The sequence below is a fragment of the Bombyx mandarina genome, chromosome 22, assembly GCF_030267445.1.
Source record: "Bombyx mandarina strain Sakado chromosome 22, ASM3026744v2".
In the NCBI taxonomy this organism is placed as follows: Eukaryota; Metazoa; Arthropoda; class Insecta; order Lepidoptera; family Bombycidae; genus Bombyx; species Bombyx mandarina.
Genome location: NC_143228.1, coordinates 15,766,736 through 16,021,246, shown reverse-complemented (window position 1 = coordinate 16,021,246; position 254,511 = coordinate 15,766,736). Strand labels below are relative to the sequence as shown.

At 37.7% G+C, this 254,511-nt stretch overlaps 10 protein-coding genes, 3 long non-coding RNA genes and 1 pseudogene across 17 annotated transcripts; 9 read left to right on the top strand and 5 right to left on the bottom strand.

Annotated features, from left to right (window-relative positions):
• The first annotated feature begins 106,012 nt into the window (after positions 1-106,012).
• Positions 106,013-115,473, top strand: Hakai (E3 ubiquitin-protein ligase Hakai). 2 transcript variants are annotated; one of them, XM_028170612.2, is made up of 8 exons: positions 106,013-106,774; positions 107,596-107,783; positions 108,081-108,155; positions 108,949-109,050; positions 109,459-109,569; positions 110,466-110,579; positions 112,516-112,669; positions 113,244-115,473. In XM_028170612.2, exons 1-8 carry the CDS (start codon positions 106,564-106,566, stop codon positions 113,372-113,374), a joined length of 1,086 nt encoding a protein of 361 aa, XP_028026413.2. In that variant the 5' UTR covers positions 106,013-106,563; the 3' UTR covers positions 113,375-115,473. The 2 variants fall into 2 exon arrangements, with proteins under 2 accessions (XP_028026413.2, XP_089593105.1); XM_089736979.1 differs by lacking the exon at positions 106,013-106,774 and adding an exon at positions 107,151-107,248.
• A 357-nt stretch (positions 115,474-115,830) lies between these two features.
• LOC114240130 (transmembrane protein 115) lies at positions 115,831-120,093 on the bottom strand. Its single transcript, XM_028170572.2, has 4 exons — positions 119,360-120,093; positions 118,500-118,695; positions 117,733-117,909; positions 115,831-117,546 (listed from the first exon to the last, which is right to left on the bottom strand). Exons 1-4 carry the CDS (start codon positions 119,868-119,870, stop codon positions 117,312-117,314), a joined length of 1,119 nt encoding a protein of 372 aa, XP_028026373.2. The 5' UTR covers positions 119,871-120,093; the 3' UTR covers positions 115,831-117,311.
• Positions 120,094-121,923: 1,830 nt separating this feature from the next.
• Positions 121,924-124,453, top strand: LOC149500397 (uncharacterized). The gene is made up of 4 exons (XR_016324967.1): positions 121,924-122,030; positions 122,207-122,278; positions 122,735-122,855; positions 122,947-124,453. It is a non-coding gene; the product is annotated as an uncharacterized LOC149500397 (long non-coding RNA).
• A 4,808-nt stretch (positions 124,454-129,261) lies between these two features.
• Positions 129,262-131,734, top strand: LOC149500396 (uncharacterized). The gene is made up of 3 exons (XR_016324966.1): positions 129,262-129,394; positions 129,851-129,971; positions 130,063-131,734. It is a non-coding gene; the product is annotated as an uncharacterized LOC149500396 (long non-coding RNA).
• Positions 131,735-132,050: 316 nt separating this feature from the next.
• LOC149500395 (uncharacterized) lies at positions 132,051-133,777 on the top strand (annotated as a pseudogene).
• Positions 133,778-134,782: 1,005 nt separating this feature from the next.
• Positions 134,783-136,323, top strand: Naxe (NAD(P)HX epimerase). Its single transcript, XM_028170578.2, has 4 exons — positions 134,783-135,141; positions 135,290-135,495; positions 135,600-135,923; positions 136,023-136,323. Exons 1-4 carry the CDS (start codon positions 135,106-135,108, stop codon positions 136,255-136,257), a joined length of 801 nt encoding a protein of 266 aa, XP_028026379.1. The 5' UTR covers positions 134,783-135,105; the 3' UTR covers positions 136,258-136,323.
• Positions 136,324-136,485: 162 nt separating this feature from the next.
• Positions 136,486-140,832, bottom strand: LOC149500394 (uncharacterized). Its single transcript, XR_016325092.1, has 2 exons — positions 140,702-140,832; positions 136,486-139,816 (listed from the first exon to the last, which is right to left on the bottom strand). It is a non-coding gene; the product is annotated as an uncharacterized LOC149500394 (long non-coding RNA).
• A 130-nt stretch (positions 140,833-140,962) lies between these two features.
• Positions 140,963-146,672, top strand: Pcna (proliferating cell nuclear antigen). The gene is made up of 6 exons (XM_028170580.2): positions 140,963-141,811; positions 141,997-142,116; positions 143,131-143,395; positions 143,615-143,731; positions 145,714-145,889; positions 146,378-146,672. Exons 2-6 carry the CDS (start codon positions 142,003-142,005, stop codon positions 146,486-146,488), a joined length of 783 nt encoding a protein of 260 aa, XP_028026381.1. The 5' UTR covers positions 140,963-141,811; positions 141,997-142,002; the 3' UTR covers positions 146,489-146,672.
• Positions 146,673-154,909: 8,237 nt separating this feature from the next.
• Positions 154,910-166,853, bottom strand: LOC114240175 (uncharacterized). Of its 2 annotated transcripts, none has more exons than XM_089737181.1 (9): positions 166,675-166,853; positions 165,952-166,266; positions 164,063-164,339; positions 163,173-163,513; positions 162,403-162,581; positions 159,237-159,350; positions 158,340-158,451; positions 156,496-156,636; positions 154,910-155,636 (listed from the first exon to the last, which is right to left on the bottom strand). In XM_089737181.1, exons 2-9 carry the CDS (start codon positions 166,241-166,243, stop codon positions 155,005-155,007), a joined length of 2,088 nt encoding a protein of 695 aa, XP_089593307.1. In that variant the 5' UTR covers positions 166,244-166,266; positions 166,675-166,853; the 3' UTR covers positions 154,910-155,004. The 2 variants fall into 2 exon arrangements, with proteins under 2 accessions (XP_089593307.1, XP_089593308.1); XM_089737182.1 differs by having other exon boundaries at positions 154,912-155,636; positions 156,496-156,582; positions 166,675-166,852.
• Positions 166,854-179,821: 12,968 nt separating this feature from the next.
• Positions 179,822-195,744, top strand: omd (integrator complex subunit 5 omd). The gene is made up of 17 exons (XM_028170643.2): positions 179,822-180,172; positions 181,049-181,196; positions 181,373-181,483; positions 182,268-182,449; positions 183,655-183,775; positions 184,467-184,634; positions 185,048-185,206; positions 186,373-186,685; positions 187,134-187,317; positions 188,689-188,803; positions 190,289-190,491; positions 190,664-190,822; positions 192,781-192,897; positions 193,371-193,539; positions 194,316-194,455; positions 195,231-195,315; positions 195,482-195,744. Exons 1-17 carry the CDS (start codon positions 179,957-179,959, stop codon positions 195,625-195,627), a joined length of 2,736 nt encoding a protein of 911 aa, XP_028026444.2. The 5' UTR covers positions 179,822-179,956; the 3' UTR covers positions 195,628-195,744.
• A 1,818-nt stretch (positions 195,745-197,562) lies between these two features.
• Positions 197,563-204,899, top strand: LOC114240193 (GPN-loop GTPase 1). The gene is made up of 9 exons (XM_028170666.2): positions 197,563-197,784; positions 197,916-198,041; positions 199,739-199,906; positions 200,367-200,563; positions 201,714-201,914; positions 202,704-202,756; positions 202,859-202,950; positions 203,482-203,616; positions 204,747-204,899. Exons 1-9 carry the CDS (start codon positions 197,712-197,714, stop codon positions 204,821-204,823), a joined length of 1,122 nt encoding a protein of 373 aa, XP_028026467.2. The 5' UTR covers positions 197,563-197,711; the 3' UTR covers positions 204,824-204,899.
• A 6-nt stretch (positions 204,900-204,905) lies between these two features.
• On the bottom strand, positions 204,906-225,224 carry LOC114240134 (bifunctional FAD diphosphatase/FAD synthase). Of its 3 annotated transcripts, none has more exons than XM_028170577.2 (5): positions 225,033-225,224; positions 211,364-211,445; positions 209,288-209,644; positions 208,349-208,470; positions 204,906-207,470 (listed from the first exon to the last, which is right to left on the bottom strand). In XM_028170577.2, the coding sequence occupies exons 2-5, from the start codon at positions 211,430-211,432 to the stop codon at positions 207,239-207,241; spliced, it is 780 nt and encodes a 259-aa protein (XP_028026378.2). In that variant the 5' UTR covers positions 211,433-211,445; positions 225,033-225,224; the 3' UTR covers positions 204,906-207,238. The 3 variants fall into 3 exon arrangements, with proteins under 3 accessions (XP_028026378.2, XP_089592788.1, XP_028026377.2); XM_089736662.1 differs by lacking the exon at positions 225,033-225,224 and adding an exon at positions 219,942-220,068; XM_028170576.2 differs by lacking the exon at positions 225,033-225,224 and adding an exon at positions 218,157-218,227.
• On the bottom strand, positions 223,621-225,036 carry LOC114240132 (tRNA (guanine(37)-N(1))-methyltransferase). Its single transcript, XM_028170575.2, has one exon. The coding sequence runs from the start codon at positions 224,993-224,995 to the stop codon at positions 223,670-223,672; it is 1,326 nt and encodes a 441-aa protein (XP_028026376.2). The 5' UTR covers positions 224,996-225,036; the 3' UTR covers positions 223,621-223,669.
• Positions 225,225-234,840: 9,616 nt separating the features above from the next.
• LOC114240204 (uncharacterized) lies at positions 234,841-244,992 on the top strand. Its single transcript, XM_028170675.2, has 10 exons — positions 234,841-235,135; positions 236,056-236,177; positions 237,246-237,421; positions 237,843-237,986; positions 238,771-238,886; positions 240,455-240,599; positions 242,012-242,204; positions 242,940-243,106; positions 244,019-244,194; positions 244,758-244,992. Exons 1-10 carry the CDS (start codon positions 234,841-234,843, stop codon positions 244,880-244,882), a joined length of 1,659 nt encoding a protein of 552 aa, XP_028026476.2. The 3' UTR covers positions 244,883-244,992.
• Positions 244,993-254,511: the final 9,519 nt, after the last annotated feature.

The following is a 254,511-nucleotide window of genomic DNA, read 5'->3' as shown; positions in this document are numbered from 1 at the left end:
ATTTTTCGTTTGCTCGCGATACAGGGATGTCTTATTGTTTAGGGGTGATGCAATATTTGTCAATGATTACAACATTTGCATGGATGCATCGCGCTATGCACGTAGCACACGATAATATCTTTTAATATATTTTTTTTATTGCCGTATAGGCAGACGAGCATACGGTCCACCTGATGATGAGTGGTTACCGTCGCTCATGGACGTCAGCAATGCCAGGGGCAGAGCCAAGCCGCTGCCTACCGTTTATAACTGTTAGTCCAACTGTTAGTTTGTAAGAAGAATTAGTTAAATAAATAATGATATTCTTATTGTACTCACTTAAATTTAAAGTCTATATTCTTTTAATTTTCTATTATTCCTGTGTAATATTAATTTGCTCAATGATTTAATTAAACAAAGTGTGAAAAAAAACATTTAGGTACTGCACACCCTCTCAGAGCTGTTAACTTATTGTCAAACAAATAATTTCCGCTCGGTAAGTAAAATCTCTTATATAAACCTAAGTAGAATCATTACTTTAAATTCTAAGCTAGTCTATTCCTATATATTATGTAAAACGTTATTTGTATTCCTACCTATTTACTCTTGCACCTTGTGTGACTTATGTTAAACCACAGGACAAAAACCTCCATCTTTGCAGAGGTTTTAAAGTTATGTAAAGTGTGTTCGAGGGATTGTCAACATTATTTTTGCTTGTAAACCTTAACTTCCTACAAAGTCTTTTTTTTTTTTCCTACCTAAGCTGAGAGCCTTGAGAGGCTATGTCAGCGTAACCCTAACTTTAGTAGGTGAGCTCACGGGGCTCAAACCTGACGATGTTGCTAACACGAACATCGTCAGGTTTGAGCCCCGTGAGCTCACCTACTAAAGTTAGGGTTACGCTGTAGTAGGTGAGCTCACGGGGCTCAAACCTGACGATGTTGCTAACACGAACATCGTCAGGTTTGAGCCCCGTGAGCTCACCTACTAAAGTTAGGGTTACGCTGACATAGCCTCTCAAGGCTCTCAGCTTAGGTAGGAAAAAAAAAAAAAAAAAAAAGACTTTGTAGGAAGTTAAGGTTTACAAGCAAAAATAATGTTGACAATCCCTCGAACACGTCTTAGTAGGTAAAATAAGGTAGGTTAATTAAAAAAAAAAAAAACTAAACTTCATTAATTTAGAATATACATTATAATGTATGATTAAAATGTATGTATTACATGTCTAATATACATTACACATTAATGTCTGATGTATATTAGACAAGGTGCATGCGTCCTGCCTATTTTTGCCGCTATCGTTCATGCGTTCCAATTTGAAAGGTATATAAGGCGTCTCTTATACAGAACAATTGAGGCATGGCTTTATGACTCACTGGATCGCGATGTCTAGTGCATAAGTTCCGCTAAACACAATCAGGCGGGCCTTGACTCGTCAGCTCATCTCTAGCCATCAAGGAGTCTGCTCACAAAAGATCCCACGGACTACTACGTGAGCGGTGGCTGATCCATTGAAGCCCCGATTATAATACTCTTTAAACTTGAAATACATAGATATTAGAAAGTCGAATCGTTGAAAATTCAATAAGAAACACATAATTTCGGATCCTCCCGATCCACTAACGGTGCTTTTAGGTACCTCAAGCACCGGTCATCGTTCTCATCGAACCCGTCGCTTGCGACGAAGGGCTCGACGAGTAAGTTAACCCTCAGACACAGCCCACTGAGTTTCTCGCCGGATCTTCTTAGTTGGTCGCGTTTCCGAACCGGTGGTAGATTCTGCGAAGCACGGCGCTTGCTAGGGTTCGTGTTAGCAACGTCGTCAGGTTTGAGCCCCATGAGGTCACCTACTACTTAAGGTTACGCTGAAATAGCCTCCCAAGGCTCTCAGCTTAGGTAGGAAAAAAAAACAATAAGGTAAAAATCCTTTTGTTCTTTATTCTTACGTATTAACGATTAGTCAGAAAGAAAGTCTGAAACAAGAACAAGAATAATTAACTTCACAAAAGCTCCTTATTATCAAAAAAGCAGGACTATATAAAATATTATTCTAAATACATATGTTACATATTTTTTTATGTAATCAAATCACATTTCGATACTTATCTGTTCAATGATTATTATTCGGACGTGTTTTTTTGTATAAGTTTTTAAATTCACTAAACTAGTTTCGATCTAAGACCGAAACTCAATCAAAAATAAGCCATCAAACACCTACATAATAAACGAACTATTATGATTTTATCACTGAAATTAAATTCCAATGAATAATATAACCTCAAAATAGATATCGATATATCATCGTATGCTATCAGCATACGTTTGATAATACTGTTCATATTATTTAAAATGTTATTGTCGTCCGTATAAATATGGATAACAACAAAGTGCCTTCTAAGAATCGTTCGTGATTTTCTTCGAACACCGACAGATCAGACTTTTAGTATTACGTAAGCATAACCATCGACCATTGAAATATTCAAATATAAACACCGTTCAGTTGATTAGTTGACGGCTGAGAACAAACTAAACGAGTGAGCGTTAAACAAAAAAAGTATTTCAAAAATATTTTCGACCTGCATGAACGGTGAGACCGTGCCAGTTGCCAAGGCCATGTCGATTAATACTTCAATGCAGTTCGAAAATTTTTCATGAAAAATATCGCCATTTTTTTACCGCGCAAAAGACTGTTATGTCCGTTTTAAGTCACCATTATTGTCAACTTTATGGTTTTATTAACTTTGTCATATTAATAAAAACACTTTTATGGTTAAGTTTCGAGTTTATTATTTTCATTTTATCATTTTCATCAAGTAGTCTAGCTTGTTCAGTGATATATTGCACCTCTTTTCAGTTTTCATGGTCACCAACTTTTACATTGCCTATGAATTTTTTTTGGGTGGTAAAGTTCTAGATGCGGTAGGTAGTTTTCTTATTGCAGTTGTAGCTTTGGCTCAGATGATCATTTACAAAAATAAAAACGAACTGAGTAGTAAGTTTGCGCAAAAAACATATTTTTGCACGTCTTCATTCGTGTTTCTGCTCACGTGAAAGTATACTTATTTAATTAACACTTATTGAAGTCTATGCAAATAAACGAACACGTGTACCTGGCCGAATTGACCCTTACATTATTAACACAGATGCACCTAGCCTGAGATAGAAACAATCTTTTGATACGTTGCTATTTACGCAGCTCAAAGCTATGATATGCATTTTGGTAGTGTATCATAAAGGTATACGGCGGCACGTCAATAATAAAAATAATTTATATTGGTGCAGCAATGGTCGTCCATATACATAACTGATTAACGTTCATTCTACAAGTTTTATCGTAAAATTTTCATCCCTATAACATTTATTAATTTCAAGTTTAACTCTGGCTTGCATTAAATTAGCCATATAAAAAAAAACCGCTGAATAGATCCTTCTTTTTCGAAGTAAACTCATGGTTATGATAAACGATAAATAGTGTCTTATGTGAAGGGTTATTTTGTAAGATAAATTATCATACGGTCACCGCGTTCAAGGTTATGGAGCTAGTACATTAGCAAGTCGAAATCTTTTCGCGTTGTTATTCGTAGTCGATGTTTATTGCATGCGGGGGCTCCCAACGGTGAGACAGTGTCGATCACCTTATTGGCTTTTCAGCACATTTCAGTGTGTAGTCATACTATAAAAACCACTTATTCCTGAACTATGAAACTTTACATGAAAAATTTTTTTGCTGATCGTAATAGGCATAATAATTGTAGTATTTCATTATCTTATCAATTTATCGGGTGTTTATAAGATTGTTAAAATATTATTCGTGATCGTTCTTTTTTTTATTGCTTAGATGGATGGACGAGCTCACAGCCCACCTGATGTTAAGTGACCACCCACCTTGAGATATAAGTTCTAAGATCTCAGTATAGTTACAACGGCTGCCCTACCCTTCAAACCGAAACGCATTACTGCTTCACGGCTGAAATAGGCAGGGAGGTGGTACCTACCCGCGCGGACTCACAACAGGTCCTACCACCAGTAATTACGCAACTTATAATTTTGCGGGTTTCACTTTTATTACACGATGTTATTCCTTCACCGTGGAAGTCAATCGTGAACATTTGTTGAGTACGTATTTCATTAGAAAAATTGGTACCCGCCTGCGGGATTCGAACACCGGTGCATCGCTTCATTACGAATGCACCGGATGTCTTATCTTTTAGGCCACGACGACTTGTATTACTTGGATATTCACTTATAAGATTTTGAGTTATTTAACCCAGGATAGTATATGAACTGTTTATTTGTAAACAAACATTGTAGGTGTTTCTACTATATTTGTGTATATTAGTTCATATTATTTATTAATTTACATTACACACCTACTCACTATTTAATATCATATTTATTTACGTATTCTATAAAACACTCTCATACAGTACACAAATACGCCAAACAACCATACATTCACAAGACTACTCAAAATTATATTATTTACACAAACATATTGTAAATTAATAAATATGTGGTCATAAGCGACAGAAAAAGAAAAACTAATTGCAATTTTGATATCAAATTGAGCTTTTAACAAATTGTTTTGTTGACCTCAAGAAAAGCTTGTTGATAGCAGTCAGATATCTACATCTGCATTGACGTCAAACCTTTTAATGTTTTAATGAATTCGAATAATTTATGCTAACTTGACATTTATTTGTCAGATTTAAAAAAAATTAAAAAGTTTATTCAAATTAGTCATCGTTTTTTAAAAGCCAAATGTTCATCTGCTTAACATATTTGAAATCGTTCCCTAAATGTGTGCTCGCGTCGAACGATGAGATTGTGTCGGTATTCGAATCCCGCAGGCAGTTACTCATTTTTCTAATGAAATACGTATTTAACACACTTTCGCGAATGACTTCCACGACTAAGGAATAATATCGTGTAATTTTTTTTTTTTTTTATTGCTTAGATGAGTGGACGAGCTCACAGCCCACCTGGTGTTAAGTGGTTACTGGAGCCCATAGACATCTACAACGTAAATGCGCCACCCACCTTGAGATATAAGTTCTAAGGTCTCAATTATAGTTACAACGGCTGCCCCACCCTTCAAACCGAAACGCATTACTGCTTCACGGCAGAAATAGGCAGGGTGGTGGTACATACCCGTGCGGACTCACAAGAGGTCCTATCACCAGTAAATTTTAGTAATTTCGTAATTACTGTTGATAAGGGATATTGTCACCCGCTGAGTTTCTCGCCGGTTCTTCTCAGCGGGTCGCGATTCCGATCCGGTTGTAAATTCATTCGCAAAGCAGTCACTAACCCCTTAACACTAGGTGGGCTGTGAACTCGTCCAACCATCTAAGCAATAAAAAAAAGAACGATTACGAATAATATTTTAATAATCTTAACATCCGATAAGTTGATAAGATAATTAAATACTACAATTATTATGCCTATTACGATCAGCAAAAAAATTTTTCATGTAAAGTTTCATAGTTCAGGAATAAGTGGTTTTTGTGGTATGACTAGTCTTATACCACGATCCTCAGTGCAGACAGTGTGGCGACGTCATCTTTGTGGTCAGACATGAAGCAGTGTAGTAACAAAGTAAAGGTGATGTTTAAACCGCAAACAATTGCAGTCAGGTTTGCCTGACCTAATTCGCAAACCTGATTCTTGTATTGTTCCAAGCTGTCTGTGTCCATACGTTAAAATCCGACATTCTTGTATCGAAGATACTATTATATTAAAATTTACAGACAAGCTCTCGACTCATATTTTAGGTTAGCAGAATCTTATATCTTTAAACGAGCAATTCTTGTATCACTACATACATAGTATAAAACAAAGTCGCTTTCTCTGTCCCTATATCTGTCTGTCCCTATAACTAGTCAGGTCATAAGTATTGTCACACAGTAAAAACTTTTCTTTTAGAATGCTGGCCACAAAAAAGTTTATTGAATTCGAATTTCGAATTGTTCATGAAAATAAAAATGTATACTTTTAGAATTTTACTCATTTTTAAATATGGAGTGGACGCTTAAAGAAGACCGTGTTGCAGTTATTGCGTTGCATCGTTGCGGTTACGCGCCAATTCAAATTTTTCAGTATGTGAAAAATTTGAATATAACCAAAAGATTCGTTTATCGTACCATCAAACGATACAATGAAGACTCTAGTGTAGATGACAGGTCAAGAAGTGGTCGCCCTCGGTCTGTTAGGACTCCAGCAGTGATAAAAGCTGTGAAGGCGCGAATTCAAAGAAATCCCAAATGTAAGTAGAAACTGTTGGCCCTTCAGATGGGGTTAAGCAGAACCACGGTGAAAGGGGTGTTAAATGAAGACTTAGGGCTTCGGGCATATCGAAGAAAAACAGGACGTCGTTTGAATGCTCGTCTAATGGACCTGAGACTGAAGAGATGCCGCGCTTTGTTGAAGCGGTACGCGGGAAAAAAATATCGGAAAATTCTTTTTTCGGATGAAAAATTTTTTACCGTAGAAGAGAGCTACAACAAACAAAATGATAAGGTGTACGCACACAGTAGTGAAGAAGCGAGCAACCGTATTCCGCGTGTCCAACGAGGTCATTTTCCATCCTCGCTCATGGTATGGTTGGGAGTTTCTTATTGGGGCTTAACAGAGGTACATTTTTGTGAGAAAGGTGTAAAAACGAATGCAGCTGTATATCAAAATACAGTCCTGACGAACCTTGTGGAACCTGTTTCTCATACCACGTTCAATAACAGGCACTGGGTATTCCAACAAGATTCGGCGCCAGCTCATAGAGCGAAGAGCACACAAGACTGGCTGGCGGCGCGTGAAATCGACTTCATCCGGCACGAAGACTGGCCCTCCTCCAGTCCAGATTTGAATCCGTTAGATTACAAGATTTGGCAACACTTGGAGGAAAAGGCGTGCTCAAAGCCTCATCCTAATTTGGAGTCACTCAAGACATCCTTGATTAAGGCAGCCGCCGATATTGACATGGACCTCGTTCGTGCTGCGATAGACGACTTGCCGCGCAGATTGAAGGCCTGTATTCAAAATCACGGAGGTCATTTTGAATAAACTTTAGTGTCATAAGAATCTATGTTTTGTTAAGTTCATTTTGGTATATGAATGGTTACATAATGAATAAACTTGTTTCAATTATTTTACATTAAACGTGACAGAATTTATGACCTGACTAGGTATATGCTTAAATCTTTAAAACTACGCAACGGATTTTGATGTAGTTTTTTTTAATAGATAGAGTGACTGAAGAGGAAGGTTTATATATATAATGACATCCATTAAGTAGTGGAGAAGTCAAAAATAAATTACAGTTTCCGAAGCGAAGGGGATTTCGGGGGCGACAAATCCATCTAGCTACGATTTATTTTCAGAAAATGTTGTTTTATTGGTGTTTTCAATGATCAACTTTATCGATAATCAACTTAAACATAAACAATATTTTTTTTATTGAAGGAAAATAACAAATAATATTATACCAATATTATTATGTATTTCGTATTTCAATATAATTTCAAAAAAACACAATTTATCAAACAAAAAAAACCGAGCAACCGATATAATAAAGCAAAAATGCCTCTATCCACCTTAAGACATGGGACTATAGGGACATTTCCATTGAAATATGTGCTTAAAAATGTTCACAAACAGCTTTCAAGGTCCCGCAAAAATTAAAAACTGTATAATTACTGGTAGGGCGTATTGTGAGCTCGCTCGGGTATCAGCTCCCTGTCCATTGTTGCCATGAAGGGTGGCGCAGCCGATGTAATGTAAAAAATTAAGACTTACAACTCACGTCTAAAAATGGGTAGCAGCACTTACATTCTTGATGTCTATGGGCTTCTGTAATTACTTAACACTAGTGCGCTTAGTGCGAGTTTTTTACGTTCTCGATAACGTAAAAGTTAACTCAAATTTGAATGGAGTTGGAACGTTTGCCGCTAGGAGCGCAGATGGTTTGTACACTCATTTAAGTAATATAAAAAAATTAATTGCTCATAGTCTCATATGCATTTTATGAGGGCTGTATACCCACCCTTTGAATCGGAATGATGCTTCGCCGCAGAAATAGCCAGAATGATGGTACCTCATGAGATGGTTCAACCTATCAGCACAAATAAACAGTCAATGATCGCGTTATGCTTGAATAATACTCAGAAAAAAGCACTACCCATTCTCTTGCCTTGCCTTAGTCACTTAACCAGCCACGGAATAGTCAAGGTAATTGATTGATTGATTACACGGCAATTGATTCTATATTATTTTATAGAGAAAAACCAAACCCTTCATTTGATCTAATTGTAATTAATCTTCGAAAAACGAAGTTCGGGCCTAAAATCAGTTTACGTGATAAAGTATTTAGTTATTTCAATTTTATATGCATATTTACAATAAGTATATCACAGGCAGAAGAGAGATTATGCTCATACCTATAAGGTAAATAAATAATTTAGTTATTCATTTATGTAAAGCTTTTTTGAATGCGCAATTCAATATACGCAAAATTCAATATACGTGCAGTATGCAAAAATTATCCATAAATCATTTCTTGCAGCATTTCCTGTTTAACCATAGCGTCGCCCTCGTGCCTAATACAATGTCACGCTGTTCACGATATTAGTTAACTGTAACAAAGTTCCTGAAATTCTTAAGTTCGAGATTTAGGCGTCAATGCAAAATAATTCCTTTTGATAGAACGCTCCCAAATAACAAATTCATACATACTTACGAACGTAATCACACAAAAACGCCTGAACGGGTTAGGCCGATTTTACTCACAAAGATACCTTATAACCTATATTATATATACTTACCGCGGGACCAGTTAACGTGGCGTGATTGTTAGTAAATATTTATTTATTATTATTATTATTATATTAACACATAAAATACTTTTTTCTAAAGGCAAATGACATGGCCAGAGCAACGCCGCATGCATCACTAAAGTAAATACGACAATGACTACGTTGCTTACGGGCTATGGTAACAAGCTACTCTTTGTCCCACGCCCCTTTTATTATTTTTTTCAAATCATAGATTCTTCGAAACTACAACGCCTTCCCACTGGAATTATAATTAATTAATAAAATATATGTATTATCATTACAGTTAAGAGTATGATCCCCATCTCTTAAGGTACGCCGTTAGTCCACTGAGTTTCTCGCCGGATCTTCTAAGTGGGTCACGTTTCCCGTTCCGTGGTAGATTTTGCGAAGCACTGCTCTTGCTACGGCTAGTGTTAGCTTCCTCCCAGATTAGTGCCCCCAGAGCTCGCCTACTCGTAAGGTCACGCTGACATAGCATCTTAATATTACAAGCTTAGGTAGGAAAAAAAGGTACGCTGCTGCATAGTTATATAAAATATATGGATATAAAATCAAAAATATCGCTTTAGGTTTTTTTTTTTTTTGTAAAAACTTTCAACTTTTTTTTATTGCTTAGACGGGTGGAGGGCTCATAGCCCACCTGGTGTTAAGTGGTTACTGGAGTCCATAGCCATCTACGACGTATTTACGCCACCCACCCTGAGATATAAGTTCTAAGGTCTCAAATATAGTTACAACGGCTGCCCTACCCTTCAAACCGAAACGCATTACTGCTTCACGGCAGAAATAGGCAGGATGATGGTACCTACCCGCACGGACTCGCAAGAGGTCCTACCACCAGTAACCCACCAACTATGTCACATTATCTGAAAAACTCAGAGAGCTAAGTTGCATATCGAAGTCTTCGTCGCATTCAATCAGAACGGTTCTTGGACTACCTAAATCACTAAGAACCGGAATGGATTGGGAGGAACTCAAGTATATGCGCTATAACTAGTATACCGATGTGAGGGTTAAAGTTTTACTGTAATAAAAAGGGCATTTGTTTATACTAATTAGTATTCACGTAAATATTCAGGATTATCGAATTGCGAACTATTGTCCTGCGAACTGTACTTAATCGAATTTAATAATGTATTAAGGTCATACTCGATGCGGTTAACCACCGATTATAACATTAATTAAACTCGCCATCCACATAATAATATCGTTTTAAGCTATTAAATGAAGACTGGAGAAATAGTAAAATAAATGCGTTTATTTAAAAACCATTGAGGGATCACAGAGCTTGCGCGAGATTATTTTGAAAAGCATAAAGGCACGTATTTTTAATATCAACGTAAGAAATGTAAATCTAATAAGAAAGCTACATAATATATTTGTGTAATCAAAATATTTTAACTACATTTAGTACCAAAGTGATCTCATAAAAAATATATTTTCAACTATTCGTAATAGAAATATCAACTATAAATCTTATGTACTTATTAATCTTCCAATATAATATATTCCTTAATATATTGTTTTGTGTTAGTATAACTATTTCAATAAATAAACGGAAAAATTAAAAATACATTTCATAAATCAATCTACAACATAGTATGCGTATTTGCATATTGTTAGAATACTGTTAAAAAAAAAACAATTTAGTTAGTCTATTCGTTCGAGCATAGCTCTAAAATTGTTTAATCGATTTTGATGAAACCTTTTTTCGATGAGGACCGCGTAATAAAGTTTAAACAGACAACCTGGCAACCTGTTTTACAACCAAGCGCAAGCGACATACGGTGAGGAGGTGAGCTGTCGTTTCAAGGATATTCATACTAGTTATCTCTATTTTTTTTTATTGCCCTTGTAGGGAGACGAGCATACGGGATAATACCTGATGGTGAGTGGTTACCGTCGCCCATGGACTTCAGCAATGCCAGGGGAAGTGCCAAGCCGCTGCCTACCGCTAAAAACAAATAGTAACGCGGGCGACTCTTTGGTTACATTAAATTAGAATGTACTCTTAAGCTAAGCCTACGTTTAGTGTACGCAATCTTAATTCATAGTATATAAACAAAGTGAACATTATCGAAACGCAGCGAACGAGTTTATCATATTTATTAATATACAAGCTTCATTAAAAGGCCTGTTAGAAAACGAAAACTATAAATTATTCGTAATAATATATTCTGTTGGTATTGTTCGCGTAATTAGATATCGAATTGATTTCTAATAGAAGTTATTTTAGATCGTGAGGCAGTTTTCAAGATTTGTAGTTTGACCTGTATGTACAATATACCGAACTAAATCCTTCATAATAGTAATGAAAAATTTGAAGACTGAACTCTTTAAGTTGAACTTTAAGTGTCAATGTCAATACAATATTTTCATTACTATGGTCCAATGTCATGTTAAGGATGAACAGGATAAAATATGATTACTACAATTTTTACTGCGGCTATCAATTGAAGCATGTTGTTTTGTTTTTTTAGCTTCATCTATTAGACAAGACATATTTGTATGAGGTATGCTAATTGCCAAACTCCTAAAAACTACTTGCGAAAAGTAACTAAAACTACTTGCTCAGATAATTGTGATATACCTTTTATACAATATAACAAAAAATGAACAAGCTATTCTTTGTAACCCAGTAACAAAAGTATTGAGTGGGTCACTGGAGCCTATGGACATCACGACGTGAATACTGCAACTCGTGAGGTCGTAATCCAGATTTTGAAAGTGTGATGACTCTCTCACAACAGTAGAAATAAAGAAGACAGTCATACCCATCATGGCGGCCCGTGACACGTCAACAACTAGGTAGGTACTGAATTTTATAAACTAGTGGTCCCGCAGTAGTCGAAATTCGACTATAATTAATTGGAATTGTAAGTTTGTACACTACTATGATTGTGTTTTATACTTCTATAATCACAAATTTCGCTAAGGCTACACTATAAAAAAATATTAATAAAGACAAACAATATTTAATTTATTCTCAATTTGACCACAGACGCCAAGAACAAAAGTTTGACAATAAATAGTACCTATGCATGCGTGTGTGCGTCAAATACATAGTATGTAGTGTGTATAATGTTTTCTTTATTGATTTAATGTATCTTTTATGCATTATTTTTAAAAAATATTAGCATTGTGCACTTCTTCTCTATATTCTCTATAAGTGTGGAAAATTTCATACTCCTCCGTCCGTGCAATTTTCGTAAAAAGGGATACAAAGTTTTTGCTTCACGTATTAATATATAGATTATAAATGAGCTATCTTTTTTGTTTCATTTCAATGACTTACTCTGACAGATGAAAAAAATTTGATCGATTGGCAAAGGCATTAAGAATGTTTAACAAATTCATATTAGCAGGATGTTAATCGTAAACTTTATACTACACATGCAATTCTCAAAATATTTCCCTCAAATTCACATCGCGATATATTCTAGCTTAAGATCAGGTGGTGAGTTCTGAAACATAATAGTAATGATTCCAATTATAAACACACACCTATTTATTGTTCTATTGTATGTTATGTATGTCAAAACATCTCAAAGTCCATGGTGATGATAAATCAGAAACATCGAGGCCAAAGTCCACTCAAGGTCAAGATCCGAAGACATACGAGAACTTTCAGCATTCTAATTTGACGCATCAATACACCTGTCAATTTGACACGAGGCGCTGAGTTCAAGGGCACATGTAACGAAAACTTCAGATTCCCAAACTCACACGAATGCATACAAGAGTTCGTTGGCCCCGATAACAAATGACCATCAGCTGCCATGAAGACTGACATCGGCAATCGGTGTCCACATACACTAGAAAAACTGAAATATTACCAAGTCAATGCGTTACTGAAAAATGAGGTGTATATCAATCGGGAATTTTTGGGGTTCCGTTTGCTTGAACTAATTTTGCTTATATTTTGGGTAAACCTTTGTAAATCGCTATTTCGACGACGAATTCAGAACGTTTCAGAGCTAATTCTAATATATCTGACGTACTTTATATTTTAACAATGTTAAAAGTAGTTAGATTCGATGTTATTGAATAACAAATATCCCGTCTAGAAATTGGCCGGATTGTAAAACATTACGGGCTTATTACAGATAGACAGTCCATTGCTCTTAATTTAAACAATTGATTTGTTAAGATTTATTTTATCGTAATTTTTATTTAAAATAAACATATGAGATGCTTTATCAGATATAAATTAAAAATAGTAGCTCCTATTTCTTAAATTTATCTTAAAAAAATATTTCTTTATTTATTTGTGATATATTAATTTTAGAGTTAACTATCCCAATATTATTGCTGAAAGAGAGGACCACGCCAAGCATTTTCAGACTTATGTTAAGTCTAAATAAATCAATCATTACACGAGATATACTTTGGAAGAACAAAAACCTCCTCGAGCTTGTCAGAGTTTTATCTAATTCTTTATCCATGTACAATAATTCGTACAATTATAATTAATACAATGATCACTCCAACCATATCACCATAAAACCTATGTAATAAAACGCTAAATTCAAAGTTAATGTTTGGCACAAAAATACTGCGCATATGTAGGACTAGTTACGTTCATTAATATTCTTGTTTAATAGTCTCAAAATACGCTAAAACTTTTATAGTAAACTTTTAAAATTCTTCCATTGATAATAATGCTTGTAAATCCAACGACAAAAATACCAAGAGGTTTAAGAAACAAAATGAAAAAAACCGCCATATTTAGTGGATTGTTACCAAACAAGCTTCACAACAAGTTTGGTTAGATTATACTGATACAAGCCTCGGGTGATGTCATCGAGTACACTCAAGTATAGCTTGAATGTGTGAGTTTATACACACCTAAAGACACACGAAATAGTGTTGTAGCGTTGTGAACTAACAAAACGAAGCCGCTTTTGTATACTTAGTCAACAGTAAAATTTAAATTTAGGTTATTCGACGAATTTACTGGCTAAATTATAACAGCATTGTTATCTGAAAATCTCTGATTTCTGAACAGTCGAAAACACAAAACGATTCCTCCAATGAACACTACTCTAACTCAAAATTTTGAAATTTGTCGTTTTTCACGCAAATCGCTTCACTATTTTAAAAGTATTACAAATCATTATTGATGGGGCTCGAAGAAAGAGTAAATCAGCTAGTTACACAAAAAAAAACCATAAATATATCTGCAATAATAAAGATTTTATCAACTTTTTTCGTTTAAACGCTCCTCCTGTAAACCTACGAATTTGGAGTTAGCGTAGTGTTCATTGGACGCATCGAAAACATATTTGAAAACGGTTTAATAAATACACATAAAAAATACATTTCTGACGAACATGTACACTGACATTCAAAAACTAAAACTTATCCACTATCCAAACTTAGTCATTGAAATGTTAACGTAGGTAGCTGTCTTCCTATTCAGGACACATTTTCTGGTTCGACACGCTACCGGCACCTTAGACTTTTGTTTGTACGTACACAGAGCCACAGCGGAATGGAAAGTTCCATGGTTCGATGTATAATGTTTATTTTAAATTTCAAATCCTAGTCATTACGAGAACGTCTACTGAATAGGAAAAATGTGAATTATAAATGGAATTGAGAAAAGTTAGGAGTCCAGTTATATGTTTAGTTGGAACATACAAAACAACTGAACGAAATAAATTATTACGTTCTCAGCAAATAACATTAAAAAATCATGTTTATACTGTTGATAGCGGGAAGATGTCGACCCATACGATGTTCAGTGTTGACTATGGCCTGTTAACAACGCGATAACCACCGGCCACTTTGAGGTATGAGGTCGAATACTCAATCGTAATATTTCACGGCTGTATTCCATTAATAAAACCACACATTGACTCCACAATACATTCCTGACAAACGTAAACAAGTTTTTTTTTTTTGCTGTTGTTATAATACCTATCGTTTCTTCTGTCGATCACGTTTTTAATTTCGGTCAAGGATAATCGGTTGGCGCGTAAATAAATATTGTGCGAGTGAATTAAAACTTCAGTCTTGAAGTGCTCTTTTTGAAAGCTTGGGCAATTGTAACGTAGGTATATACCTTTATTTAAATCGTACGAAGCTCGTGTGCAATAACACGAAAGTATTACAACATTTCAAAACAAGACCTTCGTCCGCGAATTTCTTTAATCTCTCAAAGGAACAGACTAAATAAATAATAAATAAATATTTATTAACAATCACGCCACGTTAACTGGTCCCGTGATAAGTTCGTAAAGAACTTGTGTTACAGGTACCAGATAACGGATATAAATGTAAGATTTTTATTATACACATACATATATTTAATATATGTACATCCATAACCCTGGAAAAGACATTTATATTTATCATACAAATATCTTTCCTTGGCGGGATTCGAACCCGCGACCCCCTTGTGTAGTGACCATGTCACTTACCACTACACCAGACGGCCGTTAGCGGACGGCAGACTAGCACATAGTATATATAGGTAATACACCTCACAGGCTACGTTGTGTTACTGGAGACATTGAAATACTAGTGGCGCAGTTGCCTTTTTTTATTGCTTAGATGTGTGGACATGCTCACAGCCCACCTAGTGTTAAGTAGTTACTGAAGCCCACTGACATGTACAACGTAAATGCGCCACTTTTAGATATAAGTTCTAAGGTCTCAAATATAGTTACAACGGCTACCCCTCTCTTCAAACGGAAACGCACTACTTCTTCACGGCAGAAATAGGCAGGATGGTGGTACCTACCCGCGCGGACTCACAAGAGGTCCTACCACCAGTAATTACGCAAATTATAATTCTGCAGGTTTGATTTTATTGCACTCACATTTTTTTTCTTTCTCGTATCACTCTTGTCAGAGCGGTTGTGGTCGTCAGTCAGTATCATTGCTGTGGGCAGGTGTTATGCGCCTCACAAGCAATCGCCACTACTCCCGGTTCGTGGTGAGCCTGATATGCTCATGTAAATAACGTAATTCCCTCACATATTTAGTTGTAAATTCAACAAAGAGCACGAGTAACTGTTCATTTATGTATGAAGATACAGGCTCAAAGGAGAACGAAACGAAAATGAAAAAAAAACCAATAACTTCATTGAAGATAAGCGGCGTGGCAGTCTTTTTAGTGTTTGATCCAGTCTATTGGACACGTTTCTTATCCGACCGTGACGGGGCAACGCAAAACCGCCATCGCCCAAAACACGTCTTTTCGCATCCCCCGGATTCACTCTCGATGCTTTTAGGTCCCTCAAGCACCGGTCTCCATCCTCGTCGAACTCGTCAATTGCGACGAAGAGTTCGACGAGCGAACTAACCCATAGACGCAGCCCACTGAGTTTCTCGCCGGATCTTCTCAGTGGGTCGCGATTCCGATACAGCGGTAGATTCTGCGAAGCACTGCTCTTGCTAGGGCTAGTGTAAGCAAATTATCTTAGGTTGAGATAATTTGAAAACTGTACACGGCATTTACCAGGACCTATTATATGTTCATATGGGTATGCACCACCAGCAAACTGATTTCTGCCGCGAAGCAACCATTCCTTTCGATTTGAACCGTGGGAGAGCCGCTATACTATTGAGACTTAGTGCTTATAACTCAAAGTGGGTGACAGCACTCACGCTGTGAGTGACTATGAACACCTGATGCCCACTTAAAGCTCCTTCACTCATATACGGAATACGCAATAAAAAAACATTTAGAACGCAATCAAAGGCACTTTTTTTAAGCAATGTCACATTTATTACTGTGTGTGTAAATTATGTATAAGTGTACAACAAAGTATAACAATAAATATAAACGCGCATTATATTATTATTAGGTCTGCGATAAATCGAGCGAAACAGAAAACACATAAATGATAACCTGAAAGCGCTTGATAACAGTATCTAATTTATATGAAAACATGTATTACATAATGTTTGACGAAAATATGTTTAGTTCGTGTTATTTTTTTTGCTCCCATAAATGTGCAATAACCGGTCTGTGTTGTTAAGGAATTGTCTATTAACAAGCAATATGCCATATTAGGATTAGAGAGTCTTGATTGCGTTAGCATTCTTCTTCTTCTGAGTCGGCATCTTCATTTCTGACGGCTGTGTCTAGCTGGATGACTGTTCTCTTACTACCCGTTCCACAAGTCCTTTCCACGTTTCCCTGGCAGTCCTTACTGCTGCAGGTAATTATTTATTATACACTAGCTGACCCGGCAGACTTCGTAGTGCCTCAATCGATAAATAAAAGACCTAAGCTTTTGTATAAAATAAACTTAAAACAAACAAAAGCAATCCGTCCGACGGGGGACACATCAAATGGAAAATCAAAATTGCTATTATATTTTTATTTAATTCCGATAATTTTCATATTTATCTACCTTTTAAACCTTCTATAAACTTCCACAAATAATTCAAGACCAAAATTAGCCAAATCGGTCCAGCCGTTCTCAAGTTTTAGCGAGACTAACGAACAGCAATGCATTTATATATATATATAAGTATAGATACATATATTAGTATAACAGCGTTCGTTTTTATTTTCTTCAATGGTCGATGAACGCATCGGTCTTATACCGGTGAATGGTACCGAAATGATGCTAATAAAATGCTATACCTCCATAAACGAAACAGAATATTCAAATTGAAAAACATAATTAATTTGCGTATTGTTTTTCGGTATTCGCGATTCGACAACACATTTAAACTTTATTATACTTTTACGATTTTATTTCGCGTTTTTTATCGTCATAATATTATATACGACGTAATTCGAATACATTACGGTTTTCGTGGTCACGGACGACAGAGGTGTGCCTTTGCACCTTTACGATAAAAATGACAATGCCAAACCCGACATTAAACCGTAAAACCGTACTTTTGAACTGTAAAACCGTTATTTTAATTTTAATATTATAAAAGCATGCTCATTGAACTTCAAACAATGTTATTTCTACCACCGACTCTAAAACAAGCCACAGAACCGAGAATAGCCAGCGAAACAAACTCAACGGGATGGTCTTTTTCATGTCTTTTTAGTTAAAGCGGTATACACACGGTCACATCTCGTAAATTTACAACATAATTGCCGACACACGAGTCTGCTGTGTGCTTAGTGCGAGTTTTTTAACGTTCTCGATAGCGTAAAAGTTAGCTCATTTGTATGGAATGGGCTCGTTTGCCTACGTTTGCCGCTAGGGGCGCAGTTCCAACTGCATACTAAATTGGGTTAACTTTTACGCTTTTTATTTATTTATTTTTTATAGCTTAGATGGGTGGACGAGCTCAGAGCCCACCTGGTGTTAAGTGGTTACTGGAGCCCATAGACATCCACAACGCAAATGCGCCACCCACCTTGAGATATAAGTTCTAAAGTCTCAAGTATAGTTACGCTATCGTGAACGTTAAAACACTCGCACTAAGCACTCTTATGGCGCGCTCACTTTCTGTTATTTTTTTCCCTACCTATTCGCTGGTAGCCTAAGGCTATTTCAGCTACGCCCGGACGGGTAGGTGAGCTCACGGGCTCAACCTGAGAGAATTCGCCAACACTAGCCCTAGCAAGAGCAGTGCTTCGCAGAATCTACCACTGGAACGGAATAGCGACCCACTGAAAAGATCTGGCGAGAAACTCAGTGGGCTGTGTTTATGGGCTAGTTCCCTCGTCGAACTCTTTGTCGTAATTGACGGGTTCGATGAGGATGGCAACCGGCGCTTGAGGGCCCTTAAAGCACCGAGAGTGAAACCTGGGGATATGTGTTACATTGCGTGCTAAAAACTACTGAAGCTGAAGCTGTTAGATCAGTATGGCTCAAATATTTTATGCCCAAGATCTTCATTTAGTGTATGACCATGAATGCATTTCAATAATATTCGGTATGTTGTTTTTTAGGTCAAATCGAGCTCCCATAGCAAATAAATTCAATATTTCGAATATTAAGCCATGTTATTATGACTTAACATGGAAACCAGTCTTCCTTTGTACCAACTGCGCACTCAATAACACCCACGTCTCAAAACAGAACATACATGCTAAATTACTTTGAAATTAATAAATTGTGTAATGTACACGAACTTACAAACCATCTGAGACTATAAATAGGAGGCAAAGGGTGGGAAAATCATGACCTCAACATGTCGGGTTGTGTATTAGCAATTAAATTAGTTTTTAATTCTATTCCTCTTCTACAAATAGTTCACAGTGAGTGAATAGAGTTTTTAATTAGTATTTCTTTCGATCGTATGTCTTGCAACTAATGTTAGTAACAAAATGTAACAATATTATCATCTGCGATATTATTGAACAAACCGGAGCTAAACTTCTAAGGAATAATTTATTTGTAATCACCTAATGTCTAAGGAAGTATTATTTCCCGGCAAAAGTGTGCGATAACAGCGATAAATTCAAGTTGTGTGCAAACCATTATCATATTTTGCTACTGTGCGACATGAATACGCAACAGCTCGGTGTTGCTATGTATTGTGGCTTAGAACAGAATATTCTTTATTTTACATAAAAAATCGTTTAGTGCATTAAATTTTTAGAGGCTTTTAAAAATTCGAAGCAATGTAATTGAAATTTTGGAATGTACTCTTCACTAGAGAGGATTTTCTGTTTACTAATTACTGATTTATTACACTAGTGTTGTTCCCTAACCCTGGAAATCAATCGTTAGCAAGTGTTGCGTACGCATTTGCTTAGGAAAAAGGTCAGCTGCCCTGGGATTTGTACCACGGAATAGTTGCTTATCTCGACATGAGTAGGCGTTATCTCTTATCTATTACATCTATTCTTTTATCTCAGTGGACATAACGGATTAACTTTACTACATTAATAAAATATAATGAACATATAACAACAGATGTGAATCACGTAAAGATTATAATTACCCTTTACTGTATAATGACACGTTCTGTTTATTCACTTCCGAAATTTTAACGCGATTTCGTGCTTGAGAATAGTTAAGTCGTCCAGCTCGAAGCTTACAGAGTAAAACCAGTCTCGAAAACACAATAATAATAATATAATACAAAAACAATTTAATTACTCTGCTGGTTCTCTATTAGGTAAGTTAAGTGTGTTTGAGTTTTAAAAACAAACATATCACAACTTAAGCCACACATCATTATTCGCAGTCAACAGCGAGAATTTTAATGAGTCATTGTTGACTGCCTCAAATCGTTGTTTTTCTTAGTCTAATGGTTGAATTGAATGGCCTGCGGGAGTCAAGGTGAACAGTGCAATAAAACGTTACTAATTATGTAACACATTTTTTGTCTCTTTTGTTTTAGCGATAAAACACACGTATGATATATGAAGTAAATATTTTCATCAGTAGCGAGTAACTAAGTGTGTTGTGGTTTTGGCCACTGAGTTTCTCGCCGGATCTTCTCAGTGGGTCGCGTTTCCGATCTGGTGGTACATTCTGCGAAGCACTGCTCTTGCTAGGGCCAGTGTTAGCAACACTCCGGTTTGAGCCCCGTGAGCTCACCTACATGTTAGGGCGAAGCTGAAATAGCCTCTCAAGGCTATCAGCATAGGTAGGAAAAAAAAGTGTTGTTGCTTAGAGTTGCATCACCTCGTCTCATCCTGTGGGCGTCGAAAAAGATGATTAGGATCTCTTCGGAGCAATTGACAGCAACGTTCTGTGATGTAACTGAATCACTAGTAATTTACTGATCCAGCGATTTTTGAGCCTGTATAATGCCGGCCACTCACATGCGCGCGAACATTTGTAGGTACATTGTACGAATGGTTGCGCGCATGTGAAGGGCTGTCAGACATTCATTCGCAAACTTAGCGGCTGTGCAAATGGTTTCGGTATTCAATTTGCGAACCCGTTTGCGCTTCCTCCTACACTTGTTTACGAATGTCTCACGAATTTCTCTTTTTTTAATTCGTCAATAGAACATTGAAGAGAAAAAGAGTTTTTAATTCTTTCCTAGGTGTCATTAATGGCCATTCTGTTGTTATAGGATTTCTTTTGAGGGTCCCATATGGTCGATTCATTTTGCAGGAGTTCAATGAACTCCATCACCTTGGTGTTGTTCCAATCCATGATGAAGGTACGCTATACAGTAGACGTCACGGACTATGAAAATGGCGAAACGTCCGTTGCTTTCGCAATCGTGGGCGCAACTGGTATCACGAATGTGTGGGAGACTACGCGAAGGGTCGGGGTTCGGGCGCTTTGATGTTTGTTAAAAACCGACACAGCTTGGAAAACCACGAATGCAGCGAAAACTTTGCATAATCATTTGCAAATGACGTCCTACACTTGTGGGTTTGCGTATTCGTGCGAATGTGAGTGACCGGTATAAGTATCGAAGGAGTCATGCGTTTCAGTTTGAAGGGTGGGGTAGCCGTAATACTAACGCCGACTTTGAGACGTAGGTTTCAATTCAATATTCATCAATTTACATCAAATGCATCCAACTCTATCTATTCCAATTCTCTGTCAACGTCTCCTACCGTGTTATCGGGAGAAACCAAATTACTGATGATAAAAAATACATATTATTATATTATGTTTAATAAATTCCTAACTTGTTAATACGTTTATGATAATAAGTTGTAAGTGTCAATTGTGTTAACTTAATTCGCAAGCAACTCAGGACTTGCATCATTCACAGGACACGTCATAGCCGCGTGATGAGCTAGACTCGAAACTTGGAACAGGTATCAACGGTACAGTATACAATTTATCATACTACATAACATTTAATTAGTGTGAGTAATCTATCATAGAGATTAAGATTCGCATCAAAATCGACTATCGACAATGAAATTTTGCAAATGGCTTTTTAAATAGACTTTAAGTGGTCGTGGCCTAAAGGATAAGACGTCCGGTGCGTTCGTATCTAGCGATGCTCCGGTGTTCGAATCCCGCAGGCGGGTACCAATTTTTCTAATGAAATACGTACTTAGCAGATGTTCACGATTGACTTCCACGGTGAAGGAATAATATCGTGTAATAAAAATTAAGCCCGCAAAATTATAATTTGCGTAATTACTGGTGGTAGAACCTCTTGTTAGTCCGCACGGGTAGGTACCACCACCCTGTTTATTTCTGCCGTGAAGCAGTAATGCGTTTCAGTTTGAGGGGGGGGGGGGCAGCCGTTGTAACTCCGTTGAGACCTTAGAACTTATATCTCAAGTTGGGTGGCGCATTTACGTTGTAGATGTCTATGGGCTTCAGTAACCACTTAACACCAGGTGGGCTGTGAGCTCGCCCACCCATCTAAGCAATAAATAAATTTTAATTAGATACTCTCTAAACGAACGAAATGGAAGCTGATGGTACAAAGAGTCACGAAGGTCTTTCAGGGACACAACCTTCAGCAATGAAGTATGCTACTGAGAAGAAGAGATACTCTCTAATTTACGTTAAGGCTCGTGGTTGCGTTTTAAATTTTAAATAAATTAAGTAGTGGTTTTTATCTATACAGACGCAGTCTAGAGATGAAATGGACCGGTTTTTAAGTTTAATGAATTATGTGTCTCTTACATAGCGTGATTGAATTTAAAATTGTGAAATCATTACAAAGATCCAATAGTTCTTGTATTGTTATTGTAAATGGAATTATAGGAATATTTAAACATGACAGTTAGACAGCAGTTTGACAATGACTACTTGGCATCAGGTAACCCGTTTGCTTGTCTGCCTGCTTTTTTACTCTCAGACACAGCCCACTGAGTTTCTCACCGGATCTTCTCAGTGGGTCGCGTTTCCGATCCGGCGGTAGATTCTGCGAAGCACGGCTCTTGCTAGGGTTCGTGTTAGCATCGTCGTCAGGTTTGAGCCCCGTGAGCTCACCTACTAGTTACTATTCCGCTGGAATAGCCTCTCTAGGCTACCAGCTTAGGTAGGGAAAAAAAAAGAAAAAAAATATGTCTGCCTATAATAGCAACAAAAAATCTTGTGAAATGTGTGTCTATAATATAATAACTTCAATGGAGTCGCATTTGTGTATCAGTGGTTAATGAATAAATTGAATTGACATTAAGAATGGATCCTTCTCGTTAAAAGGTTCAGTATAACACCTTGTACACTCTGGAAGCTTCCTTTCCTTGATGTTGCAAGAGCTCTTTCGGAGCTTGAACCGAACCTTATCCGCCATTGCCATTAATGTACCTTAATTTGGACTGCTCCAGGTGAACTGTTTAATTTTCGATATTTAATATTGGACCATCATTGTTCAGCATAAGTGTTTCTAAGTAACATTAGTGTTCCACCATTGGAATGCGGTATTGAATTTACCTATGTTTCGCTCAAGAGAACTAACGGTACTGGAACGGAAGATTCTCTACGGAACAACGTAACCACGTAAGCCAACCGTAAATTTCACGTGAACATTAAATAAATTTGTACACAACGAGCTCGTGTGACTGTAAATATACTATTTGTTTATTACAATTTTTTATATCTCGCGTCCGATAAGATACGGGGTACGAAAAAAAAAAAAAGATAAAATCTACTCCGCCGTAACTTTGTCGCGGTTTTAAGGCTTGTAAACAAACAGTTTTGTTGAACAACGTTTTTGTGATCGGCGGCTTCGCGCACATGTCGGCGTTTACGTTCCCGACAGATGTTTCTATAAACAGAAATCGGTCAATATTAATGTCTAAAATATTCAGTCATTCAAATTAATGCGGACAAAAAGGAATCGATACGTAGCTATATTATAAGTCAGCCAAACAGTATTATATTAAATAAACCAGCGACCCGCCCTCGCTTCGCTTCGAAAACTGTAATTTATTATTGATTTCTCCACTATTTAATGGATGTTATTATATATATAAAACTTCCTCTTCAATCACTATATCTATTAAAAAAAAACCGCATCAAAATCCGTTGCGTAGTTTTAAAGATTTAAGCATACATATGGAGGGATATAGGGACAGAGAAAGCGACTTTGTTTTATACTATGTAGGTAGTGATGCGAAGACCAAACAGTTCAGTGTGTAAGTATAATCTGTCAGACAAACAATGAAAAAACAATAGATATTTTTCGCGGTTTTACATGAAAAATGTTAAAAAAAAAAAAAAAAAAATCTAGAAAGGACAATGCCCAAAAGTGGGCCAACTTCATGACAAAACTATTTGTACTTGAAAAACTATGCCTTATTTTTTCATGTTGTTTAGTTTATGTATCAACATTTCTTTCACCCTGGCATTGTTTTACAAAAAAATAAATTACTTATTTGATAACATCCCAAAACTGAGTGCCATAGTTTTTAAATTCGCCAATAGACAAAGGGAAAATTAGCCCATACAACCTTATAGTAAACTTATATGCTGACAAACGAAAGAGTTGTCTGTGACTTGAACAACAAATTAAAAAAATTGCTAATGGTTATAATTCACAGACTTTTTAGTTTATTTTTGTTCAATTCAATATTTATGTATTGTAATAATAATTATTACTTAAAACCATGAATTATTTAATATTTTTAGATATTAATGATTCCATTAGTAAAAATCTCAATGGCCTACCATTACTCTATTCTTATTATATATGATCAGAGAGTTTTGGCAGCAACCCGAGTGAAGCGTCACTTGAAGTTTTATTTTATGTTTTTTTAATAGCTTATAGTGATGTATAATATACAAATTGGGTGTTGTTTTGTGTATTAAATGTCAATAATCGTTGTTCACGATTATTGAGGCATTGGAATAAAATTGTGGCTAACATAGCAGTGACTGTTTTTTTTTTTCAAGATAAAAGGTCTGCGGAAATTCACGCTCACTCAATGTGCTAATCATCAAGTTGACGTCAAAACTCCCAAAAAGCAATAAAAAGAAATACACCGGATTTTTATTAACATAAAAAATATAACTATGACAGACTAGGCTGTATAGGCTACGCTCTTTGCCTGCTTGTTGGCGAATTTAAAAACAACAACAACAATATCGTTGCCGGCTTCCGGATTTCATTTCATTTTATTATTATGAGGATATAATAATAATAAAATGTACGTAAGGGCTTATTTCTAGCAACATTAATCACAATTAACTTATTTAATACTGTAAATAATGATGAGAGCGATTATTGATTTCGAAGAAAACAATTAAACACTTAATTTTAGTTGCAGAAAAAAACAGATTTCTCTTAAACCTGGGTGAGAATATAAAAATCGTTTTCTGAATATGAAACGATATTTCTTTGTCTATCAAATTAAGTTAAAATCATCATCACCCGACAACTTTTTTTAGGGGCCCAAACGCCCATAGATAATGGGCATTGTCCTTTAATCGAAATTATGAAGTCATTTCAAATTCAAAATATTCCAAAAACTGGGTGAACACTAGTTGTATGAAATTAATAAACAGCTTTATCTATCCCAAGTGAGAAATGAACGTTGCTAAAATAAAGAGAAAGTGGTAATTCTGTACCCGAGAACTAAATCAGAAAGTTATATTACATTACTATTCATTATATTACATAACACGCAATGTAATCATCCGACGGTTCAATAAACCCGTGCGACATGGGACAACAAGTTTGTTATCGATTGCAGGTTGAATAATATTGCTCGGTAGGCAGCGGCTTGGCTCTGCCCCTGGCATTGCTGAAGTCCATGGGCGACGGTAACCACTCACCATCAGGTGGGCCGTATGCTCGTCTGCCTACAAGGGCAATACAAAAAAATATTCCTAAAACGATAAACAATTCTTTATGCACTATGCTTTCAGTATGAGTTAAGCTTGTTTGTTGACCAAATGAATTGTCTGTAGAGACAATAGAACTATTGACAAAGGCTTTAAAGCATTCGGAACCAAATTCTTGTTGAAGGACTATTTGAAAATTCCGCGCCCCCAAATAACGGAAACGTGCGAGGAATTGAGATTTCTGCTCTTTATTCAACAGGGATAAAAAATCCGACACGAGCTTAAATAAAAAAGGCTTTGTGCTTGTAACATCGCAAATTTCTCACGATAAATATTTTGCAGAAAAAAAGTAAGATCCTATGCGTATATTATAGTTGCTCGGTGTTGAACTATGGCTAGGTCATAAGACCAACATCACACAGCGTTATTATACTAAATTACATAGAGGAGTAAAAAATGTTCAATAAGCTCGAAGATTGTGACTCGTGATAGTGTCAGCTCAAAAGAAATAATGAACCAAAATACAGCCAGTTCAAAGTGAGCTTCTTACTTTGACTTCTCAGATAGGCAGAACTTGAAACTGTCCGATAAATTCCTGTTCACATACTCCGTGTGTTGTATTACGGTTGTATTCAAAAAGATTAAAGAGACTCTTATTATTGTTTGGTTCTCATAGAATACTAACTCGAGTAAAAAGCAATAAAAATAACACAAAACACAGACCAAACTTAAAACCGAAGTAACACTTACGAAAATAGTACAGCAAATTATGATTACTCTCTCTAATAGGTCAACTCAAAATCGGTTAAATAGAAAATCTGTCTGTTAGTACATAGGCTTTTAATGGGAAGATTATAAACATAACGTACCAAAATAATACACATAGTTTGTACAATGAACCATGACACCAAGTCAGGGGCCAGAGACCAGAGCGTCTGCGCATTAAATAAAATCCACTGAACCATAAATACGTACCTACTAAATACCGCGAAAACAAGTTATTGTTACTAAAATAAATGCCTTTTCTACGTTATTAAATTTACACAGACCAATACAACAGAGTGGCGAATATTGAAGGTCATAAGGTATTAGATAATTAATTTAATGTATTGGATACAAATAAATTAGATTTTCGATTGCCTATTATGTAATGCAAAGCTACTGCTGATCGACATATTTCGTGAAGAAAATCGTGAGAGGTACATACTATATATTATTTATTAATATGTTACTACTAAATTAAAAGACAACATGGATCACTCTGCAGTAAATCAAGACTGGAGCAGAATGGTTCAACTAGATGTAACCCCATATTCTATTCGCGGCAAAGTTAAAAATAACGTCACGTACATCTAAATACCACATTCTATTACTAATTAAAGTACTCTTTATTACTATATTTCTATTAGGTAGCCTAGATTCTATAGAAAAAAGATTATAATTTTAGAAGGGTATATTTTGTATCCTTCAAGTTCAAGTAACACTTATTTTTTACGGCCTTATTCAATTTCATGAAATCAGTTCGTAATAGTTTCACAACCAGTCGCTTTTTTATTTATTGCTTAGATGGGTGGACGGGCTCACAGCCCACCTGGTGTTAAGTGGTTGGTTACTGGAGCCCATAGACATCTACAACGTAAATGCCGCTACTCACCTTGAGATATGAGTTCTAAGGTCTCAGTATAGTTACAACGGCTGCCCCACCCTTCAAACCGAAACGCTTTACTGCTTCACGGCAGAAATAGGCAGGGTGGTGGTACCCACCCGCGCGGACTCAGAAGAGGTCCTACCACCAGTAATTACGCAAATTATAATTTTGTGGGTTTCATTTTTATTACACGATGTTATTCCTTCACCGTGGAAATCAATCGTGAACATTTGTTGAGTACGTATTTCATTAGCAAAAATTGGTACCCGCCTGAGATTCGAACACCGGTGCATAGCTCAACACGAAGGCACCGGACGTCTTATCCGTTAGGCCACGACGACTTCAAAGTATTTGACAATAGAATCTTAATAGTGTACAAGCTTATAATTTAATTAATTATAGTTGAATTTCGACTACCAGGGGACCGCTAGTCTAATTTAAAAGCAAAACGTTAAATAGAGTTAACAAAACATTGAAATTGCGACCGATGTAGCCGCGTACTCACTCGTACATTCGACCGCTGAACTTTCCACGAAATTCGTTCTGGACTTTACGTGTTCACATCGCATTGAACAGTGGCGCATCAATTACCGGCATCATTCATTCCGATGTTTTAACGCTAAACGTACGTATGTACGTACCCAAGACTTTTAATCGGAAAAGCTTTTACGGCGCCATTTATTTTGTTGAATGGGGCTCTAAAGAGTGATGCCAGGGGTAAAAGTTTTCGGGAAATCGTGAATTACTGAAAACGAAAATATGCAATAGAAACAATAATTATGAATGTTTAAATTCTTATTCGTGTTTACTTCGATAAATTTATACCGGCTATAGGATTCGAGCTCCAGCATAGTTGACTTGACGTATTGCACATTGAGCCACTAACGCTTGAATAATTCAATCCAACTCTAGTGATAGGATTTAGGATATCATCGCCGCCACGACTATTTCAAAGTAGTACTTGATAATAGTAATTTTGAAAATTTTAATTAAAATATTACATTAATTCAACATGGCATCTTTGGTATGACAGTAGTTATCATACAACATAACATACGACATTTTCAAGATAAGCATACATACATAATATATACAAGTTCCGAACAACAACATTCAGACCGTCAGCATAACGAGCAATTTCACCTCCCAAAACGGCACACCTAGATTTTTAAACGTAGATGTATTTATGATAATTTAATATTTTACTTAAGTATAAGACTACAAATTGCGCAATGAAAGTGATAAAGAATCGCGGCTAGTGGAGATACTAGCATTAATAGCCTTGCCTTCTATATAGTATGTATGTGGTTCTGGTTTTTTACTTCAAGCGCTCCGGGCACTCAATTCTAGTATTATTATTACCTTTTATTCTTATTTTAAGTTCATGCATATTTATGCGCTCGGTACTAGCTTCACGGTTCATTTCGATTTGGCAACTAAGCGTAACTTCAATGCGTAAGCTCAGGTTATAGTTAATCCGTGTATCAGCTTGCTGAGTTTCTCGCCGGACCTTCTCAACGGATCGCGATTCCGATCCGATAGTAGAATCATTCACGAAGCAGCTGCTCTTGAGTTGTTAAGTCTCCTTCGGAGGCGCTCGGGCAGCTGTTAGCAAATCCCATCCCTCCTGGCTGAGCCTTTACTCGCCCACCTGTCCTGGTGAAACTGGAAAGGCTTCTGGGCCATCAAGCAATCACTCATTCGTTAAAAAAATAAAAAAGATGATAGCATTATCTCTCGACTACAATGTCTCTAAAAAGTGTAACGAATATTATGGATTGACAGCATCTTAGGTATTTGGTTCTATGTAAGTATATATAAGTTTACTACACATGTTAATAAAAATTCAAAGCTGGTATCCCAGTTGTACTACACAATACTATTTTCAGTTCTCCTCATTATTATTACAACCTTGATCGTTCGGAATTCAAAACAACAAATAGGTACACCGAAGACGCGAGAATGCTGTAGGTAAATTGGAATTATTTTTAGAATCGATATTTTAAAGGTAATCGACTTATGAACTTATACATCTACCTTCTGTCTTTAAATACTCTAGCGATATAGTATAAATTTAAACTAACTACACCCCTATTAATAAGATTTTAAGTTAGGTTTCGGATATAACATTAATCACTACATTCGGTGGAATTAATAAACAGTGATGTTGCCACAGCATTTGGTTATCAAAGAATTGAAAATTCAATTTCATTATGATTAAAAGTTGCATTAAAACATCGAATTAGATTTTAAAAACGATTATCTAAAACGAGATTATTAAATTCGTATATAGATTAAAAACATCCGATGTAAAAAATATGTAAATTAAATTTAATTATCAGTGATAAATTGAATAAAATCGACTTTCTGTTTCGATGTTTATCAGTTTATAAGTAGGCCACTGAAAAATTAAGTCGAGTTTATCGATTTTTTTTTAATTTATAAGCCTTATGTTCTTATCTACTGTTGTTCAGGGAATTGTTTCGAAAACGATCTTACGGTTCTAAAAGTGAATAGGTATCTCTAAAAGGGGAATTCCTTCTCTTTCTTTATATATCTAAATATTTTTTCCTTGATTAAGTGGATTGTGGCGGTAGCTATCATAGGACACAAAAAACTTGATAGATGCTTGAATTGCGCTAAAGGCATTTTCTAGATATACCTGCATTAATTTAAGTCTATACCAAGTCTACCAAGCACTTTCACTCGCTTATATGGGAGTAGCCAACAATGCGAAAGAATCGTGATCTTCCTCAATCTCCCTCCTGTTCTCTCTCTCTCTCGATTTCGGGTAATAGCTCTGTAATTCTAATATAAATAAAAATATCCATTTATTAAAACATTGAAGTCATTATCAATAAACTTTTAATGCAATCTCACCCTTTTTACCAATAATATCATTATCAAGATTGTTTTCTATTTTTAATCAATAAAATTTAGGAAGAGAACAACAATTAGTTATTAATATACACTTTTAGTATTTCGTATCAAAGACAATTACGTTTATCTCTATTATCATTGAACGCTTTGAGTATAAAATCCTTAGTCTATTTTTGATTCGATGTCACTAATATATTTCGTTCACTGAAGTATGAAATCTATGATTTCGTCTTTTGATATCTTAATATTGAAGCGCGCTCTTGATCAAATGTTAAAATATATCAATTTAAATTTTACAATGCGTCAGTTAGAACACATCAGTATTATTTCATATCAAAGTAGTATTTGCTGAAAATAAGTCTCACAGCAGTATAGATGGTGCTTCATAATGCCATCGTCTTTGACATTGTCCATGTTCATATTTTCATAAAAATAATTTGCCGATTATTGATGTGAAACATCTATGGCCTCACGTAAAACTGATTTCTATATGATGGTATATATATGCAGTAGTGTGTACGGTGTGGCGACGCGTCGCCATGCGCAATCGACTGTGCGATTCTCTCCCACTCGATCCGACGTTAAGCCATCTCTCTCGCTACACTGAGCTCGGATACCTATAGTGTATACTCCGTAATGTATACAGTATTGTTTACTACAGTACACATAACCTGTGTTTTACTTGAAAACAAATTATTTTTTCGTAATATTTTATTTTATCATTATGACATATTTAGTTCCTATCACAATCTGTTCTTTTCTGCATATTACTTTTACAAAATAATGTCGATGTTTCACATCTGCCAGGCGTCCCGTGATGATTCACATTTTTTATTTTCTTAAGTTCAGCTAATCAAAAAAATTGAAATACATACTTTAGTTTGAAAAATATTAAGTTGCCCAAAACTCGATAGAATTTAAATGAATTACTGTTTTGCTGGGTTTTTTTAGAGACCAAACAGCTTTTGCGACCTTTGTTAATATGGTTAATCCGGTGTATCAACACAAACGTGGGATTTAAGTTAGGGTTTTAAAATATTGTTGTATAATGTTACCGATATGCGAATACTACAAATAAAAAACACAAAAACATTTTCTTTGCAATTGAATATGCAATTTCGAAAAGGGCACATGTCGCATATTTTGTCAAATACGTTTTTTCATATACATGTAGTTTTGAGGCTTACCTACACCCATTTTATAATAATTCCATTAATTTTCAATTGCTAATTAACACTAAAATATATCTCAAAAGTGAATATTTTAAATTTTACACTGCTTTAGAAAATAATCAGTTTTTTTCATTTCCTAAACATTTTACATTTTCAGAGATGTAACCTTTTCGAAATTGCATATTCAATTAATTTAAGACAAAAACAATTATTCTCCTAAAACTCAATAACAATTCATTACGATAAATATTCAACTCATGTCAAATACGTGTGTCAATGATTAAAGGAATGGAAAAATTTATGTAATATCTCGTTGGTGTGTTACAAACGAGTTGCTTATAGACGTGTCCGTGTGTGATAAGTGGGTCAAACGCGCGATACCAACCTAATGTGAACGTATGCAACAGCTGACAACCGAGGTCGACGACCTTAGCTGTGTGCGGGGCAACGACCTCACTTCCACCCAATCCACCCTTCAACACGCAGATGAGTGAATTCGGGGCACCTTTTAAATTTAGCCAAGCCTTTTGTTATGCGAGTTACGTTTTGTGCTCGTAATTCGATGTCATTTTGATTATGACATACGTAAGTATATGAGGGAATGTGAACGAACTCAATATTTTGAGATTGATTTAACGGTACAGTAAAAGTTTATCTAAACAGTTAAATAGCAAACGTATGGTATTCAAAATCGCCTTCGGTAAATTAACACCTTACGCCCTATATTAGAATCACGCAACTTTGAAGTACATTGCGCATTTTCTATTACATCTTGAAATAGCATTCCCTTTCGAGAAAATTTTTTCGGTCGTTCTTCGGAACAAACTTCGTTGAGTCGCGTCAATTCCCCGTAACAACTTAATGCCGAGAAAACCGTGGTGTCATCATCGATTCGCCAATAAAAACGAAATCCGACCACATAATCGATAAGTTCAATTAGAATTTAATAATAATACATTAAACTATCAATGATAACTAATACAGTAGGGTTTTATGGCACTAGATGGGATAACGTGCTCAGGGCCCGCCTGTTGTTAAGTGATTACCGAATCTCACCGCCAGCCTTTCTGACGCGATGCTGTAACGCATTTCAGTTCCAAGGGTGGGACAGCCGTCGTACTGTAAAATGGAGACTTGGAATTCATATCTCAAAGCGGGTGCTGGCATTTACGTTTTTTATGTCTCCGGTAGCCACTTAACGACCATGACAAATCGTCCCCAAATTTAATCAACAAATAAAAATCTCGTGACGTAAAATCGCAGTTTATTGTTTCACGGCTGTCTCTTTATTCGAGAAGAAACGCATTATTGTTTCGTGGTAGAAAATAGACAGAATCGTGACTCCTATCCATGTGTGCTCGATACGTCCCTACCACCAGGAATTACAAAAAAATATTGAATTTCACGGATTTCACGCGGCAATGTCGAGATATGTTGATGGCGATTCATATTTCGTTGTGAGGGAGTTCAGGGCCCGTGTCGTGTCAAATCAGCTTCAAAGAATATAGAAGAAGAAATGGTGCACGCTTGCACGATCTTCTTCTCAGTCGGACACTCTTGCCAGAGTGGTCGTGGTTGCGCTGACGTTGTATGTGCAGAAGAACCCGTTAGGTCGCCCATGCTCCCTACGATCGCCCTCGCGCCCTCCAGGCAATGCGCTTCCAGGTCTGGCGGCTCGAAATGTTTCGAGAACATTCGACCATAGTGGCCTCAGTTGCCTTCTTTATTAGGCCAGTCCAGCGGGTCGGTGAACAGCCGCGTGATCTCCTGCCTTCCACCCGGCCTTGGACTACCAGTCAGTGCTCTGAGTAATTGTTCGAGATGATACCGTCATCTCGTTTTTACCATCGCACCGCCCGCCACCGGAGTAGAGTTCATCCATACTACCTGGAGCCATTGCGGTTATCCACAGTGCGTTTCCAGAGGTCTATTTTGCCACGTACCATCTTGCTTTGGAATGAGCTCCCCTCTACGGTGTTTCCCGAGCGCTATGACATGTTCTTCATCAAACGAGGCTTATGGAGAGTATTAAGCGGTAGGCAGCGGCTTGACTCTGCCCCTGGCGTTGCTGAAGTCCATGGGCGACGGTGACCATTCACCATCGTGTGGGCCGTGTGCTCGTCTACCTACAAGGGCAATAATAAATAAAAAAAGCCTCTCCATCGAGTGCATGCACGACTCGACCTTGAAAAAAAGTGATTTAGAAAATTCTATAATTTTAAAACATATTCTTCGACTATAAATTAATGAGTCATGGGTGCTATATTTTCTTTTAATATAGCATGTGTTAGTCATAAAATGAATATGGAGATATATAGATAACAGCTTAGTGTCAGTACAACAAATGCATCAAGTGTGGTCACATGGCTTAGCGGTATGCACACTTCTCGAATGCGAGGTCTCATGTTTGAATACGTTTACAGTTCCTCTGAATAAAAAAAACGGATATACCTTGGAATGGATTTAGGAGATGTTACAGTTCGTAATCTGCTTCCAATCAATATTTGGCGAAGCGGCTGTGATTCAATTTGTCCAATTTTGTCCCAAACGAAAACTGTAAAATGACCAGAATACAACTTCGAAGAGGATTATAATTTTGTAATTACCATTATTCGATAGCTCTAAAAGTTTCGGAAAAACAAGACATTTATTTTCTTCCCGAATTATAACTATTATATTTATTGATAAGTAATTTTTGAAATTTCATTGTAGATAATATAGTCGGTTAAGCAGACAAGTTATTCTACTTTCTACGTCGTGTCAGATGATAATGTAGAGTGACTTGTTCGTCGAGTCTCGGTCTGAGGGTTTAGAACTTAAGCTAATAAATAAACAAAACTGTATATTATTAATAGCGATGCACCGGTGTTCGAATCCCGCAGGCGGGTACCAATTTTTCTAATGAAATACGTACTTAACAATTGTTCACGATTGACTTCCACGGTGAAGGAATAACATCGTGTAATAAAAATCAAACCCGCAAAATTGTAATTCGCGTAATTACTGGTGGTAGGACCTCTTGTGAGTCCGCACGGGCAGGTACCACCGCCCCGCCTATTTCTGCCGTGAAGCAGTAATGCGTTTCGATTAGAAGGGTGGGGCAGCCGTTGTAACTATACTGAGACCTTAAAACTTATATCTCAAGGTGTGTGGCACATTTACGTTGTAGATGTCTATGGGTTCCAATAACCACTTAACACCAGTTGGCCTGTGACCACACATCTAGGCAATAAATAAAAAATACATTCACACTGTCTCAACATCCACAATCAATTAAACAACAAAACCGTTTTAAACCAAACGCATACAGACACGGTATGCGCAACGCAAAACTATCACAATTCTAATGATAACTTATCGTGATTGAAAACTTTCGAAGCAACTTGTTCGTTTTATTCACTAAATCAACGAATAACAAAAAAAAAACGATTAAATTCCTTTTGTATAGAATTTATCAAGGCGAATTAATTCGGTCACGTACCACTGCTCAACCAGAAACAGACCCTGCGCCCTTATTCTGGATAACGATTATTGGATTAATAATCGAATCAGACATCAAAGTGAGATTAAGATCGAAAGTGAGAGCGAAAGACATTTCAATATCACAATTAAAACAATACGACTTAGCAAAACTGTACCGATGTTATAGAATTAATAAAAAAAAAAATATGAGCAAAACCCTCGGACAGAGGCTAGTGAAGGCAAAAACGGGAATTGTTATCGAATCCGAATAAATAGATCAGTGTTGTATCGGATTTCATGAATCGTAAACATTATATGAGTCGACTATTATCAAAGCCGGCAATGTGACTTCTGGACAATTATTGGTAAATCAGAAAAACGAATTATTGATTTTGTATTCCATTGGCAGTCACAAAACTCTTCTGAACGACATCTTAGATTAATAACAGGTTAAGTATTAACCTTTATTTAATGCAGGTTTTGAACTGTATTCTTTGAAGGAGACGATTATATTCAAATCAATCTGTATCGACATATCAATAACATTTTTTTGTCCAAATGCACAGATTGCCGCCTTTGATAATAGACGACTCATATATAACTACTTTTACAGTTTAGTCTCGCGTTTTTTATTGTCATTAGACCAGTTAACGCAATATTGTCAACGAATAACGCCACAGTCATCCGTGACCACGAAGACTTAAGTATTCAAAACGTCCAAAATCATCATCATCATCATCATCATCATAATCATCAGCATCATCATCATCAGCCTTTATCTGCCCACCGCTGGAATAGGCCTTCCCCAATTCCTTCCACATAATGCGATTCTCCGCCTTCCGCATCCAACGACTTCCCGCCGTGCGCACTAAGTCGTCAGTTCACCTGGTTGGAGGATGCCCCACGCTCCTGGTACCCATCCGTGGCCTCCATTCGAGGACTTTCCTCCCCCACCTGGCGTCGCTGGCTCGACAGATGTGACCGGCCCATTGCCACTTCAGCCTGCTAACTTTGAGAGCTATGTCGTCGACACGAACGTCCGAAATAGCATTTAAAAAAAAAACATGCCAGATCAAATCGTCTAAATACTTTTAATTAAAACAACATTATGCGTATTACGAGTATTTACGAGCTCCTTCAAGTAGGTATTACTGATATGCCCACTTCTACCGTGAAGCAGCCATTAGTTCAGGTGTTAGGGTTGGGTTTTACTTCATATAAATGAGTCTGGCTAGGCGTGTGACTGTAGTCACGCCACCCAGCCCCGGGTGATATGTGAACTCGCCCGCTAATCTAAGCGGCAGGGAACTAAAAAAAACTCATCGCTCAATCACACCGTCACCAGGCCTCGAACTGGAAATGTTCTTATTCTAGAACGTCTAAAACGACGCGACGGAATAAGGCCGACTAGTGAAGTGCGTTGCCCGCCGCACGTACGCACCGCACCGACCTTGCTTGTGTTTTGTTTCTCAACAATAAACAACCATAATGAGAGATACCATAAGAGCTATAGGTGTTTTGTACTTAAGTACCGCACAGGGAAATAACACCGCGGTCTCATCAGTTCAAACGTAAACAAATTAAACTTTAATTTTTTTTTAATAACGTCGTCGTGATTTGGAAAACTTCCGTATTATGAAAAAATGAAAGAAAATTCACGTTATTAAATTATTTTCAAATGGGCTATTTGAGTAGGTTAAATATTGTTGGATCCCGCGGTGAACTTCGTATAAATGACTAATAAGCTTATAGTGTCTAAATCTAATAAATTACCGCAACCCAGTTTTTTTGTTAAAACACGACAGAGGTCACTTGCTGGTTTTCGATCCTCTTTCAGGATTGGAAACTTCCTATAATTATTTTTTAATAAAGCTCTTGTTAACTGTTTTCAATTTTCGCGGTCATCTACGTCACAAATTCAACGGGTTCTTTAGCTTTAGCTTTAGCTTTAAGGAGATCCCGAAATTCGTTATAACGAGTACCCTGATCACTAAAACCTTACCATGCATCACTTGCAATAGTGCCGTATAGTATGAATCCGTTAAATAATAATAATAATAACCTTTTACACAAAGTCGGCTATTGCGCAGAATCCGACAGTATCGAATATAATTCAGTTTCAATAGGTGGTGGTGGTGGTCACTCTTTACTGGTGGTAGGATATCTTGTGAGTCCGCACGGGTAGGTACCACCACCCTGCCTATTTCTGCCGTGAAGCAGTAATGCGTTTCGGTTTGAAGGGTGGGGCAGCCGTTGTAACTATACTGAGACCTTAGAACTCATATCTCTATTAGCATTGGATGGCGGCATTTACGTTGTGGATGTCTATGGGCTCCAGTAACAACTTAACACCAGGTGGGCTGTGAGCTCGTCCACACATCTAAGAAACAAAAAAATTAAAAAAAAATGTTTCGAACAGGGAAAATCATAATTCAATGTACAATATAGGACAACAAGAAACTATTTATCTTCTCTTTTTTTGCCTACCTATCTACCAGTAGTTATTCGAATAGCTATTCCGGCCTCAGCCCGAGAGACTTGGCCAAGATTTTCCCCAGCAAGAGCAATGCTTCGTTGAATCTACCACTGACAAAATCTGGCGGGGACCTCAGTGGGTTTGTCGTATCGGTAAGTTAGTTACTCTGCGAATCGCCACTCTTGCTAGGGCTAGTGTTAGCAAATACTCTCAGGTTGAGCCCGTGAGCTCACCTACCCGTCCGGGATCAAAGTTTTGTAACTCATTAAATATATTAAAAAGTTAATTACCTAAACTTAGGTACCTACCTAACAACTAAATAGTGCCAGCCCTATCGAAAAACTCTATTGTCCCCATACGTAACCTGATTCACCCCAAAGCCAAGGTGAATCGGATCAAGCTAGTTTTTTCAGTTTTTGTGTATATTTTGTCACGAACTATGTATAATAACGCATCATCGCCAGCCTCCGGAATCATTTTAATCTCAATTTTATTGGTATTAATTACCCTAAGAAAAACCATTGAAAATTTATGTTGGATTTGGACAAGGTCCCGATTTCCCCCAATCTACGTAAAGAGGAGAAAGTTATTAAAACATAGCTATCACATTCAACAAATTACATTTTCAACAATTCTGCAGTGTATAAAGACACAGAACGCATCCGACCCCATTAGATATAAGTGGTCAGTCGCGTCACACACGTAGGCGGGATGGACATATATTCGTCCGCACCTCGATACTTGTGTAACAGACAAGGAAATCTAACTAAATAGATCGTGTTTTCATCATTTCGCAACAGATTTCCGTCCCGAAAGCGATCACCTCTTTCGAACGTTCTTGTCAGTCTGAATTACCGCTTCATAACTATCCTTCTTACTCGTAATCATAACTTTACAATATTTTATTTCATTCCACTCTATAGTCGGTATTTCGGGACTGCGCTGAGGTCAAATCATCTAGTTGCAGCCCGAGGTGACGTGTCTTCAGCTTTGCCAACTAAACGCTTCAATAAATGACATCCAGTTTCTAAGTACTATCGGATTGTAACAGCTCATATGAAAACCAGTCCAGGACTATAGCAGAAAGATTTTCAAATCTTCGCTTAATGTTCTTTCTTAAGTCAACAAAAACACCAGATATAAATGGCCCATGGTAGCAGAAACCTGAGGGAATCTCGGGAGCTCCGTTCAATGGTGTTTTGAATGCGTGAAATCCTTAAAGCTATCTTCAGTATCTGCAGCGAACAACCTGTAACATTAACTAAGACTTTGCGAACACAATCCAAATAATATGATGTTCATTTTATTGATATTGGTTTCAGTGAGTCGAGTTTTTTTTAATTGCTTTTGTGGCAGACGAGCATACGGCCCACCTGATGGTAAGTGGTTACCGTAGCTCAAGGAAGTCAGCAATACCAGGGGCAGAGCCAAACTGCGGCCTACCATAACGTACTCTCCACAAGCCTCGTTCGAAGAAGGACATGTCATAACGCTCGGGAAACACCGATTTGATGGTAGATTAAGCGAATCACCACTCTTGCTGGAGCTGCTGTTAGAAAATTCTTTCAGGCTGAGTCCTGTGAGCTCGCCCACCAATCAAGATCAAACCAGAATAGACTCTCGAAAAGATATTCCCATCCGGCAAACAAAAATGGCAAAGCTTGACGAAAATTACCAGCAAAGTCCTAGCTGGATCATATTATAGACTGTATTATATCTTTTTTCTATTGAATAAAGTAGTTCGTTTTTTTTATTTTATTGCTTAGATGGGTGGACGAGCTCACAGCCCACCTGGTGTTAAGTGGTTACTGGAGCCCATAGACATCTACAACGTAAATGCGCCACCCACCTTGAGATATAAGTTCTAAGGTCTCAGTATAGTTACAACGGCTACCCCACCCTTCAAACCGAAACGCATTACTGCTTCACGGCAGAAATAGGCAGGGCGGTGGTACCTACCCGTGCGGACTCACAATAGGTCCTACCACCAGTGATTACGCAAATTATAATTTTGCGGGTTTGATTTTTATTACACGATGTTATTCCTTCACCGTGGAAGTCAATCGTGAACATTTGTTAAGTACGTATTTCATTCGAAAAATTGGTACCCGCCTGCGAGATTCGAACACCGGTGCATCGCAACAACGAATGCACCGAACGTCTTATCCTTTAGGCCACGACGACTTCGAAATCTATATCTATATCTATACTAATATTATAAAGAGGAAAGATTTGTTTGTTTGTTTGTTTCGAATAGGCTCCGAAACTAATGGACCGATTTGAAAAATTCTTTTTCCATTAGAAGCCGACATTGTCCCTGATGAACATAGGCTACTTTTTTTTAATTTTTTTTTTTTTTTTTGTTTGTTTCAAGTGTGTTTTAATATTTCCGAAGCGAATCGAGGGCGGGTCGCTAGTATTTATATAAAATGAACTTAAAACAAACAAAACGAATCCGTCCGACGGGGGACACATCAAAGGGAAAACAAAATTGTTATTTTTATTTAATTCCGAGCATTTTCATGTTTATCTACCTTTTAAACCTTCTCTGGATTTCCACAAATAATTCAAGACCAAAATTAGCCAAATCGGTCCAGCCGTTCTCAAGTTTTAGCGAGACTAACGAACAGCAATTCATTTTTATATATATAGATAAGTAGATTGCTATGAAAATACGGGCCCCCTAATATCCTATAAATAATCAAAATAAAAAAGTTTTTAATCGCGTAAGCCTTTACAAGTACTTCTTGTCGTCATGATTTTACCGCAGATACGAAATTCATACTACTGAAAAGAATTGGCAAGATATACAGGGCGTGCTCTTTTCCAATTACAAACATCACACAAAATTTACAAAATATTTTTAGATCAGTTCATACAATGAAAATGAGTTGACCTAATTCGGTATTGACACAGTCGCTAAATATATAAATTTTCACCATTTTAAAGTAGTTTTCATTAACCTTTGAAATTGGGATTTTGAAATTGGCATAGCTTTGGGTTCATTTTCAAACAGAATCTATAAAGACAAAACACAGTTTGGGAAGATATAAGGAGATACGACAAAGGGAAGATCTTCCACCGAGCGGATGATATTGCTCGGTAGACCGACGGTCCGAATGTTGTTGTTCGGAACTTGTATATATGCGCTTTATCTTGAAAATGTCGTAAGCGAGATTCAGGCATCTGTCAATTATCTTGCGTTGTATGATGGCTACCCGCCACACACAGCAAGACTATAGATATAGTGAGAAAAGATTTTCCTTCGTAATTTTTCGGAAAGGCTCGTATTTATCGTGCTCTCTCAAATAGATTCAGTACCCATCTTAGAGCCGTAGGGGTAAGTCTCCACGACTACCAAAATCCAGTTCAAGGAATTATATTTAATATTCACCCGGACTTCATATCGGAAAATAGCAAACTCAAAAATAGCAACAACTCAAGAGTATAAAACCGGTGATTATGACGATGCCATGAATAATGTTAATTATGAAAAATAGTTATGGAATAAACTTATTCACAAATTGTCTCCAAATTCTGTATTAGTAGTAGATAATGCTGCTTATCACATTAAATATCGTCTCTTCGTGTTAAAAGTGTACAATTTCCAAAAATATTCGAAATTCATAAATACTGTCAAAAGAGCGTAGTTTAGTTTTTTTTTTTTTTCGTTTTCCTATATTTTGACTACTATTAACAAAATGAATACGTAATTTTATCTTACTAAAGACAGATAATGCACCTGGTAAAAAATTAAAATTAAATTTTGCAAAGATGAATAATATTAAAAATACCTAATGGTAAACCTTGGAAACACTCTCCTGTAAAATTAGTGTTTTGAGATTATACAGTTTTAATGCAAGAAGACGATATGTGGAAATATATGAAATAATTACACAGCGTTCATTATTAAACACAATAAATACAGTTAGACATTATTAAACTGCATAGTTATTGAAAGACATTTATGTATATATGTTAAAAAATGTACGACAATGAGGAATTTTTATTGTGTTTTAATTACGGTATCCTACTTTGTTATAAGTAGGATGCACCTGTTATCATTGTGCCAGATTTTGAACAAAAGATTTAGTCTTTCAATAAACGAACGATTACAAATAATAGTACAAGAAATGTTTTGTTGTAATTTACGAATATAATGAGGAAATATTGAAAAAAATTCAAAGCACGTGTGCAGTGAACGAGGTACGATATGGTTTCAATTTATTTCAGACCTTGTTTCCGTGACACAATATTTAGTCAATAGTGACATGTTGTTTGAAATAAATAATATATATAAGATTATCTATTATATTTCTTCTTAAAACAAAACACTGTGTGATTCATCTAAAACAGAGTTTTATTTATTTAAATACAGTTAAACTTTTACTTAACAAATATCAACTAATGAAATAACTACTAACCTAAAACAGAGAATCGATAATTAAATGTTCATGCTTTAATATTTTGTATTCAAATTTGAATCGTCCTTTTTACTTTTATGATTAAGCTAAATCACAAAGAGTTTTAATGAATTTTAATTATATATTTTTATTGCGATCGAGAAAAAACACGTTTCTTTCTTTGTCCCAATTGTGGCTTCCTCTTATGGTTGAATGCTTATCTGATACCTACCTACATACCCAAATATTAATGGTTCTGTCAACCTCAACGTCAACACAAAGCTTACATATTTAATTATATAACATTTTGTTCGTTGCTGGGCTTTAACGTTTTAATGGAAATCATAGTTACTTTTCCAGTGGTCGTCAACCAAAAGATCCAAATATAGAAAACATATAATTGAAATTTATTCAAAACTACTTTTTTTTTTTTTATATTTTTGTAGCCATGGTTTCAAAAATATTTACTGGTCAAGGCAAGATAATAAGTTTCAGAGCAGGCTTAGGAAGCCCGGTAACCGGACTCGTCGAACTCGACAAAGAGTTCGTGCAACCTAACCCATGCATCATGGAGGCGCTCGGGCAGCTGTTAGCAAATCCGACCCCTCCTGGCTGAGCCTTTGCTCGCCCACCTGTCCTGGTGAAACTCGAAAAGCCTCTGGGCCACCAGTACTTATTCAGTCATAAAAAAAAGATAATAAGTAATATTCCGGTGCTTGAACAAAGCATTTCGCGGAAGAGCCGTAGCTGAGGAGTCAAAGAGCCGCATGTGAGAGAGAAAAGGGCAAAGAGAATCCTAATTTGGAGCCGAAGAATGACCGTGCGTGATTTGTTCCCAGTTATTTAATTTGTTTATATATATATTATCAGACTATTTTTAAAGTTTCGAGTACCTAAGTAACTATCACGGACGACTAAGGTGTTATTCTTCGACATTTGAATTTTTATGACAACTACCGTCTATTTTTCTATAAAACAAATTTCTAGATTGTTACTTTTTGTTTTGTTTTTGTTACTTTCTTGTTTTATTCCGAGATTGTAGTTATTGCTTTTATTTAATTCTCGCATACTATATGAAATGTTAATGAATGTAATATGGATGCAAAATCTGAAGTAAAGGAAATAATAATAATTTACGTTTTAATTCTCACGGAACGTTTCAAATTTTAACGTTAACAGTTTGAATTATGTTCTCCGACCCGTGAAAATCAAAGAAAATACCATAATAATATGTTGTAAGTCAGACGAAAAGCTGAGAACGATTATAATGCACAATCATGTTTCCATTTCGGATTACATAAATACGTCCCACGATTTATTACATTGACTTTATGTGGCCAAAACATCTTCTTAGCGACTATATTTAGTCTTTAATACTTTCTTTAGGACTTGGCAATGAAACTCGAAAACAACATACGAAAGTAATCTTAGATTCTGTCCGAGAAATATAATTTTACTAATTTTATTAGGTACATTTTTGACGAGTGCATTTTTAAAGATCGTTTTTGTTACGGGATATTTATTCGTCTACTTTTTCGGTTAGCGGATATTGATGGAGGTGAAAAGAACTCGCGGAAAATCACTTGTACAGTTGATCATCATCATTATCATCATCAGCCTTTATCTGCCCACTGCTGGACATAGGCCTTCCCCAATGCCTTCCACATAATGCGGTCCTCCGCCTTCCGCATCCAACGACTTCCCGCCGTGCGCACTAAGTCGTCAGTCCACCTGGTTGGAGGACGCCCCACGCTCCTGGTACCCATCCGTGGCCTCCATTCGAGGACTTTCCTCCCCCACCTGGCGTTGCTGGCTCGACCGTTGATCGGCAATGGGTAATCCACTGCACCAATATACCAGAATTACTAAATCATAAACCAAAAAGTTATAAGACGTGTTCTATATAGCAAAACACTACCTCATTATGATGGTTATGACCAGAATAACTCTGCCAAAAGTCCAATGATGGAGAAAAAGATTTGCAGAAGAAGTCCGAAGGCATCGTATTTATCTTTTTTGAAATTTAGATAATTTATTTTCATCATACTAAATGTAACCAAAACCCTATCGCGCAAGACAGAAGTTAACGCAACATGGTTTTTTCCTTAAAATAATTTTTGTTTTAAAATATTAATTTCCACGTCGTTCTGAAACTAATTACGAATTTGATTTCATACAAATGTCCCTGTTAGGATATTTAGAGTAAAATAGTGTACAATCTGAAGTAGGAAATTATTGATATCATTATTATAAAGTAATAGTTACTATTAAGATAAATGTTTATTTTTCAACAATAATATAAGAAAATTCAAATTCTATTCTTCCTAAAAAACAATGTAATTAAATTACAAAAAATATATATAACAGATATTATTAAAAAAACTGGTTACGATTTACATTAATACCGACATATCAAACACGCAAATCTGTTGTGACTTCCGCTTACTTCCGAAGGATATTAAGTCCATTTACATGGTCCTGGTAAGTATGTAGCTCAATACAGTTCACAACAGCACAGTTTTATTACTGGTGGTAGGACCTCTTGTGAGTGCGCGCGGGTAGGTACCACCACTTGCCTATTTCTGCCGTGAAGCAGTAATGCGTTTCGGTTTGAAGGGTGGGGCACCCGTTGTAACTATACTTCAGACCTTAGAACTTATATCTCAAGGCGGGTGGCGCATTTGCGTTGTGGATGTCTATGGGCTCCAGTAACCACACTAAAAAAAACTCAACACTCAACACTCCAGCCTGCTTATTTATACCTAAATATCATAATACTGATTTAAAGAATACGACAAACGTCATTGTACCAGACTTTGGTTTCGTGTTCAAGGTCATGGCATCAGCACAACTGCTTGTCTCCACGTGAACCGCCAGCTATTTCTGCACAGTACGTCAAAAACGAAACCAAACTGGAACAAGGATACCCAAATACGCCCAATTTGCAACTCGAAAACAATGCGACACTTGTTTTGATTCCTTTGACACGTGGCGAAATTAAAAATGTTTTTTTTTTTTTTTTTTATTGCTTAGATGGGTGGACGAGCTCACAGCCCACCTGGTGTTAAGTGGTTACTGGAGTCCATAGTTATAACTAAATATTCTTTACCGCCCCTTTTCGGCTTCCACGGATTTGTATTTCAAACTAGAATAGACTTGTAAAGCTTTAGTTAATGTGCAAGGTTTGTGGGCAAGGTTTACGCATTTGGAAAATAAATGAATAAATAATCAAGAATGTAAATTAAAAGTTCGTTTGTCGTTCACCGTAAGTCCGGTCCCGACTCGGCATGATGCTGGCTGGCACCTAAACAACCAGCTCTTTGTATTTAATGACACATTATACGACAAGTGAAGCTTCTGGCGAATCGAAAGGAATTCCAACTATTCCTCTTTAGCACGTCTCTAGAGAACTTAAGTAATATGCTCCATTCATATTCCAACAATTGAAGTCCTTTACTAGTACTCTAGATCGGCCATTTTTGATTTAAAAGACGAAAATTTTACGTCCCATTTTTGTTTTATTTAGACTGGTAAAATAGCTTTTTAGCCATATGGAATTAAAAAGTTATCAGAGTCCGTAGACATCAATAATGTAAATGCTGCCGATCATCTGGGGGTATTAGTTCTAAATCTCCGTGCTATAATAGTATTATATTAGTTCTATCTATAGTCATAGTTCTATAATAGAATGCTTAGGACTTCCAAATTCCTGGACAGAGTGGACACTCGTCACCACCGCAACCGTCATTCTCATTAGTTCATTAGTCTGGTTCCCGGTAGCGACCACGTTGGCGGACTAGACGTTGCGTCAGCCTAAGAGAATGACCCGGCTGAAGACCTGGCGTCACGCCAATATACAATTCTTTGGGAGCGTGCATTTGTTCTATATCGCGAACTTTTCAATTTGATGCTACTTGCTACTTTGCAACTTTGCGACTACTTGTGCTACTTTGAGAATTACAGTGCCTTCTCTCTGTTTTTATCTCCAATTGCACCAGGTTACTGTACGCTTGTGACTCACACGCTTAACGCTAAGAGAATATGATCGTTATTTCACATGACTATTTCATGACACATTCAAACGATGTATCGACTGTGAGAGTATAGTTTTTTTGAAACATGACTAAAAAGTCGCCTACGTGATTTCGTTTGGTTATTTTTTTGTTGTTAAAATACACCGTCACCTCTTATCAGGTGACTAAGTCAGGCCATAGATACCGAGGCGATGGTAGGCTCAAACGGAGGGCATGATTACTTTGCGGCAGATTTAGATCGGATAGTGTAGCCACTCACGCCGCATACCCTACTACTCAGGGTATTGTGGCGATAGTTAACATATAACACGGGATGACAGATGCTTGTTACAAGTTCCGAACAACAACATTCGGACCGTTGGTCTGTCGAGCAATATCGTCCGCGGAAATTTGAATTAAAGAGCCATGTACGAACATAGGTGAGGAGGATACTTCGAGCACAGAAGGAAAGTGGGGGGGAATTCTGCCGCGAAGCAGTAATGCGTTCCGGTTTAAAGGGATGGGCAGCGGTTATCCTATAGAACTGAGGCATAAAGCTCATGTCTCAAGGTGGGTGGCAGCATTTACGTTGTTGATGTCTATGAGCCGATAATCACTTATCACCAAGTCGGCGTAATCTGGCACGTCCGTCTAAGCATAATTACGTATAATAACTCGAGTTAACTAAGATCACAATACCATAGTAAGTGATAGTGCTGCCATGTTTTTTTTTTGTTTTTTTATTGCTTGTATGAGTGGACGAGCTCACGGCCCACCTGGTGTAAAGTGGTTACCGGAGCCCATTGATATCTACAACGTAAATGCCGCCACCCACTTGAGATAAAAATTCTAAGGTCTCAGTATAGTTACAACAGCTGCCCCACCCTTCAAACCGAAACGCATTACTGCTTCACGGCAGAATTAGGCAGGGTAGTTCAAAAGAGTTCCTACCACCAGTAAATTTAAAATTGAAGCCTTTATTTAGAGTACTTTTAGGGTTTATTTTCTCGTTGTTTCTCGTCGCCGATATATTATTACCGACGTTTCAGATACTTTACGATTTTCATGGTCACTGCCGACTAAAGTATTTATCTTCTTAATTACGAATATTGTGCCACATCAGTTACCATGACAGTTACTGACTAACTAGGTGGTGCGGTAGCCAGCGCTTCTGACAGCCGAGGGTAATGATGTGAATTCGTGTGATGAACAGCTTTGTTTGTTCTTTGTTTGAGTGTTTATTATATATAGTAAAATAATGTTAGATATTCTATTTTTTATTATTATTATAATAATAAATAATAAACTAATAACTGGGAACAAATCACGCACCATACGCATATGGGTACTAGAAACTGACATACATTTACATATATATCACAGAGAATCCTAATTTGAGGCTGGATGACCGTACGTGATTTCTTCCCAGTTAATTAATTTATTATTATAATTAAAAATATAAATAGAATTTCTAACATTCTTTTACTTTCAATTTATTTTTATAATCAATTTATAAATAACCCGTCTATATGTCTATATATACTAATTACAGTTATAAAAAGCTTATAAATAAGTTGCGTTAATCAATTACCAGGTTTTATGTCCAACAACGAACAACGTTCGGCAACAGATTGTATAACTAACATAATATCTGTTTTCTGTTTTGTTTCTGGTAAGTAACACAACGAGTTACTATTTTGTTCTTGGAACTCTTCATTATGATATCGCCCGCAGAGGAGAAAACTTAAACAATATATATATATATATATGAGAATTCCATTGCTGTTGGTACCTGGAGAGACAAGAGACATGGAGATGGCATTGACGTTCAGATGTCTATGAACTCCAGCGATCATTTAACGCCAAGCATTCAATTAAGTGTCTTCGCAGATTCCTTGCCTACTTCGGTCACATTACACGGAAGGACGGTAGCAATCTCGAGAGGTTCATCGTAACCGGTAAGGTAGGCGGAAAAAGACCTCGGGGGCGCAGTCCAATACGTCGGTCCGACCAGATCTGCACCGCTCTTGATTCCACATTTCACAACGCCCACCACACCGCCAGAGACCAGAATAGACGGAGAAAGATCGTGCGTGCGAAGGTGATACAAAGGGGTGGTCACGACCCTCAGCAATGAGGAATACGACGCAAGGAGGACTCAATTAAGACGTTAGTCAGACCAGGTGGCCGCAGAACTCAAGCTCTCCATTAGGCCCAAGATCGTGCCATATAGAAGAGTTTGATGCAGCGTTTCCGTCGAAGCCACGAACCTCATTACTGAGGAAATGACTTGAAAACTTTACATTTCTTTTATTTTTATTTTATACATTACTTTACATACATACAAATTATTCACATTTATTCGCCGGTGACTTGAACCGACGTGTAGCATTGAGACCGGCATCGTATGATACGACGTCACTGCCACACGCCTGCACATTGAAAATGATAATCATGAGCTTTACCCGCCCACATGAGCGAATTCTTTAATGGGCAACGAATTGTATTTATGTTAAAATACACAACATTTTCGTGCGTTTAAATAACCTATTAAAATCTTTTTTCTTGGGGCGGAGATTGTGGAATTTTTTTTCGCACCTGGGTCCGAGCCTTCTACGAGGTCCCCCGCGCCTACGGGGTGCGCGGGGTATGTGGGACTTGACGATCTGCAAGGTGTTGGGAGCAGACCGCGGGCCCAAGGAATTTTAGGGCCCTACCGCACTAAACGACTCCCCTGCACTCTTACACCCGACGTCCGATCTCCGTCCGGGGTCAGAACCCGGTCAGAGTAGGGGGGTTCCCGCGGTCAACACTACAACCAGACACGCGGCGCCACCCTGAGGACGCCCGGCCGACGGGTCGTCGAGGCGATAGTCGAAGACCAACGCCGCCGTACCGCGGAGACCTAGAATTTAGACATTACGAATTACATTCAAAGGATTAAGTTATCCGGGTGCTTTGATGTGTTTGATAATGATCGTATTTCCTATTCCAAAATCCCTCACGTGAGGTTTTGCCCACGATTGTTATTATATCAGAAAAATAATCATAGATACTTAATGCGTCACAGTTCTAAATAATAAAATATTTTAATGAGAAAATAATCTTATTGTTTAGACCAAAATCTATGTATATTTATATCAAAATCCAGTCAGATTATAGAATGGATGTTATTAAAATCCCGTTTGAACTACGTATTATTGTTCTCACGCGAGCCCGCGCTGTAATAGCTACGTGGTTACTAAGCATTTCGTTTCTAAAATAAATACCAACAGCCATAACAGATATCTAACATGACTGCACTCCCAACCTTCAAACCGGGAAGCATCTCGATTATTCCTATCCAAGGTGTTGCCGTATGTAGTAATGACAAGTAAGTACCTACATACCACCAAAACAAACTTTATTACTACTTTCGTAAAATCTACATTTTGCTTTCGTAGACTAGACTTTACATAGCGTGAACGGAGACACGTGCTTTGCGGTGAGCTATGCGAATTAACCCATAGACACAGCCCACTGAGTTTTTCGCCGGATCTTCTCAGTGGGTCGCGTTTCCGATTCGGTGGTAGATTCTGCGAAGCACTACTCCTGCTAGGGTCAGTGTTAGCAACTCCGGTTTGAGCCCCGTGAGCTCACCTACACACGTTAGGGTGAAGCTGAAATAGCCTCTCAAGGCTATCAGCATAGGTAGGGTAAAAAAAAAATGCGTAGAGCTAAAAGGAAGCCTAAATTCTTTCCCAATTTTTAAAATTATTACTATACCAAATTTGTCCAAATCGGTTTAGTGTTATTGTTATGTTATTATTATTATTATATTATTATGTTATTATTTGCAATTTTAACTTATAGCAGTATAAAAGTAAATTCCGAAAAATTAGGAATTTTCATAATTTTCTTTGCCACATCAAATTTTAGTGAAACGAAGACTTGTATTCCGCTTCAAGTTCATCTCTGTCTACCCGTGAAAACTAGATGACGATCCGATCAGTGATTTCGGAGATGTGCCCAAACAAGCAAGCAGACAGACCTACAAGATATAGTTTTAAAAATCACGGGTTTATGTTTTATTACTCTCCTTTTCTTAACCCCTTTCTATTCGTATTTCACGGAGCTTTTCAAGAGGTCATTTTTGTCACGTACTACCCGGACTATGGAAACACCTCAGCAGTATTCACACAGTGCTACTATTCGGAGATTCCTTGTCGAAAGGTTTGGCATTGGCATGTCCATTATCTCAAGGTCAAGTGGTCAACAGATGGTCTACAAGCTTGTCTGCCGTCAAGTTCTAATCATATAGTAATGGTTATTATCGTCATAATATGAAAAGTATGCAAGTCGTAACGCATAATCATGAATATTGAGATGGTTATATGAGCTTTAGTAACCAAATAGCACCAGATGGGTTGTTAGCTCATCTAAACATCAAGTGCAATAACAACTGTGACTATCACAACAGTCTAGGACGTTCGGTGTTTAAATTTTACTATATTCACTATTTTAATCAAAACGGGCTGAGAGGCTCAGTAATTTTTTCTCCTCTATAGTCAAATACTTATGAACTTTATATCAGTTTAGTATCTTTCATCAAGTTTGTTATCAGCGCAAATATTGAAAACAGTTTTCACCATCAAGAAAAATTTTAAAAACAAAAGAGAAAATACATAATAGCTAAAATGAATCTATGTATATTTTGAAGTGTCAAATATGGCGGTCGAATTTCGACCAATGAACGACGAAGACTCTAAATTAAAGCGTAAACTCTTTTTAATTATCTGTGCACTCGACGCTAATTAATTATTCTGTTGTTATTCTAGGCTGACCGTACTGCGCAGTAGCGGTCGTCGATTAAGTGTATTTACAATAATAATATAATAATTAAAACAGCGATAATCAGACCGGCTAGACGTTTTGGTTTTATCGAAATGCTATAGGTATTAATTATGATTGATAATTTATTGACTTGGCAACTTTACAAACAGGTTTTTTTTTGTTTACGTTTCACGGCGCTGGATTATATTATTAGGAATATTGATTAGATTATTATTAGATGTTTTTAAATGTTGTATTGTCGATTATTTTTTACCGATCGTCGTGGCTTTAATGAGAACACGACTATTATAGTTTACTCATATCGAGGAATAGGACTATTGCGGTGTTCAGATATTAAAGGCAGAAGATACCAATAAATTACTTCCACAACGAAGGAATAACATCGGTCAATAAATATAAAATCCGCAAAAATTTTACTATACGTAATAATTGAGACATATACCTGAAGTCTCAAGGAGGGTGGTGGGGTTTACGCGGTGATGTCCGTGAGCTCCTTTAGCTACTATACGTGTTAGTTAGACTTCTTCACCCGCATAAGCAAAAAAAACTTCTAGAACGAATGATTCGCAAGGCGTGTTTAATTTAGATAAAATTTTCCGAATACAGGTGCGTCAGTTTTATTATATTCACGAGCCGAGAAAAGCTGTGCAAAGTTGATCGCCTTTTTGCTATTTTTAACGAAATTCGTAAAACCAAATTTCGTTTTTAATTTATTTCAAACTGCTGTTACTAACATCATTTAGTGTTGAATATGTCAAAAGTAAAAAAATCGGGGAATTTATTTTCTTCTTTCAGGATCGCCGGCTTCAAAATGCAATTCACTAAGTGAAAAATGTATTTTTCGACTGCTTCTTTTTTTAAGTATGGCAATCAGTTTCTTGTGACGCCATTGTTGCCAGTGCCGAGTTCTTAAAAATCTTCAATTAATAAATACATTTCAATATTCTGTCACATGAAGCGAAATGAAATAAAGTTGATTAATTTGGGACTTCAATCAATCGGGATGAAATTAATTAAATAAAACGAGTTGATGATGAAATAATAGCTTGGGATGAAATAAAATCTCAGTAAAATGGTGGTTATTTACTATGACTGGTGCAGTGAAGACTTTGTCTCTTTTCGACTTATTAACTTAACTGCCGTTATTACATGTTTAAGCCTAGAGAAACAAATTAACAAAATAAAAGAATTCACAGAACTCCGTTCCGCACATTCCCGCCAAAAAATCCACGTGTATTGCTACATCATACGGTACAATCATACAATGGCGTTAGTTAGTATTGATAGATATTTAAGCATGAGAAGATCTGCAAAACTTGACTTTAGGAACTAGATCATGGAAAACGTGAAACAACTGCACTCTGCTTCAATCCCTACTGTTTTTATTGAAGTGAAATTAGTCTTTTGATTTTGTAGTAAATACACTTCGAATACTCGGCGTATTTTTCGGCGCTGATTGACGAATAAAAGTTTACTCAAATGAATCTCGACAAGTTCCAGGCGACGTCATAGGAACAGTCAAACGCGGTAGTGCGTCAATCCGGTGCTAACACCTAGCAAACAGCGGAACTTATATATAGAAACGATCACGTCCTGCGCAGTTTGTTATTTTGGCTATGAATTCGCCAGCACATGGCAACAGAATTGGTTATACGCCACATGGCCGGATTAATGTCTCGTTGCAAATATCTCGCTGTTCTAGAATCAATTTGAATCAAATTTAATATAGAATTAAGATTGGAGTGATTTATGTTAAATCTTAAGAGTTCTGGGCATATATTACCTTAGAGGGGTCCAAACAGGGATTTTCGGTTTTATGTTCTTTTTTACAGCCATTTTAGATGAGGATATGGCCCGTTTGATATTGAGTGGTCACCGTTTTTTATGGAGGCCATCACTGCCAGCGACACAGTCAAGAATATTGTCTCCATCACGCTGAGAGCTCTTTGCTTCACGGCTGAAATAGGCAGTGTGGTGGTACCTACCCGTGCGGACTCACAAGAGGTCCTACCACCAGTAAGTATTAGTGGATCATTTAATTTTTTGTTATATTTGTTAAAACAACTCGATGACTTTAGCTCAGTGCGGCGCGACGGATGATTGTAGCTAAAATTATCATATTAAATTCAAATCTGTCGATTCCGGATGGCGCGCGAGAGGCCGGGCGCAATTGCGAACGAATTTATTTGTTCGTTGTTCATTTTGATACAGGTGTGTTTTTGTTTAAATATGTTATTTTACAAGTCGCTGGTCTTCAACGCGCAATCCGCTGATTGCACCAGAATCAGATAAGCTTTATTATCAATACTACAGTCCACAATGCGATCCGTGGAGCTGGAGATAGCCAGGATTGGCGCGGGGTAATCCGAGAGAAATTTATTATGAAGGCCACGACTCTCAGCATTGAGGATTACTAACGCAATGAGTAGGATGGAGGATTTTATAAGTAGTTTGGTAAATATCAATAGACAAAGATTTCAGACTTTGACATAATGGTATCAGTGGTTATAAATATTTTATGAACAGATATAAGTAGAAGGGTTATTTTGATAATATCCTGAAAAGCAACCCACGCTTTTTTACAATAAAATCATTTTTTCTTACACTATTTTTAAAAGTGTTTTTAAGAATAGTTCACCAGGTTGGTTAACGAGGCCAGTAGACGCATTGGAGTCTCTATTATACCCTATACAATAATTGGGTCACCCTTGAAGCGCGTGTGTGTATTGCGGTAGAATAAATCAGGTTGGTTACACCTGCCTGTGCGGGCTTATGAAAAATGACAACAGTATAAAGAACTTTCAGACACACACACACAATTAGTATGACTACTTTTATGGTTTAATATCACGTTTGTTTCGCTCAATTTTCAATATTTCGAATGCTTCATAGCAAGTGGAAAGGGTATGATGTTGTTAGTAAAATTTTATACTTTTTACCTATGAAATAAACCGCTTCATGTACTTTTTCTTTCGCTAATTTCATGACATTTTCGAGATGAATCATAATTATAATCAAATAGGTGTTAATTAATAAATAGGTAAAAATGTAAACAAGTGCACGTGTCCTACACGATCTTAAATGGTATCGATGCCTATAGACACTACAACGTTAACTTCGAGAAGTGAAATTAAATTGGATTTTGTTATTAAAACGGATCGATGACTAGGTAAGAGTATTACATAGAATCATTACGAATTGTTATAAAATTTCACGGCTATCATTATAAACCTTAAAAAACTTTTCATTAGTTTGAGGTCGCGCAGGTTGCATACCTATACCAACTGCGTTTACTGGTAGAAAATTACCATTAAAATCGTCAGAACTTACAAATATCATTTTATTTTACCAGTGAACCGTAGGGGTGCCTAACTGATATTTTCTCTACTTATACCTCGATATAGTCATGCGTTCCGGGTAGGTTGTGTAAGACGACACCCAATACAGTTGAGACTTAAACCTAAAGAGTCGATAACAGCATTCACAATAACTCCAATAACCATTTGTTACCTGGGCCGTATGCTTGTGTGTCAAAAAAAAACACAAAAAATTCTTAGCACTTCACTAGCTTCGGAGAAAACGGCAAGTAATCACCGGAAAAGAAAGGTATTTTTCCAATCCATGTCTCAAGGAACCACTAAAGAATTATCCAAACAATACTCTCATCGATATTCCTTTGAAAACACCACAAAAGTGGAGAGCGTGACAACGAAAGAAAATTCTTCATCGAAAAATTACTTAAAGGCTTTGCAAACTTGAATCACACGATGAATAACTTTTGTTTCTATTTGTACAGTTGGCAAAGGAACGCAGCTGCACCTCGTGTCGTTTTCCCCCCGGTGTCGGTGTGACTCACGACAACTCAGGGCACATCGAATAGGCCCCCTCGTTTTAAAATAAAACCATTAAAAGTCCTCAATCATCCGTGACAAACGACGTTTCAATAACCGTCGCGATAATAATGAACTCAGTTGTTAAAACAACAATTAATTTTTATTCAGTCACATTGTGATGCTACCGTTTATAATGCAAGAAGTTTTTATCAAGATAATTTTCGTACCACCACATGCTTTTGTTTGTAACGTTATATTTAGCTAAGTTAGTAATTGTTGTGGTAATTTTGAGGCTCATGTGCTGGCTGGCGGTAGGCCGAAATATAGCCGGCTCTGATGAATTATTCGATTATGGCAGAAGTACTGTATTACAATGCTACAAAAGCAAACATATTCTTGTCTGTGACTGCCGCGATCACGTTACAAAACGTCTATGAATCTAGGAAGGAGTTTATTATTGCATAGATGGGTAGACGACCTCACAGCCCACCTGGTGTTAAGTGGTTACTGGAGCTCATAGAAATCTACAACGTAGATGACGTTACCCACCTTAAGATATGAGTTCTAAGGTATAGTTACAACGGCTGCTCCACCTTTCAAACCGAAACGAATTACGGCTTCAAAGCGGAAATAGGCGGGATGGTCGTACCTACCCGTGCGGACTCACAAGAGGTCCTACCACCAGTGATTACGCAAATTATAATTTTGCGGGTTTGATTTTTATTACACGATGTTATTCCTTCACCGTGGAAGTCAATCGTGAACATTTGTTAAGTACGTTTTTTATTAGAAAAATTGGTTCCCGCCTGCGGGATTCGAACACCGGTGCATCGCTAGGTACGAGTGCACCGGACGTCTTATCCTTCAGGCCACGACGATTTTCTTTGCTTATTGCCTAAATATTACACTGAAAAATATGGCTTGTGCATAGTCCTTGTGATGTTGGTTAAACCCTAACTTGAACGTCCGATCTGACCGCCGCTGCGAAGCGAATTCATAAAGAAGTAGTTATCAAATTATAATACCTCATAACGAAGCTTGCATGAGTTAACCGTGTGTGCGTACACGGAAACCGTCTCAAATGTGATTTTCCGCTTCTTCAGTACTGTACAGTTACTACACGTATTGATTATGTGTAATGTGGAATTTAATCGATATGTGTCAAGGACGATTTCTGTCATTTTCTTTCTACTAGAAATTTCCATTAGATTATTTCTAGCTTATGTTTGTTTTTAATGCAATTCTATTCAGTTAACGTTTTATGTATCGATTAAGAAATGTTTCAATGTATTTTTTTTTGATAAAACGTTATGTATGAATTATGAGGCTAAATACTTTTTTTTTTATTGCTGAGATGGGTGGACGAGCTCACAGCCCACCTGATGTTAAGTGGTTACTGGAGCCCATAGACATCTACAACGTAAATTCGGCACTCACCTTGGGATATAAATTCTAAGGTCTCAAGAATAGTTACAACGGATACCCCACCCTTCAAACCGAAACGCATTACTGCTTCACGGCAGAAATAGGCGGGTTGGTGGTACCTACCCGTGCGGACTCACAAGAGCTCCTACCACCAGTAAGTATTACTACTTGAGTAGGTCTATTGCCGATTGTTATATAGGTACATTAAATTCAAGCCAACCTAAATTATACCACCGCATTTATAATATCCTCGTAGTGGTCGTGTTGGACACGTCATCGTGAAAGCTGACAAAAGCAAACGGATTACACAGAAATCTCATTATCTTTGTTACATGTATACTCACACACGCCATTTAGGTAACTGACCGGCGGAATCGAAGTCGAAGAGTACTAGAATATTCTGGATTTAGATAAAAAAAGAATATATGTAATTCGAATATCAAAAAATAACAATACATTTAATTTGCTTCTTGTAACTGTCGGTACACTGATGAGCCGCGTAACGCAATGCACATTTAACGGTAGGCAGCGGCTTGGCTCTGCCCCTGGCATTGCTGAAGTCCATGGGCGACGTTGGCCTCTCACCATCAGGTGGGCTGTGTACTCGTCTGCCTACAAAGGCAATATTAAAAAATATATTAGAATAATCATGTGCCCTTTTTTTAAGGTTAAGTCTCTAACTAATTATCACGAAAAATAACTATTTTTATAACCCTATTTACAGCTTGTAAATTTCTAAAAACTATGTATTATGCAATTTTTTTGACTTCTTACCAGCTCCTTACTGGTAAACTGAAACCTTTATATTCGCCCAGCAGTATTACATATTACTAATCCTTGTAGTTCTGTTGATAATTGAGAATTATTCTTTGTGTCAGTCGTTTGCACTCTTGGCAGAGTGGTCATGGTCATCAGTTCGAATTATAGCAGAATTTTTTAGAAAGATTTTTTTCCCGAGTGAAATATATGCACGTCGTCTTGACGCATTCTTTAGTGTTAATTACAACCGAAGCTATTATTTTCCGTCATTTAACACTTACAGTTCGGTAAATAAAATATCTAACACACAATCGTATTAAAATTGATGTTTTCGATATTTCGAACGACATTCGCAAAACACTTACCACTCCACGCGTTTAGTCTCCACTTTACTATTAGCGAAATTGGAGAATTGCCAATTCGAGTTCATCTGTTCGTTTCTGATCGCGCCTCCGAGCAATTATCAGTGACGGAAAAAATAGACTTCTACAGTTTTTAACTCGTATTTATTCCATTCATTCAATTAATCTGAAAGTTTCCAATAATTACGTCCCATTTCGTGGCTATAAATCAAGTGATGCACATAACTTGGTACACTATAATCTATAGTGTTATGTATAGTTTTTGCTAAAACATCACATAAATAAATAAATAAAAAAAGATGTGTGGTGTCGTGGGACACCGGATAGGAACGAAGTTCAATATAAAAAATAAAAAAAATAATAAAAAAATCGCGCGGTGAAATATCGCTGTGCGGAAAACAAGGCCTTATATCCACGGACTTTTTCTTACGGTTTTTACTATCACATTTTTTTCAGTTCGGTCGCACAGCAAAATCCCTATCTCCTCCAAGCCAAGTAAGGAACTTCGTTTCAATAAAAAACACTGTTACAATTACGAGGCCAAAAAATAAAGTTTAATACGTTCGTGAAAGATTCACATCGTGTGACTTAATTGAACCAATTGTGGCAATTTACAGCAGATATTAGTCTTACACGAGAAATTAGTGTACACGTTTTGAACAACCAAAAGATAGGCCACGACCTTTTTATTGACAAGAAAATATGTAACACACTGGACACAGTGACACTGTCATCCGCCGTCTAAAAAGAGATAAAAATACATTTATTAAATAGATATTACTTTAGCATCAAATCGAAATACGAATTGAGAAGAGTTCGCAAGAAACTCACGACTTTTTTTAATATATGTAAATCATGTAAATGCGTTTCGGTTTGAAGGATGGGGTAGCCGTTGTAACTATACTGAGATCTTAGAACTTATATCTCAAGGTGGGTGGCGTATTTACGTTGTAGATGTCTATGGGCTCCAGTAACCACTTACCACCAGGTGGGCTACGAGCTCGTCCACCCATCTAAGCAATAAAAAAAAACACAAAAAAATTACCAACCATTTTCATATGAACAGATATAATAAGGTAACTTGGACTACAAGAGGCAAGTCTGTATTATCGGATACTGACTATCATACACTTTTTAATGAAAATGATCATTGGTAGTCATGTTATTTGTTGTTCTACAAATTTGTTTGTTGTTTTTATCTATTTGAGTTGCGCCTTTAACAGCTATTGACAGTTCAGGGAATGTTTTTAATTAACAATTAACATTCATGATATGAGTGGATCCAACTAATTTCATTTCATTAACTTTAGCATTGGCCGCAAAAAAATCTTATATTTCGTGTAGAGTTTCTTTAATGAAATAATTAGGTCAATACAAAAAAAGAATTCGTTGATATGGAAACTTTGCTGTGAAATTCATTTACTTTGTGTTTTTAAAATGACCTAATCCAGTTTTCATACCAACATAAACATTCAACAAACCATTAGCAAAAAAATTATTTCAAAAATTATTTTAAACTATCATTTAGGTCAGCAATTTCCAACCTACTGGGGTTAGGTTAAAATTACATTAGTAACTAGCGATCTGCCCTCGCTTCACTTCGGGAACATTTAATTTTATTATTGATAGCTGAGTCCCGTGATGTTACCCGCGGTTATTGTCGTACCGCGGGTGAATCCGCGAGACGAAGCTAGTCTAAAAAAAAGTAGCCTTAGTTACTTCTTATATCATCAGCTACCTATCAGTGAAAGTCTCGTCAAAATCGGTCCAGCCGTTCCAGAGATTAGCCGGAACAAACAGACAGACAAACAGACAGACAAAAATTGTAAAAAATGTTATTTTGGTGCATGTACCGTATATATATTCATATGCATGTAGTAAAAAGCGGTTATTTCAATATTACAAACATACACTCCAATTTTATTTATATGTATGTATAGATGAAGGAAATACTAAAAAGTCAAAAAAGTTAATTATTATAAACTTTTATAAAGTATTAGATCTACAATAATTACTTTAAAATGAACCTTACAATTATTATTAATAACTTACTGCGATGCTAGACGATGAGCGTCGGATTGATTTAAGAGTAATTAAAAATGAACCTAGTTAGCCAGATGAAAACATTCAAAATTTGTAAATTTGTTTAGGTTATACTCTATTCCAATTACGAAGTCCCTTCTGACACTTCTTAGAACTTAGAACGTAACTCTTCACGTTTCGCATAATTTGAAATAACAATCATTTTTTGTTCATGGTCGTAAATCACCATTTAAAAATACACAATCAATCTAAATCATTATACAATTCATTCACACGCACAATAACATCCATCAAATGGGACTTCGTAATTGGAATAGAGTATAGGTTAGGTAAAACTATTTTGAGAGATGTTTGTTTAAAAATTATATATTGTCTTCCAGCAATCGTAAAAGCATATTTCAGTAGGTATATCACATAGATAAAGATAGCGTCCTACCGGTTATGACTTACGGAGCCGGGACACTCATAGTGCTGGTTCGTCAGTTCAAGGTCGCTCAAAGAGTCATCGTCGAGTCTTCTCAGAAAGATAAAATCAGGATTGAGACTATTCGACAGTGAACTAAAGTCATCGACAAAGCTCAGAGAGTCGGTAAGCTGAAGTAGTAGCGGACTGGACATACACACATACATACATTTTGAAGTCGTCGTGGCCTAAAGGATAAAACGTCCCGTGCATTCGTATCTAGCGATGCAACGGTGTTCGAATCCCGCAGGCGGGTACCAATAGTCTTTGACAATAGACTCATAATGTAAAAACTTATAATTTTAATTAATTATAGTCGAATTTCGACTACTGCGGGAACACTAGTTATGATTTAATATACTATACTATTATATTATATAGTTACATCCCATGTCATAACAATCAACAGCTTGGCAATCGTTAATACCCGTTATGACAAGATCATCAGATCTGTTCAGCGCTGCAGTTTCCAAAGTGTGATAGCCCTAATGGTTGACAACCAACAAGATATAATATTAGATTAAGATAAGAATAATTGAATATCGAACATCGAACGGTCGGATGTCGGCTAGATATCTATGTAACGTCTCTGGACTTACTAGTAACGGGTTTTACTGTACTACGGGCTTCGGATAGACACAGGGGTCTTAGCAACGAATGAATTTTGTGTATTTTTGTTTTACATTTTTAAAATAAATGACAAAATGATGCATGTGTACCGACCATAACTATAGAGACGTTAATGAACTTTGACAATTCACGGAATGTGTCATATGTGTTACAAATATATCGTTGCATATGCTTAAATGCATAACATTTAATGGTGTTTTTACTTTATGGCAGTTTAATATTAACTATACCTGACTATAACTATGACTATACAGTGTAACTATACCTGAGACCTTAGAACTTATGTCTCAAGGTGGGTGGCGCATTTACGTTGTAGATATCTATGGGCTCCAGTAACCACTTAACTCCAGGTGGGCTGTGAGCTCGTCCACCCAAATAAGCAATAAAAAAAAACTCAATTCTTAAGGCTTATCTGAAGAATTCGTCGAAAATTTCATTGAAATCGCTCCAGCCATTCCGGACTCCATAGTGAAGATCCACCCATCTAAGCAATAAAAAATAAATAAAAAATAATACCTAACTAAAATCGAACATAAAACTCAGTTTCTGATAAGTAAATGTTATTCTCGTGACAATTCAAGTCCGCTTCGTTATAATGCAATTGGTTGCATTAAGTTACAGTTATAATAAAGTATCGATTCTGAGTCATTACGCAGAATTTACATAGCCAGTTCAAGTCCAACTCGTCTATTATTATGGATATCATACATTGTTTTACAGTGATATGCAGTATCAATATTTATTTGTCTATTAAATAATCAAATACAATTTTGAAATTCCTAAATTGTATTGTGTATTTTGGAGTGATAAAGATGAAATGAATAAAAAACAAATTAGGTATATGTACGTAAGTATTATTTTAATAAATTTAAATTGATTTAATGGTTTTTTAATGTAGCTTTTATGAACCCGTTATCCCTGCTTGATTTACTCAAAATAATATTTGTTTAAACTTGAAATTTATAGTTCACCGCTTTAGGTATATTATACAGAGGTTTCACTGATTATAAGCGTAACTATATGTCGTGGGTAACGACTTAAGTAATATTAAGACATTGTTTTGATTATTATTTTAAATGATAAAATGTTGTTTTGATAAATATCACAAAAATGTAGGGTTGACGCCGTATAAGAAAGGTGACGCAATCAATCGAATCCTAAAAATTGCACAACCTAAATATGAACATATGTTACAGCCTATGTTAAAAAAAATATGATTTACATAGCGATAATTTTAACTTGGATTTTATACAAATTTTATCTGAGATAATTTTGACGTTTACAAATTTTCCTTCAATTATCATCAAAGTCAATCATCATCTTCAAATATGAATATTTTTGACTTTACCAAATAAAAAATGGTCAATAACTAAACAGACAATGTACCTATTACATGTAATCAAAATCTGAAAGCGTTCATGGACTCATGGAGCCCCGTGGAGCACAATGTTAATCCTGCAACGCACCGTGAGATATTATGATGTCGAGGTTTGGATTTAGTTGTGCGATGAACACGGAACATGTATTTTAATGTCCTTGTTAAGAAACAAATGGGATATTTATGACTCCTAGACGTTATACGTTGGAAAAATAGAAACGAATTTATTTAAATACTTGATGTATGTATATAGTACGTGTATTATGTATTTTTATTTATTTATTACTTAGAAGGGTGGACGAGCTCACAGCCCACTTGGTATTAAGTGGTTACTGGAGCCCATAGACATCCACAACGTAAATGCGCCACACACCTTGAGATATAAGTTCTAAGATAGTATAATTAAAATGGCTGCCGCACCCTTCAAACCGAAACGCATTACTGTTTCACGGCAGAAATAGGCGGGGCGGTGGTACCTACCCGTGCGAACTCACAAGAGGTCCTACCACCAGTAAATTGCTGTACACCATAAAATTAAATATTTAATGAATACTACTTTCCCTAACGTTTATTAATCACGCACACACGCACACGCGCGCGCACGTACACGCACACGCTAACGAAGACGCACACGCACACGACACGCACACGCACACGTAAATCGCATATACTACTAAATTAATTTAAAAAATAACACAATCTTACCCGGCCTAGACATTTCGATAATAAACTGCATAAATATTACTTCCTGTGACACGTCGAACAAAAAAAAAGATATTTAAATTCAATCGAACTTCCGTTCGTTCAATGGCCACGTAATACAGGTTTTTGAATATTAAACAGTCTGATTATTTCGTAATTAACAGCAAAAACTAGTGTGGAGGATTCCTTCCTTTCACTGGCGCTTGGTGTTTCGTAACCGCTTGGCTTCTAACTACCTAGGGCTTCCCTCATAATACATACGAAATATAAAATGTATTCAACATTTGGGCAGGCAGCGGCTTTTCTTTTCTCCTGGCATTGCTGACGTCGCGACGGTAACCTCTCACCATTGATGGTGGTGCTGATTATCATCATTATCATCATCATCAGCCTTTATCTGCCCACTGCTGGACATAGGCCTTGATGCTGATCACCTGAGTGAAATAAAAAAAAACATAAAAAGATTTAATGTGTTAGTCAAAAATACTTTTAAACGCTTCACTCTCCTCCCCTTGCCTTTTCATGAGTTCTGTCTCATACGAGGGTTGGACGTTGATTGTTGAGCGACAGGAGGTTTTAGTCGGTTCGACTCCGACATGCCCCACCCTCCATCCCCAGTGGAGGGTGGGAGTCCGGCGATTTCCTCCTGACAAAAAAAAAAAAAAAAACGGTTTTAATCTCGCGTATTTCAACTCTGGTCACATTAAGACCGACATTTCGAATACTTTACAGGTTTTGTGGTCACGGATGACAAAGGTGGTGTTTGTTATTCGTGGCTATTTAAACATAAGCTATTACATATAACTACCGCGAAATAAGTGTCCTGAAGTTTGCCAGTTTGATTGAATTTAAAGCAATGTTAAGCGCCAAGAACAAAACGACGTAAAATGGACTTTATTGATAAATACACATAAATCACATTTATTTGAGAGTCACACTTTTTTTTTAATTAGACCTGAATCTACTTCGTTCCTGTCACCAGAAAAATCATCTGATTGTACAGCGTTGAAACAATTGAAGTAACGTTTTGTACAAATCTTTGTTACTGGTGGTAGGACGGCTTGTGAGTCCACACCGTTAGGTACCACCGCCCTGGATAATTCTGCCGTGAAGCAGTAATGCGTTTCGGTTTGAAGGGCGGGGAAGCCGTTGTACTGTTAAAAGTGAGACCTTACAACTCATGTCTTAAGATGGGTGGCGGCGTTTACGTGGTAGATGTCTATGGGCTCCGGTAACCATTTAACAGCAGGTGGGCCGTGAGGTTGTCCATCCATCTAAGCTATCTATCTAATGGAAGAAACGAATAAAAAACGAACTAGACCAATGAATCTAATTACTGGTTGTAGGACCTCTTGGGAGTCCGCACGGGTAGGTACCACCACCCCGCCTATTTCTGCCGTGAAGCAGTAATGCGTTTCGGTTTGAAATGTGGGGCAGCCGTTGTGACTATACTGAGACCTTAGAACTATATCTCAAGGTGTGTGGCGCATTTACGTTGTAGATGTCTATGGGCTCCAGTAACCACTTAACATCAGGTGGGCTGTGAGCTCGTCCACTCACCTAAGCAATAAAAAATAAAAATAAATCCAGATATTAATTCGAATTAAAACTACCTATCGATCTGTCTGTCGATATCTTTCTGATAAACATTAAGCCCTAAATACATAGTAATAAGCGTGTAATTCTATTTAAGTTATTTACCGGTGTGCACCGGTACCGCCCGCGGGTATTAGAAAGGGCTCCGTGTACTCGTTACCGAAGAGAATAACTGTTCGATAACTTTAAACTAATTTTTCAAGGCGGATTCGCTCGCCAATAAATAAAAAAGGCACAAAAAAATGTAACCTAACCAATGTAGTGATTTTTTTTTAAAGGGATTTTGTGACCTGGTAACTAAGACCTTAAAGTCATGTCTTATTTTAAATTTATATTCTTATTTTTATGAAAAATGATAATATGGAGAGAAATGAAATGAAATGAAGATGATTAATTTGAGACATTAATCAACTGGGATGAAATTAAACGCAATGAGATGAGATGATATGGGATGCCATATAATCACAGTGAAATGGTGGTCATTTACTTAGACTTAAATGTAGTTGAATACATTTGCTTCAATGTTGCCAGGATAGTCGAAACCAAATGTCCAAGGGAAATTAATAAGTAGAATAAAAAATTTAATTAAAAATAACACCGTTTTTTAAATTAATATATCATTAATGCAGCCAGTAATTTAGTAGAAGTCAATCATGTATGCATTATTGAGGAGAACTCAAAAACTGCTACTCAGATCTTTATAAAATTTCAATGAGACCACATAAGGAGCACCTTCTTTCAAATAAAATAATCATCGAAATCGTTTAGAAAAAAGTTTAATTAAAAAAAAAACACGTAACAAAATAGAATCGAATTTGAAACAACGTGAAAACAAGACCTTCTTTTTTTGAAGTCGTTAAAAAAAATTAGACAAATCCGGGGTGAGTAATTGAACCATCCTCCTTCTACTCGTAATCGAGGCGGGTGCTCCTCAAAACAATTCCATTCCCATTCGTACCGTGAAGCACAGGTGTACGTGCTCATCTGAACGAAAATTGCTACATTGCTGTTGGAGATTGGCGATATAATGAGAGCAGCCAAATAGCCAACAACCTTTTTTTTCCTACCTATGCTGATAATCTTAAGAGGCTATATCAGCTTCGCCCCAACGTGTAGCTGAGCTCACGGGGCTCAAACCGGAGTGATGCTAACACTGGCCCTAGCAAAGGCAGTGCTTCGCAGAATCTACCACCGGATCGGAAACGCGACCCACTGAGAAGATCCGGCGAGAAACTCAGGGGGCCGTGTCTGTGGGTTATAGCCAACTACCGAAAACCCTTAGCCAAGTTTATATCACGAAAATAATTCATCGCGTTTGAAATAAAAAACCACAAATGGGAGACCATATTATTTTGGAGGGATTTCGAACTGAAAAAAGTTTAAACTAACTTCATTTAAACTAAGCGAAGCATAATCAAATAAAACAAACATGAACATTGGCAATGTCTGATTAAAATATAACAATTTAATTAAAAATACACCATCAATGAATTAATCACTTAAAAGCGGTGGATCTATCATCTACTACATATTTTAGATAGGTTGAAGCATCATAACTACTATAGCTGAGGAGCCACAAGGAAAGCATACATACATGATACATAAGTAAATAAAAACCGTTTTAATCTCCAAGAATTTTGTACTATTTTTTTCATTCAAATGAATAACTATAATTAAAAACATAAGTGTTTCTTCAACGAAACACTTACTTATGCCAACGACCATTATGCCCTTTTCATTATGCACCCTGTTCGTTGCCACTAGATAATTGACCTTGCAGTTTTTGTTGCAAGCCGTTTAATGCATACGAAAAAAAATAATCTGTTATTTCTTATACTTTCTCTCTTCTTATAGTACCAACACAACGTGCATCGGCTATTCAATTTATCATAATAAAATTTTAATATAAGTGATTTTTAAAACAATTTTCAGTTTTGTTTCATTAATTTATTTTATTTATTTAGGAAACTAACAGTAAAATACGTCGACATAGTATTTTAGAGAAAAGAAAACAAAAAGCAGACATGTTTCTACCGTTAAAACATAATTAGTAAATTAGTAATTAGTGATCAGAAACAACTGAAGTTATGTTGAGTTAATTTATGTTTTATTATTTATTTATTAATGTATATGATAGTTATTTTTTCTGACTGGAATTTGAAATAGTTAAATAAAAACTGGCGTAAAGTCATCACAGAACCAACCATCTTGAGACATGCGGTCTAAATTTCAATTGCATACATTATAACGGAAGCATCAGAACGCTATTTTGAAAAAGCGTTGCAGCACGATAACTCGCCTATTATGGCGGCAGCTAATTAATATCCGACTCAGGCGACGAGACGACGTAAGCCGACGTGACGACGCCCAAAACCTGTCTTATCGGAATCTCCACATCCGCTCTCGGCGCTTTTAGTCTCTTCAAGCACCGGTCATCGCAGAATTCTACGAGCGAACTAACCCATAGACAAAACCTGCGATTCTGCTAGTGCCAGTGTTAGCAAGGTTTCTCAGATTAAGCCCCGTGAGCTGTCCTACTAGAAATAGCGCAGCTGAAATAGCCCCTTAGGTTGCCGACGAACAGACAGTGAAAATAACATTACTGACATTTCAATCTTGAAACCGGAATGCATTTTTTACTGGCAATTTTTTACTGGTGGTAGGACTTCTTGAGAGTCCGCGCGGGTAGGTACCACCACCCTGCTTATTTCTACCGTTAAGCAGTAATGCGTTTCGGTTTGAAGGGTGAGGCAGGCGTTGTAACTATACCTGAGACCTTAGAACTTACGTCTCAAGGTGGGTGGCGCATTTACGTTGTAGATGTCTATGGGCTCCAGTGACCACTTAACACCAGGTGGGCTGTGAGCTCGTCCACCCATCTAAGCAATAAAAATAAAAAAAAGTTATTCGCTTGAAATCCTACAAGGATCCCGCAAGACCACCTTAATCAGTAAAATATGTTCCAGCTCTAATTTAGGTTGTTTTAAAATTGTAAAATTTATATATCTTTCAGTACAGTAACAAGAATGAAGATGAAAGAGTTATTTTGTGTTTGTTTAGTGCGGCTAACGGGCGTAGCGTGCATTAGGACAATTACATTCTAATAATAGAACAAAGTCCTGCAGTTGCGACGACCGACTTTATTAATTAATACAAGCCAACGACTTTAATTGAAGATCAGTTGTGGTGTGTTTTATCTTAATTAGTGTTCTGGAAACGAATGGCTTAGTATTGTGATTTAAATTATCTCGGTAAATGCGAAACTTGACGGTTTGGACCAAAAAGTCTTTTGTGCCTAACCTACCTAAGTGCTAAGACCAGTGTAGCCCAACCATAAGGCTTCTTAATATTTTGCAATGTGCTTAGTGCGAGTTTTTTAACACTAAACATACGAGGGCGGCACTGAAAATTTCGGGAATTAACAAAGTGACACAACATTACTATTTAAAAATGTATTTATTGCTTTTCGAAGTATTCTCCGCGAAATTTGACACATTTTTCCACACGATGGAACCAATCATTGAAGTTACCATTCCATTCGGAAGTTGGGGTCTCCAAAATGGCCGTTTTGTAGGCGTCCACAGCTTCTTCAGGTGATGAAAATCTCTGTCCACGCAATTTATTCTTTATTTTAGGGAAAGTATAGAAATCATTAGGGCTTAGGTCGGGGCTGCACGGCGGATGGTCTAATAATTCTATGTTTTCTTGCTCTAAAAACTCTTTTGTTCTGTGCGCGGTGTGAGAACTCGCATTGTCGTGATGGAGGATGATGCGGCGGTTGCAGTTCTCTTTACGGAGTTTAGAAACGACCTGTGGCAAACAAATGCTAGCATACCATTCTGCATTAACCGTTCTTTGTCCCTCAAGAGGAATAGTCGTAACATGGCCGGTTTTGGAGACAAACGTGGCCACCATTTTTTTTGCAACACTCCATGAACGAACAGTTTTTGTTGGCTTTAACTCATTTTCGAACACCCAAACTCGTGACTGGTTTTTTGTTTCGGGTTCGTACGCGTATATCCAGGATTCGTCACCTGATACAATGTTGTATACAGCATTTGAGGATCCTGCGTGGAATCTTTCGAGAGTTCTGACGCACCAAGTAACGCGAGCCGCTTTTTGCTCTTCACAGAGCGAATGCGGTATCCATCGGGAAAACAACTTTTTTACACCTAATTGTTCATGCAAGATTATTTGTATTTGACTCATGCCAATGTCTAAAGTTGCCTGAATTTCGCGGTATGTCACATGTCGATCTTCCTCAATCAGCTTACGCACAGCATCAACGTTTTCTTGGGTGACTGCAGTTTTTGGACGACCTTGACGGGGATCATCACTGAGTTTGACACGTCCACGTTGAAACTCAGCAAACCAGCGATAAATTGTGGTTTTGGATGGGGCTTCATCACCAAATGCAGAAATCATCCGGTCAACACACTGTTTTTGTGTTAAACCACTTCGAAAGTCATAATAAATCATCGCTCTTGAATTTTCTCGAGTCAATTCCATTTTCTCAACGACTAAACAAGTTTGACAAAACCTCGTGACAAGACCGAGAATCTTTTTTTAAATAAATAAATGGTATTCGATTTTTAAAACCAAGGAGTTTTCAATTAAAAAGATTTTAATATGACAGGAACAGTGGAAATATTCCATTCCCGATACTTTTAGTGCAGCCTAGTACCATAACGGGTCAAATGACCCATTTAGAACTTTTTCATTGAAAATGCGCGAATAATCTTCTTGCTTTTGCACATTTGACTCCATGACTTTTTCTTATCAATTAATGTACAGTTATTATACTTTTTTTTTGTATTATTTATTTTAAGTAATACGTCTTGTCGTGTACCGTTATCTACCCGCTATGGAAGAAATAGGTACCAGTAAGAGTTGGTATGATTAGTGTTAAAGTTCTCGATAGCGTAAACGGTAACCCAAAGTATGGAGTTGGAACGTTTGCCGACGTTTGCCGCTAAGGGCGCGGTTCCAACTCCATACAAATTTGAGTTAACTTTTACGCTATCGAGAACGTTAAAAAACTCGCACTAAGCACACAGATACGATATTGATCAATCAAGAATGTAGTGAAAGTTGTACGACTTTGCAACGGGTAGCTATTCTATACACAAGATTTTTGTTTGATACCTGAATTTTGCTAACGACATATTCAAGATAAGCTTGCATATAAAAGCTCCATATATTCAGACCTACTGCCACCGAGCAATTTCCTCCACTCGGTGAAAGATCCTTCCTTTGCTGTTCAACGCCCAAAAAATTATATGTACACATAGCCTTGCATCCCATGAGCTCGTCGGATTATTTTCTATCTATCTATCTTTCAGCCCACAGATGTCCACTGCTGGACATACTCTGCCAAGCCTCGCCACAATGACCAATCCTGCAGATTCCCGTCAGACCATCTAAAACAATGAAAATAACGCAATGGATGTTACAAGAAATAAAGTTTTATTTGTCAAAAGTTCCTTGACCCGAATCCAAGGAATATTTGTTCGGGGCTTTTGGGAGTTCATGGAACTCGTCATAATTTAGTTAACAACTTAGTAGTTCATTCAATTAAAATAAGTGTACCAAATAAACGCGAACTTATCAATTCATGTTTTCTACATTCAAATCTGTATATTAATACGTGAAGCAAAAACTTTGTATCCCTTTTTACGAAAATTGCGCGGATGGAGGAGTATGAAATTTTCCACACTTATAGAGAATATAGAGAAGAAGTGCATGATGTTAATATTTTTTGTAAATAATGCATAAAAGATACATTAAATCAATAAAGAAAACATTACACACACTACATACCATGTATTTGACGCACACACGCATGCATACTAATTATTGTCAAACTTTTGTTCTTGACGTCTGTAGTCAAATTGAGATTAAATATTGTTTGTCTTTGTTAATATTTTTTATTGTGTAGCCTTGGCCAAAATTAGTGATTATAGAAGTATAAAGTACAATCATAATAGTGTACAAACTTACAATTTCAATTAATTATAGTCGAATTTCGACTACTGCGGGACCTCTAGTATAGGTAATTTCATGTATAGTTACGAATGCTCACTTCGCTTTAGCATAAACTCTTGCATCTCTTGTATTTAAAGTTCTTGCTTATATTTTGTGTGATCATTATCAGGAGTCACAAAAAAAAAATTATCCCTTTTTTTAGTATTTATCTATTGACTATGTTGTTAGTTATTCCATGTAATGGTTAGTAAGCTGTGCATTGCGGCCTGGGCTCCTGTTCACAGTGAGTGTCTTCGAAATACGCCATTCGTGGTCTGGATGTTCGTGTCTTTTTATGGGTTTACGGCAACCATAACACAGTACAAAACTTAAGTTTGAATGTCAAACTTTGACTTCATGGTAATGGACGACAATAAATAGTTTAATAATTTACTGATTACGGTGGACGAAGTCTAGTGAGTCCGCGCGGGTAAGTAACACCGCCTTGCTTATTTCTGCTGTGAAGCAGTAATGCGTTTCGGTTTGATGGGTGGGCTGAAGTGAGACCTTAGAATTCATGTATCAAGGTTGGTGGCGGCATTTACGTTGTAGATGTCTATGGGCTCCGGTAACCACATAACACCAGGTAGGCCGTGGGCTCATCCACCCATCTAAGCAATAAAAAATAATTGTAAAGTGCTCTCTTTATTACCGAGAAATAGATATAATTCATAACAAATGAATCCGTGAAACGCGAGGCTACTACTAGTGAAGTTAATTTACCGTAAATAGACGCTTGACAGGCGAATATTCTCAGAGCGGTGCTTTGACCGCTGTTAATGTTACCAATGTAAAAAAATAACAATTTTATTAAGTTACATTTTCGGCAGATATTTTTCAGCATGTGGCGTGCTCAACACCGAAAAAACTACACGAAACCTGCACTATTTTAATGCCTATCTATTGACTTTTAAGTCACGAATCATGGCAAAGTGATCAGCGGTATTCACGTGTGACGACAAATTTCAAAATCCAATAGTATACAGTTACACGTCACACAGTATGGGCCCTGTGAGAAAAGTTTCCGCTAATAGATGTGATTCTGACCGGTAATAATTTTGGTACTCAATCTTAAGTCGCATACAGTCACACTTTCACGTTTTACTAAAATACGGTCGGTAACCAAAGAGCAGTAGGTATATATTTGAGCAGCTCTCAAATATATACCTACCGAAAACTACAATTGAATAAATCCATTATTAAAGAGATAGTAAAATTACCTCCGTATTAATAAAGTATCAAATAGTGTATCCAGCCTGGGTCCCAAATCCTCTACCTTATTAGAAAATATTGGAACTTCGATGCTTACGCCTCTTTTGATCATTTTTTCATCGTTTTGGGGACTTACGTAAATAAATTTAAGTCATAACAAATATTCTTCGAAATTTCTTTGAACCTTACGAACTAGCAATAATACTTTTCTACCAGAAACTACAAACAAAATAGTATAATTTAAGGCTTATATCAACTAAAGCATAGCAACACCAAGCCCCCGACGTGCGCATGCGTCAGCACTTTCTTCAATATTCCAAACGTACTGAAATAGAACGAACCATGTAACATTGGCATCGCACACCTTTGCAGGAGACTCGAGACTAATTTGATATGTTTAGTATCCGGGAGAAATTTTCTTATTATTTTTAGTTCATTCTTTACAAAACATTGCACGCTCATAGATAGGGGTTAAAGTTCCCATTAAAATCCGGGCATATCGTTGGATCTGTGGAAATGACTCTGATGACGTTATCGCAGATATAAACAAAACTTCCCGGAATAATTAGAGCAAATGTTAAGATTTTTCTTTTAGTTGTTTTTAATTTTTTTAATCATCAAGAACAAATCTTTCGAAGTATGGCCGGCCGATATTTGACTTTTTATCCGATCGCTACCAAACATCACAGGATCATCCGCTATGCCAATTTCAGCCTTCCTGGAAAGTTTCATCGGAATGGCTCCAGCCGTTTCGATGTCTATACGGAACACCGACTTTTGCGTTTATCAACATAGCCATATTTCAATATGGCTACTCCTATAAATGCAAAAGTCGGTCGACGAAGTCAATTTATATGAAAACATTTTGTATATTCCTGTGTGTTTTGACACGGGCGTAATCGTATGGCTTATGTGTCCACCTCACCCCTTTCCCTTTAGGCCACGACGCCTTCAACTTACTCTTTATTATATTTATTCAGACGTAAATTCTATGATAAGTCAAAGTGTCAATAACAAAAGGTTTAAAATTCACTAAAACAGCACTCAAACATGTAGTTCTTCAGTTGATCTTCACAATACTAAAATTACATTATAATTAATAACGTAAATCTTCACAAATAGTTTTGATGTTCCCCAACACGTTGGACGTGTGCCCAGTTCATTATGAATTTGCGTCAAATACATTTACGTTCTGGGACTTAGTGGGGCTCGTAAAATGATTATTTTTTATTGCCTTTATAGGCAGACGAGTATATAGCCTAATGGGGATTGGTTACCAGAGGAAGTGTGAAAGTGATTGACAAATTAAAGAGCAGACGGTTAGCGTGGTATGGACATGTGATGCGTAGACAGGAGATGGATGTGACTAGGAGATGTATGGAAATGGTAGTGCAAGGTAGAGGGGGAAGAGGTCGACCAAAGAACACATAGATGGAGTGTGGAATGACGATATGAGAGAGAGAGGAGTGAATGTTGAGATGACAGCTGATAGAAGAGAATGGAATAGAAAAATTCGCTGTGTCGACCCCATCTAATGGGATAAGGTGGAGACAAAGAAGAATGGTGAGTGGTTACCGTCACTCATGGACGTCGATACTGCCAGGATTGGAGCTAAGCCGCTGTCAACCTCTGACTACTCTCTGCAAGCCTCGTTTGAAGAAGGACATGTTATAGGGTCCAGGAAGCATCAGTAAATTATTAATGGTACCGACGAATGTTACTCATAACAAATAAGCTCTGAGCTATTACGTAGCAATCCGTAAAATAAACTACCGTAATATAAACGAATAACTAACAAGATTAAACAAAGATATAATATGTACCCATAACATCGCGTAGTTCTCAAGTTAATTTGAACGAAAGTTTTAACTACCGATTTCCTACTTTCCCCCTGTATAAATATAATTGCAATTTCCTTGCACTATCGCTAACAACTATTTTGTTTAATTAAAACAGGTTAATACACTAAAACTTTCTAATGCATTACTCCTGCAACTATAGAACCTATATTAGAATGATTGCTATCCTAAATAGATATAATCAAATTTCATATTGCGTGAATGCGTGCGTTGAACGTGACTTTTTTGCAAGGAGCACATTATCGTCAATCCGAAAAAATCGACACTCAGATTTTTAAATAATCTTCTAGTGTAGTAACTTTGTTAAATGCTAAAACCTACACCTTTGTCCAGCAGTGCATTTCTATGAATTGATAGTGATGATTAAAATCCTTTAAATACATTTTTACATTTACATGTTTGTACTTAAATTTTAAAACGTCGGAAAAGCTGAATTCGAAATGATTTTATCTGCCGCCTAATAAAAATGAAAAGTACGTACGTTTAGTTCCCATTTTTCGGGCAAAAAACTTCGCTGTGTGAGCAGCTGATTTGGCAGTGTTTTATAATTACCACTCTTCAACGGTACGATTCCAATATCCCACGTTAATAAGTAGCCGGATCATAACAAATAAACGTAAGAAAGAATAAGAAAGCGTTAATTCACAACTCTACGAAAAAAAAATTCGTTCTTTGTCCTAACGTTTATGCTAGGTTTTTCCGGTTAATTATTCACAAAAACGAAAATAAAATACCTTTTCTTGGTTATAAAGTTTGCTTTTGTGATAGTTATAGTAATAGTACTCATTTTTCAATTTTTTTATAAATTCTAATTAATTTTCAAAAAAACCGCGCTATGAGAGTGGGGTGTTTAAGTTTACACAGTGCCACTTATAGTCGGATTTTTAATTAGACGAAGCCAGCTGACAGTAGCTAATGTCACTTTGTGAAATAATGTTGCTATATTTAAAGTAATAGTGATGCGTTCGGTTCTCGTTCAATCACATGAATGAACAATGAGTGTGAAGAGTTAATCATTAAATTCAAACTATAAAAGAATATTATTTATATTTTACAATAAAATTGTATTAAAGTGCTCCAATATACGTTACTAGTAGTATGTAACTACAATCAGTTTTTTTTTATTTTCATAACCTACCTATAATTGTTATATTTTATACATCTATAGTTTCAACTATATGATGTATTGGAAATAGGACAGTCTAACAAGCTTTCCCGCAATGTTTTTCTTAATGTTTAAAACACTCGGTATTCAGTTCAGGTAGATACTATAGGAACATAATATTTCGTCGAAAACTCGTTGGTATGTACAAAACACGCCTAAAATTCGAATCCCGTACCCGATATCGGCAATTCGGCACACCAACTATTCACTAGACAATCGAGGCAATTTCATTAATTCAGGAGTTTTTTCAATCGTTCACTTTGTCACAACACTATTTTTATTTCATCAAAAACTGACAACACAGTAAACGTCAGTTGACTTCGTCTAATAAAAAATCCGACTATAGATGGCACTCGAGTCATAAACAACGATCGGGTGTTTTGTACAAGCCCAGAAAATCTTAAAATGTCACGAAAGTGTAAATACGATGCTGATGTATTTTGTTTCATATTATGTGGTCAATTTATTAAAGTTCAAAAGCAAACTGTTTCATGCCATGTATTTTTTTTCCGTCTAATTACGATCTAAAGTATCATAATTTTATGCTTTGCAATCAAAGTCAAATTTGGTGTTGATCCGTGTTATCTATATATTAATACGTGAACAAAAACTTTGTATCCCTTTTAACGAAAATTGCGCGGACGGAGGAGTATGAAATTTTCCACACTTATAGAGAATATAGAGAAGAAGTGCACAATGCTAATATTTTTTTAAAATAATGCATAAAAGATACATTAAATCAATAAAGAAAACATTACACACACTACCATGTATTTGACACGTGTGTGCATGCATACTATATAGTTATTGTCAAACTTTTGTTCTTAACGTCTGTGGTCAAATTGAGAATAGACTAAATATTGTTTGTCTTTATTAATATTTTTCTATAGTGTAGTCTTGGCGTTGAAAATACAATCATAACAGTGTACAAACACAGATACAATTTCAATTAATTATATGTAGTCGAATTTCGACTACTGCGGGACCTCTAGTGTTTTATTCTTATTTAAAAACAAGTTCAGAAAACGATCATCATGACGTCACAGTAAATCGGTAATCTGAATCCTGCTTAACTTTTAAATGAAACGTGCATTTAGTTTTTCTATTCAATATACCATCTAACAATATCAACAAGCTGAATGAGCATGAGCTGAAACAATATAAAACATAGATCATCAAATTGAAATTAAATTAATTAGGTACATTCTAGATCATTCTTCGTGTTTCTTCGTAATAAACGAACACGTGGTTTTCTTGCTGTCATACCGGTAGTGGATAAACCGCGTGGGCGGATCACAGATACACCGATATAAACATTGCAAAAAAATGTAATCCAACAGACAGCGCGCGCGCCGCGTAGATTGGAAGTCAAAATAGATTTTTGGCGAAGCGCCGCGTGCGTTCGTTCTCTAAACAATGAAAACTGGGTCGCCGATCTGTTTACCGTGACAAAAATGCGAACAGCACACACCGGGACTCCTCTGAAGAATATTCGTAATTCTAATGCAATAAGTGCTTGATTCCAATGACAATTGACGCTGCCAATCTCTGGCGCCGCGACCTCTGACGTTTTCTCCTGTACCATTTCACGTTTATCTTTCGGAGAGCTTACGCATCGCTAACTATATATAACAGTCATCGAGTTACAATAGTAAAGGCCACTGAGTTTCTCGCCGGATCTTCTCAGTGGGTCGCGTTTTCGATCCGGTGGTAGATTCTGCGAAGCACTGCTCTTGCTAGAGTCAGTGTTAGCAACACTCCGGTTTGAGCCCCGTGAGCTCACCTACACACGTTAGGGTGAAGCTGAAATAGCCTCTCAAGGCTATCAGCATAGGCAGGGAAAAAAAACAATATTAAATGCAATTAAGAATCTGAACTGACCAAATGTTTTCCCAATTCTGTATATCGCAGTATTTACTGTCAACACAAAATATCTAAATAAATACCAAATATTTCTTCTAAGACGACTTAATAGAACCCAAATAATAAAAAATAACTTTCTAAATAATTGAGAACCAAATATATTTTTATGATTAATTTACACGATTACATTTCATATTTTACAATTTATTGTTATAATTCTGACGACTTTTCAGTTAAACTGAACATCAATCCCGTAAGGTGATGTCATAAATGGCTTATCATTATTATTAGTGTATGATCTAAGGTTCTCTAAGCTCACTGATTAATCTGTTATCTGGCCCCAACATGAAGTGAAGATGAGATTTCAGCTGGAGCCTTTAAAGTTTGTGAAACACTTTTAAAAAATCGTTAAAAATTGACATCCCTATTGCATACAATTCGACGTACAGTTTCTCGCTGGATCTTCTCAATGGGTAGCGATTCCGACCCAGTAGTAGATTCAGCGGAGTAAGGCTTTTGCTACGGCTGCTGTTAGCAAATTCTCTCAGGTTCAGACCGTGAGCTCACCTACTCGTCAACACTTAGTTGGAATAGCCTTTTAAGCTACCAAAAATTAGCTAAGGAAAAAACTGCATACAAATAACATATAACCTATCCTTCGAATTTCTAATAATCATGTAACGGTACCAAAACAGCCCTGTGCGAAATTATAACGTCCCTTGCTACCAATATTTATTAAAGGGTCAAACATTTCGTGACCCGCTTCGAAATTGGTCCGCTGATCCAGCAAGTCACACGTGTCGACCATAAGATCCCGGACTTAATATTTGTCCATTAACAGAGTATTTTGGATTATTCTGAAAAACATTTTTTACGTCACATTCAGAGATTATCTGATGACAAAAATGTTGACATTGAACTGTTGCGCGTATAAATAGTTAAATTACCTTGACACAACCATGAGACATTAATTGATTCTCTAGTGTAGATGAATAAATGGTATTAACATCGTTTTTAAGCAATGGATACACTTACGGTTACTTACGTAATGAATCTAAGAATTTTATTATTCGGTAAAATAATTTATAGGAATTATTATTCAGTTATGTAACTATACTTGAGACCTTAGAACTTATATCTCAAGGTGGGTGGCGCGTTTACGTTGTGGATGTCTATGGGATCCAGTAACCACTCAATAGTAACACACCAGGTGGGCTGTGAGCTCGTCCACCCATCTAAGCAATAAAAAATAAAAATAATTGTATGGTGCTCTACTTAAGATTCGTTTAGACCTACATTTTTAATTAGAAAACACAATAAAAACGTTTATTTGATATTCACGATCATACAATTCTCCAGAATAAATAGATTAGATTAAATAGACATTAGGTAAAACGTCATCTCATTCTGTGACCATTCCAGTATAATTTAACATTACCTGTAGGTAACTCGATTATTCGACCGATGAGATTCCAATTCACTTAACTTTCTAGAAAGAAAACAATCAATTTGTTCGTCGAATTATCGATTAATTCACAACTATTTATCTTTGAACATAAGGAAACAGAATACGTCCTTGTCGCATCTTCCGCCTTAAATAACGTTAAGAAAGTACATTATATTTTAAAATACATGAATGTGGCAACATTGTAAATTCAAACTGAATTTCTTCCTCGTTCATTATTAATTCGGGATACGAAAATAAACTACATTCGGGGCTACGTTGATTTCAATACTCTCGTTTATTCCGAGGGAATGTGGCCTTCCGTGAGCTGTTGGTCTATTTTATTTTCTTGAACAATTTATTATGTTTAATGCAGCAGAAAAGGTCTTTCATAATGAGGGAATCATCATTATCCTGCCCTTCTCCCAGTCACCTGGGGTCGGCGCAACATGTTTTCTCCTTCCATACTCTTCTATCATATACCATTTCTTCGCTCACTCCCCTCTTACCCATATCGTCTTTCACGCAATCCATCCATTTCTTCATAGGTCTACCTCTTCCTCTATATCCCTCCACATTGATATTTAACACTCTCTTACCAACCTCATTTTCATTTCGTCTCATCACGTGTCCATACCATCCCAAACGCTCAATGAGGGAATAACATCACATATTGAAAATTGAATCGGCAAAATGTATCAATAGCCTAATTGTTAGGCGTACTCCTGTGTCATCTTAGGTACGAAATGTCTCTACGTTCTGATTTTCCTCTTTTTGCTTTGCTCCATATAGTCAGACGAATTAATGACCCTAATGATTTTAAAAGGTCACCAGCTCTCATATTCTTCTATTCTATCTGCTTAGCACTCAAATCGAGTACATCTGGTTTTTTACCTATTAAACCACAATGAGTTCTGGACAAAACAACTGAACTAAGACTTCACTTCTTAACGTATGTGGTGGTATTCACAGGACATGGACCAGAAACCACTGAACATTAATATAATAAAAAAACAAGAGTTACCGTAGTGCCCTGAAAATTCTTCATGTGATGCCGCCCTGATGAATTTAAGTTTTAAACGTAATGAAATACATCAAGAAGTACATAGTTTCCGTGATCCTGTCAAGTGTAAAATAAAAAAATAAAAAATTGAGACTGTCTGAAATTCGGGTTAAAGATATTCTTTATTCTCAAAAGAATTACATAAATTCACTTAAATGAGAACATTAAAATAGTTATAATTAATTCAGTTCGTGCAGTACATGAAAATATTTTATAATAACAACATGCGGTGCTATGACAATATATTTAACAAAAACTATAAAGATTAAATTAAAGTTCACTTAATATTTGTGTAGAATGGGGATCGTGGCTCATAAAATAAAATTATTCTTCTGTTCCAAAATCTTCCATTATTATAATAAAAAAATAAAGTTTACGCCTTAACCGTCTTCGCCATCTTCATTTTCTCTGTCATTCTCGTCTGTCATTCTCTTTTCCCTTTCTTATCGTTTTCTGGTACTCACATCTTAAAGTTCCGTTCCACGCTATTTCAAACGTTCCGTTCTTACCCATCCTACATTCGTAATACCATACACCCCCAACAATTCGTTCTCAATTCAGCCCAGCAACCGGAAAAACGCACAAAGCCGTGTTCCAATGCCAAGCCCATTGTTGACTTGATGAGACCTTGGAAGTTCCGTTGAACTCTCTTTTGATATTATTTTTAGTATTAACCTACATTCAAATATCAATCGATAGTCGTATCAACCGACCGCAGACTATACTGTTCAGATGTTCCAAGTATAAAATCATACATGCTGCTAACTAAAATAATCAAAGAAGATAGCGATAAATGACAGTATTAATATTCAATATTATATTTGTTTCCCAAAATACGGGATCATACTACCAGCGTAAGAGTTTTACTTGCTAATGTTCAGTATCATTAAATGTAAGTGATTCCAATGAGAAAATATTATTTACAGGCACAATCTACAACTGTAGCCATAGTAGTTTAAAAATATCTATATAGTTTAAAAATGATATGAACAATGATAATTTAGAAAAGGTACCATTAAGGTAATGTTTGAATTATGTTGAAAAAAGAAAATACATTTCGTCGTTTAGCTAACAATACCACGCTAGTCAAAGCTTGGTTTTCAGACACAGCTAAACTGAATATGTCTCCTAAGTTTTTTTGGTGGACATTAATTGTAAGAGGAGATGCTCTGTCCCTTTCCCGCAAACTGAGTTTTTCTATAAAGAGAAGAGAGATAGCGTGTCGGATGTGAAAATTGACGTCAAACTTTGATATTGTGTTTTACGTGAAATTAAAACGTGGCTTCGCCATTTCTGAACAGATTTTAATACATAAAGACATTAATGACAGTCGACACGCTTTTCTCTTAAAGGAATTAGGTATAACCTAACTAGCCGTAACTGCCCGGTTCGCGTGGCATTTAAAATTAACATTATTATTTATTGTCATTATCATTAGGGAGTCCAACACTCATATAAATATTAGCCTATCCATTAAGTACATGTATTTTTTACATGGATACCAAGTTTCAAGTCAATAGGATGCATGGTTCAGTAGTTATAACGGAACATCCGTAAAAACCACTGTAGATTTAAATATTAGTATAGATATAGATAATGGATCCATCAAATAATAATCCTCACTCAAGGGCGGATCCAGCTTTGGCACCAGGAGTGGGTCACATAGTCAAATTTAGATGCGTTCGTTCCCAAACGTTTGCCATTATACAAAGTTATTATATTATATCAAATTAATTAAATATTAAAGGTATGTAGTTACATAAAATCTGTATGGTGACAAAATATATAAATAAAATCATTATATTCAATTAGTGGTCCACCTAAGTCCTGGACCCAGCTCAGGGGGTGGTCATGACCCCCATGACCCTCCCCCTGGATCCGCCATTGTCCTCACTCGTGCAACACAAACTGTAAGTTTGTCCACAGTTTTACATAACCGCTTCACATCGCGCTGTGAGTTCGTAAATGTACTATTTTTCGCTTTCGCAATATCGATTCGACCTTGTACGTCTTCAGATGTGCTAGAATTAACAACGTAGGTACGTATTCTCGTACATCAACCGCGAGCTCGGAGTGGCTCTGACCAAAATGTTATGTTGTATCATACGACTATATAGGGTTGACACGTGCCGCTTAAAATTTTGTTTCAAAGGCATCATTAGTAACTTTCACGTTTCGATATAATAAATTTAAAACCAAAATATGAATGAATCGTATTGTGTAATTTGGATTTAGAACAGGGAGTGTTTAATAGAAGTATTTTCTTATATTCAAAATGAGGTCACACACAACTCACCCCATCCTGTAGACCGAATGGTAAACAGTCGACGTCGCCCAAAGCACGTCATTACGGATCCTCCCGATCCATTAACGGTGCTTTTAGGCTCCACAAGCACCGGTCACCGTCCTCGTCGAACCCGTCGCTTACGACGAAGGGCTCGACGAGCGAATTAACCCATAGACACAGCCCACTGAGTTTCTCGCCGGATCTTCTCAGTGAGTCGCGTTTCCGATCCGGTGGTAGATTCTGCGAAGCACTGCTCTTGCTAGGGTCAGTGTTAGCAACACTCCGGTTTGAGCCCCGTGAGCTCACCTACACACGTTAGGGTGAAGCTGAAATAGCCTCTCAAGGCTATCAGCATCGGTAGGAAGAAAAAAAAAACACGGCCTGGTCTTAAAAGAGAAGAGAAGCTAATGCACTATGATGCAAATATCACCGTCAACCTTCACACTCACACGTTCTCACGGATCCTTCTCATCTACTCTCAATGCTGTTGGGAGCTATCGGAAGCAACAACCAAATAAAACTTCAGAATTATACGCTGAGATGCTCCCACCATTTCATATGTTGTTTTAATATCGTTGAAATACAATAAAGCACAATGCCTATTCGATCTTAGACGGTTAATAACATGGGCCACTTGCATATCCATAATGAGATTGATGTCAGTCTCTGTTGCATTTAAAATACAGACCTTACTATAATTTCTAGTGTCCACACTGACATTTATGATCTGTTGGCACAACTCCCGCTGAAATTACACAACACGCCCTAAAAAACGAACCCTACTCGGGTAAAATAAGATAATTCCTATCGTAACTATTCGTCTTTACCGAGTTGTTGTTTGCCGGCGGTCGCCTTTGATTCAGATCCAAATTTCCTTTTCAGCGCGGTGGTACTTTAGACAAATTAAAATAGTTTCACAAGATGTATCAACGCACTATCAATACCTAACGTAATAATATTATAAAATTATTGTCATAATTGCAACAGATATTCTGATAAATCGCATCATAGGAAGAAATCGCTTTTATTACAAGACAATTTTTTTACTTGTTGTTATTTATTGTATATCTTTTTTTAGCTTGTAACGCGTATTGTGTGCCTAATAAGTAAATAAATAAATAAAAATCGATTTATACTGACGTTTCTATATACGAATCAATGAACTTACACTCGCAAGTAAGGTATAATTTATTTACTTATTTTATTAAACATTAAACTTTACACTACTTCGAGTGCTTAGACAACATTTATTTAAAAACTTTAAATTAAATTTAATCAACCGACTTTCGACAACCTTATTGGGAAAATAGTCGTAGGAAAATTTACCGCATTTTTTTAAATATTAAACTACTACGCAGTTAGTTCTCTCTTACGTTTGAATATTACATTTTAGTTTCGATACTCGGTATTGTGTTGGACGACAAATTTAACATATTTCTATTGTTTATGTTTATTTTACAAGATCCTCCAGCGATGTAAATGCTATCCAGAGTTGACAAGAATACTAATTCCGCTACCCCTAAACCACGAGGAAAACCTACTAAAGTAATTTTGCACGTTATATTTTTTTAATTCGTAGCGCTAGTTTTTCGTGAACAAATGGTACCCAGCCACAAAATCTAACCACGATATATTCGCATAACTACATATACGCCGACGCTTATAATATTAGATAACCTTCCCTTTTTCTTGTGGTTTTCTTTTTCACCTCGTTAATCCAATTAGTGTGTAGCCTGATGACTTTAATTAGTTGCTGTAGCATAAAATATGGCTGATGTGCTAATACTGCGCATTGCGAGCTTGCCCGGGTTAGGTTATCTTCGCCCACGTGGTGGGATCGACTTACTCTAGTGAAATATGTACTTGACACATGTTCACGAATAGCTTCCACGATGAAGTAGTAGGGTACATGAATTGTTTCCCAACGGATTCCTATCGCGCAGGGTGCATGAATTGCAAGAAATGGAGATTTACTGTTGTTTAACTTCTAGACTCACCGGACCGCTATATAGAAGGAAAAGGTAGGATCAGAAGGATTAAAACAAAATGGCCATGGTTTTTTTAGTAGCTTAGAGGCGCAATTGAAGTCATGATCAGATCTTAAAAGAAAAAAAGATCATAGACAACAAAACACAAATACCGTCGCCAACCTTCCGACGTCCACGTCCGAACAGAATCTACTCCCAGTGCTGTTGGAAACTGCCAATAGCACTAACCAAGGCACAGATCACCGTACTGGTTGAGCTCACCAAAAATGTCGATGTGAAACTTAGGTAATAGTATCAGCTCGTTCGCGGGATCGCGTTTCTAATCTGGTAGGAGATGCAATAGCTTTGTAGCTGATCTTGAGCACACAAGACTCCCTACCACCATCCCCATCTCCCATCTGGCCCATCTCGCAATAATAAAATACCTAAAAAAGAGCGACTTTTCAATCCAATTTCTTGCAACGAACCGTACGTTCACACCGGAAATCCAATTCATCCGGGCCATTGAATTAATTGCCAGAGCTGAATAGTAATTTAAAATGGTATTCGTACAACATTCATCGTTTTCGTTAAAATAATTTATTGCAGAACGCTTCTTGCATAGTACAACATGTTTGTGCATCCTATCATTTCGATAAAGCGGCACGACATGAGAACCCTTTCATCGTGGCCGCCGGTAACTACATTCCCGATCCTGCGGACCAAATGGTAAACAGTCGTCGTCGTCCAAAACATGTCATCTCCCGATCCACTAACGGTGTTTTTAGGTACCTCAAACACCGGTCATCGTTCTCGTCGAACCTGTCACTTACGACGAAGGGCTCGGCGAGTAAATTAACCCACAGACACAGCCCACTGAGTTTCTCACCGGATCGCGTTTCCGATCCGGTGGTAGATTTTGCGAAGCACGGCTCTTGCTAGGGTTCGTGTTAGCAACATCATCAGGTTTGAGCCCCGTGAGCTCCCCTACTAGCCCGGTGACGATGACATGGTCTCATGGTCTAGAACCATCAGCTTAGGTACGGAAAAACAACACCCTATCTCCCAAAGTTATTTGCGACATAAATGCTCTGCATAAAACAGATCAGCCAATCACATTTGATATTAAGGCAGGATATTAATTCATACCATTTAGTTTGATACTCTTCGGAATACCAGAGAATTTGGACATACAAGTGTTATTGTTAAAATTAAAATGTCTGAAATAAAGGTTTATGTGTACATTATTCATGTGTACTTGATTGGAAACAAATACGCATCTGATAGTGTTTATTTATCTGAGATAATATCCGAAATATTAATTGGATCCAAAGATGTTTCATTGTCTGATGAAATTGGGGCATTCGGGGTGTCTGCGTGAAACTGAAATATTCTAAGAGCGGTAGAAACATTGAATTGTTCTACATATTTCTAGCAGAAATAGCATTCAGACTTTCATTGCCAGATCGAGGTCTTTTCACTGCATAAAATATGCTATTTTTATCCTAAAAGCATGTTCTATCCATACAGTCGTTTCTTTGATTACAAATTTTTGACCGCGGGCCATATTTGTATCAAATAAGATCACTCGCCTCCTGACGACGAAATTATGACATAAGATAGTATCATTCTTTACAGCACTGACCTCAGCACATCCTAACAAAAATGTAGGTACAATTTTACTACAATTTGAGACTATTCCTCTATTTTACTCTATACTCTATAACTAACATGAAATGGGTAATTTGTTAACAAATATTTTCAAGTTTCTTTCGTTTTTGTTGTACTGATTTTAGAACGTCCTACTTTTCTAATATCTTGTCAATTTGTTTTCTTACAAACGAACGCAGTTTAACGGACGACTGCTCATAAAACGAGTTGTTTTAAATAATTTGAACGGAAGACTAAGAAAATGAAACTCTTATTTTTCAATGAAATGACTAACATAAATAACAAACAATTTGTGTTGTAATCGCTGAAATCAAGAATCATCTACCTGAAAAAAAAAATCAAACGACGCTAAGAACATATAGCTAATGCTTATTTTTCCACTCCTGAAAACAATAATTCAATGTTGATGACTCCTTACTAAATCCATGGTAGAGACCAGCCGTTTGGTGTTCAACTACCGTCAAGGTTACGACGGCACTGGGTCAAGGTGTGAACTATTTTAGATCGTATAATTCGGTGTATAACTTCAAAATGTTTCACGTGACGCTTCTAATTTGTGTTCATTACATTTTCAATATGCAGATGTGGAATAAACGGAACTTTACTGAGAAGCGTATGTGAATATAATTGGGTGGTTTACTTACTAAGAATATTTCATGGATATATAAAAATAGAGTACGTGTTCAGAAGCTCGGAATACTTGCCGCGTCACGGATAATGAAATATCCACACTATCTTTTTAGGGGATAGGTTTGTACGAACTCACACTGAGCCTTTTTATTTAGATCTCTTCTTCTTTTTCTCCACCTTATCCCACTAGGTGGGATCGGCACAACTAATTTTTCTCTTCAATCAGCCGTCATCTCAAAACTCACTCCTCTCTCTCTCATATCGTCATTCACACACTCCATCTATGTGTTCTTCGGTCGACCACTTCCCCCTCTACCTTGCACTATCATTTCTATACATCTCCTAGTCACATGCATCTTCTGTCTAGGCATCACATATCCATACCACGCTTACCGTCCGCTCTTCAATTTTTCAATCATCGGGGCTACTGTTACACTTCCCCTGATATACTCAAACCTTTTTATTTATTTATTGCCCTTTTAGGCAGACGAGTATACCTACCTGATGGTGAGTTAGCAATGCCAGGGGCAGAGCCAAGCCACTGCCTACCGTTAAGTACTCTCCGTAAGCCTCGTTTGGAAAAGGACATGTCATAGCGCTCGGGAAGCATCTGGTACAAAATGGATACCGGAATGCATAGACGGCTGCCACCAGCTTTGAACATGAGATCGAGGTCTCAATAGTATTTATTATATAGCTCACAAAACCGAAACCTATGAGTGCTTTGCGGCAATATAGAAATGGGGGTGGTGCCACGGGATGACAGATTTTTTTAATGTTTAGATGAGTGGAAGAACTCACGGCCTCTTTAATGTGAAGTAGCTACCGGACCCCATAGGCATCAACAACGTAAATACGGCCACCCACCTTAAGACATAAAATCTCAGCTTGATAGTAGAACGACTGCCCCACCCTTCAAACTGAAACGCATTACTACTACACGACAGAACAGGCGGAGCGGTGGTAGCTACCCTTGCGGGCTCTGAACGCTCTCTACGACCAGTATTTACGCAAATTATAATTTTTGCGGTTTCGATTTTATCATACAAACGTTATAAACTCATCGTGGAAGTCATTCGTGAACATGCGTCAAGTACATAATTCGTTAGAAAAACGTATCCGTCTGCGGGATTCGAACATCGGCACAGTGGCATGCCTCGATAAAAATTCACCAGGCCGTTTTATCCTTTAGGCCACGACGACTTCGATTAACTGAGGTATTGACAGCAAAACGTGCGTTTAATTTTTGTCGCAAGATAGAGTATCTCGGCCACGTGCTCAGGAACGATCGATACATGCTGCTGCAGCTGATAATTATGGGCAAAGTGGACGGAAAGAGACGTGCTGGGCGAAGAAAAAAGTAATGGCTCCGGAATAGCCGGGAGTGGACCGGTATTACCTCCGTCGAACAGCTGTTCCGGCTGGCTGCTGACAGAAAGGAATACAGGAAGCTAACGGCCAACCTTCAGGATTGAAGAGGCACTGGAAGAAGAAGGAGAATTTTTGTCGATATTTTTATTAAAGTACACTATTACATTTTACATTATAGTATACAGTGGTAGTTATAGTAGCACATTAGAAATGTTTTATTTTTCTTTTAACACGCTTTTATTGGTTTAAGCTGTATCTATTAGAGTATGTCTGTATTAGCCTTATCTTAATATAGTTATAATTCTTCTCTCCATATTTACGTTAGTGAACTCCTCCTAATCCGCTGGACCCATTTCGATGATAATTAATATATGTGTTCGTGTGTATTCGAGAATGGCTTAGATTCACAATTCAAGCCACTACAAAAAAAATCTATTTTAATAAAAATAATTTTAAATTTTCGTATTTAAGACCTGTGTACAGGATAATACCTGTCGGGTCCGCTAATCTACTTACATAATCTCTTTCAACGTAATTTTCTACAAGCCAAAAAAGCCGATGATTAAACACCTCAGTCGTCTTCCGTGGCCATGAAAACTACAGGGTAGTCAGAGCATCGAACAATTAACGAGATTTATTCGCGAAGCAACCGCCCTTAAGTTGTTAGGTCTCATCCTACAGCTATTAGCAAATTTCATCTCTCCTGGCTGAGCCCGTGCTCGCCCCCATCTCCTTATGAAACTGGAAAGGCTTCTGGGTCACTACTAATACTTCTTTTGAAAAAAAATAATCAATTATCGCTTTTTTTTACATAATCTAGTAACCTCGAGGGGCTATACTAGATTCACCGGGCGAGTAGGTGAGCTCACTGGGCTCTAAGCTGATAAATTTGCCAATACTAGCTCTAGCAAGAGCAGTACTTCGCAGAATCTACCACCAGATCGAAACGCAACCCACTGAGAAGATCCGGCGAGAAACTCAGTGGGCTGGCTGTGTCTGAGGGTTAATTTGCTCACTGAATCCTTCGTCGCGAGCAACGGTTTCGACGAGAACAGTGACCGGTGCTTGAGGTACCTAAAAGCACCAAAAGTGGAAGGATCCGAAATGACGTGTTTTGAGCGACGGCGGCTGTTTTCCGGTTCGGTCCGCAGAATCGGACAAGATTATCGTCAGATTAAGCCCGCAAAATTAGTTTTATTTACAGTTCTACATTTTATTCAGCCATGATAATTGACGAAAACAAGACGGCAGTCACGGACTCGGTCTTGTTTGTCTTTTAATGATATTTTGACACAACACAATCACAGATGTCAACGCCCTGTACAAAATGCTGTGGTCAGTTTTGAATACGTAAACCTAAACATGATTTGAAGAAGCCAATTAAAATTTATGAAGTCCCTTCACATGAAATTCAAACAGCATCCATATTCGAACAGTTTACGGGGACGTTTGTGTACATACAAAACAATATTTTTTGTTTGTATGTACGAGTTTTTTTTTTTATTGCTTAGATGTGTGAACGAGCTCACAGCCCACCTGGTGTTAAGTGCTTACTGGAGCCCATAGACATCTACAACGTAAATGCGTCACACACCTTGACATATAGTTCTAAGGTCTCAGTATTGTCACAACGGCTGCCCCACCCTTCAAGCCGAAACGCATTACTGCTTCACGGCAGAAATAGGCGGGGCGGTGGTACCTACCCGTGCGGACTCACAAGAGGTCCTACCACCAGTAAAAAAAATATTTACATCAATTATTTAATAGCTTAAGATCATACGAATTAAGAACTCACCTTGGTTCAACCGAAATGTCGCAATTTTTTAATCTCGTATTTTACAGGAGAACCTTCACTTTTGAGTCTCTTAATTAATTTAAGCATTCTACAATTTTCAACGTACACTTCAATATAGTATTTAATGTTTTTTTACAAATTGTATTTAAGTAAAAACGTATTTTATTCCGCGTTACGTTTAATGAACAAAACAAATGAGATATTAAACCCTGAAATCGTTTAAGATATGTCTGAAAAAAGGCGAAAGCCTCAGAAAATACGTGTACGTAAAAAATCGTGTTCAGATTTATGAGTTAAAAGTGACCTAACATGAATTCACATAGCTTCTGTGTAAAATTAGATTTTATTAACTAGTGATTTTTATTTGTTATCTCAATTTTGTGCTCAGCACGTAATGTAAGACAAACTATAACGCGCGACGCCCGCCTTCTCCTGAAATGCGACCGCCATTTGCTATTAATTTGCACCCGCTCACCTGCCTTGACTTAAAGTTCAAAATTGCACAACATGATCCATCGTGAATTTTCATCATAATCATCATCATCATCATCATCTCAGCCTATAGCTGTTCACTGCTAAACATAGGCCTCTCCAACTGATGTCCAGTGCGGCCGGTGCGTTACCACCCGCATCCAACGTTACCCAGAGATTTTCACTAGGTCGTCGGTCCGTCTGGTAGGTGGCCGTCCCACACTGCGCTTACCAGTACGTGGTCTCCTCTCAAGAATCTTTCTGCCTCATCAGCCGTCTGATCTTCGCACTATGTGGCCTACCTCTGCCACTTCAGGTTGTTAATCCTCGTAATTTTGTTTTATTGGATAGGTTACCGAACGCGTCACGTGCTGTTAACCAGCTGTCACAGCTTACAGTCGATACGCGGACACGATGCTATTCCTGAATCATTCATTAGTGATAAACATAACTAAAAAACAAACTCTAAATCACTCATCGACCGCAATATCAACCGCTATTTAAAATCTTTAGAATTTATAGCTAAAAAATCCCTACCTAATGGTAGCCTTGATGTGCTATTCCAGCTACGCACACTTTGTAAAACGAACTCACATTGCTCAGCCTAAGAGAATTGGCTAACACTAGCCCTAGCAAGAGCAGTGCTACGCTAAATTAACTACCGGATCCGAATCGTGGAATCCACTGAGCAAACAAATCCGGTAAGGATCTCAGTAAGCAACAAAAACAAAACGTACAACCTCCTTGCACTAACAACACGTATTAAACAGTTCATTAACCCAGAACCATAGGGTCAGGTCGTAGTTCAACGACATCGTAAACATGCAACAGAAGCATTCGAATTTTCATTAAATTCATCCCGGCACTGTTACAAATGCATGAGGGTACGTATTAGACATTAAAATTGAAGAAAAACGTGCACTCTCCAAAAATTCAAACATTCGTGTTCCTTTTTTTTTATCCAACTAAACCATTATGACAGAGTTTCGTGCGTTTTGAGCGTACTTTAAGGTGTTAGGGAAATGATAACGCAAAATTGTAGGGTTCCAACAAGGGTCTGATAACTTCAGTGCTGTTTGTCCGTAAATACGGATTTAAAAACTAGAAGAAGCTCAAAATAGGACATATTGGAGATCTTTAAGTGACACTAGGCTAGCTGATTTCAGCTGATAGCCAGTCCTCAACAATTAAAGACAATTCAACCAAGAGGAATTGAGCAATAATGGTGAAGATTGATTGAAGTTGTTTGTTTGTCTGCGAATTTTATCGTCATTAAATAATTTTGAATAACCTGCGATAGGTGGCGACTTGGTTGTGCCTGCATTGCTGATGTCCATGAGCAATGATGACCACTCATCATCACGTGGGTCATATACTGCGTAAGGCAACAAAAAAGTCTTATAGATATAAACATTCGATGTTTAACATTCCCAAGGGAAGCTTCTCCCTGCGCGATCCGGTTATTAGAAACATGAAAATACTAGGTTTTGGCTTGAATAGTAAAATTGGTTTCTCTTTTACCTCTCACACTCGCTCACTCAGATGCCCTATTCAAACAATAACACTCACAATTAGGTACAATAAATAGGGAGTATAGACAATTAGGTATTTTAATTATCTATAATAGGAGTTCACCTACTTGTGAGCCTAGCCTTTATGACCTAGTTCAAGTACAAATATAATTAGCATTTTTCTGCTTAAATATTAAATAAATTTTACTGATGGTAGGACCTCTTTTGAGTCCGCGCGGGTAGGTACCACCACCCCGCCTATTTCTGCCGTGAAGCAGTAATGCGTTTCGGTTTGAAGGGTGGGGCAGCCGTTGTAACTATACTTGAGACCTTAGAATGTAGTGAATTATGACACATTTTTTGGGCATAAAAACGTATCGAGTTGGATCATTGGGGACAGTTAAAGTGAGATTAGTGCACCGAACTCGCTGCTCGGTCTAAACTGTTGTTTTCCTACAATATTACCGTGGAATGCCAAAATATTGTATAAACTGAATTAAACTACTGACAAAGCCAACCATAGTGATCATTTGTGTTTTGTGCTCGCATTTCATCCCAATGAAGCCCACTAAGCCCACAGCCACTAATGACGATGCCATCAGGAATAGCCTTTCCCCGGCAAATATTATAATAATGACCTTAGAATCTCAAGGTCGGTGGCACATTTACGTTGTAGATGTCTATGGGCTCCAGTAACCACTTAATACCAGGTCGGCTGTGAGCTTGTCCACCCATCTAGCCAATAAAAAAAAAATAATAAAATAAATTAAATAAAAGTTAACATGAACAGCAACATAAACGTTTAAAGACTAAACCTTCTCTAAATAATAATTCGCATTTTTATTATTACAAATAAATTATTAAATGTACGTATGTATAAATATATTAATTAAAAATATAGGAGGAGCATCAATTTACTCATCGTAAGAAGACGTACACACTCGTATTTTGAAGATTGTAATGTATTAATTAAAAATGAATTGTAAAGTTTCAGTTCTCAGTCAACGCCTTTAAGAAACATTTTTCAATTTCCTTTTTATCCTATCAATCCTAATCAATATTATAGTTGATATTGGCACAAGCAAGAATTGTATTATATTTCAAATTGTCGCATTGAAATATAATTTAATAAAAAAACGGAAACCAAAGAGGTTTTTGAAAAATGATAAAAAAAAAGAATCAAATCGAGTATAAAATTCCAGTCAATTCATTTTTCAATTCGATATTAATTAATATACAGCACAAAAATGCTAGATAGAGAACAGCGGGAAACCGCTAGCTTAGTATCGAAGCTTGGACGAGAAATAGCGCATTAAAATCAAAGGAGGATAGATGTACAAGGAAAATTCTGGAAGACGTATACATAAAAATTAAACGAGAATGTTTAAATATTTTATTGGGTCAATGTCGCTTCGTTATCGATTTTTTGATGCGAATTGTAAATACAGAATCAATTTGTACTACTTTCCGTGCCCCTGATAACGCATATTTTTTGTATCACACATATTTTCTGTCGAGTTCGACCATCTTTAATAGTGTTGATTGGTCATCTGTAGTTAAACAGTTTGGCACTCCATGGATACATATTTTAAATAATACTTTGCAGTTTAGCTTTTTAATTTTAAAACGGAAATTTATCGTTATATTAAACTGAATGAAATAAATTTAATAATTTTATATTAAAATCAATCAAAATTGTGACAAGGAAGAAAATGCGAATCTTGGTAAAGAAAGAGCTAAACAAAATTCCCAATGTATGAAACGCCAAAAAAGCCGAGATTATAGATATACAATATATTTATTCACTTTAAAAAAACGTATACCGTCTATTATCTACACCATAGATAATAAATACACTTTAATCACGCGTTTATGTGATTATAAGCGGAACTCGTAACCATATAATATAATAATATTCAAATAAAAGTCTGCTTTACTATAGCATACGAAATCGCCACTTTTAACATTACAAAGGCCTTGCTTATTATCTTACTACTGACTATCGATTGAGCTTGATAACGTATTTTATTGCTATGGAAAGTTAACGTTATTAATGGTCATAATTCACTGATATCGATATATTTTTATTTTAAACCAATATTCCCAAATTTTTTTAATGTAGGTTCCATAAATAAGCATTTTAAAATGACATTATACTTAAAATTATTACATACCCAAAACCTTTTTATTGACAACAGTAATTAAGAAAACTATTAGTTTTTTTGTGTCAAATAGATGGTAATATAACAAGGTTCCAGTTCATTCATAATTTGAAATTATAATAAGTAATAGGGGCACCACAATATATAGTTTGAAAGAGATAGTTCGAAATTGGCAGGACGGTATCCCATCCCAAAACATGTCCCAAGCCCATACATTCGTATGTGGGATGAGGCTAAGAAAAATAATGATTTATTGTTCACTGTTTTACACATGGCGTTTCAATTGAGAACTATCTTTGAACAATAGTTAGTGGTACATTTGGCCTCAAATGACGTCGAACAATTAGTAAAATTTTGTGCATTATTTTCAACATTAAGGACCGTGTGATTTTCCATCCCACTAAAAGATTATTACATAAAGCTATTTATAATTTGGTCAGACGAGCTCACATAAAAAAACGTTTACCGACATAAATATTTAATTTAAGGTATAGTGAGTATGTAGGCAATTTGATTACCAAATCAATCTAAGTTTTTCACATCGAACGGTGCCAAGGTTTGATCCATGAAGTCTGATAAATTCAGTAGGTAAACCAATAAACTAAACCGAACGTTTTCCTGTAAGTTTTCCTTACATTGAAACGAAAATGAAGGGTATTTCTGGTGGTTACATCTTGCACTAGGTTTTCTTCTTAGCCTTATCGCACTGTCAGCTCAGAATCATATGATAATAATCATTCCGATCGTTTATCTGGCTGCCCAGAATACTTCGAGTTATTTCTACTACGCGCGTCTTATTTAGATCATCATTGATGACGAAAATGACTCTCCTAGGTCATCAAATCTCGCATGGAGATACTGTTGCGTCACCTGTGTAGACATGAAAATGAGAAGGTATAGATTCAGTGTGCTAATACACACGTCATGTGACATCATAGAGTGGAACTCTTCGTAATACATCGACTTACGATTACTGAAACTCTGTTAGCGTCGAAAGCGACAAAGAGTTCCACGTGCAACCTAACCCACAGATACAGCCTAGTGCATTTCTTGCCGGATCTTTTCAGTGGGCCATAATTCCTAACCAGTGGTAGATTCAGCGCGGGGTTAGAGCAAGTTTTAGCAAATTCTCTCAGGCGAAGCCCTGCCTAAAAAAATCGTTGAAACTGGACTAGTCTCTTAGGTAGGGAAAAAAACAGAAATTATCTTTGAATATTGTTGATATAAGTAAACCGCAACTTTTCTGATCTATCTTGTTCAAAATTGCTCTACTATTATATTATAACTGGAAGAGATCGCTTTGAGCGATATGACCGACTGTTATACTGGTACACAATAATTATCTTATCTTTTTTTATTAATTTAATAATTATTAATATAATAAATTTATTTTAATTTAATTGTGTCTTATTCCTAGTCGGTGTCAGTCTTGACAGAGTGGTCGTAGTCATCACTTCAGGCGTTGGTGGCAAGCTTCACAACACGCCGCCACTCCTCTCTGACGGCCGTCCTTCTTGTGCATTCGTCTAATGATGATGAATTATTTACAGCCGTACTACTACTGGTCAGTCCACCTCATAAGGGATCTAACTGTGCTTAAGACCCGCGAAAACCGAAGAAAATATTATTTAGCATGGCCAGAGGCGATTATAATATTATAAGGTAAAACATTTGTAAATGAAAGCCATCACGTCTGCTTTAGTAATATACTAATATTAGTACGCAAAACGTCTTGTCCACGTATCTCATAATGAAGTTCAAAGCAGCCGAGGACTGTTTGAGATAGTAGTGGTAGATTTGATGTCGATATTGGGCAAAATAGTTCGATTCGCGAAGTCGCCATTGAAAAGTTTTTAAAGATACATAAAAGTTTTTAAAAGTAAAAAGTTTTTAAAAAATACGGTAGGCAGTGGCTTGGCTCTGCCCCTGGCATTGCTGAAGTCCATGGGCGACGGTAACCACTCACCATCAGGTGGGCCTTATGGTCGTCTGCCAACAAAGGGCAATAAAAAAAAAGATATGTTACTTATGAAATTTAATACGATTTCTTAACAAAACCAAACTCCAGGAATACCACTGCTAATAGTCTTCCGTATCAAGCTGTAGTACGGATGAAGACTAAAGTGTAGAGAGTAGAGAGAGACATTTAACATATTATATACTCGTAATGGTAGTTTTACAAGTAATAGAAAAAAATGGAACGGAAAAAATTATGTGGCATCTAGCCATATGGTTCTACATAAATCTGGAAATTTAGGTATTTAACAAAAATATATAATATATAAAGAGATATTTAAAAACAGATAAATCACTGTCAATGCTCTGATAATTATTCGCTAATTCAGATAATTAAGAAAATAATAATAAATTTCATCGTTTTATTCTGGTTTTATTTGTGAGAAATAGCGTATTTGAAATATTTGAAATTATTGCATCAGACGTTACACAATCACCAGACGTCGGAGGTCAGGGCGAAACAATAAATTAAAATGAGGTAGGTACATGCCTACACCAGTTCGAGTGGATAAACATTCAAATCAAGTTTACTGCTGAAAACAGGAATGCTAAACATGCCCTAAGTATAGACTAGTAATTTAAATCTACTGTTTTTTATTTTATTATTATTGCCTTTGTAGGCAGACGGGCATACGGCCCACCTGATGGTGAGTGGTTACCGTCGCCCATGGACTTCAGCAATGCCAGGGGCAGAGCCAAGCCGCTGCCTACCGCTTAATACTCTCCACAAGCCTCGTTTGAAGAAGGACATGTCATAGCGCTCGGGAAACACCGTGGAGGGGAGCTCATTCCATAGCCGGATGGTACGTGGCAAAAAAGATCTCTGGAAACGCACTGTGGATGACCGCAGTGGCTCCAGGTAGTATGGATGAACTCTACTCCGGTGGCGGGCGGTGCGATGGCAAAAACGAGATGCTGGTATCATCTCGAACAATTCCTCAGAGCACTCCCCATGGAACATACGGTACAAAATACAGAGGGAACCGAAGTCCCTCCGCAGACCCAGAGGCTCCAAACGATCCGAGAGAATGGGATTATCGACAATCCGAACGGCCCTCCTCTGTATGGAGTCAAATGGAAGAAGCTGGTATTTGGGAGCCCCAGCCCAGAGATGGGAGCAGTACTCCATGCGAGGCCGGACTTGTGCTTTATAAAGCAAAAGTCTTTGTCCAGGCGTGAAGTACCGCTTCGCTCTGTTGAGGACTCCCAGCATTTTGGACGCCAACTTGGCTTTGCCTTCCAAATGACTCCGAAACTGGACATCGCTCGAAATGTCGACCCCAAGTATCCCGATACTCTCGGAAGGTTGCAGGGATACTCCTTGGAATTGCGGCGCCATGACAAAGGGGTCCTTCTTCGCAGTGAACACGCAAACTTGTGTCTTTATCGGGTTGAATTGAACCAAGTTCAATTCACCCCATTCGGAGACTCGCCCCAGAGAGTTCTCCACTTCAGACACAAGTTTTGATCGTCTCTCTTGCACCACGCTCCGAGAGAGACTCTGATGGCCGATATATCGCGCATCCCCCGTGCTGTCATCTGCATAGCAATGCATGCCATCAATAGACAGCATGTCATTGATATACAGGATGAAAAGCGTGGGGGAGAGCACCGAACCTTGTGGAACGCCAGCGTTAATGGTCATGATATCAGAACAGTCACTGTCTACAACGACCGTGATGCTCCGCCCATCCAAAAAGCTAGCGATCCACTTGCAGAGACCCTCGGGGATTCCGTAAGATGGTAACTTCGATAGAAGTGCCCTATGCCAGACCCTGTCGAAGGCCTTCGCGATATCAAGGCTCACAGCCTCGCCCTTGCTCTCCAAGGCTTCAGCCCACCTGTGAGTAAGGTATACAAGAAGATCGCCAGCTGAGCGACCGTGACGGAAACCGTACTGTCGGTCACTAATCAGCTGGCGATCCTCCAGATACTTCAGGAGTTGTATATTAATTATTCGCTCCAGCACCTTGGAAAGCAAGGAAGTTATCGCGATAGGCCTATAGCTCGATGGGTCCGACCGGTCACCCTTCTTGGGGATAGGGTGGACGTGGGCAGTCTTCCATGAAGACGGAACCCTGTTAGTGCAATAAGAGAGGCGATACAAACGTGTTAGCGCAGGCGTCAGCTCAGGGGCGCACGTTTTCAGAACCACTGCAGGGATGCCGTCTGGCCCGCTCGACTTATGGACGTCCAGGAGTCGGAGTTCCCGCCTGACTGCACACTGTGTAAAGCAGATCTCCGGCAGGGAACTATCACACCGGAGGATGTTCGGTGGTGTGGCACCCCCGTCGTCCACAGTCGAGTTCGAGGCGAAGAGTTTGACCAGAAGGTCAGCCTTCTCTTTCGCACTATGGGCCAGACTGTCATCGAACTTGCGTAGTGGTGGAAGACTAGACCTGCAAAAGTTACCTTCTGCAGCTTTGGCGAGCGACCAAAAAGCACGGCTCCCAGAGGGATAGCTCTTCAGTCGCTCGCCAATTCTAGCAACGTGCTCAGATTTCGCCCTGGCAATAACCTTCTTGTAGGACCTGGAAGCGGCGTTATATTTCCGCCTTTCCCCTGAGATGTTAGGATCCCGACGTCTCCTGGCATTATCCCATGCCACGTATGCGGACCGCCTGAGGTGTGCAGCATCCCTGCTGGCATTGTTATACCAGGGTCTGCTGCGACCCCCAACGGGCACTTCAGAAGAGGGAATAAACAGTTCCATCCCCTGGAGCACCACGTCTTTAAGACGATCCGCAGACGTCAGGATCAGCAGAGGAAAAGCAGAACCGCCCCCATGGGTAGGATGCGTAAAATTCACGCAATCCATCCCAATCTGCTGACATATACCGCCAAACTCTTCGATACCCGGTCGTCGTTCGACGATCAGGACGAGAGAGTGGTACGGCAGCACGAATAAGGCAGTAATCAGACGATCCAAGCGGAGCGTCGACCACCACACTGTATCCGGCCGGATCTGTGGTCAGCAGAAGGTCCAACAAAGAAGGCTCGTGCCCCTCGATATCTGGGACACGGGTGGGCTGTGTCACCAGCTGGGAGAAGCCGTAGGCCAAGGCGAAATCGTAGGCAGTCCGACCCGGGAGGTCAGTGGTTCTGGACCCCAACCACTCTTGGTGGTGAGCGTTAAAGTCTCCAAGAACCACCACCTCCGCAGATGGGTACTGCTCAAGCACGTGGTTAGTCCCCTCTTGCACATGCTCAAACAGAGCTGAACCTGCATCACTGCTGTGGGACCTGTACAGGCACGCGTAGATTCGGCTACGGCCCCCGTGATCTACGCGCAGCCACAAGAGGGACAGGTCCCGTTGTTCGAGGCCCCGAAGACGGCGACAGCAGACATCAGCCCGGACGAATACGCACACCCCGGCTTTACGCAGGAAGTTGTGCTCCAATACGTAGCCGGTGTATTCAAGGTATGAGGTATCATCCGGAGCAGATATCTGCGTCTCCGTTAAAAAAAGCAGGGCAGGCTGCGACGTCTCAAGGTGGTGGTGTACGGCGTCAAGGTTGCTATGTAGGCCCCTGACATTGCTGAAATCCACATTAAATGTGGAATGGGGAGCCGCCTGTAAAACCCTTTTCTTTTTTTTCGACTTCATTAATTAAGTTGTTATATTTCCGGAGAGTAGGATTAGAAGAGGTAGGATGTTAGAGGTGAGATCGAGGCAACACCTGAATGAAGCGCGGAACATAGTACGTGCTCGACCACGGGTTGCGTGAGAGACTGACGCAGGGCATGGAAGGGCCCCCAGTCCACTCCGTGTGCGATCGCCGGGATCCACTCCGGTCTCCGACTCCGGCACGACGACCGCACGACAGGATTTTACACCGGTTGGCGGGACAGCTTCCCGGGGCGGAGTTTAGTAGAGACACCCGGGTTCAGGTCCCCTACTGACCGGCGGGCGGCAGCGGGTACCGTTTCACTGGGTCTCCCTATACCCCCGTCAAACAATCACGCCCCGTGAGTTCGCACGCACGTCTGCTCCGCAAGTTCCAGGCGTCACCAAGACTCACCCCCAACAAGGAAGGGGAAAGAGAAGGGATAGAACTGGCTCTCCAACCCACACGCCGGAACACAGCTAGGCTATTTGGCGGCGGACTCTAGTTGGAGGGTGGTCGCCAGCCAGCGGACTAAGTCCTACCACCGGTTATGTTTTCGGCTACCGTTTAGCACCACCCAGGGGTCACTTGTAGGGAATCGCGGGCTAAACCTACGGAAGCGGGAAGCACCAACCCCCAAAATTTAATGTTTAATTTTAGTGTAATGCCTGCTCGTTAATTCACTCCTAGTGTGATTTTTTTCTGTAGCAACACGCTGTATCCAGGTTCTAAGTATGTAAATTCACAGACCTTTTTTATTACAGATCATTTGGAACCTCCCTATGGATCTACAGAAGGACTTTGGTCAAAGTCATTCCTTCTTCGGGAAAAAATTAATAGGCGTCTTGTGATTCAGCAGGGGTAGGAGGTAGGTTCCACCACACCGCCTTTGGCGGCAGTGAAGCAACAATACGTTTCGGTTTGAAAGATGGGGCGACCGTTGTACCGTAAAACTCCGACTTAGAACTGCGTCTCAAGGTGGGTGGCAGTATTTACGTTGTTAATGTCTACGAGCCCTGGTAACCACTATATACCAGCTATACCGTAAACTCGTCCATCTATCTAAACAATAATAAAGTTTTAGGTACGTAATTCTTTAGAAAAAATGGGTACTTACCCACCTATATCAATACAAGAACGTCACTACCTATAAGCTTACTGACTCATACTCATGACTGCGTATTGGAGTTCCACATCCCATCCTACTTTAGGGTCAAATGACCGTGTGTGACTTGTTCCTTGTTACAATTGTTATTAAATCCAAAAGCAGCGTCATTTGAACATACTCCACGAATAATATCCTACAGTCCTACTGTCCAGAGAAAATTTGTGTCGCTTCGACCACTTTTTAGTTTAAATAACTGGGTTGCAATCAGTATACGTGCAGTGAACCGTTCGATTCACAACAAAACCCTGTTTTCATGGCGCAGAGATTGCTTGAATTTTAAATCGATGGCACGGGTTCGCGACCCACTTACAAAGGCCAGACTAGAAGCTGGTCACGAAGGAACCGTCAAAACGAGGAATTATTAACTAAAGTTGAAAGCAATTCCAGTTTCGATCGGCGTACGGTTGAGTTCAAGTAAAAATCTCTCTTGTGTTCAGTCCTTGGTGAAAAGTTAAAATTAGCATTATAATAATGAGTTGGACATTTATATCTTTATAAAATTCCACAAACATCTATACTGATATTATAAAGCTGAAGAGTTTGTTTGTTTGAACGCGCTAATCTCAGGAACTACTGGTCCGATTTGAAAAATTATTTCAGTGTTAGATAGCCCATTTATTGAGGAAGGCTATATATAGGCTATATAACATCACGGTAAGAGCAATACAATTGGAGCACCAATAAAGGATGTTTCAAAATATGGGGTTTAAATAGCTCCTTAACATTCTATAATTCAAATGTATTTTCACTTTCTACGTAAATGAAGTGGGGGGTAAAATTTTGCGTTATGCCAAAGTAACTATTCCACGCGGACGGAGTCGCGGTCAAAAGCTAGTCCAATATAAAATTATTTATTTAAGCCGATTGAACGACAACAGGGGTCGCATGCTATTAAGTAGTTACCGGAGTCCATGGAAATCACATCGTGAAAGACAACGTGAATTAGATATTGCGTCAAAGTCACAATTGCATGCCCCACACTTCAAACCAGAACGCATTACTGCTTCACGGCAGAGACGGGCAGGGTGGTGGAACCTCCCCACGCCATCTCACTAGACTCTCGAGCACCACTAAGACTTCTATTCAAATAACTTTCCTCTATGCGGGTTTCTATGCTATGTTCACAAAATTTCTTGGATACCAAATACCAAACATTATTTTAAGTCGATCCCTCTTGTCACGTTGGTCGTGGTAGCATAAACAGCGGAAGCACGTCCAATGATAACATAGCCTTCCGCAAAGATCGGTACATCAACACTTCTAACTTCCATTGATTTTGAAGTAAGCCTTGATTGATGCAGGTACTTACTATATACCCACTGAATACAACTAACAGTGAGACTTCAAGAATAAAACTGAAACTTCAGTAAATGTTTTTTTTTTCTAATGTTTTCCAGTTAGTACAACATTGACTTTCTAGTTTATTCCATTTAAGTAAAGAAAACGATAGTAGAACTTGTAAAATAAAAGCAGCATCGAGTGATGATATCATTCTCTTGTCTTCCATTCTTCATCTCTAAGCACCGCCCTGAGGAGTTTTGTAACGAACAGCTTACTGGTGGTAGAACCTCTTATAGGAACATATATATTTCAAGGTGGGTGGCGCATTTACGTTGTAGATGTCTATGGGCTCCAGTAACCGCTTAACACCAGGTGGGCTGTGAGCTCGTCCACCGATTCAAGCAATAAAAAAAAACCGCCCTGAAGAGTTTTGTAACAAAAACGATATAAAAAGTAGAAACTTTAATTACCCATATTTATTTTGTAATAAAAACGTTTTTGTCTTAGTCTCATGAACAAGTACATCACCAGTAAATGTTACCTATTGTTTTTAAAAAAAAAAGGTCTATATTACATTTATCGTAGTTGATATTCACCACAAAAAATCTATCTATTTGTTATGTGTTTTATGAACGACGTAGTGCGAATCGCGAGGGTTAAAGGTTCAGGGCTCCGCAGACTGTCAGGCGCGAAACACTCAAGGTAAAAGGAGGACGATGCTCTATTTGCGGTAATTATAACAAGTAAATACTTTTTTTTATTGCTTAGATGGGTGGACGAGCTCACAGCCCACCTGGTTGTTAAGTAATTACCGGAGCCTATAGACATCTACAATATGAATGCGCTATCTAAGCAATAAAAAAAAAACACCTTGATATATAAGTTCTAAGATCTCAGTATAGTTACAACGGCTACCCTACCCTTCAGACCGAAACGCATTACTGCTTCACGGTAGAAATAGGCAGGGCGTTGGTACCTACCCGCGCGGACTCACAAGAGGTCCTTCCTATCACCAGCTACCACCAGTACTATTATTAAAAAATCGCATTATTAAAACATTTTACTGTTTTACTTATTTATACTTTGAATTCAGTTTTAAATTACTTGGTTAATAACTAGCTTGAGAGATCACAGGCTCACACTACTGTCTTCTATGTACAAATAATTGTCAATTTTTATTATGAAATCTGTTACAAAATTAACTAATGATTGGTTGATGAAAGATATTATTTTGTCATATACCAGATAAAAATATCTACATAATGTGAATATTTTTTCAATGATAGGAAATGATTTGAATGATTCTGTTTTGAGTTTGTTAATGTCGAACCTTTATCCTTGAAATATTAAAATGTTGATCAGATAATATAACTTTGTTCTACATTTACTAACACGTTGCCACATTAACCTAAAAATTAATATTAGGTTACCGAATACTCCAACACTATTAGAAACCTTTTTGTTTGATTAATTTATATTTTGTTCTACACGCTAAATACCTAAGGTTTTCTTGCAGAGTACGGCACCTTTTTAATATCTTTGAAGTAACCTAAATTGGATTATCTAGTGGCGTGGCTTCGACAACGTAACAGATCTTACTATCCAATAACCACTTTAAAAGGCAAAAAAAAAGAAGTGGGCAGACAATATTATTATTAAATTGGATTATCTTGTTGATTTCCCTCCAGACTTTTCTGTACTCCAAACTTTGAGGTAGCCTAGCGGTCAATGCTAGCTTCTGAGAGAAAATAAAAACAGAAAAAAAAAACTAGAAAAGTGCAGACGGAAAATAGCGCTGCATACTCTCCATGTTAACGTAAAACCATCACGAACAAAATCACGATAACATGCCTCAAAGATTTATGAAAATTACAAGTTCAGTGTGCTTAGTGCGAGTTTTTAACGTCCTCGATAGCGTAAAAGTTAACTCAAACTTATATGCAGTTGGAACAGTGCCCCTAGCGGCAAACTTAGGCAAACGTTCCAACTCCATTCAAATTTGAGTTAACTTTTACGCTATCGAGAACGTTAAAAAACTCGCGCTGAGCATACAGAACATACGCTTTTTTTCCACTGGAGAAAATCGCCGGATTCCCACCCGCACGGCGGGTGCGGTATGTAGGAGTGGAACCTCACTAAAAACTCCTGACGCTCACAGCCAGCGCCCTGCCCCAGAGTCGGGGATATTGAGACGGCGGGAACATACATGATACTTAGTGTGCTCATACTAATTTGTTTGTTATAAAGCTTTAAGATAACTTAACAGGGATTCAGACCATTTGTGACCGACGAGGTCACGATGTAACATAGCTAGCTGTCCGAGCCCATAGACTCGCATAATATTAATGTAGCCACTGACCTTGAAACATGACATCGAAGTCTCAAAGGCTAAAAAATCAAAATCTAAAGATCGTCCTAATCTTCGATCTGGAATGGATGATTGGCTTTCGTTTTTCATTTCACGACTCACCAGGTGTTAAGTAGTTAGTGTATTCCATAGACATCAACAACAAGAATACCATCACCCGCCTTGAGACATGAGTTCTAAGGTCTCAGTTTTTATACTACAACGAGTATTCCGCCCTTCAAACCGATTCATATTACTGCTTCACGGCAGAAATAGGCAAGATGGTGGTACCTATATGTGCGGACTCACAAGACGTCCTACCATCAATGAAGATTATAATTTTTGCGGGTTTATCACGCGATGTTATTCGTTTATCGTGCAAGTCAATCGTGAATATTCCGTAAGTACATATTTCATTAGAAAAATTGGTACTTGCCTGCGGGATTCGAACATCGGCACTTTGGATCGCTTGATACGAATGCACTGGGTGTCTTATCTTTTAGGCCACTACGACTTCAAAAATTCGGCAGAAATAGGAATAATTGTAGTACCTACCCATATAGGATCACAATACATCTTACTATCTAAACAGAAAGATAATTAGAAAATGCTACTGACCCTTCTATGGGAATTCATTTCACGGAAAAAAGTTATTTATCATTTTATTATTTACCAGGCTAATTTTAACTATGAAATGATTGTAATGTAGGGTTGTGAGTTACAAAACAATTTGGTTCAAATTTATTATGTTCGTCTATTTTAATTTAGACAGTATTTGGTTGTAAATACAACAATTTTTAAAAACATACGTCTGGAATACTTTACTGTTTTCGCGGTAACGGACGACTAAATAATAAAATGAAAATAATAAACGCGGATTAAAACGTAAAAGTAGTTTTAGTTGTGTTTACGACTCGCAAAAACCATACAAAATACAACAACATGTATATTAATACGTATTCCATCTAATTTCATGTCGCACGTTAAACTAATGCTCGCGAATATTACTAAATTCGCATATGTAGTGATTTTCTAAGAAACATTAAAGGCGTCATTGCAAAAAAAAGTGGACACAGGGAAGTCAAGAATGTCTGCCAATTTTATTTTTGGTCTAATTTTTTTTCTCTATTACTATTTAGTGAGACGCATTTTGTAGGATTTGCGATGGAGGTCATTGCTTTTGCTCCCGAAGAAATTGTTTTTATGTCAAAACTAGTGTTGGGATTCCTATGATTTTGAACGATCGTAAATCGATTTTGTTAATGATTATTGTTTGAAACATTTTGCCAACCCCGAGCCCTTGCGTTTCAGTTGTGTTTATGACGGCGACGCCGGTGCAACAGCCGGCCGTGACCGAGTTTGGCGCTCGCAACTCCACGACTATGTACCGCAAACATTATGTCAATACGCATAATATTTTTCAAACAACTTTATTGAATACGAACCGATACTGAATTTCGACTGACTCGGCGGTACAGTATTTAGTGCCGCTATCTGTTGCGCCGAGGATCGTGGATTCGATTCCCACATCGGACAAACATTCGGGCGACGAACAGATGCATTTGCTCTTTGTCTGGGCGCTTATTATCAATTTAAGTATATATTTATACGTATATAAGTATGCATGTCTGTCTCTGGTATGCAGAGGGAATCCTAATTTGCGGCCGGATTACCGTACATGATTTTTTCCCAGTTATTAATTATTATTATTATATTATTAATCTCTATATATAAAAATGAATTGCTGTTCGTTAGTCTCGCTAAAACTCAAGAGCGGCTGGAACGATTAGGCTAATTTTGGTCTTAAACCATTTGTCGAAGTCCAGAGAAGTTTTAAAAGGTAGATAAATATGAAAATTCTCGGAATTAAATAATGTTTAGGCCTTTTATTTATCGATTGAGGCACTACGAAGTCTGCCGGGTCAGCTATATTAAATAAAAATATAAATACTTTCACAAATAAATGAGCGGTTTGTCTAATACATGATTACAGTTTAAATACACGTTAATTTCTGGGTCAAATTATACAATTTCTATTTACACTACGACCGTTAGAAGATAATTTAGGACTAGTCAATATTATGGCAGTTCTGGCAAGGTTTCATATAAATAAATTCACAGTAAGCGATAATTGGTCCGGGAGTATAATGTGCACCTGAAACTTCTAACGTTTTGAATAATTACAGGTTTCGTCGTATATCGACTAGATATCGAAATATTCTGCAAAATCCTGATATCTACAGCAATATCGACTATAAAGATTTTACCCATGGCATTTTGGCAGGCTGAAAAATCCCTGTCGCTTGTTCATCCATTTAAAGTACGCGTGTGGGGCCGTTAGATTAAAATTATGTAAAAGCTCCTACTCTTATCTCTGGTGTGTGAAATATGCACTTCAAAGCTCGCAACAAAACAATAAAAACCAAACCACTGAAAAATGTTTGTGACAACTATGTATGAAAAATGCAGGTCAAATAAATACATACTTCAAAAAGTATATAGTCTACAAGCATTTCAAGAATTTACCCAATAAATATTATGAATAACAATTATGAATTAGTAGATACATTAAAATTTTCTACGTATGTTCAATTTCAATGTATGAACATGAGTTTAGTAAAACGGATAAACATCTTGCAAGGCCCTGCTAGCGCCATCTAGGCAAAGGGAAAAATATTCCAAAGCAGTAATTATTATAATCTGAATTTAGATGGCGATAGACAATAAACGGCATTAAATAATAAACAAATTGATAAATATAAATTAGCAATCTTTGAATACATAGGTAGGTATGTACTTCATATAAAGAATCAATCTGTCAAAAATCAATCACTAGTGATGAGCCATATCTTCATTTAAAACAATGTGAGCCTCTTTAATGAAGTTCTTTGAAGACTCAATACTATTACTATGCTTTTTTTTCATAGATAGTCATATCGTAAATCGACTCATCTCTCAATCCCATTTCATTTTTCACACAACAAATGATTCTGAAAAAGTGTATTTTATTTTATTATTTTCTAATTTAGTCGATTTTGAAAACGATGAATCGAGTATTAGTTTATTATCCATTTTGAACAAAATAACTCTTTTCAAACTTACTAACTTAAGTTTGCAAGATCGTATAATTGGAAATCAAATAAATAATATCGGTTACACATTATCTTCTCTCAAACTAAAGTAAAATGTTGATCGATTAAACATTTTTGACAATAATTTTTAATCTTCACAATGGAATATTTTCCATTGTATAGATAAATCTTAGGTTTTTCTAATTAGCAACAGAATAATTCGTCTAATTTGCTACTGTAATGTTGATCTTGCGTGTTCTTTGCCTCCCACCTGCTAGGAACCCCAAGGGGTTATACAAACTTCACCGAACGTATAGGCGAGCTCACAGGGCTCACTCAACCTCGGAGACTTTGCTAACATCTGCCCTAGCAATGCTTCGCTGAATCTACTACTGGATCGGAATCGCGACCCACTGAGAAGATCCGGGGAGAAACTCAAGCTATTTCAGTGGCTGAAGGGGCACGAAGAACCCTTCGTCGCACTCAACGGATTCGAAAAGAAAAATGTTGATTTTTCGATGCTTTGTTGACAGAAAACTGGGTTGCTGTTGTCTATGCTGTCGGCATTACGATCGGCGGGAATGTAATTTGTGAAAATATCTTTGTGTTTATAATAAGTTATTGTTATTGTGTTAAGTTATTGTGATATTGATTGTGATGTGTAATTATTTACACCCTTTTAGTTTCAAAACTCTCAGTAAATTCCCACTGTTTTACTAAATAATTGTCTTACCTCATCTTAATTTCCGTTCACGTCACTTCACAAGTAAGAGTACCTATATGGCTCGGCCTTTGGTATAATAAAATAGATAGTACTACGGGCTGCGTTTCCTTTGCCTATCGCTTAATTCGCTTATACGAATCAAACCAATGAAAATGTCAATAGCTAGTGACGACTGGAATATTATTTTAAGAATTTAGCAAATTCAAATAATACAATAATTTAACTATCATTGATTGATGAAAAACACTAATCATAAATCATATATTAATTACATTTAAATAGTATATAAGAGCGCTCAACAAAACCTAATAGCTTACATCAAGAGGTTAGCTTATGAATTTGTGGCTTTCATAAGTGAAACTGGAAATGAACACAGAAAAAAGGAACGGCCGTGGACGAGGCAGAGGTCGTGGTCGTGGAAGAGGTAGGGGTAGAGGCAGAGGTAGAGGTAAAAAAGTTCCTAAAGTAATGTCCAGTGACGAAGAGGAATGTTCTGTAGAAGAAACCTCACAAGATGCTGAAGAACCAGTAGTTGAGGAGCCTAAGGAAGAACCCGAACCGGTTGACCCACCCAAATGTAAGTAAAGTAAATATGGAAATAGCGACGTTTTTAATCAAATCAACTTTAAGATTTGAGATAATAGTGTATAAAATATCTATAGTAATTCAATAAATTTACCATTAAAGTATAGTTTGACTGTTAACAGAAAAAAACAAATGAAACATACAAATCATTTCATTAATTATTAAGTAAAATTGGGTTATCAAGTTCAAAATTTGATGTAGAGATTCAATAAAAAATTCAAACAGTAGATAATTGCTAACACAAAAATAAATTAACTCTTAAAGAGACAAATTCATTTAATATATTCATTATCAAGGGTATACATAAGTCAAATGACACAACACTATCAACAAAACAAACATAACCTCAAAGTTATGCATACAAAGTAAACAAGCTGCAGACCAATTATAAATTATCTATGAGTTTATCAGTATTTGATAATACACGACCGCAATGGTAGCATGTATCTCAACAGTCCTTGCACAAGTATGTTTTTAGTGGATTCAAAATTCAAATTATTTGTATTTTAAACAAATATGTAACAGACAAATGTTTCAGTCAATTTATCTATGTTTTTTTTTTGTTTTTGATGGATGAAGTTATGCAATTTCTATCTATGATTTAAAAAAAATACTTTTGTGAAACTGTTATGCAATTTAATATGATGAAATTGTTACTAATATTTTAATTCAAAAACTTTAATGGTAATATCATTAGTTTTAAATTGCAAAAAAAATTAGTACTGATATCATCATTAAATTTAGGATTGAAAAAGGAAATAAATTTGAAACTAAGTAGAAAATGTTTGTAATAATAAACTGTACAACTTACAGTGGAAGTTCCCTCAGACATATCACAATTAGAAGCACCGGTATTCACAACTTTGCAAAGAGGACCACCTGAACCGATGCTGCGACTCGATTGGAGCCACCGAGCTACACTTATTGGAGAGAAAGTCTTAAATCCAATGATATACTGCTGTGATACATGCTCCAAACCTATTCTTATTTATGGAAGAATGGTAAGTCAAAGTCATAGTTTTCAAGCAATTATAAAAATATTATTGTGTATTAATGTTTTTTTTCTATAGTTTCCTTTACACTCTTGTGAACATATTTTCATAAAACAAATTTACTTAAACAAAAATATTTGTGATAACTAAAATTCATTGTGATTATTTTTCTGTGACCATCTCTGAATAGATGATTTGGTTACGTAATAGTTAAATTAGTGCAATCCTCCTAGTGTTATCAGAAACCAATAAATTATTTTCATTTTGAGTTGGAATTATAAATCTTTACTTTCTCTTTATTCTCAGATACCATGCAAACATGTCTTCTGTTTATCTTGTGCTCGTGCTGATCACACACACTGCCCTCGGTGTAGAGAGAAGGTAATTTACTTTTAAGTATAATACATTTATTTATTTATAGATACTGGTGGTAAGAGTTTTTTGTGACCTTGCATGGGTAGGTACCTATTCATACTGAGCATTAATGATGTGTTTTGGTGTGTGGGGTGGGGCTGCTACTTTACTATAAAATGGAGACTGAGAACTATGTCAGGAGGTAGGATGGGATTTAAATTGTTGATGTCTTCGGGCTGGGTAACCACTTACTTCTGAAGTCGTCGTGGCCTTAATGATAAGACGTCCGGTTTATTCGTATGCATCGGTGTTCAAATCCCGCGGGTACCAATTTTTCCAATGAAATACATACTTAACAAATTTTAATGTTCACGATTGACTTCCACAATGAAGGATTTACATCGTGTAATAAAAATTAAATCCGTAAAATTATAATTTGCGTAATTATTGGTGGTATTATGAGTCCGCCCGGGTAGTTACCACCACCCTGACTATTTTCTGCCGTGAAGCAGTAATGTGTTTCGGTTTGAAGCCGTTGTAACTATACTGAGACTTAAGAGCTCATATCTCAGGGTGGGTAGCGGCATTTACGTTGTATATGTCTATGGGCTCCGGTAATCACTTAATATCAGGTGGGCCGTGAGCTCGTTCACATATATATGCAATAAAAATAAAAAAGCAAACCAGCTCATATTAGTAATAAAAAATCTATTAAAATATTAAAGCAACTCCATCTAGTGACTTAATGGCAATCCAATAAGCAGTTGTGTTTACTTTTTAAATAGAAATTACAAATATATAGGTAAAATTTAATTTGCAGGTTCTCCGAGTAGAACAAACCGGTTTGGGCACAGTTTATATGTGCACACATTCCGGAACACGTTATGGCAATACAGGATGCAGGAGAACTTATTTATCGCAGGTAAAAGATAGAATAGTCAATTTCCCACTTATCTTAAAATTATAATCATTTTCACTAGTGTATATTGTCAAATTTGTTTGAGGAATTCATATTGAGATTCAAAACACTAATCCTATGCAAGACAACTTTTACCCTTTATTCCCCTTTCCCTTTGCTATAACCAATCTACATTAAACAGGTTTTTTTAAATGAAATTGAAAAAAAACCTTGACAAGATAACTAATTATGGCTTTGTTTAAAATGAATTGTGCTGAAATTTGGTTTGGTTACTTTCGTTGTGATTGACTGTAAAGAATTTTGGTATATAGATATTTGAATCATTGAATTAAATAAATTAAAAGTATAAGTAGTATTTATCGTTTTCTAAAAAAAGGAGATCACAATGAAGATGTTAGATTTATTTTCTAGCGAGACCTACAAGCACACATCAACCATAGACACGTGTCATCCGGTAACACTGAACCAAAAGTGGAACCGGAAACTCCATCTCCTTCTGTACCTGTGGTCAAACCTATTACAGTAAGTACAAAGTTTTATTTAATTTGCTAGCACCCGAGATCAGCTCTAAATAGGATTTTAAACTGTTGACGGAGTTGTGAAAAAATATGAGATCCCTAGTTATAATAAAATAAATAACTGTTTGAAGTCTTCATGATATATTAACATAGTGTAACTGTTAAGACTGTTTCATATCTCAAAGCCTGCCACCATAACATAATAATATATGTTTACTATATCATCACATAATTATGTTATACACAGAAGAGTAGAAGATAGACAACAGTAGAGATTCTAAATTCCTAGCAAGAATTATTAAAAGGATTGAAAAAAGAAAAAACTCCACATCACTTACAATTGAGATCAGTTTTGTGGCATCTTTAAAATATTCTTGATGCATTCTGTTAGTTAGTTTACATCTTTCGGTACATGAAAATTACAAATTGTAAGTACATAGTTAACTATGTACTATGTTTAAATTTAAATTTTAAAATAATAATTAATTTACATTTGTCACCATAGTAATTATTGTACTTTTATATTTGATTTTTAATTTTTATTTTCATTGCCCAACCCATCTTGCTAGACGAGCACACAGCCCACCTGGTGTTAAGTCTACTGGTCTCCAACGTAAATGCGCCACCCATCTTGAGATATAAATTCTATTATATTTTTATGTATTTATCACTATACTGTGTTTTGTGTGTCTAAGATAGATCCTGCTCGACTTCTAATCGTAAGTTAATTAAGCCTATGTTTTTATTGCCCTTGTAGTCAGACGAGCATAGGGCCCACCTAATGGTGAGTGATTACAATCGCCCATGGACTTCAGCAATGCCAGAGACAGAACCAAACCGCTGCCTACCGTTAATTATTTGTATTATATTAGCTCATTATGTAAATTGTCATCGTTCCAGCCGATGTCGGTGGGTACGAGCGACCCGCGGGGGCACGGCCGACCCCGCACCAACCTCATCACCGTGCCCATACATGACCACACTGACCAGCACAACTATTACAACTATTACACGGTAATTATTACTGTAATCTCTCTCCATATAGTATATAAGTATGATTTTCCTACATCACTCTTGTATGTACTAGCAGAGATACATTTTTATCGATTTTGGAGAATATAAAATTAGCTTTCCTTATGTGCAAAGGACAATGCCCAAAAGTGGGCCAACTTTATGTCAAAACTATTTGTACTTGAAAAACTATGCCTTATTTTTTTACGTTGTTTAGTTTATGTATCAACATTTCTTTCGCCCTGGCAATGTTTTACAAAAAAATGAAATTACTTATTTGATAACATCCCAAAACTTAGTGCCATAGTTTTTAAATTCGCCAATATGCATAGGGCTTAGCCCATACAGCCTTATAGTAAACCTATATGCTGCCAAACGAAAGAGTTGTCTGTGACTTAAACAACAAATTAAAAAAAAAACTAATGGTTATAATTCAGACTTTTTAGTTTATTTCTGTTCAATTCAATATTTATATATTGTAATAATTATTACTTAAAACCATGAGTTATTTTATTTAATATTTTTAGATATTAATGATTCCATTAGTAAAAATCTCAATGGCCTACCATTACTCTATTCTTATTATACATGATCAGAGAGTTTTGGCAGCAGCCCGAGTGAAGAGTCACTTGAAGTTTTATTTTAATGTTTTTTTAATAGTTTATTGTGATGTTTAATATATACATTGGGCGTTGTTTTGTGTATTAAATGTCAATAATCGTTGTTCACGATTATTGAGGCATTGGAATAAAACTGTGGCTAACATAGCGGTGACTGTTTTTTTTTTTTTTTTCAAGATAAAAGGTCTGCGGAAATTCATGCTCACTCAATTCATCGAGTTGACGTCAAAACTCCCAAAAAGCAATAAAAAGAGATACACCGGCTTTTTATTGACATAAAAAAATATAACTACGACAGACTAGGCTGTATAGGCTACGCTCTTTGCCTGCTTATTGGCGAATTTAAAAACAACAACAACAATATCGTTGTCGGCTTCCGGATTTTCATTTCATTTTATTATTATTATGAGGATATAATAATAATAAAATGTACGTAAGGGCCTAACATTAACCATAATTAACTTATTTAATACTGTAAATAATGATGAAAGCGATTATTGATTTCGAAAAAAAACAATTAACAACTTAATTTGAGCTGCAGAAAAAAACAGATTTCTCTTAAACCTGGGTGAGAATATAAAAATAGTTTTCTGAATATGAAACGATATTTCTTTGTCTATCAAAATAAGTTAAAACCATAATGGCGCGACAACTTTTTTTAGGGGCCCAAACGCCCATAGAAAATGGGCATTGTCCTTTAAATCAATTACCATATTTAAAAAAGTTGAAAGATAGCTTCGTTTAAAGTATAAAATTTCTAGTCATAAATTGAATAGAGTTTTGTTTGAAATTGTTATAAATGTATATATTAATACGCTTTTATTAGCTTCAGCGAACAGTATGTATGTTAGTATGTATGTAACGGAATCTTTGAACATAATTTTGACCCCCTTCAAAACGTCGGATTAACTCGAAATTTGGCATACTTATTAAGTATGCTGCGGTCATTTGTCACCGGTGCATTGACCGGTGACAAATCAATATTTAAAATAAATAAATTATAATAAATTTCAGAAATAATGATTTTATCGTCAAAAATGCGTGGTATGCATGGTATCAATAGTTATAAATACTTTATGAACAGATATGAGTAGAAGGGTTATTTTGATAATATCCTGAAAAACCCCCCACGCTTTTTTACCATAAAATCATTTTTTCTTACACTATTTTTGATTCAAATTTATATATTTTTTTTAAATTAAGTTTTGGATGTAAACATATATTAGTATAGTAATAATAATAAACAATATTTTATTACATATTATTATTTCACTTGTTTGAATGTTGTTGTATATAATGAAAGTTGTTGTTGAGTGCAGCAGCCCCCGCCGTCCGTGACGTCGGTGCCGGTGCTGCAGTCGCTCAGCGTCCCGCCGCCGCCCTACTACGCGCCGCCGCCCGCGCCCCACGCGCCCCACGCACCCCACGCGCCCCACGCACCGCACCCACCCCACCACTACGTGCCGCCGCCCGGTATGACCCTTCAAACGATTCTTTTTTTGTTTCATACCTAAGCTTGAGAGGCTATGCCAGCGTACCCGAGCGAGTAGATGAGCTCATGGGGCTCTAATCTGGGGGCGTTAACACTAGCCTTAATAAGAGCAGTTCTTCACAGAATCTACCACCGGATTGGAAACGCGATCCACTGAGAAAATCCGGCGAGAAACTCAGTGGGCTGTGTGGTTTCGACAAGAACGGCGACCGGTGCTTGTGGTACCTAAAAGCACCGTTAGTCGGTACGGTAGTCGGAGATCGGGAGGATCCGAAATGACGTGTTTTGGGCGACGTTAACTGTTTCCATTCGGTCCGCAGGATCAGGAATGTATTACTCTAAAAGAGCATAAACATGAACTTTTTTATTTATTGCCCTTATAGGCAGACGAGTATATGGCCCACTTGATGGTGAGTGATTACCGTCGCCCATGGACTTTAGCAATGCCAGGGGCGGAGGTAAGCCGCTGCCTACCGCTTGGCTGCTGTCTACTTGGCATTGTAGTTAGCAATATTTTAAGTACATATGTTAACACTGTCATAAACTTAATTCCAGGTGGTACGATATCAACAGCAGTAAGTGGTGTGTCTCCTGTCCCCAACGTGACTCCAGCGAGCGGGGAGGCGGGGCGTTGGGGGGACGGCTACTCCGGGAGCTGGCCTCCCCCCCATCCCTACTACCGGTAGCGGTACCGGACCACCATACGCACGCGGTACACCATGCGGAGGTTCTAATCGACGAGAACGTCCGGGTTATTGTCGTGCTTAAACGTCTTAAGTAATAGTGCTGAAACATTCAACTTGTCAGTTATGTGAAATAGAAAACAAAATGTGTACTGAAACTTGCATACCGCTAGGTACATCTGATAGACGTGCGATCGTACACGTGTGCAACAAAATTTATAAATAAACAGCAGATTAAATGCCTCCATGAATCTTAGTCAAATATTTGTGTACTAAAATTGTGTTAGACAGAAGTGCTACTAGAAATTGTGCAAAATGACTAATATACTACAGAAGTATAATTTACACTTAAATGTTGAGAATACGTGTATATGAAGTACTCAGTAACAATGATTACAAAAGTTCTGTGGATTATTGTATTTTCATATGACATTGTGCTCGAATGGAATGTACCTAAGTGCGTAAAAAAAAAAAACCAGTCAGACCTACTGAGAAGATCCAAAAATTTAATCTGATTCTTATATTATTACATTTAAATATAAATTTAAATGTGGCCTAGTGATGAAATACTACAACATTGTTATTCTAGACATCGGAGAGCAGCATTACTGTAAATAAGAAATGGCTATACTTAGTTGTCTTTGCACAGACGTATTGAGACTCGATTAAATATAACTGAATAATTAAATTACAAGAAACTTATACAATTTGTCTGCTCAATAGTTTAAGTTTTCGTTTTTGGGAGAATAAAGTGGTCCAACAACAATGTTCAGGACCTAAGCAGTACCTCGAAATAACAAAATATGAACTTAATTCTTCACAAAAGTAATACACATGACAGACTCTTTGTATCCAACGCGTTCATTGGAAGATGTCAACTTCATTAAGTAATTATACTCGAATAGTTATGGTTGTATTGTTGTGTAGGAAATTGTATGTATATAATAGAATTCAGAATTTGCAACCTTGTTCTCTTTATGAGCTATAGAAGTCCAATAGATTCGCGCGTATTATGAAATAACTTGAAATTGAACAATTTTTTATTTGTAAAAGTGATTTTGTGAAAACTGGATGAGAAACTATTTACATTTAAAAAAAATTAGTCAGTTTTCGTTGTTGTTAAATACAAAATTGAGGAAAACACCCGAACTAGACAAATAAAAAATATATATCAAGTTTCAATGTTCTTCATTTAGGATAACTTAATTGATAGTTTTACATATTTTATGTAAATTGTTTTCATTGCATAATCTCGTTTAAACGTGTACCAATAATTAAACAAGAATTTAGAAAGCTAGTGATTTACACAATAGTATTTAAAGACTTTTATTTTATTTTATTCTATTTTAAAGGGTATATTAATTATTCGTTTATAGTTTTTTTTATTTTAATGATACCATAAAACGAACAGTTCATCACATTTGCTGCAATATTAAGAATAAAACTTTTATTTATTCTATTTATTTTATGTTCAGAAGTATATTTTTGTTCAAACTTAAAATGAGTCGTCTATTATCAAAGGTGGCAATCTGTGCATTTGGACAAAAAATTTTTATTGATATGTCAATACAGATTTATTTGAATATAATCGTCTCCTTCAAAGAATACGGTTCAAAACCTGCATTAAATAAAGGTTAATAGTTAACCTGTTATTTATCTAAGATGTCGTTCCGAAGAGTTTTGTGACTGCCAATGGAATATAAAGTCAATAATTCGTTTTTCTGATTTACCAAACATTGTCCAAAAGTCAGATTGCCGGCTTTGATAATAGTCGACTCAAATACAGTAAGTAAATAATTAAGTGTACGAAAGACCTATAAAATATATAATTGTCATCTGAGGAGTTGCGAATTGAAAATAAAATATAGTATAAAAACTATAAAATGTACCTATGATTTTATTAAATGAATAAATTTTTATACATTTTCGAAAGTGCACGTAGGTTTCATAGTTGGCTATTACTTATAATTATCAGTTAGAACTGTCTAATGTAGATTTAAAGAATATCACAGATGCATTGCCCGTTCTTCGCTTCAATAGTGAAATGAAATATTTGTTATTGAATATGAAGAATGTTAATAAATATTCAGTATTTGCGAAAATTATTCTTTTATTTTAGTTACATTTTACTCAGTAATAAACCATTTCAATATTATATTTACGAAAAACAGTATGTACAAGTTAGCTAACTGATATGAGTTTTTCTAAAACAAATTAACTCTGAACATCCTACAAAGTAATGTCAGATCACGTCTTTACTTAATGTTATCTTGTTCAAGTTTTTTTGTATACTTTCTCGACAATCAGCTGATATCATGTCTGGAATGGAGCCCTGCGATCACCCCTTTTTTTTCTTTTCGGGCCGGGGGCCGAACCGCCTACGAGGTCCCCGCGCCTAAAGGACACCCTAGGACAACTTAAGGAACAAGGAGAAAGCTACTTAAAATAAAACGTTAATATTAAAGGTTGGGATTATTTTATTTAAAAACTAACAAATATTTACAGTTAATTCAAAAACGTACACTCATCTTACCGCAATCAACAAATGCATTTCAATTCACAAAAATATATTTTTTAACAATAAGACATAATATTTTATACACGTCTCCAATCATTTCAATCGTTACCAGACTTTAAAGTACTATTATTGCATTCCTCGAAATCGCGCAAATCCTTCAATAAAAATGAACTATTAAGCATCAGTTTTGAAACCAAATATTTAAAGTTGTAGTGAAGTAGGTATATTAACATTTTAATAATTTAATTCTTAAAATTTCTTTTTACTATCCTAAAACAAACAAAAAACGATAATATTAGACACAAAAACCCTCCAATACGATTAGCACAGCGGAGTAAAATAGATACATCAAATTTGACATGAGACAAGAATCAATAACATTTACACATAGACATATTACTACTGGACAACTGGTTAAATTATTTATCTAGTTATCTGTAAAGAAAATTTGGGACAATAATTTCACTACAAATAATTATCAGACCGAAGAATTAAGTCTAATCTAAATTTTCAAAACCTGTTTTAACAAAGACTCTTAACATCTTTTCCTGAAATACTTTCATACATTTCAGATACATTAGCCAAATACGATAATACAATTACAAATGTTAGATTCGTAAAGTTAAAGCCATAGATGTGATTAGTGTCTCTATTGTCGAGATATACAAAATAAAATTTTATCAATATTTACTTGTCACTTGAGCACATAAAAACATGTAGAACAACAATGGAACATTTGTTATAGTTTTTTAAATATATTTCCTTATTACATTTTGCCTGCTCACTATATAGATGTTTTAAATTCTTTATTAAAAGCATGTGGAATGTATATAATTAAAATCATTCTTACATGATGTAAAAGTAGCCCTCCAAATTAATATAAACCTTATATTCAGATTTTTGGTATGTTATGCTTTTATTATTCATAATGACACATAGAATCAGCTTTAGTTGAAATTTAGTAGCCAAAATGCAAAGAATAATGCCTAGAAACTTTATGCTGGTATTTTCCATTAGCCGGTTTTGACGACAGAACAAACCCAGCAGACAAGGGAGCAAGTATAGCACAGCAAAAGTGCTTCCACTGTTTTTGAAGTATACTTATCCCATTTTTACTATAATGTTTTTAAAAATAAATAGAATAATGTAAATGCCATTGACACTTGATAGAAAAATCACAGAGAAACTGAACACTAATACTGCATAATGGGTGGCATATTAATGCCGTGTAGAGTTCAATTTTTTTGTAACTGCTAAGAAAAGAACTACAGCTTTAACCTTCAGTCGCGAATACAATATTAATTCAGGTTCCACATTCAGGCTCCAAAATGTGGGTGTCACACAAATAAATCACTTTTGCACAACACTCATTCTCACTTTGTTTTTATGAACAGACTTATTCCACTTTGTTTTCGTTAAAGATCATGATTGCTTGGTGATTGGTGGTGTTGGGTCTGGTCCGAGATCCACAAGGGTCGCCTCCGTGGGAGGCGCCTGTATACCTTTGCTTGTTTCGGGTTCCGTGAATTGAGGTATCACTTGTGATGTCTGCATCTTCCTAACAGCATCCATGTTTACTTTCGTCGATAAGTTCTTTTGACGAGTTTGCTCAGATGTTTTGGATAGTCTTTCACTCAATGCTTTTAATGCAATTTGTCTAAAACAATATAAGGTGCCATAAAAAAGTGCCTTTATTGGGCCAGTAACAAAATGACATGTCATTACCATTAAAAATAAACTACAATAATTGTTAGCCAGTTTTATTGTTCAGATTTTGAAACACTTTAAAACCACTGAATTCTATTTTTTTTAAATATCTAAATTAATCATAATTTATTCTCACCTTCGCCTTTCCATATCTTGTGGTTCCACTCCAGGCATAGAAATTGTCACACCTCGGGGACTAAGTGCTAAGTGCACTCGACGTGGACTAGGTGAACAGAGACCAAGTCGCACTAGACAACGATGCGGAGGACCTACAATAGCTCGGACTACAGGTTGCAGGACTGTTGGAAAGAAGCTGAAACATTTAGTTTTATTTCAATACGATTAGTAAAATTTTTCAAAATGACTATAAATAGTATTGTAGAATATATTTGACTGAAACATGATAGCGGGCAAGGATAAAATAATATTGATGTTTTCAGCTTTTTTCATGTTGGAATTGTGCAGCGATGTGTTGTGAACTGTTGTCTTAAGGAGGTAGTATCAATCATGTTTTTGTGGTTCCTTCCATAAACCAACAAATCTAATTGCCTTACATTATTACAACATTATGAATGGCCTAAAGCTACTTTTATTTTGAACATTGGCAATTTAAAAAAAAAAAGTAATGCACTGCCAATGCAAGGGTTTGAGCCCTTTGGTAGGCATAAATCTGCCACTGATTATGTAGATAACTTAATAAACAACTATTATCATGACATTCTATCTTACCCTAGCAATCAGATCTATAATGGCTATACAATGGAAGATACAGACTTAAAAGTATTACTATACTACAAAATAGGGAGTATTTCTATAGGTATCAACTGGGTTTGAGTAAAAATAAAGATATTGTCTTATTAAGCATATAAATTTCATAATCTGGATTACTTTCAAAATACTCACTTATCAAAACTAAAGTTGTCTGCCATATCTCCCCTGGTACCATTGGTGTGTCTTTGCCAGAACCTTAGATATATCCAAGATAGAATCGTCCCACTGCCCCACATGCAAGGATACGTCCCTTCTAAGGCACCAATAGCCCAGAGGATAATAGCCACTATTAGGATCAGTAGTGGTAAAGACCTGTTGGTTAATTTACCTGAAATTTAATACCTTTTCATTGATCAAACTTGCCCAGTCCACAAAAGCTAGATATTAAAGTTTTAGATTTAATTCATTTGTTCAGAAAACTTAGCTCAAATGATTAAAATTATCTTAATTAAATTAATGTATTGTATATGTAATATGAATCATTTAATAAAAACGTTAAAATGTCATTAATATTACCTACATTTCATATTGCTGTCAGTTATTGTGTGTAATATTTTTTTGTTTTTATTTCAAATGATTGGGAGACATTACATTCATGCTACCTATTACTATTACTGAACCCTTTTATAACTACATGCCCAGATTTGCCAATAAGAAGCAGACCTTTCCAAAAGGGGATTTATGGTGACATGCTAAATTAACCACAAATCCTTATTGAGGGAAGGAACAAAAAGTAGAAACTATTAAGTGTATGAATGTGCATTAGTTTATTTGTATACTATTGTGAATTTGTATCTTATCATTAGCTATAGGTTTTTACTGATAAACACGCACACAAAAGACTCATTACAGTCAAGTAATATTTCTTTTTGACTACTGTATTTCATAATATTCATAGCTGTATAGCTTAGAGGATATCTAAAAGTTAAGAAACACCAATTTCTCTGAACTATAGATAAAATTGTTAATATACTTATCAAATTCATTCACACCTAGTGGCGTTTTAATCAGCAGATGATCTGGCATGATTTGCTTCACAGCAACACTGACTGCGGCCAAGTACCCTGCCAGCCCGTGTACATGAATGTCGAATAAATACGAAGTTTGACCCGTACACGCAAATATCACTAAATAGTAAAACGTAGTCAAAAACGCTACACCAAAGTTGGTCAGTATGAAAAACTTCATCATTTCCATCTGTCCCCACAGTGGTTCTATGAGTTTCCCGCACAGCCCCACAGTCACAACATCGATGATCACCTCCCACAAATGTATTTCGAGAAACCAGAACGTGAAAGTAGACCATAGTTGAAATGAAGGAGGCAGCAAATACCCTGGAGTGACACTGAGTACATTGACGACATCATCGGAAAATGATAATATATATCCTATAACCACGACCACGCAGATAAACTTTACCGAAGGTGATGTGTTCCCTAACAATGCTGCAAATTGTTGTCGCAAATACGGAAGATTACGGCTAAACACCCTAAGCGCAGCCATCTTTGTGACGGTTCAGACCTTTGACGTTGACAGCTTGGGCGCACTTGAGCTTGATAGATATGTACCACAGTAGTAATTTTAGTTTAAATACCTACCTATTACAATTATTCATACCGATATAAGAAATATATACACACTGGCGTAAAGTAATGTACAGGCAGCGAGGAACTGGCGGAGCGGTGGTGGCGGCGGCCCCCGATCGCGATTAGTTTGCGCACTCAAACGCTCAGGGTAGACGCGACCGTGCGTATCGTGTTTGCCAGGGGGGTGCAACTCCCATACAAATTTGATGTTGTCGTGGCCTAAAGGATAAGACGTCCGGTGCATTCGTGTTGAAACGATGCACCGGTGTTCGAATCCCGCAGGCGGGTACCAATTTTTCTAATGAAATATGTACTCAACAAATGTTCACGATTGACTTCCACGGTGAAGGAATAACATCGTGTAATAAAAATCAAACCCGCAAAATTATAATTTGCGTAATTACTGGTGGTAGGACCTCTTGTGAGTCCGCGCGGATAGGTACCACCGCCCTGCTTATTTCTGCCGTGAAGCAGTAATGCGTTTCGGTTTGAAGGGTGGGGTAGCCGTTGTAACTATACTGAGACTTTAGAACTTGTATCTCAAGGTGGGTGGCGCGTCTACGTTGTAGATGTCTATGGGCTCCAGTAACTACTTAACATCAGGTGGGCTGTGAACTCGTCCACCCATCTAAGCAATAAAAAAAAAATAAAAAAAAAATCTTACTCCTGTGGCGACGTCATTTTTGTAACTTTTAGGCATTAATGATCTAATAAACTCACTAGATGGCAGATATGAGTTCTGACTCAATAAAAAATGTAACGTACTTTGAAGCAGTGCTTCCACTTTTAGGGAATTCTCCCTTTTTTAGGGAAAAATAGCTGATATTTTGGATGATAAAGACAATTTAAAAAATACCAGGATTTAGGATATTTCGGGGTAAAAAGCAAAGCCTATACTAGTAACTGTTGTGAATTTTAAAATAAACGATAATTAAAGTAAAACAATGAACATTTTATTTTATGGAGAGAGAATGACATTAAGTCGAGTTGACAAGTAAAAGAATAAAACAGAGTTGTGTATAAAAACTATAAAGGTTTGATTCAACAGTAACCCTCTAGTAAAGTAAATCATAGATTAAGCCACTCCTTTTTCTTAGGGATTCCCCAGAATCCCAATAAGTATAATCCGCCAAATTTTTATTTACCTATTTTCGTTGATGTCACCAGAACTTACTTGTATTGTAATATACAGGTACTTCATGTACCATGAAAGATTATCATGGTAATTTCATTTACGAAAACCTTGTAATTGTCATTTCACTTTTGCTAGCAGTTCCTTCTTCAAAGACTGAGGTGGAAAGATTATTCAGTGTTCTCAAATTTAAAAACTGACAAAAGAAACAGGCTTTCTAATGAAACCCTGAACGGCTTGCTTCATAGAAAGTTCCCAACTTTGCCAGCAAACAATTGCTCAATTTTAGAACCGAACAGTGTTAGGTTGTGCAGCAAAAGAATATAAAAGCAATGCGTCGACTTCCTTGAAAATTCTAATCCTATAGATCTATGATCTTCTGGGGGCGTTTATATTATATATACCTACATTAAATAATATGCTGTGGTTTATTTTCTGTATTTTATTTACGCTTTCTATATGAGTCGTCTATTATCAAAGGTGGCAATCTGTGCATTTGGACAAAAAATTTTTATTGATATGTCAATACAGATTTATTTGAATATAATCGTCTCCTTCAAAGAATACGGTTCAAAACCTGCATTAAATAAAGGTTAATAGTTAACCTGTTATTTATCTAAGATGTCGTTCCGAAGAGTTTTGTGACTGCCAATGGAATATAAAGTCAATAATTCGTTTTTCTGATTTACCAATCATTGTCCAAAAGTCAGATTGCCGGCTTTGATAATAGTCGACTCATATAAAGGATTTATGAAAGTTGTCTAGGAAATTTTAGGGTAAATTCAAAAGAAACTAGGGTAAAATGTGTTAAAAAAAACGTTAGCGGAAACACTGCTTTGAAGTTTTCAAAATTCCAGGGCCGTAAAACAATCTCAAAAAAAAAAAAAAAGTTTTCAAAATGTCGTAACGATTTAATTTTTTAAATCGTTTTTTTTTGGTCTTGGTGTGAGTTATTTTACGTTGTAGTATTAATTTAGAGCAACTTTTAGCTTTATGAGAATATTAGACGATTAGACATTGAGAAACTCTGTTTTGAATTCTCTTTAGACATAACTTGGCTCCAATACTTTTTTCTTCGTTAGCGTTTCGTAAGCCTGTGTAACTATTTTCATTTCTTACAGAATGTTTATTATTAAAAATCAGCATGCCTCGAAGATCGAAAATGAAATGCTATTTCGGATGCCTTGATAACGGTGAGTTTACACTATTTTCCCAGTATATTATTTGCTAACATAATTATTATTCATAATATAATTAAATGAATTAGCACGAACTAATGGTCCTTCCTATTTCTGCTGCCTAGCTATCATATATGTTAAGTTTTGATCAAAACAGTCGGTATTAAGTCTCGTACTATCACACACACACCTCAGATAATAAAATTGTCTCGAGTGGGTGGAAGTATTTATGTTTTGCAACTCAGCGTATTATATGCTTATTGTCAAGTGGGCCCGAACTAGTTTTTTGGAATGATCAATCAGTCATGCTTTCCTGTTTAAATAAAATACAGCACAATTGATCTCACATCCAAAGTTAGATGATGGCATTCACGTTTTGTTTCCTGGTGTTTGATAACTAAGTTACACCAAGTGGCCTGTGACCACGTTCATCCTTCTACCCAATATAAAATAATGTTTTTATTTTTGTAGACAAAGGTTTGATAATGACAAAATTTTATGGAAAAATTATAAGGAGCACTAAAATGTCTGAAACATGAAAATATTGATGCACTATATTTGAACCAGAACGTGTTATGTAATATATTAATTTGTAAGTAAGATTACATTAACACTAAATTTTTCATGGTCGTATTTTTTCAATATTTGTTACATACTTAAGATACTTTGTTTCTCCGTTTCAGAAGAGAAACTGATTCAGCAAGGAACGTGAACTCTCAAGGGATCTTAATTTTTTTAAAATATGTTTATAATTGATAAATTAATAATTGAAATAGTTCATAAGAACTAAATTGATGCCAATTTTGTTTTAAAATAGGTTGTTTAGTTCTTATAGTTATAGTATTACGTTTGAATAGTTGTAATTAGTAAGTTAGTAATATATGAAAATACTGATATAAATTTTTGTAAATAACCTTTTGTAAATTCTACGAGAAGATGATTTTAATTAATGATCAAAAGTCAACGGTCTTTAAAAGCATTATTTGCAATTATTTAGATTTACTGTGGAATATATTTGCTAAGTTGTGTTTTCTGTATGAGCAGATATAAATGAAAATGCCCAAACATGATTATGTTTCTTACATTTTCATTATGTGAAATCAATATGCTTGTGACTGAGTATATTAATAATTTATTAAAACTTAAGTGATAGACAGCAACCCCTATGGCACTGCTGAAGTTTATAAGCACTGGTGACCACTTATCACGGGCCGGGTTGCGTGCTCGTCTGCTGTTGAGTGCAATAAAAATTTTCGAAACCCTTTCTATTATTTAGATGTAATATTAGTGTACATTTAATTTGGATTAAAAGATAAATTTACATTTTATGTTTGCATGTGTATGTTTATAATTCATTTGCATGTAACGAACACCAGTTTCTTTTTTAACAAAATGTAAACTAATGGTTTGTAATGAATGTAATTAACTTTAAGATGATTTTCTTTCAATCTGCTGTTTGTTTCATCTAGTATTACCAAAGCTAAAGCATCAGAAACGTAAGAATAGAAATAATTTAGATAGGGAATAAAAGTATAACTAATGTAATCATGTCTAAGATTACTATAAGCGTCATTAAGTACAAACTATCAATATTTAAGAGTACTTTAAATCATCATTACATTTTTTAAACATTTTTTGTTTTTCAAATCATGTAATAAAACGTTTGTGCAGAACAAAATGTCACATGTTATGAACATGATTGTGGGTTAATCGTTTCTTAAATTTCTAAATGTTTATAAGAATGCTAAGAATAATTTAGTATTCACTTTAGTGTGTGTATTATCTCTACAATGCTAGTATAAATGACAATTATTGTATGACGAAGCATAGGTAGTGTTTATAGATGTAATATTTTCATACAAGGTCATGATCTGTCACGATCAACTTTAAGCAAGAACTGCTATAGTTAAGAAACAAATTTATTAAATTTAATTCAAATTGTCTACTATGTTTGTAATGGAAAGCTGACATGTTTATATTTCGCACAAATGACTTAAGTGACATTGAATGATTTGATTATCTAGACTTAATTAACTTTTAGATAACTTTCGATTTAATGTTATTAAGTACTCTAGTAGGATTAATCTAGAGGAGTTATTGTTATTCGAAATTTTATACAATTGTACGTTCATACTATCTTTTAACAGTAAATTGTTTGTAATATAGGGAAATTAAATAGCTTACAGAGAATTACAGCTTTTTATTTAAAAAAACTGTTTTCTCTCTGTATGAAAAGGTCTTATCGATTAGAATGCTGAACACAATCAAACGTTCTTTAATATTTCATAAGTACTACCGGGAATTTCAGCGATTCTAAACGATAAGATTTTTTCATAAAGAGAGTTAATTATAAAAAATATTAAAATTACTAAAAAAGCCACCTGGTGGGGGGTAGGGAGATTAATAATCGACAGCAGCGACGCCTGCTGTCCTGGGCTCTAACTAAAGCAAAAATAAAAATGAGAGTTGCGCATCTATCTCAAATATATTAAGTGTATAATCTATGGTGTTTGCCCACTGAGTTTCTCGCCGGGTCCTTTCAGTGGGTCGCGTTTCCGATCCGGTGGTAGATTCCGCGAAGTACTGCTCTTGCTAGGACCAGTGCTAGCAGCACTTCCGGTTTGAGCCCCGTGAGCTCACCTACACGCAAGGGTGAGGCTGAAATAGCCTCTCAAGGCTATCAGCATACGCAGAAAAAAAGTACATATCGCGAGCAGTGGTGAATTTACACTAGCGGTAGTCGGGACAAGTGCCCAAGGCGGCAAATTTTGTAGGGCAGCAAAGTTTTGAAAGTGTATTTTTTTATCAACATTGTTCTATTTAATTAATTAATTCTTTAATTATTTATTTTTTGTTTAATTGATAATTCAAGATATTCAATTCATCCATTATTTGTGAATTATAATTTTGGCACTTTTGGTAAAATTAATAATCAAAATGATTTAATCAATTTATTTCCTTAGACATTTAAAATACTAATAGATTTTTTTATTTACCAACTGTACATTGTATAATTACGAGTCAGCCTTAGTGCTAAATATATATTTGTAAAAAAAACACATATATTTATCTTTTTGGAATATATAACATATTATAATAAGGTTCCTAGTAAAGTTGAAGAAGAAAATATATAAACTAAAAGTTTAAGTAAAATTTCAGTATTGGGGTGGATTTTTTTCCGGTACCCAAGAGCGGCATTAAGTTTAAAATCCGGCCCTGATCGCGAGTAAGTATTGCGAGAATCGTTATTTATGTTCATTACAACGATGGATACTTATTCTGTGTATTGCTTCGGCAGCAAAATAAAACAAGGATTTAAGATTTCTTAAATATCGTAAATACCTACACGGCTGACGCGACCATAGATTATACACTTAATATATTAGACGGTGTCGTTTGAGTTCAAAAGGTGTTTCTCAACTGTAGGTATTGATTCTTAAATTTGAAGTGTATTATCTATGGCGTGGATTTTAAAACTGTAATAATATTGTTATGCCAGGACTAGTACCGCCGTCTGTCATCAAATAGCAGAAATAGATATCAAAAGAACCAGTACAATCGAGGTGAATGAAGTTAGCCCCTCAAAAATTTTTTTTTTTCCTATTTTATACTTATTTTCTATTAATTCGTTTGTTCATCTTTTGTTCATGATTGTTCACTGTTAATAATTGTTTGTTCTGCAGTTATTTATTTTAAAAAAATATTTAAAAATATACCTACAAGTTAGCCCCTCTAATGCAATTTTTAATATTTTTTCATCCTTAATGACTCGTAAATATTCATTTTCGATTGTTCTTATATAAAACACGTTTGTTCTCTTTCGAAATTACTCGTTTTTTGTTTAATTTACTATTTTTATTAGTTGAATAAATGTATGCAAAATATGTGTACTGCGCATGCGTCAACTATAATGCCTAAACTTTCTACGCGGTTTTAATCGTGAAAAAAAAAACAAATATAAATCCTGAAGGAGCAATTAATTGGTATACAGTTTAATTAAAAAAATTAAAAAATAAATGAAATAATGTGCATTGGCGTTAAGCTATACCAAATACATTTTTTCCATCCTCCTACTTATCATTATGAAGGTATAAAAAAGATAGGGAGTTCACATAGGTAATATAAACAAATAAGTAAATATGTTCATTATTTATCTTTCAAGAGATAATATAGGTATACATTATAATAACTTTTTTAAACAGTCGAAATTATATTCCTAACATTAGTAAAATAACATTTTAATACGATAGGTAAGAGCATGGAAAAAATGTATTTGGTCTAACTTAACGCCAATGCACATTATTTCATTTATTTATTTTTAATTTTTTTAATTAAACTGTATACCAATTAATTGCTCCTTCAGGATTTATGTTTGTTTTTTTTTCACGATTAAAACCGCGTAGAAAGTTTAGGCATTATAGTTGACGCATGCGCAGTACACATATTTTGCATACATTTATTCAACTAATAAAAATAGTAAATTAAACAAAAAACGAGTAATTTCGAAAGAGAACAAACGTGTTTTATGTAAGAACAATCGAAAATGAATATTTACGAGTCATTAAGGATGAAAAAATATTAAAAATTGCATTAGAGGGGCTAACTTGTAGGTATATTTTTAAATATTTTTTTAAAATAAATAACTGCAGAACAAACAATTATTAACAGTGAACAATCATGAACAAATGATGAACAAACGAATTAATAGAAAATAAGTATAAAATAGGAAAAAAAAATTTTTTTGAGGGGCTAACTTCATTCACCTGTACAATCGGAAACGTTCAAGGAGTACAACGCCATCTATGGCCAAACAGGGAAAACGCATTTCAGAACGACTATTTATAGTACTATATGACATTGGAAATTGTACATATATCATCTTCTTCTCAACTATAAAAGCGTTGCAAAGATGATATTAACAAATCACCAGAAACAGAACGGAAGAAGTAAATTGCGAATTGTGAAGTGAATTTTAATTAGTATTTTAAATATTAAATATAGTCATATTTTATACTTCAGTTTAAGTTTTTATTCATCTCAATCTTGAGATTATAAATGACTACTATGACTTTTTTCCTACCTAAGCTAATAGCCTTGAGAGGCTATGGCAGCGTAACCTAGCAAGTAGGTGAGCTCACGGGGCTCAAACCTGACAACGTTGCTAACACTAACTCTAGCAAGAGCAGTGCTTCGCAGAATCTACCGCCGGATCGGAAACGCGATCCACTGAGAAGATCCGGCGAGAAATTCAGTGGGCTGTGTTTGTGGGTTAATTTACTCGCCAAGCCCTTCGTCGCACGCGACAGATTTGACGAGAATGGTGATCGGAGCCAACTGTGACGACGACGGTGGTTAGCTGGGGGGGAGCTGGATTTGGACTGTAGTTAACTGTGATTGGGATTATACGATTGTACGCAGGGGGGTGCAACTCCCATACAAAGGAAAATAACATACAACTAGCGTCATCTTACTCCTGTGGCGACGTCATTTTTGTAACTTTTAGGCATTAATGATCTAATAAACTCACTAGATGGCAGATATGAGTTCTGACTCAATAAAAAATGTAGCGTACTTTGAAGCAGTGCTTCCACTTTTAGGGAATTCTCCCTTTTTTAGGGAAAAATAGCTGATATTTTGGATGATAAAGACAATTTAAAAAATACCAGGATTTAGGATATTTCGGGGTAAAAAGCAAAGCCTATACTAGTAACTGTTGTGAATTTTAAAATAAACGATAATTAAAGTAAAACAATGAACATTTTATTTTATGGAGAGAGAATGACATTAAGTCGAGTTGACAAGTAAAAGAATAAAACAGAGTTGTGTATAAAAACTATAAAGGTTTGATTCAACAGTAACCCTCTAGTAAAGTAAATCATAGATTAAGCCACTGCTTTTTCTTAGGGATTCCCCAGAATCCCAATAAGTATAATCCGCCAAATTTTTATTTACCTATTTTCGTTGATGTCACCAGAACTTACTTGTATTGTAATATACAGGTACTTCATGTACCATGAAAGATTATCATGGTAATTTCATTTACGAAAACCTTGTAATTGTCATTTCACTTTTGCTAGCAGTTCCTTCTTCAAAGACTGAGGTGGAAAGATTATTCAGTGTTCTCAAATTTAAAAACTGACAAAAGAAACAGGCTTTCTAATGAAACCCTGAACGGCTTGCTTCATAGAAAGTTCCCAACTTTGCCAGCAAACAATTGCTCAATTTTAGAACCGAACAGTGTTAGGTTGTGCAGCAAAAGAATATAAAAGCAATGCGTCGACTTCCTTGAAAATTCTAATCCTATAGATCTATGATCTTCTGGGGGCGTTTATATTATATATACCTACATTAAATAATATGCTGTGGTTTATTTTCTGTATTTTATTTACGCTTTCTATATGAGTCGTCTATTATCAAAGGTGGCAATCTGTGCATTTGGACAAAAAAAATTTATTGATATGTCAATACAGATTTATTTGAATATAATCGTCTCCTTCAAAGAATACGGTTCAAAACCTGCATTAAATAAAGGTTAATAGTTAACCTGTTATTTATCTAAGATGTCGTTCCGAAGAGTTTTGTGACTGCCAATGGAATATAAAGTCAATAATTCGTTTTTCTGATTTACCAATCATTGTCCAAAAGTCAGATTGCCGGCTTTGATAATAGTCGACTCATATAAAGGATTTATGAAAGTTGTCTAGGAAATTTTAGGGTAAATTCAAAAGAAACTAGGGTAAAATGTGTTAAAAAAAACGTAAGTGGAAACACTGCTTTGAAGTTTTCAAAATTCCAGGGCCGTAAAACAATCTCAAAAAAAAAGAAAAGTTTTCAAAATGTCGTAACGATTTAATTTTTTAAATCGTTTTTTTTTGGTCTTGGTGTGAGTTATTTTACGTTGTAGTATTAATTTAGAGCAACTTTTAGCTTTATGAGAATATTAGACGATTAGACATTGAGAAACTCTGTTTTGAATTCTCTTTAGACATAACTTGGCTCCAATACTTTTTTCTTCGTTAGCGTTTCGTAAGCCTGTGTAACTATTTTCATTTCTTACAGAATGTTTATTGTTAAAAATCAGCATGCCTCGAAGATCGAAAATGAAATGCTATTTCGGATGCCTTGATAACGGTGAGTTTACACTATTTTCCCGGTATATTATTTGCTAACATAATTATTATTCATAATATAATTAAATGAATTAGCACCAACTAATGGTCCTTCCTATTTCTGCTGCCTAGCTATCATATATGTTAAGTTTTGATCAAAACAGTCGGTATTAAGTCTCGTACTATCACACACACACCTCAGATAATAAAATTGTCTCGAGTGGGTGGAAGTATTTATGTTTTGCAACTCAGCGTATTATATGCTTATTGTCAAGTGGGCCCGAACTAGTTTTTTGGAATGATCAATCAGTCATGCTTTCCTGTTTAAATAAAATACAGCACAATTGATCTCACATCCAAAGTTAGATGATGGCATTCACGTTTTGTTTCCTGGTGTTTGATAACTAAGTTACACCAAGTGGCCTGTGACCACGTTCATCCTTCTACCCAATATAAAATAATGTTTTTATTTTTGTAGACAAAGGTTTGATAATGACAAAATTTTATGGAAAAATTATAAGGAGCACTAAAATGTCTGAAACATGAAAATATTGATGCACTATATTTGAACCAGAACGTGTTATGTAATATATTAATTTGTAAGTAAGATTACATTAACACTAAATTTTTCATGGTCGTATTTTTTCAATATTTGTTACATACTTAAGATACTTTGTTTCTCCGTTTCAGAAGAGAAACTGATTCAGCAAGGAACGTGAACTCTCAAGGGATCTTAATTTTTTTTAAATATGTTTATAATTGAGAGAAGAGAAAGAGTTTAAAGAGTTTAAAGATATTATAACTATGCACTGCACTAAAATTCGCATGTCAAATAATGACAAAGCATACACGCTGCTTTTAATTTATGTAATAACTCATTTTCACTATGCTTGGCGAATAAATGATTTCTTTCTTCTCTTCTCTTAATTGATAAATTAATAATTGAAATAGTTCATAAGAACTAAATTGATGCCAATTTTGTTTTAAAATAGGTTGTTTAGTTCTTATAGTTATAGTATTACGTTTGAATAGTTGTAATTAGTAAGTTAGTAATATATGAAAATACTGATATAAATTTTTGTAAATAACCTTTTGTAAATTCTACGAGAAGATGATTTTAATTAATGATCAAAAGTCAACGGTCTTTAAAAGCATTATTTGCAATTATTTAGATTTACTGTGGAATATATTTGCTAAGTTGTGTTTTCTGTATGAGCAGATATAAATGAAAATGCCCAAACATGATTATGTTTCTTACATTTTCATTATGTGAAATCAATATGCTTGTGACTGAGTATATTAATAATTTATTAAAACTTAAGTGATAGACAGCAACCCCTATGGCACTGCTGAAGTTTATAAGCACTGGTGACCACTTATCACGGGCCGGGTTGCGTGCTCGTCTGCTGTTGAGTGCAATAAAAATTTTCGAAACCCTTTCTATTATTTAGATGTAATATTAGTGTACATTTAATTTGGATTAAAAGATAAATTTACATTTTATGTTTGCATGTGTATGTTTATAATTCATTTGCATGTAACGAACACCAGTTTCTTTTTTAACAAAATGTAAACTAATGGTTTGTAATGAATGTAATTAACTTTAAGATGATTTTCTTTCAATCTGCTGTTTGTTTCATCTAGTATTACCAAAGCTAAAGCATCAGAAACGTCAGAATAGAAATAATTTAGATAGGGAATAAAAGTATAACTAATGTAATCATGTCTAAGATTACTATAAGCGTCATTAAGTACAAACTATCAATATTTAAGAGTACTTTAAATCATCATTACATTTTTTAAACATTTTTTGTTTTTCAAATCATGTAATAAAACGTTTGTGCAGAACAAAATGTCACATGTTATGAACATGATTGTGGGTTAATCGTTTCTTAAATTTCTAAATGTTTATAAGAATGCTAAGAATAATTTAGTATTCACTTTAGTGTGTGTATTATCTCTACAATGCTAGTATAAATGACAATTATTGTATGACGAAGCATAGGTAGTGTTTATAGATGTAATATTTTCATACAAGGTCATGATCTGTCACGATCAACTTTAAGCAAGAACTGCTATAGTTAAGAAACAAATTTATTAAATTTAATTCAAATTGTCTACTATGTTTGTAATGGAAAGCTGACATGTTTATATTTCGCACAAATGACTTAAGTGACATTGAATGATTTGATTATCTAGACTTAATTAACTTTTAGATAACTTTCGATTTAATGTTATTAAGTACTCTAGTAGGATTAATCTAGAGGAGTTATTGTTATTCGAAATTTTATACAATTGTACGTTCATACTGTCTTTTAACAGTAAATTGTTTGTAATATAGGGAAATTAAATAGCTTACAGAGAATTACAGCTTTTTATTTAAAAAAACTGTTTTCTCTCTGTATGAAAAGGTCTTATCGATTAGAATGCTGAACACAATCAAACGTTCTTTAATATTTCATAAGTACTACCGGGAATTTCAGCGATTCTAAACGATAAGATTTTTTCATAAAGAGAGTTAATTATAAAAAATATTAAAATTACTAAAAAAGCCACCTGGTGGGGGGTAGGGAGATTAATAATCGACAGCAGCGACGCCTGCTGTCCTGGGCTCTAACTAAAGCAAAAATAAAAATGAGAGTTGCGCATCTATCTCAAATATATTAAGTGTATAATCTATGATTGTACGTATAATCTATCATATGTAGATATACGTTTCTTATCCTGAAATTATGTTGCTTTCTTCATCTCCTTTATAAATAAATAATTGTGTTAATAAAATGGGGTTGGCAACTGTCAAAGTGGCGCTGGTGTGCATTGTTCCCATAACATTCAATATTTGTATTGGAATTTTTGATTAAAAAATATTTTAAACACAATGACGCGTTGTTTTGTGCCAATATGCTCAGAAATTGGAGTACATCAATTCCCGAAGGACAAGAAAATTGGAAGACTGTGATTAAAGGCCATTTGACGCGAAAAAAGTACTCACACAAAAAGTTCGAGGTTATGTCGTAAACACTTTGTGGAATCTTACTATGAAAACATTAGCAAATACACAGGTATGCTTCTTTCTGTCAAATATTTATAATGCATGACTAGGTGTAGCACACATCTTTGTTCTCTTATTAAAAAAAAACCAATAATAATTAGTTAGGCACACTAAGTATTAGTTGCTAACATATTTTGCAAGTAGATTTATGTTATAAGGAACCTTTTAACAAATACAAAATCAGACTGGAGGAAACACATTCCTCATGAGCTGTTGTTCATTATCAGTTGTTACTATTGAAAGTTCTATCTAAATCGCTGCATCCATTGTAATAACAAATATTTTGAAACTATGGTCAGGTTTCCTTGTGATAGTATATTTAAATGTTTTTTTTTGTGTTGTAGGTGTCAAACATTAACATAAATATCTGAAGAAAGGTGCTGTACCATCTATATTTTCATGGAATATGAAACCAGTTTCTGAAGAAACAAAAAGTAGAGAATAAAGGTTACAAACCCGTAACCTTAAAAAACAACTTTTTAGCCTGCCCAACACTTCCCAATACTGTGAAGATATAGTACCCCTTGAAGAACACAGCAATTTGCATTTTGATTCAAATGTCTCTCAAGAAATTCTAATAGAAAATAATAACTCTAGTATAGATGAAACAATTACAAGGCATCATATTACTATTGGAACTCAAACATCCAATATATTAAGATTGTTCTCTACAGAGCTATTACTTGCAGACGATGAGACAGTGCAATACTACACCGGGTTGGAAACAGCATCTAAGTTTTCATTAGTTTTAATCACACTTTTGCCAATGGCAAATATTGCTGGAGTAGAGTGGTTGGCATATCAATAGAAGATCAATTTTTAATGTTACTAATTAAGCTTAGAAGAAACACAACAGATTTTGAATTAAGTAAAATTTTCGGTGTAAGTAAAACTGAAGTGTCTAATATTGTTGTAACATGGATAAATTTTGTCAGTGATATCTAGAGCCTAATTGACATTCGGCCTAGCCAGCTTAGTAAATTATTATATGCCTAATTGTTTTAGAACACATTTTCCCTCCACAAGGGTGATTATAGATGGGACTGAAATAGGCATACAGAAGCCTAGTCAACCTGATGCTCAAAAAGCGTCATTTAGTTCTTATAAACATAAAAATATATGGAGATAGTATTATGGCAGACAGAGGTTTTAATGTACAGGATCTGTTTGCCTCTAAAGGAATTAGTATAAATATCCCATCTTTTTTAAAAGGTAAATCACAAATCCCAGGTGTTCAGTTAAAGATAGATCAAAAATTAGTTAGTCAGAGGGTTCACATAGAACGATTAATTTCATATGTGTAATGTTATGTAATTTTAGAGAAGGAAATGTCAATAAAAATAATTAAAAATATTCCTGATTTTTTATTTCGACAAGTGTGTATAGTTATAACACAGATATTTTTCATACAATGCTTCTTTGAAAATATTTTCATAAAAGATATCTAATTTATTTAACATATTATTTATAAAATTATTGTATTTTTCAACATAAATCACTTTGATGTCCTTGTAGGTGTAAATGACCAAGTTGCAGTATGTTTTGCCTGAGCAGTATAACTGCCCTTGGATTTGATAATAATATGGGCAGGTTTTTTTTAGAGACAATATCCCGTTACATTATTCTAAGTAAGGCACCGTTGTTATATTTATTTCATGTTTTCTGCTAGCGTATGGACATTTCACTTCAATTATAGTTTCTTCGCCCAACACACCATCAGGAGATGCAGCAAGATATGGGCGCTCTTGGCTAATGAAAATGCCACATGGCTCCACTAGCAAATCGTATATATTAGCATATTTTGCTAGAGCAATTTTTTCATTTTGTTTCAAAAATTAAAATTTTAGTCATATAGCTCTAATCTGAAAAAAGTAAAATAACACATTAGTTGGTAGGTAATGTGTGTAATATGAGCAATTCTTTTTGCACATGCTATCAGGAATAAAGTTCCTAAGGTACACAATTTAATATTATTATTTTAATAGCTACCGGAAACAGTTTGAGAGAAGTTTTCTAAGTTAAAATAAAACATCAACATTGTACCTTTCGACAAAATCCACTTTTTTTCCTCGTAAAGATGCACCACGTTTTCTCAACTCCTCCTTTAATTCTTTAACTATCCAGTAGGAATACATGTTGTAAAATTGTTTAGCACTACTTAGAAAGTAATAAGAACCGTATCAAAGTCACAAAATGCTGAAATATCACGAACGCAAAACACACAAAATGGCGGCTCTCTGTGACAAGGGAACAAGCTACGCTGGCGACATCTGAGAAAAGCTTTAACCGGCCAACCCCATTACTTCACATCACTAATCACGACAGCTGACAGTTCTCAGAATTCCATCGCATTCAGTTTGTCTGTGGTTTGTCTTCAGTCAGTTTAAAGTGTACAGCTTAGTCTATGGATTAGTGTACGTGTTTAATCTATGATTCTCTTGGCCTTCGCTAGAAGTAATAGTGTTCTGTGCTCTTGGCGCACTGAAGGGTCTATGTCTTGGCGGCCGGAAAGTAAAGTGCCAATTTGTAAATATGTAAAGTAGAGAATAATACATATCATACCTATCTATACTAAGTAACATGCACTTAGGATTTATTAAGAATAATAAAACTGACATTTGGAACCAAACTACGAAACTACTAATAATAGTAAAAGAAAAACAGTAAAAGAATCTTCTTAAATGTTATTGTACAGGTTGTTCGGGAGTGCTTTAATAGTAAGTTAAATACTGCTATCAATTCATTAATACCTCTTGTAATTTATATAAACATTTAAATATACGTGACCCGTAAAGTAAGTCATCATGCCAAGATTATCAATGTAACATAGAGCAGAATATGTAACATTAATTAAATATTTGGTAGTTGCGTGTAGCAAAACTGTATAACATCGGAACTATGACGAGCAGTATGAATCAATGCAATACTGTGACGCGGTACCTCAATCAGTCAGAAGCGGCAGCACTGGACCAGGATCTTTTCACTGAATACAAGTTTAGTGTCGATCAACTTATGGAACTTGCTGGCCTGAGTGTTGCTAGTGCCATTGCCAAGGTCTTCCCACCCTCAACGTAAGAACGGTTTTATAATACAGTAAAATTAAGTCTTCATTTTTTGCTTTCAATGCATATTAACGATAAACAAATATTTTTAATACTAATTTTTGTTTTCACAGTCATTCATCAGCTCTTATAGTGTGCGGGCCAGGAAATAATGGAGGAGATGGTTTAGTAGCCGCAAGACATATGCAGTTGTTCGGATACAATGTATCGGTACATTATCCTAAACGCACACCCAAACCTTTGTATGAAAACCTTCTGGAACAATGCATAAGATTCAATGTTAATATAATTGATAAATTACCAGACACTAAAGATTTAAATAATGAATATAAGGTACTTGTTGATGCCTTATTTGGGTTTAGTTTTAAACCACCAGTACGGGAAGAATTGAAGCCAGCATTGGATGCGCTAATTGATTCTAATTTACCCGTATGCAGGTAATTTATGTAGTTAATTTTAGAAGTAAATCTTTAGACTTCACCTAATGTTAGATTAAAGTTGAAACTATCATAAAATGCACTTCGTTTTTTTCCCAGTGTCGATATACCTAGTGGCTGGGATGTCGAAAAAGGCCCAGGTGAAGGAAGAGCATTAAAACCTGCACTACTAATATCACTTTCTGCACCTAAGCTATGCGCCAAACCAGAGTTCTTAAGGAACACCAAACATTATTTGGGAGGAAGATTTCTGCCAACTGATATATTGAAGAAATATAATTTAGAAATTCCACAATATCCTGATCAGGAACAAATTGTAAAATTATCTTGTTAAAAATTTTATGTTTTACTATGCCCTATATTATAATAAAAACTACTATTGATGTGCCTTTGGAAAACATACAGCATTGTATTATGAAGAAGCAGTGTGTACTTAGCTTAGATTCCTTGTCTATGTCCAACCATAGACCGTCAATTTAGTTCCATCTTTAGCCGCTAGGTGCTGCCAGCAAGTATAAAGGGAGCGCAGCCATCTTTGATCTTCATAGCGTTGTGTACTTTCGTACTGTGAAGTCGCAAGTCCACAAATATTTATTCGACTTCTTATTAATTGCAAAAAATATTTATTTTGTGTTTCTATGAGTGTTATTTTGCAATCATTACGAGTATTATTTACCAATCCTATCATCGGACGCCATGAATCACGCGTCATCTGTTGGAGGTGATGTTGAGTCAAGCTCCATAATTTCCGAGAGGGAAGATGTCCAGGCGAGACGCGATGGAGACGCCTCGCGTTCGAACAGCTCGTCAAGCGAAAAAGAACAAAAGGAGTCTCTGCGTAAGAAACGACGGGATTCAAAGGTAACGGTCGATCTTCGAATCGGCTCGTTATCCCACCAGGTCAGTGACGTTGTAAATCTAATAATGCATCAACTGTGTGTAACAATTGAATGTAACGAAAAATGTTGTAAACAAATTGATCTCGTCAATACGGAAATTTTGACAAAAACACAACAGATTTAAACTAATAATCTTTGTAACATAATTACTGAAAACTTTGACAAATCGTCTCCGTCGTACAAGTTACCCGTAAAAAGCGTTTTAAATTGTATACGGAAAAAAGGGCCGTATGTATAGAAATAACACGTCAAAGTTTAATTTCCGTGGTCTCTAACAAAGTATCCTGTTGCCAACGCACCACTCATTGAGGAATTTTTGTTTGTTAATAGTAAATTGAAATCTATTCAGTCCCTCGGAGGGCTACAATCCTATTTGTCACGATCTCGTACAAAAGGTAAGCCAAACATTATAAACAATCATAGTCTGTAACATCTGGCACAATCCAGAGGGGGGCAATTGAAGACACCGACGGGAGGCACTGAGTGCCACCAAAATTGTAATAATTTGTAAACCATGTATGGTTACCAAATACCGTAAAAAAAAAAAAAAAAAAAAAACAAAAAAAAAAAAAAAAAAAAACTACCTTTTTTCTGCGGAAGAAAAGCGACGGATCAATGCGTCCAATTTTGGATCTTCGAGAGTTGAACAAGGTCGTAAAGATAAAACACCTAACTGTTTTCGGACACCTAGGTACCAAACTTTCTCCACCCAGGGGACTGGATGATAGAATTGAACATTTCTCAGGAATATTTTTCTAGTATCAGTCGCAAAATTTCGTCGATACTTCTTGAGGATCAGTACCAAGGTACCAGTATCAGTACCTCCAGGAAGGAATCGGTACCTTCTTATGAGTTAGTATGAAATGACATGCCTACCCTTCGGTCTGGCTTCAGAGCCACACCTTTTTGCTTCTATAACATGCGGGTCGCAGAGACCTTGCGTGCAAAGGGAACTCGAGTGCTAGTGTCTACTAGACGACTTCCTTTTTGGTCGACCAAGACAAATCCAAGTTGAAACTTCAGGCTGCAGAAGCTGTGAAGCTTTTGGATTAACCTTTTTTGCTTCCATAACATGCTGGGTCGCAGAGACCTTGCGTGCAAAAGGAACTCGAGTGCTAGTCTACCTAAACGACTTCCTTTTGGTCGACCAAAACAAATCCAAGTTGAAACTTCAGGCTGCAGAAGCTGTGAAGGTTTTGGATTATCTGGGCTGGCATGTCAATTTCCATTATATAGGGTGCTCGGTCGCTCGGTCGCTCGGTCGCGGAGATATTACCTACACGACTTAATCTTGTTTCACCAAGACAAATAAACGTTTTTGTTCCCATAGCATGCTCGGTCGCGGAGACCTTGCGTACATAGGGAAGTCAAATGTTAACGTACCTACGCGACTTTCTCTTGGTCCTTGAAGACAAATACACCTTTTTGCTTCCACAGCATGCTCGGTCGCGGAGGCATTGCGTGCAAAATCGAAGTGCTAGCTTACTTACACGACATGATCTTGTTTCACCAAGACAAATAAACGTTTTTGCTCCCATAGCATGCTCGGTCGCGAAGACCTTACGTACATAGGGAAGTCAAATGTTAACCTACCTACGCGACTTTTTCTTGGTCCATGAAGACAAATACACCTTTTTTGCTTGCATAGCATGCTCGGTCGCGGAAACATTGCGTGCAAAGGGATGTTGAGTGTTATCCCACCTACGCAAATCCCACCAGGTCCATCAAAAGAAGTCCAAGTTGAGTCTTCAGGCCACATAAGCTGTAAAGCTCTTGGATTATTTGGGCTGCCAAGTCAGCCTTACAAAAAATCAATTAGTACACTGGTTCAAGAGATGACATGTCTAGGGATTCGATGGAAAATTGCGAGAAACGAAGTGGCCACTCAACAACATCCTAGCTCAAACTCTGACGGAATTACATCAATCTATGCTAACTTGCAAATTTTCTTGCGAAGTTTCAAGAAAAGGGGTAAAAAACAGGCCATCCTGCATGTGTTAACAATTAAATGCAGTGCTGACGCGAAGCCACATGTTAGACATTGCCGATACACAAAACCAACCATTTCCTGGCAACGGAAGCTTCGGACATGTGTAGGGGTTACAAATGCAGTGCTGACGCGGAGCCACATGTCAAACATTGCCGAGACCCAAAACCAACCATTTCCTGGCAACGGAAGCTTCGGACATGGGTAGGGGTTACAATTAGACAAAATATTAACGTCCTGTCTATGGTCAGCTCAACAACAGAAACGGCTCACCCACAAAAGAGCTATTTGCAATGGTAGTGACAATCAAAATGAATCTGAAAGTATTTCACTAACGTTGACCTTTCGATTTTTAAACCTAAGCGATAAGTTCAAGATAACTGTCAGCTTATCTCTCGGGGAGATACAACATCATAGCCGACAGGCTATCACGAGGAAATCAACCTGCGAAATGGCACTTTTTACCACAAGTGACCACAAAAGTTTTTCGAAAGTGGGGTCATCCGGATATAAACCCATTCGCCGACCAAGATTGGATACCTTCAGCAGACCGTAGAGGATGCAACTAGCATGGAGAATTCCTCCTCTCAACCTTCTCCCCAAAGTACTGACTCACTTCAACAGTGTCTAGGGAACCTACCTGGTAGTGTTCCGCGAAAGCATTTGGGTTTCCAAGCCCTCAGATCCCGAACGCTAGATAACTCGCACGAAATCCAAAACCTGCCTCCTCCACAGGTTAAACATTAACCCTGAAAGCTTAGAAAGGGGGGGGGGGGGTTGTACAAATAATGACTGGTCTAAACAGGAGAAGATTTGTTGAAAATTAACTGGTGTCAATCCACTTTGTCAGCATACTTACCAGCAACTAGAAGATGGTGCATATGGTGCTACAGTTTAAAATTGATCCTAAGTCTGCAGATGTTGCCAAATTCTTTCTTCTTTTCCAAAAAAGAAAATTTTGCCTATAAAACAATCCTTCTGCATCATAAAGCAGCGCTGTCGACTTTCTGTGGGCGAAATACATGTAGGACAGCAAACATTCTCAAGCTCTCTAATAAAAATTGCTAATTTAAAAAAGCCATCGGAATAGCTAAACAAAATTCAACTACTTATTACAATTTTACTAAGTGTAGTCCCATTCACATGAGATCCGAGAATAGTTCTAAACTGGTTTTCTTCAAACCCAGCCACCACATCACGCCTCAATGTAGCTTGAAGGACACCAACAACCATGTTGCTAGCTACGGGACGCAGAGTTAATGACCTTACTTTGCTCAACATTTCTAAAGACAGTTTCTTTGATAACAGAGAAAAACATCTTTCTGATACCAGTCTTTGGGTCTAAAATTGAAATCCATTTTCGTCAATAATCTGCATAAGTGCTTTCTAAACATGAAACTAAAGACATGCCCGGTAAGATTCGTAAGGACTTTTTTCTAACTATGTGTGTTGTCACAAAAGCGGCATCCCGTACTGTAATTGGAAACTGGTCTTCGTTCAACCTTACGAGGTAATGGCATCAACGCATCTCTAAGAAGTGGTAGATCAGCAGTAGCCTCTGAGATGGATTGATAATGAACCAATGGACGAAATACTTTCTAGAGGCAATTGCAAATCATCCAAACGTTTACAATAATTATTGCCGAATAATAGAGCTTCGTAAAGATCCTCACGATTCTTTTTTTCAACACATTTACTTCTACATGATGTATATACATCATTTATACAATTTATACATTTTCTTGTATATACAAGATAAAATGTTTATTACAAACTTATAAATATTTTTTAATTATTGAATTAACGTGGAAGTTAACAACTGTTTTTTCGATTTAATAATTATATAAATTATGAACATTATCATTGCGCTTCATAATTTTATTATAGCTTACCTATTTCATCATAGCGTTGTGCTTAATAATTTCACCAGCAGATAACAAACACGTCTTCATAATACAATGCTGTATGTTTTCCAAAGGCACATCAATATTACGGTTTTACATAACAATAAAACCGATATTATGTGCCGAGAAGGAAAACATACAGCATTGCAGGAAGTTCTTCCTGGTGAAGACTATGAAGATCAAAGATGGCTGCGCTCCCTTTATACTTGCTGGCAGCACCTAGCGGCTAAAGATGGAACTAAATTGACGGTCTATGGTTGGACATAGACAAGGAATCTAAGCTAAGTACACACTGCTTCTTCATAATACAATGCTGTATGTTTTCCTTCTCGGCACATAATATCGGTTTTATTGTTATGTAAAACCGTAATATTATTGTTTAATCTCATCTGTTGTCTCAATTGTTGTCATTACATCATTTCCAACATTTTCAAATCATAGTTTTCGTGGTCAAGCATGAATAAAATGCTATTTGTGAAGCTTTCATGGCAATTTAGAAAAATAGGACAGGTGTTGTTTTTCAGATATTGTGATATAATTTATTATTATTCTGTATTGAATGTAACAACACTTAAATAACTCTTAAATAAAAGAGATCTTTGAATTAAATATTGCTGTTATCAATTCATATAATAAAACAGTGCAATCCAGTACACAGGAGAAATAACAAAAATAAATATTTAATTGTAGAAATTTAATTTAATAGAAATTGTAATTTCTCGTCATTTTACTAAAGACTTATTCATTTCATTCCACTCAACATCTACGTTAGGTCACGTCATTTAATCATATTTAATTTTATGCCATTTCAATTTTCATGCCAGTATCGATTGTCTTTATTACAAAAGGCTTGTCAATATGAGCTACGTTTCATTTGCCTGTCCGACGGATTCATAAAACGAAAAGTCTATGGTTGTTTGGACAAATGGACAAGTTTCGCGCCAATTCTTCCCGCTACCGAACGTCGAACGGTTACGAACCTACTGCTTTGTCATTTATTTTACACAGTTGTTTTAATTTGTTTGTAAGTTAGGGGTCGCTGACTGCTTAGCGTTATTATTAATTTTCAACAAAATTATTGAAGTGATACATTAAAATGTAAGTATAACAGTTTTTTCTACAAACCTGCCTTAAGCGTCACCATGTACTATTAAAACAAGAGCAATTACTAACCATGTTTCGAATTTGGTACAAATTACATGAAATCTTAGTTTACGTTGAAAGGCGAGGGTCAGCATATGTTTTTATCTGATTAAAGTAGAAGTTCAAACATCAACTTTCAGATAAACATGTTTGAGGCACGTTTACTCCGAAGCTCTATCTTAAAGAAGGTCTTGGAGGCTATTAAAGATCTGCTGACACAGGCCACTTTCGATTGCGATGACAATGGAATTCAGTTACAGGTAAGAGGAACTACTTTCAATTGACTTGAAACAAAAGATATACATGAACTAAAATGAATATTTATTCTAAAACATTCAGCAATTATAACCGTATCTTTAAAAGAGTCAATATTTTACACTATAAGCGTGAAGATTTGAAAGTAAATATTAACCACTGTGAGGGAACTCAACTTTGGGTGAAGCAGAGAATTTTCTGTGTTAGGTCATCAGTGGTTTTTTTTAACTCTTGGAGGTCCAGTGTCCACACGTATTGAACATACAGCTTTATATTACACCAGTCATAGGACTGCAAAGGGTTAATTCAACACCTTGAAGAAAGCTGTTATACTTATCGTGACCATACGTCCCGCTTTGGGCGGGATTGTCCCACTTTCAAGCTGTCCGTCCCGCTGTCCCCAATGAGAACAAAAATGTCCGTCTTTCATTTATCTATTGTGCATGTGTTTATTAGAAACTTACTTACTTATCTCAAATCCTTAATGTATTGCAAAATACATACTAAAGGAACTCTAATCTTGCTGTAGAAAAGTAGTTTTTTGTAGTGAAATTATTTATAAATATTATTTTAAGGGCAAGTTGGTGTAAGAATTAAGATGTCAGTGAGGGTAAAATACCATAATAAATTATTATATCAAGTCATTTTTTAAACCATATTTTTAATTTTGCACTTTAATATTACATCTTACATCGACATACCCGATATATGTATTTATTTATGTACGAAATTCCGTAGGCGTCCCGCTTTGACACGAAAAAAAAAGGTCACATTAGTTATACTGGACAGGAAGGAAATATATCTATATTTATTTTCAAGAGATCATTCTATTTCTAAACAAATACAAACCAAGGAACAGATAAGTTGTCTAGTTACAGAAAATATTGAGCAGAGAAGCTCGTTTCTAGAGCTGTATATAATGTTTGGGTATTGTATTGATATAAATAACACTTGAGTGGATTATGGTCAGGTAACAAAAATAAACTAGTACTCTGTTTTAAAAATGATATAATCGACAGGCTATGGACAACTCTCATGTGTCTCTCGTGTCACTCACTCTCCGAGCTGATGGCTTTGACAAGTACCGCTGCGATAGGAACATCTCAATGGGCATGAATCTAGGCAGCATGTCAAAGATTCTCAAATGTGCTGGAGATAAGGATACAGTTACAATAAAAGCACAGGATAATGCTGACAATGTCACATTTGTTTTTGAGAGCCCAAATCAAGAGAAAGTCTCTGATTACGAGATGAAGCTTATGAATTTGGATCTTGAACATTTAGGTAAGTTTTGAAATTGTGATTTTTTAAAATCCATTCTGATAATGAATTTAAAGCTTAAAAATTTGCAATTCGTCTGTTTTGAAATTGTTAAAACATTGGTGACCAATAATTTTGATTTCATATTTGAAGTCTTCTGGTTGTATCTCATATTGTAGTTACATGTATTATTATCTCCCTATTTCTTACAAAATATTAATATTAAAATTATTCTGTATTCAGGTATTCCAGAGACTGAATACAGCTGCACTATTCGCATGCCAAGTTCTGAATTTGCTAGAATCTGCCGGGATCTCTCACAGTTTGGAGAATCAATGGTGATTTCATGCACAAAAGAAGGTAAATACCATTAATTATATATTGTGTATGCAATGACAATGCAGAACAAATGACATACCTCCATTTCAACAAAACATACAAAATAGAAAATAACCATGAGTCAATAAAAAAAATTGGTTAATCAATTATCACAACCTTAGAATAATTGTATTAAGAATATTAAGCATTATGCTATACTTTTTTTGATTTTTTCTTCCTACCTAAGCTGAGAGCCTTGAGAGGCTATTTCAGCGTAACCCTAACTTTTGTAGGTGAGCTCACGGGGATCAAACCTGATGACGTTGCAAACACGACCCTAGCAAGAGCTGTGCTTCGCAGAATCTACCACCGGATCGGAAACGCGACCCACTGAGAAGATCCGGCGAGAAACTCAGTGGGCTGTGTCTGAGGGTTAATTTACTCGTCGAGCCCTTCGTCGCAAGCGACGGGTTCGATGAGAACGGTGACCGGTGCTTGAAGTACCTAAAAGCACCGTTAGTGGATCGGGAGGATCCGAGATGACGTGTTTTGGGCGACGTCGACTGCTTTCCATTCTGTCCGCAGGATCGGGAATGTAGTTACCGGCGGCCACGATGAGAGGGTTCTCGTGTCGTGCCGCTTTATCGAAGTGGCGCATGGACGCCGACTGTAGATACTTACTGATGGACTCTAAGTCCAGGTCGTCATGGAGGTCGACGTTCCTGACGAACCACGGGGCTCCGACGGCTATCCTGCCAAAACGGGATTGAATAATTTGGAATGTTTTTAAGTGAGTGCGGGCCGCGTGAGCGAACACTACACTTGCATAGGTCATGACGGGGCGTATGCAAGTTTTGTAGAGTGTCACCTTATTTCTAAGGGACATTTTACTTCGCCTACATATCATCGGGTAGAGACGTCCTAGAATGAAGGCGGCACGGTCGCGTACCGTCTTGATGTGAGGGCGGAATATCATCCTACTGTCGAGGGTGACGCCTAAATATTTGACCTTCGGGGCCCACGGTATGGGCTGGTCGAACATCGTGATTGGGCGAACGGCGGGGGCGGAGGTGTTAACGCGCCTAGTCGGGAGGGGGATGCTCAGCGTGGTGTTCGGAGGGCGACCCCTTTTGAAGAGCACCGCTGTGCTTTTCGTGGGGTTGATGTCGATCGATGATCGATTTAAAAGTTTGTGCATGAGTGTTGTGCATTTCTTCCAATTTTTGCAATTTAGCTAATGGAATTTCATAAGAGATTTCATTTAGGTTATTCCTATTTTGCTTGTTCAATGCCTATGGGGTCAAAAGTGATTAAAAATAAATCTACTTGATCTTATCGCACTGTATCGCTATCCTTATATGATGTTGTACAAGTCTTTTACATTGATGGTAATTTTAGAAGTAGGTGTTAGTAATGCAATAATTTATTTATTTCTATTTACATTTAATGCACAGTTTTTAAATAATTTGCTTAATTGTATTTTCTTAATTAAGAAATATCATTCCTTTACACCACCCCGCTAGCAATTCAGACTTCAAGCTTATTCCAAGATGGGGGCTGACATTCACTCCTGTCGCCATCGCCCTAAACACGTCATTTCGAATCCCCCTGATCCAATATTGGTGTTTTTAGGTACCACAAGCATAGGTCATTGTAATCGTCGAATCCGTCGCTTGCGACGAAGGGCTCGGCGAGTAAACTAACCCATAGACACAGCCCACTGAGCTTCTCGTCGGATCTTCTCAGTGGGTCGCGTTTCCGATCCGGTGGCAGATTCTATGAAGCACTGCTCTTACTAGGGCCAGTGTTAACAACACTCCAGGTGCGAGCACCATGAGCTCACATACACGTCCCGTTACACTGCCATAACCCTCTCGAGGTTACTGCCAGCTTGGCAGGAAAAAAAAAGAATAAATGTCTTCAGTAGCAACTTAATGTAAAGGGTGACTTGTTCAATAAAATTAGATATTTGATTAAATTATAATTTAATAGTCATTGGATTCTGACCGAAAATGAAATTCCAGGAGTAAAGTTCTCGGCAACAGGCGACATCGGCTCAGCGAACGTCAAGCTGGCCCAGACCGCTTCTATTGACAAAGAGGAGGAGGCAGTCGTCATTGAAATGGAAGAGCCCGTCACTCTGACGTTTGCCTGCCAGTACCTCAACTATTTCACTAAAGCTACTTCTCTCAGCCCTCAGGTAGGTTATCCGGCCTCTTCTTGCTCAGCACTAATTGTTTGGTTAAAGGGTATCATAAAATCGCAGATTCACATATGGAAAATCAGATCAAATTTATTTGTATTTTTTTTTTCTTTCTCGAATACCGGTTATTTTTGTTTATATTTTAACATTGGCAAAATCAATGCCTAAAGCGTTTGAGACATTTAAAAAAAAAAGGAGAGTTTAATAGCCATTACAATATTGTATTTGTGTCTTCACTTGTTGCAGTATGATGGTGTTACATTACTGTACTTAGTTAAATATAGAGTTTGTGTCTTAAGATGTATAACTTGTTTTCTAATGAAGAGAAGGATTGCGGTTATATCGAAACCATCGAGACTTCGAACTGTCCCACGGTTACGGCGGAGCTCAGATAGTCGATAGGTGTCCATGGGCTCTTCTGTCCAATCTATCACAGTGTTAAACTAGTTGTTACTGGTATTTTTAAAAGCCTCTTGTTCTTTCAGGTGCAGCTGTCGATGTCAGCAGACGTTCCTTTGGTGGTGGAGTACCGCATCCCGGACATTGGCCACATCCGCTACTACCTGGCGCCTAAGATCGAGGAAGAAGACAGCTGAACTGAAACTGTGCCGTTTATTTCAATCCGTTAAATTTGAGGATTCTTTTTTTTATTATCATGTATATTCCGTACAATTTAAGGATTCGTTTATATATATTCCTGCAATTTCTGTACACAGTGTGTATTCAGACAGAATTGTGATAGTTATCTGATTAAGGCAATAAAATATTTTTCGTAATTAATTTCCTTTTGTTTTATTATTTGAAATCTTTTTAGTGCGTGCAAATTGGGCGGTAAACTTGATCGTACATGACCAATTAGAATACATTACGCATCAGGCGCATGCTTCTTAACTCGCTTTTTTCTGTGTCCGTGACGGATACTTCTGAGGGAATTTCCACAAACTTCATGACGATCGATTGACTCCCACGCGTCAATGACCTATGCCAGTCCAGCAGCTTTGTCAAAATTTGTCATAATAACTAGGGAAGCCAGGATAAAAAAAAAGAGTGCGTGTATTTATGTACGCGCGTAAGTAGTTATACTTTATTTTTATTATTTTTTTTTTTTTTTCTAATATTAAATAATTAATAATAAATATTTAACGTTAAAAAATGAATGCTAATAACACTTTTTACGAGTGTACATGCGCGAAAGTTCATTTGCGGCTAAGTTCAGACTCGCCAAGTTACGTCGGTCGTATTGTAATGAGCGATTTAGTGGGCAACTTCATTTCTGTCAATTTTGTGTCACGGTGCGCGCGCATCGTAAAATGTCACTCTCATCAATTTTTCATAACGCGCCTAAAGAAGTATAACTTCAAAAAGTTCGTTTTGATTCTGTACCGCATAGACAATTGTTCAAAATACTTCTGTCACTAAAATCCCTTCGCGTCTCTACCACTAACCGCCGCACACATGAACCTCTCCACGGTGTTCCCCAAACGACATGAACCTCTTCAAATAGGGTTCGAAAAGTTCTCGATGGTACGCAGCAGTTCTTACTAAAGCAAATAATCTAGATATGCCTAAATTGGGAATGTCATAATCTCTAGACTCAAATAAAAAACATTTTTTACTGGTATGTCGAAATCTTTATTTTACCACGTTCTGAAAATCAAACAGTTAAATTTGACTCATTCAACATGTTTTACATGAGTATTTGAATAAATTATAATATTTCTACGAATATTATTATTAATAATCATATAAAATATTCGCCAATCGCAGCTGTGATTAAAAATGTTTCACAATTTTCGACTTTCGAAATACTTTATATTTACGCTAACTTCAATTTCGTGGTCGTCCGTTAGTTAACACAAAAAAGAATCTAAAAATATTTTGAAAATATCTAAGATGGCGTGTGCTTTAAACGGTCTTCTCTTCTGGAATGTTCTTTAGGTACTTATATTTAAAATCCACACCACAACGTTTTCGAACCGTGTGAATTGGAATGTTTAATGCAATAAAAGATATAGTTTACAAACTAAAAGTTACTCTTTAATAGTAAAACAAATTATTTTTCTTCGTCATTCAGGATTTTAGGCCAATAAGATTATTGTGATGTTATCGGTCCGTGACGCGTGTGAACATTTTCAAGTGAATGTTGGTGAAAATTACAATAAAATATTTTGGTATATATTTGAAATACAAGGTCAAAGTAATAAAAGCGTGCTAGAAACTAAAGTGATATTATAAGACAATAATAACTTAATTCTAAGTAATTACTTAGGTACGACTTACAAATAAATACCGCAGCATCTAGATGATAAAAATATCTACACTTTTTAGCGTGCTTCGATTGCAGAAAGATCAAAATTATTTTAATTTGACTCAAAATTATTACAGGAAAAATACTCGTCAATTATTACGCGTAAAACTTTCAAACTTAGACAAATGCGATTTTTAATTATAAAACTTAAAACGAATTTATTTCAAACACAAACAGCGGTTCTTAACAGAGACTAGAATACGAAATGCTTAAATTTAAAATTTAATTTTAAAAAAATACATTAATGTGTAGCTTAAAAATTATAGATAGTTAAACTTGTAAAAATAATTGTAAGGAGGGTGGGCAGGATGTCGTGGAGATAGCCGACCGACGCAACCTCGCACCGAGACGTTTCCACTGCGCGAGCACAACTGTGTGTTTAGTAGGTACGAGTTTTTTAACGCTCTCGATAGCGTAAAAGTTAACTCAAATTTGTATGGAGTTGGAACGCTTGCCTACGTTTGCCGTTAGGGGCGCTGTTCCCACTTCAAACAAACTACGTTAACTTTTACGCAATCGAGAACGTTAAAAAACTCACACTAAGCACACTGAACACGTTTCACACTTGTCTAATGCCTTAGGATCTTTATGATTTCCAACGTTTGTTGCAACCAAATGTTCGCACGCAGTAACGTTGCTATTCATACTCATCACCCAAAAAAACCCTTCTGTATATCGACTATTCATAGTGCGAGTTTTTTAACGTTCTCGATAGCGTAAAAGTTAGTTCATATAATTTGTATGGACTGGGATCGTCTGTCTACGTTTGCCGCCAGGGGCGCTGTTCCAGCTGCATACAAAATTGGGCTAACTTTTACGCTATCGAGAAAGTAAAAAAACTGGCACTAAGCGTACAGGGGTCGTTATTGGGCACGAGTGGTGCAAGTGGGTAACGACCGGTGCTGCGTCGGGGGCTCGCTTCACTGCTTCCACTTCCTGGCGGAGAAGAGCACGGCGCGCTGTCGCAGGAACAGCGAGTAGCTCTGCTTGCGAGGCTCACCGTCGCCGGAGCTGCTCACTCCGCGGCCTCGCCCTGTCCGCAGGGAATGGTCAGTGTGTGCTTAGTGCCAGTTTTACAACGTTCTCAATAGCGTAAAAGTTGGGATAGCGACCCTAGCGGCAAACGTTTCAACTCCATACAAATTCGAGTTAACTTTTACGCTATCAAGAGAACGTTAAAAAACTCGAGACACGAATACCGTCGAATACCACGTGGCAGAAAGTTCTTCTATTTGTATGAAATATTTAGTGCCACTGATCTTTGACTTGAATCATAATGGCTTTGATAAATGTTCTTTAAACTAGATTTAAAATAGATTATGGTAGGCAGCGGCTTGGCTCTACCCCTGGCATTGCTGACATCCATAAGCGACGGTGACCACTTACCATCAGGTGGGCCGTATGCTCGTCTGCCTACAAAGGCAATAAAAAAAAAAGATGCTACTCTGAATTGTCAGCCTATAGACATGATATGTAATTGTTTTAATGTGTTAAGTCTCAATTTTTTAACTACGCAAATTATAATTTTGCGGGTTTTGCGGTGGAAGTCAATCAGAAAAATTAGTACCCGCCTGCGGGCTTTTAATTTGGTTTTTTTTTTTACTGGTAGTAGGACCTCTTGTGAGTCCGCACGGGTAGGTAACACCACCCTGCCTATTTCTGCCGTGAAGCAGTAATGCGTTTCGGTTTGAAGGGTGGGGCAGCCGTTGTAACTATACTTGAGACCTTAGAACTTATATCTCAAGGTGGGTGGCGCATTTACGTTGTAGATGTCTATTGGCTCAAGTAACCACCTAACACCAGGTGGGCTGTGAGCTCGTCCACCCAGAAAAAAAAGCAATAAATAAATAAATAAATAGCAATAAAAAAATAAAAAAACCGAACACCGCTGCATCGCTAGATACGAATGCACCGGACGTCTTATCCTTTAAGGCCACGACGACTTCAAAGTTAGATAGACCAGTTATTATTTTATTAAAGTAGATCGTGTACAGACCTGCCCGCCCTCCTCGTCTTCATGGCTCGCGCTTGGCGGGCGCGACGCCGGGCTCGTCGGCCGTCTCGTGCAGAGTGCGCAGGTGCCGGAGCAGGTTCGATTTCACGTTGAAGCCTTTGTTGCACAGTCCGCACACGAACGGCCGCTCCCCTGTGTAAGCGAAACGATTACAAAAACTAAACACATCTTTTTTTTATTTATTTTTTATTGCCCTTGTAGGCAGACGAACACACGGCCCACCTGATGGTGAGTGGTTACCGTTGCCCATGGATGGACTTCAGCAATGCCAGGGGCAGAGTCAAGTCGCTGCCTATATCTACACCAACGTGTGCTCTTAATCTTAAATGAGGCCGTCAGCGCAAAAGTGGCCTAACCCACAATTCATATTCATGCTTATGTATTGCGATTTATTGAAAACATAATAAATTTTGATGCAAAATCGACCTATCCCTAGTTTCAATCCATAGATAACAAATGACTTTGTAAAGATTATTTTATAGCGTATTTTTTTGCCTACCAAGTATTGTAAAGGTAAATTCGAACCTCATTATCTCCATACTAACTATGGTAAGGCCACTTTTGCGATGACGGCTTCAAATGTACTTAGTAATTGCACAAGTAAATATACTACACCTAACAATTTGTTGAGAACTTTCAAGTACCATCGTATCATTATTATAACATACCCTACGATTAAGACGTACCTACGTATAATTGATTTTGTAAAATAAAAACTTTAATTAGATTAGATTAGGGATTAAAAGTTCGCTTTAAATTTTATCACAAATTTTGTCTCGCAGCAATAGCAACATTATTAACATTATTGGCAGTACTACAAAATAGTAATTTATCAAGAATGCTTTCCGATTTGAATGAAAAGTCGTTATTGTATTGTACTCCAAAAATATTGCAGTTGGGTGCAATGTGTATTTTTTTGTATTTCTCGGTTAAGCTCAATCCGGTGTGTAGCCAAACCGCAATTTAAGTATATATTTTAGTTTTTTTTTATTGCTAAGAAGGGTGGACGAGCTCAAAGCCCACCTGGTGTTAAGTGGTTACTGGAGCCCACAGACATCTACAACGTAAATGCGCCACCCACCTTGAGATATAAGTTCTAAGGTCTCAGTGTAGTTACAACGTCTACCCCGCCTTTCAAACTGAAGCGCATTACTGCTTAACGGCAGAAATAGGCAGGGTGGTGGTACCTACCCGTGCGGACAAACGAGATTACACAATCACAATTCGAACAAGAGCGAGTGATTTAGAATGAACCAACACGTGAGAGCTGCCATATTTGATTCAGTTTGATTCAGGAAAAACTGGTTTCTTAATAAAACATTGACCTATAATGTTTGCACACAGCCTATGACATTATGGCCGGGGTTTGTAATTAATCAAAGGTATTCTTATGATACGTTTGCATGGCACTTTACTTGTCAAATACTTAAGATCTATATCGGAACAGATGAATGAAAAGTGTACATACCATACCTGCTAAAATCTGAAGTAGTTTTCTTTGTATTGGAATAAAAAATAGACTCTCATCTCATTAATTATAAACGAAAGTTCTTTGGAATTTTTATTATTAAATAAATTAATAACTTTGTACAACTAAATTAATTAACAAAAAAAGTACAAGAAAATAATAATCGGGAGACAAAGAAAAAAGCGGGTAAGTCTACTTACTCGTTGTGAGCTATACTTTTTTGGAAGACTAATATGGCGAAATCATTTCTTGTGAGTTTTTCAAATAAAAAATTAAATACAATACAGCATACAATTATTATGACCGAGTGATTTTAATACATTTCTTGACAATCCTTAATTCAACTTGGTTAATTTTACGATCAGCTCGCCAAAAGAGTATAACTCCTTAGATTACGAGCATAATAACAAATAGAAAATACTTATTACTGGTAACTGTAAAGTTTATTTCATCAAATTTTATTGCATTGTATTGAGATCATTTATATTGAGACAAAGTAAACACAATTCGTTTTAGCTTAACGTATTTAAAATCGATTTTCGATAATATTTCCTGTTGTACCACTAAAAACGACAAATACTGTGGTTCCGATATTTCTTATCATAATTGATACGTAGTACATACATTAAATATATTAATTAAAAATATATATCTAATTCACATTTAAACACCATCCAAAATTAGGCGGATATTTTCTTCTACGAACAATAGGCGATGACCTACTATATCAATACAGGGTGCAAAGAGAACGTGCCCTGAAGGAACTACCAAATCTAATCCAACAGTTCACCTGTGTGCTTAGTGCGAGTTCTTTAACGTTCTCTATAGCGTAAAAGTTTACCAAATTTTGTGTGCAGTTGGAACAGCACCCCTAGCCGCAAACATAGGCAAACGATTCCATTCCATGCAAATATGAGCAAACTTTTACGCTATCTAGAACGTTAGAAAACTCGCACTAAGCACACTGGTGCTGAGCGGTTAAAGAAACCCATAGACAACGTGAACACTACCAATCTTGAGACATGAGGCTGTCATCTCGGTTGCATTGCATAACGGCTGTCTCATCCGTCATACTGGGACGTATCATATTTTTGTAAAACCGAAATTCGCTCTAGACAGCGGAATCACACGCGTTAGCCGATTTTTATTTGCATTACATTACGCGCAAAGTAGGTACCTACAGTACATTTTTTCGACAACTGATTTCTTATATTGCCATTTATAACCAGAACATCCACCAATTACATTTCAGGAACGATGTCATCACACCCTGCACCGACCAGTCAGTTAAGTGTATACAATATTACGTCGAAGAATACAGACAACAACGATATTCCCTATTCGCTATCCATTACGCTTACCTAGCTTAATACTCAACAATATCACCAATAGATCGTTCAATTCATCACAGTTATCCCTATAATCGAGATTATACAACCATACATGTGATATGATATGATGATACAATCCATATCGTTCTGATCACAACCTTCTTTCACGGTGTTTCGCCTAAGGTTTGTCTGCGACATATTGCTTTAAGCAACACGACAAGCGGTTGTAACGTTTGCAACATCTTGTTATTCAAGCATTTTTCTACTACTACTACTACTACATCTATGTCACATCACTACGCTAAAGACTAGATTCTAGTACATTACTGTCAATTAGGTACTAAATACGGCTTACTATCAATTTGTGTGTTTGCTTTGGGGTATCGAATTTAGGTCAACTATTTAATGAAATCAATTATTTTTCCATTCAAAATGCTCGCATAGATATTTGTTGAAATGAAATGTAAAGTATCTCTTTGTAATATCAGAATTACAGCTTTACACTAATAGCTAATGAAAACGTGTACAAAAGTGTGTGGATAGCTGATGAGCAGTAGCCATTTTAATTTAAAAAAAAACAGAGATAGGCTTCCGCGCTAAATTAAATATCTATTCATTTGAGAACAAAATCCGATTTAAATATGATAGTATAATTAATATCAGATAAAGTCACAACAAAACGCGTCAACTAGACGAGTCATAGACACAAAATTACTTTTACGATTTAATTTCGCACGTTTATCATCATTACATTAGCTCGCGGCACGCGATCACGTAAACTCTAAGTAGGTATGTATTCGAAAAGTCAGATTTTTTTTATTGCTTATATGGGTGGACGAGCTCACAGCCCACCTGGTGTTAAGTGGTTACTGGAGCCCATAGACATCTACAATGTAAATGCGCCACCCACCTTGAGATATAAGTTCTAAGGTCTCGGTATAGTTACAACGGCTACCTCATCCTTCAAACCGAAACCCATTACTGCTTCACGGCAGAAAGAGGCGGGGTGGTGGTACCTACCCGTGCGGACTCACAAGAGGTCCTACCACCAGTGATTACGCAAGTTATAATTTTGTGGGTTTGATTTTTTATTACACGATGTTAATCCTTCACCGTGGAAGTCAATCGTGAACATTAGAAATAATTTAATGACAATAAAAAACGAGATTATACAGTTAAGGTAGCCTTAATTGTGTCTACACAACGTTAGAATCGATTACAACTTGGAAATATCCGATTTTATGCATCTAATTTCGCTGCTACTGCTAGTTATATCCGATTACCTAATCAACTACTATCTACTTTTAACTGCCTACTAAGTTGATGATCAAGACGAGAGTGATGCAACAATTTGGCACTAGTCCTGGACTCAAGGTATACATTAAATTTGGAAGAGAAACTTATCCCTACTTCATTAAAATCGTCCGTATACAGAACGTACTAAGCTCGATCTCAATCTGCGTTGCACTATGGACCTTAAGTAAATAATACTGCACGTTAGATTTTATCTTCACGTTTTTCAGTCTCGCCAAACTTCTTGTTTTCTCCTACCCGACTTCTACAAGCCATTGGGTTCTTTGTTAAATAATAATTAGTTTAATTTTGAATTAAATCCAATTGTCGAAATCCAATTGTTTAAAGTCTCTTCTAAATAGGTTAACGTTTTAATTATATGTCATCTTATGATATTGCTTCAGAGACCCTTGTCGATCATCGGTTTGTGACGTAGAAAATAATTGAATTTTTATTTGTATATAAACATGTTTCCCGTGCTTTATTCAATATGTTCATACTCTTCACTCATAGCATGAATCTTACTTTGACGCTTTAAACTGCGTTTTAAACCCCAAGCTTTTAGTGGTTGGTTACGGTTTTTTTTTAGTTGGCACCTATGTAATTTTATGCATAATATATATACACTCGACGTTATACTCTGAGCGAACATTCTCTCGATATTCTGGAGGAGAACGATATCGAAAATCAGTTGGAGCTTATTTACTGTTCGACGTTGATTCGCAGTTTTTATACGATTTCTTAAATTGACGACAACGCGCTGCAGTCATTTGAGTTTTCCTTTGAATTTTCCCTGTACTTTTAGTTCCAGATTGCCCCGGACCAGCTGTTTCATTGTTAGTCTGCCTTAACACGGCGCTTTGGTTACTGAGCTGCCCTGACCCAGCTATTTGATTAGTGGACTGTTCTGGCCCAGGGTTTTGCTGACGAGCATTATTACCAGACGGTTCTAGCGCGGCGCTTTGATTATTAGGTTGTGCTAACGCGGCGTCCTTATTGCTGGTTTGCCCTTGGACAGTATTCGTGAGTAAATATCTTGAAGCTGAATTTCGCAGATCAAGTTGAACAAAAATAGGTTGATAAGCTGCATTCATTTGTTCTTTGTTGATGATGGTCGGACGATTGAGATACTCGTAAAGTACGGGATAATTGTTTCCGAGCACGCGGACTTGATTGGGGACCACGGGCTGGCGGGGTGGCCGACTGTCCGACTCACTGTTCTCTGGTTTCTTCTCTTCGGCTGTTCTGATCGGTTCCTTTACAAGTAATGCACATTCGGTAGCTCGAGCTCCTTCAGTTTGCTCTGTAGATGTCCTGGGCTTTGGAACACCTAATAATAATGATAAAATTAAGGTTTTTTAAACGGTTTTAGTACACTTCCAAAACTAAAAAGAACATGTTTGGGCACGTTAGAAGCTTTCCGATGTTAGTAACGACAAGCGGACAAACTAGGTAATGCGAAAGTCACAGCCGAGACTTAAACAAAAACCCGTTATACGATCTCGGGGAACACCGATGGAATTAGTTCATTCCAGAGCAGTAGTAATATGTAAAACGCATTATATCTAATATATTTTCTCTATCTCTTCGTTGAGTGCCGAATACCAGACAGGACCGTCCGCGACACTAGGATCGCCGATGATCCGAACGTCGCATCTTCAGTCAACAGGAAACAGTTGGCGTTTGAAAGTGACATTGTGTAGCTGAGGCGTTAAGCATTGTTGTGATTTCATCGTAATCTTGCGCGTTAGCTTTGCAATGATTTTCGATTTCAACCTTTTGAAATGAGCACTGACTGACAATTATTTAATGAAACACGCAGCTTTTTCATGATATTAGTTTGGTATATATGATTATTTACAAAGTCGATTGATTAAAGTACTTACTGTAATAACTTATTTATTATTTCTACAAGCTATGTATGTACAGTATCAATTATATTTTAATTAAAAATATATTTATTTCAATTCAGGAACAACTCGCGGAACCACAATATTGTAGTATAACAAGGTGATCCTTTTAATAGGTCACTATTCGCAACCGAATTCGATTACACCACGAGTCACGTCCGATTTTGAAGAAAAAAAAAACAGTTTTAGGAAAAAGTTTGTCTGTGGTAAATAAAAAAAAATCGCCAAGGAACTTTCATTTTAGATGTTATCTGTGCACGAGACAGAGTACGCACTCACCTGTGTGCGTGCGCATGTGTATGAGCATGGACGCGTGTGACGGGAACGTCTTCTTGCAATGTGCACATGTCTTGTTTTGCGCGCCCTCTGTGAAACGATTGTGACGTTTTGGTGGGGCACTGTTGTTTGATATGGCCAATTCTAGACAATCGACAACCAATTTAGAACATCGCCCGTTCGAATCACAATCAATAACGTTATCGATTTTAAAATCGGTTATTAAGTGGGGTAACAACAACAAAAAAATCGATTCGTGAACATAACTGAAGTGATTATCATGAGTGTAGCGGAACGTTGGACGTGATCGAGTCGATTCGGTTTTAATTTATGGGATAGAGTTTAGGTTTCGATGTTCGGTTGTCGAGAATCAGCCATTTACAGCCACATACATAACAATCAGCATTCAGCTATGTCAGTAATAAGCACACCGATTACAGAATTAATGTTAAATAAATAGGAGGTTACACAATTGAAGACATGAGTGGATGAAGGGGTTAAGTACCATTTTTAAGATTTTTGAGTTTTTACATTGAATGAAGGTGTTATTTATCCTATAAACCATATTAGACCCTAAGACTCCGGGCTTAAAGGCTATTTTTAGAAATTGCATGTGATGAAGAAGAAAAGTACAAATAACAAAAGTTTTTAGCCCATTTTCTCAAAATTGACAAATTATATCATATTCTTTTCATTCGTTCATGTCTTCAATTACAATTGACCAAATCTAATAAGTCACACATGCGAGGTTCCTTGTTTAAATCAATATATTATAGTTACAAACAGGCATCACATCGTAATTAATTAGCTTGCGTTATTATCTTATTTAATTATTATTATGCTCCGTGAACCATTTCCCAGAGAATGTATATAGATATATCATTTTCAAATATCAACTCGAATCTTTTTTAAATAAGCCTTTTTTAAGTTAAATATCAAAACACACATTTGTTGAAGCAAACATTTTATAAACACGAATTGTGAATTCCACTACCATCGGATCTCGCAAGTAAAAACTCCAGAGGAGAACCGGCGAAGGAGATGTATTTTCGTATTACTAAAAAACTTTTATAAGAATTCTTGTAGATTTTATTTTACACGAACGAATCTACCCAAGGTATGATGCGGCGTCGGTTCCTTAAATTAGTTATACGAATCTTATATATCTTTTGTTTTTGTTATTTATAAATTCGTGCCTAAACAAATGTGCGCAAACTTTCATTTGTGGAACATACTGGGAAACAATTCCATTGAAACACTTATGAAATAATACAAGTAGGTCGAATAAAGACGAATCGCAAATAATAATAAAAAAATCCAAGAAAAACCAATGGTAATCTCGCACATAACAAAAATATTTATATGAGATACAGCAAGGGAATTTAGCACAAAAATCTACATATTTCCTTATAATTAACTTAATATAATAGACATCGATTACAAACTGTAGGTGTAGTGTGGGTTTTAATACCTATACTTTTTTATTAGATATGTCGAAAATTGCACAGAGCAATAATTATTTATCGATTTAAAAAAAAAAACAAGGAGGTTCAAAATACGACTTTTTATCTGTATTTCCTTCGAATTTTTTACTGGTTACTCTTTGAGCGGCAGGCGTGCGGGGGAGCTTCCAGAAAAATCAGTCCTTCAGTCTATATAGAAAAGTGTTTAATTCTGTTTACCTCAATTACTTATCTTTAAGTTCATTGTTGATTGTTCCCACATCATTAAGCTATACTATAAACGGTGACAGTTTTAATTCGTTATATATTTTCTAAAGTACATGTTACAAACGCACACCAGACCTACAGCGTTAGACGGTGGTACGGCTAGTGTGGTCCACGCACCTGTTTCGGTGTGGGTGCTCTGTATGTGCCGCACCCACTGCGCTGGGTTCGGGAAGTGCTTCTGGCACAAGTCGCAACGCAGCAATGCCATTGTCTCCTCACCCTCGTCGCCCTGGATAGGTCACACGGCCCAAGTCAGTGACGGGTCAATGAACCCGACAGGTTCTATTAGCGACGTCCTTGTCGGACCTTATCGGATCCCTCAGGTCTGATTGTCGGGTCCAGCAGAAGTCATATACGCACAGTGATGGATTTAGGCTTTGATACCACTCTAGGCCCTTATCGCATCGCTTTTAACGTTAGAATAAATTTTATCAATTTTTAAAATTCAAAATAACTTCTATAACTTTCTTTATAAATATTAATCTAAGCTCGTTTTCAAAGGAGACTTTCTTTACCCTTTAATCGTCTCTGAAATGTAGGTATTTCAAAAATTTTACCGTCTTTCAAATTATGCCACCCTAGACATGTGCCTCGCGGGCCTAGTCGTAAATCCATCACTGCATACACATTCAACATACTTCCCATCTTTCCTGGTACGTTTTTTTTTATTGCTTAGATGGGTGTTAAGTGGTTACTGGAGCCCATGGACATCTACAACGTAAATGCGCCACCCACCTTGAGATATAAGTTCTAAGATCTTAGTATAGTTACAACGGCTGCCCCACTCTTCAAGCCGAAACGCATTACTGCTTCACGGCAGAAATAGGCGGGATGGTGGTAGGAACCTACCAGTGCGGACTTACAAGAGTTCCTACCACCAATGGAAGAATTCTTCTTCAAAATCTATTTCTACGTGGATAATGTATGTTTGTACAGTATTTATGAGGGACTTCAGTATCTGCTAGACTGGGGTAGTGAGCTATTTAGTGCAAGGGGGTGCGGCGGGGCACGTACCGGGGCGCGGGGCGGGCGCGGCTGGTCGTGCGCGTGGCCCTGCACGTGGCGCACCCAGGCGGCGGGCACCGTGAACACCTCCGCGCACAGCTCGCACGCCAGCGGACTGTACACCTGCGGTACACACACACGCACACTTCAACACACGCACAGTTTCCCTTCCAACCTATCCTAGTAACTTCGAAGACCCGTTCTGGCTGAGCCCTTGCTCGCCCACTTGTTCTTGTGAAACTGGAAAGGTCTCCGGGCCAGCAGTAATCCTTATATTAGTTCATCTGACATGTAGACGAAGCTGACGAGCTCACTCTAACAAATTTGTTAACATTGGTCCTAGCAAGGGTGTTGCTTCGCTTAATCTACAGGGTGGCCCATAAGTCCTTTGAAAAGTAAAATTTGAATAAAACGAACAGGGCGCGCGTGAGCGGTGCAGGGGAAGCGGGGGGAGTAACTTCGGTTTCTGGGAATTTAGTCGCGATGGAGCGTTTTACCGGAGCGGACCGTGCGTTTTGTGTGCGCGAGTTTTATAAAAACGACAATTCGGCAACCGTTGCGCGGCGTAAATTTCGAGGCACAAAGGGTTACACAACTTTGACGACACTCCAACTCTTCAAACGATTAAGAACTGGGTTGCTAAGTTCGAGGAGACCGGTTCGACGTTAGATAAACCGCGGTTGGGTCGCCCAAGGACGTCACGTACGGAACAAAACATAGACACAGTGACACAGTCTATTCGCGAAAATCCGACACAGTCAACTCGTAAGCGCGCCAGAGCATTAAACGTATCCAGGACATCGTTACAACGGATTTTGAAGAAAGATTTACATATGCATCCTTACAAAATTCAGTTGGTTCAAGAATTAAAGGAAACTGACGGTATTCAAAGACAAAATTATGCGAATGAAATGTTGAATCGGTTTACTTCCTTCAATAACATAATGTTCTCTGACGAGGCTCATTTCCATCTTAACGGGCATGTTAGTAAACAAAATTGCCGCTATTGGAGCCCCATCAATCCAAAACTTTAGCATCAGAAGCCCTTACATAGTCCGAAAGTGACTGTTTGGGCCGCTATGTCAGCCCATGGTATCCTAGGGCCTTACTTCTTTGAGGATGGCAGAGGGCGCGCAGTTACTGTTACGTCGGAGCGATATGTGGCTATGATCGAAGAGTTTTTCATACCAGAATTGCAAAACTTTTCAGGCTTTAATGCCAGGACGTGGTTTCAACAGGATGGGGCCACTTCTCACACCTCTAACACTGCTATGCCCGTTATCCGTCAACTTTTTCCTGGCAAAGTTATCTCTAAGAGAGGAGACATTTCCTGGCCTCCACGTAGTCCAGATCTGACCCCGATGGATTTTTTTTTGTGGGGCTACCTTAAGGCTAAAGTATACGACACAAACCCGCGGTCAATTGAGGCCCTAAAAGAAAACATCCGCAGAGAAATGACAAGCATTTCAGCAGTGACGTGCCGCGCAGTCATCGACAATTTTAGACGTCGTTTGCAAGAGTGCCGTGATCGCAACGGATTACATTTAGGAGATGTTATTTTCAAAAAATAATTCCCGTTTTTTAAGCTTTTTATGTAAATAAAAATTTAATTCATAATGTAATTAGTTTTATTTTAATAATTTTTTTTTCATATCAAAGGACTTATGGGCCACCCTGTACCATCGGATCACGATCCGCTAAGAAGATCCGGCGAAAACTCAGTAGGCTATGCACTCACAGGAGACCACTTTGTCAACTGGAATAAGAGTCTTATTTCTGTCATTTTAAATGGAAAACAATTTGCTAACTATGAATATTGTAGTTTTGATCGGTCGAAATTGGTGAGCTTGAAAAGTAAGAAAGATCACTCCCCAAGAATGGCCAAGGTATTTAAGCGAAGTAGTAGGGTCATACATATCAGCTGCGTTTTAATTGTATTGTGCTTAAAATATCGTAACACAAAGTGCTCGGGCTTTCCCCTGACTGCAAGACTGCAACTGCACCATCGAGACAATTTTTGGTTCTAATAAACAAGGGAGGTAAAAGCAAATCTTTAGCCTCTATCACAAAAGGGTTACCTCAAGTGTGACAAATACACCGAGAATACCTATTAAGTATATGAGGCCATCAGCGCAAAAGTGGCCTAACCCACATTTTTTTTATATTCAAGCTTATATGACGTATATTGGAATTTATTTAAACTATAATAAATTTTGATGCAAAACCGGCCTATCCACCTATATCCACCAGCCTACCCATAGATAACAGATAGCTTTGTAAACATTATTTTTGCGAGTATTGTTTCGAAAAATCAAACCTAATTGCCTCCATATTAACTAGCTAAAAAGCTTAGGCTACTTTTGCGCTGACGGCCTCATATATGTCGGAGAAGGTCAGTAATTTGGTAGCAAAACGAAGCACGGCACGATTCCCGAGAAGTGACAACACGATCGTAATGTCGTCGGAACTCGGCTAACTTCGTGCTACGACAGAGCCTACGATGGAGGCGCGTAGACGCCATCACACTTACCAACCGGCCTTCTTGAAGAACGGTGACTCCATTGTAAGAGCTGTCATTAGTTTTCGTTTGCTAACGTCAAAAGAAGATTGCTAAATTGTTTTAAGACAGCAAACGTGTTTTGTATACTCAATATTTCTCTTAACTCGATCACCCTAGCTATTCGCCCCTATGTCTGACAATGGCCGTAATAATGCGGTCGTCCTGATATACGTAGCAATCATCTATTTTTGTATATGACTCCATGGATCAGTGTTAACTTTTCCTGTGATATTATGGTCTAAGCTCATAGTCTCATGATAACGATAAGGACCAGTGTGCTTTGTGCGGGTTTTTTAACGTTCTCGATAACGTAAAAGTTAGCTCATATCTGTATGGAATGGGATCGTTTGCCTACGTTTGTCGCTAGGGGCGCTGTTCCAACTGCATACTGCATTTCGGTAGGCAGCGGCTTGACTCTGCCCCTGGCATTGCTGGAGTCCATGGGCGACGTTAACCACTCACCATCAGGTGGGCCGTATGCTCGTCTGCCTACAAGGGCAATAAAAAAAGGGTACAAAACTGGCTTAACTTTTACGCTATCGAGAACGTTAAGAAACTCGCACTAAGCACACAGTACTGTTAGGTCGGGTCAGGTAGTCTGTTCTTGTGTCTCACCAGGCTGTCGTCCTCGATGTCCACGTCGTCGACGGGCTCCGACTTCACGTTCATCTCGGCCTGGAACATCTCCGCGATGGAGCGCTCCTCCTCCTCGATGCTGCTCGCGTCCCATTCCGGTTCATCTTTTATCTGAATTTCAGTTGTCGTCGTTTCTTGAGCGCTTTGATTTGATTTCTCTGTAACGTTATTCACATTTTACAAACTGTAAAAACAACGACTCATGGGTTAACGAAAATAGTAAAAAATCCCATGCTATAAGAGATTAGGCTAAATCAAATTAGACTCCAGAAAGACATCGTGACCCAAAGGATAAGACGTCCGGTGCATTCGTTTTGAGCGATGCACCGGTGTTCGAATCCCACAGGCGGGTAACAATTTTTCTAATGAAATACGTACTTAACAAATGTTCACGATTGACTTCCACGGTGAAGGAATAACATCGTGTAATAAAAATCAAACCCGCAAAATTATAATTTGCATAATCACTGGTGGTAGGACCTCTTGTGAGTCCACGCGGGTAGGTACCACCACCCTGCCTATTTCTGCCGTGAAGCAGTAATGCGTTTCGGTTTGAAGGGTAGCCGTTGTAACTATACTTGAGACCTTAGAACTTATATCTCAAGGTGGGTGGCGCATTTACGTCGTAGATGTCTATGGGCTCCAGTAACCACTTAAAATCAGGTAGACTGTGAGCTCGTCCACCCATCTAAGCAATAAAAAAAGTCGTTATCTTGATCCTGGCTAGTAAGTTACAGGTGAGAACTTACTTGAGCATTCAGATACATTATCAGCGTTTCCGCCGTCATCGTTATCCTTGGCATCTTCTTCCGTATTTCGTTCAGTCTTCTGCCTTTTCCCGTATTTTTTTTCCGTGACGTGCCTCCTCAGTATCCTCGGTGGTGGACTGTCTTCGGACGCCTCCGCTACTGGATTGGTCGTGCTCGTTGCTGCAGTGGCGGTCATTGTGGTGAGGGTGGGGGCGTCAGACGTGGGTGCCGGCGCGACTAGTATGGTCTGACCCTTCGGTGCGCAGGGACGTAAGGCGGCTTGGGTCCCGCCTTCGGTGGTCTTAATGAACACCAGCTTTGGGGGACCGATGAACATTGGTCTGAAACATCAAACAGCAGATATGTCTCCTTTGCTTCATTTTACATTAATCATAACAAAGTTAAGAGAAAATTTTACAGAATCATAAAAGAGTTGGTCGAGAGTCGACTAGCGTGCTTCTTATTTATCTCGTTGATTATCGACTTATTTATTATTTAAATATTGAAACCTTGTCTTTCACAATAAACAAACTTTTATATTCTAAAAAAAACCCGAAGTTTTCTATTCACATATTTAGTGTATATTCCTCCAATTTATTTATATTAAAACCACTCACCTTTATGAAATATTTGCACAATTGTTGAGTTGACATTCAACTATAGATTAATTTATCATTTAAAAAAAAAAGGACCACTTTACTTACTTTTCAGATTCTCCCCCAAAGAGCAGTAGCAATTACTGGATTCAAATTGGTACTTAGGTACTTACTTCAATACAGCACTCTATATTTTTAAATTTCTTTTACTTTTTGGTCTAATAGACTAGGAGGTTGCCCGCCCGATTAGACTGGACGTTGGAAAACAGTCAACATGTAAATATAGATCCTCACCTGGTTATTCCCTGTCCTGCGCCTTGAACTGGTGTGAAGGTTTTCAAGAGCTTATCATCTTTCTTCACGGCTATCTTGGCCTGTCCCTCGTCAGGCTTCTTGGGCACGATTTGCTTGTTCACGCTCGCCGATGGCAGGGTCTGGTTGAATGTGCTCTTGTCTGGGGGCTCCGTGGAGGCGCCGCCCTCGTCGGTCTGACGCCACAGCCCGCGAATCTTGAGCACCTCGCCAGCTTTCAGGACGGTGTCCAATATTTCATTTGAGACTGTCGTTTCGCCTGTCCAAAAGAAACGTTCATGTATAATCATTAACACGTTGACTGCCATGTAGGTCACCGGTGACCCACGCGGCGCACTGAAGTAATTACGCCGATTTCTTCCTTCGATTTTCTTACTAAACCGCCAGAATATCTAGTAGACTCTGTAAAAGATGAATCCTAAGGCACTGAGAATCAATATATCTCTAAGAGACCTAAAAGACTAAAACATACATTAAAAAACAAAGGGATAGTTAGGCAATCCAGGCGCTTAGTAACATATATATTATCGGATTTGTGAATTTAAACCGTCCAAGGCGCTACCCAAACGCATACAAATAATTAATTCAAATCGGTCCAGCCGTTTAGGAGTTCAGTGACATACACACATACAGTAAAATTATTGATAGGTACATAAAATTTTTGGAAAATTGTATTATAAGTTAGTCGTCGTGGCCTAACGGATAAGACGTTCGGTGCATTTGTGTTGAAGCGATGCACCGGTGTTCGAATCCCGCAGGCGGGTACCAATTTTTCTAATGAAATACGTACTCAACAAATGTTCACGATTGACTTCCACGGTGAAGGAATAACATCGTGTAATAAAAATGAAACCCGCAAAATTATAATTTGCGTAATTACTGGCGGTAGGACCTCTTGTGAGTCCGCGCGGGTGGGTACTACCACCCTGCCTATTTCTGCCGTGAAGCAGTAATGCGTTTCGGTTTGAAGGGTGGGGCAGCCGTTGTAACTATACTTGAGACCTTAGAACTTGTATCTCAAGGTGGGTGGCGCATTTACGTTGTAGATGTCTATGGGCTCCAGTAACCACTTAACACCAGGCGGGCTGTGAGCTCGTCCACCCATCTAAGCAATAAAAAAAAAGGTCAATATATATCTCTTCATTTATATGCAATAACCACGGATTGGATAACTAATTTTCTTGTGAACGTTTTTTTAATTATTCCCTGCCTATCCCTTGGATGTTGACGAACATGAAATTCGAATGAACGATTCGCAGCTGACAAAAAGTTTCTTTATTGCTTCAAGAAGCAACTGAGCGTGCGGCTCTCATAATGGTAAGTTGCCGTTCTCTGAGAATGAGCTGCGTTAGCTCGGCTACCAAACCTGTAGTTGGAATAGGCGCTAGAGGCCATTAGCTATTTAAGTAGAGACAAAAGTTGTTTCCAGGTTCATTGATGAGAAGCGTAAAATCAATATCCAGTTAAATGAAACGTAAAAGATTACACATAAGCTACAATAATAAACTCCTTATATTATATACTAGCGACACGCCCTCTCTTCGCTTCGGAAACATTAAATTTTATTATTGATAGCCGAGTCCCACAATGTTACCCGCTGTTATTGTCGTACCGCGGCTAACGCTGCGGGCCGAAGCTAGTCTAAAGTTATTACTTATATCACCGGCTACCTGTCAGTGAAAGTCTCGTCAAAATCGTCGGTCAAGCCGTTCCAGAGATTAGCCGGAACAAACAGACAGACAGACAGACAAACATTGTAAAAAATGTTATTTTGGTGTATGTACCGTGTATATATTCATATGCATGTAGTAAAAAGCGGTTATGTCAATATTACAAACAGACACTCCAATTTTATTTATATGTATAGATACCTTTATACATGTATTCGACTAAAATCTTCAGGGCCTTCGTCGATATTTCCGGCGGAAGCACCACGTACAGCATCCCTCCCATCCTCATAACAGACCTCTGGCCCTCGAACAGACCGCTCAGGTACACGCTGCACGAACTCAGTATGAACTTGTGGGCCGGTATTTGCGAGCCGTCCATAGTGCACAAGACGACGTCGGTGAAACGCTCCGAACGCAACAGAGCCGCCACCGAACCGTTCAGATGCGAACTGTGCGAGTGCCATTTCAATTGATACGTGTCCGTCGAAGTCATTGTTCTTTCCAGGTCTACGGCATCTGTTCAAACCATTACGAATTATAATATAAGAAGCGTCGTTTTGTTTACGTGGTCACTTTATGATCAAGTCGGCCATGATTGGCTTATTGTTGAACGGTTGCCATGGTTACGGTTTTGTTTTTAACACGCGTAAGTTGTTTCGTGCCAGTATCGGGTTTTAGTTGTATTTAAATAAAAATTATGTAATTTATAAGTAAAAATTTATAAGTAAAAGCCTTATAAAATTCTTATATTATTGTTTACAACAAGATTCTAATAGTAAGCATTCTCAATAAACAAACTAAATTATTAGATAAATAAAAACATTAAGCAAAAGGTAAGAAGGCAGAAATTAAAAATAAAAATATGTCAAAAAAACAAAATTTGAATTTTTGAAATTGAATCAAGGCACCGTTCAAAATAATTACCTTAAAACCGACGATTAACAAATTAACGATTAACTTTCTTATACTACACAGAGAAATCAATTAACTATTAATTATGATTATCAAATTTCAAAATGGTCGAGCGCACTAGATTATTTGAACAAAAACGCGCGCAACCACCGCGTGCGACCCTCGGTTCGGTTGTGCGGCGGCTGCGGCTCTGAAAATCGATGGAATCCGTATTGATCCAAGCCGAAAAGCGGGGTGCGCGTTTATCTCATCGATCGAGGGCAGAACGCGGAGCGTCGTCGGTGCCACGCGCCTGCGCCGTGCGCGATTGACGCCCGCCCTGCCGCATCGCCAAGCCGCCCTGTTCACGCGCAAATTGCCATCTCTTTAATTCCCTACTCTACTCTTAATTACTGGTGGTAGGACCTCTTGTGAGTCCGCGCGCGTGGATACCACCACCCTGCCTATTTCTGCCGTGAAGCAGCAATGCGTTTTTTTTTTATTGCTTAGATGTGTGGACGGGCTCACAGCCCACCTGGTGTTAAGTGGTTACTGGAGCCCATAGACATCTACAACGTAAATGCGCCACACACCTTGAGATATAGTTCTAAGGTCTCAGTATAGTCACAACGGCTGCCCCACCCTTCAAACCGAAACGCATTACTGCTTCACGGCAGAAATAGGCGGGGCGGTGGTACCTACCCGTGCGGACTCACAAGAGGTCCTGCCACCAGCGTTTGAAGGGCAGTCGTTGTAACTATACTTGAGACCTTAGAACTTATATCTCAAGGTGGGTGGGTGGGTAAAAATTCATAATACAAACATACCATTATGTGACAAAAGTACCGGGAAAATATGAGTAATTCACAAAATGTTAGTTATTCATTCAAATTTATTTGATCGCCTTCAAAGTATGCTCCTTGAAAAACGATACATTTACGCCAGGGACTAATCCGATCATTAAAACCTTTTTAAACGCTTTTTCCGGATAACGCTTTGTTACTGGTGGTAGGACCTCTTGTGAGTTCGCAAGGGTAGGTACCATCACCCTGCCTATTTCTGCCGTGAAGCAGTAATGCTTTTCGGTTTGAAGGGTTGGGTAGCCGTTGTAACTATACTGAGACCTTAGAACTCATATCTCAGAGTGGCAGCATTTACGTTGTAGCTGTCTGTGGGCTCCGGTAACCACTTGACACTAGGTGGGCCGTGAGCTCGTCCATCGATCTACGCAATAAAAAAAAATTAAAAAACTTATTTCTGTTCTCGCTGCAATTCTTTTTTATGTTTTCTAGTTTCTACAGATTGAAAAGTATTGCGACGAAGTGATAATTTGAGTTTACGAAAAATAAAGAAGTCAGATTGAGCCATATCTGGTGAATAAAATGGTGGCAATTTAGACCACAAACAAAGCCCACTGAATTTCTCATCGAATCTTTTAGTGGGTTGTAACTGGAATGCAGTGGTACATTCAGCGAAGCATGTCCTTGCTAGGCCTAGTATTAGCAAGTCTTTCTAGGTTGAATCTTATGAGCTGCCAAACCGCGCGTAGATTGAATAACCCTGTATCGGGTAGCCATCATACAAAACCAGATATTTGACAGATGACTGAATCTCGCTTACGACATTTTCGAGATAAGCTTGCATTTAAACAAGTTCCGAACAACACTCGAACCGTCGGTCTACCGGGCAACATCACCCGCTCAGTGGAAGATCTTCTCTTCGTCGTAATATCCACAACCCCTTAGGCTACCAGCAAAAAAAAAATTACAATATACTATATAGCCGTGTAAGTTTAAAACAAAATAAAGAACAGCATTTTCAACGTTAAATATTTATTGGATGGTCCCAGCGCACCTATAGATTATAATGAACACATAGGTCTAGTAGGTACATAAAGATGGATGAAGCCAGAGTCGCGTGACTAGATGTAATACCAAGTTAACCCATGAAATCAAGTATGAGTCTTTGAATTTCATATCAGATAACTATTAAAATAATCTTTGGCTAAATAGGGATTTTTCAGGATATATTTGAGTAAGTACTAGTATTTACAAAAGTTTTCCCATTATTAACTAAAAAAAGTTTACTCGATAAAGCAGTCTTTAGCTACATTTACATAACGGTATATAATTACGGCCGTCTGGTGTAGTGGTAAGTGACATAGTCATTACACAAGGGGGTCGTGGGTTCGAATCCCGCCAAGGGAAGATATTTGTATGAAAAATATAAAATGTATTTTCTAGGGTTATGGATGTATATTAAATATATGTATGTGTATAATAAAAAACCTTACATTTATTTCCGTTACCTGGTACCTGTAATACAAGTTCTTTACGATCTTAGCACGGAACCAGTTAACGTGGCGTGATTGTTAATATTTTTTTTGTTTTTTTTATTAAATTATTTATTATTATCACTACAGTTTTTATTTGACTGTAGGTAAGTATGCAAGTAAGCAACCGGTTGAAGGCCGCGATAATCTTGGCGGCTGGGCTTGGGGGGCGGAGACTTGGGGAGGCCTATGTCCAGATGTGTACGTTTGTGGGTTGATAGAAGATAGACAGGTAAGTACCGTTAGAGTGCACTGAAAAATCTATCTCGAAGCCCAGAACAGGTTAATGACCTGTCGAGCTCTTTAAAAAACCGATAGCGCTAAGCCACATAAAACGTTCGGAAAAATGGCGCGATTCAATAATGATTCAAATTAAAAATCAATGACAATTTTTTTTTTTATTGCTTAGTTGGGTTGACGAGCCTGGTTGTTAAGTGGTTACTGAAGCCCATAGACAAGGTGGGTACCTTGAGATACAAGTTCTAAGGTCTCAAGTATAGTTACAACGGCTGCCCCAACCTTCAAACCGAAACGCATTACTGCTTCACGGCAGAAATAGGCAGGGTGGTGGTACCCACCCGCGTGGACTCACAAGAGGTCCTACCACCAGTATAATATATTATATGAATTTAAGTTATTCATTTGAAACACATAATATATTCGATATAAAACTTCAGTAACATTTTAATCATTATATTATTACCGACGTTTCGAATGTTTTTACTGCTGTTGTTTTCAAAGTACAGTCGAACAATACGACAATACAAACATACAATCATAAAATCAGTATCATTGTAAGTTTTAAAACCGCGTATAAACGTGTCTATGATTCCAGATAATATGAAGAAGATTATTATTGATCTTTGATAAAATGCTAGATGCCAGCTTGGAATTATTGAATTTTATTGTCTAATCACGTTAGACGTAATCATTAGATATTGTAGGATAAAAATCGCAGGTTCACCACGCACGGCAGCGCGGTCTGAGAGAGGGGAAGTTCATTGAACCTAATTGTACTCGGGTACCAACCCTCGCTTAGTAATTAATTCTGCTTTTGTTGTTTCACTTCTAGGTACGACATAAAACATGTGTTGTGTTGCGGGCGTTTTTTTTTTTTAATTTGGGCAGCTCCTGGACACTTTTGAAAAAAATTAAGCAAGTACGAGATGAAATTGCAAATCTCTCTTTTTGGTTCTGTGTGTTGACTTCAACGAAATAAAATGAAAATTTCATCGATCTAGTCGAACTGAATTAGAATTAATTTATTAATGATGAAACAAAAGCTACTAGTGAGTTTGTGAATAAGTTTAAATGACACCACGTGTGAAGCGTCAGTTTTGAATTTTAAAAAAAGATGTGTGGTGTCGTGGGACTCTGGATAGGAACGAAGTTCCTTATTATAAAAATATTTATTTTAAGTTCTATTTGAGGTATAAAGAAAATAATTATTTGGGTATACATTTTTTATTATGATTTTTTTATTGATAAAAATAAAAAAAAACCGAATTTATTATTTTTTGTACGCTATTACAAAGTTAAGTCGTACACTATGTGCATTACTAATAAAAATCTTACGTTACGGACGTTTTTTCCTGGTTAGGGTACCTCTCCGCATCGTTGCAACTTCGTTCCAAAAAGTATCAACAAAATCGATCCATCTGGAAAAAAGTTCGTCTGGTATATTTTATTTATTTGGCAGCTGTGGCAAACGAGCATGATCGAATGGTTTTAAGGGGATATCGTTGCTCATGGACTATGTTAATGCATTTCTTCTCAGTCGTTTGCACTTTTGACAGAGTGGTCGTGGTCATCAGTTCGGGGAACGAATAATGCACTCCGCACTCTTTGTTTATAGATACGTTAAAGCACCGTCACGAATTTACCTGTAACTATTGAACATATTTATTTATTTTAATACTAGTTAACCCGGCAGACTTCGTAGTGCCTCAATCGAGAAATAAAAGACCTAAACTTTTGTATAAAATAAACTTAAAACAAACAAAAGGAATCCGTCCGACGGGGGAGACATCAAAGGGAAACCAAATTGTTATTTTTATTTAATTCCGAACATTTTCATATTTATCTAATCTTTTAAACCTTCTCTGGACCTCCACAAATAATTCAAGACCAAAATTAGCCAAATCGGTCCAGCCGTTCTCGAGTTTTAGCGAGACCAACGAACAGCAATTCATTTTTATACATATAGATAAATAAGTAATTTATGTGTTCAAACTCTTCTACAAAAGTGGCTGATTGCGAAAGTAGCGCGGGACCCGAGGATTTTTCTGTCAGCGGTGTATGAACAAATAAAACTTTTTCTAATTATAAGAAAATTCAATAAAGCTCAAAGAAGATCAAATCAACCTTTAATGAACATTAAATATTTTGTATTTAAGAAAGACCTTTTTGTAATTTATCACAAAGTAAATGCTTAAATGTTTGTACTTGTAGGGTTAATTTTTTTAAAGGATAACGCCCTACTTAATTTGATAAATTGCCAACCTCAATATAATAATCAAATTCGGTAGCGATTAATTGTTTAGGAAATTAAATATCAAGTGAGAAGTTAAGTTTTTCCTGGTGATTTTTTACATTTGTTTCATTAGTGTGTAAGATTACCTGCGCCATATCAGAATAGCACGTAGGTCCGACCTATCCGACCGCAACGGGGCAACACAAAGCCGCCGTCGCCGTCGCCTGAAACATGTCTTGTTGGATCCCCTGGATTCACTCTCGGTGCTTTTTTTAACTAACAAACCAATTTTTAATTTATTTAAATATTGAAAACTCTGCCTTTTACCGTAGACAGGTGAATGAACTCATAACCCATCCTCTTTAGTACTTACGGGAACCCATAGACATCCGAAACGAAAATGCCGTTTACCTTAAGATATGAGGTCGGTCGTGTCACATTAAATAGGGTGGTTGGCACCTATTCGTGGGAGCGACGAGTAACTATAAAACTAGTATAATTAAAGGACATTAGAAATTTTGCTGGTTCGTCCTTAGTTGGCTTTTAGTTTTAACAATAAACAATTTAGATTTATTACCTCTTTATTTGATTCATCTTTTATGTTGATCGATATTTCTTTGAACATCCTAACCTAAAAATTTTAAGATTATGATTTAATTTTGTGATCGAGCATGAAGATCTTTGACTTAAAGCTCTGGTTGTGTCTACGAATGTTCGAGTGCATTTATATTTGTGTTTCGGTGTACATGTAGTGTGACGTCATTGGAGCATTGGTACCACGGCCCTCTCCCTCGCTGCGGGAGGAGCGCCGATCGCGTGCGCAGACCTTATTGATTTTTCAAACACGACCCCTCTTCTGCGCAAAAAAACCGACATTACTATATTTATAATGGTTTTATTTATCAACGACAGTAACAACTTTTGTCTTTTTATTGATTTGCGTAGATTTTTTTTGTTTACTTTGATCGCCAGACTTTTTTCTCCGGTACCTAATCATTTGTAGCATAAGGGGCTATTCCAACTACGTACGGTTTGGTAGGTAGGTATTTAACAAATGTTCACGATTGACTTCCACGGTGAAGGAATAACTTCGCGTAATAAAAATCAAACCCGCAAAATTATAATTTGCGTAATTACTGATGGTAGGACCTCTTGTGAGTCCGCACGGGTATGTACCAACACCCTGCCTATTTCTGCCGTGAAGCAGTAATACGTTTCGGTTCGAAGGGTGGGGCAACCGTCTCTTGTAACTATACTGAGACCTTAGAACTTATATCTCAAGGTTGGTGGCGCATTTACGTCGTAGATGTCTATGGGCTCCAGTAACCACTTAACACCAGGTGGGCTGTGAGCTCGTCCACCCATCTAAGCAATAAAAAAAACTCAATTCTTAAGGCGTATCTGAAGATTTCGTGAAAATTTCATTGCTCAATCGCTCCAGCCATTCCGACTCTATAGGAAATATAATACACATAAAATTCTAAATATGCAGATTAAGATTTAAAAAATATGTTCTCAAACATATGTTGATCGGAACATTTGAACATGCTTTCATGGGCCATTTAATGTTCGTCCTAGAAACCTAGCGATAATACAATGATTGGAAATCTAATCGTCTAAGGTAGTTAATAGTTTTCCTTATCTGTAGGTACACACTAATCCCTATCCCAATTTAATAATATATTCTCGTCTGAGTAAATTTGTTGTCTCTTTTTTCAGTCGTTTATTATTTTGTGTTCCTTTCTATCCATCAGCTTATAATAATGTTTTGTCGTTTAAAACGAGAGAGTCTAAGTCGAACGTGTGCACAGACAATATCGATTTTTCGCCCGACTGATGTGCATCATCGATACAATATAATCTACTAGCCTTTGCCCGCGACTCCGTTCGCTTGGAATAATTACTTTGGCATAACGCTAAATTTTATCCCCCGCTTCATTTACGTAGAAAGTGAAAATATTTTGAAACATTATTTATTGGTGCTCCACTTGTATTGGTCTTACCGTGATGTTATATCGCCTATAGCCTATAGCCTTCCTCAATAAATGGGCTATCTAACACTGAAAGAAATTTCAAATCGGATCAGTAGTTCCTGAGATTAGCGCGTTCAAACAAACAAATTCTTCAGCTTTATAATATTAGTATAGATAAGTACACCAACGTTTACTTTAAACGGAGAGCATAAAAACACGAAACGCGCGGCCCAAATGTTGCAGTATAGTAAAAATACGCTTTGGAGCTCTAGTTTGTACTAGTGAAATGAGTATTCTCCACATATTATCCAAGTTCATCGGACCATTTCAGCGATACAGCAATTTGAGGAATAATCCTCGATTATTTGACTATCGTGTTGATTTGATGTTATTTACATGAGTGTACCAGGCTCACCACAGATAGGAAGAGCTGGCGTTTCCTCGTGAGGTGCATAATTTAAGAAAAATAAAGAAAATGTTGACTACCATTATTAATTGAATTTTTCGTAGAGAGTTGATTACAAAGTTGTGTCATTTGTGTTTATATTTACAAAAGTACTTACCACCAAATTTTATGAAAATGTTTAGCAGTATAGGTAAAAAAGTACAATTATGAATATTATAGATACCTACGTACTGAAGATGCAAACTTGACGAATATTGAAACGAGGTCAAATGTTATGATTTGTATATTTACCTATTATCATAGTATGAATATCACAGGCTTATATTATCTTCAAACATTCATTTATTTAATTTACAGTACTTTTTACCTAACGCTCTAAATAAATCGTATCTTAAGTGTAACTGGAAAAGCGAGAGATTTTGTTGCTTTCGTCACGCTGCCCATTTATTATAATACCTAAAGTATTATTATACGCGATGCGGAGAACATATAAGGATAGAGCGGTTTTTTAAGAATGAGATTTCGACTCGTTAGTTTGTTTAATGGATTCCAGAGTACCATCTCTAGCACTCAAAAAAAAAAAAAAATCTTAAATTAAAAATTATATTTATTCTTAAAAATAAATTATGCAATATATCAATTAACATACATCTCACAAACACACGATTAATGAGACACATTTCAGATTGTAAAAAAATCTAAATTGAACGTCATAAATAGTCAGTCATAAATAGTCAGACTCTATTGTATTCATTTAGGTACATACGTACAAGTAATTTAGGGAAGGGCGCGCGCGAGGGTCGCAGTGAGGAAATCAATAAAATCTGCGCACGCGATCGACGCATGCTCTGCACAGTTGCGATCGTGATTCCGACAATTCTATCATCAGAGCAATATTAGTGGCGAAATAATAAAAGCGTAAAACTGTATATTTTTTTTCTAATTCATACCTTTTACAAGCATTCACTTTTACGTTTATATAGATCTGTAAATTCATCGGACGTTACAATATTGCAGCTCTTCAATTTTATGCTGTATGAAGTACGAAGTATGTATGAATTATGAAGACTTATGTTTCGTAGTATATCTGAGGTGGTGATTTTCCTTTAAGGGTTTTTATTTTTTAGAATTTAGGAGATTTTTTAAAGTTCATATTATTCATTTTGTTCTGCACCTAAAAAGTTTTATAAACTTTTTATAAACTTTTTATATTTGAACATATAGAACCTATATAGAACCTAAATATTATTAGAAAATATGATATTATATATTATAATATATAATAATATATTCATATACTTAGTCTGGCCATAAATACTGTTACAATAAAAAATAAAAAAAAATATATTGCAAATGACATTTATTACTTTTACAGTTTAATACATAAATATAAAACAATTTAAAGTATAAAAGCTTATTCGAAGTGGTCTCCATTGGCTGCAATACAGTCCTTTAAACGTTGAGGTCAGTTATCAATAGAAGCACGCACTCTTTCCATGGGAAAATTTTTCACTGCCAATCGTACGGATTGTTACTAGGCTGCACTAAAAGTATCGGGAATGGAATATTTCCACTGTTCCTGTCATATTAAAATCTTTTTAATTGAAAACTGCTTGCTTTTAAAAATCGAATACCATTTATTTATTTAAAAAAAGATTCTCGGTCTTGTCACGAGGTTTTGTCAAACTTGTTTAGTCGTTGAGAAAATGGAATTGACTCGAGAAAATTCAATAGCGATGATTTATTATGACTTTCGAAGTGATTTAACACAAAAACAGTGTGTTGACCGGATGATTTCTGCATTTAGTGATGAAGCCCCATCCAAAACCACAATTTATCGCTGGTTTGCTGAGTTTCAACGTGGACGTGTCAAGCTCAGTGATGATCCCCGTCAAGGTCGTCCAAAAACTGCAGTCACCCAAGAAAACGTTGATTCTGTGCGTAAGCTGATTGAAGAAGATCGACATGTGACATACCGCGAAATTCAGGCAACTTTAGACATTGGCATGAGTCAAATACAAATAATCTTGCATGAACAATTAGGTGTAAAAAAGTTGTTTTCCCGATGGATACCGCATTCGCTCTGTGAAGAGCAAAAAGCGGCTCGCGTTACTTGGTGCGTCAGAACTCTCGAAAGATTCCACGCAGGATCCTCAAATGCTGTATACAACATTGTATTAGGTGACGAATCCTGGATATACGCGTACGAACCCGAAACAAAAAACCAGTCACGAGTTTGGGTGTTCGAAAATGAGTTAAAGCCAACAAAAATTGTTCGTTCACGGAGTGTTGCAAAAAAAATGGTGGCCACGTTTGTCTCCAAAACCGGCCATGTTACGACTATTCCTCTTGAGGGACAAAGAACGGTTAATGTAGAATGGTATGCTAGTATTTGTTTGCCACAGGTCGTTTCTGAACTCCGTAAAGAGAACTGCAACCTCCGCATCATCCTCCATCACGACAATGCGAGTTCTCACACCGCGCACAGAACAAAAGAGTTTTTAGAGCAAGAAAACATAGAATTATAAGACCATCCGCCGCACAGCCCCGATCTAAGCCCTAATGATTTCTATACTTTCCCTAAAATAAAGAATAAATTGCGTGGACAGAGATTTTCATCACTTGAAGAAGCTGTGGACGCCTACAAAACGGCCATTTTGGAGACCCCAACTTCCGAATGGAATGGTTGCTTCAATGATTGGTTCCATCGTATGGAAAAATGTGTCAACTTTCGCAGAGAATACTTCGAAAAGCAATAAATACATTTTTAAATAGTAATGTTGTGTCACTTCGTTAATTCCCGAAATTTTCAGTGCCGCCTAGTAGTTATGTTGTGTCACTTCGTTAATTCCCGAAATTTTCAGTGCCGCCCTCGTGGCGTTAAGAGCAAGCCGTATTCTCTAAACTGATCATAAATCATAAACAGCTGGTGATTAAGATCGGGACTAGACGACGGCCAGTCTTCAGCTCTGATGAAGTCCGAAACGTTCGTTTCCAACCAAGACTGCGTAGATCGAGCTTTATGACCTGGTGTCGAGTCTTGCTGGAAGGACCATTCTTGATTATTGAACATGGTGTTGTTAAGGGGCTTCACTACCTTCTCAATAATGGTATCTTGATACACTTGTGCCGATACACTTGATACACTTTTGTCGTCGTCGTGGCCTAAAGGATAAGACGTCCGGTGCATTCGTATCTAGCGATGCACCGGTGTTCGAATCCCGCAGGCGGGTACCAATTTTTCTAATGAAATACGTACTTAACAAAATGTTCATGATTGACTTCCACGGTGAATGAATGACATCGTGGAATAAAAATCTAAACCCGCAAAATTATAATTTGCGTAATTACTGGTGGTAGGACCTCTTGTGAGTCCGCACGGGTAGGTACCACCGCCCCGCCTATTTCTGCCGTGAAGCAATAATGCGTTTCGGTTTGAAGGGTGGGGCAGCCGTTGTAGCTATACTGAGATCTTAGAACTTATATCTCAAGGTGGGTGGCGCATTTACATTGTAGATATCTATGGGCTCCAGTAACCACTTAACACCAGGTGGGCTGTGAGCTCGTCCACACATCTAAGCAAAAAAAAAAAAAGTTTTGATACCTTTTTCACAAAAGTATGGCTCACTCACTCCATCATAGCTAATACCCCATCAAACCATCACTAAAGTCGAATAGTGCCCACGTTGCACTCTGTCGACTAATTGGGAAGCTTCCTTAGAGCTTTGAGCATAAATACGGTCATTTTGTTTGTTAAAATGTTGCTCAATTGTAAAAAATTTCTCATCCGTAAACAAAAATTTTCTATGACCTCCCTTTGCGTACCGCTTCAGTAGTTGTTTCGATTTTACCACCCTATTCTCTTTTAAATTATCAATTAAGAAATGACCAGTACGTCTCTTACGTCGCGTCTACACTATGAAATTAGTTGCATGACACTAATTTCACCAAAAAATCCCTCAGGGCACGAAACTAATTTGCATGCATGAAATTAATGCATGCATCACGAAAGTATTAAATTACACGTGAAACTGTTGGTAAAACTAATGACACGAAATTAATTTCATGCCACTAATTTCGTAATGTAAATTCGCCTTTAAAGGCTGCAAGTCCTAAGTCATCTTTTAAAATACGCGACATGGTTCTAGGTGCTATCTTCATCTCCCGAGATAAAATATTTTGCTTTCAGACAGGATTTCTTCGAATTATTTCCCTTACTGCTTTGACTACCTTTTTCGTACGAGCACTACGTGGACGACCAGATCTTTTTCTGTCACAAACAGAGGAGGTCTCATTGCACCTATTAATAGCTCGGTACACAAACATTTTACTAATACCAAGCGTATGGAGAGTTTTAAAAATTGCATTTGGCTCCATACCTACTTTGTGTAATGCAATCACATTACCCGATGTTATGCAGGCGAAGTAAAATGTCCCTTAGAAATAAGGTGACACTCTACAAAATTTGCATACGCCACGTCATGACCTATGCAAGTGTAGAGTTCGCTCACGCGGCCCGCACTCACCTAAAATCATTTCAAATTATCCAATCCCGTTTTTGCAGGATAGCCGTCGGAGCCCCGTGGTTCGTCAGGAACGTCGACCTCCATGACGACCTGGACTTAGAGTCCACCAGTAAGTATATGCAGTCGGCGTCGATGCGCCACTTCGATAAAGCGGCACGACACGAGAACCCTTTCATCGTGGCCGCCGGTAACTACATTCCCGATCCTGTGGAAAGAATGGAAAGCAGTCGACGTCGCCCAAAACACGTCATCTCGGATCCTCCCGATCCACTGACGGTGCTTCTAGGTACCTCAAGCACCGGTCACCGTTCTCGTCGAAAAGGGCTCAACGAGTAAATTAACTCTCAGACACAGCCCACAGAGTTTCTCGCCGGATCTTCTCAGTGGGTCGCGTTTCCGATCCGGTGGTAGATTCTGCGCAGCACGGCTCTTGCTAGGGTTCGTGCTAGCAACGTCGTCAGGTTTGAGCCCCGTGAACTCACCTACTAGTTACGGTTACGCTGGAATAGCCTCTCAAGGCTACCAGCTTAGGTTTATATTAAAAAAAAGCAATCACAGCGATTCGCTTCTCTTTATCACCCCACTCCATTTTAATATCGCAAAATATTGTACAATGTATTGGCGCCAAAATGAGGAAACTCAATGAGCAATCATATAAAAATGACACATTCCAAATCGTCGTCGTGGCCTAATGCGGAATTTACATTACGAAATTAGTGTCATGCATCTTGAACTCAGTTTCACGAAAGTAGTTTTGGTATATGCGAAAGTAATTTCGTAAATTAATTAGGATAAGACGTCCGGTGCATTCGTGTCTGTGAGACCATAGAACTCATATCTCAAGGTGGGTGGCGGCACTTACGTTGTAGATGTCTATGAGCTCTGGTAACTACTTAACACCAGGTAGGCTGTGACCTACGCAATAAAAAAAAGTAAAAAAGGCGAATACGTGCGAGCCTGAACTTTATCATTTGTTTTTCTTCGCTAACACGAAATATATATAGTTTTTAAAAAGTATTTTTTCTTTTTACTATTATTACAGTGAAATCTTTTTTAACTCGTTGTGAAATGAAATTTGATGAAACGGAAATGACACCGGAAAAGCGATACTAAAAAGAGATAAGTAGATACGATTATATACAAAAGGATTTAATCGGCGAGAGAATGAAATAGGTAATAACACTTCTAAAGGTTCCATTACCACCTTATCTTTACACTTAACACTTTTTTGTATCAATCATATTGTCACCTTATAATTTTTATTCCACTATCACGCTTTTCAGTCAAATTTTCTAGTAACATGTCAGATATATGCATTTGCTTATTTAGATACATTGATATTTTTGGTGCCATTTGATCTTTCGTAAAAGACCTGGTTTCAATACCTTTATTATATTAAAAATTCACTGTATGGGCTATTTCCTTTGCTTGGTCAAGAAGTCAAATTAAAAACTCAAGTGTCATTGTACCAAATGTCAAAGGTAAATTTTGTCAACAAGTCACTTTTGGAATTTGTTGACTAGTATTTTCCATAAACCTAAGAGATAGATAGATAGACTAGTATTTTATTTTGATGATATTAAAAACAGAATTATATTGGAGATAATGAACACCTCCAGCAAGTCCACTGCACTATCTGCAGATTTAAATAATTTTGTATATGGTGTTTCAAGACGAAACACTCAAAGTACCCCGGAGCTCACCAAAACTGGTATAAGTTTGTTAAAAACCTTTCCGGCGGCAAGGGACGCTGTGTTAGAGTTTTTCTCGATTGTGTTTCAAGAAGCCGTTAACGTTGCCATCAGTCAAACTGACTATGAAGTGAGTTGTTAATGATTCTTGAAGGTTACATTTTTAGCAATACTTAGGTGAAACATGGTTAAGGTTAAGACTAACTTACATGACTTAAACTAAGAGAGCTTCCTTTAATTAGAGCATTGGATAAACTATCATCTGCTTATTATATATTTTCTTTTAAATTATATTGTTAAGTAAAAAGTCATTTGACGGGCAGTAAGCTCATTGTTCAAATTATTATTAGCAGGTCGAAGCCAATAAACTAAACGACGTGAATGCCTATAGGTGCTTAGAGACATGATTTCGAACTCAGTTGTATTAGAGTAATGCTATGTAACTTATGAAACACAAGTGCTTTGCATAAGCACAGAGCTGCTTTTTGATATAAGTACGCTGTACAGTGGTCTCATTCATGCATGTTCATAATATGCTTGATCAGAAATTAGTACAGCATATAAAATTTGGAGCTTTGATTTTACTGCTTCATGTTATTACTTTATTGTAGAAACAAAGTGGACATGTGGTGGCCAGAATGCAGATACAAATAAATACATACATACCACTGTGGTTTGGAATATTAGTTTCTAGTGTTAATTAACTAGAACTATTATTTGTAAATCAAGAAAACACTTAAATTTGTATTTATTGTAATAGCAGTATAGTGTCATTGTTATTGATTTACAGTCTATACTGTCTCTAAAAGAAAGTCTTGTAATAATTAAAATATGTTTATAGTTTAATCTCACTTTGTTTACTTGTTACACTATTACAAACACTGAGAACTTAAATAAAACTAAAAGTAATTTTAATTATGTTTAAGATCGTGAAAACTAAAGCAAATACTAATAAGCCTTGTAATGTTTTATGTTGACTGTTTGTGCATAATGATGTATCTTTTAGGCTGATCCAAATGCAAATAGTCTTCTGGAGAGTGTCAGTATGATCGGACCTGAGCTATGCAATCTTGGAGAGTCATGGGCACCATTCATAGCTCCTTGGTGTGTCAATTTGATAATTGACATTTCCACTAACAAGTCCAATGTGCCAAGTAAGTATTTAAATCACATTTAAAATAATAATAATATCTGCTAAATATTATTTCATGCTACAATATTATATTGTTTCATCATTTTGGATAAGTCAATTTATAAAAATTTGACCTAAATTTCTAGTCAGGTGTTCATTAATTGACTAATAAGGAATGTACAAATTTGTTCATTTCAGACTCCACCCTCCAGAGTGCTGAGCCTGTCAGGGTGCTGTTGGATATAACAACACAAAATTTAACATTATTAGGTCCAGAGGAAAAAGCTACATGCATTGATATGATGCTTGGTAAGAATTCTTTACTAGTTACATACACTTACTCAGTAATACTATACTGACTTATCAATGCACATATAAAAAATAAACCTAAACATTTAGAATTTGGAAGAAATATTCCTTGGTTAGTTAACATGTTCAACATCATTATAGACATCATGTATCTGACAGCCTACTTTCATGAAGGACTTCACAAAATTAACAACAATTGCTTAAAAAGTGTTTGCAAATATTGTCAAAGAAAACCTTAAAAACACTGTGACTTATGGAAACAGTGGATTAGATCACTTCCGAGATTATATATGTCAGATATCAGTGTCCATGGTCAATTGTCAGTGTCAACTGTCTATCCTTGCTGGGAGTTCACTGACTTTGCTATCCATTGGGTTAGACATAGTTTCTATTCTGGAATTTAATGTGCTGAGAGGTGCTCTCAATATTTATTTTATTATTATGTTGATCTGTCAATGAAATAAATTAAGGATGTTTGAAATCCAACACTAAACTAGACATAAAAAAATTCTACACAATTCTCAAAAAATTTAATTAGTACCTCCTTCCGTAGTAGAAGATTAAGAAAAAGCGCAATCAATTGAGGAACTTGAATAGTGTTAACATTACAAAGATGTCAAAGTCAAATGTAAAGCTCACCCTCTTTAAGAACAGTTAGCTGGTAGATAACTCAATTGTTGAGTTAAGCTCGCCATTTTCGCAATGATTGTATTGTATTAACTGTGTGTACAATAAAGAATAATAAAGACAATAGCGTCATGTTATTTATTCTGTGCGCGTATAGAATCTCGTTGGTGCGGCTGGGCTGTGGGTCGCGTGGTGAGGGCGGAGGCCGGGCTGGTGGCTCTGGTGGCTCCGCGGGCGCTGGCTCTGGGCGCAGACGCGGCGCGTGCGTTGCTAGCCCAGCTGGCGCACCACGCGCCCGCACTTGCTCACCTGAAACGAGCACTACAAACTTTATTTCACGTAAGTGTACTAATATATCGACGCTTGAAAGGCACGTGACTAAGCGACAATAACTGCTTTGTACATAAATGATAGGCAATAACCATATTCGAGGCGCAAAAAATATATATTCTAGGTCTATTAAAACATTTCAATCCTACAGCTAGATTCGTTAAAATAGTTTTTTTTCAGTTATTTCAACTTTAAATTAGTCTACTGTAAAGTTCACGCATTGTCGGTTAGCCTTTTGCTTTTTTTGCACGTTTGCCTTTCAAGCCTCGATATATATATGTATATATATATTATTGCCCTTGTAGGCAGACGAGTATACGGCCCACCTGATCGTGAGTGGTTACCGTCGCCGATGGACTTCAGCAATGCCAGGGGCAAAGCCAAGTCGCTGCCTAAAAGCAGCCCTCTTATTGTAAAGCAAGTAGAAATACTGTATCACATGTTTTGAGGTTCCAACATCTAGTGTCAGCTAGTGGTTGACGGTTGAAATTCAACAATAGTAACGATATAAGATTTATATTCATTTATACAGTAGATTAGACGTTATTTCGGATTCCCCCGATCCACTAACGGTGCTTTTAGGTACCTCAACCATCGGTCACCGTTCTCGTCGAACCCGTTGCTTGCGAAGGGTTCGATTAACCCATAGACACAGCCCCCTGAGCTTCTCGCCGGATCTTCTCAATGGGTCGCATTTCCGATCCGGTGGTAGATTCTGCGAAGCACTGCTCTTGCCGGGGCTAGTGTTATGCTACACATTAGGGTTACGCTGACATAGCCTCTCAAGGCTATCAGCAAGAAAAAAACATTAGATTCTATATACTATTCTGTAGTTCTATTCTATAGTTTTACGTTTTGTTCATTACAATTTTGTTGTAGTATTGGAAAAAACTGTTTCATATTTGTTTTTAAAGGAAATTGGATGATAAATAGTGCTCTGAGATCTTTTTTACTACGTACTATCCGATTTTGACATCTATAGACACCTCTCTACGGTTCTCGTGAGCGCTATAACTCGTACGTCTTTGAACGAGGTTTTTGGGAATTGCTCAGCAATGGGCAACGGCTTAGCTGTGCCTACATTGCTGATGGTCCATGAGCGGTCGTACCCATTCACCATCAGGTGAGCCGAATGCGCCTGTGCCAAAAGCACTGAACCATCTTGTCCTCAAGTTTAACCGGAATGTATAAGGTATGGTGATTACCGTTTGTAGGAAGTGATAAGGGAGGACAGTATGCCGGAGAGTAAGCGTGACGTCATACCGTATCTACTGAATTTAGCTTCGAAGTCCGATGTAGTCCTGAAAGCCTTCACGCAAGATATAGAACAAACGCGTGAGTACTGCTAATTCATATTGAATAAGGAAATACGTGATTAAAACCATTTTTTATTGCTTCACTGGATGGACGAGCTTAAGGCCCATCTGGTGTTAAGTGGTTACCAGAGTCCATAGACATCAACAACGTAGATGTTGCCACCAACTTTGATACATGAGTCCTAAGTCGCAGTTTTTACAGTACAACGGCGGCCCCGCCCTTTAAATCGAAACGTGTTACTGCTTCACAACAAAAATAGGCATAATAGCTATTATCCATTATGCCTATTTTGGCATAGGGTAGGTGGTACCTACCGTGCGGACTCACAAGACCTCCTACCACCAGTAAATATAAGACTTAAAAAGAGTCATTATAGATATTTGATCTATGACTTTATATGCTATTTAAAAATAAAGTTTTTTTTTAATGCTTAGACCGGTGGACGAACTCACAGCCCACCTGGTGTTAAGTGGTTACTGGAGCCCATAGACATCTACGACGTAAATGCGCCACCCACCTTGAGATATCAGTTCTAAGGTCTCAAGTATAGTTATAACGGCTGCCCCACCCTTCAAACCGAAACGCATTACTGCTTCACGGCAGAAATAGGCAGGGCGGTGGTACCTACCCGCGCTGACTCACAAGAGGTCCTACCACCAGTAGAATAAAGTAGAAGTAGAAGTGTATGTAAGATGTTGTGTCGGTTGAGTGTCGGATGAGGTGGTGCGTCGTCTGGGCGCGGTGTGCGGGGGCGGGGCGCGGTGGGAGGGCGCGGCGCCGGCGTCGCTGGTGCAGCTGCTGATGCGGACGGACGCCAGGTGTCTGCTGCTGCTCCTCAGACACGCTCGGAACTACCAGTTCTGCAGGCAGTTGCTTGGTGAGGCTTTATAAGCATAAGCTACATGTTCATAACAAGGGCGGATCTAGCTATGGCGCCGGGGGGGGGGGCGCATATCGTGGTCAAGTCAAGAACTTATAATTTAATTTTGATAACAATAGATACAAGTAAAAAGTAGGTATTTTATTAATGTACTTAAGTACTGTACTTAAAAATATTTATTCTTTATTGTACACTTGAAAAACTTAACACATAATAACTTGTACATATACACGTACATATTGCCATCTTCTCTTGAAGACATCCAAATAAGCACTATCACGCACGGAATGAGGCAGCCTATTTATATTCCATAACCGTTGTGAATGATTTGTCATAACAGCTAGAGGTATGTCGAGGGGAATGACGCAAATGTTGAAGGTATGTGGTATAGCTATGTATAATTATTTCAGAGCACCTCCTACAGAAGCTAGAATACGAATGTCTATTCCCGGACAAAACTATACCGCTGTTGACGAGCGCCGCTGAGGAGATACACATGATCCGGGAGAAGCTGCTGGACGGGAATCAGCTGGAGAAGTATTCACTCGCGCGACTGCTCATCCTGATTTGTAAGTGCCTACCATAGTTCAGAGTCCGTCCTACAGGGTAACTGTAATAGGATGAGCACTGCTAATATTGCTCATATTAATTAAGTAAATATGTGATCAAGTAAGCATTAGCTCTTGGCCGGGGAATTCCCGCAGAACGGGGAATAGATTATAGATAACTATTATTTGACAAACTTTTTGGAACGAAGTTCCTTATGGGACGATGCGGAGGGGTACCCTAACCCGGAAAAAACGTCCGTAACGTAAGATTATTATTAGTAATGCACACAGTGTACGACTTAACTTTGTAATAACGTACAAATAAATAACATGTTTTTTATCAAATTTTTTTTTTTTTTTTTTTTTTTTTTTTTTTTTTTTTTTTTTTTTTTTTTTTTTTTTTTTTTTTTCCTACCTAAGCTGATAGCCCTAGCGGCTATGTCAGCGTAACCCTAACTTTAGTAGGTGAGCTCACGGGGCTCAACCTGACGATGTTGCTAACACGAACCCTAGCATGAGCCGTGCTTCGCAGAATCTACCACCGGATCGGAAACGCGACCCACTGAGAAGATCCGGCGAGAAACTCAGTGGGCTGTGTCTGAGAGTTAATTTACTCGTCGAGCCCTTCGTCGCAAGCGACGGGTTCGACGAGAACGGTGACCGGTGCTTGAAGTACCTAAAAGCCCCGTTAGTGTATCGGGAGGATCCGAGATGACGTGTTTTGGGCGACGTCGACTGCTTTCCATTCTGTCTGCAGGATCGGGAATGTAGTTACCGGCGGCCACGATGAGAGGGTTCTCGTGTCGTGCCGCTTTATCGAAGTGGGTATCATTCATTGACTACGATCTCAGAGCGTTCGTTTGCGCAATACACTAACTCTTATGCAAACAACCGTGAATGAAGTGTACCACAATAATATCGCACGTTACCGAATGACCGTGGGTTGTTGCGAAACCTCCAGTTTTATTTTCTTTATACCTCGAATTAGAACTTAAAATTAATATTTTTATAATAAGGAACTTCGTTCCTATCCGGTGTCTCACGACATCACACATTTGTTTATTTATTGTTTAGATGGGTGGACGAGCTTACGACCCGCTCATTTTTTACTGATTTCCACAGCCCATAGACATTAACAACAATAAATAGGTGGGGTGGCGGCACCAGTAAACGTATACTACTTTCAGGCTACAACCAGCCCTCGGAGTTCGTATCGACCATAAGCTACCTGCTGCAGTACAGCCGCGACGACGCGACCCTCGCGCTGCTGGTGCGCATCATGTCCGGCACCGCCTCCATGCACGTGCCCAACGACACCTCCGACATCAGCACCGACACCGAGCGGTACCAGGACTTCATCAGGACGGGCGTGGAGCACGCCCTCAGGGACGCCGCCATGTCCGACACGCAGATAAAGAGGTGCTTCATCGAGGGAAACGTTCCTAAGGATCAAAAGACGTACATGCATTATTTTTGTCTGAACATCATTAAGCTGTTGAGGTGAGTGTTGGTTTTGTATCGTGTAGATTTTGCTGTTTCCTTCTCTCCTTTTAGTTTGTTCTCGGCAGAATTAAACTCACCTTATTTTCCTCATTGAGAGAAAAGAGACCGCGCGGGCGCAGTCCGATAAGGTGGTTCGACCAAATCCGCAACACACTAGAAATTTTATTCCACGACGCCCTTCATCCGGCCAATGATCGGAGGCACTGGCGGGACATTACAAGGAATAAAATCCTGTCGAAATATAACGGTCACAACCCTTAGCAGTGAGGAAACGACGCGAGGAGAAGGACTACAATAATAAACTTACATTATTTTCCTCACAATAGTAAACTCACTTTATTTTCTCCTATAATAGTAAACTCACTTTATTTTCTCCTACAATAGTAAACTCACTTCATTTCCCCCCACATTAGTAAAGTGAGTTGACGTTGTGCGGTGGTTGCAGATGGGAGAGCTCGAAGCGCGTGTCGCAGCTGCGCGGGCGGGCGGTGGGGCGCGCGGTGCGGGCGAGCGTGTACCGGCTGGGCGCGGCGCTGCAGCACTACGCGGCGCTGCTGCGCGACCCGCAGCTGCAGCACTGCACCATGAGGTCGCTCAACGAGATGCCCACGTGCCACGCCCTCGCCGAGGTACGCACGTGGAACAATTACAACTCAATCCATCGACGACATGAAGTCGTCGTGGCCTAAGGGATAAGGCGTCCGGTGCATTCGTGTTGAGCGATGCACCGGTGTTCGAATCCCGCAGGCGGGTACCAATTTTTCTAATGAAATACGTACTCAACAAATGTTCACGATTGACTTCCACGGTGAAGGAGTAACATCATGTAATAAAAATCCAACCCGCAAAATTATAATTTGCGTAATTACTGATGGTAGGTCCTCTTGTGAGTCCACGCGGGTAGGTACCACCGCCCCGCCTATTTCTGCCGTGAAGCAGTAAGCTGAGACCTTGGAACTTATATCTCAAGGTGGGTGGCGCATTCACGTTGTAGATGTCTATGAACTATGAGCTCCAGTATCCACTTAATACCTGGTGGGCTGTGAGCTCGTCCACCCATCTAAGCAATAAAACAAAAAAAAAGTGAAACTAGGGTTATGCCAGCGTAACCGGTAGGTTTTTTTTTTTTTTATTGCTTATATTGATGGACGAGCTCACAGCCCACCTGATGTTAAGTGGTTACTGAAACCCATAGACATCTGCAACGTAAATGCGCCACCCACCTTGAGATATAAGTTCTAAGGTCTCAGTATAGTTACAACGGCTGCCCCACCCTTCAAACCGAAACGCATTACTGCTTCACGGCGGAAATAGGCGGGGCGGTGGTACCTACCCGTGCAGACTCCCGAGAGGTCCTACCACCAGTGATTACGCAAATTATAATTTTGCGGGTTTGATTTTTATTACACGATGTTATTCCTTCACCGTGGAAGTCAATCGTGAACATTTGTTAAGTACGTATTTCATTAGAAAAGTTGGTGCCCGCCTGCGGGACTCGAACACCGGTGCATCGCTACATACGAATGCACCGGACATCTTATCCTTTAGGCCACGACGACTTCAAGCTGAGGTGAGCTCACCGGACTCTAGTGACGTTGCTAACACTAGCCCAAGCAAGAGCAGTGCTACGCTGAATCTACAACAGGATCGGAAACGCGACCCACTGAGAAGGTCCAACGAGAAACTCAGTGGGCTGTGTATATGGGTTAATTTACTCGTCGATCCCTTCGTCGCAAGCAAAAACGGTGACCGTTGCTTGAGTTACCTAAAAGCACCGTTAATGGATCGAGAGGATCTAATGAAAGTAATGGAAGAAGCTAATGAAAGTTTGTCCAAGTGAAGGTTCTGTCTTCAAGTGTTGCCTAAATAAAAAATCAGCTTCCCTTCATTAGCCGCCAGGGGCGCTGTTCCAACTCCATACAAATTTGAGTTAACTCTTGGGCGATCGAAAACGTTAAAAAAACACTAAGCACACTGATGGTGACGATGTTCCGGTGCAGGTACTAGACAGAGTGGACATGTCCGGCACGAAGGGCCCGCCGCCGAGCGTCGAGAGCGTGCTCAAAGTCGTACAAGCGACCGTCAAATATTTCTTCAGGTGCATCCACGAGCCAGGTAACGCGATAGTGACCATGCGGCTATCTCTTTTGAACCAGTCAGATATTTAAAAGGGGACATTACTAATGTCCTAATGTCACATTCGGATGCACAATAACCACTTACTAGTGGTCCCCCGGCAGTCGAAATCTGATTAATTAATTGAAATTATAAGTTTGTACACTATTATGATTCTATTGCCAAATACTATTATACTTCTACAATCACAGATTTCGCTAAGACTACACTTTAGATAAATATTAATAAAGACAAATAATATTTAATCTATTATCAATTTGACCACAGACTATAAGCAATAAGAAAAGTTTGACAATGAAAAAATAGTATGTATGCGTGTGTGTGTGTTTTTTTATTGCTTTAATGTATTTTATTCGTAACTTAAAAAATTATTAACATTCTGCACTCCTTCTCTATATCTATATATATAAAAGAAAGTCGTGTTAGTTACACCATTTATAACTCAAGAACGGCTGAACTGATTTGGTTGAAAATTGGTGAGGAGGTAGCTTAGAGCCAGGAGAAGGACATAGGATACTTTTTATCACATTCCCGTGGGACGTGACATAAAACGTGGTATAACAAAACTGATGTGGAATAACAAAACGCAACTGACAGCTAAACGTTCTATGCTTAAATTTTGAAGTTGACCGGTTGATGTGTTTGAAACAAACCGTGTGGCGGAACAAAGCTCGCCGGGTCCGCTAGTTCTCTATAAGTGTGGGAAATTTCATACTCCTCCGTCCGCGCAATTTTCGTAAAAAGGGGTACAAAGTTTTTGCTTCACGTATTAATATATAGATGTTATGTCTGTTTCGTTCTCTGTTTTTGGGAAATAATAGGTCTTCATCAATGAAGTTGTCGTTTTACTATGACCTATAACTGGCCATTTGTAACGTTATTTATGTATGGCTGGAAACAAATTCTAAATTCAAATCAATTATAAAAAAATATGAAATTCTATTTTCAAATTCATTCGTTTGTTTATTGATTAGTGTTTTGGTTTCACTACATCCGTATAGATTTCATCAATATAGATACGATAAAAATATGAGTAATTAGGAAATACGAGTTTGCGGTAGCAATGGTTTACAACATTGATGACGTCTACGAATTCACGACTATTCATTTAAAAATGGTTTAATAAATTCAATATCCGTGAGCTAGTACAAAATACTTTCAAGAATTCATTACTGGTCGTAGCATCTGTTATGAGTCCGCACGGGTAGGTACCAACCACCCCGCCTTTTTCTGCCGTGAAGCAGTAATACGTTTCGGTTTGAAGGGTGGGGCAGCCGTTGTAACTATACTTGAGACCTTAGAACTTATATCTCAAGGTGGGTGGCGTATTTACGTTATAGATGTCTATGGGCTCAAGTAACTATTTAACACCAGGTGGGCTGTGAGTTCATTCACAGGTAATTTAATGATAAACACTTTGGATTGTGATGAGGAAATGCTTTAAGTAAATATCGTTTTCGACAGACGTAATGAACAAAGTCCGGGGCACACAGACCGCGTGCCGACTGCTCCGCAAGCTGTGCGGCCACAGCAAGCTGGCCCGCGCCGTCGGCCTGCGCGACCTGCTCGAGGCCGCCATGTTCCGCGAGGAGCGCGCCTTCGGGACCCGCGCCGAGCCCCGCGCACCCGACACCGACGACCTCCTCATACACTTGAACCAAAAACACGTGAGCCTTATCTCTCTATTATTATTATCATTTTATTTTTTTTATATAAGTAAACACCAAGAATGGAGTGTTCTGAGTTGATGATGTCTATGAGCGACAATGACCACTCGCCATTAGGCCGATTGGTTACAATGTCAAAAAAGAGCATTCAATTGAGGGTTCTTTATTGTAGGGCCCGATCACGCAGCTGACGCAGAGCCACACGTCAGTGTTCCACGCGGGCATCATCGGTAAAGGAGTTAGGAAGAAGAGCTCCCACGACGAGAACGCACTACCGCCGATACTCACCACCAACAACGAGCTGCTGATGGGCGCGCTGATGGCTTGTATGGTCAGTTCGGTCTGCATAAACTGCTACACTGTTCATGTTCGGTACGGTCTGAAAGACAAGAATTTTTATTTTAATTTTATGTAGACTTTCGATACAGCGCTATCTATTAGATATTCACTAAAGTATAACGTCACTGAGCTAACTCATAGATATCATATAATGACAATCCTACGTATTAATAATAATATTAAATAAAATAATTGTAATAAAAAAACACGTGTGGCACTCGGGGACTGCCGCGCTAAAGCTATTGCATAGCATTTTTATCGAATTATGCAATTATAATTAGACAATAATAATTTAATATTAAAACAACAATAAAATAAGACCACACTATATTTATAAACATTAACAAAAGCAAAACATTAACTATCCCCTTCACACTCATAAGCTAGACCGCGCGAGGGAGAGATGGGCAGATTTTTCATGATGTGCATGCGGCAGTGCGATGTCACGCCGCGCGCTTATTCACAAACACTACACAAGCAAAATGTGTGAATGTATTGAACGCGAGCTACATAGTAGGCGTAGTGGGGGTGTCAGGTTATTTTCGTTACACAATTTCTCCGGACGGTCTCCACACTCAAGGCCCGCGATAGAAGCTATGCAATAGCTTAAACATTTTTCATTTTAATTTGAGATAAACAATATCTTATTTCTCAAAATGGACCAAATTAGTTACAGTGTGCGAAGTTACATTAATATCAGTTCATTAATTGAGGAGTTCATCGCGGACAAACAACGTAATACGAAATGTTTATATAAATATTGAGGGGTGAAAAGCTATTTGGTTTAAGCAACATTTTTGCAAACTTACAGCCTTTTAAAATTTAAAATTTGGAAAAAATATCATGACAAAACAATTAAAAGCATCGAATTGTTGATGCTAACACTAAATAAAACGGACCTTTAAATACAAAGATAAACGTCGGGTATTTAACGAAATGTCGCTTAAACCAAATAGCCTTTAACCCCATGATACAGTATCGATGTCGACAGAAATGCAATTTTAATATTACCCAATATTAAAGCCGAAACGTTGATAAATAGTTGTAATCGCACATTGTAATCCTTTGGTTTGTACTTATCCTTAAAAGAAATTTAATTGTTCGTTAAAATCGATTTTTAGCAAGTAGCTTTTTATCGATTTTAATGACATAAGATCGCTTAACGTTGAACCCGTCGCTTGCGACGAAGGGTTCGGAGAATAAACTAACCCATAGGCACAGCCTACTGAGTTTCTCTTCGGGTCTTCTTAGTTAGTCGCGTTTCCGATTCGGTGGTAGATTCTGCGAACCATTGCTCTTGCTAGGGCCAGTGTTAGCAACTTCGCCAGGTTTGAGTCCCGTGAGCTCACCTACTCGTCTGGCAACGCTGACATAGCCTCTCGAGGCTATCGTCATAGGTAGAAAAAAAAGTTTAACAATGAGATCACTCAAGGGCTCTAATGGCCCTTTTTTGTTCTTTGCAATGTAATATTGTGTTAGTAGCACACACTACTCTGTATATATGCTCTAGCCGCACTCCGTGTGACTTTTTGGCGAGAACACGAGGAGTGACGTTATGTGATTTGTTTTATTTTCTCTGTTTAGCGTTTCTTCAGGTTTAAATGTGTTATAACGGTGATTTATGAACGGTTTAATATCTGTGAAAGTGCAAAAAGTGGGAAAAGGAAACAAAGCAGCTGGACGTAACTTTTCGGGATCCTCCAAAAAGTTTACTGAAAAAATCTCACTAAATGACCACCATTTTACTGAGATTACATACATACCATCTCACCTCATTTCATTTAATTTCATCCCAGTTGATTAATGTCTCAAATTAATCATCTTCATTTTATTTCACTCCATATTATCATTTTTTATAAACGAAAATATAAATTAAAATAAGACCAGACCAGTTTTAGTTACCAGGTCATAAAATCCCTAAAAAAAAGCACTCCGTGTGTATGGTCGCAGGACGGGAACAGCGGTGTGGTGGAAGGCGCGACCTCCGTGGCGCTGTTGCTGGTGGAGCTGGTGTCTCCCGACGTCATGTACAACGGTCTGCCGTGGCCCGACGAGGACTTTACCAAGGTGCGCGACTACTCTTAACCGAACTACTCTTAATTTGAAATTAGTTGTTGCGATGTTGTTGTCAGCACGGATGATAAATATAAAGCTTTATAGTCACAAATGATTTTTTTTTATTTTATTTCACGGTCAAAGCCGTGATCAGTTGTGTTAATTAAAATTTTAAAATTATTGTTTTGCAATCTGTACTTTACTAAACTGAGAAATCATAAAAAAAAATTAATGCTTATTTTGACAACGTCGCGTGAAGTCAGGGCCGCAAACCCGTAATACTATATTATAATCACCGAACAGATATTGTTGTAATTGAACCTAAAACTAAGTCGAACGGTTTTTCTTTTTGCCTCACCTGATAGTTAGTAGATATTGTTACTAGTGGATATCAGCACTGCCAGAAGCTCAGCTAAACTGCTGCCTACCGAAAGGTGTATATAGACCGTGAGCGAGTAGTTGATGGAGCGAGTTGTTGTGTGCAGCAAGTGAGCATCGAGCGCGAGCTGTACATGCGCGCGGCGCTGGAGGGGAGCCCGGTGTGTCGCGCGGCGCTGCGGCGCTGCGGCGGCGCCCGCCCCGCGCTGTGCCTCGCCTCCGCGCTGCTGCGCGCCGCCGCCGCCACGCTGCTGCACCGCCTGCGCGCCCTGCTAGGTACCGCCGCTGCGCCTTAACGAGCGGACGTCGCTTGTTTAAAGAATTTTCGAGTATAAGCCCCGCACGTTGATATTGCGATGGAGCCATGTCACAATAACAGCTGCGTGACGTCATCCGCAGCAAAAAGAATTGCTTATAATAAGTACTGATATTATAAAGGTGAAAGAAGTCTTGTCTGTTTGATATATATTTTCATACAACTACTAAAAATTATAAAAACAAAATAATTAAAAAAATGAATAGAATTTGTTATCCGCCATACATAAATTACGTTACAGATGGCCAGTTATTGTAAAATGGCAACTTCATTGGTATTCACCTATTATTTCGTGTATCAATCGGATTGTGGGTATAAGCCGCGCCAATAAAGAAACGAATCGAAAATGGCGGTGGCGATCATGCGCTCTCACTCTAAACTATTGCTGTCTTTAGTCGCACACGGCGCGTACTGCATGCAAAAAAAATATCAGTTCTGACTTTGTTCTCAGACGCGCTCTGTTTTCTCTCAAATTCTGTTATTATTTGTTGCATTTGTTCGTTATTTCGTGGTTATTTTGTTATTTATTTTACACCTCCCCTCTGCCAGGGCACCAAAGTAAAGTAAAGTACATTCTCATTTGTTTTTTTTTATATTTTTTTACAATAAACAACTTTTTCTTTCTATCTTTCTTTTTATTTGTTGACCCTACCATCTGTCAGTGCAGGTACATAGACGCCATTTTCGATTCGTTTCTTTATTGGCGCGGCTTATATGTTAACGTTTTGCTTATCAGATCGCCACACGCATTCGCCTGAAGTGGAACGCGAGCGAGCCACCTTAACGGAGCTGTTGTCTACAATGACCCTGGGACAACTGTTACCGCATCCGCTGAGCCATATGTTGGAATTAGCGCCTGAGCTTACTCCGAACGAGGTAGGTGTCGACCGTCGACGTGCTAGTTACAGTGTGCTATAGTATGGAATTGAATAGCGTCCCTGCGTTTGCCGCTAGGGACGCTGTTCCAAACCCATACAAATTTGAGTTAACTTTTACGCGATCGAGAACGTTAAAAAACTCGCACTAAGCATGTCGATCGAGTGCTGCGATCATAAATTGCACAAAATCAAAGCATCAACTGTATGAGTGTGATAAAGAGTTTAAATAGACAGGCAGACAAAGCTAATGGTATGGTAGGAATCAATACCGTCTTTACCATAAGGACACACGGGGCCCGTGCCCAGGGCCCCCATTCTCAGGGGGCCCCGAAAGACCGACAATTTCTCTCACACGCTTATTTCCAAAACATTTTTGTCGGGCACATTACACTTTTTTCACAAATCAGTAATCAGAAGGTTTATTATTTATTATATATATATATATTAATATATATTTATAAGACATATACTATGCCTATAATAGAAGATTTTGCTCAACAGACATCCCGAAAGAAACCGTTATCGAAATCGTAACCAAAAAACCAGCAGCATTCTAATATCATTAATGACATATTATATCATACTGTATTTGATTACCTATAATAAATGGTCATACTCAGTAAAAACATGTTATTATAATTCGCTTTTTTTACTTTCCAAAAGGGCCTCAAATTCTTGTGTGCCCAAGGGCCCCATCATAGTTTAAGACGTCCCTGGTAGGAATAAGTATGAATACCGAATGAAAGAAAAATGCATAAACACTTTTGTTGCAGATTGTACAAGTACTGCGTGACTGTTTGTGGAACTACACACGGGACCACGTCCCGTCGCCTGCTTTATTTACGTGTGATGCTACAGGTTGGTTATTTATTTTATATATGAATAAGATTAAATTGGAGGTACTCAAAACAAAACAGTTTGAGAGCCTGTGACCTACGCCCGAAAATATCTTATACATTGACTATATTATTATCCCACAATTCGACTTATAAATGATGTATAGTATAAATTCTGATTTTTACAGGCTTGCACTGGCGCGATCCGTCTTCTTGCAAACCACCGACCCTCTATACTGATACATTGAGGATTATAATACAGAAAAGAATAGCGAAATTGGGACATTTGTATCCAATAATGTTTTTGAATCTTGAAAAGGAAAGCAGTAATTAATATATCAGGGCACTAAATTATTGTTTTTGTAAAAAATAATATTGTACTACCAACTTGCTGGAGATTGCCTGTGTACATAATGTAAATAATTTATTAATTAAAGTATCAGACAATAAAGTGCTTGTTTTATTTATATCTTTGTAAATTAATAATAAAATAAAATTTATTAACTAAGCTTAGTAGTGACTCGTGAAAATACTTCTTTCCCTATACTTCTTTATAGCCTATTTTATATTTGTTTGAAAATTTGGCTTTACGTGATGGGAAAGTTTTGTGAAATATCGTATTTTGTTATTTTAGTGTTAGTTTAAAGGTGAAATAACTACGGTACAATAATGATTGATTTGTTTTATTTTACTCATTACAGGATACAAGTATGAGTAAATGATATAAAATAAATAGATGTATCTTGTATCATTCTTCCAAAAAGTTCATTGAAGTCTCAGTAACTGGCCACTACATTTGATATAATCTCTTTTAATTTAACCATCACGATTTCAATTTATTAAAATTAAAATTATGAAAATTAAAATTTAACGAATTAAAAAAAATTCTAGATCATAAAACTAAAAAAGAAAGGAGCAACTGTCAAACAATAATTAATAAATACTTTTTGGCGGGGACGCAAGGCGCTCCTTGCGTGTGAATCGTTTATTTTGTCTATTTAGTGTTTCTTCAGGTTTAAATGTGTAATAACGGTTGTTTATTAACTGTTTTGTATCTGTGATAGTGCAAAAATGTGGGAAAATGAACAAAGCCGCTGGACGTAGCTTCTCCAGATCCTCCAAACGTCGACAAAAAAAATTCGCAATTAATTACCACAATTTTACTGAAATTATATTTTATCCCATATCCTCTCATTTCATTTAATTTAATTTCATGCTGTGTGCGGTTTATAAGGCTTGTAGAGGTGTTAATTACTGTCCTTTATAAATAAAACAAGCTATAGTAGAATTATTTTGTCCGTGTATAAAACATAGCCCGGCTAGGGCGGTGAGCATGTTGCGCGGGCGCAACGCCATTATCGATAAAAACAAATAAGTCATCGAAGGCAGGTACACGGCGGCGGGGTGGTATACGAAGGGTGGTGAGACATTATTATGTTAAGAGTCATTTGTACTTACCTGCAAATTATAGTACATTATGTCGAAGAGTAATGTGTTTTTATGCATTCGTTTTCTGAATTTCTTTAGTGACACAATGGCTACTCCTTTGTTTTGTATCAAAATGGCAGAATGTATTCAAAATTATTATTTTTATTATTTTGAATTTTAATATTAATTTTTTAATATTAATTTTTTATAAATTTTAATTATTAATTATTTTGAATACATTCTGCCATTTTGCACGTATTGTTATCAAAAATGTGTTAAAATTTTTCACTGAAATAAGAATAAACCCCGAAAAGTTACAAAGTGTTAATTTCTACCGTTCTCGTTAACTTGCTGCGGCGATATGTGGTGTAAGTGTTCGATTAGTGTTTATTTCTTTCATTTTTATCACTAACCCACAAAATACAAAACTAAATACACCATCGATAACGCTTATCGACAACAATAATGCGGATCACTATGTCCGTCGATAAGTCTCGTGAGTGGAAGAGAGAGCGAAATACTCGCTTCAGCGCTCTAATTTTTTATGACCCAAACTGCACGGACAAAATAATTCTACTACAGTTCCAATTTTACTCCGTATATTGTCACAAGTGTCTGACGTGTTGGGCGGGTTACGACTGACCAAGCGATGTACAACCGCATGCGCTACTCAAACTGTGTCCCTGCACATACAGATTGATTAATGTTCCAAATTCATCAACTGCATTTCACTTCATTTATTATATATTATCAGTTTTCATTAAAAATATATATAAAAGATTAAGGTATCATACTTTATCACCTTTGCCTTTCCAGGAAAAATTTAACTACTACTACTGTCACTGTCAGTGTCTAACAATAAATCACAATAAACAAACGAATCAAACTAAAACGAAGTTTATAATTTTTAGTCATTTTTGAAGTAGTTTTATGGAAATAACTGTTGTTCATCTGCATCTGTTCTAAAAAAAGAGATACATTAGGGAAAAAATGTCTTCTGATACAAATAAACCAGAAGGTTCAAACGCGGAGCCCAACAAACCCATTTGTTTGATAATTTTAGGTTAGAGTTTTTGTTCATAAACATGTAAAATCATACCGTAAATAAAGAACAAGTATTAATTGATCGAATTCAAGTTTTGAAAACATAGATCCTTGTAGAACTTAATGAATAATATTCATAGAGATTTTTAGGTATGGCCGGTGCTGGAAAGACTTCCTTCACACGTCGATTGTCAAGTAAAGTTATTAATGGATCACGACCTTATCTAGTGAACTTGGATCCAGCTTGCAGGGAAGTACCTTATCCTGCCAACATTGGTAAGATTCTGTGAACTGCAATCATGTTATACTGATATTCATTTCAAGCCTAGAAGTCTAGAATGAATTTATTTTCTAACCGGATAGACTAGGGAGGCTGATTTTGTGCTAGGGCCTATAGACAAAATCATAGATTGAATCCAAACAGTTGAAGCCTGTATTAAATTATTAATTAATAATCATAGTATAATAACCGGCAAACTTCTTGAGCATTTGTCGACGTAGTGGGGGTAAGTTTGCGCATGGTACACTCACGTGCAAAAACATTACTTACTCTGCGTCATAATGCTATTAAATTATTAAAATCAACATATGTATTTATTTATATATTTATTAGAACATCAACAAAACATATAGGTTAATAATTGTAATAATTTAATCTTGGGGTAAAATAGATATTCCTTCTATTAAGTCAAAACTAGAGCTGTTGCCAGGTCTTGGTTCAGTTGAAGCGAAGCTGGTATTTGTAATTTTTTTTTCGTTATCATAATCTTGACCATCATCATCATCACTGTTTTCATCACCCGAGTCGCTATCATCGTGATGAGTCGACATAGGGCTCATCGGCGTAGTTTACAACTCGGTCGATTCGGTCTTCTTTTTTGTCTATAATTAATTATTTTTTGAAGATATTCGATTCGTAGTAATCGAATGTTACTTTTTTCATTTACCAGCTTCCGATTATTTTCTGTTCTTTTTTTCCATCTGAAGCCTAGCTCTTTCATAATCCGTCGTAAGCTTAATTCCGAGCCATTAAAATTTATATCTTCTTTAAATTTTTCGAAGCCTTTCTACGGTATGGAGTTTCGCTGCTTGTTATGTAGTTATTATGATTACATCTTTTTATTACAGATTGAACGAAACTATCCATTCTGGTAACTTTCTTCTTCCCTGATCTTTTCTTACCCGGAGTCCGAAACACGGCGAGCAAGCCAGAGCCTTTAGCTTCGTTAATAATGCACCTAACAGTACTCACTGATGTTTTTGTTGCTTCCGAAGTCTGTTTTAATTTTTCCATATCATTCTTCCCATGTTTTATAAAGAAGCAATATACGTCGTACACAAATTTTCTACCCTTTCTTTTAAGTACTACACCAGTTTGTCACGGCATAGTGTATGTTTTATAAAAAATCAACAAACACTCAACAAATAGCAATGGCAACAAAGTCCACAAGCAATTATAACAAATAACTTAACGATTAATAACGATAGACTTTCCACTGTACGCAAGCGTACTTTTGGGAGCAAGCGGAATGAGGGCGCAGTGCGGGACGCAGGGTTCGACTGATCTACCAATAACGCGCTCGATACGATTTCCCCTGCCGTCGCGCCTCACCCTCACCACCAAAGTGATCTAAAATTCGGTTCTGCGCAGTCAAGGTCATTTGCTCACGAAGTTTGCCGATTACTATACAATTGAATAATTTTGAGTAAAGCAGGAATATGTTAATTGCTAAAAAAACCATTTCAAATAAAGATTTTTAAAGATAAAGATTGCTATTCAGTTGCTATAGATCTAAATGCTAAAGATTGTTATAGATCACAATTAAATTGAAATTAAGATTAATTTGTAGAATTTAAAACAATGTGACTCTTTTTATTTCCTCACCTTATTTCATTCTGCAATTTCAAAAATTCTTAGATAACAAGGTTAAAAGGTATAATTAAACATAATGTGTCCATATAAACATTTGCAGATATAAGAGATACTGTAGACTATAAAGAAGTGATGAAGCAGTATGGTCTTGGACCAAATGGTGGTATAGTTACAGCACTGAATCTGTTTTCAACAAAATTTGGACAAGTCGTAGACTTGATAGAGAAAGCAGGAAAGAAACACAAGTACTGTGTTATCGATACACCAGGTATTTATTTATATATTTTTCTATTAATGCAGTTTGTTTAGCCAACATGTCACGTTGATCTTTTCCTGCAATTTCAAAATGAGATGAATTCCCTAATATAAACTTATTATTAAATCTATCATTAAATAAAACACATATAACTATTATATAAAAATACTCTTATATGCTCTCATTTTTGAACCACTTGTCAAACAAATTCTCTTGATTCAGTTATGTTAACTGTCTGAGTGGTTACAGAACATTAGACATCTCACAAGAATACTGAAATGGAACTATTCACTATTCTATTGAAATAACTACAATACCTTACAAATTTTGCCTTGGAAATAGAATAGTGATACTATTTTGTACAATTATCTATTAATATGTAACTAGTAGTAACAAGATGGTTCAAATTTTTTTTCAGATTAAAAATATAAATACGTATTATTAAAAATATTGTTCCTTGAATATTCAACAGGTCAAATAGAAGTGTTCACATGGTCAGCATCAGGCACAATAGTGACAGAAACACTGGCGTCATCCTGTCCCACAGTCGTGGTGTATGTAATGGACACAGTACGCAGTGTGTCACCCGTCACATTTATGTCCAACATGCTGTATGCTTGCTCAATATTGTACAAGACTCGGCTGCCGTTTATTGTTGTCATGAATAAAGTGAGTTTCAGAGATATTTTTTAAATTAACAGTTTAAGGAATAAAACTATCACAGTTTAAGGTATAGTTTAACGATGTGTGAACAATCAACAATGTACTTAAAGATTAGTAATTGAGGTAAATAATCTGTAAATAATATTTCTGGATTCTGGCTATTGGTCGGCCGGCGGCGTCTCTGCCGCTCCCCTGCACGCCTGCCCTTCAAAGACCCACCTAAGGAGTAACCAACAGGGATTTGCGCGTTAAAATAGTTTATATTCACATAACATAATGGGGATCAAGGCTGTTTGTGCATGACTATACCAGAATAGATTTTGAATTAATGTGAGAAAAAATGTTAAATCAATATGGGCATAACTATGTCTGTCTTTTATTGAACTCGTAATGAAAATGTTTTGTATTGCAATTTTAAAATATATGCTGATATTTTGAATCTATTCATACTTTAATAATTTTAAATTGCAAAAACATTAATTAAATAAATTGCTGCAAGAATTAAATAAAGTGTTCTCATGATAATACATATAAGTAGTGTGTGTGATATGTGATCACAAGTCTTCTCATTTTCTTAGCCTTGGTTGGCAGACATGCATTACCTTATGGTGAGTGGGCACCGTTACTAATAGACATACTTTATCAATAGGCAGCAAGTTGGCTCTGCCCCTGACATTGTTTACGTCCATGGACGACGGTGACCACTCGCCATCAGGTGGGCTGTGTGCTCGTGTAGGCAACATGAGCAATAATAAAATAAATAAAGAAAACGTCAGCAATCCCAGGGACACAGTTAAGTTTCCACCTACAACTGAGAACTGTACGTAATCCTTGTTTGAAGAATCTACTTCTTTTAAAGTTGACGATAATGCTTATAGTGTTATCACCCATAGGACCTCTTGAGAGTCAGCGCGGGTAGGTACCACGACCCTATTTCAGCCGTGAAGCAGTAATGCGTTTCGGTTTGAAGGGTGGGGCAGCCGTTGTAACTATACTTGAGAGCTTAGAACTTATATCTCAAGGTGGGTGTCGCAATTACGTCGTAGATATCTATGGGCTCCAGTAACCACTTAACACCAGGTGGGCTGTGAGCTCGTCCACCCATCTAAGAAAAAACAAACAAAAAAACATTTCAATTATTTTGTTTTTGTCCCAGATCGATGTAGTAAACAATTCATATGCAGTGGAATGGATGAGAGATTTCGAAGCATTCCAAGAAGCATTAAATGCAGATGGTGGGGGAGAGACGGAAGGAGGAAATACTTACATAGGAAACTTGACACAGTCCATGGCACTGGCATTGGACAGTTTTTATTCAGATCTGAAGTGCTGTGGTGTGAGTGCGCATACTGGTGAAGTAAGTTTATTTTATGTTCAGAGCATATACCATTCTGAGCAGAGAAAGTCACCCACTTAATGTTAAGCGATTATGAATGACGAATTTCATCACTTTAATGCAAGTGCCACATTTTGCAAAGAATAATGTATTTAACACATTTTTCACTTTCTATTTCCAGGATGAAAAAATACCACTGTGTAATAAAAACTTAACCTAAAAAATATATAATTTTGCATAATAGTTAGGTATTATTATCTTGCACGGGTAGTCCAGTATCTATTCCAGTTAGAAGGATGGAATCCGTTATATGCTACAATTGAAACTTTGATTTCTGTGTTTTAAAGTTTTGCTTAATTCTCTTAAGTCTGGGTGTTGTTTTAGTTAACTGGATTAATTTATAGCTCCATAGACACAACTCACTAAGTTGCCGGATCTTCTCAGTGGGTTCATCCTTCCCATCCAGTGGTAGATTCTGAAAAGTACTGCTCTTTCTAAGGCTAGTGTTAGCAAATTCGCTCAGTGTGCTTAGTGCGAGTTTTTTAACGTTCTCGATAGCGTAAAAGTTAGCTCATATTTGTATGGAATGGGATCGGTTGCGTACGTTTGCCGCTAGGGGCGCTGTCCCAACTGCATACAAAACGGAGTTAACTTTTACGCGATCGAGAACGTTAAAAAACTCTCACTAAGCACACAGGTTGTGCCCGTGAGCTCATTTACCCGTCCGGGCGTAGATGAAATAGCCCCCTAGGCTATCAAAGAATAGGCAGGAAAAAAATATTATAGTATAGTATGAATGAAATTTTACAGGGCATAGATGAGTTCTTCAAACTAGTTGATGAATCTGCAGAGGAATATGAAAGGTTAGTATGGAAAAAATCTATTTGTTTATTAATCACAGAGGAGGATATATAAATTGTGTGTTGTTTAGTGTTGCCATATATATAATGACTTGTTAATTTTAGAGAATACAAAGCAGATTGGTTGAAAATGCGCGCTGAAAAATTGGCAGAAGAGAAACGAAAGAAAGAAGATGAATTAAAAAAGACAGACAGCGGTACAGTGAAATATCTATTTTAGTTTTAATATTTAAAGGGACTTGTTTTTCATTTTTTTAAATAATAGTGTTTATAATTTAGAAAATAGCAAAGCTCAACCCCAAGCACTGGTCATCGTAGGCTCGGCGAGTAAACTAACCCTCAGACACAGCCCACTGAGCTTCTCGCCGGATCTTCTCAGTGGGTCGCGTTTCCGATCCGGTGGTAGATTCTGCGAAGCACGACTCTTGCTAGGGTTCGTGTTAGCAACGTCATCAGGTTTGAGCCCCGTGAGCTCACCTACTAGCCCGGTAACGCTGACATGGTCTCTCTAGATCATCAGATTAGGTAGAAAAAAAAGCAAAGCTCAAAATAATCCATAGACAATCTTTGTTTTTCTTATTTAAAAAAAAGAAAAAACATTTCATCCGTTCCCAACACACCGAAGTGTAGAATAACAAGCGCGACCGAATACCGTTAAAGTATTTATAATTATCACAATCATTTGTTTTTTTGTTTTGTTTTAAATTATATTATTTGACATTTCACAGTGGAGACAGTTATAGACAAGAAGAGTTTGATAGATGAAGTGCCGATCGGTAGAGAACTCAGCGACATGTACCTGAAGCACCCCGGCAACGAGAGCTCCAGCGACGACGAGGGAACTGAAAATGAACCGGAAATCGGTAATTTTTTTTATTAACATTACTGGCTGTATGCCACGTGACCTCTCGGGTACGACGCTGGTACCAGGGTACGGTATCAAATATCTCTAAGTATCTCACGAAATGTTTTCAAACTGAATGTTTGCATTAAACCTTCCTTAAGCTGTGTGCACACGTATACGCGTGTTGAGTTAAAATTTATTATATTTTTACTAAATATTTCTTATATGGCTGAGATTCACACAGAAACAGACACGTTGGATAGTCAATATTATTATTATTATTTTTATTGCTTAGATGGGTTGACGAGCTCACAGCCTACCTGGTGTTAAGTGGTCACTGGAGCTCATAGACATCTACAACGTAAATGCGCCACCCACCTTGAAAAGTCAATTTGTTGTATTTAAATATAATTATATAGGTTTGGACATGTGTACGCCATGAAGACAAATAATTTACTAATCGAGAAGGTCACTGTAAAGTGAATCTGAATGTTATGTTCTATGGCCATAGCCATCATAAAACGCAAAACATTTGACAAGTTTGCATTTATACAAGTTCCGTCGGTCTACCGAGAAATGTCACCCGCGCGGTCGGAAATCTTTCCTTTGATAAAAAGGAGCATTTTAACTATAAACCTACCTAACCTACTTTCCAAAGATAAAAATAAAAGGATAGGATGGGAATTAAAAAAAAAGATAAGACGTCCGGTGCATTCGTATGTAGCGATGCACCGGTGTTCGAATCCCGCAGGCGGGCACCAACTTTTCTAATGAAATACGTACTTAACAAATGTTCACGATTGACTTCCACGGTGAAGGAGTAACATCGTGTAATAAAAATCAAACCCGCAAAATTATAATTTGCGTAAATTACTGGTGGTAGGACCTCTTGTGAGTCCGCACGGGTAGGTACCACCGCCCTGCCTATTTCTGCCGTGAAGCAGTAATACGTTTCGGTTTGAAGGGCGGGGCAGCCGTTGTAACCATACTCAGACTTTAGAAGTTATATCTCAAGGTGGGTGGCGCATTTATTACGTTGTAGATGTCTATGGGCTCCAGTAACCACTTTGATGTAAGTGGGTTGTGAGCTCGTCCACCCATCTAGGCAATAAAAAAAAAATAAAAAAAGAAAACATCCTTTAATTGCAGACGACAAACCAGAGCACGTGGCTATGTTCCAAGAGTTCTTAAAGAAACATATAAAACCTAATGACACGCAGAAATAATACGTAGTTAGAACTTATTCTTTAAACATAAAATAAAAATGTATATATTAGGATTACGAACATTAAAATAAAACAAGATATATTTTCACACGGATGGATGTTTTATTTATTCTGTAATTTATTTTCTATGACATTAGGAAAATTGACAACCAAATTAATTTCTTTATCGCATGTCGTTCAAAGCCACGAATGCGTCGTTAAAATAATATCTTTATAAACTAATTTCAATTCGTATTTAGTACGTTATTGTCAAGACAATAACAAAGTCAATTCAGTAACAAACTATTTTTTTCCGTAATTTTAAAATGTATTGTTGTTAAGATGTTTGTTCTTGTAAATTTACTATAAATCATAATATTTTAATGCGAATACACTTTATTGACATTTACGTACATACATTAAATAATAACAATATTATAACGCGACTTAAAGTGATACTTGTAAGATATTTCTAAACTAATCTAGTAGAGATTTCTAAAGTTAAATAAATACAAACTAATTTTTCGACGTTGAGCAGACAATATCAATGATGATTTAAACAATTTAATTTTTGATTATTTCGAAATTAATGTTTTATTTTATTTTTAATAATTAATCAAAAAATTTAAACTAAAGCTTCAAGATAGATAAAATAAAATCACACAATACGTTTTATTGATGCCATTTCTTTGTAAGAGGCTTGTCCGATATTGTTCAATAGTTCAATTAACGATATTTAAAAACTAGAAATTATTAAATATTGAATCAGTTTGGGCGTGTAATCGGAATTGAACAATAGATTTTAATGGCATTGACAATAATAAAACTCCAATTAAAATTATCCGAAATAACAAATTAAACTAATGAAAGAGCATATAAGGTGTATTTTTTTTAAAAAGGAATCCCAATTTTGATGCATTTCTGTTGTTAAGTGGATGCTGGAACCCATAGCCATTATAACCTGATTTACCTCTCCCTCTTTGACATAGATATGGTCAGTGTCATTTGTACAACAAACTGTTATCCTACTCTTTAACTGTACCGATGGCAGAATGATCTTAAAATGGATTTTATTGATTTAGATTGATTGATTGGATTAGATGGTCTTATGCAAAAGTTATTTCGTAAAAAATATCTTTTATTCGTTGCAAAGCGTTTTTAATAAGCTTTTTTTAACTTGAACCATATCTATATGTGAAATGGAATCAATCAAAATTATTTTAAGTAACTTTTTTTTAAGTAATTTTAAGACGTTTGGTTAAAAAATCTTCACACGTATCAAAGACGATGCCAATACAACTGTAATTTTATAATATTGCCCTAACGTCCTGACAATGATTACGAAAATGAGGAATAAAGTTAAATTCTTACTTTGGTTTTTTATTGTTTTTGTAATTCTAAAATTAATGTATTTAACTTTATATGTAAGTACTTTTTTCAAGCAATATTGAAGTTGTCATATATTGCGATATAAGTACAAATCTATTGCATTAAGTACTTATTAATTAGATTCGTATAAAAATGTCATGAGAACACAATAATATTTTTTTAATATCCACTTATTTAAATGTGAAAGTTGAAATCGAATATTAAATAAATAAAAAATAGACAATAATTTAGTTTCATTATAATAAATATGTAGAGATTGTATGAGGTAATTGATGTGACGTCTATATTTTTAATATACTCTAAATTTATATAGTTTTTTATCTGTCTAATTGTTTGACCAACCTGAGTGGTCTTATGTAGAAAACAATATTTTTTTTGTGTTTCATTATAAATTGCGGTTTTTTTTTAATTTGCAACTGTGTCGAATTTTATTAACGAATGATCTCGACGATGTAGTAACAACCCTATCCTCTAATAGAATAAAACCCGTAAGTAAATAAATAAATAAAAATAAAAACGACTGCCTCAAACAACATGCTCTGGTTTGAATTGAACATCTCAAATTAGGGTATCGACAATACAGGTAACCTTATAACACGGCAGATACGTCCCTACAAGGTCCCGTGTTGTGTGAAACCGCGTTATGTGAGACCAGAAGCCAGTACAAAAAGACTAGTAATTTTTCAGAACGAAACATCTCAACTATGCCTGTGCGTATTTTTTTACCTATTACACATAAAAAATAAGCAGCAAACTTTTTGGTTATTATATATATTGTGTGTTCAACAAAATTCTCGTTATCTAGTTGTAGAAGTTATTGTATTAAAAGAGAGTTTTGGAGAATTTTTCTTTTCGTGTTATAGAGGAACCGTGTTGTAAAATACCGTGTAATAGGAAAGGTACCTGTATAAATAAATTATTATAGATTAGCAGGTACAAACTTATCGATACCATACTATATATTATATTTACCCTAGCATTCCAGAGACAGCTGCACAAAACCTAAAACTATTTTCGAACTACCCGTAAAATAATAAAATTCGAAATTCAAAGAACATCTCCGTTGCGTATACAAGGATTGATGGTTGTCGTCAAACTATGATTGTGATATGTACCGTTTCCATTGACGGGTGCCTTCACTGAACTTCCTCGACCGGCTCTTTCTAAGGACGCGTCGGATAATCTCCAGGCGGGGTGGTAAGTGACGCAACCGAAGCAGTCCTTGTGGGCTAAGGCTGGATTCGGCCACGTGTTCGTTGTGCTTCCTATCGACGTGTACCTGTGAAAGAAAAATGTTATTATCTATGTACATATATACAAGTAAAAGCTGTTGTATTCTTTGTACGAGAAGCACTGCTGCTTGAGATACAAGTTTTATCAGCTAGTTCAAGCACAGAGGCAAATTATGATTGTGTTTCCACTTCTATGTTAACAATAAATAAATAAATAAAATACATACTATGTATAAATAGGCAAAGATAAAACAGTTCAATAATATTCTCTCCGCCGTAAGTCAACCATTATTTAATTTACACCAAAAATGCATTTTAGTTTTACAAAAAAATGATAATTAATAATTAGCTTTATTTGTTCAGATTAGAACTCAAATATGGTTGAATTAATCTATAAATTTAGTAATAATTATTAGATAAGTAATTATGTAGAATTATTTCAAATATTGGAAAATATGTGAAAAATAGTTATTTCTAATGTAGTAAGATGAGGTCGCACCTCATCAGTGTGCTTAGTACGAGGTTTTTAACGATCTCGATAGCGTAAAAGTTAACTCAAAGTTGTAGGCAGATGGAACAGCGCCCCTAGCGACAAACGCAGGCAAACGTTCCAGCTCTATACAAATTTGAGTTAACTTTTACGATATCGAGAACGTTAAAAAACTCGCACTAAGCACACCGGTCTCGAGTCTTCACTGGCTACCCACATTGAGGCATGAGGCAAGTCTGAATTGTTTTACACTTTACAAATCCTATTGAACTATAATTTTAAGTATCTTACGACTTCGATATATAAATATTAATATCTGTTAACAAAATGTAGTCCGAACCTAGATTCGAATAAGAGTGTTGCCATATTAAAATTTTAACCTAACATGGGATAATAATATATCGTATTAAAAAAGCATAGGTTGAATGTGAATACCCTTTATCGTAGAGACTGCAGTACGGCACTTGTCGTTGCAATATGTAGCTCCATATGTGGTGATAAGACCAGTTCAATAGCGGAGATATTCTCATTATCTGAGGCCAATTCGCATCCGTTTTCTGTTAACGCATAAATTAGATTGTGTCAAATTGGATTGATAAGACGTCAAAAGTCAATTTTATACTTAAAATAAGTAGTAGCTCCATTTTCAAATAGGAAAGGCGAAAGTATCATACTGTACAGCCTAATCTTTTGTATATTCTGTTATGTAAAAAAAAAGTGCAGCGAAAAATGATATAGATGAAAGAGGCGAAGTTGATTTATTTGAGATTGTAATCAATATGGGATGAACTTAAATGAATCTAGATGAGATGGGATAAAATAAAGTTTCAGTTAAATGGTTACAGAGACTTTAGTGGACTTTTTGCATTTTTTCCCCTAACTATTCGCTAGTCGTGCGAATAGTTAGTTCATGAAGCCAAGGATCGCAGCAGATGGAGGGAAATCGAACGGGAGAAACTGATACAGCGTCACGACCCTCAGTTAGGAGGAAAACGACGCGAGGAGGAGATCCGCTAGTAGCCTAGGGGGCCATTTCAGCTACGCTCGGACGGATAGCTGAGCTCACGGGTTCAACCTGAGAGAATTTGCTAACACCAGCACTAGAAAGAACAGTGCTTCGCAGAATCTACCACCGGATCGGAATCGTGACCATCTGAGAAGATCTTGCAAGAAACTCAGTGGGCTGTGTCTATGGGTTACTTCGCTCGTCTCTCAACTCTTCATTGTAATCGACGAGGACGGTGACCGGTGCTTGAGGGGCCTAAAATCATCGAGTGAATCTGGGTGATCCGAAAAGAGATATCTTGGGCTACGGCGACTTTGCCTTGCCTCGTCGCCTGGGTAGAATAAGTACACAGCACATAAGACTCTCACCTGAACAAATTGCAAATTCTCGCTGTAAGGATCGCTCCGTCTCGTTCCCATCAAGCCGGCCTTCAGTATTCCGTCCTTCTCTAATAGCCTCTGTAACGTCTCCTTCATTTCTCCTTCGGTTACTTTTAACGTCAGACCATAATACATTTTAATCTCTTGTACGAATTTCTCGATTTCGACAAACGGTCCCTTTGTCCTTATGTAGACGACTTTAAGGTTCTTCCCTATGTCGCAGCTCTTGTAAATATCTTTAAGTACGTTTATTGTGATGTCTAATAATACTGTGCAGTCTTTTCCGCCATTAAAACATAGGAATACCTCGTCCAATGCGTACGTTTGGAAGCATTGCCTAATTACCTGAAATGCGAAAACAGATTCTTATAAATCGGCTGAAGAGCTTTGAGACCTGTTGTTAAGTATTTCCCTACGCATATATGATGGGTGTTCCACATTTCAGCCCATCACTGCTACTCGGCAGATATAGGTTCGCTGGTATTACTACCCATCCGGGCTAACATTATCACTTGTGAAATAGATAGTTATTCTATTTAGCTGATTTTAAATACATATTTTTGTTATGCTTTTTGTCATGTTATAACGTAAATTAACGTAATAAATTATACAAGGTTTAGTTGACAGTGACATTAACGTTATTTTGATATACGACAAAACTTTACTGGTGGTACTTGTATTTTACTGGTATTTACTGGTGGTAGGACATCTTGCGAGTCCGCACGGGTAGGTTTGCCTATTCCTGTCGGTTTCGGTTTGAAGGGCGGGGCAGTCGCTGTACTGTTAAAAGTGAGACCTTAGAACTCATATCTCAAGGTGGGTGGCGGCATTTACGTTGTAGATTTCAATGGGCTCCGGTAACCACTTAACATCAGGTGACCCGTGAGATCGTCCACCCATTGAAGCAATAAAAAAAACAACTTAAATAGCCATGGTCAGATAATGTTAATGCCAGCAAAAGGCCGTGAAGCAGTATCGCGTTTCACTTTGAAGTGAAGGGCAGCCGTCGTACTATTAAAACGGAAACTTAGAACTAATTTCTGAAGGTGGGTGGCTGTATTGACGTTGTCGATGTCTATGGGCTCCGGTAACCACTTAACATCAGTTAAGCAATAAATAAAAACTGTCGTGTCGTTTACGGGTACAATGTACGCTACCAGAATAGTTTATGATTAAAATTAATCCACGGAACCGTGTCGATGTTCAATTGTGATTAATTTCGGTGCTTAAGAAAACGCAAGTTTTTACCGGTGGTAGGACCTCTTATGAGTCCGCACGGGTAGGTACCACCACCCTGCCTATTTCTGCCGTGAAGCAGTAATGCGTTTCGGTTTGAAGGGTGGGGCAGCCGTTGTAACTATACTTGAGACCGTAGAACTTATATCTCAAGATGTCTATGGGCTCCAGTAACCACTTAAAATCAGGTGGGCTGTGAGCACGTCCACCCATCTAAGCAATAAAGAAAAAAAAAGTATTTGTATGTTTTCGTTTTCCTCACAATTTAATGCAAACAAGCGGAATTGATTAAAGTTAGTAGCTTCGGTAATGCAATGAAAACGGCCGTCTGGTGTAGTGGTAAATGACATGGTCACTACACAAGAGGGTCGCGGGTTCGAATCCCGCCAAGGGAAGATATTTGTATGATAAATATAAATGTCTTTCCAGGGTTATGGGTGTATATTAAATATATGTATGTGTATAATAAAAATATTATATTCATTTCCGTTATCTGGTACTTGTAACACAAGTTCATTACGAACTTAGCACGGGACCAGTTAACGTGGCGTGATTGTTAGTAAATATTTATCTTTATTTATATTTTATATGGGGCAGAAAGATCCTGGAGTGGCGACCACGTACTGGCAAGCGCAGTGTGGGACGGCCACCTACTAGATGGACCGACGACCTAGTAAAAAGCGCTGGGTCTCGTTGGATGCAGGTGGCAATGGACCGGTCGCACTGGAAATCTATTGGAGAGGCCTATGTTCAGCAGTGGACGGCGATAGGCTGAAATGATGATGATGATGATGATATTTTATATTTATTTATTTATTTAATGAGTACCTGCTCGGCTTCCTTCAGGACATCAGTAACGTCAGGTAGCTCGTCCATGCCTCCGCACGTCGGTTGCATGTCAGTGTTTGCGCTGAAACAAATAACACGGCATTCAGAGAAGTACTGGTCCCGCAGTAGTCGAAATTCGACTATAATTAATTGAAATTATAAGATTCAACATTACTATGGTTCTATTATCAAAGGCTATTTATTATACTTCTATAATTACAGATTTCACCAAGACTACACTTTAGACAAATATTAAAAAAGACAAACAATATTTAATCTATTCTCAATTTGACCATAGACTTTATGCAATAAGAAAAGTTTGACAATAAACAAATAGTATGCATGCGTGAGTGTGTCAAATACATGGTAATGTGTGTAATGTTTTCTTTATTGATATAATGTATTTTTTATGCATTATTTAAAAAAAAAAAATTAGCATTGTGCACTCCTTCTCTATATTCTCTATAAGTGTGGGAAGTTTCATACTCCTCCGTCCGCGCAATTTTCGTAAAAAGGGATACAAAGTTTTTGCTTCACGTATTAATATATAGATTCAGAAAATGCTTATCAAGGTCTTTACGTCAAATAAGTTGCGCTTTAACATAAAGACCTTTGTTATATGACGACTGCCCACTGGTTCGGGGCAGATTTTTATTTATTGCATAGATGGGTGGACGAGCTCACAGCCCGCCTGGTGTTAAGTGGTTACCGGAGCCCATAGACATCTGCAACGTAAATGCCGCCTCTCACACTGATCTTAGCTATTCTCTCTTTGCGTTATCCAAGGTTTTATTTTTTATTTTTACACTTTCGGTTTTAGGATCGATTTTCACACTTTCCGAATGTATTAAATATACAAACAGAAATTGATAGCATAACAAATTAACGTTGGATCCGTGGTAAATTGTTATTTTAACAGATGTGAATACAGAGAAACTTCCACGGAAATTTCAAAGTTTATGATTAATTCAATGAATCGAAATGAATTTAACCACTGAGTTTCTCGCCAGATCTTCTCGGTGGGTCGCGATTCCGATTCGATAGTAGATTCAGCGAAGCACTGCCCCTTGCTAGGGTTAATGTTAGCAACGCTGTCAGGTTTGAGTCCCGTGAGCTCACCTGCCACGTACCATCCGGCTATGGAATGAGCTCCCCTCCACGGTGTTTCCCGAGCGCTATGACATGTCCTTCTTCAAACGAGGCTTGTGGAGAGTATAATATTAAGTAGACAGCGGCTTGGCTCTGCCCCGGGAATTGCTGGAGTCCATGGGCGACGGTAACCACTTACCATCAGGTGGGCCGTATGCTCGTCTGCCTACTAGGGCAATAAAAAAAATACACCTATTTGTTAGGTTACGCTGACATAGCCCCTTAAGGCTATCAGCTTAGGTTGAAAAAAAAGCAAAATTTATTTTAATTAACGGAAACCTACAATTGAATAATAATTAGTATACCTAACGGGCGGTTTCATAGCTAATAACGAATTCGTCAAGAAAACGTTTCGATCAACAATAGTAACTAGTAGCACAATAGTAACAATAGTAAGTAGTTACTATTAGTGAAAATGAAAATGTATCGGACAAAAGTAAATGCAGGCAAAGAAATAAAATGTAAAATAGCAGAGAAACGAAAATTATAAAAGAACGAAATACGAACCTAGCATACAAACAGTGAAAAATAAAATTGGCAAAAAAGGAAATAAGCCTGAAAAATGTCCCTGACAATGACTCGTCAGGGGAAAGCGCATAATAAATAAATAAAAAAATAAAAAAGTAGTTACTATTGTTAATTAAAGAGAAAACCGGCTGAAAAAAGTGCTGGAAAGCGATGTATTGCTTGCCGGTTAATTATGGTATTTTTTTCGCAAGCAGAATATTCGTTCGTTCGATAAGACCGAGATATGAATTATTCATGATCAGTAAACATGTCACAAGGCACCGGAGGCTCGTGTCTGTTTCAGAACTTAAAATATATTTAATTGCTTCATGAATAGTTTTATTGCATAGTTATAACGAATGCTTAAGTGAATGTACTAGTACAGCTGTTTCTAATTTCTGTAAACTAAACAGTTGAAATTTGAATAAAATAAATTTTAAGCTATTGTATAGCTTTTATCGCGGGCCTTGAGCGCGGCGACCGAATCCTGAAATTCCGTAACGAAAAAAACCTTACACCCCTCACTCCGCCTACCATGTAGCTCGCGTTCAACACATTCACACGTTGTGCTTGTTTAATGTTTGTGAATAAGCGCGTGGCGTGACGTCATCATGAAAAGTCTGCCCATCTCTCTCTCGTGCGGTCTAGCTTATAACCGTGAAGGGGACAGTTAAGGTTTTGCTTTTATTAATGTTTAATATAGCGTGGTGTTGTTTTATTATTGTTTTAATATTAAATTATCAGTCTTATTATAATTGCATAAGTTGATCAAAAATGCTATGCAATAGCTTTATCGCGGCAGTTCCCGAGTGCCACACGTTTGTTTTTTATTAATTAATTTACGCTTCATTGTTATAGGATAAGTTCGTTGGTGAATCTGAAGACCAGTTAATTTTAAACGATTGCAGGACATAAATTGCGAATTCACAATTGAAAGTCGTCGTGGCCTAGAGGATAAGACGCCCGGTGCATTCGTATCAAGCGATGCGACCGTACCGGTGTTCGAAATTCGCAGACAGGTACAAATTTTTCCTAAGAAATACGTGTTTAACACATATTCTCATGTTAGCACCACGGTAAAGGTATAATAACATCGTGTAATGAAAATTAAACACGCAAGCATAATTTGCGTAATTTCTGGTAATAAGGCGAGTCTTGTGGACCCGCACAGGTGAGTACCACTTCTCTGCTTATTTTGGCCGCAAAGCCGTAACGCTTTCCTTTAGGCATGATCGAAGTCCGTTTTGAGGCTGACCTTCGGAAGCTAGGATAGCTTAGTGGTAAAAATAGACAGGATAACGGTAACTACCCATCCCTAAAATCCCCCACCCATAAATATCAGCCAGGTTCTTTTTCGGTGAATCTAGTATAACCCCACGAGGTTACTAGAATAGGTAGAAAAAAAAAGCAAGGTGCCAACAACAAGGCGTTTAGGTTCCAAACGAAATTTAATTAATAATAACGATTAAATTTTCCAATTAAAATCCGGTTTTTTTAATTGCGTACATCAGGTTTTCACGTAAGCACCATTTCTGTATTATAGATGAATATATTTATAGACACTGTAACCTATTGCAAACAAATAGAGTTAGCTACACATAATTGTTTTGTAATGGACTATACGAGGGCTGCACTAAAAGTATCGGGAATGGAATATTTCCACTGTTCCTGTCATAATAAAATCTTTTTAATTGAAAACTCCTTGGTTTTAAAAATCGAATACCATTTATTTATTTAAAAAAAGATTCTCGGTCTTGTCACGAGGTTTTGTCAAACTTGTTTAGTCGTTGAGAAAATGGAATTGACTCGAGAAAATTCAAGAGCGATGATTTATTATGACTTTCGAAGTGGTTTAGCACAAAAACAGTGTGTTGATCGGATGATTTCTGCATTTGGTGATGAAGCCCCATCCAAAACCACAATTTATCGCTGGTTTGCTGAGTTTCAACGTGGACGTGTCAAGCTCAGTGATGATCCCCGTCAAGGTCGTCCAAAAACTGCAGTCACCCAAGAAAACGTTGATGCTGTGCGTAAGCTGATTGAGGAAGATCGACATGTGACATACCGCGAAATTCAGGCAACTTTAGACATTGGCATGAGTCAAATACAAATAATCTTGCATAAACAATTAGGTGTAAAAAAGTTGTTTTCCCGATGGATACCGCATTCGCTCTGTGAAGAGCAAAAAGCGGCTCGCGTTACTTGGTGCGTCAGAACTCTCGAAAGATTCCACGCAGGATCCTAATATGCTGTATATAACATTGTATCAGGTGACGAATCCTGGATATACGCGTACGAACCCGAAACAAAAAACCAGTCATGAATTTGGGTGTTCGAAAATGAGTTAAAGCCAACAAAAATTGTTCGTTCACGGAGTGTTGCAAAAAAAAAAGGTGGCCACGTTTGTCTCCAAAACCGGCCATGTTACGACTATTCCTCTTGAGGGACAAAGAACGGTTAATGCAGAATGGTATACTAGCATTTGTTTGCCACAGGTCGTTTCTGAACTCCGTAAAGAGAACTGCAACCGCCGCATCATCCTGCATCACGACAATGCGAGTTCTCACACCGCGCACAGAACAAAAGAGTTTTTAGAGCAAGAAAACATAGAATTATTAGACCATCCGCCGTACAGCCCCGACCTAAGCCCTAATGATTTCTATACTTTCCCTAAAATAAAGAATAAATTGCGTGGACAGAGATTTTCATCACCTGAAGAAGCTGTGGACGCCTACAAAACGGCCATTTTGGAGAACCCAACTTCCGAATGGAATGGTTGCTTCAATGATTGGTTCCATCGTATGGAAAAATGTGTCAAATTTCGCGGAGAATACTTCGAAAAGCAATAAATAAAATTTTAAATAGTAATGTTGTGTCACTTCGTTAATTCCCGAAATTTTCAGTGCCGCCTAGGTACTAGAAATTAATATGTTTTTTTATTTTATTTATGGGTGAATGATCCCGCAGCCATTTATTACCTACCGTCATCGCCGTCACCTACCTCGTGGATGGTGGCTGCTCTAACTGGGTGGGACTACAATGTACTCTAACACCAGTAGAATTGTTGGGTAAAAATTTTAACGTTTTTTTTTCTATCTAAGCTGATGGCCTTGAGAGGCTATGTCAGCATAACCTAACAAGTAGGTGAGCTCACCCTCAACCCTAGCAAGTCAACACTGTCAGTAATTTTATATGTGTAATAGTTTTACAGTCCAACGATTCAAGCAAGCTAATTTGTTCCAATTTAGACTAATTTTCTGATTTCCGTTTCCGAATTGGAAACGGCAATTACCTCAAAAGAATAGGCAAACAATATTCATTTACTAAGCATCAGAGAGTTCGTAATTTCTTGTTGTTACATTGCGTGTCGGTTTCTTTTTCTTTCACGCTACCATAATATTCACATATTTAAACTAAACACCTACAAAGAGGAACAAACATTTATATATGAAAAGTAATGTATGCTTGTATGTACGTTTGTATGCTTCCACAGTGCGTTTCCAGAGATCTTTTATGCCACGTACCATCCGGCTTTGGAATGAGCTCCCCTCCATGGTGTTTCCCGCGTGTCCTTCTTCAAACGAGGCTTGTGGAGAGTATTTAACGGTAGGCGGCGGCTTTGCTTTGCCCCTGGTATTGCTGAGATCCATGAGCGACGGTAACCACTTACCAGCAAGTGAGCAGTGTAATCGTCTGCCCATAGGGCAATAAAAAAAATGTAGGTCAGAAGAAAATTGTGTACGCGCAAGCGGGTTCTTTCGGAAACAACTAAGACAACATAAATTTATTATGACGTATTATCCGAAGTCGTATGTAGGACGCGATATGAATGTTGCTTGTTCGACAGAGTACATTACACGAAATACCAGATGCAACAGTGAAGATTTGTATAAACTAGTAGTCCCGCAGTAGTCGAAATTCGACTATAATTAATTGGAATTGTAAGTTTGTACACTATTATGATTGTATTTTATACTTCTATAATCACAAATTTCGCCAAGACTACATTATAAAAAATATTAACAAAGACAAATAATATTTAATCTATTGTCAATTTGACAACAGACGTCAAGAACAAAAGTTTGACAATAAATACTATGCATGCGTGTGTGCGTCAAATACATCGTATGTAGTGTGTGTAATGTTTTCTTTATTGATTTAATGTATCTTTTATGCATTATTTAAAAAAAATATTAGCATTGTGCACTTCTTCTCTATATTCTCTATAAGTGTGGAAAATTTAATAATCCTCTGTCCGCGCAATTTTCGTAAAAAGGGATACAAAGTTTTTGCTTCACGTATTAATATATAGATTAACTTTTTAAACAATATAGCCGAGAGCGTGCCCATCCGACCGTAACGCAAAGCCGCCCTCGCCCGAAACATGTCTTGTCGGATCCTCCGGATTCACTCTCGATGCTTTTAGGACCCTCAAGCACCGGTCTCCGTCATGAGCTCGACGAGCGAACTAACCCATTGACACAGCCCACTGAGTTTCTCGCTGGATCTTCTCAGTGGGCGGCGATTCCGATCCGGTGGTAGATTCTGCGAAGCACTGCTCTTGCTAGGGCCAGTGTTAGCAACACCTCCGGTTTGATCCCTGAGAGCTCACCTACACGCTAGGGTAAAACTTATATAGCCTCTCAAGGCTATCAGCATAGATAGAAAAAAAAGGCCGCGATTCCGATCTGGTGGTAGATTCTACGAAGCACTGCTCTTGCTAAGGTCAGTGTTAGCAAACTCTTTCAGGTTGAGTCCCGTGAGTTCAACTATCGGTCACAGCATAACTGGAATAGCCCCCTAGGCTACCAGCGAATGGTAGGAAAAAAGAGCAACTAAAGGGTTTCCCCGTTTTGAGATATTTATAGAAAATTTCACTAGTGTCCAGTTTTCAAACACATCATTGAACGAAAACGATGACGTCACGTCTTTGGAAAGAAAAGAAAACTCACAACAAAGTCGATTTTATAATAAAAAAAAAGAAAAAAAAAAGTTTCAATAACATTTACGACATACATATAGGTATGCATATTAATTTTTCGATTTTTATGTCCTGGCGTACCTATGAACTATTCATTGTGAACTATTATGAATTATTTTATTATTATTATTCTTTAGAATTGATAAAATAACTCACCCATTTCGGAGCGCGTGCGAGTTAGCCATGTCTACGTCCGTCAAGATGCACTGTTCGCACGTAAATACAAAACAAACAGGCGTTGAAATATTATAGTAATACATTAAAAACGTCAAAAAAAACGTCAAGCGCGAACCGTGACAATAAATTTAACGTTCCGTTTTTTATTTTGAACAAGTCTCATATTATCATCTCAGTATAGTCTCAAATATCGGAATATTATGTATATTTAACAAATACTTTACAGTAAGTTATCGGTTGTTGTAACTGAATGTTTCGAGAGGTCAGACAAACGATAATGCTAATTATTCGATTAATTCAAGGTCTCCATACAATGTGCGTTTAAGGGATTTATAAATGTCAAAATAGATACCGTCATGTTCTCCGTGATTCATATGACAGTACGCTGGATTACCTTTTTAAATATAATACCATTGAATTAAATAATAATAATAATAATAAATATACTTGAACTTATTTTTAATTGCTTAGATGGATGGACGAGCTCACAGCCCACCTGATGTTAAGTGGTTACTGGAGCCCATAGACATCTACAACGTAAATGTGCCACCCACCTCGAGAAATATAAGTTCTAAGGTCTCAGTATAGTTACAATGAACTATAAATGGTTTGGAGAAAATGAGCCAGAGTTGGTTAGTTAGTGGTATATCTTTATGCATTATTTAGAGCATACTAATGGGGTTTTGTATTTATTTATTACGGAACCCAAAAGAAGCATTGCGTCCTAAGCAAGGAATGAAAGATGATACCTGTGTGCTTAGTTTTTTAACGTTCTCGATAGCGTAAAAGTAAACTCAAATTTGTATGGAGTTGGAAGGTTTGCCTACGTTTGCCGCTAGGGGCGCTGTTCGTCTCTTATTCTCGCAGCGACCCTAAATGTAATTAACATTAATTATATAATTAAAAAGTCAACAAAAGTTATCGTTTGTTGTAACAGAATGTTTCGAGAGGTCAGGCAAACGATAATGCTAATTATTCGATTAATTCAAGGTCTCCATACAATGTGCGTTTAAGGGATTTATAAATCTTAGGTGCCATTGGTACACAAGAAGAGATAGTTCTTTGATAGAAATTGCAGTTAAATTTATACATAAAGTCTCCGGATTACCACGCAGGTGGGCTGTGAGCTCGTCCACCCACCTAAGCAATAAATAAAAAATAAAAACAACGGAAAGGCATTTAACCTTTATAAACGGGATAGGTTTGTAAAGGCTTATTCTCTATTCCCTCTCTGTATGATACCACAGCAAACATTTTGAAACCATATGATCGATTTATTAGATCTCTAACTGTATGCGTTTTTTGTCTATACTAATATTATCTATACTAATATTATAAAGAGGAAAGATTTGTTTGTTTGTTTGTTTCGAATAGGCTCCGAAACTACTGGACCGATTTGAAAAATTCTTTTTCCATTAGAAGCCGACATTGTCCCTGATGAACATAGCCTACTTTTTTTTAAAAAAAATTTATTTTATTTTTTTGGTTTCATGTGTGTTTTAATGTTTACGAAGCGAAGCGAGGGCGGGTCGCTAGTTATAAAATAAAAGCAAAGATACAGGCGTGGTTTTGGATTTGGATTAAAAAAATCCAGGATTGTACACTTGCACAGGTAAATTTCACAGGCAATTTCAGTCCAATTTACGTTTGTTCTGTACGTGTTTTATTCGGAGTTTTACGACGGAAGAAACTATATTATTTAAGATTCAATTTTTTTTTATAATAATATGTAAGGTACTCGTTCTTAAGAGCCCTAAAACCTACCTTAATTCTTAACTGGCATTGAGGTGGCGATTCCTTGCAGCTTTACCCTTTCAATCCGATTTCGATTACAGCATCTCGAATTTGAGGGGTTATCGATTTTGTTGATCTTCGATCTGAGGCAGAGCTTTTTTATGTTTTTTTGGTAGACAATTACCGAACACGTGCGTTCACAGCTACTACTGTATATGATGTGTAATGTACAAATGAGTTGCGGTAAGTCAGTGAGTCAAATACGAGTTCGCTTTGGTACAATGTGAGATTGTTGACAAAAATACTGATTACGTCCGCTGGCTTACATCGCTTTAATTTTATAAAATTACATATTAACTAGAGGTCCCGCAGTAGTCGAAATTCGACTATAATTAATTGGAATTGTAAGTTTGTACACTATTATGATTGTATTTTATACTTTTATAATGACAAATTTCGCCAAGACTACACTATAAAAAATATTAACAAAGACAAACAATATTGAATCTATTCTCAATTTGACAACAGACGTCAAGAACAAAAGTTTGACAATAAATAGTATGCATGCGAGTGTGCGTCAAATACATGGTATGTAGTGTGGGTAATGTTTTCTTTATTGATTTAAAGTATCATTTAGGCATTATTTAAAAAAAAAATTAGCATTGTGCACTTCTTCTCTATATTCTCTATAAGTGTGGAAAATTTCATACTCCTCCGTCCGCGCAATTTTCGTAAATAGGCACACAAAGTTTTTGCTTCACGTATTAATATATAGATACTATTCACTCAACACTCACTAGACTAATTATTAAGTAAAACGCTTCTCACGCCCTTTCAACTCAAACAAAGACGATTCGTGTTAAAATATATAACATAGTGGTTCATAATCCTATCACCAGTAATAACGAAGATTTCTAAATTACGCGGGTTTCTTAATTGTTGCGCGATATTATTTCTATAGCGCGGAATTCGTTCATAAACTGTACGTTGGGTACGTATTTGCCAAGAAAAAAGTAGCTTAATTTATTGCCCACGTAGGCAAACGAGCATACGGCCCACGTGATGGTGAGTGGTTACCGTGGTCCGTGGACATCAATGCCAGGGGCAGAGCCAAGCCGCTGCCTACCGTTAGCTATACGTGTCAGGGCGTTTTCTTTGATTTTCGTGTCACTCGTGACCGCGTGAACTGTAAATTGTTCAGAATGTCGCAAATAATATAAGTAATTACAATTAATAAGCAATAAAAATACCCGCGATATTAAACCGTAAAAATAGTTTTCATTGTCAAGGTTTTAGGCGATTTAGACCAAAATTCCTACAGCAAATTTTTTGATGGATCTTATCCAAATTATTATTTGATTGGTGCTTAAAAAAATAGTCATTAGCAATGTATTTATTACCCATTATCGGCTTCTTTGTAGATTCATTATCAACGGCAGTCATTCGTAAGTTTTAGTAATTAAAAAGGCAAAATTGTGACGTATGTATTTTAATAAGATAAATACGCGGAAGCGACAATTAAGAAAATGATGTACTGGTTAGTACAATCATTGACTTCTTCAACACATCAATTTATCTATTGCAGAATTTATGCATACGTTTAGTGAAATCTTATGCCTTTAAACGAGCAATTCTTGTATATTAATATATATGTATATCATCTGAATTTCGAAAACGGCTCCAACGATTTTCATAAAATTTAGTATACAGGGGATTTCGGGGGCGATAAATCGATCTAGCTACGATTTATTTTCAGAAAATGTTGTTTTATTCGTGTTTTCAATAATCAACTTTTCCCGACATCTATTGGCGAATAATAATACTATTTTTCTTAATTGATAGCAACTAACCGCTTTAAAGACACAACAAGATGGCCATGGTCATCATCTAGTTTAAATTATAAGCCACATTTAATTTGATCTTTTGTTTTGTTTTTCCTTTTTTTTAAATTGTATTATAGTGTATACCACGTTTTAAGTCTGTACACACGTACCTAACCTTGAATCCCGCAATAAGCTAAAGGGGAAGGGGGGTGGCTAAAAATCAGCGCTGTTCGATTCATTTAGTTAGAACACCATTAACTGGGCCACCCCTTTTGCTTGTTATTTTCCTTTTCTTTTATCTATCTAAATGTATTAATCTGAATCTGTGTGAAAGACAATTATTTTATTATTATTAAGCTATTGCATAGATTTTACCGCGGGCTTTGAGCACGCCGACTGAATCAAGAAATTCCGTAACGAAAATAACCTGACACCCCCACTACGCCTACTATGTAGCTCGCGTTCAACACATTTACACGTTGCGCTTGTGTAGTGTTTGTGAATAAGTGCGTGGCGTGACGTCACACTGCATGCGCATCATGAAAAGTTTGCCCATCTCTCTCTCGCGCGGTCTAGCTTATGAGTGTGAAGGGGACAGTTAATGTTTTGCTTTTATTAATGTTTAATATAGCGTGGTCTTGTTTTATTATTGTTTTAATATTAAATTATCATTGTCTAATTATAATTGCATAAGTTGATAAAAAATGCTATGCAATAGCTTTACCGCGGCAGTTTCCGAGTGCCACACGTTTTTTATTTGTTTAGAGCGTGGACTGTATTTTGGTGCTAGCGTCAATAAAAACTATATTCAGAGCTTCGATCAATAATACTACTTATTGATCGAAGATTCAGAGCAAAGGATTTTTATTTTTTAATGTACAACACGTGCACGTAGGTACGACCAGATTTTTTTGTAACTACCACTAACTGTGTTGCCATACTTATTAGTGTTCCTACATTTAAAAAAAAAACATCTAAAATTTTTCGTTTAGAATTGCCTAAACATTATTTAATTTTTTGTTGTTGTTGTTTGGCCGTTGAGAGATTGCGTCCGGCGAAATAGCTCCGGTTAACACAAAATGATCTTATTAATTTTAATTTGACACAGTGGTTTGTTTCTCAATGATATAATCATTCGTTATTTGAGCAAATAAATAAGATATTTTTTTTTAAATCGCAATCTCAACGCTACCCACTCATGCTACGGGGTTGGTTCGATCAAGACCCGCCAACAACGGATCCGGCCACTGGAACTATAGTACTTAAAAACTATAGTATAACTACAGTCACTAACAAAACACTAATTTAAAATTTTCTTATTTACTGCTCAAAGTTTTATCGTTCTTATTCAATTTACTTATTTAAAACCAACAGTCAAAGACAACAATTAAGCTATTTTTTATACATCACGCTACCAAAAGTTTAAAGCAAATTGTATATTGTAAGCAAATAAAGACTGATGCTACATATGTAATGAAAATTTTGAATTATGAGATAAATTCAAAATCAGTTTAAATTTAACTATATACAAATTAAAGATGGAAAAACTTGTTGAATTGTAGTACTATGAATTACGCTTTATGTAATGGTGTTTGTTTGGTAAAATGCGAGAAAGTGGAGTGTGATCCTGTGACCTGTAATCTGTACTGGTTCCGATACTAATTCTTGGGTCCTCAATCTCAAATTAAATTAAAAAGTTAAGCACCAATGTGAATACGAGCGTCCTTTGATTCCGCTTTTAAGTCTTGCAAATACTTGTATATACTGTTTGATTTGTTGTTTTATCCTTTGGGAAGCATAAAACTGTTTAAATAAATAAAAAAACGAAGAAAAATTATGAATTTTGAGGAAGATGTTCAAATATCAATCTAATGAAACATTTTCACTGTTGTATAAGAATTTAATTATAAAACGTAGAAATATTCACTGAAACAACTATTTACTTTCAACACATAACTTTTTCAAATGAGGTTCACTATGATCATCACTATTTATGCACAAAATATCATTAGTTAACTTAATGGTTACACGCATCATCTCCTTCTTTGGTGACACATTACGTACATCAAACACTTCAATTATATTCTTTGAGATATCAATGGCAATATTTTCACAGACCATTTCTTTTGCAATTTCCTTTGTAGCCGCAAAACAATAAACATAAACTATAATTTCATTTTTCAAATTATTTACATTCTCACTACGCACCAAACCCTTGAAATATTTCAAAAATTCAACTGCCAATGCTGGTAGATTCATGGTAATGTGTATCCGAGAACTATCATCGAGCTTTCTTTTTTCATTACATAGATCTAATAAATAATCTTTGAGCACAGTTAAAATGAATTCCTTACCATCCAAATTGTATGATTTAAAGTATTGATTGTTTATTTTATTTTTCTCTGCATTATGGTTCAACCATTTGTATGATTCAGGATTCAGGTCGTTTGCATAAACAATGGTTTTGCGTTTTGCTGCTGGTGTCGAGAATGGTCCAACTCCACAGAAGATGTCAAATAAGACATCGCCTTGTTTCAAATAACTTAGTATTCTTTCGTGCTCTTTACATAGTCTTGGATTCCAGTAAACTTTTGAGAAATCAAATTCGAAATTACATCGATTTTCTTTGACAGTAACAATATAATCTTCGTCCCCTGCTAAAAGTTCCATGCTGAAGTTGCGATATGTATTATTTATAGTGTTACTTTTATTGACTACAGTCCGACATGACTTTATTTTGTCGAGCAAGACTTCACCAATCAAGAAACGATAATCAAGTAAATGATCTCGTAAATTCAAGTGAATGATGTGTCCGATGTGTGAGAAACTGCTTAGTTTTTCTTCATTTTCAGGTAAAACAGCATTGAAAATGATGTCAAAACTCCAATTATCGTATGTCAGTTGTATTTCTTGGGTATTAAAGTTGGATTCATTGACCTCGAAGACGGACATGTCCTTCCGAATATTTTCTTCAATATCAGTCCAACTGTTTATAGTATCAGGGTTCAAGTAAATGTTTTTTTTGGACTCCTCTCCGTCCAGCTTCGAGCTCTGTACCGGCTTGAATCGTTCCAGTTTTAAAAAGTAAGACTTGCAGAGTGGTGTAATTTTCGCCAATGTCTGTTCACTGACCTTCAACACTGGCACTTTGATGTTACGCAAGAATTTTGAGCGGTCAAGGACCTTCATACCACGAACATTGAGGGGAACCAAAGAGGAAGTCATTGTATGTAAAAGTCTAATGATTAATGTAAAAGTCATGTGAAAATATCTATGCAAGATTCATCGCAATACTAACCTATGATCAGATTAGATACGGTTCTCCTCTGGTGCACAACTCACTGAGACAATTTTTATTTAACGATTTCACTGTTTTGTAAAAATTTTAAGTCCGAAATCCTTTTTTTATTGTTTAACTTTTGTGGTGAAAGTAATTTATAAGTATTACAGCCAAAATATTATCTTTTGTCAAGTTGACGTTTGTGATTTTGACATTGACAGGAAAAGCAATCTAACAGCTCCAAAGCATAGACCTATATAGTAGGGACACGACATATTGTTCTATACGTACAATTGCTTATATAAATAGCACCCATTTTGAAGGCACACACATAAACATATATCTATCTCGTTCTTACTCAGCACTTTAACTCGCAGGAAAACAATATAACAGTATTTCAGTGCGTACATAAAATGAAACATGAATATACGTAAATGTCTCCGTCTCCGTCTAATGAGGCCGAAAATCCGCCATGTTTAGCGCGCCAAATGTCATTGTTACGTCAGTTCAGCCGTCTGTTTTGGGTTGTACATTATTTATTGACTTTGATATCGATTTAATATGATTGATTATATAAAATTTCATAATTTATCATGCTTAAAACATACAAAAATAATAATTAAAACGTATTTTATAGGATCTCAAGAAAGTCGATGCCCTAAAACTATTATCTATATGTATTTAAATTCATTATGGAGCCCTCATCCGAAAAATCCATTTTTCGGTCGGAATCTATTGATCATGACACTAATCATAAATACCACTTTAAAATATGTCATCAAAACATATTTAGACATTCTGTTTAGATATTTCGGGAAAAAGGCTACCGACAAAATCTCTTCGGAACTATTTAAATAAAATAGTTTTATTCCGCAGTGAGTAAAACACTATTGTAAATTTGTTAAATATTTAATAATTAAGTGATTTTAGAGAGGAAGTCACAAGGAATGACGTTTGTAATTAATGAATAAATGTTCTGTAGGTGTTTTTTTTTTCACGCGGTCCCTTGATAAGTTTAAAATTTTAATCACTCTCAAGCGAAAGTGATTCAAATGGTGCGGCGCACCTTCCTTGGGGTGCGCTGCGGTAGTATATTACGGACTTTAGAGTCAGCAAAACAATTAAAATAGATTGTTATAGTCTAAGAAAAACATGTACTCAAAATACGATAACATTTAGCATGCTAGAAATGGGCTGATGGCTTTGAACTACGCCATATCTTTATGTTTTGCGACAAACGACAACTTTACAAAATCAGTGTAGCAAGTTTTAAAAATCATCATATCGTTTACTTGGCAAATTCGAAGGACGAACTTGTCTTAGATTTCACCCATCTAAATCATATCATATTTGCACATAACAATATACCTACTTACTTCCCATTAAAGTATAAATTCTACAAATAAATAATACTCAACAATATTTAAAATAAAATGAGCCAAGAACGTTTATCGATAAAAGCTGATAACATTGAAATCTTTTGTAACAGCACTAAAGCCGCCATGTTTTGTGGCCAGATGACGTCACAGTGGCACGAAATTTTGGTTGACGTTTCATTTCCATAGGTTTCCTACTTCATTGCTCCAAAGACCTTTAAAGTAGGTTTCGTACTTCAGTGAACAGCTCCCACATGTTTTCATTTCTTTTAACTTTGGCCAAAGGATTTATGTTAATACTGTCTTCGGTTTTATTTACCGTTTTACGAACTTGTAATATGTATCAAAGAAGAAGTATCAAGAAATTGTGAAATTGTGTGAAGAGCAAAAAAACCGGTTCATTTTATAAAATTTATTTATTGCGTAGATGGGGGGACGGGCTCACAGCCCAACTGGTGGTAAGTGGTTACTGGAGCCCATAGACATCTACAACGTAAATGGGCCACCCACATTGTCTCAGTATAGTTACAACGGCTGCCCCACTCTTCAAACCGAAACGCATTACTGCTTCACGGCATAAATAAGCAGAATGGTAGTAACTAATTAATAATTAATTTCTAAATGTTCTAAGTGGTAATTAATTTCTAAAAGAGATATGTTATTTTATTTTACTTATATATACATAAAATAATCAATATTTATTTTGAAGTCGTCGTGGCCTAAAGGATAAGATGTCCGGTGCATTCGTGTTGAGCGATGCACCAGTGTTCCAATCTTAGGTGGGTACCAATTTTTCTAAGGAAATACGTACTCCACAAATGTTCACAATTGACCTCCACGGTGAAGGAATAATAAGAACGTGTAATAAAAACCAAACCCGTAAAATTATAATTTGCGTAATTACTGGTGGTAGGACCTCTTGTGAGTCCGCGCGGGTAGGTACCACCACCCTGCCTATTTCTGCCGTGAAGCAGTAAAGCGTTTCGGTTTGAAGGTTGCGGCAGCCGTTGTAACTATACTGAGACCTTAGAACTTATATCTGAACCATTTAACACCAGGTGGGCTGTGAGCTCGTCCACCCATCTAAGCAATAAAAAAAAATTGTGTTGCATCTATATTATCCGAAGGAATTTTGTTCTTACCTGCTGTCTTATGACACCACTTCTCTTTTTTGCCATTATTTCACTGCCACTCTTCACGATTAAGATTCACGCGTGTATCGTGAGGTCGCACGGGTAAGTGTTACCATCACGCCTATTTCTTCTTCTTCTTGATCATTCACTCAACACTAGTTGGATTCCGTCAACGAAAAGCTGGAATAGCCACTTAGGCTACCATCGAATAGGTAAGAAAAAAACCAGTTCGGTCATGTCCCAAAGAAAACCTGAATTCAACGGTAGATCGGAAAGGCATTTTGTTTTTATAAAACAAAATTGGACACAAACAAGACGCAAAACTTGTTAATAATAAATATAAAAACAATAATTTCTAATTACGAGGCACTTCGAAGAAAGCCATACATCGTATTTAAGACGACAGATGTTGGCTCAAAGGAAATAGGTTGCTTTACGAAGGACCCGAATCACAGATGACAAAAACTTTTTAGGTATTAAGATCCTTTTGTTTTCTTAGTAAAGTTACGCGTGGCCAATATCGATGTCTATGAGCGCCATAATGTCTTTTAAGGATATGTCTTGAAAATAGTTAAATAGAAAATAGGGTAGGTGTCTCAAGGGTTCGCCTCGAAGGCTCTGTCGGCTGGGCGTCCTTGGGGTGAGCCGTGCCGTCTGGTTGTAGTGATGACCGCGGTAACCCCCCTTACCTCATCCGGGTTCTGACCTCGAAGGGGATCGGACGTCGAGTGTAAGAGTGCAGGGGAGTCGTTTAGTGGGTGAGCCCTAAAATCCTTGGGTCCGCGGTCTGCTCACAACACCATGCAGAGCGTAGAGTCTCACATACCCCGCGCGCCCCTTTTGCGTGGGGACCTCGTAGGAGGTTCGACCCGCTACCCGAAAAAAAAAAGGTGTCAAGGGTATGAATTGCCATTTTTTTTTGTGAGTGGTGGGGAGACATGCGCTCCTCTTGAAATGCGCTATCTTGCCTGTCGCCTGCCTTGGTTGAGGTTAATTACATCCGATGCTCACGAACGAGTTGTTGAATGTCGGGGAGCTTTGGCCGGTTGAACTCCGATATGTCCCGCCTATCCACATTCCTCATGAACTAACAAAATGAGTTCCAGTGGTTGCTCATTCTACACATATAGAGCAGTAAAGCTTTCTTGGGAATGATAGACTTGAAATTGAAAATAATCAAGATAAAAAATACTTGGAGGTAGATTTTTAAGATCGCACGGTATTCTGCGACATCGAAATCACTTTTACATTTTACATGTCGCGTTTCATCTTCCTATATCCACCGTTTCGAATACTTTACAGTTTTCGTGGTCACTGACGATATTGTCCAGTTAACTTGATCCTTTTCGGCGCGCACTGCGGTACCGTAAGTTTCGTGTAGTCGGTGTGGTGGAGCTCAATGGGGCCTAGTCTGTAGTTGGTTCTGCGGGGCAAGTGCTTCGCGCGCCTTTTTCCAGGCGTGGTCTCCCGTGAGAAATTGGAGGAGGCGAAGGAACTCGGCCCTTCTCTTTTCCCCTTCTTCCTCTCAGGAGGTACCGGAGTCCGACATAACCCGGTCCGTTACCCCTCTCGACCGGGTATCCGTAAATGGATTCTCCAGCGTTAAAAAAAATTAACATGATCCTCGAAGTTCTGAAACTGAGATGTATGTGACAGATTTCGAAAAGGTGAACGTCAAAACGGAAACGTGACGTACTAATAAAAAAACGAACTGTATGTACTAAGGTGAAACAAACGATATTTTTCAGTCGATAAACACATGACACATCAAGCCCGCATCAGTCTCCCTGGGGCGGGATCTCATCTGGCGCAGTTAACTGCCGCGTAATGGTGTTTTTATGATTTTTCCCCCAAACATCAACCGTTCACAACTACACAGTTCATGTTTACGTTAGTAATCACATTTTCTGGTACTGTGAGGTGAGTCTACACTGGTTAGGTATAATGCTTCTTTATTTTCTTCATTTGATGGTTGGGCGAATGAGTTCACTTTCCATCTGGTATCCAAAGCCCATAATGCCATCACAAAGTGAATGTCACAAACCCACCTTGAGACATGAGGTATCAGTATCAATTGAATAGTACAAAGAGTGCACGACATAAATAGCTAGGAGCGTTGATACTCCCGAGACGACGTCCTTCGGGATAATCCCGGAGATGAAATCCCGTCGTATCATCAGGATGGGTACCAACGAAGACGAACTATCGGCGCGCATATTCCTTCATCGTGGAAGTCAATTATAATCATGACTGTAGAAATTGGTACAGTAGAAATTGATACAATATACAAGAAATTGATACATTAGAAAAATTGATACAAGCATATTGGTTTAAGCCACGACGACTTCTGACCTACTGAACTCGATGCCACTGTAGGTAGCCCTCTGTTGTTTTCGGTGTGATTTATTTGCGCATTGTCGAATGTATGAGGTGTTTAGAACCGAGATCATCTTCCTTTTTAACCGAGCAGGAAAATATATAGGAGATATACGAAGGCGAAGTTGAGCAAAACGACATTTGGATTTACTCGAGGCAAATTAGAAATCTAAATAATCTTTTTTACATCAAAAGTTTCGTGTTGATATTCAAATATTTTTTTTGTGATTGATATGATTGATAATTGGTAATTGATGATGTGATTGATAATTGGTAAATGGTGGTTATTTGAAATTTTGAATTAAAATCTTTATAATCTTTGGGGGTTGATTGCTTCCCGCTTCCGTAGGTTTAACCCGCGATTCCCTACAAGTGACCCCTGGGTGGTGCAAAACGGGAGCCGAATACATAATCGGTGGTAGGACTTGTCCGACTGGCTGGCGACCACCCTCCAACTAGAGTCCGCCGCCAAATAGCCTAGCTGTGTTCCGGCGTGTGGGTTGGAGAGCCAGTTTTATTCCTTCCCTTTCCTCTTCCTTGTTGGGGGTGAATCTTGGCGATACCTGGAACATGCGGAGCAGACGTGCGTGTGAGCTCGCGGGACGTGATTGTTTGACGGGGGTATAGGGAGACCCAGTGAAACGGTGTTCGCCGCCGCCCGCCGGTCAGTTGGGGACCTGAACCCGGGTGTTACTACTAAACTCCGCCCCGGGAAGCTGTCCCGCCAACCGGTGTAAAATCCTGTCGTGCGGTCGTCGTGCCGGAGTCGGAGACCGGAGTGGATCCCGGCGATCGCACGCAGGGTGGACTGGGGGCCCTTCCATGCCCTGCGTCAGTCGCTCACGCAACCCGTGGTCGAGCACGTACTGTGCTCCGCGCTTTATTCAGGTATTGTTACGATTTCGCCTCGAATATCCTACCCCACCTAATCCCACTCTCCAAATAAAATTATATTTTTTATGAAAGTTCGAAAAAGGAAAAGGGTTTTGTCGGCGATTCCCCATTTCACATTTAATGTGGATTTCAGCAATGTAAGGGGTCTACATAGCAACCTTGACGCCGTACACCACCATCTTGAGACGGCGCAGCCTGCCCTCCTTTTTCTGACGGAGACGCAGATATCTGCTCCGGATGATACTTCGTACCTTGAATACCCCGGCTACGTATTGGAGCACAACTTCCTGCGTAAAGCCGGGGTGTGTGTATTCGTCCGGGCTGATGTCTGTTGTCGCCGTCTACGAAGCCTCGAACAACGGCACCTGTCCCTCTTGTGGCTGCGCGTAGATCACGGGGGTTGTACCCGAGTCTACGCGTGCCTGTACAGGTCCCACAGCAGTGATGCAGGTTCAGCTCTGATAGAGCATGTGCAAGAGGGGACTAACCGCGTGCTTGAGCAGTACCCATCTGCGGAGGTGGTGGTTCTTGGAGACTTTAACGCTCACCACCAAGAGTGGTTGGGGTCCAGAACCACTGACCTCCCGGGTCGGGCTGCCTACGATTTCGCCTTGGCCTACGGCCTCTCCCAGCTGGTGACACAGCCCACCCGTGTCCCAGATACGACACGCACCTTCAGCACGAGCACGGCACGAGCCTTCTCTGTTGGACCTTCTGCTGACCACCGATCCAGCCGGATACAGTGTGGTGGTCGACGCTCCACTTGGATCGTCTGATCACTGCCTTATCCGTGCTGCCACACCACTCTCTCGTCCTAGTCGTCGAACGACGACCAGGTATCGAAGAGTTTGGCAGTATTTGTCAGCAGATTGAGATGGATTGCGTGAGTTTTACGCATCCTACCCATGGGGGCGGTTCTGCTTTTCCTCTGCTGATACTGACGTCTGTGCGGACCGTCTTAAAGATGTGGTGCTCCAGGGGATGGGATTGTTTATCCCCTCCTCTGAAGTGCCCGTTGGGGGTCGCAGCAGACCCTGGTATAACAATGCCAGCAGGGATGCTGCACACCTCAAGCGGTCCGCATACGTTGCATGGGATGATGCCAGAAGACGTCGGGATTCTAACATCTCAGAGGAAAGGCGGAAATATAACGCCGCTTCCAGGGCCTACAAGAAGGTTATTGCCAGGGCGAAATCGGAGCACGTTGCTAGAATTGGCGAGCGACTGAAGAGCTATCCCTCTGGGAGCCGTGCTTTTTGGTCGCTCGCCAAAGCTGCAGAAGGAAACTTTTGCAGGTCTAGTCTCCCACCACTACGCAAGTCCGATGACAGTGTGGCCCATAGTGCTAACGCGTTTGTATCGCCTCTCTTATTGCGCTAACAGGGTTCCGTCTTCATGGAAGACCGCCCATGTCCACCCTATCCCCAAGAAGGGTGACCGGTCGGACCCATCGAGCTATAGGCCTATCGCGATAACTTCCTTGCTTTCCAAGGTGATGGAGCGAATAATTAATATACAACTCCTGAAGTATCTGGAGGATCGCCAGCTGATCAGTGACCGACAGTACGGTTTCCGTCACGGTCGCTCAGCTGGCGATCTTCTTGTATACCTTACTCACAGGTGGGCTGAAGCCTTGGAGAGCAAGGGCGAGGCTCTTGCTGTGAGCCTTGATATCGCGAAGGCCTTCGACAGGGTCTGGCATAGGGCACTTCTGTCGAAGCTACCATCTTACGGAATCCCAGAGGGTCTCTGCAAGTGGATCGCTAGCTTTTTGGATGGGCGGAGCATCACGGTCGTTGTAGACGGTGACTGTTCTGATACCATGACCATTAACGCTGGCGTTCCACAAGGTTCGGTGCTCTCCCCCACGCTTTTCATCCTGTATATCAATGACATGCTGTCTATTGATGGCATGCATTGCTATGCGGACGACAGCACGGGGGATGCGCGATATATCGGCCATCAGAGTCTCTCTCGTAGCGTGGTGCAAGAGAGACGATCAAAACTTGTGTCTGAAGTGGAAAACTCTCTGGGGCGAGTCTCCAAATGGGGTGAATTGAACTTGGTTCAATTCAACCCGTTAAAGACACAAGTTTGCGCGTTCACTGCGAAGAAGGACCCCTTTGTCATGGCGCCGCAATTCCAAGGAGTATCCCTGCAACCTTCCGAGAGTATTGGGATACTTGGGGTCGACATTTCGAGCGATGTCCAGTTTCGGAGTCATTTGGAAGCAAAGCCAAGTTCTCGTCCAAAATGCTGGGAGTCCTCAACAGAGCGAAGCGGTGCTTCACGCCTGGACAAGGGCTTTTGCTTTATAAAGCACAAGTCCGGCCTCGCGTGGAGTGCTGCTCCCATCTCTGGGCCGGGGCTCCCAAATACCAGCTTCTTCCATTTGACTCCATACAGAGGAGGGCCGTTCGGATTGTCGATAATCCCATTCTCACGGATCGTTTGGAGCCTCTGGGTCTGCGGAGGGACTTCGGTTCCCTCTGTATTTTGTACCGTATGTTCCATGGGGAGTGCTCTGAGGAATTGTTTGAGATGATACCGGCATCTCGTTTTTACCATCGCACCGCCCGCCACCGGAGTAGAGTACATCCATACTACCTGGAGCCACTGTGGTCATCCACAGTGCGTTTCCAGAGGTCTTTTTTGCCACGTACCATCCGGTTATGGAATGAGCTCCCCTCCACGGTGTTTCCCGAGCGCTATGACATGTCCTTCTTCAAACGAGGCTTGTGGAGAGTATTAAGTGGTAGGCAGCGGCTTGGCTCTGCCCCTGGCATTGCTGAAGTCCATGGGCGACGGGAACCACTCACCATCAGGTGGACCGTATGCTCGTCTGCCTACAAAGGTAATAAAAAAAAAAATCTTATCTGAAACCTTCATATTAAAAAAAATTGGTTATTTTTGTATTTAGGTTTCTTAATTTCTCATGATGTCATGACATTTACCCACTCCTCAGATCAAGTATAGTTTATTTAAAAAAAAGAGGCACGTTTTATGGTTTCCAACATCTGGCTTATATGTACAAATATAGAGTCCAAGTCGACGACAAGTGTCTTTTTTAAATGAAACACAATCAACGCGAAATGAAGCATTATGTGTTTTATTCTAAGTTCAAATGTAGATTGATAAATAAACCGTCTTCGTCGATTACGACAAAGATTTTGACGAGCGAATTAACCCATAGACATCGCCTACTGAGTTTCTCGCCGGATCTTTTCGGTAGGTCGTCATTCCGATCCGGTGGTAGATTCTGCGAAGCACTGCTCTTGTTAGGCCTAGTGTTATTAAATTCTCTCAGATTGAGCTCACTTACCAGTCCGCCAAAAGCTGTAATAGAGGAAAAAAAACTCAGCCTTTATCTTTGAATTTAATCTCACATGCTGTTACAAGATTATTTTTAAATATTTACAATAAAAAGACCCTTGTTCAACATTATCGTTTCCACGCAGCCCTTGTGGCTCGGAGGTTAGGATTCTGCGTTTAGACAGACGCTATAAATGACGTGTCCAACGATGCCTCTAAGTATATCACAAACACGGCAGCCTGTTTAAACTCGGGCCCTGTGGAAACTCATCCCGGCATTTGTACACTCGGCTCGGTAAATGTTTGTTCGGACCGATATTGCACGCCACATGACGTTTTTGCCGCTGCGTCTGTTTGATATCATTTCCTTTTTAGTGACTTTTCATCTCGATTTGGAACCGTTTGCCGTGTAACGATTGTTTGTGTAACGTGTTTCGCATTCGTTCATATCAGGGCTCGGGATCTCTTTGTCTGCGTGCAATCAAAACGCTTTATGACCCTTGAAGATCTTTGTAATGAATTTCGTTCATATATTTTTTAGGTATTGTTGTTAAAGGATGTGCTGGTGAATGAAATAATATTAGTAAGTAGCCTTTTTGGTATGTTTAGTAAATACAAACTTACCAAAACCACATTTACTGGCCGAAAATTTTCATGAATGAATCGACGAAGTCACCATTTTTTGCAAAGTCAAAAGACTGTCATTTGTTTGGAAATCGGAAAACAGAAAAAAAAATGTCATCAAGTTCTTCGAACTATTCCGAGGCTCCGCAAATTGAATCCATTTACGAAAACCCTAAATCGTCTTCATCGGAAGAGCCTCCGATAGAAGAATGGTCATCTTTATACCTTGGTACTCCACCGGACAGTCCAAAGATGGTTCTTTACAAACAAGGACTTTACGATCCGGGAAGTGGAGAGATCTGTGCGAAATATATCGGTTTGTCGGACAGTGAAGTGTTCAGACATCCATACAGTTCATACCCTCGCATCAAAGATCCTGGGATAGAAACGTCGTTATTAGACCCAGGTATTTAAATTTTAAGGGGCAAGTGGACAGAGGAACTCATAACCAAGTTTTTTGTCACGAAGTATTCTAGGGTACTCAATCATTACAAAAGAATTCAGACTTCAATCTTATGTATTAAAACTCTAAATGAATGGATGAGCTTACCTTGTGTCGTGTGCTTGCTATGCATCTTGAGGCATGAGATCCGAGTCAATTGTATTTAAAAGGGCTTTCCCACCTTCGAAATCGGAACGCATGACATTTTTTTGTTTGCTTCTCGGCGAAAGATGGACGAAACAATGGCGCTTATCCGTGTAGGTTTACAATACGTCTTACCACCTCTTATCACGCAAGGTTATAAACTTTTCGAGTTATGGTTATTCTTTCCTTGTGAAAATCATGTGTGAGGTACTTATTTTTTTAGTTTTTATTTCTAAACATACCATGTGTTGTCAGTATTTGAATAAGCCCATAAATCGATACGAGTTTAATCCACCAGATCACAGTTTTTTTACACTGCTTGCTCGTCCGGCCAGCATCAGCTTTTTATTGCTTAGGTGGTTGGACGAGCTCACAGCCCACCTGGTGTTAAGTGGTTACTGGAGCCCACAGACATCTACAACGTAAATGCGCCACCCACCTTGAGATATAAGTTCTAAGGTCTCAAGTATAGTTACAACGGCTGCCCCACCCTTCAAATCGAAACGCATTCCTGCTTCACGGCAGAAATAGGCAGGGCGGTGGTACCTACCCGCGCGGACTCACAAGAGGTTCTACCACCAGTAAAAAATGATATGCTTCTAGAAATTACACATTTTGTGCGGCCACGCTTAATCTGCTTTATGGCGATAGCATTTAATGTTCGGTATTCGTTTTGTAAATTATAAATTACAATTTGTTTGATTCTCGACATCTTTAAAATTAAGATTTGACATTTCTAGAACCTCAAATACTTTTTAATTTGAACGGGCAAGATCTTTATTTGGACTTGTGTGAGAAAATGGGCTTGATCCCAGTGCGAGGTTTCCACAAAGCTCTCGTTGAAGATGTAATTAATTTACAGGTATGTTTTTATTTATGTGTGTGCTTAGTGCAGTTGGAACAGCGCCCCCTAGCGGCAAACGAAGGGAAGCCTTTCCAACTCCATACAAATTTGAGTTAACTTTTACGCGGTCGAGAAGTTAAAAAACTCGCCCTAAGCACACTGGTACGAAATACTGGTCATAAGTTGTAGTTGTATCAATTCAGAGATGTTATGTGCTTTAAGAGTGCCCGTATATATTTATTAACTGTTACACGAGATGCTTTAAGAGAAAACATGAATTTTTTTTGCGTCTTGTAAGTCTGCATGTGTGGATGAAATGGCGACAGGTCTCTGCAACAGCATGCGATCGTAGAATGCCCCTTCAACTCAAAGGAAAAACTTACAAAACGATCATTCGACCTGTCGTGCTGTATGGATCTGAGAGTTGGGCGACGAAAGTTAAGCATGAAAGAGGAGTGTATGCGGCAGAGATGCGAATGTTGAGATGGATGTGTGGAGTGACAAGAATGGATAAGATAAAGAATGAGTATATCAGAGGAAGTGTGAAGGTGGCCCCGGTAAACAACAAATTAAGGAGCGGACGGTTAGCGTGGTATGGACATGTGATGCATAGAGAGAAGATGCATGTGACTAGGAGATGTATGGAAATGGTAGTGCAAGGTAGAGGGGGAAGAGGTCGACCGAAGAAGACATGGATGAAGTGTGTGAATGACGATATGAGAGAGAGAGAGGAGTGAGTGTTGAGATGACGGCTGACAGAAGAGAATGGAAGAGAAAAATTAGCTGTGCCGACCCCACCTAGTGGGATAAGGTGGAGAAAAAGAAGAAGAAGAAGTCTGCATGTGTGGGTACCACCACCTTGCCTATTTCTGAATCAGTAATACGCTTCGATTTCTAAGGTTTCGAAGGGTAGGGCAGACGTTATACTATGAAAACGGAGACTTAGAACTGGTCAAGATGGGTGCCGGCATTGACATGGTTGATGTCTATCGGCTCCAGTGACAGCACAACACCAGCTGGGCCGTGGGCTCGCCCAATAAAAAATAATAATTCAGTCAGATTTCATGGCACTGTACCCGCTTTCAGTACTACGGTGTTAATCCAGTAGGTGTAAGAGCAATGTGTTTATCATTGACAAACAACAAGTACGTGAAACGCCTCGACTTGTCATACAATCAATTGTCGGAAGACGCTTGTTACCATTTGGGCGAGCTGCTTGGCGACAATTTTAATCTTAAGGAATTGGTATTGACGGGATGCAGGTAACATTGGCTTATCTCTATTAAGTTATTAACATCACCATTCGTAATTTGAAACATTGTCACATTGTTTATCAACTGAAATATATTAGGCGATTTAAAAAAAAAGGAATAAGCTGTCAATACGTACGTATTTGGTACCCGCCTGGGGTTCGAACACCGGTCGATGGCTCAACACGAATGCACCGGACGTCTTATCCTTTAGGCCACGACGACTTCATATTTGTGTGTGTTAACTCAGTATTTTTTATAGGTGAACCGATTTGGATGGTTCATTTTCGTTTGAAAGTTGGTACCTCTCATTGGATTATAATTTGATCAGGATCTGACCTGAATTTTTTGCGTTATCTAATAATAAAATTTTGTATTAGACTTTGCGTCAACATGATTTTGGTTTGACGTTGAATTTTTCTATAATAATTAGGATAGGCACCGAAGGCATACGGAGACTAGTCGTAAGGTTATCAGCGCGGACTATGAAGGAGCTGGATTTGTCAAAGAATGAGTTTGGCGAGACGGGTTTTAAATATTTGGCCGATCAGATAGCAAACGGCGCGGTCATTAAAAGGTAAGCTAGTTGAGTTATCGTATATTAGATTCAATTGTTACGCGCTGATGCTCGAGATAAATAAAACTTTCACCGATGTACAAAATAAAAATGTGTGGTGTCGTGGGATACCGGATAGGAACGAAGTTTCTTATTATAAAGGTATTAATTTTAAGTTCTATTCGAGGTATAAAGAAAATAAAACTAGAGGTTTCGCAACAACCCACGGTCATTCCTTAACTTGCGAACTTATTGTGGTACACTTCATTCACGGTTTTTTGCATAAGAGTTAGTGTATTGCGCAAACGAACGCTCTGAGATCTTGGTCAATGAATGATAAAAAAATATGTTATTTTTTGTACTTTATTACAAAGTTAAGTCGTACAGTATGTGCATTACTAATAAAAATCTTACGTCACGGACGTGTTTTCCCGGTAAGGGTACCCCTCCGCATCGTCCCATAAGGAACTTCGTTCCAAGACTCTATTTAACACTTAGAACACTTAGGCGCAGTTCACAATTCGAAATTCATCTCTCCCGCTTCACCATTAAGCTTTCGTTAAATTAAAAAAAAAACTACTTAATTTTTATTATATGATCTTGAATTTTCAATTTCTATGGAATAATGGCCTGTCTTTGATCGGGTCAGAAATATGATGGATAGTGACGGCTCAAATATTAGTTCTTTCTTCTGGAAACTACTGGTTAAATTATATTTGATATTGCTTTGCCTACAACACCGAAATCTTAACTTATAGGCTATCATGATAATTTTTTTGGGATTACATGTTTTTTTTTATCTTAGATTGAATCTTAGTCACAACGATTTGGGAGAAGAATCGGCCGAAGAATTGGCAGCTGCTTTAGAAAGGAACAACACTATAAAGTGTTTGGATTTGTCTTGGAATCAATTGTTCAGAGGTTAGTACAGAGCTTGTAATTTAGTTTGGCGTTGAAATTTGAGTTAATGTATTTAAATGATGATTATTGAGGCTTGTGTAGAAGGCGAAGCCCACTAATTTTTGGAACGAAGTTCCTTATGGGACTGGATAAAGAGAAAATTAAAAAGTAATAATTTAAAAACGCAACGTTATTAGCGAAATAAGTTACATTTATCAGTAATGAGATAACTCAGCAATGGAATAGTCGAATCGCGATGCGGCGGGGCGGTGGGTTCGTCTGACGAAACTTTTAGTTGGCTGTATCATTCTGGTCGCGTGGGCCTGATACAGTCTGTCATAAATATTAAACAGGACACGGCTCCGACTCCCTCGCGTTTCATTTTCAACGTGCTTCCTGCCTTTTTTCATTGCTGGGACGTTTACTTTAGAGTAATTGAAAAATTTGGTCTCTTTTTTTTTGAGGTTAAATTACGTATCGAGTTTTTTTTTCTTTTTCTTTCATAGTTTGAAGTAGACGATGACCGAGCTTAGCTCGGTTTTTTTTTGATAACGCCATCTTGTTGTGTCTCTAGAGCAGTTAATTGCCCTCAATTAAGAAAAATAGTATTATTACTCTCCAATAGATATCGGGAAGAGTCATAAAGTTGATTATCGATAAAGTTGATTATTGAAAACACGAATAAAACAACATTTTCTGAAAATAAATCGTAGCTAGATCGATTTATCGCCCCCGAAATCCCCTGTATACTAAATTTTATGAAAATCGCTGGAGCCGTTTCCGAGATTCCGATTATATATACAAGAATTGCTCGTTTAAAGGTATAAGATTAGGTACGCAGAGTTTTTCTTCATCAAATGAAACGTTTCAGCATATATAATTCAATATGTAAGCATTAAATATATAATTCCTATATTAGGATTATCTTCTCTGTTATATGTACCTACACTTACGCGGGATGTCATTTTGCGAAACAGATGCATTTAAGGCTTAAATCTCGGGTTTCAAGATGGATACCGACATTTACTTTGTGGGATCTATGGCTCTTGATAATCTTTTAATAGCATACTCGAAAGAATATTGAAAGCATAATAATTATATGGCTGTCCTTTAAAAGGATTTTTTCTTGTTTTCGACTTTATATTTTTATTCGCCATTAGTCCATGGATTTAAATGGCGGCTAGGCTACACCAGGTAGGCTGTGAGTCTACGAACCTCCTCCTCCGTGCGTCGTATTCCTCACTTTTGAGGGTCGTGACCTTTACTGAGCACTTTTGTTAGGGCTATGTTCCTCCATTCACTTCTGTCCTCCGCGCAGTGGATAGGGACATTGATGCTGGATTCCAAAGTCGTCTTAATCTGATCTTAATACTAACCTACGTTGGCAAAATTTTTTTATTACATATTAAGTATATGTTTAATCTCTAGCAATTGTTTCCCAATAGGAGCAATATTTGTTGCATTAATGTTCAATGTAGAGACGATTTCTTTTACGATACCGTCTGCAAAATCAATATAAATATTGAAATTCGATTTAAAAATTGAATATTCTAATTAATGTAGACACGTTTTGCTGTGTGATGTTTTAGGATCAACTGCTTTTATAATAGAGCTGTGTCGAAGCAGGGTGCTCAAGGAATTAAATCTGGCATGGAACGGATTGTGTATGGGTAGACCTATTTCGTACCTACTAACTGTGCCCACATTGACGACTTTGGATCTTAGTAACAATAAGTACGTATCTTAATTGTATTGCAATCACTAGGTATCGTAAGCTCACGGTTTATTTATGGATTCGACAACGTGAATAAAGGTTGTGCTGAAAAGCAAAATACCCGTGCATGACTTATGGAAATGGTAGTGTAAGGTAGAGGGGGAAGAGGTCAACCGAAGAAGACACGGATGGAGCGTGTGAATGATGATATGAGAGAGAGAAGAGTGAGTGTTGAGATGACGGAGGAGAATGGAAAAGAAAACTTCGCTGTGCCGACCTCATCTAGTGGGATAAGGTGGGGAGAAAGAAGAAGAAGACTTAAATAATTGACAAATTATCAAGCCGATGTCTTATTTCGTTTCTATTCGAACATCGTTGTAAAATACCAATTAAATTCAATAGTTTGTTAAAAAACAAGATGGGCCAATGAAGGTCAAACTTTAAACCTTTTTAATTATTTCACGCATTGAACCCAGTGGAACAGTGGTAATGTGGAGGCCGTATCCTGTACAAGTGGTTTTGGCAAACTTATAAATTTTCATTTCAGTGTCATGAATATTTATCTTGAGTATTTTTTTTTTATGTTTTTGAGGTCTAAATGGAACTGATTAATTAACAAGACGATTACTAGGTACTTAGCCTAAATTAGCTTGACCATGCTTAAGGTATCAAATATCGCGTGTGGCCCCCAACAAGGATCGAGTTGTTTCCTCATTATTCCTCAACAAGGCACTTAACGCTTATTCTGGTCACATTATTAAGAGCGTCTTACAGCTAGTTAAAGAACCATAAAAGATAGTATTGGATGCTTAAATCATTAAGAAGCTTGTTTTTAATGAACAACGAATTGAGTTTTAGTTCAATGGGCATAAATTACACTTTATTTTACAGGATTTTTTGTTGCATTTGTGGATGAACAAGCTCTGGGCTACATCTGTGTGCTTAGTGCGATTTTTTAACGTTCTCGATAGCGTAAAAGTTAACTCAAATTTGTATGGAGTTAGAACAACGCCCCTAGCGGCAAACGTTACGCTAACGAGAACGTTAAGAAACTCGCACTAAGCACACTGGTATTAAGTGATTATGGGAGCCAATTGACGTCACGGCGTGAATTCCGTCACCCACTTTTAGTCCTAATTTCTAAGTCTACTTCATGGGTAATTAGAGTTCGTAGATCATTTAATGCCCATTTTGAGACATTAGGATCAAGTATCAGTTGAATAGAAATGACCGGTATTAGGACTTGAAGGAGGAGGAACCATGCCAATAGCTTTAAAGGGCCCATGCTCCCCCAACCTTTGCCAAATCATCTGTACACTTACGTATAGTTTTGTTGTTTTACATCTCACACTACATCGGCCGTATACTGATGCCCATACTAGAATTATAATTAGTTTACTTAAAGTATGCAGTACGTCAATTCAATTTGTAGGTTGATTCCGCGAGCGATAAAAGCTATTGCCATCAGACTCAGGCTAGCTAAAAAACTGCACACCCTGAACCTGTCACACAATCCCGTGACTCCTGCAGACGCTTTCCTGCTCCTCAGTAAATTAAGACTTAAAACGGTTGGAATTAAAGTATTGTTACTGGATGGTGTCGGTGTCACGAAGGAGTTTGTTGACGTGAGTGTAGTATCAAGATCGCCAATGTTGTTGCCGAGGGAACTGTATTTTTTCTTGGTTAAAAAGGATTTTTTGTATTTTTTTTAATTGCTGATATGAGTGAACGAGCTCGCTGTCCGCCTGGTGTTAAACGGTTACCGGAGCCCATAGACATCTACAACGCAAATGCCGCCACACACCTCGAGACATGAGTTTTAAGTTGTAAGTTATTTAGAGTATAACGGCTGCCCCTCCCTTCAAACCCTAAATGGGAATGCATTACTGCCTCACGGCCGAAATAGGTAGGGTGGTGGTACCTACACGTGCGAACTCACCAGACGTCCTACCACCAGTATCACTACCACCTCTCGTTTTACATATACCACATATTGCTGTGACAAATGATGGATTTAATAAAACATGATTCGAAAGTTATACTTTTTTATTAAATGACCAGTCAGAAATCACCAGTACGTCTTTTTCGAGATTGTTCTAAAATATCCAAAACAAAACTGAGTGGCTAGCTATTTAACACCAGGGGGGTCGTGAGTTCGTTCACCCGTTAAAATCAGGCTGAAAATCATACGTCTAACAAATGTGTAGTGTTTTTAAAATGTTTATTGTGCAAAATAAGAGCCCATGATTTAAAGTCTGCATTTATCGGGGTTTTTTTTTCCTATAGTGTAGGTGACAGCCAATTTATAAAACTGCCAGGTTTTTTACTAGGAATATAATTTGCTTCGATTTTTCATTCAGGAACGAAAAGAAGTCTTACAATTGGATCATAGAACCGATACGTCAGTGACCTACGGCCATGTGATACGGAACTACACGTTGTCAAAGCCCGACTTGCGGGCCATTGTTCTTAAACGAATAGACTTTTTAACAAGCAGAGCATCTAAAAAGATCCAATTGGATATTGGGTTAGAACTCTTCAGATGATATTCGTGATCTATACTTATGTCGTGTTGGCAAAATATTGCCAAATTATCGTAAAAATCGTATTTCTACCGTGAAGCAGTAATGCGTTTCGGTTTGAAGTGCGGGGCAGACGTAACTATACTGAGACTTTAGAACTCATATCTCAAGGTGGGTAGCGCATTTACGTTGTACATGTCTATGGGCTCCAGTAACCACTTAACATCAGGTGGGCTGTGAGGTCGTCCACCCATCTAAGCAATAAAAAATAAAAAAAAGAGTACTTGGGTACATAAGCTCTCGGACCGCAACGAGGAAGACACAGCGGAACACACATTGGCGCGTTGCTCTGGATTCGACGAGCAACGCGCCGCCCTCGTCGCGGTCATAGGAGAGGACCTCTCGCTGCCGCGCGTCGTGGCTACGATGCTCGGCAGCGACGCGTCCTGGAAGGCGATGCTCGACTTCTGCGAGTCCATAATTTGCGTAATTACTGGTGGTAGGACCTGTTGTGAGTCCGCGCGGGTAGGTACCACCGCCCTGCGTATTTCTGCCGTGAAGCAGTAATGCGTTTCGGTTTGAAGGGTGGGGCAGCCGTTCTAACTATACTTGAGACCTTAAAACGTATATCTCAAGGTGGATGGTGCATTTACGTTGTAGATGTCTATGGGCTCTAGTAACCACTTAACACCAGGTGGGCTGAGAGCTCGTCCACCCATCTAAGCAATAAATAAAAAAAACGTATATCTCAAGATAGGTGGCGCATTTACATTGTAGATGTCTATGGGCTCCAATAACCACTTAACACCAGGTGAGCTGTGAGCTCGTCTACCCATCTAAGCAATAAAAAAAAAGAATTATTCTTTTCAGCTTAGGTCACCGTTGCATAGTTTCATTAATTTCTATTGAATCTTCAGTTTGTACTTTTTACGGGAGTTGAAAACGCGAGAGGCGCCTCACATGATGCCGCGTGAATTAAACAGAGCTATGAGGCAAGCTGGCTTCGTCATGGACGAGGGACTTTTGGACGAAATCGGGAATGCTTTTCCGGGACCACGATTGGAAACCGGAGGGAAAACAATAAATTTACAGAGTACGATTTTAAAATATTGAGTTAAACGCATTTTTTTATTGATTAAATTGGACATCATTACGTCACAGCTATTTGAGTTATTCTAATGTACCCAAAGGTTTCGTTCCAGTTTGATGAGTGGAATAGCCGCTATATAATACATTTGAGACTTCGACCTCATGTCTCAAAGGGAGTGATGGCACTCACGTAATGTTGTCTAAACAATTGAAGAAGAAAGCTGATCATAATTAGCCTTTCATTAGATAATAAATACATAGAAAGAACATTATAATTATATGAATAGTCATATTATTATCGTCGTTGTCAAACCAAAATCTGTTATGCGCAAAAACTCTATTTTGAATTAACGAGTAAAAACATTTTCGTATAAAATTTTATGTGAAAGTAAATTTTTAAGAACTATATTAAATGAAAGCTATATATAAATATTAAAGCTATAGACATATAACAGTTTTTTTTATACGGTAGATACGGCTGTGCTCTCAAAAAATGCACATAGCAGATTTGGGTTTGACAACGACGATATGTAGGTATGATGAACATTAATTTTACATTTATAACAGATGTAGCGGATTACATAAAACGTATATGGCCCGAGAAGAAATTGCCACCGACCCCTCCAGAGCCCGAACCAGAACCTAAACGAAAAAAGAAAAAAAAGAGGAAGAAGTATTTTAAGATTAAATGAACAGACGTCCTGATTCTTTGACAGTTGTCTAGAATAAGTTTGGTAGTACAATAAGTATGTTCAGAAGTAACTATTTTCTTTTTTGAAATGAGAATGTCGCGGGAAGTGTTGTCAGAAATAAAATTGTTAATCCAAAAATATTAGACGTAGTATGACTTTATCATATTGTTTTAATTTAACTAAAAGTACCCTTTGCCTCTATAGCAATTTCCATTAGGTATATTTTTTAAGTTTTCACTTCTACAAGAAACACTTCAATAAAAAGAGAAAAACATAGACCTTTAAGATTTAGCCTGCGAATAAGAAATAATTAATCTAAAAGATCAATCCTACCGCGTGTGTGAAAAGCCTAATAGGCTTAGTGAATATCTATACTAATATAAAGAAGAAAGATTTGTTTGTTTGTTTGTATTGAATAGGCTCCGAAACTACTGAACCGATTTGAAAAAATCTTTCACTGTTTGGAAGCTACAATATTTTTTGAAAAAAATTTGGGATCCTTACTAAAACTCTAATAATGTAACCCAAGGTGTAAAAAAATTACTTAAAATAGTCTTGACGTCGCATGCCCTGCGAATACTATTCATAGAGATAGAATAAAGTAATCCACTACGACTTTGTAGAACACATTATTATTTACAAAGAATGTCGCGACAGCATATGACTAACTATTATAGTTATGCCGCAATAAGTGTCCTTTTATTTAAAAAATAAAACAACCTCAAATATCGTTGAAATTTTGTTAAAGAACCGAGCGGAGCGGGCTGCTTGTTGTAAATAAAATTAAAACGGGTATTGGACAATTTTTTTTGGTTAATCATATTCTGGTATATGAGTGTCGTGTTTTAGTAAGGGGTTAATAGGGGATGTTTTCTTGGAAGTCGAATTGAATTTACGAGTATATGACAGACCTGAACACTCGCGTCATTTATCAGTATATTGTACTTACTATCTAGTATGAAAATATATTTTTTTCATTTTCTGAATAGCTTTTAGGTTTCTTTTAAATATCGGTAATTTCTATGAGACCATTCATCAGTCAACGCGTGGATTAAATTGAATACTGTGCGAATTCATACCGAAGAATTTGATTAAAAATTGTATTCGCAATTTCTCGGGCAATTTATTTAATTTATGAAGACGATTGCCTCGACAAAAATAACGTCACTCCAGTTGTAGTGGGAGTTTCTGACCTCATTTGACTAAAGTGAAACTCTCCCTTGGAGGGGCCCTTTGTTTCTATGGAACAAATTTAAAAATACAAAACTGTTTGTCCCCGTTGAAGGCTAAATTAGTCATCGCGATACACGTTATCTTAAGATTGTCGTGCCTTGTAATTCGGGGGATATGTTTAATTCAGCTTTTGTGCTAAACTTTGTAAGAACGACTCGGTTGGGCCTCGGATTGACGACATTCCGTTATGAGTTTTCTGCTTTGTGTTTTGGAATTTAATTTAAGTGCACCGAAGGAAACTTTTGACATTATTGAAATCGTATCGAGGAGCAAAAGTTTAATGACGTAAGACAATAATGGATTCACCATTGGATATTTTTTTAATACGCTTTTATTAGCTTCTGACTTATGTGTACACATGTATGTTTGTAACGGAATCTTTGAACATGATTTTGACCCCTTTCAAAACGTCGGTTTAACTCGAAATTTGGTATACTTATTAAGGACCGATGAAAATTCAATATTTAAAAAAAAGGTGAAAAAAAATGTTGAAAAATTGAAATTCAACTAAAATCATCATCATCATCATCATTCCTTCCTATTACCCTCTGCTGGGGTGTAGGGCTCGAATCAAATTTTTCCATTTACATCAAATTTATTCAACTAAAATATGAAAAATAAATCATAGTTTAAAAAAACTAACAAAATACACTTTTATAGAAAATCGAACTAAAAAATAGAAAATAAATTTTAATAAATTTGTATAATATATGACGGAGTAGGGACGTCCGTAATGTTTGTAAAAAGTGTGACGTCAGCCTTGCGACGTCACGGTCATTAATTTGTTGACGAATGACTCATGTTTGGGTTTCCGAAACAAAACTTCACGAGAACTTCACGAAAACTTCGTATATTGCACGAGAAGTATAACAACGTTACAGAGATATCCGTACAGTACAACGGCTCGGACACGAATCAAAAAGTGCTTTTTTTTTTTTTTTTTTTTTTTTTTTTTATGATTGAAAGTTTACTGGTGGCCCGAAGGCCTTTCCAGTTTCACCAGGACAGGTGGGCGAGCAAAGGCTCAGCCAAGAGGGTTGGGATTTGCTAACAACTGCCCGAGCGCCTCCGAAGGAGACCTAACAACTCAAGAGCAATTGTTTCGCGAATGAATCTACTACCGGATCGGAATCGCGACCCGCTGAGAAGATCCGGCGAGAAACTCAGCGGGCTGATGCATGGGTTAGGTTGCACGTCGACCTCTTTGTCGAGTTCGACGAGTACGGTTACCGGGGTCCCTAAGCCTGCCCCTAGTATTAGAGCTGAAGGCATCTAATGCAAAGGTTATTGGATCTGATGGATCCGTAAGGACGTGTCTAGGGCGTCGACGGTGACTGGCTCCTGCATGATCAGGATTCGGAGAGTAGTCAGCGGCGGCAACGATAAGGCGATTATCATGACGCATAGCCTTATCGAAGTATCGTTCCGACGCTGACTTCATGTATTTCCGAATTGATTCGAGGCCCAGGTCGTCGTGTAGGTCAACGTTCCTCACGAACCACGGAGCGCCGACAGCTAACCTGCAAAAGCGGGATTGTAGGGATTGGAGGGTGTCTATGTGTGTGCGGGCCGCGTGAGCGAACACCACACTCGCGTAAGTCATGACGGGCCTTATGCAAGTTTTGTAAAGTGTCACCTTGTTCCGAAGGGACATTTTACTCCGCTTACAGATCATGGGGTAGAGTCTACCGAGAATAAACGCGGCACGGTCACGGACTGATTTTATATGCGGGCGGAATGTCATCGATGCATCCAGGGTAACGCCCAGGTACTTGACCTTCCTGGCCCAGGGTATGGGTTGTCTAAAGAGAGTAATCGGGGGTGTGAGATTCCTCCTCCTAATCCGGGAGGAAATCCGTGTGGAGCTTCCCCTCTGAAATAGCACCGCAGTACTTTTCGCTGGGTTGATGTCTATGCGCCATTTTCGGAACCACTGTCCTAGGGCTAGGGCTGCGCTCTGAAGCTTCTTCGCGATTAGGGACTTATTTCTACTAGAATAGTAAACAGTCGTGTCGTCGGCGAATAAAGCTAAATGGGTCGGCGGCGACCGGGGAATATCGTTGACGAATAAGCTAAATAGGAGGGGTGAGAGGACAGAGCCTTGCGGGACTCCAGCTGTGAGAGGTCGTGGGGAGGAGCGGGTTCCCTCGACTCGATATCGAAAAGAGCGGTTCGACAAGAAGTCCCGTATGATGAGCACGAGACTATCCGGCACGCCCATGTTGAATAGTTTGAAAATCAAACCATTGTGCCAGACTTTGTCGAACGCTTTTGCGACGTCGAAGAAGAGAGCTCCCGTGTATAACGGTTTTGGTCGATTAAGCCCCACAAGAATGTGCTCCGTGAGGCGGTGCACCTGTTGAACGCATGAGTGATTTGTACGGAATCCGAATTGTTCATCGATGAGAATGCCCTTGGATGAGACGAAATCTCTGAGGCGCTTGTAGAGCAGACGCTCATACAGTTTGCCTAGAGACATGAGGAGGCTAATCGGGCGGTAGCTCGTCGGATGATTTTTTGGTTTACCGGGTTTATGTATGCCGATAACGTCCGCTTCTTTCCACACCGCGGGAAAGATACAGTTCGCCATAGCGGCATTGAAAATAGATGCCAACATCACGATGAGTTGGACGGGTAGAAGTTTAATAACGCGGTTAGATATACCGTCGGAACCGGGAGCCTTGCGAGGACGTAGGTCTTTGATCAAGTCTTTAACTTCCATCGGGGTGACGGGTGGTAACGCATCCGAGGGTGGCAAGGAGGCTCTGCGTTCTACCTCACTGTCTACAAATTCTACATGAACAGGGTCCACGGATTGAGTGCGACGCGTATACGTCAGCGTATTCTTGCACAACGGCGATGAAATGTTGTGCAGTGGAGGCGGCGCGAATGGCGTCACCCAAAGCGTTAACACGCTCAAAGTTGATCGACTGGAAAAAGTCGATCGCTAGAGCGAGATTTTCGGACGCGGTCGGAGGGCAGGTCGCGGGGGAGGGACGTATCGCGGGGGTGGGACGAGTCGCGGGGGAGAGAGTTGTAGCCGTGTTCGTGTACGGCAACGGTTTAGCCCAAGCCGAGACGCTGGGCACCGACGCCGGCACGAAAGCAGGCTTAGCCTTCGGCACAGAGGGTACCGTGGCTTTGATGTCTGGGCCGGAAGCTCGGAGGCGGTTTTGACGGGCGACGCGGCGATTTATTTTTGGAGCTCGGGGGCATCCACGGTAGTTCGCGGGGTGACCTTGTGTTCGGCACAGGACACAGCTAGGCGGTTCCGTCGCGGTTTTTTGGTCGCGAGCGCAGAGGGCCGTGGCGTGATCGCCCAAACACTTAACACATCGGGGGCGCGCGTGACAGTTACGGGAAGAGTGCCCGTACAGTTGGCAGTTATGGCACTGACTAGGAGTGCCTTTTTTATGGGGGACATCGACGGCAATACCGGAGAGCCTACAGACAGTCCGAATGTTAAAAATTTGTTTACCCTCGGGGGTAGGCTGGAGGGCGACTAAAACCATATTGTATGGCTCCCTACCGCGGCCGGTGTGCATGCGGTGCACGGAATTTACTGGTAGGCCTTGTTCTATCAGATCTGCCTTGACGAGATCGGCATCTAGCTCCTTCGGGATTCCACGTATGACAACGCGGAGTTCGCGCTCCTCCTGGAGCGTATAAGTGTGGAAACTTATACGCTCCTTTCGGAGGTAACTTGAGAGGGCCCTATGGTCGTCGGGTGTCGTTACTTTTATTTGAATCCCGTTGGCGAGATTACGGGCGCTGGCAAAATTAATATTTTTGGCCTTAAGGGCCAGGGAAACTCGGTCCCAAGCTGCCTTCTCTTGAAGGATAACCGGGGGAGGGGTCTGAGTTTTAGATTGCGCCACCGGTCGCGGCGACGGAGTGGCACGGGCTGGAGGCGCAACGGGAGTCTGAGGGCGGGGGCGCGACGCGTTCGCGGCTTTGCTAATTTTAGCGGCCGCGAGAGCTCGAGACTCCGCGGCACGCTTCTTACCCTTTTGTACCACGGTGAATCCATCCGTCGATGAGGCGGGGGCGAGGTCGACCTCCATCTCCGAGTCAGAGTCGGAGGACGAGGAGGCGGGCGCAGGTGACCTACAAGCAGGAGTTTTGGAGGGCGCGACGGAGGCCGCGGATGATCGCGCTGCTGGAACGGTGGCCACGGCGGACGACGCAGTAGTTTTACTCGCCAGTATAGGCGACGCGGGAACGGCAGGCACGACGGAGGCTGCGGTGCTCGATGTAGACGCTTTGCACGCAGGTACAGGCGACGCAGGAGCAGCGAGCACGGCGGAGTCTTCGAGAGAGCTCGCAGTGTGATTGGCCTTGAAAGCCAGAAACTCTGAGGCGAGCTGTGGGTGACGAAGTCGGAGGAATTCCACGAATACAGCGTCCATGATCGCTGAGTACCCAGGTGGGGCGGCCCCGGGTCTTGAAAACACTCGCCTTGCGGCGAGGCCCCAACTTCTCGGACCTGAGCGGTTCTATTGAACACAGGTGGCAATGCGGCGCGATTACTACAGGACAAAGAAAAAGCACAACAAAACAGAAATTACAAAAAGAAGCAAAACAAATAAATACTTGCAGGAAAACACTTTGTCGGCAAATGTTCCACGAACACAAAAATAACTAAAACAAAACAAATAAAAGCTTCCAGGAAACACACTTGGTCGGCAGATGTATCACGAACACAGGCCGCGCGAACAATGGCCGGGCTAACAAAAGCCGGGCGAACAAAGACCGGGCGATCGAGTGGACGATGAGCACGTCCGCACGTGACGGGTGCCTCTATCGGAATGGCAAAAAGTGCTAGACAGCACGGCCGTATTTATGGGGCTTCGTACCCGTGAGCGTGTTGACACGTTTTAAACACGTGAGCGTGTTTACACGTTTTTCAAACACGTGAGCGGGTTTACACGTTTTTCAAACACGTTTTAAAGTATTGAAATTACAATAAAAGGAACTGTTTAACATCAATTTCTTATCACAGAGTAATTAATTGATGATCAGTAGGTAAATAGTCATATTTGCGCCGACACGGCCATACTGACAGGCGGTGCGCGCTCTGCACCAGCCGCCCATGTATGGTGTATCACCAGAGAGTTCTTGGAGTCCATCTGAAACAATGGAATGTCTGTTTCTGAGATTGGTATCTGTGTACCTTTTTATGTTACTTTGAAAGTAACTTATTTTGTGTAGTTTTATATTGTGACGTACACTGAGGTACTTATGTAGTGAACGTACACTGTGGTACTATGTAGTGGACGTACACTGTGGTACTTATGTAGTGGACGTACACTGTGGTACTATGTAGTGGACGTACACTGTGGTACTTATGTAGTGGGCGTACACTGTGGTACTTATGTAGTGGACGTACACTGTGGTACTTATGTAGTGGACGTACACCGTGGTACTTATGTAGTGGGCGTACACCATGGTACTTATGTAGTGGGCGTACACTGTGGTACTTATGTAGTGGGCGTACACTGTGGTACTTATGTAGTGGGCGTACACTGTGGTACTTATGTAGTGGGCGTACACTGTGGTACTTATGTAGTGAGCGTACACTGTGGTACTTATGTAGTGGGCGTACACTGTGGTACTTATGTAGTGGGCGTACACTGTGGTACTTATGTAGTGGGCGTACACTGTGGTACTCATGTGGTGGCGTACACTGTGGTACTCATGTGGTGGCGTACACTGTGGTACTCATGTGGTGGCGTACACTGTGGTACTCATGTGGTGGCGTACACTGTGGTACTCATGTGGTGGCGTACACTGTGGTACTCATGTGGTGGCGTACACTGTGGTACTCATGTGGTGGCGTACACTGTGGTACTCATGTGGTGGCGTAATTTTATTAATCAAAAATAAAAACTTATCCTTATGCCGATTGTTGATTTTGCTGCTCGACCATCCTGGTTTGTAAAGTATCTGGTAGAGGTTCATTGGCTGATGCTAGTGGGTCGCTTTCTTCCGCTGATACGGTTTTATGGTCTCCAGGTTGTTGCTCAGCGGAGGCGGCATGTGATCCACTTAGGCGGTGCGCGCTCTGCACCAGCCTCGTTGATTCTCGTAGGTGTTCTTTGATCCCCATTGATCTGCAGGAATAAAAAGTTTCTCTGAGTAGCGCATCTGTTATACTTGCGTTACTTGTAACCATGTAAGTTTGAGACTATTAATGCGATTTTATTGTAGGGTTCTCGGAGGTTTTTGTAGATTTCTCGGAGGTTCTCGTAGATTTCTCGGAGGTTCTCGTAGATTTCTCGGAGGTTCTCGTAGATTTATTGAAGGTGGGATAAGAATATGTAAGGTGTTGTTCGTTGTGTAAGGATATCATGGTCTTCAGATGAATTTTGTGGTAAAATTTTAGTAATCAAAAATAAAAACTTATCTTTTGTATTCATTGATCAGTTGATTGTTGATTCCGTCGCTCGACCATGCTGGTTTGTGAATTAGACGGTACAGGCTCATCGGCTGATCCTGGAGGGTAGTCTTTTTCCGCCGATACGGTTATCTGGTCACCAGGTTGTTGCTGAGCGGAGGCGGCGTGTGATCCCACTTCTGATGACGGAGTAGGGACGTCCGTAATGTTTGTAAAAAGTGTGACGTCAGCCTTGCGACGTCACGGTCATTAATTTGTTGACGAATGACTCATGTTTGGGTTTCCGAAACAAAACTTCACGAGAACTTCACGAAAACTTCGTATATTGCACGAGAAGTATAACAACGTTACAGAGATATCCGTACAGTACAACGGCTCGGACACGAATCAAAAAGTGCTAGACAGCACGGCCGTATTTATGGGGCTTCGTACCCGTGAGCGTGTTGACACGTTTTAAACACGTGAGCGTGTTTACACGTTTTTCAAACACGTGAGCGGGTTTACACGTTTTTCAAACACGTTTTAAAGTATTGAAATTACAATAAAAGGAACTGTTTAACATCAATTTCTTATCACAGAGTAATTAATTGATGATCAGTAGGTAAATAGTCATATTTGCGCCGACATATATATATAAAATTTGTATAATGTATTATAATATAAAGTAAGTATATGTGTGTATGTTATATATATGTATGTGTGTGTGTGTGTGTGTATTTGTATGTATATATATTGTTTTGTATCTTGTAATATGTATATATTATTATATGTAATGTTTACTGTATGCACTAAATTTGTGTTCCTAATTCTCCTTTCCTTCTGCGGGCCTACTGGAAGAGATTTCAACCTAAAATAAGTAGTGCCCTTGTACTCTGTATCCTTATTGACGTTTCTTTTCTAACAGCTGTGTGTACAAAATATATTAAATAAAAAAATAAAAAAATAAAAATAGTGTAAGAATAAATTATTTTAGAAAAAAGCGTGGGGTGCATGGTATTAGAAGTTATAAATATTTTATTATTTTCTAGTTGGATTTTCTATAAAAGCGTATTTTATTAGTTTTTTTAAACTATTATTTATTTTTCATTTTTTTCTGTTTTGTTTTGCGTCATGCAATCAACGCACGTGTTAGTAATACTTAACTGCTGATCTCACATGCTTCTAATAATGAACACTTGACGCTTGAGACATTTTAATATGATGCACAATCAAGCCCACGGTGTAACTATAATGAAACTCGCCACACTGAAACCTTTATACCAGTGCCATTGATTTTTCATTATTTTTTTATTGCTTAGTTGGGTGGACGAGCTTACCTGTTAAATGGTTACCGAAGCCCATATACATCTAAAACGTAAATGCCGCCACTTACCTTGAGATTAAGTTCTAAGGTCTCGTATAGTTAAAACGGCTGCCCTACCCTTGCGTAATTACTGGAGGTCCTACCACCAGTAATTACGCAAATTATAATTGAGAGATTAAGATTGCATTTACAACTGTCCCAACCCTTCAAAACGTAATGCATGATTATTTTACGAAACAAACTCGGCAATCGTCTTGTGCAAAAGTGGCCTTAGATGCTCTGCTTTTAATACTTGAGGTATAACAAAAGTGGTTGATTCTATTGAGGCCGTCGGTTGGTGATGAAACAATTCCAGTAGCTTGCCAGCGTCTACTTACCCTATGATAGTCGATAGCCGAAGTCTTCTATGTGGGCCCTAAAATAAAATTTATAATAGAGTAGTTAAAAAATTTCGTGAAAGCCTGTCTAAATAAAAAAAATCACGTTTACCTAACAATAATTATTGCTTAAGCTTCTGAATCCGCATCTTCATTGACGAGTTTGCCTATAGTTTGAATTCGAGTTAAAATACCCGGTACACAGAAGTCGTCTAATGTAAATCATTCAAAAGTCACTCCTTGGCTGACTATGAAAAGTGTCGCAAAAGCATTTTTATTCCGTTAAAAGCGTCTCTAAAGTGTTTTAAGAGGCGGCGTA

What these genes read in the sequence shown, in the direction of transcription:
- LOC114240204 (XM_028170675.2), top strand. Translation starts at nt 234,841, where the DNA reads ATGTCATCAAGTTCTTCGAACTATTCCGAGGCTCCGCAAATTGAATCC. An exon ending in TTGGTATTGACGGGATGCAG is followed by an intron (nt 237,422 to 237,842) that starts GTAACATTGGCT and finishes TATAATAATTAG; the next exon opens with GATAGGCACCGAAGGCATAC. An exon ending in AACGGCGCGGTCATTAAAAG is followed by an intron (nt 237,987 to 238,770) that starts GTAAGCTAGTTG and finishes TTTTTATCTTAG; the next exon opens with ATTGAATCTTAGTCACAACG.
- LOC114240132 (XM_028170575.2), bottom strand. Translation starts at nt 224,995, where the DNA reads ATGACTTTTACATTAATCATTAGACTTTTACATACAATGACTTCCTCT.
- Pcna (XM_028170580.2), top strand. Translation starts at nt 142,003, where the DNA reads ATGTTTGAGGCACGTTTACTCCGAAGCTCTATCTTAAAGAAGGTCTTG. An exon ending in ACAATGGAATTCAGTTACAG is followed by an intron (nt 142,117 to 143,130) that starts GTAAGAGGAACT and finishes TATAATCGACAG; the next exon opens with GCTATGGACAACTCTCATGT. An exon ending in CTACTTCTCTCAGCCCTCAG is followed by an intron (nt 145,890 to 146,377) that starts GTAGGTTATCCG and finishes TTGTTCTTTCAG; the next exon opens with GTGCAGCTGTCGATGTCAGC.
- LOC114240193 (XM_028170666.2), top strand. Translation starts at nt 197,712, where the DNA reads ATGTCTTCTGATACAAATAAACCAGAAGGTTCAAACGCGGAGCCCAAC. An exon ending in TTATTGTTGTCATGAATAAA is followed by an intron (nt 200,564 to 201,713) that starts GTGAGTTTCAGA and finishes TTTTTGTCCCAG; the next exon opens with ATCGATGTAGTAAACAATTC. An exon ending in TCTGCAGAGGAATATGAAAG is followed by an intron (nt 202,757 to 202,858) that starts GTTAGTATGGAA and finishes TGTTAATTTTAG; the next exon opens with AGAATACAAAGCAGATTGGT.
- LOC114240130 (XM_028170572.2), bottom strand. Translation starts at nt 119,870, where the DNA reads ATGGCTGCGCTTAGGGTGTTTAGCCGTAATCTTCCGTATTTGCGACAA. An exon ending in GACAACTTTAGTTTTGATAA is followed by an intron (nt 117,910 to 118,499) that starts GTGAGTATTTTG and finishes TAAATGTTTCAG; the next exon opens with CTTCTTTCCAACAGTCCTGC. An exon ending in CAAGATATGGAAAGGCGAAG is followed by an intron (nt 117,547 to 117,732) that starts GTGAGAATAAAT and finishes ATATTGTTTTAG; the next exon opens with ACAAATTGCATTAAAAGCAT.
- Hakai (XM_028170612.2), top strand. Translation starts at nt 106,564, where the DNA reads ATGAACACAGAAAAAAGGAACGGCCGTGGACGAGGCAGAGGTCGTGGT. An exon ending in GGAGAACTTATTTATCGCAG is followed by an intron (nt 109,051 to 109,458) that starts GTAAAAGATAGA and finishes TTTATTTTCTAG; the next exon opens with CGAGACCTACAAGCACACAT. An exon ending in CTGTGGTCAAACCTATTACA is followed by an intron (nt 109,570 to 110,465) that starts GTAAGTACAAAG and finishes TCATCGTTCCAG; the next exon opens with CCGATGTCGGTGGGTACGAG.
- LOC114240175 (XM_089737181.1), bottom strand. Translation starts at nt 166,243, where the DNA reads ATGACTTCGACGGACACGTATCAATTGAAATGGCACTCGCACAGTTCG. An exon ending in ACATCGAGGACGACAGCCTG is followed by an intron (nt 159,351 to 162,402) that starts GTGAGACACAAG and finishes TGTGTACCGCAG; the next exon opens with GTGTACAGTCCGCTGGCGTG. An exon ending in GAGCACCCACACCGAAACAG is followed by an intron (nt 156,637 to 158,339) that starts GTGCGTGGACCA and finishes TCGATTGTCTAG; the next exon opens with AATTGGCCATATCAAACAAC.
- Naxe (XM_028170578.2), top strand. Translation starts at nt 135,106, where the DNA reads ATGTTATTGTACAGGTTGTTCGGGAGTGCTTTAATA. An exon ending in AAGGTCTTCCCACCCTCAAC is followed by an intron (nt 135,496 to 135,599) that starts GTAAGAACGGTT and finishes TTGTTTTCACAG; the next exon opens with TCATTCATCAGCTCTTATAG. An exon ending in TCTAATTTACCCGTATGCAG is followed by an intron (nt 135,924 to 136,022) that starts GTAATTTATGTA and finishes TTTTTTTCCCAG; the next exon opens with TGTCGATATACCTAGTGGCT.
- LOC114240134 (XM_028170576.2), bottom strand. Translation starts at nt 218,185, where the DNA reads ATGGCTAACTCGCACGCGCTCCGAAATGG. An exon ending in AGAATTTGCAATTTGTTCAG is followed by an intron (nt 208,471 to 209,287) that starts GTGAGAGTCTTA and finishes ATGCGTTAACAG; the next exon opens with AAAACGGATGCGAATTGGCC. An exon ending in TGCAGTCTCTACGATAAAGG is followed by an intron (nt 207,471 to 208,348) that starts GTATTCACATTC and finishes TTTCTTTCACAG; the next exon opens with GTACACGTCGATAGGAAGCA.
- omd (XM_028170643.2), top strand. Translation starts at nt 179,957, where the DNA reads ATGAACACCTCCAGCAAGTCCACTGCACTATCTGCAGATTTAAATAAT. An exon ending in ATGCATTGATATGATGCTTG is followed by an intron (nt 181,484 to 182,267) that starts GTAAGAATTCTT and finishes GTGCGCGTATAG; the next exon opens with AATCTCGTTGGTGCGGCTGG. An exon ending in GCGACTGCTCATCCTGATTT is followed by an intron (nt 185,207 to 186,372) that starts GTAAGTGCCTAC and finishes TACTACTTTCAG; the next exon opens with GCTACAACCAGCCCTCGGAG.